Raw genomic sequence first — 288,358 nt, 5'->3', positions numbered from 1 at the left:
CATTGTTTCCATACAAAATATGTTACTCTAAGTAAATTCGAAGGCCAAATCTTTGAAAGCCAAACAATAGGCTTGCAAGTTAGGACAGGTTCCATTGCTGAGACTCATAAAATATATAAAATAGCTAAATAAACTTCATTTTCTAGACTTGATTTTTGACAACATATTTTCAATATTTTGCTTATCATGTATGATTTTGCCTTTCCTTTTTTCCCTCATAGTTGAATCCGCAGTCAACCAGCTTAGTCCAGTGAGCATTCACTTGAGACTGAAGTGTCACAACTTTTGGCACGCCAGCTTCATCTTCTCATGTTCCCTCAAGAAGTAAAACCCTGGAGAGGAAAGGGTATAGCTCAGTGGTAGAGTGCATGCTTAGCTTGCTTGAGGTCCTGGAAGACCTCAGGAAGAACATTACCACCATCTGTTAGGGGAAGTTCAATCCCCAGTACCACCATTTTAAAAAAATTTTTTAATAAATAAACCTAATCCCCGTCCCTCAAAAAAAGAAGTAAAACCCTGAGTTTTAGCTCGTAAAACTTGTAGCTAAGTGTGGCCATATGACTAAGTTCTGGCCAACAGAATGTGAACAGAAGTGACATATGCAGTTTCTGGGTTGTGCCCCTTAAATGGAAGATGTGTCTTTTTATTCTACTCCTTCTTCTCGCATCTTAGTGCCTAGAAGTTAGACATGGTGACAAGCCATCTGGGACTAAGCAGATGAGGCGAATATTTTAGGGCCACTGGTAGAGCTGCAGGATGGAAGGCGCCAACATGTCAATATTCTATATGAAATTAGTCAGACTGTTAAACTCTATATTGTTCTATGTTGTTTAAAACCCTGTAAGTCTTTGTTAAAGCCCCTTACTCCGTATCCTAAGTGAAACCTGTTACAATTTCAATTGTATTACATTTAGAATTTATGCTTTTGGCTCCTAATTGCTATTTTATTTTATCTAGCTGTTGCAGAGTATTTAAATCCAGGAGCAATAAAACATTGAAAGAATTATACACATGTATGTACAAAGAGGGATGGAAAATCAACTATACTTCAGTAAAAATTAATTATTTAAAAAGAGGGATGGTGACTTTGCTAAAGATGGTGGATGTTAACATCATGCAGTAGTTCAAAATGCTCATTTTATCAGCTAATTATAAAAATCCAAATTTAGTGAACAAACCCTGTTCTCAAGGTGATGGACAGTGCGGTCTACCCATAAAGAACATTGACATCATCTGATAGGGAAAGTGTGCCTGGATATTGAGCCTGGTTCTTTTTGGAGCAAATTCTACTACAAGCTAGAATAAAGTATTCCATTCACTCAAGATAAATGATTTCCTGTTGCTAAATCCATCTTAGCAGGTATAAACAAATTACTCTAAATCTATATTTAACAACCTTTTAAGTTTCAGTTTTGAAGTTGTCCAAGAATAGTTTGTTCAGAAGAGATAACAGCCATGTTCAAAAAGTTTCAGATATAAACTCAGATTGTTGTAACTACAAGCAAATTTCAGAAAGTAGGTTGCTATTAGATGCAAATTTGCACTCATAAATAACTCAGGGAACTAAGTGAGAAAGAAAGTTTTGAGAATTACAAAGACAAGGAAGGAAGCAGTCAGGAAAAGAGAAACAATTTTGATATAAAGAGCACTTGTGCTAGAAGTTTTATTTCACTGTGATGCCCAATATGACCATTATTTATGTTTCTGCTATGGCTAACCACAAATAAAAGACAGGAAAGATAGAAGAAATATTAGGAGAGAAGAAACGTGTGTTTCTAGTCTTCCTAATTCTCCTTGGGCTACCAAAATTAGGTGAGAGATTAAGTCAGAGAATAGAAGCCCTAACTATTGATGGATAAGAAAGAAATCGCATGCCTTCAGAGAAGCCTTTTGGAGTGTCTGGGAAAAGCTATGAGGACTTTCAGTTTTACAAGCTATGAATAAGTCTTAAGAGATATCTCATCTCAAAATGAGGATTTGTGGTAATAAGTTAACGTCTCTCAAATTCTCCATTTTCACGAATGGAATAGTGACCACCATGCTGTTCAAAACCAGAACATCAGTCATCCATGATTCTTCCTCCCCTTTATCCCATCCTCTTATTTTCACTGCTCTTGTCACTCATTGTCACACTATCACCCTCCATTTCCACCACTACTGTGTTTAGGCACTTGGTACCTCACATCTCAGACCACTGAAACAGCCTCCAGGCCACCCCACTCTTCAATCACCATATTTGTTATTCATTAGTTGAACAAATATTGATATTAAAAGGCACTGCAGTAAGTGCCAGGGGTACCACAATACACAAATCAGACACTCTTCCTGCCCCCATGGAGCTTATGTTCCATCAAGGGATACCAGCAAATCAATTTTATGGTATTCTTGTCTTTAAAGAGTACAGAACAAGCCCAGATCTTATCCTGCGGTATGGACTAAACTGTGTCCCCTCTAAAACTCAGATGTTGAACCCCTAACCCCCCCCTAGTGTGATTGCATTTGGAGATATGGCCTTTAAGGAGGTAACTGGGGTCAAATAAGGTCATAAGGGTGGAGCCCTAATCCAGTAGGACTGGCATCTTTATAAGAAGAGGAAGAAATGCCAGAGATTTTTCTCTCCCCTACACACCCAGGCAAAAGGCCATGTGAAGACACAGCGAGATGGCAGCTGTCTACAAGCCAAGGAGGGAGGCCTCAGGAGACACCAACTCTGCTGGCACCTTGATCTTAGACTTTCAGTCACAAGATCTAGGAGAAAATACATTTCTGTTGTTTAAGCCACCCGGTCTGTGGTTTTCTCTTACAGAGCAGTGCAAGCTGACTAAGACATCCTGTTACTCTTATTCCCACCAGACAGGCACTATTCTCAGCTCCCACGAAGGACAGTTCTCTAAAGACACACCTCGTCTTGTCTATTTTAAACCTTTGCCCATGTAACTCCTCCTCATCAATATTCCTGACTATTTTAATAAAGAACTCCATTATTTCTTAAAGCATAACTATAGACAAAGTTTATTCATCTCTCTTTAGATCCTCCTACCTATGATGGAAATCTATCTGGAAGAGGAGGCTACACCTAAAGCACTAGTGGGGCTTTTCTTCCTTTGACAGCAGACAAAGTACACACCGGGAACTAAGCAGCCTCGTAAGAACAGGAATCATAAATATAAAGTGATTGCCTGCTTCCTAAGTGAGCATCTGCTTAGCACTTTCACGTGCCTAGACTTCATCTGACGCTCACAGGAGAGTACAAAGCTGACAATTATCTTGACCAGAAACTCATCAAATTTATGATTTATTAGATGCAGCAAAGCCACACTGGAGCAATAAACTTAGTATCTGCCAAGTTCCCCTTTTAGATTACAGCATCAGTTCTCCAGTCAGCTTTTCAGTATCTGAGGCTACTGATTTACATAAGCACTTTGGTCTTTCCCAGCAAGGACACCTGTGTCTTTCCTTTCTGCTCAGTCACCAGACTAGCTACTCATTTTTACAGACATTAGGTCTTAAATGAGTTTTGAAGTATTTTTTTTTCCTCTCATCCAGCAGAGGCAACTTATCACCTTCTAAAGAAGTTCTCCTTTTACTAATAAAGGTTTCACAGGTTCAGAAATGCATCTTAAAATATAACTGAAACCTTAGAAGCCACTGGCTATGACACAGATTGGCATATCTTAAAATTTAGTGGTGGCATTATCCAGCAAAATGGGCCTCAGTGAAACACTTAAAGAAATATTACAGCCCTTAGGAAGCATTTCCCAGGGAGGCATTCAAATTTAAATTATACTAATTAAAATATATTACTACAAAAATGATTATCCTCCTAGGAGAAAATTTTTTATGGGTCAATAATAATCTACTTTCCAATTTTTGAAAGAGGAATAAAAATTTCTTTTAGGAAGAAGGAAGCTGTCTGGACAGATTCCTTCAATAACCCTGCTCACATGTGAAGCCCATACATATACCACACAAAATACTTCCCACTGCTTCAGATTTACCGGGTACAGAGACAGTTAATGACATTGTATGCTTCAGAGTTTATATCCCACTTGCACCATTAGTCACTGTTCAGAATTAAAATGTCACCAAAACTCAGTAGCTTCTCTGGGCACATGAACACAGCTGTGCCATTCTGTTTCTTTGATTTTTGAGGTTGTTTATATGATGTGCTACACAATCACCCTGTAGGTAAAGTTTCAACAAAGTAAACAAAAACGAAATGAAAACAAAAGCTTTATTTTATTCTGATTAAAAGAATAATATATATTCATATAAAATATTCAAGCAATTCAGAAGATTGTATAGAAAAAAAGTTAAAAAACAAAACAAAACAAAACAAAATCCCAAAATCTGGAGAAAACTCTAATTCAAAAAGATGCATGCATCCCAATGTTCATAGCAGCACTCTTTACAATAATCAAGACATGGAAGCATCCTAAATGTCCATTGACAGATGACTGGATAAAGAACTTGTGGTATATATCCAATGGACTAGTACTCAGCCATAAAAAATAATGTTATTTGCAGCAACATGGATGGACCTAGAGATCATCATAAGTGAAGTAAGGCAGACAAAGACAAATAATATATGATATCACTTATATTTGGAATCTAAACAAAAATTATACAAATGAATTTATTTACAAACCAGAAATAGACTCACAGACATAGAAAACAAACTATGGTTACCAAATAGGAAGGTAGTGGGTGATAAATTAAGAGTCTGGGATTAACAGATACATAGTACTATATGTAAAAGTTAAACTATAAACAACAAAGACCTACTGTATAGCACAGGGAACAATCTTCAATATCTTGTGATAACCTAGAATGGAAAAGTATCTGAAAAAGAATATATATATATATATTTATGTATGTATATACACACACACACATATATATATAAATAACTGAATCACTTTGCTGTACACCTGAAATTACACAACATTGTAAATCAACTATACTTCAATTTTAAAATGCAGATTTTTTAAAAAAGAATAATATATATTCATATAAAACATTCAAGCAATTCAGAAGAGTATATAGAAAAAAATTAAAAAATAAAAACACCTCAAAATCCTAGTTCCCATTTGTGGCTATTACAAACTATTGTAGAGATTTGGGGGAATATCTTTCCAGATTCTTATCTCTGTATACACATATACATATTCTAAAATTTTAGTGATCTAATACTCAGCATGTTATTTTGTAACCTGGTTTTTTCCCTTCACAGTGTGGCTTTAGGAATAACTGAAATACACAGATATATGACACATTTTTAATGACTTCATAATATTCCTATCCTTGTATATGTCATACTGTATTCAAACGATCACCTCATTAGGTTGCTTCCAATTTTTTCAGATTGTAAACTACAAAGTAAGGACTATGTGATTTCACTTTTGCGCATTTGTCCAATTATTTCCTTTGGACAATTTCTTAGCTGTGAACTTGGCTGGTTCAAATAATTATTAGCCTTTTGAGCTTTTGATTTAAAAAAAAAAATCTATATTGCCAAACTGCCTTCGGAATGTTATGTCCCTATTTATTCTCATCAACACTGTATGAGAATGTCTGTTCCCCCACAGACTTGCAAACCATATTTTGCCCAACTTTCCCAACTTTGATATTATAAATGTATTAGTTCTATTGCTATATAACAAACTACCATAAACTTAGCAACTTAAAATACATGTGTTATCTCAGTTTCTGGGTCAGGAATATGGACACAGCTTAACTAGTTGCTCTCTTTCAGGGTCTCTCAGAAGGTGTTGGCCAGAATTGGGGTCTTGTTTAATGCTCAACCAGGGAAAGACCTGTTTCCAAACTCTTGCGGCTGTTGGCAGGATTCAGTTCTGTCTGGGTTGTCAGACTGAGGGTCTTGCTTTCTTGTGGCTGCTGGTGGCAAGCCACCCTCAATTCCTCGCCACATGGGCCTCTCCTTAGGGAAGCTTACTTTGCCAAAACCAGCAAAGGAAAGAGAAAATAGTGTCTACTAGCAAAATGGAAGCTACAAACTTATGTAACGTAATCATGGAAGGGACATCCCATGACACTGTGCCAGAGTCTATTGGTTAGAAGCAAGTCACAGGTCTCTCAGGAGGCAGGATAATCTGGTGGAGCAGGAGGTGGCAGGAACATCTTAGAGTCTCTCCTCCACAAAATACTGATGCCTTCATCCTATCTGATGATCCCATTTTAGGGATACATCTCTGTTGTCACCATGTGTAAACAGCTATTGGGATTTTTTTAAATTCACATTAATATCAAATATTCTTTTAAATATGCTCTGAGCATCTACCATGTACTAGGCATTATGCTAGGTGCAATGATGAGCAAAAGTAGACACAGTTCCTGTTCTCATGGAAATTATCATCAGAGTGAGAAAGAAAACAATTACATGAATAAATGTGAAATAACAATTTTGACAAATACTATGAAAATTTGTAGTGCCATAAAAATACGTAACATGAAGAAGTGACCTGATCTAGTGGCCAGCACAGCCTCTGGAAGAAAACAACATTTCATTTGAGATGTGAAGAATGAGCAGGAATTAACTAGGAAAAGCAAGCAAATGAATTCTATGCACTGGGAAGAGCCAGTGAAAGGAGATTGTGAGAGTAGAAAGTAGAAAATGATACAGAACTAAAAGTGTGATCAGAGCAAGGAAACCAAGGGGTACCAGCAACTCTCATCTCTCCTCTGGAGTCCACATCCATGTATACCTGCCTATCTGATATCTTCATTTGGATAGTTTGAACTCCTCAAAACCAATGTGTGTAAAACCAAGCTACTAATCCTGACTTGCCAAACTTAGTGCTTTCCCAATATTCCCCATTTCAACAAATAGCACCACCATCTGTCCAATTGGAAGTGAGAAACCAAGGAGTCACTGTTGACAATTCTCTCATCTTCAATTACCAAAATCTTAAGGACTTTATCACTAGTTACAGAACAGTGCTCACCATAATCCAAACATATGTTCTCTCATGTCACAAAGCCTTCACTTTTGCTGGTCCCCATGCTTGAAAATTCCTCTCTCCCTTCTCTTCTTAGCAACATCTTACTCATCCTTCCAAACTTAATCTAAACATACATATTTGAAGTGTTCCACTGCCCCTATGCAGAAATAACCTTTCCCTATTTGGTGATGTCAAAAACTTTGTAATTCCTCATCATCCGTGCTACAGATTGGGTCCTCTGGGAAGCAAACTTTGAGATAGATCAGCATATGAGGAAGTGCTCTTGGAACCAATGCCAGTAGGAGGAAAAAGAAGTGGGACTGAGCAGAGGGAGAACTGGACTGAGATACAGCACCAACAGTCCTCAGCCAAACAGTATTCTGGAGCTGGGATGGTCTTTCAAAATCATCCCAAGATGGGGCAAGAAGGCCAGGAATTTGTAACCCCAGGCTGAGTCACTGGACATAGTGGGGAAAATACTCTCTTGTACTAAGGCTATTTAAGAAAGGATCCATTGTCCTTACTAATTGAGGATTTTTGAGGACAGATAGCATGCATTTAAATCAAAGAGTTGGGATTTAATAAAAGTCCAGGGAAGAAATGACTGAATAAATAACCCAAGGAAATATTAATCGAAAACACAGGAGGCTAACTGATGAAACAGAGTGCCAATTTCTTCCTTTGTACCAGCGTTTCTCAACCATTTTTCATTATCACCCCTTTAAGGGCCTTTTTAGGTATTTTTTTCCTATGAAATTTTAATGCCACAGAACATTATATATCTGTAAATGTAGTGTATTATATCGGTACTTCATACATTAAAAAGGGGGCTTTGCCTCCAAAACCAGTAATTTTCACCCTCATGGGAGCAATATTGCCCAACTGAGTGCATGATTTATAATAATAAATGTAACTGCTAAGAAGGTCAGATTACTTAAGTCAGCTTTTCAACCCATTCTATCTTACGTAGAGAAGTCTACAGGAGATGCTCATCACAAGGTGGGTATGGTGTGCTGAGCATGAAATCAGAGCAGAGGGGGTTAAATGACCTTAAGGGATATCTTACTGTTATGGTCCAATATATTTTTCCCCACCATAAGACCATAACAACCTCAGAATTGTATAGTCAGGGAAGCCTCCATTATTTGGCCTAGCTTCAGTGAAAACTATTGCTTTTGTCATTTAATTTTTGTCACTTAAATTTAATTACAAAGTATTTCAGGCATAGAAAAACCAGAAAGAAATAATATAAGGAGTACTCTTGTACCCATAACCTAGTCTAATAGATAAAAAGTGTGGATATAGTTGTAGCCCCCTCCATACTTTCCCCTAATCCCCTCTGTCCCTCCCCTACAAATAAGCACTGTCCTGAACTTGGTGTTCATTATTCTCATGCATGGTTTTACATTTTTATCTATAAACTAATTTTTTAAACTTTACATGCATGGTATGGGAATGAGTATCCTTGACACATCCGTACACGTTCCATACAGGTTCTTAGCGTATCTTCCAACCTTTTAAAGAGGCACAGAAGTATCCTGGCCCTTTCAACAACACATTTATAAACTATCTTTCAGCTTAGGATACGTCTGCAGAGAATTTTATTTACTAATTCTGACTAGATTTATTCTGAGGATAACTCTTTCCTTTCCATATCTCCAAGTTCTAAGCACACTCAACTGTTGTTCATTGCTTTACTGTGAAATCATCCTTCTAGGTGTATAATCCTATAATCCAGGAGTTTATGTCAATAGTCTACATTTTGAAGACCAAAGTCAACATTTTTCTTTCATCAGCCCTCAAAGATAAGCTATTTGAGTGGAAGCTTCCTGCATTGTTATGGACTGACTGTGTTCCTCCTCCAAATCCATATGCTGAAGCCCTGACCCCACTATGACTGTATTTGGAGACAGGGCCTTCAAGGAAGTAATTAAGGTTAAATGAGGTCATAGGCGTGGGACTCTGATCTGATAGGATTAATATCCTTTTAAGAGATGCCAGACAGCTCACTGGCTTGCTCTCCACCATGTGAGGCCACGGCAAGAAAGTGGCCATCTGTAAGCCAGGAAGAGAGCCCTTACCAGAACCCAACCATGCTGGTCCCCTGATCTTGGACTTCCAGCCTTCAGAATTAGAAAATAACTTTCAGTTGTTTAAGCTACTCACTCTGTGGAATTTTGTTATGGCAATCTGAGTGAATAAATGCACGCAGTAATCCCAAGAATTGATCACAGAGCACACTGAAAAAGAGGAGGAACCAAGGGATCCAGAGCAGAGAAGATTGGGTTCTATTATGAGCTCAGCTGCTCTAACCCTTTGAAGCTTCTTTTCTCTTCTATGACAGGAGAGGCTTTAGGTAGAACTTCTTCGGGTCCCTTGACACTTCCAAACTAAAAGCATTCTATCACATACTGGGGGCTATGGCTCAGGTAAAAACAGTGACAGGATTCTATCCTCAAGAAGTTATCGGGGATATTCACAAAGCTACTTAGTTACAAGTATGTTCATGATAGAATTGCATTTAACGGCAAAAAGCAAAGTAACCTGTAAATAACCTGACTGTCCAACAATAAACTATGTTAAAGTACAGCAGAGCCAGACAAGAGGTGAATATTTGCAAACCTGTAAGTTAAAAAAATTTTTTGTTAATTATCAAGGATATAGTGTTGAGAAACTTTGTTTTTTAAAATCATAGATTGGCAAAAACTTTGTTAGAAATCCCATCAATGAGAATGGAGCATGCCACTTCTATAAACATCTGAGCCACGTGGGTCACTTTTTTAAAAACTCCTGTGAACTGTTTTATAGAGGTATATTTAACAAACAACAAGCATACAATTTGGCAAGTTTTGACATACATATAGACTCATAAAACCATAACAATGAAGATAACATATCTATCATTCCCCAAAGTTTCCTGGTGTCCCTTTGTAATTCCTTGCTCCCACCTCTCCTTGCTCCCCCGCCAACCGCCCCCCATAACCACTGATTTGCTGTCACCACAGACTAGTTGGCATTTTCTACTTTTATACAAATGGAATCATACAGTACATATTCTTTTTTGTCTGGCTTCTTTCAGTGTAATTGAGAGTCACCTATGTTGTTGCGTATGTATTTATAGTCCATTCCTTTTTATTTCCTAATGGCATCTCATCATATGGGTCACTTTGACTCTCACAATAAGTAGTATTCATTTTTAATCCAGTTGCTTCAAGGAAAGAGGTTTCAGAAACGACATTTCACATTTCTCTTAACGTTGCCATTTCCAAGGAATTAGGATTCTGAGTCCATTTACGCCAGACCTAATATTAACTCTTTTAGACAGTGTTCTTTGAGCTTTTCAAAGCATTGCTTCATTTAAATTTCACCTAAACTTCATTCTGCTGCAAGTTAATGAACCCAACTTTGTTAGCTACAGGTATGTTCCTGGTGAGCTTTATCAATTGACACGAATGTTCATGATCGCATTAAATGCAAAACAGTAAACAGTGTATGACTCCATTTTTGTTTTTAAAATAAAAATACTTGAAAAGATGACTACAAAGTTACATACGAAAAATGATTTTATCTGTATTACCAAATACAGTAAACAATTTTTTAAGCTTAAAGAGTCACAGAAAAAAAAGAAGGTAATAGGATTTTACATAATCAATACTTGCTAGGCTGCAAAAGGAACAGGCAAACCCAGCTACTATTACTACATGTGTAATAGCTTAATTCATAAATCCATAGGTATTAACCTAGAATAGGCAGTGGAATTTCTTAGGAAAAATCATCACCCTTCATGTCTCTGGAACCAAAACATAAATGTAGAATTATAAATCTACTTTCATAAATATAAGTGGAATTTGGAACCTTTTAGAGATGAAGTAGTTCCAATGACATCTTCTAAATTTTTGGCCTTGTAATTTACAGTGTCTTTAATTATAAGTCTGTATAAAGCTTAGCAAGAGTAGCAGTTTATTATTATTTACAAAACTCCCTTCCACCCATTAATCACAACATGCTTTACAACACAGTTGCAAAGTAGGTCAAAATACTCCTAAATACATTTTTGACATTCGGTACTTATTAACGTTACCCCCTTTCTATTCTTTTGAGAAAGCCTGTATTTAGTTCACTTAAGACACTTGCTTACATATTAATTATCACTTAATGATAAAACAGTTTCCTTATAGGGAAATACAACTTCAAAACCCTAAGGCAGCCTCCAAATATCATCTTTGTAACTTAAATTTAAAAATTCATTTCTTCCTAACGCTACCCAGATACGGTCAACACAGGATATAAAAATAGAATCTTTGGAAAGTCCTTGTGGTCTTGCATAAAACTTAAAACGCAAAGACGAAACTACCTCTACGTGTAAAACACAACCTAATGTGCCTCTCTTCTCATTTCTTATTAAAGCTACAAATGAGTAGGAGAATAATGCTGCCCACGGGCTTTCCAACTTTTGAATTCTGGGAAGGTGCGAAACCACGCGAAAGCGCCCCAGCCAGGCAGGTAAACGGTCGGTGCGCAACGGGTAAGCGGCCCTGAACAGAGACCCAGTTTGTGAGCTAAACTAGGCCCTGGACGAAGAGTGCCGGCTTAGACTTAGCTGAGCCCACTCTGGAAGCATCTAGCAGACCCAGGGAGAAAAAGCCGCTTCCACCCCAACACCACTCCCAGAAAAAAAAAAAAAAAAGAAGAAGAAGAAAAAAACCAGACACCTACTAGGGCAACTCTGACCTCGACCCCAAGACTCGGTTCCCCGCTCTTTGCCCTCTTCCACACCCCCTCCCAGCTCCCAGGCTTCCTCGAGAGCCCCTCCCCGGGACTCATTCAAAGTGCCACGTCTCCCAGCTCCGGGCCACCAGCCACCCGGCAAAGGTTTCCTCCAGTTAACCCCTCCCAGCTTCCCGTCCACAGTCACCGGCCCCCAAGCCTCAGCGCCTCCACCAGGCCCAAGAGGGTCACCGCCAACCGCCACCGCCGCGCTCTCGCCTTAACGGCTCCGGCCCAACGGCTCCCGCCCCGCCCGGCTTCGCCCGCGCCCACGTGACCCTAGCCCCGCCCACGGGCGCACACGTGACCCGCGGCCCAGTCGTCGTCTGCGCGCGCGGCGTGGATCGCGGCCGGAGCCGCCATTGTTCCGCCGAGGGAGGACAGCGGGGCCTGGCACTGGCGCCGAGACGCCGCTTAGCGGCCGCCACTGGAGACACTCCCTCCCGCCGCCCCCCTCCTCCTGGCGGCGGCGGAGTGAGGCTGACAAGGGGGAACTGAGAGCCCCTTATCCTGGCGGCGGCAGCGGCCGATCCCCGGCTCCGGCGCGAGGGGCGGCCGCGATGCGCTCGGCCTGAGGCGGTCCGGCCGGCCCTCCCTTGCTTCCCTTGACTCTTCCACGGCGTCTCTGCGCCCCAGCGTCATCCTGCGAGTCCCCCTGACGGGAGGGAAGATGGCTGCACCGAGCTGGCTGGACAAGCTGGCCCAGCAGGCCGAGGAGGGCTCGGCCCGGCTGCAGGAAATGCTCTCGGTCGGCCTAGGCTTCCTGCGCACCGAGCTGGGCCTCGACCTGGGGCTGGAGCCTAAGCGGTACCCGGGCTGGGTGATCCTGGTGGGCACGGGCGCGCTCGGGCTGCTGCTGATCTTCCTGCTCGGCTACAGCTGGGCCGCGGCTTGCGCCGGCGCCCGCAAGAAGCGGAGGAACCCGCCCCGCAAACGGGAGGAGGCGGCGGCCGCTTCGGCCCCGGCCGCTGACGACCTAGCTCTGCTGAAGAATCTCAGGAGCGAGGAGCAGAAGAAGAAGAGCCGGAAGAAATTGCCCGAGAAGCCCAAAGTGAGTAGGGGTTGGAGCGGCGGGATGTATGGGCGAGGGGCCGGCGTGGAGTCCCCCGAGCGAGCGGGCGGCCGAGCCCCAGCCGCCCCAGCCGCCCCAGCCGGGCATGGAAAAGGAAAAGAGCGAGGTTAGTCGAGAGCCGGAACGCAGTTCTCCCCAGGGGAAGGAGGTGATCGGGGGACACGTTACTTGAAGAATGGTGGAAAGTCAGGAAGTGTAAGACGGGTGGGGGGAGATCAGTTTCGAGGAAGGAAGTTAGAAGGTATGAGGCATGTTTAAATAAAAGCGCTCAGAGGTCAAGCCGTTTTCGGGAACCTTGACCCCAGAATGACATGCCAACCCTCCTTGAGGCCTACGGGGTAGGCTGCGATGTGTGGAGGGTAATGGGACCTTAATGTGGTGGTGGGAAGTTGTGGCAAGACCGCGGCTGGAAGACAGAGCCTACTAGTTCAGTCCCATTGAAGTGGCAGGTAGTGAAGGCGATATACGGTGACCTAGAAACTCTGGGGCTTACTTAAGGATTAAAGGTACGCAGGTCTAGACGTGCTTCCATTTTAGTTGGGACTGTTGAAGGGAAATGGTTGCCCACTCTAATTCTTATGAATGTGGCCAATGGAGGCCGGAAGAGGAGAAAGGCAAGAGGGAGTCTTTTTTTGATACGCTTTGGGATACTTGGCCCTCTGAGAGAGCGCTAAAGCAAGTTCAGCGAAGTGGTGCGGGAGGTTTTGAAATCGAGTGAAGGGATGACAGAGCAGAATGGTGCAGGCTGAGAACGGGATTCAGGCACGCTTTACCGGACCACGTGTGGAAATGCAGAGAGCATCACATCCGTTGTATCACGCCTTTCTGTTTTATTTCTACATTGTTTATTGCTGTTTCCCCCTGGTTCTTCTCTTATAGCTTTCATAGTTTTTATCTTTTAAAAATACTTTACAGTTGAGCAGAGTATAGAGGGCGTGCGGAATTAGAAACCGCTCCTCACCTATTTTTATATCCACTGAATTAAGCTCTTCACCTTTCTAGTAGGATAAAGTACTATGTGAAATGCCCTCTGGTGTTTGCTGGGCAGTGGGAGATACACACATAGGAGTTAGTCGTAGAAACTAATGTAGGAGACAGATTCATAAATAATTCTGTTTTATAGACTGGTAGCTGCTGTAGAGGTGTGAGCAGTGTAATGAGGTCTGGAGAGTGGAGACTAGTTCTGTTGGAGGGATTTAGGAAAGTTATTGGAGAAAGTGGGATTTTGAGAGTATTGCTGGTAGTAGTAGAAAGAATAAGGCTATATTAGAGACGTGACAGGTTACAGTTACTGCATTGTTAGGCCTAGGTTAGACTCGCTGATTAAGAAGATGTGAGATACAAGGCCTAGAAAAGGATACAGTTTTGTCAGTATGAATACTACCTTAAGTTAGGAGAAGATAGAACTGATTTGGGACATGCGTAATTATGTTTAAATTTGTAGAGAGCATCAAGGATTACCAGAAAATAATGTTATGGTGGAAATAAAGAACCTGGCTCCAAGATAGGAAAAAAAAAAAGTGGTCTTAAAAACTACAGAAGTTAATAAGCCTAGGCTCTGTGTGGATGAAGCAGGTTGTGAAAATTTCAAAGCCCTGTTTGGGACGTCTGGAAGTTCAGATAGACTTGAGTCAAGAGGCAAGTGCTCCAAGAGCCCATCTGAAGTGCATCGCAACACTTACATGACCCATCAGAAGAAGGAACTCAGGCAGACTCCGACGGACTTGTACTGTGAAAAATGCTCGTCAAACTTAGGACTTACGCCTTCTCCATTTCATTTGAGTAAAGGACCAGGGAAATAAATAAATAAATCTAGTATCTAGTGGAGAATGGGAAGACTGATGGAGTGGTTGAATGTTAATTGTGTGAAAGAAAGTATTTGTCTGTCTAAAGGTAAAGATATGTTGGAGAAGTTTATCAACATTTGCAAAATTGTGGCTTTCAAACGTCTTTGACTGCACCCTAGAGTAAAAAGTACATTTTCCATTACAATACCCACACACACATATCAAACTATTCTGTTTGTTTTTCTTTAACAATACTTATGACTCACTAAATTGGTTTCACATTTGATTGCAAAGAGTGACCAGCACTTAGAAAAACATTGTTTTCTAGGGCTAAGAAGTATAAACTGCCATTTATTTGGGACTCATATGCTTTGCACTGTGCTAAGTATTTACTTGGAGAAAAGCAGGATACTGCTTGTAAATTGAAGGCAGTAAAAAGGAATACAATATTCATATTTCTCACAGTGAAAGGAATAAAAAACTAAAAGCTCAGTTTCTCCCCAGGGAGTTCTTTATTCCAGTTGTGGAAAGAGATATCAAAAAATTAACAATGCAATCCTAGTGTGGGCCCAGGTGACTGTAAAAGACCTTATCACAGGATTCAGCTATGAAAGTGGGTAGGAGTAGGATAGTGGGAGAGGCTGAAGAAAGCAAAGGCGCTGAATACGATTGGCAGGGGAAAGCCTTAACTCCCATCAACCTGGCAGGAATTGGGAACTCTAAACTTGAGTAAAGCATTTAACCTTGCTCCACTTAGCTTATCTTGTTTATAAATTGAGTATCTTAGTTGGGTTAAAACACTGCGGGATTTGTCAGTGTTAACCCTATTTGCAGTAGTTACTTTGAATGTGTGTTAAAATGTGAATTCCTGAGTCCCACTGCACATCTTATAAATTCAGAATCTTTGGAACTGAGTCCAGGGAAATCTGCATTTTTAACAAGCTCCTGTAGTAAATCCTTGCTTATCTGTTTGAAAAATCACTCACTGCAGTAGGGCCGTAAGATCCATTGTATAAGAAATTTCGAACTGGGGTTGTGTTCAATCTATAATCCATCTCTACATCATCCTGATAAACATTTTGGGATATACTTAATTCTGATGCACGTGAGTTAAGTGATGTAAACTGCTGTAGTTTTTTTGAAACTATATTTGCTTAAATACTTTATTTTCATCCTTTTAGTCCATTCTTTTTAGTTTTCTCTTAAATCATTGCCAATTTCACAAGTTGAATTTTCAAAATTTGTTTCTAGTTTCTTGTATTTATTTGTAGAGTAGGTGCTATTTAGCTTTTTAAAATCTATTCATAAGCATTTTTTAAAAATTCTTTTGTCAGTTTGGTTTTTATCCCCTAATATCTTAGCTATAGGTCTTCAAGGGCATAAATTGCAGTTCGCTCCCCTGTTAAAAGTGAAGGGGGTGGCACTTTTCACTGGGCTTAGTTACTAGCCTTTTTGGAAATCATTGTTCTCTTATATGTATTTCTTAAGACTTCTAGTTCATTGTGAGTATTAAATAGGCACTCGGTAAGTATTTTTCACTTCATCTGTGCAATGATTTAGATGGATGTGAGATGTCAGATAACTGGTCTTCAGCAATTGTTGCTTTCAATTTCAGCTGGAAGCACATGACCAAGATCATTGTCAAAGAAAATTCATTTTAGTGAACAGGTGGTTTTTATATTAGTGTAAGAATTTTTCTTAAAGATTTCGCCCTAGTGCAATTCTTAATGTCTATAATCTCAGTAAATAAAAGAGTAGTGTCTTGTCTTGTTTGCTGCTGAATAACCTTGCACAGTACTTGGCACTCAATAATTATTAAATGCATAATATAGTAAGAAGGTCCACTGAAGTATTTATGCAACTCATTTCTATTTTTCATGCCTAGTTGACAGCCATATGAGCCACCTTTTTATTTTTACAGTGGAAAATGGCTGTTTGCCTCATCTGGCTAAAATTTTGTAAGGTCCATCTTTCTACAGCCAACAAACCATTCTACTAGTACACAGTGTCTTCTGTGTTCATTACTACTTTTCCAGTTTCACTGCCACTGCCCTACTTTTGGACTCTATTACCTTTTGCTTAGGCTGTTCTAACAGCATCCTAACTGGTTTTCCTGCTTCCCAGTCCCTTTGTTGCCAATCCTTTCGACCCACTCATGCCAGTTAAATCTTTTAAAGCCCAACTCTGATTGAGTGACTTTCATGTTCACATCTTTTCAGTAGTTTCCCCATCACCTATTGAATAAAATTCAGTCTGTGACATGACACTCAAGGCTTTTCATGATCTAACCCCATCTTAGATTTATCTCTTATCATTACTCCTAAGATGTTACCATTAGCTAGACTTCTGTGTCTCTTTATTCATATTGTTTTCTTCTATTCATGTTATTTCTTCTAAGAAGCCCTTCTTTCTGTATTTCTACCAATATCTACTTATCCTTCAACACCCAGCTACCTATGTTGCTACCTTCACTGTAAATCCTTCTCTAGTTTCCTAGCTGGAGTTAGTCTCTCATTTTATTTTATTTTATTTTATTTTATTTTTTAATGGAGGTACTGGAGATGGAACCCAGGACCTTGTGCATGCTAAGCATGCACTCCATCACTGTGCTGTACCGTCCCACCTAGTCTCTATTTTTCATATGTTTATTTTATATTTTTTATGAGAGCTAAAACAAGAAGGCAGAACATGGCCTGGAAATGCGCCTTTAGGATGACTCAGATTTTTTCACAGCTCTGTGCATGTCCGAGAATGACAAGTATTGATTTTGGCATTAGAAATAAATTTTAGTGAGTAAGTGAATTGGCTGATGTGGAATTCCCCAAATAATGGGAATAACTTTATATTAGCCTGTGGTAACTGGACCATTCCTCTCATCTCCAAAACCTCATGTCTAGGCATATACTTGACTTTTACAGTTGGAAATCTGATGTTTGTCTCAAAAACTGTAATATCTTTAGAGCACCATTTGTAATTCCCTGCCCTCTCCCAGTCTTCCCCATTTCTGTAAGTGGTAAAATGACCCTGCCATTCTTTCAGTTATTCAATCCAGACATCTAAGAATCATTCTTGGTTTTTCCCTTTTCCTTACCTCTTCATCTTCTTCATCTCACATTTAAGCTATCAGCAAGTACCATCGATTTTTATCTCCAGAATATATATTCAGTCCAGCCACTCTCATTCTGCTGTCACCTTAACTCACTTGTACAGCAGTAGCTTCTGTTGACGGCCTCCAGTCCTTTCTCAACATCCTAAGGCTAAGTCTTTTTATGAACAAATCACCATCTTGTCTAAAACCAACACTTCAGTAGCTTTTCCACTTAAAATCTAAACTTCTTTCCTTATATGGCCCAGCACCTGCTTTTCTTTCTCAGCGATTTTGAGTTAGTTTCCTCTCATTTGTTCCCTCCAGCTACAGTGATCGTTTTTTCAGTTCTTCAAACTCTTTCACAACCCAGTGGCTTTATATGGGCTGTTATTAACACTTCTGGCACATTCTCGTCCCCACTGTTTTAATTAGCCTTTAGATCTCACTTTAAAACTCACCTTCCCAGAAAATGTTTTCCTGATCACCCTATTGGAAATGGGCATCCTCTTCTATTTTCTCTCTCAACTTCTTGTGTGTGTGTTTCCTTTATTATCGTTATCATTGTTTGTAAATTTTGTATTTACTTTCTCCGTCCACTATATTGTAAGCCTTGATATACACCAGTAAACAGTGACTGGTGTATAAGCGCCTTTGATAATCATTTGTTAAACTAAATGCTGAATGAAGTGACTAAAATGACATCTCACAGTTTAATTGGATAATATTATTGAGTTAAATAAATTTATATTTTAAAATAATCTCAATAGAATTACCTTTTATTCGTAGGTAGTGGTTTTGCCATATTATCCCAGGTACTACTAAAGATAAATTGTATCATATGCCACCTACACGATTTTCTTTTTCCCTTTAAGTCACTAGTCCCCATAGTTTTAAGTTCTAAAAGAATACTCATTTGATTAAAAAATCCTGAGCAATAGGTAAAACAAGTATTGCTGATTTTACAGAAAAGGAATCTTGAGATTAAGTGACTTATTCAAGGTCATAGATTAAAGTCATTTCAAAGGTAAAACAATATCCTGATTTCTAGCCTAAGAATTCACTGTTATTTCCACTGTACCTCTCTGGCTTTGATAGCACGTTCCAGGATATTACATTGCATTCAGAGAACAAATCCAATTTTCTCAGTGAGTTACAGCTTTATTGCTTTTAAAATGTACTTTTAAGAAGCAGAATCAGAGGTTTCTGCTGAAAATTATAATTACTTTTACAAAAGCTCCAGAATTTTGACTCCATTTGTTTGGTTATATGACAGGACTTTTTCATCCTGTCATTTTTTTCTGCCAGAGGCCTAGCAGAGAAGACCTTTATTAGTTCCGACAGAAGAGGTCTCTAATAGTTGTGTTCATCTTAGGTACCAGTAGTGGCAGTAAACCCTCTGAATGCTTGTTTTTGTTGCACTTTTGGCATTACTGAGTCCTGTATTACTTCTCAAGATTGTGAAAGCCTTGAAAGTATTGTTAAATTATTATAATTATTATTCAAACAAAATCAAGAGATCTAAGTGAGGAATTGGTGTTATTTGTCCAGTTTTTAAATTTGCTGTTTTCTCTCCAACTACGCTAGCAGTTTTAAAGTGTTCCACAGAACGCCATGTTCCAGAAGGCATCCATCAGGATCCGAGAAAGAAGTACATGGATATGTGTCTGCTGTATCACCTGTAATCCTTTTCTTAAAACCCATCAGATATGAAACCTTGAAAACTAATGCTGTATTTAGTTTTTCAAAAGTCATCTTTAGCATAATTTGGCCATGTGATAGGTATTGAGTGTCATCTCTCTATCCTATAAAAGTAGCCCTGACCATCCTTGATGCAGTCAACAAAAAAATATTTTGGAATCCCTGAAGAGGGGTTAATTTTGACTAGCTATTTAGAAGGCACAAGGATCTTTATCCTAAAGGAAATATCTCAGGATATATAGCAAGATTTTGCAAATGTGATTTATAGGCCATATTTGTAAGATTATTCTCTTTAGTTATTAAGGGTTTAAAATTGGGGTTGAATTTTAAATAAGTTGGCAAATTACTATGACTGAAGCTATAGTTTATGTGTATGTTTAGTTTATGTAATTGATATGTGCAGAACACTTGGCAGAGAAAAAATGCATAGTTTGCGTTTTCAGATAAATGACAGGAAATTATTCTGTCTTGAATTTGTATCAGCACTCTTCAAAACTAAAACTAATAAACTGACCAAGACTGTAAATCTGATGCATTAAATGAGATAATGCATGTGCTTGGCCCATGGCAAATACTTGGATGTTATTCGTTATTGTCAGGCTGTCTTATAGTCTAATCTGTCATCTAAAGATAATAGCTCTTGAATTTCCGTGATGCCTTGTCTTGCCTTTTATCTTTTTTTATCATGGATGGTGAAACTATAAGCAGTTTTTTAAAAAGAAAGGTTGCATTACATTGCTGTCTGTAGAGCAAGCCTGGACTATTTCTAGCCTCTGAGAGGATGTATTTATTCATAATTAGTATTCTGTTAAAAACACTTCCCAAAAGAATTTGTGTCTGGAGCATTGGACTGGGCAGATGCGTGTACAGTTTGTTGGCCTTCTTGACCACCAGGACTTAACATTTACTTTGAGCTTGCTAGTATGAAAAATGACTGCTGAAACATGGGGATGAGGATATGGGCCGTCATAGCTTTGGAGAGGAAAAGAATATTGAAAGGAAGAAACAGTTTCTTGAGCAAGTAAAGTATGCTTTCATATGTTTTCTCATTTACTGTCATTTTGACAAGAAACGTTTTAATACAGGTTACATATTTTCTTCATATTTACAATTGATGAAATTGAGGGTTAAGTCAAGGAAAATGCTTAAAATCACAGTGATTAAATATAGAAGTTGGGCCTTAATCCCAGGTTTGTCCAACTCCAAAGCCCATAGTCTTTTCATATTTCACTTTTTTGGTAGGTAGAGTGGACTGTCCTTCTAGTTTCTAAACTTAAGGCGTTTCCAAGTAATTTGAAGTCATGGTTTTTACATTTTCTGGCTGAAAATAAAATTTGCATAGCTAAGTCAGAATAGGATTTTAAATGGTTTAATTTTAGAAGTCAAATGTTAAACCTTATATATGGTTACCTTAGATATAGGTAATTTTGCAATTTTGAATCAGTTTAACAAATGTATAAAAGCTGCTCAAATAGAGTAGAAATCTGCTTTCTTATTCTGAACTTTAAAACTCCCGGAGGGCAGATTCCTTTCATGTGTCCTTGTTCCTGAGGTCCCTAGCCCTGTGCCTTGTACTTAAGTACTTAGTACACGTTTATGGAATTAATATTTGAAGATTGACTAACATGAAGAATTTTATTTCCTTGAAATCAGTATGAATTACTAAATAAGACCATGCTCCTGTTGTGTGGCCTCCTCCTCCATTTTATTTTCCTAGTTCTCAGCTAGGTATCTTTATTCTGCCTTATCACCACTCTTCCCAGCACACAAACACACACAGTTCTTTTGTGAATGCATTTTAAAAAAGGATCTGGGATAGGAGTTGGGGATGTATAATAAGGCAGACATGGCATTGTCTACAAGTTTATCCATACTAAGTGATTTTATCATTCTTCCATTACTCATTGATTTTCACCAAATTTGAAGGACATTTTGGGGTGGTCTAATTTAAAATATAGATTGCAAGCTATATTCATAATTAACTTAATTTGGCCCTGGAGGGGAACACCTCAGAATTTTCCAGAGAATTTTAAACTGGGGCATAATGAGAGGCCCATGTATTTCTAATCTGTGGAAACAACACAGGTATATTAAGGCTCTGTATTGTAATAAGAGAAAATACTTTCATGTGAAACCCAGCTTGGAAGTCACATAGAATTTAAAATGTTGGTTTGCAGTTATTTCTTTTTATGTGAGCAGATCTACATAATATGCTCGAATTTGGAGATTCGCTGATTTAAATACGGTTAATGCTTAGTCCAGGGCAAGGTCTTCTTAACCAGATAGTAGCAGAATAAGAGGGCAGTTATGTGCTGTTGATGGGTAGGAGAGGCACAGCCACTATAGTGTGTTCTTTTTTTCCTGCTACCAAAGAATTCTGTTATCTTCACCCCTAGGATAGGAGGCTCTTATTTCATGGTGTCAGGCATTTGTGAAGTCTTATTGATGCCTTATGGAATCCTAATAGTTATGAGACATAAATAAAGCCCAAGAGTTAGTGAAAAATTGGAAGATCTGCATAGATCAGGGGGAACAGCTACAGTTCTAGCCATTACATAAGTAGATGTTGCAAAGAAGGAAGTGAATTGGCACAGGTTGAAGCATGGGACCCCCTTTGGCTTGCTGATCATTGCAGTCTATGAAATGGAACCTGAGCGTTCCTGTGTTGTTAGTCACTGATTGAGGACTTTAGACTTTGTATTTGATTAGAAGGAAAGATTGTTTCTCTTTCATTTGGTGGGCTCTATCAATATTTGCAGTTGTCTGTAAGGAATTGCATTGAACTTTTAGTAGGTTTTAGTTTTTAACCACTTAATTTCTTACCTTTTTACAGTTAATATATAAATTTAAATGATTCAATTTAGTTATTTATATGAGTAAAATGGAGGTGTTATGTAAGTGACTATGATGGAGAGTTTCCTGAAGGGATTAGTTAAATGCAATTTCACAGATGTAAGCCTTGGGAGCTGCCAGTATGGGAAACTGTGTAGACTTGTAGCTGCAAGATCATTCACTTGGAGTAAAACTTACATAGGAAGGTGAGACTGACCCCAGGAAGTCAGAAAAAGTTTGACTAGAGAGAGATAGTCTGAAATAAGAAATGGCATGTAAGAGTTGACAAGTAAGATGGGGGTACTGGAAAGTAGAATTAATCAAAGTTTTATATTCCTGATGTGAACATGGCTCTGAGTCCGAATTCCTTTCTGGCTGTTCTTACCTTTCTTTGTGCACTGCCTCCTCCCTGCACTGCCCCCCCCCCCCCCCCCAGTATCCATAAACCCAGCAAGAGATGAAAAGAGGCAGCGTTAAAATGGCAAAATAGCACCGAAGGGAAAAAACCAAACCAAAAGTGAGGAGACCTGGTTTCGACATTAGCTGTCTGATTTAAACAAGTTGCTTAAGACCCAGCAGATTAATTTTGGATTAATTAGGAATTTAATCAGCTTAAAGACAGCTTTTGTTTTGATTTTTCTGCCATAAATCTTTGGGAAGCCTGCAAATTGGGTTTTAAAATATTAATGGTCTCTTTTTCCAGCTTCATATCCACGATAATTTTACACAAATGTAGGTTAAGTCACATTAGGACAACTTTGAACATTCATGTTGTTTTCTTGAGTGTAGCTCTTCTATAATAAGTAATATGGTAAACTAGAAATAAAGCAATTGAAACTAGTGTATTGATTGACTAGCTTACTGTGGTGAGTATGAGGAGAAATGGGCAAGTGAAAAGAAGTAGTAGTATCCAGAAAGAAGAGGTTGCAGTGCAGACACCTGGGGCCCTTTTTTCAAACGCTTAATCCAGATACATCTCTGGTGATGGGGCTCAGAAATGTTTAACTTTTTAAAAAAATTCCCAAACTAGTGATTCTGATTAAAAGCCAGATTTCAGGTTCACAGACTTAATTCTACTCTTGAACACCTCTAAGTGCTATCATTTTATTCTGGGGAATGTTAGGGAAGCTGAGGTAGCCTTTTTAAACTGTGGCAGTGGGTTAGTCAAACTTCTTAATCTCAGAACAGTAGAGCTGTAAACTACAGAATTACAGGAGATATTAGAGATTATCCAGTGCAGAGGTCAACAGGCTGTGGCCCATGGGCCGAATCTGGCCCTGCACCTGCTGTGTTTGGAACACAGGCGCACGGCTGCGTTCACATGTCGTCTGTGGCTGCTGTTGTGCCCCCACAGCAGAGCTTTGCAGTTGCAGCAGAGGCTGTATGGTTGACAGAGCCTAAAATATTTTCTGTGTGGCCCTTACTGAAAAAGTTTGTGGATTTTTGAATAGATCAGATTCATCATTTTGTAGATGTAGACGTAAGACTCAAAGATAACGAGTGAAATATTCTATGATTACACAGCTAATTGGTGGTCAGGGTGCAAATACAATTCAGTTCTCTTTTTTTCTGCTTCCATTCCACCATTTTTTGTTGGAGGGACTGATGCCTGGGTAAATCAGAAAATAAATTTGTAGTACAGATATTTGCTTATAAGTTCATTCTTTATTATAAAACATAGTTCCTAGGGACAGTAGTCCATCTAGTCTTAGATAACACTGCTGTGTTGGGTCGGGGGTAGAATTTGATTGTTGTGTATTCTGTCTCCCGAGTATAAATTTTTGGTTTGATCTGCCAAGCTTTTTGATAACAGAATCCATTTTTGTTGCTGTGTAGCCAAATGGACGGACTGTTGAAGTGGCTGAGGAGGAAGTTGTCCGAACATCTCGAAGTGTAACAGCAAAGCAGCCATTAGAGACAGACAAGAAAAATGAAAAGGTAAGTTTGGCAGCATATGAAATTATATGCAATGCTCTTAATAAAGAGAGTGACATAAAATTGTACGTATTATCCCTATTTAAGAAAAACTAAAAATCAGAATTTATCATAGCAGATGGATCAATGGGTGGTGAAGGTTCAAATAAGTTATTTTTGTTTATTTGTTCATTTTTTAAGGAAGGATGTACCACCAAGTATTTTAAACATTGCTGTGGCATTATAAGTACTCACTTTGCCAAAAACAGTTTATTCATGACTTGAACATCTTTTATATGAGTAAGGTTCCAGATATGTAACATACCTCTTATTTGAAAATAGAATTGTGTTACCTTTGTTAATATGCACTTCTGGCATAAAAAGCTTGGCAAAATTGTCTTGTGGTGTTATCTGTTAAAATAGGTTTTCTGTTATGATGGAAACATAATCATCTATTTATTAGATACAGTTTGTTTAACTAAAGAAAATGTTCTATATTCAGGTCATTATTAAAAGTTTGGGTGTACACTCTTAAGTTTTCAAATAAACAATCTGTTATATCCCATAAATGTTGCATTCCTGGGATTTTATTCACTTTCCAGTTGCCAGGGTTAGAACTGACCCATTTTTATTTGACTTAATTTAGTTTGTAAGTATAGCAAAATGTGCAAGAAACTGTAAACAGTGGTTTCTCCTGCTGTGGGTGAGAGACTTCATTCTGGTACATTACAAACTACGCCTCCTCCACTTCTTTAACCCCATGCATGCTTAACTCCTTTTTTAGGGGAAACAGACAAAAAACAACCACAGGTAGGTAAGTGATTTCAAGGAACCAGTGTGCCACAGCTCCAGCCCTGCAGAACAGTGGCATGAAATGGTCGGTACAGTTTCTTAGCGCTTGTAACTTCAAAATGTCTTTAAAGAACTGGTGAGATCAATTCTGCCCATGTAACCCAGTGAAATTGGTCTAGGACCAAGACAGTTACAGGTAGCGTGTCTTAAAATAAAGGATGGTTGTGGGAGAGAATTAAATTTATGTCTGATTTTGCCTATGGCAGAAAAATAAATAGTAAATACTTGAGTGAATAAATAAGCATATAATTTCGGGATTGTGAATTTACATTGTGAATAGTTTATATGCTTAATATAGATTTCTACTTCTCCCATCTAGTGTTTCTTTTTCTGGGCTTCCTACTAGTGAGCATTGTATACTTCTGCTTCTACTCCCTGAATTATCCTGAAAAATATGTGGTCGGAGTAATTTATTAACTACCATTCATCTCTGATTGATTAATCATGTATAGATTAGATTAATCATGTATAGATAGGATGTATCAGGATGTAAAACCACAGTTTACAGTTTAAAATCATTCTGAAATTTCTTGTATTAGAAAATGTAATAGTTGACATTTGTTAAGTATCTACAGTATGGCAGGCTCCGTGCACAGTGAGGTATGTGTATGTATATGAATATATTTGCCTATATAAGAGACAATTTATTGAGCACTCACTGGGTGTACGTTTAAGACTTTACAGAATATTTATACATTACTTTAATTATCCTCACAAGAACGCTAAGGAGGTGGTGTTATACCTGTCTTACAAATAAACCTGAAGCTTAAGTTATCTAAGCCATTGAAAGTATAGTCAGTTCTAACCGAGACCCATCTGACTTCAAAGTCTGTGCTTTTTACTGTTCCATATTACTTCTGATCCTTTTAAAAACTCTTCCAGGCAAATAGTAATAGCCCCATTTATAGATAAGGGCTCTGAAGCATAGAGGGATCTTGTGATTTCTCTATTTTATGTGTAGTTTCTGAGCTAGGACTTGAACCCAACTCATTCTGATGCCATGCCAAAACTCATGTACTTTTTAATTTCTTGACAGAATTGCGTCCTTTCAGTTGCTGTTGCTTTTTTAGTACAAGGCTTCTGCCTTTGGTTAATTGCCTACGTGATTTGACTTTCTGCATAATAGTAAATGCTACGACTCATGGCCCGTATTACTTTTTGTCATCCTACATCTTGTATTTATCCTTTTTAACTTGGTTCAGTCCAGGTGACTCATTTTAGTTAATTTTTTATGCCATTGTGCTGTGTGCTTTTGTGTGTTTTAAATATGTGACAGATTGTTAGACTTCTGTCTTTTTTCTGTAAATAAACATCTTAGATCTATTTATGCACCTCAGTATGTATTATTTTATATTTGTTTTCCTCTCAGAGCCACATCTTAGGTGCTTTGAGAAATACAATTTGCTGGTAGAGCAATTGTACTCCATGCAGTGATATTGAATACCTTGTTACTTGTGTAAGTCTTACAGATAAAACTTTGTCTAAAAACAATTTATGGTTAAGAGCTATGGGTTTGGGTCTGTGAAGCAAGTTAAGCTACCAGGTTTTCATTTGGATATGAAGGTCAGTGCTTCATTGATGCTAGCCTCTAGCAGAGTATACATTGGACCCTTAGCCAGCCTGAGTGCTTTGTGCTACTAAATGCCAAATGGGATAAAGAGAAATGAAACATGTACTTACCCTCAGAGAGATTACAATCTAGTTAAGGAAAGACCAAGGATAAGAGAAGATACCAGGTAACCTAAGGCCTTGATGGCCAGGTATTTGAGGAGTAAGATTATCCTATTTGGGTATCCAGAAAAAATTGATTTAATTGGACTCAAGGATAGGGATGATATTTCAGTAAGTAGAAGTGGGGAGGCCAAGTTTAGAAGGAGAGAGAAACAAATGAACTCAGTCCTTTTTCAGCTGAAACAAAAACATACTCAGACATACTCAAAGGAAAACCCTAGACAAGTTTGACTGGTCAGGGATGGGTGGGGATATGATAAAAACTTAGATATGTTCAGCTGGCAGCAACATTTACAAATCAGCATTGTGTCTATGATTGTAAAGGTCTGATTTAAGATAGAAGTGCAATGATTGTTAATAAGAGAAACAAAAAAAGCAAAAAAAGTGTGAAATTTGTTCACCAAGTTGTTTAAGATGAAGTCAGTGGTGTCCTACTAAAATACTCATATCATTACAAATATTAATAAGCTCTTAGATTTTTATGATGCTATACAGTATACAAAATATTTTCATATCTCTTAATCCTACCTAGTATACAACTCTGGAGGAGGGGGCGGATTACCATTTTTTATACAATTTATTAAAAACAGTGTAATGAATTGCCCAGGATCACAAAGCTAGTTAAGTAATGCTCTCAATTTCTCTGAGGCAGCAGTTCTCAAAGTGCGGTCCATGGACCCCTGTGAAGGGGTCCTAGGGACCCTTTTGTTAGGTCTCAGAAGACAGAGCTATTTTCATTATAATTAAGACATTGCCTTTTTCACTGTGTTGATATTTGCATTAATGGTGCAAAAGCAGCAGTGGGTAAAACTGCTGGCTCCTGAGTACAAATTAAGGCAGTGGCATCAAACTACTAGTAGTTGAATTCTTTACTGCAATCTATTCACAGTTTAAAAAAAAAAAAACCTAGTTCCACTTAAGAGTATCCTTGATGAATCTGTAAAAATGGTAATTATTAATTTTATTAACTCAACCCATGCTTTTTAATTATTCCGTATGATGAAATGGGAAGTATGCTGTGTACTGAAGAACAGTGGTGGTTTTGAGGAAAAACACTTGTACGATTGAGGTGTAGACTGGACCAGCCACTTATTTCATGTTACTCCGGGTTACTGGAGAGAACAACTGATAGACAGGCCGGGGTTATTTAGACTTGGGTAGTTGCAGGCATTTCCTAAAAAATAATCAAGACAGTTCAAGGAAAACAATTGACAGGATTCATTGCAAATGATAAAATGATTTGTTGCCAAGTGAAAATTAGAAATTTGGAAAATTTGTGTCTACCACCATGAACTTGACAGTGATCCCAGTACTTAAAGAATTTCTGATGAAACCAGTGGTAACATTAACAAACATGATTTTTTTTTTTAAATATTGTATATAATGGAATGTTCTAACATTTTGGAAGATGTGTATAACCAGTGAATCTGTTTTCTAAATGACCAATGCTTGCATGTTACAAAATCAGGCAAGTATAAAAGATTCATTTAAAGCGCAGGTTAGACCAATGGATTTTAATGTAGTAGAGCATAGAAAGTTCACTCAGGTAGTTTCAGATTCCCCATTGCAGCAATTTTTAAGAAACTACCACCTAACAAGGTTTGGTGTAATATTTTTTCCTTCCTCTACCTAAAGTCCTTCATGGCTTCCTGTTGCTCTTACTCCACAGTCTTGAACAGAATCTAAAGGCACTGTGACTCAAGTCTGCTCTCCTGCCTCTTACCTGCTCTGGGCTCTAGACACATTGATTTTCTTTATTTTTTGTTAACCAGCTTTATTTTGATAATATACCATGGAATTCACTTCCTTGAAGTGTACGATTTTAGTGTATTTACAGAGTTGTACAGCTATTACCACAATCTGATTTTTAAACATTTTCCTCTTCCCAAGAAGAAATGTTGTGCCGATTGGCAGTGTCTCTCTGTTTTCCCCTCCCCTCAGCAACCACTAATCTTTAGTGGACTATTAAAGAATATCACAATTATCTGAAAAAACTATAAACTCCTCCCTTTTCCAGTTACATATCTGTGTGTATGTAGCCAGATTTTCTTTATATGCTTCAATCAAATAATGTATCACAGTAAATTAATGCTAAAACAGGTATACAAATCCAGTTGTCTTTTATGAAGCTGAACATGAAGAATATTTGCACAGTGTAAAACATACTCTTCTCACTGAAATGTTTGTTTTGGAAAATACAGTTATTTATATAAATATACTTATACAATATATAATTAGTTTATTATTACTTTCAAATAAATTAATACATATTTAAATAATTTCTTAGTTTAAATTTATAGTATGATAGATATCAGTAGATATAACCCACATAAACAAAGGCTCTTTGATATCCTCGATACGTTTTAAGAGTATCCTATGACCAAGAAGTTTGAGAACCAGTGCTCTAGGAGTGATCAGTTTTTTAAAGACCAAAGACAGAATTATTCTGAGGCAGCATAGATTTTATACAAGCATAAGCTGTAGCAGCTCTTAGTGAAAAGAGAATATCAGCATGTCCAGAAAGTTTACATACATTTGTTTTATCTTCCATAATACAGCTTGGAAACTACAGTTTAAAGCTGGGGATTGGCAAACCATGGCTTGCTGGCCACATCATGTTCTCTGCCTATCTTTGAAAATTTTACTGGAACACAGGCATACTCACTCATTTATTTATTGTCTATGCCTGCTTTTGCAATACAACAGCAAAGTTGAGTGGTTGCGAAAGGGACCTTATAGTTTGCAAAGCCTAAAATATTTACTGTTTGGTCTTTTTTTTTTTTTTTTTTTTTTTTTTTGGCTGAACCCCTGTTTTAGACTCCTAATACAGTCTTTTGAGTTCATTAAAATGTAACATTTTCTGGAGTGCTTTAGTATGGTCTTACTCTCTAGGTCTTGGGCTCTTGACTTTCTAGGCTCCCTCGTGCCATAGTCTATGGTTGTGATTTCTTGGCTTCCACCCAGAGAATTAGTTTTCAAGGTCTCCTTTAAGGGAAGCCAAGTAGTTTTTTAATAAAAAAGGGAGTGTCTTACCAGAGGAACCTCATTTCTGCCCCTAGACTTTTTTGTCTAAACTCCTAACAGTGGAACTGAGACCGGAAGCAGTACTTCTGCCCAAGCCCATCGTTTTTACACGATTCTGTGGTTGTATCAGGCAGGAAGTGGCAAGAGGGGGATAGAACACAGTGAAATGGTCAGTTTGTTTTTGAAAATGCTGAGTGAAGTGCGAACGGGATCTCCAAGTGGAATTAGTTTATTAGACTATTGGAAATGTGAGAACCAGATCTCGGAAGGAGTTCAGGGCTAGATAAAAGGCGTTCTTAAGAAAGGTTTCTTGTAAATTTTTTAAGATTATGAGTTGATAGCCGAGCTGTTTATGCGGTATACCATAACTTATGAGCCTACACCAAACACATTTAAATAATTTAATGGCTTGGATGATGGATCAAGTATACAAATGTAATAGCTCAGAGGTTTTATTTAGGAAGACAGTGAGAGTTGGGCAGACAGGGCTATGTGTAATGCATTCTAGTTTTAGACTGTTTCATTGATAAACCATATATTAATGGAATGCCTTCCATGTGCAAGATACACTATTCTAGGCACTAGGAATATAATGGTTGATAAAAATAGTTGGTAGAGTCACTATTCTTATGAAGTCACTATTCTTATGAAGCAAATATAATCTCTAAAGTCAGGTGGTGATAGGTGCTGTGAAAGAAAATAACTAACAGGGTGAAGAGAAAGAGGCAAAGTGCAAATTGTGGGCACTTCTCTGCACCTGCAACTCTGCTCCTTCCTTTTATTCAAAAAAAAAAAAAAAGGTATCAGAATAGCGGTGAGTAGAGTAACCCTAAGTCTAGTTTAAATCACACCCTCTCTCCCAAACAGGAAATCAGTTGCAAGCCTCTCTACTTTTATAAAGGTTTATGACACTTTTCATAATTAATCTCGTCCTGACATTGTGTCACCAAGTTACTAAGACTGAGAACTGATGGTTTATACAAAATAGAGAATTGGAATTAGTATACCCCTTGGACCATTTATCCTTTGCATTTAACTATGCCCAAGTCATCTGTGTGTTTGAGATAAGTGAGGAAAAGAAATAGTGCCAAAATGTGGAGCAGTATAAAATAGAGACCCTGCCTTACTTGTTCAGGCAGAAAGAGGATGAAATTGATCCTAAAACAGTGGTTTTCAGACTTTTCAAGTGGCAGTTGCTAAAACTTTTCAAAATAAATTTCACTGACTACCAACTTTTGATTTTGTCGAGTACATTTTTAAAACCACTGTCACCATTACAAAAAAAGAAAGGAATTTTGACACAGTGGAAATAAAAAGAACAAAAACCTCAGGAAAAAAGAACACCTTTTGCCATAAGTTAGTGAAAAACCTTATACACCAGCCACTAGTCCTCAGACCAAATCACTCTAGTATCCATGTCTAACCTTTAGAAGATACTCAGTATTCCCCTTTTTCATGCCTCATTTACTTTATCACTCCTGACATTACCAGCAGAGACTTTAGATGATTATAAGGCTTAATATTAGTGCTGTCATTTCATCATAATTTTAAGGATCAGTACTTTCCAGATTAGAGAATTCATAAATTGAGTAAGGATTACATTCAGAACCTGGCGACTTACCATGTGTGTAAATAGCTAATTGCAAAATAAAATATCACTGAAAATTTATAAAGTATTCTTAATGATAGTTTTGATGCTGTACAAATATTAGATTATACTCCCTAAATTAGTCTTTTCAGCATTAAATTGCGCACTGCTCTGCCTTTCTTTATACTTTACAATTCTTTAAAGTAGCAAAATCTGTTAAGAGAGCCATTAGCCCTTTGAGTAGTTCTGCTTTTGCTCTTAACGTGTACCTTTTCCACTTTACTAGATGATAGCACTTACTTATTGGGTATTGGCTAAAATTAGAAATATTCGTTTATGTTGAGATTAAAGAGCTTCGTTTTGGAAGTCATTCTTGTGTGTTTTCTTTGATAACTAGCTCATATTTTTTTTTTATATGTAAGTTCTATGAATTTTAAGAGACTCTAGGACTCACAGTCCTAGAACTGCTTTTGCTTGTGCTTTTAAAGACCACAGTCTCCAAAGTGGAGTACGCAAGAAGATCCATTGGGATGAAAGAAGGAAATATTAGCCTTTCTACTTTATACTGAGTTTTTTATTTTAAAAAATAAGCTTTACTCATATTTTATATATGGCTGTCATTGGCACTCCCATTTGGGATGGTAGAGGGTATTAAGACACTATATGGGAGGGATCTGGTGAAGAATGGGAAGCTACAGTTGGAAAAAGTACCCTCGTTGGTTCTTTGCTCATAGCATATTCTGACAGGTTTATGTGTGCTCAATTCCATAAGTTAATTAATTGTATTACTCAGTTTAAAGTAAAATAACCTGTTAGTATACTAAGTCTGTTAGTAAACAGACAGCAAAGAAGCTACAGATTGCAGATGATAATAATGCAAGTAAACAACTAGAAAAAGAGACTGGTGGACACTGTTTCTAGTTAGAACTCTGTCAACTGCATCATCATGGGGTTAAGATGATTAAATCAGATCTGACAAGAAATTGGTCCCCCAAAATCGAAATCATCAAGAAAAAAGATTTTTGAAGCAGGAATATATTTCTACTTTAGCTAAGAAACCTTGCCCACTCATGCTGTGTTTTGAGACCTTAGCTAAGGATATTATGAAACTATGTGAAGACTGACTTCCACAGGGTTTTTTTTGAGATATTTGTTTATGCAGTACTCAATATGACAGAATTTTACTAAATATAGTTATAAATGCTTAGAAGCGTCTCTTGAAGTTTCTTGTTTAAAAGGAAAGACATACTGTGAGGAAATACTTGTGCTTTCTGCCATGGTAAAATTAGCAAAAGCAATATGACAATCAACCAAAACACATTCGTTTGTCAGCATATACTGTTGGGCACAACATAAAAACATTGCAGATGATTTAAGTAAATTAGTAGCAGAGCAAATTGCAAATTGGGAGAAAGTACAGATGTTTCTAACATTACAACTTGGGGAACTTGCTAGATTCTGCTTCAGTAACGAAGTACACAAAGAGCTACTTTTGTGAGCAACTAAATATGAATACCCATAAAGATATATTCTCAACATTAGACACTTAATTTAAAATTTTGGAGGCAAAAAACTGAATCAAAATCACTGATAGAGGCACCATTTGGACTAGAATTAAACCAAAAAAGAAAATTGGAGGGTAGAGAGATACAGTTATAGAGATAGCACCATGCATGAAATTCATTCACTGCATTATTTCTAGAAAACTACGGTGGCAAAAGAGGTTGAAGCCAGACTGCAGATTGGAAAAATAAACCTTTAAATTATAGTAAGCGAGGTAGTAGTCATCATCTTTTATTCTACAAAGATTTATTGATTATGTTATGGCAAAATACTTTTATAAACCTGATCAACTTAGAAAGTGAGCCATACATTTTTCTTTTGGTAAAAATCAAGTGTTTTCAAATATGTTGATCTACTTTGTAATGGCAAGTGGTTGTCTACTTAACAGATACTTTGGGGAAAAGTTTATTACCTCCTCTGTCCCTTCAGTGTTGAGGAAAATTCAACAAGATATTAGAAAGTAGCTGCTTTTTTTTTTTTAATGGCAGTGCTGAGGATTGAACTCGGACCCTGTGCACGCTAGGCACACACTCTTACCACTGAGCTATACCCTCCCCACAAAAGTAGCTGATTTTTTATTTGTCTGATACTTGTGAAAATCCTCTTATCTGCACAGTTTTAACAGCTTGGAAACAGTTTTCTAACAGAAAAAATAGCGTAGCAGCCCAGAATCTGGAGCATGCTTATATGAGATCAAATCCCTGCTCCAACACTTACTAATTATGTGATCTTGGGGTTGGTTAGTTAATCACTCTGCGCCTCCCTTTTCTCATCTGTAAAGTAGAAACAGTAGCATCTGCCTCATAGGGTTAGTTTGGGACTTAAATGGGTTAATCATTAGGTTCTATTTAAGTAATAGCAATACAATCAGTTTATTTTTTTAAGTTTTTTTAATGAATCCATTTGTTAAAAATAACCCCTAAAATAGAACCTTCAGATTCAGTTGCAGAAACAACTGATGTTAAGGAAGGTTAAATTTTACTACTTAAATTTCCACAAAAACCTTTGCATACTTCGAGGGATGAGATTGAAAAGTTAGTGTCACGGTTTGGTAAGCATGGCTAATGGTGTATGTCCTCCATTTGGATCTCTCTTTGTCAGATATGATAGTTCTTAATTGAATTTAGAAGATTACTGTAAAATAATGGAGCATATTCAATCATGCTTGCTCTTACTAACATAGTTATGTTTTACGAATGTATCAGTAGTAGGATATGTATAAAATATACAAATAAACATTGTGTAGTATGTGCTTCATTTTTTCTCATAGATGTATAAGAACAACAAGCTTAATAATTTAACCTACTTCTTTTAAGAGTGAACAGCAAACTCTCCTACCCGGCATACTTAGGTATTCTGTTTAAGTGAGTTATCATATATTCCATACGTGGGTTGCCAGCTGGGTATTGAGACTGCTTATTTACTTATTTGGGTAACTCCTAATGAGATTTTAGAATCCTCTGAACTCATCTCATAGGCCTCACAATTTCCTAAGGAGTTACCAATCTATAGTATTTTGTATATATTCTTTAGCAGTTTTAAAAAGTCGTGATCAGTTTCCTTATCTGTAAGGTGACAGGTAGGTCTGCACTGTCTAGTGTGTTAGCCATTTGCCACATGTGGCTAGTCAGCATTCTTTTTCTTTCATACTATCTTTTTAATAGTTTTTTGTATTGATTACATTTTGAAGTGATAGTATTTTGGATGTGTTGGGTTAAATATGTTATTTTTTTTAACCTTTTATTTATTATTTATTATTTTGGCTGGGGGGTAATTAGGTTTATTTATTTTTAGAGGAGGTACTGGGAATTGAACCCAGGACCTCACATGCTATAAGCATGCTAAGCATGGGCTTTACCACTTGAGCTATATCCTCCCCTAAATACGTTATTAAAATTAATGTTAACCTGGAGGCTGGGGGTATAGCTTAGTGGTAGAGCATGTGCTTAGCATGCATGGGACCTAGGTTCAATCCCCAGTACCTCCATTTAAAAAAATTTAATGTTAACCTATTTTAACTTTTTAATATCTGCTAGAAAATTATAAATTATATGTGTGGCTTTCATTTGTTTTCTACTGGACAGTGCTGCTCTTCATCAGGGGTTGGCAAACTCTGACCCCCCAAATTCATCCAGATGCCTATTTTTATGAATAAAATTTTATTAAACACAGTTATACCTATTTAAATACATACAGTAAATGATTATTTTTATGCTACAGCAGCAGAATTGTTTGGTTGTTACATCTAGAACCATACAGCCTGCAAAACCTAAAATATATACTATTTGATCCTTTATAGAAAAAGTTTGCTGACCCCTGCACTATATTATAATTGATAGATGCTCAATGTGTTATATATATTCACTTAAAGTGGATATGAGGGACAGACAGAAGGTAGATTAGTAGTGGGTACAGTAGGGAAAGGTGGTGGGAGTGACTGCTAATGGGTGCCAGCTTTCTTTCCGGGGATGATGAACATGTTCTGAAGTTAGATGGATAGTTGTTCAACTTCGAAGACACTGAAAACTACTGAATTATGCACTTAAAAAGATAGTATCTCAATTTTTTTCAGTGGATATGAGCCTGTTTTGGTAGATGTAATAAAGCAGTACACTAACCATGATACATGTTAATGATAATGAGAACATGCAAAGAAACAAACATGCAAATCAATTAACGGGAATTTAAGGAAAAATTTTAATAGTTATTATATATTCCCATTGTCAAAGACAATTTTTAATCGCCTTTTAAGAGGTCATGCCACTTGAGAATATTTGTAAGTAATTTATTGATAAGAAAAGCAATTAGCTGTCATTTATTGTTTAATCAGACTGTCATTTACTGCTTATCCTATGTCTCTTTAATTGTAAACTTTAAGATGGTGCACAATAATACATAAATAGGCAATCTCAGTAAATAAATGAGTGAATACAAAGTATAAATAAAATCACTATTTTTGAATATTAGTTCTCTTCTAGAAGCACTTATCTAAATATGGAAATCATGGCTTTATGAAATGTTTAGCAAGCTTTTGAGAAGAGAAAATTTACCAGAAGGGAATTGTAAGGCGATTCCAAAGTGTCCATATTTTATATGTGTAGGTGTTTTTCTTTAATGAATTACTTAACATCTACCATATACAAATCCTAGGTATTTTCACACTGCTTTGAAACTGACAAAATATTATCTCCTTTGTACAGTTGACTCATTCTTTTGTTACACATAGGGTATGCCAACAATCTGCTTTATGAAATCCAAAAGCCAATAATCAGTACATCATTTTCCTTCTGAACATTCACAGTGGGTTTTTACTTTATTGCTCTGAAAACACCATATTATGGCACCTGATTTGTGATGTAAGTTAGGATAGCGTGATGTCTAAGGGCACAGACTTTGGAGCCAGATAGACCTATTTCCTCCTGATTTACTAACTTAATGTGGCCCAGAACAACCTATGTAATATTTAACATCTCTTAAGTCTTCATTTTCTCATCTCTAAAATGGGAATAATACCTTCTCCAGTGAGTTTTTTAAAGGAATAAAGAATGAGTATAAAGTACTTAGCATATAGTAACCACTCAATAAATGGTAACTCATACTATTGCCATTTAAAATGTTAAGTTTTTTAATCAAAGATTAAATTTTTTTGGTTGTCAGCATTATACATTTCATTATGTATTTTACTGACTCCTATCTTTTCAAAAACGTAATGAAATATTAAGTAACATTCTATTTTACTTTCAGTCAAAGAAAAATAAGAAGAAATCAAAGTCAGATGCTAAAGCAGTGCAAAACAGTTCACGCCATGATGGAAAGGAAGTTGATGAAGGTATTTGAGCAAGTGAAAGGACTATAGAAAAAATTTTAACCCTTTTTTACCAAGGTGCATTATATAAAAGCTGCATTTATTTTGCTTAATCTTGTTTCTAGCTCTTCTTTTTAATAACTAGATTTTAATGGAAACATCTGTCACATTGTGAGGAGACGCTTTTTTCCCTTGAGTTATTTAAGGATCTAATAGTGCTTTCCTTGAAGGGAACTGCCTTGAAATTTAAGGTCTAGCTTAATATCTTGAGCAATTGAAAAGCTGTTAATTTTTGTCGTTGTTTCCTAGAAGCATGGTTTGGGGTTTTTCTCTATTGTTCTTAAATATACCATCCCTAGAAGTCTGTGTACAAAATTCTTGAGTAAGCCATTTATTATCCTCACCTAATAAACCCATTTATTAGTAAGTATATGTAACACCCTCCTTTATTAGTAAGTATATATAACACTCCAGCAAGATAAAAAGAGACACAAGAAGACATATCAATTTCTTCTAAACCATAGATGACAGATCTGATAAAAATGACCAGAATAAATAATGGTAGTTAGCTGCCTAAAACAACATAATGAGACCAGAATAAATTATTAGGATAAATGAATATAATAAGCACTCTTGGTTTTTAGTTTAATATCTAAATTTATCATGATACTTTGTGTGCCCTGCCCCATTTTCCCCCCAAAACTTCAACTTTTTTGTCTTCCCCTTACTGAATAACATTTTTTTTTCTGGGGCTATGTCAGGAGCCTGGGAAACTAAAATTAGTCACAGAGAGAAACGACAGCAACGTAAACGTGATAAGGTGCAGACTGATTCTGGTTCATTGGATTCAACTATCCCTGGGATAGAAAATACCATCACAGTTACCACCGAGCAAGTTACAACCACATCATTTCCTGTTGGTTCCAAGAAGAATAAAGGTATATTAGTGGAACTTAAGAGTAATACATCAAATCCAACTCCTTTGAATCAGATGTACAAAATATCATTACGTCAAAATCTGACTATTTCGAACTGCTTACATCATTGTGCTGATATACCCTTCTTCGTGAGAGCATTGTGGACCACCTATTGGTTTACCTGATACCACCAGTGTTACTTGTTACATACTGCCCAATGAATGGCCTATTAAATTAAAGTTGCCTTTCTGCCTTGAGTCACATGAGAAAGTGATTGCTGCTTTTTTCTCATGTGTATTGCTTTGCCCCAACTCTCTTACATCTCCATTTCTTATAGTGGACATTTATTAAATGGAATTATTTGTCAGCATTCTGCATGTTGGGTGCTTTCATTCCAAGATGAAACAAGCATGTTCTGGATAGTGCAGATTCTACCTGGATCTCTTATCATTAGGTGTTTGATCAAGCTAGACTAGAACTTCAAACATTTTTGGGCTAATGTTCTTCCCAGGTATTTCAGATGTTCAGACTATCCAATACTGATGGCTTCTCAGTGTCTCTTTTCTTTGCCATCATTTTTACCCTGGAGACATCAGTCTGCAGAGTGATGCTGTTCATCTTGCTTCCGGGCATTGACTTTTCTTCCTTCACCTTTTTATAAATTGCCTCCACCTCCCACTTATCTCCAGACCACTGTCTTAGCCTTGGTACCTTTTATTTTCTGTTTGATGATTTGGAATTTATTGCTTTGGTACAGCAATGACTTCTGCTTATCCATTTTCATTGTCGCATAGTAGCCATGCTTTAGTGTTTCTGTTGGTAGCCCTTTTTCACTGTCCTGTGCATGCTTTCCTTGCTAGCACAATTCTGTGTCTTGCTGGCTTTTGATACATTGTGACCATTATGCTTCTTAGTATCAGAGAAATAGTATCTTTGTTATAACATGTATTCTCGCCTCTTGCCATATTTCCTAAGTCCTGGTACAAATATAGGCAAATTCTTTTAAGTTGATGTGTTTGCTTCCAGGATTGTTGACAAGGCAGCTGGTATTGTTGGGAGGTGGCAAAGTTGAATCCAATTACAGAGCCCAGTTCTCCAGTTCCTACTTTAAAGAATCTTGATAACCATTGTAGAACAGCAGACTATAAATACGTGGGCTATTTTCCAGGTCCTTTATTGGCATTTTAGTTGACTAAAAATATGGTAACTAGAGAACTCAGTTCCTTAAGGACATATGAAATATGTTGTGAGTAAAACTGATTCTCTTCTGGTGTAAGAATTTAGTACTTAAAGGAGCAATTTATTATAAATAATTAGTAAAAATTAATTTGTATGTTACTCCTAATATAATGTGCATAGTGGCCTATTTAGTATTAAATACATTTTATTTCTATTTCAACCAGGTGATTCTCATCTAAATGTTCAAGTTAGCAACTTTAAGTCTGGAAAAGGAGATTCTACACTTCAGGGTGAGAGAAATTACGTGTAACTTAAGTTGAAGGCCCATCAAAATAGAAACATATGTATGTCTCTTTCCTCACGTGAATGATGCAGAAAGGGAAAAAAAGACTTAGAAATGATTTTTAATTACCAAAGTAACATAATAACGGTCCAGAGATTTTGGAAAATAAGTAAAAAGAAAAATCACTCCTACTTGTAATAGTCTTTGGTATATTCTAGTTGTTACTCCCTCTCTCCCATATGTAAAAACATTCTTTTAGTAATAGTTTATATGCAGTTTTTATTCTTACTTGCATTGTTTAAGCCAATAGAGAATAGAAGGAATTTTTCTTTGGACTTGGATTTAATAATAGGCATAAATGGGATTTTTAAAAACCTTTACCCCTATTTATTAAATAAAAAGCCTTAATACCCATACTCTTTTACTTACTTGTTTATGATAAAGATTGGGTCAAGTAGAGTGGTATACCTAACCTAAAAGCTAAAGTGTTTGTAGTAAAACATAAATACAGAAATGAAAAGGCACTTTCTTGTTTCAAGCTTGTTCTTAATACTGTCAGCTTCCTTCATTCCCATGGGTCTCAGTCCTGACTACACGTTAGTATTTTCTAGGCTTCCTAGATACTGCATCTAGGAAGCTTAGAAAAATGACACAAATGCATATAAAAAGAAACATGTACTTATATACACACACCTATGTGTATATTTGTGTGTGTGTACACGGAGATACATGCATACACATATGTACATATACCTGCATATGAGTATATGTAGGTATATATGTATATGTATATGTATATACACGTACATACTGATGCCTCAGCCCTACCCTTAGAGATTCTGATTTGATTGGTCTGGGCTGAGGCTCCAGTGTCTACTTCTAAGAAATTTTTCATTTGATTTTAATGTGCAGCCAAGTTTTAGAATCACTGCCTTACACATTATACATGTATGTGCATATATGTGTAAATATTTAAGGAAAGAGCATGTAACTAAGGAGAAGTCTTTATGCTCTTAGTGGGTGAGTGTACTGAGTATACCAGAACATGTGATTTCCTGTTTGCTCTGTTGTACTTCTCTTGAGCAAGTTATTCTGCTTTTGAAAACATTATTAGTAATATAAAATTCAAACCAGAACTTGTAGTTTTTAAATTAAAAGTCATCCATGGTGGTCATGTCACTTTTTAAATTCTTTATTTTCATTTTATCTTTAAAGCTCAAGCCATTTAGAGGACAGTAGAGGGGGGAAATAAGTGATAAATATAAATCAAGCAATTATAGAAACTTGAAAATATCCCAGTTTTAACACGGAGTCATGTATCAGTTTTTTAATCTTTATTTTCTCTTCTTTAAGTTTCTTCAGGATTGAATGAAAACCTCACTGTAAATGGAGGAGGCTGGAATGAAAAGTCTATAAAACTCTCCTCACAGATCAGTGCAGGTGAGGAGAAGTGGAACTCTATTTCATCTGCTTCTGCAGGCAAGAGGAAAACTGAGCCGTCTGCTTGGGGTCAAGACACTGGAGATGCTAACGCAAATGGAAAAGACTGGGGGAGGAGTTGGAATGATCGTTCAATATTTTCTGGCATTGGTAAGAACTGTTAGAAAATTTTAAGTTAGTTTAAAATGCTTAAGCTGGTACATTTAAATTTTCCAAGAATGGAAAGCAGATCCATGAGTAGAAAAATTGGTGATGCTGTACAGAAATGATACATTTAACTCATCTCAGATCCTTTGCATGGAGCAAAGTGGAACTAAATAAGTGAACAATAGCACTTATTATGTACTCTTAATGCTTTTACATACTTTTATCACATTTGATTATCAGTATAACTCATTGTTAACAATTGTGTATTTTTAGTGATGTAATGTGTAATGTATGAGTAGACTTTTTGATTAATTTCAACAGTCCTATTGAATTTAAATAAAAAGAGTAAATGGAAGTATAGTTTATAGCATCCATTTATCTACTATTTTACAGTCTACAAAATACCTGTTTATAATTAATTTTCCCCTGGATTCTAAAAATAAAGACCAGTAGTTGAGAAACGTATTTCTGTTGAGAGCCATTGAGTTGAAAGCAACTTAATTTCAGGGGTGTGTGTGTTATAGAAGAGAAATCCATATTTAATATGGAAAACTGCAAAAAGAGAAGGAAAAACACACTTACCACATCACTCAATGACAACCACTGTTTTTTACATTTCCTTATGGTCTTTTTTTTTTCCTGTGTACAATTTTATTTCTTTTGTTTTGTTTTTTTACATAGTCCAAATTATATGTATTTTTTTTTATTCCCCTTCCCTCACTTAATATTGTAACGTAAATGTTTACTTTCTATAATTATTTTTATTTAATGGCTCTATAGTATATTGTATAAACATAGCGTAAATTATTTAACTCTTCCCATATTTTCAGAGAAATAATTTTTCTCTTTTTAACTTGTAAAATGACATTGCATTGAATATATTTATTTTGGGATTATTTCTTTAGGATAGATTCTTAGGAGTGCTATTATTGGGTTAAAGGGAATGTGAACATTTACACTCTATGACATGTTGTCAGACAATTTTCTAAGAGAGTTGTTCTCTATTAGTCAGCATTAGTATAGGTGCCATTTATCATATGCCTACCAAGGTTGGATATTCTTGTTTTTTTTAATCTTTCTAATTTGATAAACAAAAAGTACGTAAATTGTTTTGGTTAACTTTTTAAAAAATCACTAATGAGACTGAATATTTTTCACAACTTTCTTGATCATTTCTATTTCTTTTACAAATTGTCTATTCATGTTCTTCGCCCATTTGTCTAATGGCCTTTGCTGGTTTTTGTGCCTTTTTTAAGTTGTAATTCCTTGAGCATTAAATATATATATAATCTTTTCTATTGTGATTGTTGTGGATATGTTTTGTTAGTTTAGTTTGGGGGAGCAATAGTCTTCAAATTCTTAGTGTTTAAATATAAAAAACTGTTTTTCCTATGTTACCTGATTTTCCCATCACCTTAAGCTTAGAAAGGCTCATGTTAACTAACATCCCCAAGAAACAAACTCATTTACTAATATTGTTCATAAACTTGTTCTCTCCTCTTCCCCTGCAGTGTCCAAAAATTGTGTAGAAATACAAAAATTTGGAAGAAGAGGCAGTCCCTAAATTCCCAGCCTTGTTTCAGCAGTGATGAAAGCATAAATTTCTGTGCTGTAGACCATCCTTTGACATCTAATAAAAGAAATGGTCAAGTTTTATCAGATAATCTTAAGAATTGTGACCTTTTGAGATACTTGCAGTTTACTTATGAAAACTATGTAGCATTTTCATAATTAGGACATAAATTAGATGGTAGTACTTGCTTAATGTTGCTATAGATAAAATTAAGCAGCAGATTAGAGTTCCTGCCCAGATGGATTGGGACCTTTGTTGAAATTGAAAGGAAACTACATTAATTGAGATTTGCAGTGAGTCACTGAGAAGAGACAGGTGTGACTGGTCTCACAGATGTATGTGGATATAAATACTCATATGTAAGTAAAATGCTTGAAAATGTTGAGATGATATTATGGCATAGTAGCATGAGCATGCTCATAGTGCAGACAGGCCTGTTCGGTATGAATCCCTTTTCTTCCACATATTAGCTTTTATGGATATTAGGCTAGTTATTTAGCCTGTGTGAACCTCATTTTTAAGTAGTTGTAAGGATTGACTATAATGAATGTCAAGTACCAAGTTTAGAGCTTGCCACAAAGCAGTAGCTTAATTATGGTAGATGATATGGTAGCTTGATATAGTAGAGAAAGAACATGGGCTTTGGAAATAGGCTTAAGTTCCAGTCATGGCTTAGCTATTTTCTAACCATCAGCAAGTCACGTCACTGCTCTGAAACTTTGCCTAGCAGGGTTGCCCTAAGGGTTAGAAGTGGTTGGCATAAAGAGGCCACTACATAATAGACATTCAATAAATAGTAGCAATTGCTGTGTTATGTGGTTCTGATTTCTAAGGTTGTCTTTAAATATTGTTATCATAGTTTTAAATCTTTACATATCTTTCAAGTTTCATTGCAAATTGAAGGTTCCAAGTGACGTTCTTTATTTTAACAGCTGCTTGGTCTAGTGTGGATAGGGGAATGAATACCTCTGAACAGAATTCTGCTTCTTTTGCATCTCTCACACTTAACTCTGCTGTTTCTGGTATGTGAAAACAGTCTTTCATTTAGTTAACAAAAAAATTTCTGTTTAAATTAATGTTAGCACTTGCTATTTGAAAAAAGAATCAGTCAAATACTGCTATCAACAAAAATAATAGATATACAGTATGAAGTAGCAGAGGCCTTAATAAAAGGGGAAGAAAGAAAGAGCTAATTTCTTATCTGCAAGTGGCTTATTTCATTTCTGTTGTGGAGATGGGAAGATTCTGTGGCCTTAACGACATAACTGAAAGTGTTGGCATACAGACAAATGCAAATTGAAGGCCTTCCCTTCAAGGTCATGACGCTCTTTTGTAACTGATGTACTCCTGCCATACTTCTACTTGCAGTTTGGCGTTTTATTTCTGTTTGCCTGTATTCATCATGAGTTTATAGCTAAGCCTTTCAGGTTAGGTGGACCCTCACATCGTAACTCTGCTTTGACGATCTGTTGAATTCGAAAATTCATCATTACTAACAAACTACTTTCAATTTACATTACTTATATGAACATGCCTTTTATTAATTATATGGAAGCTATATGTTCTTAACAAACACCACATAAACACGGGTCACATTTAGTTTTGTGATGCTTATTAGTTCACGCTGGGATTCATGGACCCAGTGTACTCTTCATGTGATTCCAGAGTCTGGAGTCACTAGTTTACAGGTCAGCAAAGTTTTTGTGTTAAGGGCCCAATAGTAAATATTTTAGGCTTTTTGGGTGATACTGTGTCACTGTTACTTAATTCTGTCATTGTATCAGGAAAGCAGCCAGAGGCAATACCTAAACCAGATGAGTGTATCTGGATTTGAAATACTGTTCTTTTGATTTTTTTTTTTTCAACCATTTAAAAATATAAAAACTGTTCTTGACTCGTGGGCTATACAAAAAGGGGGTGGCTGGATATGGCCTGTGAGCTAGTTTGCCAGCCCCTGGTCTCACAGACTACGGTTCAGTTCCAGGGGTACCAGTGAATTTCTTCCTTCATTTGGTGACATCATACAACACAGGTGCTGTTCCCTTCATATATTCAGAGAAGGCAGCATGGACTGCTAAAGAAATAGCAACAGTGTTACCACAGTACTTCTAAGCAGCTACTGTGTTATTTATATATGAATTTTACAGGGTTAAATTTTATATTAAAAATTTATAACTATTTCTAGTGTATATTAAGCATATTAGTGGAAGGCTAGTAAGATCATCTGTAACCAAGTGAAAACGTATAAGCTAGTAAGAACTTTAAATGAGAGGAAGTGATTATACATAAGTCTTTTACGCTATCCAATATTCTTAATCATTTCCTTATATCACTGGCTCTGAATCCAAAGTGAATATCAGAGTCACCTAAAGGACTCCAAAACATATGCAAATTCTTATTCAGAAGGTCTGGGGTGTACAAAGCCCTGGTGAAGAGCCACTGCTTTATAGTTACATCCTAAAATGAATTTATGGCTGTAGAGCCAATGATTTTCAACATGGCATCCTTGAATTTATATGCCCCCAAAACTATATGCAGTTTTATGTAAGTTCTAGACATTAGTTCACCATAGCTTTTCATCAGAATTGCTAAAGGACTTTGTGACCTCTAGTTACCCCACCTATTCCCCACATCCCCGAAAAATAAAAACAGAAAAAACTTAGAAGATAATATTCTCTTCTCTTTAAGTGTACTTGAACTTAACTTGGTCTCTAAACCACCAGTGAAACTGTCTTATCTCTTTGGCTTCTTTCTGCCTCTCCTTTGTAGAGAATCATCTATGTGTTTTATTTTTCCTTAGGCAGAAGTTTCTAGCAAACTCAGACATTTTCTAGTTCTCTCCTTCTAAGGGTATAGGCATACCCTGAAACATCCAGGATTTCTTTTGTGCTTTATTATTTTTCATTAAGAAAAATAAAAAACTTTTTTTGACTAATTGAAATTTGTAGATAACCAGTGTGAAGTATATAGTATAAAAGACAAAATCTAATAGATTGGTACTAGGGAAAAAATACATTTCTGATCAGTGAATTCAATCAAGTGATTATCATGCTTAATCTAAAATTACCCTCAATTCTACTTTTACTTTATCTTAACTTTTTTCCTAATGCCTGAATTTTTCCTTTTAGGAGAAATAAAAAATAATTAAGTCTTCGTGTGCAAAGTATAGAACTATTGTTATGAAACATCATTAGAAAATTCCATTTTTAATTTTATTGCATTCGTTTTCATTTAAGGGTCTACTGCTGAGCCAGTTTCTCAGTCTACCACTTCTGATTATCAGTGGGATGTTAGCCGTAATCAACCCTATATCGATGATGAATGGTCTGGGTTAAGTATGTCCTTTTAAAAATTATCAGTTTGTTTTTGTTTTTGTTTTCAGAACTTTGTTTCTAGCACCCTGAATTCATGCTTATGTTTTAATTTTAATCCTGCTTTTTCACCTTTTAGGTCATAGTAATATAGTTTAATACCAAATGTGTACTACTTATAAACTGAGCATTGGAATACTTGTAGAAGTAAAACTAAATTAACTTTTCATGATTGAGGCAGTATTTAAACCTGAAATTTTCTTTTGGTTGCTCTGTAGTTTCTCTAGTTTTTAAATTTTTCGTTTTAAATGAATGTTCTGTTTCTCTTCCTGGTTTTAGTATAGTAGTATAATAATAGTATAATAAAAGTAAATAGAATATACAGAAATGACTTTGAATCTGTGAGGTGTGCAAGTTTTTGTATTGCTAGAAATTGTTTTCTTAGCCTAATTTCCAGTAGATGGGTAGGAAAGTTAAAGTTAAGTCACAAAAAAGAGAAAGAGAAAAAGCATATGCATTTTATGTTCAGAAAGCTCATACTATCTTCATTTTTAAAAAAAAATCAGATTTATTTTTTCCTCCCACAACATTAAACCTTAGAATTTAAAACCTGAAGATGGGGGCTTTCCTGTATCCTTAGCACCTAGTATAGTGCTTTATACACAGGTTTCCAATAGTAATAATGATAATAAAAGCAAACATCTGACTGTACTAGGCACTGGTCTGAATGGTTCAAGTCTTATGCATATTGTTAGCTTGTTTAATACAATTCTGTGAGGCAGGTTTTTTTTTTACACATGAAGAGACTGATGCAAAGAAAAGTTATCAAATTTTTCCCAGCCACACAGCTAGTTAAATGGAGGAACTGGTATCAAGCTTTGATAGTCTGACTCCAGTGTTAATTCTCTTAACCATTACATGATACAGCCATGGTGATGGTTGTGATCATGAAGGTAAGCTTGCAACACAATCCAAAGATTAGTCTTAGACTAATTAGTTTCCTAGATTAGTTGAAGCACAATTCTTCGAGACTGACGGAGATGAGATTGGAAAGATAGATGAGGAAGGACCATATTGTGAAAAGCCTTGAACTGCTGGCTAAAGATTAGGGAGGTAAGGGTTGGAATACTGGTTTAGAAGGTAGAACCTAGTTCTAGTCTTGATTTTAAAATGTAATACCTCATATGAGTTGAACTTTGTCACTTCTCTGGGAATCCAGATGAACTGAGCTATAAAATAGAGCAAATTACCTCCCCTACTTCCATAGGTTGTTGTGAGGTTTTAATGGGATCTTGAATGAACATGAAAGTTCTTGGTAAATTATATAGTACCAGATAAATCCAGAATATTACAAGGATAGGGCAGCACTGTTTGGGGAGAAAAAGTCTGTGCTTTGGGAAGAATGATCAGCTATGTGCAAAATAGAATTGAGGAGTGATTATAGGACTAAAAGGAGTGATTGTAAGAAAATAGCATTTAAGTGTCTTGCGCAGCTGTGGGTTGAAGCTGAGGGAAACTGAGCAAATGGGGCTCTAGGCTTCCCTGCTTGGACAGAATAGCTCCACTTTTGTCTAAAAATTATTGTGATGCAAAAAACATGATTTGCTGTTAAATGAAAGACTGAAATAAACATGTACCCACAGGACTCTATACTTAAAGTAAAAAGTATCAGGAGCACCTTCTTTCTCAAATTTGTTACGGCTTTATTGGCAGTCTTTTAAGTCCAAAGTTTCTCTTTAACCTCATTTTTTCCATGAATTTTATTTTTTCTGTTATCTTCTTTAATATCGCTAATTTTGATATTCAGTGAATTTAGTTATTCCTTCTAAATTTGTAACATGCATGATGTGTTTGAGATTACTCATCTACAGAGTATATATATATATATATACACACACATTTAGCAATGTGATATGATTAATAAATTGACCCTCTGGTTTGAGGCATGGACATTGTTACCATTGTTACCAGAAAGGCATTGAATTTACCCCAAACACTTGAATATGAAGTTAAGATGCTGAAGTACAAAGGTAACGTTTTTTGAAGGCAGTTGTTAATCTGTCAGTTATCTTGACCATAAAGGAACAAGAGCGGATAATCTCTTAAAAAGAGTCAGATTCAGATTTTGAATAGAACTTTGTTTTTGTTGGCACACGAAAGTGAATAAACTAACCATAGCATAGTGAAGGAGTTAAGAGCATGAATTTTGAGGACAGACTACCTGGGTTTGAATCTTAGCTTCCCTGTTTTCTATGCCTCAGTTTCATCATCTGTAAATAGAGTATTTCTTATCTCACAGTTGTTGAGAAGATTAAATGACATAATGCATATAAAGCACTTAGAACACTGCGTCCTACATGGTAAATATTCAGTAAGTGCTGTAGTACTGTTGATGATACTCTTCTAGGGGCAAAATGAGTCTACTCAGTGGGGTTAATTTGTATCGTCTGTTTCAACACTGGGGAATGTCTTTTTAACATAATTATTTTGTTTTATTAAAGTTAATTCTGAATTAAGTTCTGACCAGAAACAGAGACAACCATTTTGTTACTGAGATAAAATAGAGAAGAGCTCTGAGATGCTTAAACCTAAAACATTATTTCACCAGCAAATTAATGGAGAGGCAAATTCCTTACCATTTTGAAAGGACAGCTAATATGACTCTTAGAAAAGACTTTGGTAAACTAATGGGACAATTTTAAGAAATGAGAAATTATTTATAAATGGAGAAAACTATACTATGAATGAAGCTATACTACATAGTTTCAAAGGAAACTGTCTAATAAATTTATTAGTATTAAAAAAATTTTAATAAAATAAATACTAAAGAAAAAAAGGTTTAATGGGGGGAGGGTTATAGCTCAATGGTAGAGTGCACGCCTAGCATGCACCAGGTCCTCGGTTCAATTTCCAGGTCCTCGGTTCAATTTCCAGTACCTCCATCAAAAAAATAAAGAAGTAAACCTAATTACTTGCCCCCGACAAAAAAAAAAATTTTTAAGAAAAAAAATTTATTAGTACATTAGGCCCATGAACCTTAGAATTATGCACTGAGAAGTCTCCTGGTGAGAGTTTTTAGGCTTAGGTGATTGATCTGTTTTTTTAAAGTAATTTTATTTAATACCAGTTAATTTAAAAATATATGAAAACCAACCTGAAATCAATAAACATGAAAAATCACCTTAAAGCTTTATAAAGTCAATAGAGATTTATGCTTCTGTTAATGTTCTGATAGAAGGCTACAATTATTCTTCAAATTTTTTTACCATCTGAGCCTTTATTAAGAAATAATTTTACTAAGATCTTTACTAAATTTTTATCCCTCACTCCCCCACTACCATATTTATTAAGAAAATAGTTTATATATTTATTGCACCTATTCACTTGGCAAAATTTTTTTCTTCTTGACAAAATAAAGTTTCTTTCCCAACACGAGGCCTTAAGAGACCTGGGTTATAGACAGCAATTTTCCAAATCTGGGTTTCTTATTTGTGAGGTTTTAGCAAAACCACTGACAACGTTGGCATTCAAATCTCCTAAGAATAATGTTAATGAATGCTTGGTGTAAGGTGAACAATTGGTTGCAGACATCTATTAGATCCATTTTTACTTATAAAAATGACTTCTGCATTTAGACATAACCAAGTGTATCTTATTGAGAAGGAATTTTTGTTTTGTTTTGTTTTTTGGTGGAGGGAGGTAATTAGGTTTATTTATTCTTGGAGGAGGTACTGGGGATTGAACCAGGACCTCATGCATGCTAACCATGCACTCTACCACTTGAGCTATACCCTCCCTCCCTTACTGAGAGATTTATTAGGATTGTGAGAAATAAATTCTTAATTGTGTATGCTTGATAGGTTAGAAACTGACTTTATTGTTAGTGTCATCAGTCACTTAAAAAACAGTGGGTACCATTTACTGAGCACTTACTGCATTGCTCTGAACTCCTTTTCATGTATCTCATACAATCCTCTCAGCAATTCTGTGAAGTTGGTATATAGCCCATTAAGATTAAGAAATTTGACCAAGATCACAGTTACTAAGTAGTAGAGCAATATTCAGGTGAGGTCTGTATGACTCGAAGGTCCATGCTTTTAACCTCTATGCTAATACTATGTAGTACTGGCTCCGGGTACTTGCTCATAATAGTACATTTAGAAATACAGGAAGAGACTTCGTTTTTTGTAACACTTCACATTTGTTCCATGTTTTTCCTCTACTAGACCATCAATTCTTACGTTTTCAGTCTCTCTCGATCCTCTACTGGTTTAGCCTCTCTTCTCCCTTTCCACACTTCCCATGACAGAATCTGTCGCTCTGTTCTTAATTCTCTGTTGTACTTACTTATCTTCATCCCTGAATAGACAGACTGTGAGCTCCATGTGGGGAAGGATTGTATCATACTTGTTTTTGTAATTCTGGTACCTAGCTCAAGTTCCAGTACTTAGTGCTTAATGAGATGAAGTTCCTGTAACTCCATTGTTAAGATATATCTATTATTAATGTATTATTTTTTTTATCTCTTCATAAGAATTTGGGATCATGTTGCACGGACAGTTTTGTCTGTCATTTTTTTTTTTCTATAAGCATTTTCCCAGCTCATTACATATTTTCCAAAATACAGGTTTTAAAGGCTCATGAGGATGTATCATAATACCTACTCTCTAGACAAAATTAATAGAATTCATGCAGAAAAATAAGCATAATGAAGAAAATAAGAGGAATGTAGGCAGATTCATTGTTCTAGATATTAAAATGTATTACAAAGTTATATTAATAAATATGGCATTATCCCAGGAATAGATCAGTGGAATAGAACAGAAATTCCGGAAACAAGGCTCAAATATATATGAAACAAATTAATATTTGTTAAAAGTAGCATTTGGCATTAACGGGAAATGTTGGATTTTTTTATTTTAATAAAGCAATGTTAGAATGACTTGTTAACCATTTAGAAATAAAGCCTAACCCTGTTATCTTGGCTATAAGTAGTCATCACAGGAGTATATATGGACATGTGAATGATGTCCAGGAAGAGGAGAAAAGAATTCATTCGGGAACTACTTATTTAACCAGGGTAAAGACAAAGATTATTTTTCTCTTTTAGAATAAGCCAGTGATAGCTTCCCAAAGGAGGTAAAAATTCAGTGACTCCTAGAGAGAAAGAATTTGAAAGTATGGAATAAAAATCTATTCTTAAGAATAAGGTGCTAGAAACCCTGAAAGGGACTCACATATTTTAGAAAGATAGAAGTATCATTGAATAATCTGAAAAAATGTAAGAAGGTACAAGTTAAGTACTTAGAAAAGAGGAGAAAAAGAAGAGGTTGAATATTTTCGGTGACTGGGTGGATTTGAAGAAGAACCTAATCTTGAAAAGCTCATAAGGAGGGGAGGAGCATAATTCTGGCACTACTGTTAAAGATCGACACATTCTGTAGCCTAGGGGAATAATCAATTACCAAAATGTTACAATAATCAGGACAGAAAAAATGACCAAGGTCATAGATGAAGTTAGACATACACAGTGAAAAGAGAGCAGATTAGGAGACAAACTTCCTTTGATAACAAAATTCCTTTGATAACAAAGGAAGTAGGGAGAATGGAATAAATGATTAATTTATAAGTTTTCTAGAGCTCCTTAGACCTTCCATTTAATTCATCTTATGATGTGCCCAGCAGAAGTTGGGTAAAGGTTTTTATCATTATGTTACCGTTTTTTTCCGGACTCTTAAAATGTGCTTGGGAGAAAGAAGAGCAATAGTTTAAAATTACAGCTTAGCTCATTGTAAGGAATTTGGGGTTTTGCATTTCAGTTTTGGCAGAAACGATAGATACCTAATTAACATTGTTAAATTTTAGATGGTCTGTCTTCTGCTGATCCCAGCTCTGATTGGAATGCGCCAGCAGAAGAGTGGGGGAATTGGGTAGACGAAGAAAGAGCTTCACTTCTAAAGTCCCAAGAACCAATTCCTGATGATCAGAAAGTGAGTAAAGGGGTTGGTGGGTATGTTTATTTCTCTGTGCACCCAACTGTATTAAAATTATTAAGGGTTACATTCCTTTTCTAAATATATCCGAAGGGTAGAATTGCTTCAGAGAGGCATTCTAGTCATATTTGCTTCAATTATCATATGTCCACATGTCTTCTCCATATCACTGTTTCCACAAATTATTGAGGATTCTACTATGTGGAGGCACAATTAGACACTGATCAGAAAACAAAATGCACAATTTCCTGTCCTCTAATCGGCCTACCAATTTAGTGTATTTAGAGAAGTGTAGATTGGTTCTCAGTGAAAGATTAAGGAAAGCTTCATTGCAGCAGAGAAGGCTGAGACCATCATGAAAGAGGGACCAAGGTAGGAAAGTAACACCTGTGGTGGAGAGGTGTAACACACGTGTGCAATCGGGGGGAGGGTCGATTGTATCTGTGTCAATCTTCCCCTCCCAAGTTGTGTTCCAAAAAGGGACCATGAAGTTTTTATTTTTGTAGCTCTAGCAACATGCTTAGTATTCAGTAAATGAATAAATAGATGAAATGAATGATACATGCCTTGCCACATTTTTTATGAAATTCTGTAAGTAATGAGAACCTGTTGACAACTTTTTTAAACTAGTGATAACCTCGTAATTTTTAGGGTTAGAAAAATTAGGCTGGATAAAGCAGAAAGATGAGAAGACAGGTTTGGGAGACTGTTTTGTACCATTTTGAGTAAGTGTTAAATAGGCCATTACAGGAGTCAAGAGAGGAAATGATGAACTAAGCTGATAGCTTTGAAAAATAAACGGAATTGATATTTACAAGAGACGTGAAACTACTGACTGAACTTTTCTACTGGTTGGTTGTAGAAATCAGGGAGAAAAGTCAAAGAGGCTCTGAAGATAATAGGGCTATTAACAGTCAACAGACGTTAATTGAGCACCTGCCATGGATCAGGTATTGTGCTAGTGGAGAAACAAGATAAACAAGACACAATTCTGCCTTCAAGGAGCCTGCAGTCTAGTTAGGGAGGAGGGGAAGGAGAAGGGCACATTGGAGATTAAAATAATGTTACAGTGTGTTAGGCATTATGGAAGCATTTAAGAGTTTTTTTGCAAAGGCACCCCAGAAGTAAAAGCAGAATGTGAAGCAAAGAGTGGTCAGAAATGAGACTGGAGAAGGAAGCAGGAACCAGATTCTAGAGGTCCTTGAATGTCATGTTTAAAACCTTGGATTTTATCCTATAAATAATGGAAGGATTTTAAGCTGAAGTGGAGGTTTCCTTTTGGCTACTCTGGCAACCCATGTAGAAAAAGGAGTGGAGGAGTATGTGAATTGAGGCAGTATGTGAATTGTAAAATGAACCCCATTAAGAGGTTGTTTAGTAATCAAGTACAGTAGTGGTAAGAATGGTATGCAGAGTAGAGGACAGATTGGAGAAATCAATTGAAGTAAAATCAACAGAATATGTTTAGAGTTGACTGAAGAAAGAACCATCAAAAATGACTCCCAGGATTGTAGCTTAGGTAACTGAGAAGGTGGAAATGGTGCTCCCAACAGAGAATATAGGAGCAAAAGCTAGTTAAGTGAGGGGAAATGGTTGGTTCAATTTGATTAAGTTAAAGTGCAGGATGTTTTGTAGATATGTCTAAGAAAAGTTGGTTGTACTAGGTTAGAGCTTAGGGAAAAGATCTGTGTTTAGAATTTACTAGTAGATGGTTGTTAAAACTTTAAGGGTAAGTGAAATACGTGGGAAAATCTATGGAGTCAAAAAGAGAAGTGTAATGAGCATAGAAATCTGGGGAACTCCCAACTAAGGAGAAACAAAAGCCCATGAAAGAGACAGGAGAGTTCTGGGTCACAGAAGCTGAGGCATTTGCTCTCTGGTATACAGAGCAGTTTCGTCAGAAATTTTGGAATGGTAGCCATATTGGCGTAAGTTGAGTAAATGATGGTTAAAAAATAGTAATAAGAAGTATAAGATTTTTTTCATAAGCAAGTTTGGGTAGGGATGGAGGAAAGGTAGTGGATAACAGCAAATTATAGTATCAGGAAGGGTTTTGTTGGGGTTGTTTGTATTTTAATGATAGGAGAGATTTTAGTGCAGGGGTCAGCAAACTTTATTAAAGGGACGTGTAGTAGTGCAAAAACAGCCATAGACAACATGGAGGTGAACTTCTATCTACAAAAACTGGCATTGGGTGAGATTTGTAGTTTGTCAACCCCTGCTTTAACAAAGAGAGAAAGGATCTAGAATAAAGTAAAAATTAAGCACTCGAGAGAGATTTGGCTAGGAGAGTAAGATCCTGGCAGTAGGGGTGGGGGAATCGTAGGTACAAGTAGATTGTGGGTTGACCTCTCATAGGATATAGTACCTTTTATCTTTAGAGACCAAAGAAAGAGAGGTACTAATGGGATTCGTTACTAAGGGTGTAAATAAATAGAGAGGGACGGCTAACAGGTTATATGAAAGTCAAAGGGGGAAAATGAGCTTTGGATTTGATCTACGAAAGCTTCCTAGAGTTGGCAGGGGCTGTGGAGTAGGGAGGGATGAACGGTCAGAGCGCAGAGGGGTTTTAAGGTAATGAAACCGCTCTGTACAGTACTGTACTGGTGGAAACACGTCATTATACATTTGTTCAGACCCAAATAATATACAATACCAAGAGTAAACTCGAAACTGTGGGCTTTGAGTGAGAATAATGTGTCAGTGTAGCAGTGTATGCTCATCACTTGTAACAAATGCACCACTGTGGTGGAGCTGCTGATGATGGGGGAGGCTGCGTGTGTGGGGGCAGGGAGTACGTGGAAATCTGTGCCTTCTGCTCAATTTTGCTGTAACCTAAAACTATTCTAAAAAGAAAAGCTTCCCAGAACACGACCTTAACACATAGTAATCATTCTGATATTTATTGAATGTTGAATGAATGTACAATCGAAAATCTATTTTTCTAGCTGAAACTTCCCTGTTGCCTGATCATCAGAATTAAACAGTAGAACCACTGAATGGAGTAAAGACTACCACATATCGTAGGTCTTTTTCTGGGTATATTCAGAGATCACTTTACGTTTCTAAGCAGAAATGGGGCCCCATTTAATGCCCATCATTTGGAGAACAGAGATATAAAATGTGACTTGTTTACAGTGGCAAATTAGACAGATGTTAAAAATAAAGGAAATACAGCTACATTAATATCAGTCTAAATAGAATCCCAAAAACTTGCTGAATGATGAAGAGCAGGTTAGAAAAAGACACAGTATGATACAATTTATATAAATTTGTGTATGAATACACATAAATTTACAGAAAAATTGGATGGGCACAAAAGGAAATCATCACACTGGTTTACTCCTAGGGAGGTAGTGTGGGAATAGGATAGGGAGGAGAGGGGAATATAAAGGAATTTTTAAGTTTAAAAAATACAAAATAAATTTGTCAGAATGTCACTTCTTTTATACAAGTTAAAAGATTGGGATTTCAGCCTTTTTTTTCCATGAATAAAAATAGTGTTTTGCCATGATGAACCACATTTCTCTTATGGTTGGATTATAAATTGGCTGTGAAGCCGACTGACCAGAGTCCCCGTGACCTAAAAATCCTTCATAGGATGCATCTTTTCATATGGTATTTTAATCATTGTGAGCCTATGGTGAAATTTTCTGTGGAAGTTTTCCAAAACTTGCAACCCACTTGGACTGAAAATCTCTTAGCTAAGTTTGTGCATGATTTAGTTTTTGGTTTTTTTTTTTTCCATCTGCTAGTAATTTCTGTAAACTATTTGGTAGTTCTTGAGACCTCCAAAATCATCCTAATGAATATAGTGCTGAGCAGAGAAATAGCAGTTACCCATATCATCTCACCCTTTAAATAGAGTCTAGGAATCTTGGCTGTCATCTGTACATAAACAAAAAGAATAAACAAAAAGCACTTTTCCATGGAACACTCGACTATATGGTATGTGTGAAGAAATATGAATACTAATTTAACAATCCTAATTCACTATTTTTGTCGTGCAGAATATTTTCAGTGACGTTCCTTCTCAAATTCAGTTTTTTAATTAAGCCCTTTATTTTGAGATGATTACAGAGTCATATGTACTTGTAAGAAATAATAGAGACCCTGTGTGCCTTTTACCCAGTGTCCCCCAAAAGTAGCGTCTTATAAAACTGTGGTGCAGTATCACAGCCAGCATGCTGACATTGAGACAGGCAGGATACAGAACGCTTCCATCATTGCAAGGATCCCTCATGTCGCATTTTTTATAGCCGTACTTGCTACCCTCTGGTCTCCTCCCACTTCTTAACTCCTGGCCACCAGTAATCTGTTCTCCATCTCTATGATTTTGTCATTTCAAGAGTGTTCTATGAATAGAATTATATAGCATGTAGCTTTTTGGTACTGTTTTTTTTCAGTTAGCATAATTCTCTAGAGGTTCATCCAGACTGTTGTGTGTATCACTAGTTGGTCCTTTTTTACTTCTGAGTAGTAGCCCATGGCCTGGGTACACCTCAGTTTACTTAACCATTCTCCTGTTGAAGAACATCTGGGTTGTTTTTAGTTTGGGGCTGTTATGAATAAAGCTGCTATGCGTATTCGTGTACAGGTTTTTATGTGAACATAAATTTTCATTTCTCTGGAAATAATGCCCAGGAGTACAATCCCTGGGTTGTACAGTAGTTGCATGTTTAATACTTTAAGAAACTACCAAACTATTTTCCAGAGTGGCTATACATTTTACATTTTCACTGGCAATGTATGAGTGATCTAATTTCTCTGCATCCTTGTCAGCACTTGCTGTTGTCACTATTTTTTATTTTAGCCATTTTGGTAGGTGTATGATGATTAGTCACTATGGTTTTAATTTGCATTCTGATAGCAAGTGATGTTGAACATCTTTTCATGTGCTTCTTTGCCATTTGTCTATTTTCTTTCTTGAAATCTCTGTTCATATCTTTTTCACATTTTCTAATTGTTCAGTTTGTTTACCGTTGAATTTTGAGTATTCTTTATATAATCTAGATACAAGTCCTTCGTTGGATATATGGTTTGCAAATATTTTCTCCTACTCTGTAGCTTGTCATTGTCTTAATAGAGTCAAATTCAATTTTAATGCAAATAATTCTGCATTTAAACTCTAAAATAAAACAATTTCCTATGAAATGAGTTTAAATTTAAAATCCAAAGTTTGCGTAGCTCTCTAATCGCATAGTGAATGATGAAAGATGTGAGAAAAGGGGGTCTATCATAGATAATAGAAAAATTAAGTTCCATGCACTTTTGTTATTTTTTAAATATGTGATTTCAGATCGGTTTTATTGTTACTAATTCTTATTTAGAATTTGAGAGAAAAAGACAACCAAATGAATGAAATTATTTCATAATAATTTTCTGAATAATGAAAACTTAACCAGTCGGTTCACTTCAATACTTTTGCTTTTAACATCAGGTTTCAGATGATGACAAAGAAAAGGGAGAGGGAGCTCTTCCAACCGGGAAATCTAAAAAGAAAAAAAAGAAAAAGAAGAAGCAAGGTGAAGATAACTCTCCTGCACAGGTAGAATATCAAAACAACAAACATCATTCATCAAGCACAGCCTGCTGAATTGTGAAAAGATAGTGTACAGATAACCAAGAAAATGTAGAGATAAAGACAATGTGAAACATTAAATTTACTTGAAAAGTATTTGAAAAGTTATAGAATGTTTTAAAGATTGTATGTATCATACTGTAATAAAAGAATTATTGCTCTAAAAATGATATCAAAGATGTAAACCCTAAAGTAAATGACTAAAATTGTAAATAAGATGCATTTTGGTTTGTATTACGGTGAAATGGAAAGGAGGTATAGTATTTCACACATACAGAAATTCTTTGAGTAATGGAATTTAGAAAATTGGAACTTTAGCAAAATTACAAAAACCCATGTGCCTAACAGGCGGAGTGTTCCCCGTGACTCTGAGTTTGCTGGCTGTTCCACTTCATTGTCTTTCCTGCTCTTTCTGCTTCTAACAGGAATTTTCTATTTATATCACTCCTACATTCACCTTTTTTTTCCTTTGGCTTTTCCTATCCGGGAAAATATCTTTAGATCATATTATAGATGAAAACAAGATATTTTCATTTCAAACATACTAGATTACTAGAAATATGAGTGGACTTTTGAAAGCGCTATCACCATTACATGACAACTTAGGAAAATCTTAACTCCTTACTTATGACCACGTGGCTCGCTGTTTTCTTTCCTTTCAGTGCAGTAGGTAGCCAAACTTTCTGGAGGGTAGGCTACTTAATTAGTAAAAATGAGTGATTTATATCATCTAACACACTACTTTCCTCTTAGGACACAGAAGAATTAGAAAAAGAGATTAGAGAAGAGCCTCCAGTGAATACCTCTAAAGTCCGTCCAAAACAGGAAAAAGCTTTTCCTCTGAAGACCATAAGCACTAGTGATACAGCTGAAGCACTTATCAAAAATAGCCAGGTAACTTTGTGATATTTAAGAAATAAAATTTCGATGACTTGAGATTGTATTATTGCCAATATTTTATTGAAGCATCATGCTAAACATTTTAAATACACCAAATTGGCCTCAAAGCAACCCCACAGGAAAAGTGAGGCCCATCATATAAATGAGGATAGAGAAGTTAATAACTTGGCCCAAGTCGTGTAACTATCAGGCAAAACCAGAGCCACTAGACTGTATTTTTTCTTGTTGAATATCTAGGCAGACAAGGGATAGATGGCTTGCAGAAGATGTGACTGGTTGCATTTTCCCAAAAGCGTGCACATAATAGGACTGTGATCCTACCTTTTGAAATGTAGCGTTTGTTTAAAATTTGGCAACAGTATGAAATATGTGCCATCTGTGGAAAATTTTGATATGTCAGAAGGGACCATTTTATAAAAGGTCTAGGCCAGTGACACAAAGACCTCTTTAAAATCTGATTTCTAATTAGGTAAAGTGTATCGTATGGAAATATATGAAATATGAGTAACCATGAAATTCTGCATGATTCATGTATGTACTCATTCCAAAAAAATGTGTTGAGAACCTAGCACCTGCCGCACACTAAGGCCCTGGGGATACACCAGAGAGCAAAGCAGACAAGGTCTCTGCCTTTGGCAGCTCACATGTTGAATAAAACAGCTTCACACAGGAACCTGAGTCACTGCTCAGAGAAAGGATTCTAAAACTCGGAGCCATACTTCCTGTTTGGATTTAATGCTTTTAATTCCCTGAGAGTGTTTTGAGATAAAAGGATATAGTCTCAGTACATACATAGGTCTAGTAGTAATACTGTGAAGGGTCCTTTGACATTTTGATATTTCACTTAATAAGTCTTTTTCAGAAGCCATCCTATAAAGGGTATTTGAGTCCTTCTGTGATTTAATATAGATAAGTGAGAGAAGGTGGGGGAAGGAGATTTAAAATGAGTACTCAAATTTGGGGGTATGAAATAAATATAGGGAACATTAAGAGAGCTGAACTGAGCAACATAAATGCAGCTTCCGTGACCTGAAGTAGGAGGAAGGAGCCCTAGCAGTTCCCTAAGTACACATATCGGCCTCTTGTTCCCTTCCAGTTGTGCTCTCTTGAAGCCTGGAAGAACAAGGGGCGAGAGAAGCATTACTTGCCCTTATTTCAATACTCAAAATAATCACCACAGCTAAAGCTCACGTGCTCGTCTGTTACAGCCTCATGGCACTCCAGGTACCAGAATCTGTGTCACCACCTGTCCTGGCCATTCGGTACAGCTAGGCCTCAGTCCAGCAAGTCTCTGCCCTCGGGTTAAAGAGGAGAAGCCAGCCTAGGGGTCTAGGCTCTGGGCATCATGAGCTCACTGTCAGGCTGGATAAAACTCTGAAGATTTGGACCTGAGTTTTACTAGTTGGCTTTAATCGCTAGAACTAGTCACCTAGCCTGCTTTTTCTGAGACCATCTTTTTCCTTGGAGAGGAAACTGGAGCTACTGCTGCTGCTATTTGAAATATCCTTAACTCTGGAGAAGGGGAAAGGCAGGTAGCACCTGCTGGTAGTTCAGAGATTAGCTGTTTTCTTTTTGCCTTTCACATGAGAAGGTTCTGAGTTGAGAGTTTGTGGCAAGTGGACAGAACCATTGAACCAATAACACATATAAAATCCTGCTATTTGCAGTGACAAGGGAAAATGTAAAAGTTAATGAAAATGGAATTATTCACTCCTATTTGAGATGCAGCAAACATCTTTAATTTTGTGTATTCATTTTTATCTCAGCCTGTGTTTGTGGGTATTATAGGTAAAGGTTTATTTGGTTATACGTCACTAGAGGGCGGGCATGAGTTGTGGTGCTTCTGCTGGTAAATTACTTAGAAACCATCTTTGTATTTACTTGCTCTTAAGCAGCTTCTTGGTGTCACCATGATACTTAGTTTTATTTGAAATTTTTTATGAAAATCTAAGGCAATTTTATTTCAAAATAGCCTATCAAGACTCTTCCACCTGCTCTTTCTACCGAGCCATCTGTTATTTTATCAAAAAGTGATTCTGACAAGAGCTCTTCCCAAGTGCCACCGATGCTACAAGAAACAGATAAATCCAAGTCAAATACTAAGCAAAATAGTGTGCCTCCTTCACAGAGTAAGTAATCCTCATTTCGGGAGCTTTTGTGTGTTCTCTGCAGTGTTTATAAGTGTTGACATCTGAGAAGTCTGATGGATTAGTAGGGCAGCCCTTCAAAGCCTAGACTCCTGGAACCTTGTGGACCTCAGTTGTGAGGGCCAAGGGGCTCAGGAGGCCAAGGCAAGGGTAGGTGACCACGGACATACACAGTGGGGGCCTTGGTACCTGCCCTTGTTTGCCTCGGCCCTCCTTTTTTCTGTTCACATGTCCTTGAGACTACAAATTGTTCTGTGCCCTTTTTCCTCCCTTTTCTCCCTTCAGCTACCTGTACTGTTCATTTTACCTCTTTTCACTTTTATTACTTAGGTTGAGTCATATTAAATGATAGTTTTTCTAGATCAAAACTGATGAAATACGTGTATGGTTAAACCAAGTAATTGGGATTGAAAGGGAAAGAGGAAGGCAGCCAGAGGATAACCTAAAAACATGTAACTAGAGCCTGAAAACATAATCATAAATTTGAGGCGTTACTGGTGGATTTCGAGGCATATTTTTTAGTTGATACTACTTTTATATTTTCGAAACAACAGTAATTACTATCCTCCTAACTTTCTGCTCTTTTTTTCTTTTTTCTTTTTTCTTCTTTTTAGCCAAGTCTGAAACTAGTTGGGAATCTCCCAAACAAATAAAAAAGAAGAAAAAAGCCAGACGGGAAACGTGAATTTTTTTTTTTTCTGAATTGGACATGTGTTTGCAAACACTGTCTTGAAATTATGCTGTTTATGCAATAATTTGTGAACATGTACAGAGTTTTATATAAATTTAAACCAATTTTTAAAACAAAACTGTGAATACAACCACCATAAAAATGGAATCAAAGGAAAGTTAATTTATGAAATTAAGAGGTCAGCAGAATATACTACAGTGCTGGAAGACACTTGGGGAAAGTCTTTTCAATTTAACAAGAACGATCTCAATTTAAGAATATTATCCTGGTTTTACAGCAGTGCCCTGTTTACAACAGATTGTGCCCTGTCTCATCTGCAGCTGTGGAATAAAGGATTCTGATGAGAGAGGGGCGCCTACAAAACAGTGGGCAGCTTCTTGGATCTTATGCACGGAACTCTAACCATTTGAATCTGTTTTATGCTTAAATCAAAGTGCTTTGATCAAATGCATAATCTGCCATATCTTTACATATTTGTTGGTAGCAATTTGTATTAAAGGAATCACAAGTGCAAATAAAAAGTCATTTATCATTTGTTTAACTAAACTGTCATGGTTTAGTTTACAGTTTTTTAAAAGTTCTTAAAACATTCAAAATGCAGTTGACACTTTTATGGCTTATGAAGTTATTTTTGATAGTCTTACTTTACTTGAAGTGTTCAAAGTACAGTATATTTTAAGTTAAGAAAGATAAACTATATGTATTTGTTTTATACTTTTAAAGCTCAGACTCACAAATAATGCTTTCGTTTATGATTTGAAAACTTTGAGGCAAAATCCAACTTACATTTTTCCTTTCCCTAGCAATTACTTTTTTCCAGCGTCAACTCTTCTTCATTACTAATACTTTTTTGGCTTCAAAAATGAAATCTTTCACAAACTAGTTATACAGAACTTTGAGTATATGATGAAGAATGAAAAACTAGAGTCAGACAGCTTTAATTGACATTGTCAAGACCTCCAGTTATCAGGAATACATTTTTTTACTGCCTTAACCTGTAGTGCGTAGAATATGCATCAATTTCTTGAAGGGGATTCGTGTTTTTATAAGAATTTTCATGTAATTATTGCAATTGTGATCAAATAAGGAACGTTTTCTGCTTGAAACCGTATTGATTTAAATGATGTGTGAGATGTTTCACCATTTTCAGGCACTGTGTAATTCTATTGTAATAAACTGGCAGGTATCTTTGTAACTATAAATAGTGCATGCTCAGCCATGTACACTGTAAATAGCCTCTACCAAACGTGTTTGACAAGGACCATAATTAACATCACTTAGTGAATTGTGATAAAGAAAAAAGCCATGATTTATTTGATGTGATTGGCTTAATTGTTCTTCTGTGGCGCCAAGAATGCAACTGTTTAACAGCTGTAACCAATGGTACTGATCTACCCATCCAATCCTGTCTTCATTATATTTGATTGTGGTTTGATAGTATTGCATTGTCACGCTAGGAAAGCTCAAGAAACAAAGTGGTTTTAGTTTTGCTGAAGACTGGCCTTATTAATGGACAGCTTTCCTAACAAGCGATTATTAACTTTTATCAGGTGTTAACATCTGTTTCAGGAACATGGCAGTATGTTTACATGTCAGAAGTTTTGTTTAATTCTATGATATTTCTAAATTGATTTGTTTAAATAAATTCAGCAAATGGATAGCATTGTTTTTATTGCTTCAATATTGGGGTAAGTAAGCTGAAGTGCCAGGAGTGAACTTCTTCAAATGACTATACTGTTAGCTTTATACAGATGCTTCCTAAAGAGATCCAAGGATTCCTACGTTGCAGCACTTTGGAAAGGCATCACAAAGGAGGATTGAATAGTCATTTTAGAATGTGCCAAAAGACCGACGCTCAGAAAATTTAATTGAACTCTCTCAACTCTACCTCACCATTTCTTTCTCTTAGAATTGTGTTGGCTCTGTCAAATCTCAGACTTTCTTTCTCCAGCCTAGTATCTCTCATTCAGCCACCAGCGCCAGGTGTTAGAGACACCACGCTGTCTTCTGACGGGAGATTTGGTGTGAAGGTGGAGAAGTGCACTGCTAAATTGGGTGGATCCAGGATGGAGATACCTGTCCCTTCTCTCTGGCTCTAGAGCCAGGGCATGGATTTTATGTTTTAAGAGATGGCAGCTATGAGTGATAAAATTAAGAAATTCATTCTCTTACACATGCATGAGGTGCAGACTCTTGCACAATTAAAGTATCATTGTTCATTGCTCTTCACTTGTTCATAAGTGTTTCATGTGACATGAAAGCAGTTTCTAGCATCTGAACAGGAGAACTGTTTTCCAACATCAACTCAGAAGGCACTAAAATCAAGATAGTGATTCGGGAGGGGAGGACCTGTGGTCCTTCAGAGGCTTGGATTAGATGCTCCCCAAACCCCCAGTAGGGAGATGAGTGATCCCTTCAGGCTTTGTCAGGCCTGGAGAGGACCCTTGTTCTGACTAGCAAACAAGGCCTCCTGGAGAAACTGCTTTAAACTCTCCCTATCCTGACCTGTCTCCACACGACTTACTGAAAATCCTTCCCTGTTCTGGTGCAGGGAGTAGTGGGTTAGGATTTCCCCGGACTGGAATCCTACCTCTCTGTATTCTGAATTGAACAAAACAACAGTTGAGAGAGTCCAAAAACAAGTATTGAAATAAACTGTCATTACTGTAATTGACTGTGTTTACTTTATGCATGCGTTTTACTGGGTGGGTGGTGGGAATAACTCATCTGAATCTAACGGTATTATTTCGTAGGCTAATCCAGTTTGTACTTGGGTTAAAGATATTGAAGGGCAATATTTAACTACAGAGTTTAGTTTTTCTTAATTAAAAACAGTCCTCTATGAATATAGTATGAAGTATCTTTCAAAATTCAGAATTTAGATTTAAGATGTCTAATAGATGTCTTAAGATTTTCCTGTAAACTCATTGCACAAACTGGAATTACTTTCCAAAAGACTTAGGGAATGCAAATATGTTATTTGTTAAATGCATTGAGTATTGTAAATAAAACAAACCATTTTCGTTTTGTTTAAATTGCTCGTGATAGTTCTCTTATGGGAGGGGACTTCACAGTCATTTTGCATCCTAAACTAGTCTAAAGGCAGTTTCTTTTTGATGTTCTTGATGTTTCTAAACCATAGGTTCTAGATGTTTCAATTGTTCTTGATGCTCTGAAACCATAGGCACTTGTAGGCTTTGCCACTGGGAAGTCAGATTTTTAGAATGAACCATCTCTTGAAATGTCCCAGTTTGTGACACTGTTCTCTCTGGGAAACAGCTGCCATCTGACATCATCTTAGCATCAGTAGGTGTAACTGCCACCAGGTGCAGTATGTCACTTGTATCGACCTTTGAAGTTAAGGAAATTAAACTCAAGCTTAGCATTATGTATTAGTATGGCTGTGTCCCTAAACAGTAATGTCTTAAAATAGAAGTTTATTTGTCTCGCGTGGAAAACCCTGGGAAGCCAGCACAGGGCTACTCTGACACTCTGCAGGGCCAGGCGTCAGGGTCCTTCCATGTTGCACTTCCCCATTCTCAGCGCGCGGCGTTCATGGCACAGCTGCAGACAGCTGCGCCAGTGGAAACCTCCCACCGGCACTTCTGCCCTCTTCATTTGAGAACACTTGTCACAAGTTATCCATACCACACAAGCTTATCAACCAAAACTTAATCACTTGATCCTACTAGCTCCAAAGAGGGGTGGGAAATAATAGTCTTTATCCTGGGCTGTCGTGGGGCAAATTAACATTTCAGGATTCATCGCTGAGAAAGCAGCCGAGAATTGGGTATCAGGAACAGCCAGCAGTCTCTGTCGCAGGGTTGACATACATTGTGTATGTGCCACACCCATGCAGCATCACTTTTAGGGTCAGGTTTTAGCTTTTCCAGTTGAGCTGAAAATTTGAAATCTCGGGTACTGCTCAGAGTAGCAGCTAATAATGTTTCAACTTAGATGTAACATTCTGGAAGAAATTTCTGCCGCTCAATGACTGCATTAAGTTCTAGAGACCTGGAGGCTTAAAGAAATTTAGTAGCCCTGCTATCACACCTGCACGGCACGTATAGATTCCAACAAGTTTCAATAGCGTTACCCTGGTGTATAATCTTTTTAAAAAATTAAAAGACGCTACTAATATTCTAAATACCTAAAAAGAAAGCTTTCTAACCCTAGCATCAAGACAGGTATATGAGCTACACTGTAAGATGTTTGCTGCCAACCTAGTAATAATGAACATTACTGAGCTTTCTGAATAGGCTAGTTTGAAGAGAACTTTAAGGATTCAAGTTGATCACCGTGATAATGGCATTCTTACTTGTATGTGTGCTTTCCTTTTTTATTGTATCAAAGCATTCAAAATGAATGAATATATGTAACATGTACGTAAATTACAGAGCATAATAAAATGAACACCTCTGAAACCACCGTTCTGCTTAAGAAATAGAACATTACCAATAGAGGATTGGGGGCGAGCTTGACTTTTGTTGTTCTTCCGTAACAGGATCAAGGGGGGTGGGGGGTGGGGGCGTGGATGAAAATGGCTACTCTCACGTGCCCCAACTTGGCACAGGTCCTTTGTGGTGCTGGCGCTGGCTAGGGGACTGGGGAACAGAGCCTAGTCTTGCTTGGAGAGGTGTCACGGCAGCCTCACTGGTGCTGCTTCCTCAAGTCAGTCCACTGCTACCTGGTGGGGAGTTGTAATAAATGCGCACAGGCACAGTGAGTCTGAACATGAACGGTGGCCCCAGGGTTACGCAGTGCACACTTTACATGGCAGCCTTTCCACAAGGAAGGAGGACAGCAAAGCTCTTTTCTCAAAAGGAGCTTCCCCCAGGATTCAGAAGAGCAGCATGTATTTTGCTCAGGGTGAGGGTTCCTTGTGAAGATAGACGTGTATACTGTATACAGTTTTTTTAACTTTTTAAATGCTTTATTTCAAAATAGTTATAGATTCATCAAAGTTGCAAAAATAGTCAAAGTCCTCACTCTGCCTCCCAACTGTAACCTCTTACACAGCTACAGTACAGTATCCAAACCAGAAAATAGACCCTATTGGTATAATCGACAGATTTTATTCAGATTTCACCAGTTTTTACTTCAGTATATAAGTAAAGAACAGACATCTCAAGTTAGTAATTTTAGTGCTTTTCTATGTATGGGAATCTGAAGTCCTTGAAATTTTTCCCCGCATCTTACCTAGGGGTCATATATCTGAAGCACAGAATGTTTCCTGTTTTCCTTCATCCCCTCATGCTTTGTCGGCAATGGCTAATGGTTTGATCCCTGTAGAATTGAAATAGCAGGCAAGGCTTTTTTTTTTTTTTTAACAGTGCCCCCTGTTGGTCATAAATTCAACCAAGGTTTGGGAGACATTTAAGGACCAATTTGTCCCATGGCCCCTAGGAACGCTTAGTCCTAGGTCAGGCGAGGATCTCAGTGACAGGCCATTCCTGTGCTACATCTGCATTAGACCTTGTTAATAACCCAAAATTCTCTGCATCATCTCTCTGACAAGTCTATTATGATCCAGGAAGTGTCTTCCCCTTGTTCCTTCTTCCCATATCTAGAGAGTTGCACTCTTACAATTAATTTCATAGAGAGCTATATATATATATAGATAGATATATATGTAGATATATATCTATATATATATATGACCAATTACCTCAAGACGTTTAGCCCATCATTAATTCTCTTGGAGGTCTGGTTACATATCAGATCATGCAAAAGACAACAATCTTCTAGAACAGACAGGATACAAGTCACATGGCTGTAACAACAGGGTCATAGTACAGCAGAGAGAGACAAACAGTTTGAAAATAACAGAGGACACATTAAAACTATTAGTATAACGTAATCTGGATCACACAGAAGGTTTCCTGTTTTCCTCCATCCTGAATTCCCCTCAGGTGCACTGTCAGTGGGCAGCTGCAGTGGCTAATATCTTGATCCTTGGACAACTGGAATGGCAGGAAACATTTTTTTCTTTACACTGTCCAAGTATTAAAGAGAACATGGATGAATTCCTATCTAATGTGGATGAGAAAAGCCTTCTAACCATGACTTAAAATCCAGATGCAATGAAAAAAGATTGATAAAGCTCGACTATATGAAAATAAAGACAACTCACGTGGCAAAAACAAAAGCCAGTATAAACAATGTAGAAAGACAACCAACAAATTCAGTGCTGATCAAAGATGGAAAATGAGGGGTAGGGGTAGCTCGGTGGTAGAGCGCATGCTTAGCCTGCACGAGGTCCTGGGTTCAATCCACAGTACTTCCATTTTTAAAAATTAATTAAATTAATAAACCTAATTTCCTGCCTCCCCCCAAAAAGAGGCCATCACCTAAAATACAAAATGTCCTAGACAGTAGGCATTCCTCGTCAAATGAAAGCCTGGGAACAGCCCAGATATCCATCGAGAGGTGCTGTTTGAATAATTTACGTGACATTCGAGGATGGGGTTCTATGCGGCTGCAGAGAGAAGGAAAATCTCTATGTCCACATCACCGGCATAGACAGCTAAATGAACCAAGGAAGGTGCTGTTCCTCCTACTCCCGAACCTTCCACTCAGGCCCTCCACAATCCGCTTCCTAGAGTCCAGTCTACCTTTCACCTCCACCTCCCCTGCACACAGCCCGTCCTGACTGCTCTTCGCCTGCTCCGCCTGGAGTACCCTTCCCTGTCCACGCACACTCAAATTCCAGGCAAGCACAGCCCTACAGAACTTTCTCAGTGGAAGAAATGTCCTATATTGGTGCTGCCAAATACGGCAGCCACTAGCCACATGAGACTCTTGAGCCCTTAAAATGTGGCGAGTGCAACTGAGGGACCAAATTTATTATTCAATTTATTGTCTAATTTTAAAAAACCATACAGGCAATTGCTTCAAGATCAGTTTAAATCTCTGGGAATCCTTTCCTGATCTCCTCAGTCCTCATCCCTAATTCTTTCATACACACACACACACACACACACACGCGCGCGCACACACACACAGACTATCCCCTTCTCCCTCTGCGCCGCTCTGACCTACATCCGGACCTGTCCTGCACCTGTATCCATCTCACTCCGTATCACCGCTGCCCTGTCTTCCTCAGGGGACTCCTATACAACCTTTGAGATCTTCTCTGTCTATCACCCTTCTGCACCCCCACAGTGACACCCACACAGTAGAAATAGCAGAGCCGTTTGCTGGATAGATGTTGTTTAAGTGTGACAAGAATAACTGTTAACGTCTAAACACAGAAATTTGCTGATGTCTGCAGTCTGGACGTGCGTTAATTCCAGAGCTCAATTCTGAGCTCAAAGCATAAGAAAGGTCATTAAAAGCTCATTTTTAGCAATGATTGAGAATTTATCTAGGTTGCTTTCATTACAGGCTGCTCTTATCCTTGCACTGACTTCCCGAGGACACTGATGCCCAACTGCTTGCTCAAGAACAGAAGTGATTTATAACTTTCCTGAGGCCTTCAGTTCTCTTTGGCATCGTCTGCCGTTCCTCAATAGGAACTGATGAAAACTTTCTTTCCTTTTTAATAGTTTATTGAATCAGAAGAATTGCTTGCCCTGCAATACATTTAACTCTATAAGCAAAGCCTTTTTTTTTTTTTCCAGTTAAATGCTTTTTGTTTTGAGAGAATTGTAGATGCATATGCAGTTGTAAGAAGTAATCCAGACCCCTTCACCAGTTTCCCACAAAGGCACTCTCTTGCAAAAACTCTGGTACAGCAGCGCAAGTGGGAGACGGACTTGGTTGGTAGGATCCACCATCTTATTCAGATTTCGTCCATTTTAGGGGCTCTTGTGTGTGTGTTTCATACCATACAATTTAATCACTTGTAGATTCATGTAATCAGCACCAGTGAAGATGCACAACAGCCCCCTCTCACAATCACACACACTTTCCCCAGCCCCTCCCCAGCCCTAACCCACAGCAACATGTAATCTGTTCTTTATCTTTATGATTTTGTCATTTCAAGAATGTTATGTAAATGGAATCATACGGCGTGCACATCTGGGGATTAGCTTTTTTCACTCAGCATAATTCCCTTCAGATCCGTCCAAACTACTGTATCAACAGTTTATTCCTATTGTGGTTGTACTGTAGCATTCTGTGGCAGGTACGTACGCAGTTTATTTAACAATTCGTCCATCCGTAGAGGGCATTTGGATTGTTTCCAGATTTGCACTGTTACGAATAAAGCTGCGGTGAATCTTCCTGTACGTATTTTGTGTGAACACAAGTTTTCATTCATCTGTGATAAATGCTCAGGAGTGAAATTGCTGCATTGTATGATGATTTCATACAATGTTTCACTTGGTAACAAACTGCTAAACTGTTTTCCAGAGTGTCTATATACCAATTCCCCCAAAGCAAAATTTTTAAAATAAGGGCTGATGTGCAAATAAGTTCAAATCCTATTGAAAATCAGGTGTTTTCGTAAAACTAAATTTGCTTTAGACCCAGGTAAGCTCTGGCCTCCCCATTAGAATTTGCTGCTGCACAACAGACCAGGAAATCCACCTGCGGGTGGTGGATTTGCTTTGTTATCCCCTAGAGCTTGATTACGTCAGAAATAACTGAAGTGAACACAAAATTCCGGATAGCCATCTCCTCAGGCACCCTAGAGGTAGCTGCTAAAAACTGCGGTGAAGCCAGTGAGCTCTGGAGTGACCGTGGTCATTAGGGTATTAGAAAAAGTAACAAAGATACTTTTTCATGGTGAAATGTTAAGCACTGTTGAATCAAAAAAAAAAAAAAAAAAGATAAACCTGTCACAGAAGGACAATACTGCATGATTCCACTCCCATGAGAAATCTAAAATAAATTCATAGAAACCGAGAGCAGAATGGTGGGTGTCAGGGGCTGAGGGAGGAGGAGATGGGGAGCAGTTGTTCAGCAGGACGAAGTTTCAGCCACACAAGATGAGTAAGAGCTGGAGATGCTCTGTACGCAGCAGTGTGCCCAAGTCAGCCATCCTGTGTTGTGCACCTAAAATTTTGTGAACAGGGCAGATTTCATGTTGGGTTCTTACCACAGTAATAAATAAATAAAGCCAAATTCTTTGAAAGAGGCTTGATTAAAGTCAAGAACACAAGATTCTTTGTTTCTCTTTTTTTTCTTTTTTCTGGCGAAAGAACAACAAGATTTTAACAGCCACATCCTTGAGAGATGGAGAATCCTTGAAAGAGTTCTGATGTTAGACCGTGGGAAGAGAAAGCTGATCCAGGTAAGGCTAAAGGGCTGGAGACCATTACAAGTGAGACACCTTGAATTCATTAACAATATAACCAGTGGTCAGTTGAGGGTAAAAGCCTTCTTGGAAAGTGTATACATACTCTGTATGTTATCATCGTAAATTTAAATATTTTATTTGCAGGAAGCTTTGAACTCTGACAGTTAAATGTTACATGGCTTTTAACATCAACACCATGTAACACCGTCAACATTGGCCGTGATGTCGATATGGAGTCCAAAATAAAATATTTCATCACATAAATCACATAAAATATGAGGTGGTGGTGTTTTTGCAAAATAACAAAAAACACTAATTTTTCAGTCAGTCTGTACTGTCTCTAAGGCATAAAAGGAAAGATAATGAGACTTTGTCATATTTGGGCAAACTCTGGTCTGAGAAGATTTTTGAATGATGATCACAAGGCATTTATTTCTCAACCTCCCTCACAGGAAGGAACAAAACGCCCCCACACTGTCCCCTCCCACCACCTGAGAACAGGGGCTGAGCAGAGGACAGAAGCAGTCTAATTTTATCTCAGCCATCTTATTTCAGGGCTTGTCACATCTGGCTTTCCTTGTTTGTTTGTTGTAGGAAATTGTGTTTACTCATTGCATGTTTGTGATAGGAAATTGAGTTTTCTACTATTTAACCTACTCTCTGTGCCTGCACCAATCTCCTTAAAGTTAACTTGGCCAGTATAAAAACTGTTCACATCTTCTTGGAAATACACCAGATTTCCTCCACATACCGATTTTGAAACATGGAAAACTAGTGATTATAGCAGAATGGTTTTTAAACACAGCTCAGAATTTGGACTTACGAGCACATCACACATTTGACTGTTCTCGCTGCAGAAGCACCATCAGTAAAATATGCTTACTGATGGTCAGACAGGTTGTGAGTTGATTCCACGTCCAGGAATCCCAGATCTTATCCCTATTAATAGCGGTCATGTGTGGACCATCTAGTCTAGAGCAAGTGCTTTATGTGTGTTATCTCAGGTGCTCTCAAAAGCTCAAGAACTCAATGGTCCCAAATCCCAGAGAGGCTGTGCAGCTGTGAAGGACCAAGGAACAGAACGAGCGTCTCAGCCATCTTGCTAACTCAGTATTTCCCCGGCAGGTGTTCTGTGAGATGCTAGTTGAGTCTCAAAATTGTGTTCCAGAGTCAAAGTCTAGGAATTCCAGAACACTGTTTCCTCCCTCAGAAGTTTGCCAATCACACAAGCATACTAGAGCTTCAGAGAAACACTGCAATTTAAAAAAAAAAAAGGGTTTACCTCATTTTCACTTAGTTGTCCCCAGACTCATCTGGACTTGGAACTCTTTTTTTTTTTTCCTTCAAGGAATGCCCGATGCATCCTGGAAACTCACTGTAACTGATTTGAGTTGACTTCCACTGAGGAAGCAACTGCTGAGGCCTCCAGCTGAGGACCAAGGGGCATTAAGTACCACATGTTCTAGAGAGAACTGTCATCATCAGGGCACCGTCCTGGTCCCTACCTTCCATCTCATCAATCCCCGACCCTCACCCAAGAAGACTGGGGAGGGGAGTTGGGAAGAGTCACAAGAGTAGAACACAGTTGGCTCAGAGCAGAGCACTGAGGCTCTCCTGCCCTCTTTGGGAGGCAGACAAAAGAGGTCCTTCACCACCACCCCAGCCAGATGAAGAGGGGCTCCAAGAGAAACTCTTCTGAAGATCTGGGTGCCTGCACTGCACACAGAGGCCGCTGACACAGACCAGTCAGTGATGGCAGAGAAGCAGAGAAAACTCTTGTCAGGTATGTGTGTGTGTGTATAACAGTGTGGGTGGGCCACATGCAATCAGTTGAAGGCCTTAAGGGGAAATATACACATATATACATATACATGCTTTTAAAATAATTCTTTAAATTAAGACTTCCTTTTTTTTCAGAGATGTTTTTTGTTCAGAACACAATTGAACAGAAGGGACAAAGATTTCCCATATCCTTCCTGCCCCCCCACACATAGAGACTTCCTTATTATCAACACCTCCTACCAGTGTGGCACATTGGCTGAGGGAGGACAAGGGACACATCATTATCACCCAAAGTCCATAGTTTATCTTAGGGTTCATGCTGGTGTTGTACATTCTATGGGTTTGGAGAAATGTACAATGACATGGAACCACCATTATGGTATCCTACAGAGTATTCTAACACCCCTAAAAATCCTCTGTGCTCTGTGTACTCATTCCCCACCCCCAAACCCCGGGCAACCACTGATATTTTTACTGTCCCCATAGTTTTGCCATTTCCAGGCATCGTAGAGTTAGAATCATGCAGTATGTAGCCTTTTCTGATTGGCTTCTTTCACTTAGTGATATGAATTTAAGTTCCTCCATGCCTCTTCATGGCTTGATAGCTCATTTCTGAGAGAGAGGGATTTATTTGAAGGAATTGGCTCATGCAGTTTTGGGACGTGGCAAGTCTGAAATCTGCAGAGCAGGCTGGCAGGCTAGAAACCCTGCAGAAGTCAATGCTGCAGTCTTGAGTGCAAAGACAGTCTGGAAGCAGAATTCTTCCTCTTGTGGAAGTCTCTGCTCTTAAGACCTTCCAGTGATTGGATGAATTCCGTCCACATTAGGGAGGGTAATCTGCTTTATTCAAAGTGTACTCAGGGTTCATCACATATAAAAATCGCCTTCACAGCAACATCTAGACTTGTGTTTGACCAGAGAACTGGGCACCATAGCGTAGCCAATGTGACACATAAAATTAACCATCACAACCCCCAAGAGAGGACAGCAGGCAGTTAGAAAAAGACCTAGAACCTATCTCTCCCAGCTGGCTACCCTAATGTACCCAGGAAACTGAAGTACAGGAGAGCAGGGAAGCCTCCGAGGTAGACCAGAAGCCCCCTCCTCCATTCGCGGTGAAATAGGAAAGAGAAGAAAACACAGAATAAGCTCCATCTACCTCCACATCCCTACACCGTAAGCCTGGTGAGTTCCGGGGTGGAGACAGCAGCAAGTGGAGGGAACAAGGAGCATAGTTTAAACAGGAGCTATAAACAGCCCTGGGCTTGTATCACAGAAAATGACTGTGAAATGGTGAACTCTTTCTGGGAAGTCTCTAAGGGACAGGAAAGGAAGATGCAACACAAATGGGTGAAGGAAGGCATGGATGGAGCAAAAGAAACAATTTTGTGTTTAGACCTCGCTGTACTGACATTAATTAATCAAAATGGCAGTATCTTGTTTAAGAGATTCAAGTTCATGTTTTATATTCCATTGCATTGACACCATTAAACTGGTAATATATTGTCTGAGAGACCCCCAAGTTAGGACACACTGGTTTAATTCATTCCTGTCACTATTACCATAAGAAAGGCAGGTGAGGGGAAGAAAAAGAAGAAAGGCAGGTGAGGAGGGAAATACAGCTTAGTGGTTGAGTGCATGCTTAGCATGCACAAGGTCCTGGGTTCAATCCCCAGTACCTCCTCTAAAAATGAAGAAAGAAATAAACCTAATTTCTGACTCCCCCCCCCCCAAAAGAAAGGCAGGTGAGCAGAGGAAAACCTTTTTTAAATGTATACATATGACTAAAAACTAGAAAAATATTATTTTTATTCCAATAACTAATTGGATGTGAGTTTGTTTTCTCAGATATCAGGTTTAGGAAAAATGTCTTTGAAGAATCTGTAGAGAGTTGATGGTGGCTGGGGGCTTTCATGCCATACCAGGCCTTAAATCTAAAACCTAGGACCAGGGAAAAATCGTATTTGTGATGCTGTGTGGCTCCACTCACTCTAAAAATCTGTTCTGTATAAATTTCTACAATCTCCAAAGATCAAAGGGAAACAGTACAGAGTGTAACCAAGATACATTCCAGGAAAGAGAATTAGAATTTATATCCAGCCCTTATTATCCAATTGTTCATGTCTTTAGGGCTATAACACTTAAAAGGGAGGCATGGCCAAGGAACGTTTTAAAGAGGAAATTGGGATGATAATGAAGACATTTAAAATCTCCCACTCTTGTCCTTCTTGTTTCAACTAGCGGCTTGACTGAGATTTATTGAATAGTTACTGTAAAAAGCACAGAATTAAACTCTGAAGGAAAAAGGAAGGAGAGCCCAGCAGGGCTTAGATCTGCTGCCAGGAATTTATTCTAAACATAGTACTGGATAAACAGTCACGTCTGCGTGGCTCACTGCTGTATCGCTGACACCTAGAACTAGTAATTAGCCTGATTCAGGTGCTCAAAATAATTTTTTTCCAATGACCACACAAACAAATGGATCCATGTCAAAGGTGCTGCCCGTGTTACAAAGACAGCGTGCCTAAGCTAACCATGCAGACATGTGTCGCCTCTGTTCCTAACTTAACAGCTAATGGTCCCAGTTTCCTCTTGCAGCACTGAGCACCTGCCATGCGCAAGGCTCTGTGTTGAGTGCAGGGAGACAAGAGGCAACAAGGAGCCCTGGCAAATCAACGTCTCATCTCACCAACTCGCCCTCAGAGACACCACCCAAGTAAGCAGGTAACAGGTGGCCAGGAGGGTAAATGCCAGCACAGGAGGGGCAGAGAGGGCCGGGGAGCATGAGTCATCATGATGGAGCACTGATTGAGTGGGACAACGCTGCCCCCTCCCAGCCGCCCCCAGAGCTAGCCGTGGGGAGCAGACTATGTACGGCCGTACCTGCAGTTACGGATGCCGGGGGAGGCTGCTGAAAGGGTTCTGACTCACTCTGTGACTGTGTCTGGGTCTGAATTTATAAAGGGGACCGAGTGATGAGATGGAGAGACTGATGCTGTTGGAAGAACTTATTACTTACAATTCCCAACAGGAGGGGGCTCACCGTGCCCCACAGGGCCCTGTGGGGAAGCACCAGTTTCGGTCGGGACGCAGAAGCAGGAGCAAGGGGAAAGCACAGGCTGCAGCCTTTATTGTGTTTTCCGGGGGAAAAGCAAGCTGAGGGTTGGCCCCTTGAACAATTCCAGCGGGCTTTGGGGCCTAGGGCTCTCCTTCGTTGTCTGGCGCCTGGCCCTGGGCTGATTAGGGCAAGGGAAATGTTGGCTTGGCGTGGGAGAGCGAGATAAAGGAAGTGGCTCAGCGTCTAGGCTCTGGATCACAGGGGAGACGCAAACAACTCGGCCGTTAGTTTAATCTAGTGATTAATGGATGCCAACTAGACAAATACAAAATTTAAAACATTTCGCCTGTAGGGTGGACTGATGACTGGGACAGTCAGCCTGGACCATGAGGTGACCCATGCTAGGATGGGGTTACAGAGAGGAGCCTGGGTCCCCATGACTGCAAAGCTGCCAAACAGCCCTGGGCCATCTATCTCCACACTCAGTTCACAGGAGAGAGAAATCGAATTTCTGCCCTGTTAAGCCACAGTAGTCAGGCCTCTGCACTGAGTAGCCAAAAATCATCCTGAATGATAAAGAAGCCTAACTCAAATAGGGTAAATCAGCGAAGGCTGGCCTGGGGAGGTAACATCAAAGGCGGGGCGTGGGCAGACAAAACAAAGAGGTGAAGAGTATTGGGTTCCGGGAACCAGGGTGAGTGAAGAGGCCTGGGGATGGGAGGGGTGTCTCATGCTGGGGGGAAGGAAGTGCCGAGCCTCCAACCCAACGCAGCCCCCTGGAGCCGGGGAGGGCCCGGGAGGCGGGGTGGAGATGAGTGAGGAAGCCACGGAGACAGCAGGGGCAGAACCATAAAGAAGACCTTCAACACCCGGTTAAGGGGCTTAGCTTTAATGATGCTAGGATGCCGTCAAAGGACTTCCAGCGTGGGAGTGATGGGACCGGATTGGCCTGAACTTTCTGGCTGTTCTGTGGAAAACAGATCAGAGGCGGAAGCTAGCTGAATGCAAGGAGACCATGTAGGAGGCTGCTCAGGGTGACTGATTCTTCCTGGTTTGCCCGGGACTTTTCCAATTTTAGCACCGGGAGTTCTGCAAGCTGGGAACCTCTCTCTCCATCCACTGCCCCTGGCCAACAGGGATAGCTGGTCACCCCAAGGCTGCTGCAGGACTCCAGGTGAGAACTGTGGTGGTAGGGACGAAGACGCGGGGCGGCCCTGGATTACCTCACATTGAGACGAGAGCCACTCACTCAGAAATCACACCACACTCAGCCATAGAAAAGAACGAAGTCATACCATTTGCAGCAACACGGATTGTCATACTAAGTGAAGTAAGACAGAGAAAGACAAATATCATATCATATCTCTTATATATGGAATCTTTAAAAAATGATACAAGTGCATTTATTTACAGAATAGAAACAGACTTGCAGACATAGAAAACAAACTTATGGTTACCAAAGGGGAAGGGGGGCAGGGATAAATTAGTAAGACTTTGGGATTAACAGATACACACTACTACATATAAAATAGATAAACAACAAGGTCCTACTGTATAGCAGAGGGAACTATATTCAATATCTTGCAATAAACTATAATGGAAAAGAATCTGTAAAAAATTATTTTACATATATATACATATGTAAGTGAATCACTTTGCTGTGCACCTGCACCTAATACAACATTGTAAACCAGCTATACTTCAATTAAAAAAAAAAAAAAAGGAAAGAAAGAAAAGGACTCTCACCAGGGAACCCTTTGTGAGCAGAAAGCTGGGTAGGCAGAGCTACAAAGCCACCAAATTCCAGGAAGAGGACAAATCATGATGGTCAAGGTCTAAAGAAATTCCTTTTCTCAAATAAAAAATAACATTTTGCTTTGGATGTGAAAAATCTTATTCAAAGTCCCTTTTATTCTTGCTTTCCTGTTAGAATTACTCTCATTTGATGGTTGACGTTATTTGACCTGTTCACGGCCAGGACACTGAGAACTTAATGGAGCCCCGAGGAATTCTGACCCCCTGTTCTAACACCACGATCATCTTTTAAATAAGAGTGATGTGGATACATAAGCTTCCAAACACTTAGGAATTCTGTCTGGCTTCAGCTGATCCGTCCAGCTCTTGTCTCATATTTTATAATGCTTCCCTGGAGATGTCTGGAGTTCTTGAGAAAGCTGTATCAAGATGAATAGTGTTTAATTATTATTTTATTTACATATTTTATACACTCCCTGGAAGCCAAAAGAAAAATAACTGCAATAATTCATCTGAGAATTATAGCAAAGGGAAAAAAATGGCATAAGGTCACAGAATCTAGGAGGCTTTGCTGTGCAGCAAAATGTTTTATGGGGCTGTCAGTTGTTTGCTGTCAAGTAACTAAGTTTATTACGAAACGCAGAGGAAATGTTTGAGATAAAATTGGACTAAGACTTCAAGATAAACTGTTTTGGAATTTGTATTGGTAGAAATGGAGTAAATAGTGGAAGGGTAGTTGATTTAATGGGAGACGAATGATACTTAGGAATTTTATTTCAATCATCACTTAGTTGGCCAAACCAATTCTAAAAATGTATTTTGGAGGGAATGCAGTATAAAAAGGGCTAATTTAGTTTTGATTGTCTCAGCGACACCTAACCAATAGATCTCCAAGTATTAGCATTTGAAATCACAGAGTTAAATGCATCAATCACCACATACTTGTCTAAAACCCGCTGTGCTCCACTAGCAGGAATTTCTAAACTGAAAAATGTTTGGTGAGAGAAGAAAGGGGAGGCCTGTCTGGGGGTGTTTGTGGGCAGGGCCTAGAATGAGCATACATCACTTCCACCCATATTTCATGGTCCAAACTCAGGCATAACTCACTTAACTGCATGGAAACCTGGGAAGTATGATCTAGACGTGTGTGCAGAGGGAAGGGACTGGGTTTGGTGAATTTCTGTTCAATCTGCATTCAGTAGAGCACCTGGCCTGTGCTCCACACTCAGTAACTGTTTGTTGAGCATCTGTCTGGTCTGAGGTCTCAAAGCCAGGTCCAAGTGCTACAGCTTCTTCCCCGCGAGGCCATGCTGTCTGCCGTGACACCAGCCTGCACATATGTCACTCACGTGTTTAAACAATTAGAGGAAAAGGAGCCCAGCGACAAACTTCTGCATCAGCAAAACTAATCAGACCACATAGCGGACTCTGCCGTTGGATGCTAACCCTGTAATGAAGGCAAGACGCAGAAGTGAGAGCAGGTCGCTGTCTGAGCCCTACAAGGGGTTGTGTAAGGAGGAGTGGGGAGGAGGCAAAGGGCCACGTGAGCAAACACAATCAACTGAGGTCTTCTCCGTCTTGAAAGAAGTTTAGCTTTGGATTCCTGTTTGCATTTTCAAACTATTTTATTTCAAAACATTTTATTGAGGTATAGTTATAGTTGATTTACAATGTTGTGTTAATTTCCGGTGTACAGCATAGTGATTCAGATACATACATATATATATTCCTTTTCATGTTCTTTTTCATTACAGACTACTAAAAGGTATCGAATATAGTTCCCTGTGCTATACAGTAGGACCTTGCTATTTATTAATTTTGTATGCTGGTTAGTATCTGCAAATCCTGAACTCCCAATTTATCCCTTCCCACCCTTTTCCCTCCTGGTAACTACAAGTTTCTTTTCTATGTCTGTGAATCTGTTTCTGTTTTGTAAATAAGTTCATTTGTCTCATTTTTTAAGATCTATATCACATGATATTTTTCTTTCTCTGTCTGACTTAATTTAACTTAGTATGACAATCTCCAGGTCCATCCATGTTGCTGCAAATGGCGTATTTTATTCTTTTTTATGGCTGAGTAGTATTCCAGTGTGTGTGTGTGTGTGTGTGTGTTTGTGTGTGTGTGTGTGTATTTACCACACCTTGTTTATCCAATCATCTGTCAATGGACATTTAGGTTGCTTCCATGTCTTGGTTTTGTGAGCTGTTTTTGGAGGAAAGCAGACCTTATATGTTAGTGTCATGGGTAGAAGCTCAAACTCTGGAGTCAAGACAGTTGGGGGTGGGTAGATTCCTAACACCACTACCTACTCAAGCTGGAACCAGCAACCTGATCTCTGTGCCTTGGTTTCCTGGATGTAAAATTGGGCAAATAATTGTACCTACCTCAGAAGGTTGTTGTGAGGATTAAATGAGCTTACACATGGAGAGTAGTTAGCATGGTGCCTGGAATACAGGAAGCTTTAGTTGTGTTGGTTATTATTATTATTATTATTATTATTATTATTATTATTATTATTACTACTACTACTACTACTACTACTACTACTACTACTACTACTACTACTACTACTACTACTACTACTATTCACTAGAGGAATCTGGTCTCATGGGGCCAGAAGGCAGGTGGCATTCTCCTCCCTCCTTTATGCCACTCCAGACTATTTCTCCTCCACTTTCTTGTAAAAAGCCCCCATCCTTTGAGGTGCATGCCATCCCACTATGCCCTTGTCCCTGCCTCATCGTGGACATCTACCCAGGGCTGAAGCTACCCTATGGGTGAACACAGCCCCATGCTAGGGCGCCTGGCTCTTTGAGTGGAGTGTGGGCTGGGCTTCAGCTCCAGGCTGCCCAGGTGGGCAGAGCACACGCACCCAGGTACAGGGCATCCTGCATCTGCCAAGCGCCGCCTCTCTCTCCCATGGAATTGAAGGCTCCGGCCCCTGGCTTACAGTCTTCCCCACTAGCACATTTGTCATCATCCCAGGTGACCTCCCATCCATGTGGACAACTCATCCAAGTCTCTGCCTCTCAGTCCCTCAGCCCTTCTTGCGACCCTCCCCCCAACACCTCTATGCCTGCCTCCAGAGCAGCCTCCCTGGCCCAGCGTCACCCTCAGTCTGTCAACTCCATCATCCACGTGGGCTGCTGAGCAGACTGGCTACCCACAGAGACCCGACAGGCCATCTCAGGGGGCCTCTCAGTCCCACCTGAGAGAAGATACCACACCTACACACGGATGCTTGTGCTTCTGGAGATATCTGGGGTTTTAGTGGAGCAATTGTCTTTAGAGGACAGGGGTGCTGTTCTTCTGAGATTCTGTGACCCTCTTGCCAAGGACACTCTCCTTCTGGGGCCCAGGGCCACACGGCAGACCAGTTAGGAGAGAACAGCCCCCTTAGCTCTGGACAGAATCCAGCCCTGCTCTGTTCCTGCTGGACGTGTGGGGTTTGGAAGCATCGGGAGCCCAGCCCCGGGGCTAGGTGCGAATGAGGCTCCTCTGAGCTGCCTGGTCACCAGTGGGCGTCGTCAGAGCAAGAGGGAGGGAGTGGGAACGGGAGGCATGTGAGGAGCCTGACACTGACAGGCTAGTTGTCAGCAGGAAGAGGCTCCTCTTTCCTTCAGGTAATGGGCGGGGACACACAAGAGGAAGGAAGTCCCCTAGAAGCCAGAGCAGGAGTGTGGGACTAGTGCTACCGATGTGACTCAGAACCTGGTGACATTTGGGTCTCATGGTGAGAGCACCTTAGGATACAGCTTTCCAAGTCTGGTTCTAAGGCCCAGGGAAGGGGGAGCGCCTGTTTCTTAATCAACTTGGGTTGTGGGGATGTGGCACGAAGTAGTTATCTGGAAATGGGCTGAAAGACCTCTACTAGCTGTTCCAAATGGCCCCCAGCGCCACTCACGTGAGGCAGTCCTCCTCGCCCAGTCTCAGCCCAACCCGGGCACCATATTGGAATTGCTAACATCAGAGCTGAGGGGTTCCTCCCATGTCTCAGCGAGGTCGTGTCCTGGTCTCTATACAGAGTATTAGGGCTGTCTCCTCCTGTTTTGCTCTGCACTGTCTCTAAACCTAAAAGAAACATGAAATGTTCTCGACCATGCATCCACCCGCAAACAACGTGGACTGCCACTGGCTCCTTGGAAGCGGGTATGTTTTTCTTCTCAGGCACTACAAAACAAATGCTTACTGATTTCTTAACTTCTGAAATACCTCATGTATCTGCCAATATTGCACATTGTGTCAGTTCCTGAGCGATCATAATGAAGAATGTATTGGTTAGGTAGTTTAGATAGAAATGAGCACTGGGCAGGGGGCGAGGAAGGGGAAAGGAACAACCCAGAACACAAGGAACCTGAGCTGTCAATCAACCAGAGCACAGGGAATCTGAGCTGTCAATCAATCAATCAATTAGTTGATCATCCATCATGAAACCAGGATAAACAAAGGAATGGCGCCATTTTTCCTGTCTTGGATTGGCCCGCTGCCAGTTCTCGGGAGGGTACTATTTTTTTTACTTCACTAATAAAAATTTTGCTTATATCACGCTTTTTGTCTCTCATCAAAAACTCTTTTTTTTTCAGGTGACTAAGAATCGAGGTAATTCTCATTTCCATTTTCCTGGTAACATATTGATGTTACATTAAAAAAAAAGTGGCAAGGAAATTGTTACCAAAAAAAAATTCCAAAAAAACTGTAATATTAAGTGAACTGTAAAATAAAAATTGCCACATAATGAGCATTTTTCTTGGAATAATAAAGTCTTAGTGAAAAGGCAGCAAAGAGCTGAGTTAAATGAGAAAGACATTTGAAGTTGAAATGGCATATTTCTTTGCTTTAAATCTTTTAGCCAATTAAAAAAATTTATATATATATAAATTTACGAGGAATTCAAAGGGGCCATTTGCAACATGATAAGCAAAAGACACTTTGAGAAGTATCATGGATTCACTTAATTTATTAAAATATGTATTTATCATATTTTCATTAGTTCACAAAACATCCTTTTCTCTCTAAAGATGATGATGCTAAGAAACTTGGCATAGGTGTTGCTGAAGTAAATTGAGTTCTTCAGGAAGTTTTCACTTAGTGATTATCTGAGCATTTAAGAAATGTGTCTAATATTGTTTGGAAATAATTTCCCCTCTCATTATAGCACAGTTCACTTTTTTATCTTTGGCTTTTTTAAGTGAACTTTATTTTTTAGAACCATTTAGATGTACAGAAGAATTATGAATATAACCCAGAGGGTTCCTATGTACCCCACACTCAGTTTCACCGGTTTTTAACATCTTACGTTAGTACGGTACATTTGTCCTCATTAATGAACCAGTCTTCGAACATTACTGCTAACTGAAGTACACACTTTGTTCAGATGCCCTTAGTTCTTCCCTAATGTCCTTTTCCTGTTCTAAGATCCCATCCAGGGACCATGTTATATTTAATTTAATCTCCCTAGGCTCCTCTTAGCTGTGACAGTTTCTCATTTTCCTTGTTTTTGAGGACCTTTATGGTTTTGAGAATTACTGGTTGGGGATTTTGCAGAATGTCTCTCGTTGGAGATTCGTTGATGCTTTTCTCATGATGGGGTCAGGGTTACGAGTGAGGGGGATGCAGACCACAGCAGTGAGTGCCCGTCTCCTTACATCACATCAAAGGTAGGTACACACCATGCACAAGGTTTATCACTGTTGATGCTGACCTTGAGCGCCTGGGTAGGGTCGTGTTTGCCAAGCTTACTCTGAGTCATTCTCTTCCCCCACTTTCTATACTGTGCTCTTTGGAAGGAGCTGCCCGCCTTCACAGAGGGAGAGTTTTGCTCCATCCCCTTGCAGGCGGAGAATCCACAGAAAACTGTTAGGAATTTTCTGTACCAGGGGATTTATCTCTTCTCCCTCATTTATTTATTTATTCAATCATTTGTTTATATCAGTATGGACTCATGGGTACCAGCACAGTTCATTTTTTAAAGTACAGATATTTTTTTTTTCCTCATGGGGAGAACAGGAGAGGCTGCCAAACATTTCCATAAACAAAGTGCCCTCAGCCTTTTCTCGAGCACATCTTGGGAATGTGTTAAATCCTCCGTGTCGCCAGGGACTTGGCCTAGGTGGAGAGGGATTGCTTGGTGTAATCACTAAATGAGAATACCCTTGTGAAGATGTCCCCAGTAGGTGCTTACTCTAAATCCCTTATTTCAAGAAGTCCTAACACTCGCCACATTTGCAACAACACAGATGGACCTTGAGGGCATTATGCCAAGTGAAATATACCGGGCAGGGAAAGACAAAATACTGTATGATCTCCCTTACGTGCAGGGTGTAAAAACAAAACAAAACTGACAAACTAACAGATCAGACTTGTGGTTACCAGGGAGGTCGGTGGTGAGAGGGGGACAGGGAGTGAGGTGGTCAAAGACAAAAACTTCCAGGGACAAGATAAATGAGAACCAGCAACGTAACATACAGTGTATGCAGCTAACACTGCTGCATGATACACAGGAAAGTTGTTATGAGAGTAAATCCTAAGAGTTCTCATTACAAGGAGAATTTTTTTCCTTTTTTCTTTTCTTCTCTCTTTTCTTTTTATAGTAGCTGTATGAGAAGATGGATGTTAGCTGAACCTATTGTGGTAATCATTTCACAATACAGGTTAATCAAACCATCAGGCTGTATGCCTCAAACTGACACAGTGATGTTTTCAAACATATCACTGTATCAGAGTGATATACTGACAACTGTTTTTCAATAAAACTAGGAAAAAACTTGTAAAAAAAACTTTTTAAATCCTTCATTTCAAGAAAATGAAATTCAAATGTATTCTTTGTTTCTAAGTATTGTTTAAACCACAGCAAAAGAGAAACAAAGCAATGTTTTCAAACAAACAAAACACCTCCCTCAGGATATAAAAGCGAAAATAAGACGCACCACCACCACCACCAGCGCTCGGGGATGATCTGCACAGAGAGAAGGGGAGGAGAGGCAGCAACTGCCTGGCCCCACAGCTCTCCCCGGACCTCAGAGTCCTGAGCGCCTAATAACTTAGTGTCACTGCAGGCCATTCAGCCTCCCCACAAAGCTCCTGGCTGTCAGGGCGACCCCACCGGCAGCACTGCCTCCGATATCCATGGCCTGTCGTGGGCCTGGGCACGGTCACGGGCCTGGGCACCGTCACTAGGCCTCTCCTGGCCTCTGCTCTCTCCAGGTTCCCCACTACCTCCAGCACCTCCGGCTGGCTCTTCTCAGCCTGCGCTCCACGCTGACAGAGAGCTGGCCCTCCCCTCCCAGTCTCTCCTCCTTACTGGTTTTGCACAGTAACGCTCTGTGGAGACAGAGTTCTAGCCCTGACACCGATGATCTGTGTGACTCTGGGTAAGTTGCTTCACTTCTCCGGGCCTGTTTCTCAAGTGTAATGTGAAGACACTGGTTCAAGTCAGCTCCAAACACTTTCCAGCTCTGAAATACCATGATCGGGTTAAATCCTTAAGAGCTGGGATAATACTGTTTCCTAATTCTGTGGCAAACTGGCTGAAACAGCAACGCAGTGGTTAAACGTCCTCTTACCTTCCCCTCGGTTCCCGCTTCTGCCCGGGGGCGTTTTTAATGGTTGTCTGTGTGTACTCAGATATAATAAATTGTGTTTCATTTTCTTTAAGAAGTATGCTGTCTTGATTTTGCCATCAAATTGGTGTCTTTTTTTAAAGTGGGGTTTTCATGTTGATGGTTTCTAGCTTTTTTCCCAGGACTCATTTCCTGAGTTGCAAATGTTGACTCTTTCAAGGAGGAAAATAGGACGAGGGAGGGCTGTGCAGGAAGCTTGAGTCTGTATCTGTAACATTTTATTTCTTTAGAGAAAACAGGGAGCGAAGACAGCAAAATCTTAGAATGTGATGGAATCTGAGGGACAAATACAAACATTGTTGGTTACATGATTGTGAATATTTTTCACTCTACTCACATCATTTTCTTAAGAATAAAAACTTCACTTCTCATATCCTTCTTTTTCCTTTTGTTGGCCTTTTAATTATCTGGTATTTGAAAACGGATAGACAGTTCAAACAGGGCGGAAGAGATAAAGCAGACCACCTGTCTAAGTTCCTTCTTTCCCTCCACAGCTCTTCTGAGGTCCCATTATTTGGTCTTAGTTGGTCTCCTATGGGAACTTTTCAGCCGACTCTCTGGTGCCTTAGCTAGAAAGTGATACTTTGGTGCACTTAATCCACTACTTTTTAATGCTTTGCTTATGCAACAACCCACCTTTTTCTCCTCGGCGCACTGACATCCTGTATCTCAGGATGGGCAAGGTCACTGTGCTAACAACCTGACAAGTCATTTCTTGCCCACACTGCCCATCCACAGTGGGTTGGCTGTGGCTCTGGGCCATGTCGTTGTCACTCTGGGATACTGACGGAGCGGTCTAAACCTGTCACGTTGCCTGTTTCCAGGTAGAGGAGGAATAACCTGGTAACCATCATCGAATTCTTTAAACTTCCACCCACATGGCTTCTGACCATATTTTATTGGCTAAAGCAGGTCACTGGGGACTCCTGAGCTCAAGAGAGCAAGGATGTCTAATCTTCCTGGAGGGAGGGACACCATGGAAAGGGAAGCAGACTTGGGCAAAAGGTTCAGTAGCACCATCTACCATACCTTTAGGAAATATTTCTTCTGCTGAATTGGAACTTTCATCTCTCAGCTGACAGACAACCCTTCTGTGATCTCACCTGCTGATGCTGCCCGATTCCAGCAGCGCTGCCTCTTAAGGAACAATTTGTACAAGACTTTAAATATTTCACTGCATTCTAGCCCTTATTAATTTATAACCATGGATGGAAAATGGAAAATTAAAGTGCTGATATGAGTCATATGGAACACAGGTCTCATAAACTTCAAACCCTGGAGAGGAATCCTTGGCTGTGCCAGAAGCGGGGAATAGCTCAATCAGAGGTTCCCCGGACAATCTAAACTAACTGACTCTGCTCTTTTGCGAAGGAAACAAATTAAGAAACTTGTAAAAAGCTAGAGCAATATCATCAAAGCTTGTGTTTAAAAGTTGTAATTAGAAAGATTTTTAACTCTCTGGGAACAGACACTGTTGTATCAACTTTGGGACATTCCAGTTTTTTATATATATATATATTTTATACATATATATGTATAATTTTTTTTTCAGGAACATATTAGGTAGGGCCTACTTGTATTAGCTGACGTTTTTACTGGGTGCTTCATGCATGTGCTCTGTTTCCTCAGATTGGAAATCCCCGGGGACAGGATCTATGGCGCCTCACGGAGAGCAGAATGCATTTAAGTTCTGCAGAGGGACCATCCTGTGTCAAACACTGGCACCAACACTGCCTGGCAGCAGGACTGAGCCAGTGACTTACAGCCTCTGACCCTCAATTTTTCTCATCTGAAAAAATGGAGATTTTAATGCTTAGCTCATGGGTTTGTTGTAAGCTTGACCTAAAACATGAGCAGGTGCTACATCATGTTAATTTTGTCTAAATCTACCATTGACTACATTTACTGTGTGCCAGGCATGTAACATGCTTTATTTTGTGATAACCTCCCAACAACTATAAAAGCAGAATTATCATTCACATTTTGTAAAAGTCAGGGAGATGAAGAGATTCTTCCAAAGACACAATCATTGGCAAATTACACCTTGAACTAATGCCTTTTTTTTTTTTTGTATGAATGTATTATTTTTTTTCTCGAACTGATGGTTTTATCTATTTATTTATCTATTTTAAATTTATTTTTTAATTGAAGTATAGTCAGTTTAAAATATATCAATTTCTCGTGTACAGCATAACGTTTCAGTCATACATATACATACATATATTTGTTTTCATATTCTTTTTCATTATAGGTTGCCACAAGATATCGAATATAGTTCCCTGTGCCATACAGAAGGAACTCATGCCCGCCCCCCCCCAAAAAAGATTTAAGGTTTCTTTCACTGGTGGGACATAACACGAAGACACTCAGACATATGAAAGGCAGAACTCTGCTACTGAAAGCTCCACAGGAGAGAGGGTGGCCAGGCAGGGCCACGTGGGGCTGCACCCAGCACAGGGTAACAGGAAAGTGGAATCGCAGGAAGCCGCTTTTGTATGGCAAGCGGGGTGAGATTAGCGAGGCTCTGAGGCTTCCTAGGATGCGGGTGTTTTGAATAACTGCGAACCCGGGGAACAAGGCGCCACCCAGGGTATTAGGTATCCGAGGCGGATGGCCTTGCGGATGGCCTTGCGTAAGTGTGAATTGTCCCGTGGGCATGTTAGAGCCCGATAAGGGATGTCATCTGGGTGGGCACTTAGCAAACTGCCTGCGAAGATGAACTGAGAGTTTTCAGCCATGGCTTCAAAACTGGGTCAGGGAGGCACTTATGAAATATTTTATTACAGCACCCCATCCGCTGCACTACGTTGTGTGAGATATCTAGAATGGCTTCTGCTTTCCTGTGCCTGCACTCTGACGGCTACAGATGTGTGTGCTTGCATTCCAAATCTTTAAACATTGATAAATTCTACTGAGTGCCATGTTAATATGGCCATTAATCAGAATACTGTGGCCCCACTGTTAGCCAGACTATGCACCACAAATGACTCCCTCTGCCCATCTTTGTTGTCTCATTGTATTATGTTTCTTGGAGACAGGGATTGTGTCTTAGGCTCTCTTTCTCACCACCTCTAGTCCAGAACCTGACCAAACCCCACATGTGTTCTTTAATAAATATATGATTCATTACCTGGGTCTCAGAACGTATCAATCACCATTTTGGACTTCCTTCTTGGCTGCAATTCAGGGCTGGAGCCAGCTCCACGTTCTGACCTTCCCAGTCCTGACCCCTGACTGGGACAAGATCCAGATTCTTTAATGAATCATCTGGCATCCTACTTATTTGCTTCCACACGCTCTTATAAAATTGGCATTGATCGCAGCCTCCATAAAGCACTTCTTTGTTATCTGATGGAAACAAGAGACAGCTCTCACGTTTTTTGGTTGGTGTTTAGTTTTGTTTTTAATTTCTAAGAGGGCTATGGGGACTATCCCTAGGGCAACTTCATGGGCATGTGACCTGGGCCATAGCACAGGGTCCCACGCCTGGTTTTACGTCCCACTGTTGCCATCTTGAAATTCTCAATACTCTTTAAACAAGAGGCCCCACATTTTCAGTTTGCACTGGACTCCCTCCACCCCAAGTTATGTGGTGGGTCCTGCCTATCTAATTTGTCTGCATCTTAAGCTCATGACATTAATTTTTCAAGTCATATGGGTTTAATATTTATGAAACCCTCAGTGAATTAGAATTTCCCCCATTTCCCTCAAAAATAGACTCCAAACCTCTCAGTGTAGTGTGGCATTAAAAGCTTTTCATCTTCCCCTACCTCTACTGACACCCCTAAAACTTCCTTAGCCACATCTCTCTCTCTCCTCTGCCTCTTTTCCCTCCAAATGTTAACTCCCAACTATTGTACTATGTGCTGTTTCTAAACTTGTGAGTTCGCCAGCTGCTGGGAATATCCTGTTCCCATCCTGCCCGGGATGGTCCTCTGTCTCTCTCCCTGGTTGACTCCAATTTATCCTACAGGTCGGAATTTAGATGTCACCACCTCTGGGAAGTCCTCCCTGACCTTCCCAAACCTGAGATATGGGGTTCTCATAGCCCCCTGTGCTGAACAGATCCTAGCATATCCTTAGCTTGCTAGGATGTTTTTCTGTTTATTTCTCTATCTCCCTCGTTAAATTGTGAGCTCCTTATAGACAGAGATATGTTGTGTTCTGAGGTGGCAGCCAGGCTCAGTTCCAAGGAGTAATAAGATCCCTCTCATCAAGTGAATGAATGAAGGAAGGAAGGAATGGGTCCCTGGTTTATGTGGCGAATGCATGAGGAGACTTATGAGGTTTTCTTTCATCCCGCTAGGAGAGCAGTACTTTCATTATTGAAGAAGACATTTCACAGCCTGCTCTGGCAGAGGCGTAGGGATTCCTTTTCCAGTGCATCTAGGGAGGGCGTTGACCCACTCCCCCCTGATTTTTGTTCTTTCCAGGACAGTTAGATAGTAGCTCTTTGAATTTCTCAGCTTTGAGAGGGGTCCTGAAGTCTCTCCTGGGACCGCCCCTTGCCCAGGTCATGGAGGTGGAGCTCAGGTGAGACCTTCTCTACCCTAGAGGACTGTCTGGCTCAATACAACTCCCAGATCAAGTGTTTCTTCCTTCACCTTTCCTAGTCTATGTTCTAGTCACCCTTCACCCAGCCCCACTGAAACACTAACTCCCCACAGTTTTCATGTAATTAATCCCTCCCTGCTTTCCCACTGCATTTTGTTTTTACCTGTAAGGATACTGGCGCATGGTCTGACTTAACATCGTGTGACTTGTGAAATAGACTAGTCGATACACTTTGGAAGCAGGAGCAGAATGTTCTAATCTTTGTGGACTTTGTATGTCTCTATGACTTCCACACAGTCACCACTCTAATTAACATGGGGCAATTTGGATCTGTAAAAGAAAGACTGAAATACACTCATCTTAGAAAAGAAGAGAGCTGACAAAGGAAAGAGAGTGGCATTATCTGATGGAAAGAAAAATTTCCCCCAACTCATTGAAAAACACCTGAACTTGGAAGAAGGGGGCCAGGGGAGGATCAGGAAGAGAAAAACTGGAGAAGAAGAAGACAAGGGAAAGGATCTGATGACAAAGAGGTTGTAAGCCCTAAAGTCCTAGAGGTAAGAAGGGTTTAACGTTTGATAATGAAGGCACCATGGAGAGACTGAAGACTGGAGAGGAGGGATGAGCGAATTGCAGGGCAACCTGACCAAGGTCGTGGAGGCTGTTTTCCTTTGCCCCAGAGAAAAGGAGCAAGCATGGCCCCAGACGCTTAAGCTCCATGGGACGAGATCAAAGTGACTCGTCTAAATAGCTGTCCTACTGCAATCAACGCTCCAGTTAAATATGGCGCTGTTTGAAAACGAGTGACCAGCTGTGACCAAGTTCCTTGGGAAGCTGTGACTTCCTTGGGAAGCCTCCGGTCCTTCTTTTGCAGCAAAACCCCATATTCTCTTGCATCCAAATAAATACAACTTCAGAGACACTGACGTTAAGTTTTATTCAACAAACCTGGCTCACAGACGTATCATTTTTCTCTCTCCCTCGCTCCTTTCTCCGGCTAGGTTTTCTCTACTCGCTCTCTCTCCCTAGCTAAAGCAATTTGGCAAGTGTCTTGCAGTTTGGATATTGAGTAGGAGTCTCTCTGAAATATAAACTTTTCTTGAATCAATGAGTTATTTACCTAATGAGCCTGAAATTCTGGTGGGAGGGCAAAGCTGTGGAAACTTGCTGGGAGTTTGAATTTGAAAAGTTGCATTCCTCATCCTGATTCTCTTTTCCATTCCTTCTCAGAGTACAAACCCTGGTCCTATAGCTGGTTAAAAGTGGCTATGAGCATGACTAAATATTAAGTGGAAGATCTGTTACTATTATGAAAATGATCTCTTATGTGGAAAAAAAACGAACTTTGCAGTGAGAAAACTAAACAAAAACTGAGCTTTTCTTGTTCAGTATTTCTGATTAACTCCCACAATCATGTTATGAGATCCAGCATTTGAGTCCTCTCCACAGCTGATTAGCAAAGCCAATTTATGGGAACCCGGTTGTGGTGAAGAAAAGAGTATTGGTAGACCAGAACTCCCTGAAGGCTTTCAGGGAAGGATTTTTAGAGGCAACATTTGGGTTGAGGGCTATGGGGGGCATGGCTTTCTTCTGATTGGTTGGTAGTGAGGTAACAGGGTGACGTTTCATGAATATTAATCATCTGGGGTCCTGTGCTTTATAAAGTTAGCGCTAGTCACATCCTCCAACGCAGAAGGGGGGGCATATGTGTTAGTTTCTGTGTTACAACTCAAAGATATGTGTCAGATTGTTATGTATATCCTTATAGAGGAACTAGGAGTCCTTTTTATCACTGAACTATTATCATTACTTTTTTTGCTTAACTGCTTTTCCTTTGTTTCTGCATTCCCTCACTTCCCTAATTAGTAACTGCTTATACCTGCTCTTTGGAACTCAGGGAAGGCTTAGGAGACAAGCCTTTTCATACAAATAAGAAACGGGGGACACAGAGGCGGTTTCTGTACTCAGGAGGGCCCTGCAGGATCCTGCTTGGTTTTAATGTTTATTATTTCTGATTAAGGGCCCACACCTGATGTCTCTGAAGATGACTCTTGGGTCTCTCAGGATCCAGGTTTAAGCGACACAATGAGAATGTTACAGCTTTACAACTTTGTAAAACTAACCAGTCTTGCACTTAAACAGCCTTATCTAATATTCTTTTTCCTTCCTCTATAATCTGTCTTTAAGAAATGTAAATCCAACCAGTTTTCCTCTTGTTCCAAGTTTGAAACTTTGACATGCTATAATAATCTTAACTTGTCTGAGATGCTTGGCTTAAAAAGTCATTAGAGGCTAACCCAGGACAAGGGTACTTCCAGACAAAACAGCAGATGGGAAGAAAAAGCCCCAGACTGGAGTTCTGTCAGCATCTAGTAGTGCTGTATCTTGCGGATACAGAGTGTTGTATCTTGCGGATGTTACCTGAAAAACTGGGTTCACTTGTTGGTGAGCATCAAGCCAAAAGACACAATCAAGTCAAAGATCAGGAGAAGGAAAGATTTATTACTTTATTTATTACTGAGAACACCCTACTTGCTGCAAGGGTCTTTCTCAAAGCAGCAAAATTGGGGGAGTTCATGCATATTCATAAAGAGGCTTGGGCAGTCTGGTCCCAGAGTTCAAGGTTGAGTTGATTGAAGTCCTGAGAGTCAGAGAAAGTCAGTGTCACCATTCCTTAGGTTCCAGTTGATTTGGTGGTTGAGCTCTGAGGGGGGTTTAAATCCTGCAAAATAGCTCAAGAAGTGCCTCAAGCTAGTCTTTATCATTGGAACAGAACTGAATCTTTACAACTGATTTGTTATCTTTGCTATTGTTACATCTCTTGCCTGATAACAGTTTGTTCTTTTGGTCCCATAAGATTATATTATTCTTAAAATTCTTACTATTCTTGTCCCATAAGACCTTTTCAAAGACAAGCACTGTGGCCAGACTTACATCACAAAATAGCTTAGGCCCAAAATGGCTTCTCTTATGTCAAGAAAGCCAGGCCTGGTTCTCTTTAAACATACGTGTCTCCGCCCCAATCCACTTACATAGAGAACTTGTGGCAGTAACTGGCTTGACGACTGTTTCTTTAGAGTTACAGTCATGATTAAAAATGCTACGAAGCACAGCGAGGACGTCCTTGACACACGTCCTATTTTCTGGGAAAAGATTACTACCACAGTAATTGAGCTATGAAGCAGAGACAAATTGCTCTTGGCAGCTTCAGCAGTGGTTCAAAGTACTGCAATTGATCGGAATCACCCCTACAGCTTTCCCTCCTTCAGTCTGCAAGATAAGGGTGATGGCATTGCACCTACAGATTATCTGCAAGATACAAGTGCAATGAGAGAAACCCACAAGCAACTGGACTATAACGGGATCTCAAACCCGTGACAGAGTTACACAAATGACCAAATGAAAGAGGAAAGGCCGGAAACTCCACTGCGGGCCCACTCTGAGACCAGCGAAGGGTGCAAGACTATTTATTTATTTATACCCGTCCCGCGGCGCCAGCAGCTGGCCGGAGCCCGCGGTGACATCACGGCCCAGGCGCGGATCACGTGGTCCGAGGACCGCCCCGCCCCCTTCGGCTGCACCTCCTCCTCCCGCCGCACTCGCAGCGCAGGGTCCGGCCCGCGGTAGCCGCTCGGAGCTCTCCAGGCAGGAGCCAGTGCGAGGGCCGGCGGGCGGCAGACGGCGAGCGAAGCCGGGAGCCGAAGTGGGTGCCAGGGCAGCCGAAAAGCCCCCAGGAGCGGCGCGGCGGGCCCAGAGCGACGCGGCCGAACCTCCTGCAAACTTGGGCGCGCGCTCGCGCCACTGCGCGGGCGGCCGGAGCGATGAAGATGGTGGCCCCCTGGACGCGGTTCTACTCCAACAGCTGCTGCCTGTGCTGCCATGTCCGCACCGGCACCATCCTGCTCGGCATCTGGTACCTGGTGAGCGCGGCCGGTCGCGGCCAGACCCGGGGCGCACCTGCCGGGGAGGAGCGCCGGCGGCCTGAGTGCCCGGAGACCCTGGCCCGCGCCCCAGCCTTGCTTTTCACGCCCCCTACTTGGCTCCTGGTTCGTCCTCGGGGTGGGCTGACGCCGGCGCTAATCCGCCTAAAGTTGTATTATTAGAAACTTAATTCTCTGGGTGAGCCTGCCCGCGAGGCCCCCGTCTCGGCCAATCTGTGGCGGGGGTGCGGTCAGGGCCTGGAGCTCGGGGGCGTTTCGGGGGTGCTGCTGGGCCGGGGGCGCGGAGAACAGGAGGCACCCGAACGCCCTCCGCCCCCAGCCGGCTGTGGTTTCCGGTGAAAGTGCACTTGGTGGTCGGAGAAGTCTGATCCTGTCTGCGGAGCACGTGTTTCCCTTTCTTTCTTCCTAGCCCCCGTTGGGCTTTGTGTTTCCACGGGTCCCGACAGCCGTCGAGGCGAAGACTGGGCACCCTGTGCTGCCCCAGTCGTCGGGCGGGGTCGCGGACCCGCCGGCCCTTTCTCTCTGCCCGCATCTCGCCTCGGGTTTGCTGTCGGGTCCCCGAGGCACGCTCCCACCCGGAGTTGAAATGATTGGGGGTTCTTTATCCACGCGTTTGTTGCAAAGCTCTTACTCTGGAATGGATTTGCTTGTGGTTTACTGCGTTTCAATCGGCCCGGGGCAGCCATTTTACACCCACTTACTTCCTGCCCATTTACAGGTGATCCCGGTGTACCTTAATAGCCGACATCGCAGGCAAACCTGATTTTTTTTTTTCGGTTGGAGCTTTTAAGATCTTATTTGTATGGGAAGCAGTGGTTGTCAGGGGCAGGGAGGAAACCTGATGGAGTCCTGCCCTGTGCCAGCCCCAGGTTGAGCGTTGACACCCCAGGACTGCACTAACACTGACTCGGATTCCACTGCATTTTGGTTTTTGAGACATCATGATGGAGAGTTAGACCCGCGCCACTTTGCGGTGAATACCTACCTCTGCATCGTGAGAAAGTACCTTAAAAGGGGTAGTAAGGTGTCATTTAGAACTTTTTAGTGGGAATCAGTTCTTATTTTCTAAGACATCAGAGTGTTTTGGTCTGTTCGTATTCAGTTTGTGTGTGTGATGGAATATGGACGTTATGTCGAATTGTGAACTCGTTTATTGTGGGTCATTTTAAGCGGAACATCCCCCTCGCCCCCCAGACATACGGTGTTCTCTGCGCTATTTTATAGTTTGAAGTTTCCTTTAGTCTGTACCTGTCACAGGCCACGCAGTAGAAATATTTGGCCTTAAAAGCTTTCCAGCAGATCTTTGGTATGTATGTATGCAGTGTGAATGCAGATGAAACATCTGCGTATTGGCTCAATTCTGATTTTGCTAAAAGCTAAGAAATCTTTACAGAAATTTAAAATTACGGCAAAAGGATGGTAGTTGGCTTCGAAATACTGCTTTTATGGATGGTCCAGACAGATAATTTTATACACGTCTTGTGTCCTCCTTGAAAATGTTTAAATCTGCAGACTTGCAAGTACTTCAGTGAATGTAATTTGTAAAATCTAGGGCACTGCATTAGGCAAATGTACTACATGATCTACAGGGAAGATAAATCTACTTGAGCCCTGTTCTTGGCTGTAATCCAACCAGACGGCATTGCTGTGGTAAGGGAGTATTCTGCAAGCTTTGTCTATGGTTTGAGCATGCTCTTTGGGGAAAGTAGTTATTGGTATGCATGTTTTAGCATTTGGAAATATATGGCTTTTTGAAATTAGAAAGCTTTCTAGCAGATGTGAATAAGAATACCACTTCAGGCAGATCTAACATATGGGAAACCTGGTATTGGTCATCTTTATGGAAAGACTTTTGCATTTCACAAAACAATTGAAACTTTTTAAAATGAATTTCCCTCATACCTTTAAATATAATTTGATTATCCAGAACTTTGATTTACATGAACGTTTTTAAGATAAGGGAGCTGAAGAACAGGGCATGTATTTCTTCCTCCTTCTCTTAACCTGTCACCCCACCAGCCGTCTGGACGGGATGGGGTCACTTATCAGGAAGGGGTAGAGTTTTCAGGAAAAAAAAGAGTAGAGGTATAGATAGATATTCAAAAAAGAATCCACTAGAAAAACTCTTCCTTAAACTAATAAATGACGGCCTGCCGTGCCAGGTAGGTAAAGTAGATCTTTTTTAATGCATTTTCTGACCGTTTCCTACATGACCGTCCTGGGTGCCAGATACTATACTAGATATGTTGACTTAAAAAAAAAAAAAAAAAAAGAACAGTGTAAGAGCTGTGAGTTGAGTTTATTTGGTGACTTCCTGAGGAATCTAGCTCAGAAGACAGACTCACAGATAGTCTGAAGGGGTCAGGAAGGAACCGGGATATTTGATTTTTTTTTTTTTTTTTTTGCTGGAAAAAATTCGTAGTCCAACATCAAAAGATGACTACTCATCATAAAGAACAGACATCTCAAGTTAAAGATTTTAGTGCGTTTCTATGTGTGGGAAGATGCAAGAATCTGGGCCCACTGAAATTTTCCTTAGCTAAAAACTATCTAGGGACAGGTATCCAAAGCACAGAAGGCTTCCTTTTTTCCTGCATCCTGAATTCCCCTCAGGTCCACCGTCGGTGGGCGACTGCAGGGGCTAATGCAGATCCTTGTAGAACCGGAATGGCAGGCAACATTTTTCTTTACAGTGCTTTGCATAAGCTTAATTTTATTCCCGGTAAGGTAGATTTTCTTATTCCCATTTCATAGATGAGAAAACTTAGGTGAAGAGAGCTTAGGTGATTTACATAAGGTTGGCTTAGGTTGTGTGTGTGTTTTGTTTTGTTGCCTTGGAATTGTAAAGGTTTCCTTCAGTCCAATATAAAAGCATATTGATTTCAGCTATTTATCCTAGAAATCAATTTCTGTTTGGCTTTGTTTTTTTTTTTTTTAATTGAGACATAATCTACGTAGGGTGAAATTCACAGATATTAAGTGTACAGTTCACTGAATTGACAAATGCATGCACCTTTATAACCCACAGCCCTAGAGAACATTTCCCAAACCCCAGGGAGTTCCCTTGTGCCTCTTCCCAGTGGGCCCCCTCCGCAGACACCTCACCCCACCCCATAGGTGAGTTATGCCTATTCATATAAATGGTGTTATACTTTATGTATTGGTTTGTATTGGGTTTCTTTCACTTAGCATAATGTTTTTAATTCATTCAGGGTTTTGAAGTGTATCAGCAGATTGTGCCTTTTTATTGCTGAGTATTGTGTGAGCATTCCACAAGTCTGCTTCTCCATTTGCCAGATGATGGACATTTGGGTTGTTTCCCATTTGGGGCTATTATGGATAAATCTGCTCTGAACATTCGTGTTTTTGTTTTTTTTAAGAATGAAATTTTGCCATTTGCAGCAACGTGGATGGACCTGGAGGGCATCATGCTAAATGAAATACGGCAGACAAACACCGCACAACATCACTTACATGTGAAATCTAAAAATACAACAAACTAGTGAATAGAGCAAAAAAGAAGCAGACTCACAGATAGAACAAACCAGTGGTGACCAGTGGGGAGACAGAAGAGGGGAGGGGCAAGATAGGGGTAGGGGGGAAAAAAAACCAAGAAGCACACAGTGCCTTCTGTGGTATTGAGTGGCTGCAGGACATGGCAGTGTGTGTCTGAGAACGACGTTGCTCTGAACATTCTTGCAAAAGACTTTGTGAACATATGTTTTTATTTCTCTTGAGTAAATACCTGGGAGTGGAATTGCCGGTCATTGGGTAGATGTGTGTTTAACTTTATAAGAAACTGCCAAGCGGTTTTCCAAGTTGCCATTTTACGTACACACCGGGCAGCAATGTATGAAGTTCCCGTGGGCTTGGAGTGGTGGCTCTGGTGGCTTCAGTTTGCATTTCCCTGGGACTAATAAGGTGGAACAGTTTGTCTTTGTTGGCCAGTTATCTGTCTTCCTTTGTGAAGTGCTGTTTACTGCTCTTTTTTTTTTTTTTTTTTTTTTTCGGATTTTGCCTTTCTTTTCTTACTGATTTGTAAGGACTCCATATTTTGGATACCAGTCCTTTGTTAAGTGCATCTTTTATGAGTATTTTCTCTCTGGATGTGACTTGCCCAGTCATTTTCATAATGGTACATTTTGATGAATAGGAGTTTCTAATTTCAATTACATTTAATTTGTCACTTTTTTCTTTCATGGTCAGTATTTTCTATGTTCTAAGAAGCCTTTCCCTATCCCCCACCTGTAAAGATATTTTATATTTTCTTCAGAAGCTTTATGGCTTTTATATTTACATCTGTCATCTAAAATTAAGTTTTGTGTTACAACATGAGATAGAGGTTTTCATTTATTTTAACACCTTTATTGTGGTATGATTCCTGTACAGTAAACTACACATATTTCAGATGTACAATTTGGTGAATTTAGATAGATGTATACACCAATGAAACCACCACCATAATCAAGATAGCTGACATTTCCATCACTCCCCAAGAGGTGCAAATTTCAAACTCCCAATTTATCCCTTCCCACCCCCTTTACCCACTGTATTTATTTTAAAGGCAGTTTAATCTTCACATCTAAAAGTTGATTTATTATATGACCTTTAATAACTGCATACATTTTTAAAAAGACAAGTAAGTGCTTATCCATCTTCACAGAGAATGAGGACTGACTTGTCCTCGCTTCCAGAGGAATCATGACATGAAAGAAATACTTAAAGCACACTGATTGCTATGCAGGCTTCCGGGGTTTCCTCTTTCTTCAGCAAAACTTAATATTCTAAGCCCGAATCCATTAACTTCCTCCTCAAATTTGCCCAGACTCTAGTCTCTCTCTCCCCCTCTACCTAGACCCCCCAGCAAGTTGCCTCTGGTCCCCTTGCATCTCAGTCTCTTCCTTTACTCCATTCCCCTGGCCTGTTGATTTTTGCACTCCCTCCTGACTGCCTTCTTATTCTGTCCTGTTCTTACTCTTGCTACCATTTCCCTTATTTAGCACTCACTTGACTATTATAATAGTATCGTAACTGGTCTCCCGGCTTCTAGCCTTGCTATCAATAGTCCATTCTTTTCAGTCTGTTACAAATGCAATTCCCAGAGGTTTTTTTTCCTCAAACACAAATATGAGCTTGTTATCCTCCTCCTAGAAATGTTGGCTCACTGTCTCAGGGAGATGGATTTCAGGAGCTGTCTGTTTCAAGTCAGCTTAAATTGGCTTACACAGTTAACAGATGGAGTAGTTTCCACCGTAACTCTTCCCCCTTTCTCCCATCCCTCCCCCCTTTCAGGTTATCTTCCTGCATTTGCCAAATACTTTAAGCCCTGAGGCCTGAGATTCATTCTAATTTGACAAATTACATTATCTGTCCACCCCTGAAACAAAGAGGCCAGGGTTATGTGCCTAGAATATACTTATGAATTTAGGTCCGGGATATTCCCCTGACCCTGAACTATTGGTTAGCGGGGAATGGAACCCTTGGGGTGGGATTAATTTAAAACTCCAGGTTGAGGGCAGAGGGATGAGGAATCGGAGGCTGTTACTGGGAGGAGGAGGAGGAAAGAATATTTGGAGGACAATAAAAAATACTTGCTACCCTCCTTACGCTGAAGTCCACATATGTTATGGAATATGTTTTGCCATCGGGACCTGAATTTCTCCCTACACACTCAAGCATTCTTTTTTTTCCCTTTATAATTTCTTTCACCATTTTATCATGTGATTTTCTTAGTGTGTTTTTAAAAAGTAGGGCTGGTAATTGGAAGAATCTGTCATTGACAACTGGGATATTTCCCTTTGTGCAAATCATCCTTTTTATTATCCCAAGTGTATTTTAGGAGGTTAGTCATTCAGCAACTACATACTGAATGCCTCTTTGTGCCAGACACTATTCAGTTGGGGAGTTGGCCATATATCAGATTATAAAGGATGAAAGAGCTCAGAGTAGCTGGTCTCATTGGCTTTATGACCTGGCCTGTCAAATAATCAGCTAGTTCACTTTGAAAATCACAGCTTGCTTGTGTACCCTAGCCTGGTGGGCTCTTTCTGTATCCTTAGAAGTTCTGGTGCAAAGCTATTGATTTTTGTCTGGATAGTAATACTGGATAGTAAAACCGACGTCTTGTATTTGTGGAGTGATTGATAGTTTTCAGTGGACTTTCACATTTGTTCTTATTTAGACCTCAAAGCAACCCTGGGCTCAGGCACAATAGGTGGTGATATGCTCAGTTAAGATGAATAGCTTCTTCCCAGCGGTCACATTCTACAAGGAGAATCTGTAAGTCCAGGGCAAAATATGGGCTAATTCATAATACTTACATAATCTTTATTACCTAGTATTTTCCCTACCATGTTAGATTGTAAAAGACCGAAATTCTAAGCTAAAGAGTAAGGATTTTCTTCTGTAGGCAGTGGAGGGGGCACTGAAGGGGTTATAGGGTGAAAGCAGTTTTTAAGGATGGTTGAAAGGGCAGGCTGTTTGAGACGGCTGGCTGGGACATCAGCGAGGGGGTGTTAAGTCTTCCAGACATGAGATGCAGGAGTGCCAGTTCTTCCTAGCATGAGTCTCATTTGCTAATGGTGCAAATAATAGGATGGGAGCTTTTATCAGTTAGTGAATGATACAAGTCTCTCTTGCCATCCAGACTTTCTCCATCTGAATTTAGGAATCGAACAGATTTGGATAGAGCGGGATACTGGAGTTTTGAGAGATGTCTCATGAGCCCCTTTTTAGAGCACAGGCCCTCCCCATGTAGAGAATCCAGGGAAGTTGTATGAAATATTGTCTGGTGAAGATTTCAGTGGTAGTTGTTAAAACTTTTTTAGCTTTTGTTGCATGTTACGATAGATGTTCATCAGAACATTTTAAAGACAACTGACCGAGAAATACAGATTGCCATCAAAGCAATTTTATTAATATCAATTTCTCTGGGACCCACTTTAGATATATCAAGTCTAACAAGGCTTCAAGTATTAAAGTGGTTAACATGAGTTTTGCACCAAGATGTGTATATATTAACTAAACGTGTAATATATTTGTTTTGTTGACTCACTTTGAATCTTCACCGTGAAGGAAGAGGTCGCAGTTGTCTCTTGCATGTACCCCTTTTGGGGCAGATAGAATATTGTTCATAAAGGGATGCTGGTGGAAGTAATGGATGAGCTCTAGCAGCATAACTCACTGCTGTCTCCACTTCCTCCAAGCTTCCTTGAGTCTAAATAGAGCTTATGCAGCCTTGATGAGAGTTCTTAAAGGGCTAGAAACTGGTTTTTTACTTGAAGCAAAATAAAAGTTAAGCAAAGATCACACTTCTTCATTTGCTCCTGACAAACTTTTAGAGGTTAAAAGTCGCCTCTTTGCAGTTGCAGCTTCTAAGGGAAAGTTATTTCTCAGGGACGTGTGTAGGGGCCAAAAACTGCTTGAGAAGTACAGTTTCAGATTATTAGTTAAGCTGAGTGTTTATTTCTTAACCTTGGGCAGCTAAAGTTACATAGCTGGTTCTGTGGTGAGAGATGGGGAAGCAGTAACGCTTGGCACAAGTAGGCACTGACATCTTTGTTGACTAACAATACAGGACTGGGGGTTGCAGAAATGGAGGTGTTACAAGTTGGAAAAAAAGAATCACTTAGGGGGTCACCTAGGTGAGGCCAAATGAGATGCACTGGAGTCTGGTCTTTCCTTAGTGAGCCCTCAACCTTGTTGGACCAGAGATTGGATTTTGTCAATATCCTCATGTGGAATGGCTGATTCAAGCTGACTAAATTTGCAGTAGATGGACAGGTAAAACCAGAATGCCAATTTATTAATATTCGATGGGGAAATATAATCCTAGTCAAGATGAATGCTCCTGTCCTTAGCCCTGTATGCTTTATTTTTCTGTAGCGGGCACTAAATGATGACTGTCAGTGATTTGAGTACTTATAGCTTTTCTTGAAGACCTGGTGAGGCCAACTTCAGTGTGTCTTCTTCCAGTTATGCTTAAAGAGAAGGATTTGCTTCTTGGATAGTCCTTTTGAGGTCTTAATTTTTGATCTAGCATGACTCCGCCTCCTTCACCTTTTAAGGTAGCACTGGATTAGCTGATACCTGTTCTTTTTTATGTTAATATTAGCTTTAACGCCTGTGTTTGCTATGGTACGGATAAAGTGTTGTAACAGAGATGCAAAAGATGCAGTTTGTTTCTTGCTGTGTTAATAGTAGGGGAGGATTGGCAGACTTTATTCGAGGAGGCCATCCTTCCTGAGACCCAGGCTGGTCGAGCAGCCGTGCCATCCTGAATGTGCGACTTCTCTGGTTCGAGGGGGCTACTTCCTTTATCCTTGTCTGCGTGGTTGGAGGTAGCTCACCAGCACTGTGTTTGTGTTCGGGCCTGCTGGAAGGGAGAGAGGGCACCTGGAAGACAAGCAGCTTCATCTTTTTTAAAGGGTGTGCAATGGAAATTGTACACATTGCTTTCACTTACGACCCAGTAGCCAAAGATAAGACATATGACCTAGCTGCAAGGGAGGCTGGGAGATGTCCTCTTTAGCTGGGCGTTGGTATCTCCAAATAAGCCAGTTCCTGTGAAAGAAGAGGAGAACCAGTTTGAGGGGCATCTGCTAACTGACCTGACACATGACACCAGTACTAACTACAAGAGGCTTTAATTCCAGTCTGCAAAACAGTACTTATTAGTTCTCAGTACTTCAATTTTCCTCTCTAAACTGGAGTTAATAATTCTAGCAATAAATAATTGTAAATAATTATTTAAAAATACCACAAAACAATTTAAACAAGTCATAAAATAGTTACAACTATGGATCAAACTAAGTAGTATTCAAATGCAAATGCATTTTCCCCAAGGTGTGCTGCATTAATGGAGTTCTTAATTGAGTGTTAAAAAAATTTTTTTAAAGGTAAAATGAAGAGTAGCATTTTCACTATAAGAGCTCATGTTTTCATCTAGTAAAGGATGAAATGCGGCTGGTTTATGGATTAGAAAACTAACTGGGCTTATGGGTAAGGACTTCCCATCTCAGAAGAAAATAATTGTAGAAAATTTAAAAAGGAATGTTGATACTCATCCAGTTTCCTTCTTCCCTCCTTTCTTCATTCCTCCTTTATCAGATTTGAGAACATCCTGTGTGTTAGGAACTGTGCTGGGTGCTGGCAATACAATGATGGTTCATGATAGACCCAATCCTTGACAACATGGCGTCTGTGGTCTAGTAGAGGAAATTAACAGTAATTAACATGTATTAATTAGTAGTCACACAAATAAATATTGCAACATAATTGTGGTAAGTGCTGCAAAGGAGCATGTGGGGCACTGTGATAAGGCATGTGGGAGAGTTTGGGGATGAGTGGCCATGTTGGAGAGCATGGCAGTCTTTGTCTTTAACCAGAGAAACTACCCCACTTACATTAACAGTGATTAATATATTATGGCTTATTTCACTCATTGTTTTCTGTTTTTCTCTCCTTGCCATCTTTCACATTACCTGAATTTTTCTTATCCATTTTTTTGCCTGTTTGCTATTTTTCATTTCTATTATTTTAGTGCTTCACTCAAAAAAAAAACTTTGTTTTTAAATGGAGGTACTGGGGATTGAACCCAGGACCTCATGCGTGCTAAGCTTGTGCTCTACCACTGAGCTATACCCTCGCCCACTCAAGAAATTTTAACATGTTTACTTATCAAAGTCTACACTTAATAATATCTTTGTCTTTCTTTTGAATAATACAAGTCCTCTAAGTCCAGTCATTTCTTATCTTTTAGTGTCTATTTTTTAAGCTCCCCAAGACTTGGAGCTATACAGTCCATGTTTGCTTTGTTACCCACATGTTTACTACTGTTCTTTGTCCATTCTCTCTCTCTCTTTTTTTTTTTTTTTGCAGTCACTATAGTTTTTACTTAAAAAATGGCTATTTTAGTGTGGAAAGTACATGATCCATCATTTTCTTTTGTACCTCAGACCTGCAGTCTAGGATCTGTCCTTCTCTTCTGTCTATATATTAAAAAAACTTCCTTTAGGGAGGATCTGTTGGTGGCAAACTCTGACAGTTGTTCTTTGAAAATATCTCTGTTTGGCTCTCATTCTTGAAAGGTATTTCAATCCTTGCTTGACAGTGTCTCTTAACACAGCGAAGCTCTCCTTCACTGTCTCTTGACTTCCTCTTTGCTGCTGAGAGGTTGGCTGTCAGTCTTACTGACCTTTATTCCTGAGTTAGGGCAGGTCTTGTGGTTCTACATGAGTAACAAGCTGGAGGAGGTGCTAACGCCGCAGGTCAGCCGAGCACATTTTTGGTAGCAGTGGCTTGTGGGCCCACTCATTTCTGGTGCTAATTTTGTTTTCTTAGAATCTTGCCCATGTAGTTAAAACTTTGACTGTTAGTTTTTATTCCTTCAAAAAGTATTGAACAGGACGAGTAACTGAAGGCTTGGTGAAAAGAGTCAATGTGTAGTTATAAGGAAGAAGCTTTAATAACAGAAACACTACAGAGCTTTTAGGAAAATGTTTTCAAAATTTAGTAAAATTTAAATAGGTATTTTTTTTGATTCTTTTGTTATTTTTACCTGAGAATATTTCTTTGCCTAGTTTTTGTTTTTTCTCTGTCAGCAGTTTAGAAACTAAGTGGAAGTTTCTCAGATAATGTTAATATTTGCTTTAAAGTAATTATGTAAATTTGTTTTAAAGTAAGTATGTAAATAAAGAAATTTGTGAATTTACGTTAGTAACAGTTAATTAATAATTTACTAGATAATCTTTTCATTAGTTTACTTTGAGAATAGCTAAGAACAGTGATCTTCAGAGGCTGTCTACGTTTGAAGCAGTCTAATGCTACTTTCTTTTATTGGAAAGTAACAATATCAGATATTAACTTCACCTTTAAGAATGTTCCATTACCGAGATTCATAGTAAAGAATATTTGTCTCTGCTTAAAAGAATATAGTAATATTTCTGGTACACACTTTATGTATGGAAAGGAGAAGATATTATTCAACAATCAGCCTTATGATTACAAAACATTTCTTTGTCTACATATAGTTAAATTATATCATTGCATTTTATTTTGACAAGACTTTAAAAATTTAGCTGTCAACTTATACTTTAGCAGATTTTTATTCTAAATTGCAAACCATATGTGTAAACTAGAAGTGTATTTTTTGTCTTTAATTTCAAAATTTGTTTTTGTTTTTGGGTGTATTTAATGTATTGCTATTTTCGTAAGCAAAAAATTTAGTTCTAAAATACAGTGTAGTAACACTCTTCTTGAATGGAATGCAGAATTTATATTCTAATGGTTAAGTCTGTGACTGCCTCTTTCTTTAGCAAAGACACTCTATGTTACGAGTTTCACTTTTGTCTTTGGTGAATAGCTGCAGGAATATTCTTTTTTATATTAAAACTAAACAGGGAGGAAGTAATATAATTGCTTTAAACAGTCTTTAAAAGCACAGGGCATATCAGAACACAAAGAACACCGGATTTGCTGCACTAAAAAATTAGTTTAGCCATTTAGCACTTTACATTTTCTCTTCTTTTTTCCACATGTCGGCCTTCTAACCCTCTAGTAATTGATCCTTCTTTCTGCACAGTTTAGCTCTCCAGAGCCCACTGTGAACTAGGCTTCTAGAGGAGGTCTAGCTCTTTATACTCAGAGATCCAGAATGTTCTTTAGGGTATAAAAGGGAACACGGCTGTTCTCCCCATCCATGCCCCCCTCCCAAGTCTCCCAGTGGCTCTCTGAACAGCCCTCTTTCTGGCCTCTGCTAGAGGACCATCCTTTGCTTTCTGTCCACCGTCCAGACATCTTTCTCATTATTCTGAGAGCATTTAGTGGTGTCTCAGCCCGAGAGTGAGGATCCGAACCCGACCGAGTCCATTCAGGGAAGTTGGGATTGCTGCTGCTGGGGTGGCAAGTCGGTTTCACTGTGCTTGCCGGCCTCCTGGCACATTGAGAGTGGCTGTCTGGAACACTCCCTGAACAGAACCCCGAGCCTGCTGCCAGGGGGTTGTTTGAGGGGCTGGTGAACTGGGTGTGTTGGCTTCTTGGGCAGAACCTGGGTGGCTGGAAAGCGCATGTGTGGCGTTTGTAATCAAAGGACCAATGATTGCGTCTCGGCTGCAAACATGACCTGGTGCAGGTTTCCCCTGCAGTCTGAGAGTCCTCATCTGTAGAATGGCAGTGATAATCACACCGTGAGGAGGGAGGGTATAGCTCAAGTGGTAGAGCACTTGCCTAGCATGCATGAGGTCGTGGGTTCAATCCTCAGTACCTCCTCTAAAGATAAATAAATAAACAAATCTAATTACCTCCCCTTAGCAAAAAAAAAAAAAAAAAAAAAAAATCACACCACCTAGGGGAGGCAAAACTGCTTCAGTGATGGAAGTCAAAGTGTGCAGTGGTGGTGGTCTCCTGATTTAATCCATCACCCATGAAGAAGACGTGCCCTAACGATGGCAGTGTGGGCTGCAAGGTGAATCAGAATGACTTCATTGAATTTGGGGGGGAAATCTCTAATGTGTTTTTTAAATTTTGCCTGTTGAAATGGGGCTCTAATAAAAGATACAACTTCCATTTTAGTGCTTAAACCTTCTCCTGCACAGTGTGTAACCTAGAGGAGTCAGAGCTTCTACAGTTGAAACCATTGGCTGAAATTATAATTCAACTCAAAGGACTACCAAGAGTCGCTCATTTTTATGTTTTTATTTCGTTGGACTTTCTCTTAACACCTAATTCTTAGTCACTTAGTCTGATTCCCTAAAATTACTTGTGCTGTAATTTTTGTCTCTCAAGACTTCCAAAAGTCTGTGACTTTCTGGTGTTAAGAAAGTCATCTTCCTGTGAAGGCCTTCGACTGCCCCAGCCACCAGTAAAGCTGAATTCCTTTCCACTTTAAGTGGAACAGCTAATTTATTTGACTGTTGTTACCCACTAGGTGATAGTCTACCTTGAGGGGGGAATAATATATATTGATGTTAGCACAGTGCCTGGCATTTATTTGTTGCCTAATAGATAATTTTTGAACGATTCAATGGATGAATTAATGAACATTTAGCATTTATCCTACATTTTACTGGGCTGCTGCTGTGTGTTTACTCCCTGGGCTACCAGTGCTTGAGGGCAGGGACCATGCCTTATTCATCTTACTCATCATATTCATCCTTTTGAAGGAGGATGAATAAAATGGCCGAACTTAGGCTAACAGATTGCTCATTCTTATGCTTTCTTTTAAAACAGTCAACTAACCTGACTGACCAGTTGCTACTAACAGTTCCAGACCCATTGTTAAAACTAAAGCTATTGATCTCATTGTTTCTACTTTATTCCAGTAACTGAAAGTAATAATCACACTTGGTCTCTGAGTCCTCACATAATCACAGGACTGTACCCTTATAAAATAGCCTGAATTACCAAGAAGACCACGCTTTGAGTGCTTACGAAATAAAGATATCTAATGCTGGCCTCTGTAGAATTGGTCTCCTGGAGGCATGATGATGCCACTCTAAGTCTGATGAGAAAATGAATCTGTTGCTTGTTATCGATGCTTTATTGACTGAGCTATGGCTGTAGAACCACTCACCCCGTCCCCAAGGTGGGGTCACAGTTTTGAAGGCACTAGCCTGCTGTGAGTCCCCTTTGCCCAGCAAAGCAATAAAATTCCTCTTTTCTTCTCAGCTCCAAGACCTTGTCTCTGGGTTATTTGGCTCGTCAGGGACGTGGGGGGGGGGGGGGATCTTTAGACATCATTTTATAACCCAGTGTCAAGCAGAGTGTTGGGCACATAGTGGATGAGCTGATTTGGTCAGTTTCTTAGGCGGGTGGGATTTTATGGTAGATCTGATTTTCCCCAGGATATATTCAGCACAATTGTTTGAATTGACATAGCACGTGTGAGAGATTTATTTTAATATCAGAACAGGGCCATGCAGACAGGGGCTTATTTGAATAAAAAGCACGTTTGGATCAATTCTAAAATTTAAATAAATTTCAATTAAAAAGTCTAAAATTAATTTCACTTTGATTTGCCCATTGAAGTTGGACCCAAGTGAAAGGCACATCTGCTGTTGGTAGTTTTTAGAAGATTTCCAAATACTGGAGTATAAAAATTAGCCAGCTGTCTGAAAACAGCATATCAGATTATAATTTATATGTGTATTTTTATTTTTAACCATTTTGACTGTGAATATGGCACACATACAGAAAGTGCACAAAGTATAAACACCTTGGTTATCACTAAGCAAACACTGCCACGCAACCCTGACTGTTCTCTAAGATGACCCTGGAGGTTACAATATACATCCTTGGCTTTTAAAAATCTTGTATTAATTGGTGCTTTAATTCTCTTCTTGGACAATGCAGGCACCATCGATCAGTTCTGTTCCAATCATCCTCCTGATCTATATGCTGTTATTGTGTGTTTTGATTCTGTTTGTATTTTGCACTCACAAGTCATTATTATTGTTGTTAATATTTGTTAGTAGTATTCACAGTTGCCAACATAATTATCATTCTGTTGTTCCTCATTTCTTTGTACATCTTCAGTCTTCCAGCTGGTATCTTTTTCTTTTGGCCAGAGAGCCCCCTTTTAATACCTGCTTCACGGCTGAGCTGTTGGTGACAGATTCCCTTGGTTTTGTCTGAAAATATCTTTGTTTCATTTTCGTCCTCGAAGAATTGGGTTCTTTTTTTGGTTTTTTGCTTAATGGAAAGTTGTAAGCTGTCCTTTCGCCCCTAGCATTTTGTAGATATTAACTCCATTGCTTTCTGGCTTCTTTTGTTTTTATTAAAGCCAACTGTCTAAATGGGTTAAATTCATCCACTAAGTTCTTGATTTAGCTACTGTATTTTTTTCATTTTAGAGTTTCAATTCTTAAAAAAAAAACTACTCTCATATCCCTTTTTCTCTTTCTTTCTTTTTTTTCTTTTCTTTCTTTTCTTTATGTGATTGAAGTTCCCTGCCACGATTCTTGTTTGGTTTTTTCTTATCTCCTTGAATATTGTAAACATAATCACTTTCAGTATCCAGAGCACCTATGGTCTGTCCCTGTTGTCAGCTTCTGCTGGTTCTTGTTCTTAGCCTCCTGCCTTCTCCTGTTTGTTTCTTGTATTCTGGACATTGTGTTTGAAAAAATTGAAGAATCAGTCTGAGGCATGGGATGAAATCTTTCTCCAATAAGGATTTTAATAGCTTCTTACAGGGGCATAGCAGCTGGCAATCCCCACATTCCAGTTTCAGCACTCACATGAGGCCAGGCTGGGCTGTGTCTTCTCTGGTTCTCCTGACTCCAGTGGTGAGGCCCTTATGAGGGCTTATGACAAAGCCCGGGGGAATTCTGCCCTCCACCCCCACCCCCACCCCCATCCAGCAGGCCTGCGCGCCAGCTCTCAACTCCCTGGCCCAGCAAGACGGTCAAGGGTGCTCTCAAGCTCTCATCCATCTCTTCTGGAATCAGCAAATGCCCTCAGGGGTATTTCTGCGTTCTGCTGGATCTTGGCCTGTAATTCTTCACTGACTTAGCTGTCTAATGCCTTTCATTTGTGTTTTGTCCAAGTTTTCTGGTTGCCCTCGGCGAGAAGGTTGGTTTGTATTACCTAGTTCACCATTACTGCAAGTGGCAGCTCTCCTGATTATGTTTATTTCACTCTGACTCTTCTCCTCTGATACACCTCTTCCCAAGTTCTGATGGGAATGCCTGGCCAGACCTGCTTATTAGTTGGCCATCTTCTTCCTAGTAGTTGTTTCCCTTTAGAGAATCAGGCTTAATAATGATATTCTACATCATATTTTATATTAAAAATATTTTTGAAGCTTGAAATAATTTTTCCCGATTATAAAAGCAACTGTGCTCACGTTAGATACTCAGGAAAATGCAAAAAAAGATATACTGGTAATTAAAGGAACAAGGTGTCCGCAGACCTCCCACGTGGTTTATAACATTGTTTTCGTGTTTTCAGTCTGATTTATACATGGGAACATAAATTATAAATTGGAATAAAAAATGTTTATACTGCAGTTACTGTTTAACATTATGCCATGAACATTTTCTTGTTAATTTTTTTCTTTATTTAAAAAAATTTGTGGTGGGGTTTGGAGAAGGTAATTAGGTTTTTATTTATTTATTTTAAGGAGGTGCTGGGAATTAAACCCAGGACCTTATGCATGCTAAGCACGCACTGTACCACGGAGCTATAACCTTCCCCCTTGTCATTAATATTTTTTAAATGTGATTTTTCATGCTTACATAGCATTCTCTTATTTTGTTGTAATCTTATTTAGTCATTCTACTTCTGTTTCACATTTTCATTATTATAAATTAGTCTACAGTGATCATTTTTAGACATAACTTTCAGTGCAAAATTCTGATTGCTGTGTAATTATTATCTCGGTGGGTTTGAATGGTCTTAAGATTCTTATTGAGGCTTTTAAAAAGTGATCTGATAGTTACATTTTACATTTTCATTTGTTTAGCTTCAAGCTGCAGATCTCACTGTTCATTTAGGGTCTGATACATGACTTAAGGGTGACGAGCACTTTGGATCCCTGGAGAAGATGCAAGGGCCTGACACCACTCAAGTCATCGGATAGGCGTTGAATGTATTTACATGTGGAAATAATCGTTGTCAAGAACAAGGGAAAAATACGTGACAGCACAGGAACACTGTGTAAATAAGAATGGGAACAGTTTGTACGTGACCTCCCAGAACACACAGAGCAAGCCCACATGGAAGGGAGCATTGCTCCTCTTTCTTTTACATTTATATTAGCTGTGCTCATTGCACAATCTGCCCCTGGCAAGCCTTGCCATCTTGGTTCTCATTCGTGGTGACATTCATTCCTGGTCAGACTCGATAATTGGGTGATTGCCATTTTCTCTCTTTCGGGAAGTACTTCTTACCCACAGTTCTTGGAGGCTTTGACTTTTGTTTGACCTTTTCCATCCGACCCTGTTTACCATGGCTAGTCCTGCCCCCAACCCCTTGCACAGACCTGGGTCCTCATGGGTGCCCCTGCAATCCTGCTGTATTCACATCCTCCGTGGTGTGTCACATTGCCATCCAGCAGTTGAGAGGTTTCATAGAATAACACAGGAACTGTGTGCCAACACACAGACCTTCTATCATGAGAATTTCACCCTGTGATTAAAAGAACAGTGGTGAGTCATTTGTGATGTGTAATGACCCTCCCATCACATCTTTGTATTATCTATGCCTCCTTTCTCTGGACTGTCTCTTGAAGAGGAAGGGCAGCTGGAAGGGACCTTGGCCCCCTGGACTGTGGTCTGTGGCTTGTGAGCACCGGGGGAAGGGCTGCAGGGCCAGAGCTACAGGGAAGAGGGTGATGGTTACTGGAGCAGCTGGAGCGCAGCCAAGTGTGGCAACCAGGACCCGCTCTGGAGCAAGAAGAACACACTGAATCTGGAGCCAGCACTCTGACATCAGGAATGATGTGCTGTGTTCGGAGGCTGAGCAGGAGGAAGCACAGATGCACACAAGACTGCACCAGGCCTGCGGAAGTGGAGTTGGGAAACAAGACATGGAGGGAGGGCCTAAGGTTGCATGAAAAGGGGAGGCTCAGAGGCTGGACGGACAAGCTGAAAGCCTGATTATTCGGACATCCTGCAAGTACTTTTCCTGTCTAAAATCAACCTTCTCATAGTCCTTCGAACGATCTTCCTTATTTTCTTTATTGTCGCACAGGCTTGGAATTTCAAAGTCTCGTTTGCTTTTTTATCTTTGCATCTACTCACTTACTATGTCTCTAATAATTCTACCTCCACGTGGAAGAGCCCTGAGAGTCAAACCTTGGCTCTGCCACACGTAGATCTAAGAGTCACTTAACCTCTCAGAGTAACACCTCAGACTGTCTGTCAGGGTTGTCCCAAGAACTGGAGATGAGTGGACCCTCACTGCCTCTCAGCCAGACCCTTGGGACACCTTCCAGGTCAGTTTCCTGCCTCCATCCCAGCCTCCAGCTTGGCCCTCCTAATGACGACCCTGATCACGTCATATCCCGCCTCAGAAACCTTTAAGGTTTCTTCATTAACTACTGAGATACAGCCCCCATTTCCTATCCTGGCTTCGAGGACTCGCCACCACCTGACCCCAGCCTGCATTTCTGTTCTCATCCCCGAGCACTTCCCTTGGTCTGCTATGTTCTAACCAAATTGAACTGCTTGCTATTTTTAGCACAGGCCCCTGTCCCAGTGGCCTTTCTCAAATGTGAAATTATTCTTTTCCATGCCTCTCAGGTTCCAAAATTTTCTCACGTCTCCAGTCCTTGTCCAAATGCTCCTGTGTCTGCTGCACGCCCCGTGACCCCAGGCTCAGCCTTAGGCTTCAGTGACATCTTTCTCTGAATTTCCATTATTCTTTCTCTGAACTCTTACCCTGCTTAACTGCTTTATGCTTTCTGTTGTTTGGGTGCATGATTTATTTATCCTCTTGTTCTAAATCCGGGAGAGTTCTTCCTGAGCACTTAGCAAAGTACCTACTCCGTTGTAGGCAATGAGTGAATGTATAATAAGTAAACCAGGTGAGGGGGACACTGACAAGCTGATCAGGAGCTGACGGGCCTGTTGGCACTGGGAGGACAGGACCACAGCTGCACAGCGCTGTCTCAGAAGACCTGGAGCCAGGTAGATTTCCGACGCCAGCACGAGCTTCCGACGCCAGCACGAGCTTATGTAAGGGAACTAACTTGAGTTGCTGTTGTATGCCTGTCACCCATCTGGGTATTTTACATAATTTAGTCATTTGAACCCCAATTAGATCACGTTCTTCTCTTCCTTGATATTCTCCACTGACTTCTTGTTACACTTAGAATAAAATCCAGCCCTGAAGTGGCCCTACAGGATCCCCACATCTGGCCCTCATGCGCTAACCAGGCTCACTGCACGGCTTCCTCCCACTTCCATCTTTTCCTCTTACTCTCCCTACTCCACCCCTTGCTTCATTAAAGCTCCGTCCATGAATCCCAAATTTATGTGGGTTTTTTCTTTTTTTCTCCAAACCTTGATCACGGTGACAGCAGCGAGTGCCTTGCCTTTGCGTGGTGCTTTGCTTTTCGAGACACATTCTTAGCTTATTTCATCTGATCTTATTTCAGTGCCTAATCTTTGGACTGCCTTTTCCAAAGACAAGAATGTAGAGGGAATAAAATGCCAAGAAAACTTGGTGATTTATGCGAGAGCAGCTTTGCCAAGTCATCTGCCCGTTGTAGGGCTAACTCATACTTTACCGTGGGCTGTAGATACCTTCTGAAGGGTTTTCTTCCACTGGAGTCTTGCTAATCACACTCCCTTTAAACCGTGCTATGAAGTTTCTTGGGTCTTTGGAGAGAAGTAAGAAAGTGGCTGTTCCAATAGTCACTGTAGGAGGTCATGACAGATAGGACAGGAAGAAGACTTGATTTTCACTATGTACTTTTCTGTACATAAAAAAAAGTTACCCACACATTTGTGATGTCCATTTAAATTAGTAATATACATGTGTGCTCTGGGAAATTGCCATTCTCATTACTGTAACTTTTTTTCAAAAAGCAATAAGGCCATATTAGACACTTTGGAAAATAGAGGAAGGGACAAAAAGGTTATTCTGAATTCTACAGCAATCCTAAAACAACCACTTGGGATTGCCACTTCAGAGTGGGTTCTGGAGTGAATGTTGTAAAACGAATCACCTGACTCTTCATTTGAACCTCTCCTGTAAGCAGGTATTTCAAAATATGATTTTTGTAGTAGGAAGTGCCTTTAGTTACTGTGGTTAGTAAAGACTTTTCTCTATGTATGAAGTTTATGCATCTTCCCATTTTGGTAAGAGTGAAACATAGAACTCTGTCAGAGCTTTCTCAACTTAGGAAAAAGGAGAAATAATAACTGAGTCTCCAGTGGAGCCTCACATAAACTCTGGAAAAGCTGCCCCCAACCCCAGCCCCATCAAGGCTGGTACATGTGCATAATACGCAGCCTGGGCAGGTAGGAGGGGTAAGGGACACAGAAGCGCACAGAGGAATGGCCAGAAGCCCGCAGCTGGTTGGACGTAAGGGATAAGGGAGATGGTAAGCCCAAAGATAACCAGGTTATCAGTATGAACAGGAGATTTCAAGAAATTAGGTTTTAGAATTGAAATTCCTGAATCCCAATCCTGTTTCTACAGTTTATTTGCCTGAGCTTGGGCAGTGTTCTTAACCCCCGAGCCATCAGTTTTCTTGTTTATAAAACAGGGATAAAATTTAGCACATACTTCATTAGGTTACTGGAGGGCTTAAGAGAGAGTCCACATAAAGCACTCAGCATAGTGCCTGAGTCTTTTCCACTGTTAATTATTAATGGTAATGCTATTTTTTAAGATAGGGAACAAAAAAGGAGGAACAGAGGTGGGAGGTGTTGGGGAAGATGATTTCTGCTCACGTGGGCTGAGTTTGAAGCAGCTGATGGAAATGTATTCGGCAGTTTCTAGAAGATAGAAATGGGGTCCTGGGTAGAAAGGGGCTCGGCTGTGCTCCTGCAGGAGGGAGGATCCTGGCTCTGCCACTAAGTAGCTTTGCTCTCGTTCTCTGATGCTGTTTCCTAGATGGCCTCGAGGCTTTTATTGTCTGAACCTGTGACAAATGTATGATCACCGAACAGACTGGAGGTTGCTAGTTCACATGTGTGTGGCTATCTGGAGAGAGTTTTTCCAGCCACTGGCGTCCAGACTGCTGCATGCATGTTCCTTGCTCTAGGGTGCCCAGCCCAGGGGGAGGTGAGGTGAAAAGCCAGCTGTCCCCTGCCCAGCAAGCCATGTGCCCTTGGCTGTATGAATGGGTGGGCAGGGCTTAGTGTTGAAAGTGCAGCAGCCCTTGGAGTTAAACTTCATGTGGTCAGTATAATTTTCTATTACAAGGAACATATACTGGGGTTATGGACTTTTTTTCCCTTTCTTCTTGCAGATCATCAATGCCGTGTTCCTGTTGATTCTGCTGAGCGCCCTGGCTGATCCAGATCAGTATCACTTTTCAAGTTCTGAACTAGGAGGTGACTTTGAGTTCATGGACGATGCCAGTAAGTACATCAGATAGCATCGCTAGATATTTTGGTATTTTCAAGGGCAGGGAATCCAGCTGCCAGTTCTTCCTATTAAATGACAAATATTGATTCATGGGCCCATCTGAGCTGATACTTAACTCTCTCTCCATCATCACAAATCAGAACAGCAGATATTTATGTGTACTTGTGTTCTGTCTCTATTCTAAGTTCAAGAGTTTCAATAAGATCTCCTTTATCTTTTTTTCATCTTGTGTTAACTTACCCGCTGTTTAAATTGTTGCCTTGTGGTAATCTTCTAGGCTTTTTTGGCCTTTTTGGGAGGAGAGGGAGTCAGTGGCTGAGAGGAAGGTTCAAATGATGATGCGTATTTTACTGGGTCTTCTGCTATGTTTCAGTATTTCCTTTTCCTCCAGGAGGTGATCGTCCTCCATTCTAGAAACTGTGCTGCTGGTTGTTTTGTTACTTTTTCCAGATAAACATGAACATACACAGGGATGTTGGTGTGAGATGTGCAGAAAGAAAGCTATTAGGACCCAGCTCTAAGATCTTGGAAACCTGAACATTTTATAACTACAGTCAGGCTGTGTCCATGCGCACTGAAAGGGGTAGTGCTATGCACACTGCCAGACAGGAGATCATGCGAATTCATTTTTCATTGGCTTTGCAGAACTTAAAGTGCATTTTAAAAAATGTGTCTGGAGCAAAGTGAGTAAGGGGGAGAGTGGCTGAAGATGCAGTTTTAGAGATAGACCAGGAGCATTCAGAAGACATGGTGAGTTGAGCTGTGTGGATTTTGTTTTCAGGGTAAGAAAAAGCCACTCAGTGGTTTTTAGTAATTCTGTGGTTATGAACTGGCGCATATTTTCAGAAGATCCCTTTTGTTGCTGAGTAAAGGTTGCATTTAGGGGACTGAATGTGTGAGTATGGAGGCCTGGAGACTGATTTGGGGCATATTTTCCCACCATCCCGGCTGCACTGGGGATGGGAAAGAAGATGATGGGTTTGGAGGTGGGACTGACAGAACTTGCTGGTTTAGGCAGTGAGGGAAAGGGAGGAATCAAGGATGGCCCATACTTTCCAGCTTGTGTATATGACCTGCACCTTAACTGGAGTGAGGAAGTCTGGGGCCAGGAGAGGGAACACACCTTGGGAAGAAAACTCAACTGGTTTAAGTGACTCAGCGTAGTTGTTAGGAGCGTGGACTCTGAAGCCAGAGACCTGAATCCTGACCCTGTCGTGTATTAAATGCGTTAAGATTGGGCTAATTACTTATCTTCGTGCGGCTTAGGTTCCCCCTCTGAATAGAGGAATGATTATAGTATCTACCTTATGGGATTGTTGTGGTGGTTAAATCAGTTAGTATATGAAAAATGCTTGGAATGGGGTCTGGCCCGTAGTAAGTGCTCAGTATATTTCACTGTTTCACTAGCTGTTATTGGATAGGCATGTTTTAGTTGAAGTGTGAGCTATCTTAAAGTGGAGAGATTAAAATGTAGTTGGACATGTGCGTCTGTAACCCAGACACCTGGGCTGAAGTAGATTTGAGGACATCAACTTAAAAATGGTATTGATGTTCGGGAGATAGTGAAGAGAAAAGGGAACGATGGGGCTCTGAAGGAGCCCCAGTGTTAGAGGTCAGGAGGAGCCTGCGAACAGCTGGAAGTGAAGTAGATGGAAAACCGAGAGATGCTTTATGTCCTCTGGCTTCCGCCACACTGCTTCACAATAGGTCCTGAGAAGTCAGGGGCATTATGTTATCCTGGAGTCCTTGTCAGACTGAGCCGTGACTTCTGCTGTAACATTGCTCATTCTTTCTACTCTGAATAACCCCATTCCTCTGATGAATTCCTCCAGAAAGGATAATGAGATCCATTAATATTAAATTAATACCTCTCTGCCTTCCTTCCCCTGAGTTAAAAGACTATATAAGCTATAAATACCGTGTTTGATTGACATTTAGAAATAAATGCTCTTTCACTGCTTCCAGTAGCAGGATTCCTTTTCTAAGTAATAGAGGTTAGAAGAGAAGTTTTAAATGATACAGCTACAGTTGTGTCTGCATCGGATAGTAACTCTGCCTGGCTTGTTCTGATTGCCAGAGATTAAGCTGGGTGGTGACTGCCTGACAGCACAGGCTTAATTTAGCTCACTTCAAAGGCTTGCTGGTACTTAAGACTCTAAAATAGTCATTGTTTTGTGGTGTCCTGGATATTAATTCCAGTGCATTTGTGGTTTCTCAGATATTTCATGTATTTGAAAGAAATGAATGAATAGTTTAAATCACGTGATTAAAAAGGTACAGAAGAATGAGTATTCATTCACTTGAGTGAATTTTTTTTTAACTTTCCCTCTTACATTTCCTTTTCGTATATTTTGATCTCTTTTTAGAAAAAAGTTTAGAAGCCAAGGGTCATCATGCCTGACAAATCTTTCTATATTTAATACACATGAGGGTAGAATTAAATAGTCCTTGAAATGAGTACAATCAGTTGCTTTAAGTTGTGCTCGAAAATTATGGTATATAGCAATTTTGACTTGTCTTTTTGGAATGGTGGTAGCCATCTCAAGATTTTATCCAGAAGGACAAAGCAGGGATGCGTCTCGCTTTTTCATATGATCTTTTCCTAAAATGATCTGGTAGAAGAAAGCCAGATTGCTATTATTTATATCTAAATGGGACATACAGGAGACTCCACTAGGATAAAGAAAAAAATATAAAGATTTCTGTTTTCAAAAACACCTAACTCTTGCACATTTGTATTTTTACACATTTTTATATACAAATTAGTAATAATATATATTTATAATTTATAAATAAACATATAATCAAAAAATGGACTACACTAGGAAAGATGGGGAAACTGTCAGAGATTGGAGGAAACAAAGGATTCAAAACTACAGGTAGTATGAGACACTGGATAGGATTCTGAAACAGAAAAAGGATGTTAGGAGGCAAACACAAACAGGTGAAGTTCAGATAAGTAGACTTCATGAAATTTTGTTTGTGAAGTTTTGATGGACTGGCAAAGAACTAACAGGAAGTGTCAGAGCAAAGCATAATGCCAAACAGTGGATCATCCAAATTAATTTCTGATTAATTTTGCAGCAGAATTGTCTTTCAAGCCAAACTTATGTTATTCACTGGGTGGATACACCTGGCCCCAGGAAGGGAATGGCCAAAAGAAAAACAATCATGAATTTATGTTTGTTACATGTAGGCACCTGACTTAGGATACAGACATTTATTGGAGAAAGGATGATCTTTACAGTAGATGGTTCTGGGTGAAATCAAGAAGAGAAAAACAGATACTTTGCAAAAGAAGATACCCATATGATCAATAAGCATATGAAAATATTCTCCACATTATTAGTTGTAAAGGAAATGCAGATTACAAGCACAGTGCTGAATCCCTACACCCCCCTCAAAATGGCACCACGAACAGAATGGACAGTGCCACCTGTTTATGGCGGTGGAACCACCGGAATTCTCCAGCTGCAACCAGGAGTGTAAATCCCACAACCACTTTGGGAAAACTAAAGCTGAATATACATCCACCATATGACTCAGCAGTGTCTCTCCTAGTTACGCACCCTACCGAAGTGAACGCGTGTTGTCTATCATAAGCCATGCATAAAAACGGGCGTAGTCTCTTTATCCATAATAGCCAAAGCCTGGAACAGTCCACATTCCCACCAGTGGTAGCGTGGACACAAATGGAGTGATCAGAGAAAGGGTACAAGCAGAGTGGGTGCTGGGATTCATTATAGTTCTCTGGGTATACTTACGTATGTCTGTGTGTTTAAAAGTTTTGATAATAGAAGCTAAGAAGTAGAAGGGGTAGAAGTGACCAGCTGGTGCTTTCCATGTGGCTCTTGACGCCACATTGGAAACGGCCCAGGCTACCTGCTGCTCTCTCTTCACAAATCCCCAACCCAGCTGGGTAGTCAGGCTGCAGAGCTCGCCTACTTGTGCATAACCATCCCAGCGTCTTAAGGAAATAGACACACACACAACTGCAGGGGAAGCAGAGCCATAGGCACCACCCTGGCCCTTTATTTTCATCCATCTACCCTCCCATCCTTCCATCTCTTTATCTTTTAAATCACATGGCTCAAGGTGGGAGGGTACAGCTCAGTGGTAGAGTGCATACTTAGCATGCACAAGGTCCTGGGTTCAATCCCCAGTACCTCCATTAAACCTAATTACCTTACCCCCATCCCCCCAAATTTTTTTTTAATTAAAAATTTTCAAATAAAAAAATAAATCACATGGGTTAAGAAGGTTGCATATTGTCTACCTTGACTGTATCTTTTTTTTTAAAGGATAATGCAAAGAATATTTTTAAGGTCTTTTTACAAAGATGTAGGTTTAAGAAGACCCCTAGGCTTTGTATTTTGCTCTCAGCAGCTCAGACTGTTGCTGTGAATTCATCTGAAAATAGTTCTCCTCTAGACTTAATGGTGAGAATATACCCCAAATACTGTTTTCATGAATGGCAGTGCCAAAAATGTGACCGAAAATGAGAGATCGAGCTATAAGCGTGGCTTATGACTAGGCAAGTAAGATGTGGGAAGATATATCAGGTAGTTAGCTAGCTGGCTACTGCCACTTTCATGGGAAGGAAACAAATCCAAGAAATGTAAAGGGACCGTGGAATTAGAAGTAGATGATTTAAAACAAAGGCATTTCAGGGAACTCCTATATATGCTTATTCTATTTCAATGATTAACTGAGTATCAGGAAAAGATTTCTAATTATGCCTTTTGTGGCCTGTGGAGTAACTTTTATTAAGGTCCTTTTCAAATTAGAACTGCATTGGTAAGTCAGGAAGTTAATTTAGGGACCAGCATGACGTCAGTGTGCTCTGCCTGTGGGTTGGTGGGGCTGCTATGGGAAGGGTGTTCCTGTCACCGACCGGTACTTTCCTGATTGTAAAAATCCCTATGTTGTTATAGAACCAGTTCCTCGTTTGCGTGTGACATAATTAAAAGGAATGGATTTTAATTCCTCAGAGTAACTCTCGTGTTTACCGTGGTATGCTACACGTTGTTTCAGAGGAGTTGGACTCTAGATTGCTAGGAGGTACAAGGTTTACTAGCCTGTTTTATCTGCTCTCTGTTTTTATTGGATTTACACTTTGGTTCTACCTAAGGTATTTCACATGCTTGTGATATATGCCTCATCTCAAACCAACATTTCTCTATGGTATCTCATGGTGAATGGTGATAGGATAGTTTATGACTTCCATTTCATTTGTGCCTTCTAAATTTCTCCTTTTTCTTTGAAAAAGATGGAAATTAAATCTTACATAATCATTACAGAATTTTTAGTTCTGGAGTGGCTTTCTTTTTTCCACACTAGAACATACAATATTCAGTAAGATTTTGTGGTTTTTTTTCTTCTATCTTAATATTTTATGTTAATAAAAGTTCTAATTATATATAACAGTCATTAATGAGATATTTTACGTCTTTAAAAAAATACTAAGCCCTAGAAACCTGGAGTACATTTCAGTCTTAGGGCGCATCTCAATTCAGACTGACCACATTTCAAGTGCCCTGGACCCACATGTGGCATCTGTCACCTTCTCGGTGTTGGGGTTGCAGTAGTGAACGAGACATAGAAACTCCCTGTCCTCAGGAGCGTTTCTCTAGGAGAGGGAGACAGACGGGACACAAGTAACAAATGTAAGTAAGGTAACAGTGATCCGTGCTGTAAAGAAAATACAGCAGCCACATGGGCACGGCGGGAGGGGAGGCCCACGTTAGCTACAAGAGTCAGGGGAGATCTCCGGGAGGTGCTGACATTTGAGCTGAGACCTGAAAGGTGGAGCTAGTCATGTGAGAAACTGAGTGACGTTATGTCTGTTCAGGGGGACATGCAAACTCAAGGCCCTGAGATGGGGTGATACTGTTGTGTTTAGTGATCTAAACAGCATGGTTGGATTCCAGTGAGCAAGGAAGCATGGGATGAGGTGCAGTGAGATTGGTGGGGCATCTGTGTGTGCTCTAGAGTAAGCAGAGACATAAAGGCCCTGATGAGAAATTGAGAGTTGATTTTAAATAAGATGGGAACCTTGTGGAGAGTTTTAGTAGGGGCATGAGACACACATGAGTTTATAACATACATGTTAGATACCTGTATGTTAAAAGAATACCTCATTTGTTATATATATAAAATTCAGTGGACCAGAAGACCAAACTTTTAAATATATAAACATATAGAGAGATATGGAGATCGACCTATCGGTGTATATTTATGGATGTATTTAATATCTATAACCAGTATCCCACTCCCTTTTTGAAATAAACTTGTGTGTAAATCAATCTCTTCTCTATAGACATATGTATGATTTAGGGAGATCATCTTTTGGGCACTTTGCTTCCATTAGCAACTGACTTCTTAAATTCGAAAAGAACTCTGGTGGTTTATTTAGTATCAAGTTCTTGCTTATAATTGGTTTATTAAAAAAAAAAAGCCTTTGAGGAGAGACCAAAAAAGTGTTGCAACAGCGGAACCACTCCTGATGGTCCGTCTGTCTTTCTCTTTGACAGACATGTTCATCGCCATCGCGATTTCTCTCCTCATGATCCTGATATGTGCCATGGCCACTTACGGAGCCTACAAGGTGAGCAGCTTTGAAATGAGGTCTGGGCCTTTCCCTCGGTCCCTCACATGTGCAGTCTGTGCAGCTGTCTGTGAGAAGTAAGGAGTGATCACCCTCGGTTTCCTGTGAGACTCTTTGGAAGTTCAAGTCTCTTGTTAACGTTACGTGGGAAACCCCTGTTCTAGTCTCAGGAATGTTCACTGGGGCTTCGCTGGTTGCCTGCTTCTGCTGGGCTTACCAGGTTGCCATCGTGACGTGCTTTAATGAATTTCTACTCCTCTGTTTCCCTTCAGATTAAGAAAAGATTGCTCCAAATTCAAGAAAAGTAATGTTTTGTAACACCAAATGTTTAACGTCCTGTTCTCTCTTATGTGTAGCAACACGCTGCCTGGATCATCCCGTTCTTCTGTTACCAGATCTTCGATTTTGCCCTGAACACCTTGGTTGCAGTCACTGTGCTTGTTTATCCAAACTCCATCCAGGAGTACATACGACAGCTGGTATGAGACCTTCCCAGTTACCGTCTCTCTGGGGGGGAACCTGGTTATGTCAAGAATATAAAGATGCAGAGTTAGACATACACATACACATGTTAATTTGGATTTTGAACTTGCATCTGAGTTACTTTTTAGAGATTTTTGAATAAAGATAAGAATTTGCAGAAAATCTAAATATCAAGATGCTAGATATAGACCATTGACTTCTAACTTTTTGTGTGGTAGGAGGGCAAAGTTACGTGTTCACATCTCACTCATGAATCTTCCTCTTATTTCTCTTTTTGAGAGTTATTGCTTAAAATATGAACAGACTGGCCTCTCCACCAACACACGTTCGTAGCTTTTTCATGAGTGGAAGCAGACTAGAAATGTTGTTGCGTCCTGAGATAGTAACTGTCTGCTTTAACCGACTGCTTCCTGATAAGCACAACTGTCCGATGCCCAAGGAGTAGCGTCCTGGTGATGAAAGAGATTTGCTAATGAGGCTCTTCTCTTTTGCAGCCTCCCAACTTTCCTTATAAGGATGATATCATGTCAGTGAATCCTACCTGCTTGGTCCTTATTATTCTTCTGTTTATCAGCATTATGCTGACTTTTAAGGTAAGCGGGAAGATTTTACATATGGTGTAAATGTACTGAATGTTTTGATGAATGCCGAAGAAGTAAGCCAGCTTGTGCCAGTTCATTATCTTGCTTTAGATTTCTGAACTGCTTTTTGATTTCTTCACAATTCTGTTCTTCTCTTATCTGTATGAGAGAGAGAAACACTAACCAAACTTCCACAGGCCAACTGAGGGTTAATCCAAAATCTGGATGGGAGTAAATTAATACAGTGTTGTATGTTATGTAGCATGTATTCTGCACCATAGCATCCATTACAGTGCCTCTGTACACATTCTTTGGTAATTTGTTTTTAAAATATAATAGATTTTGAACATTATTCTGTAACCATCTATTATATGAATTTATCATGTTTGTAAATTACGTATGGGACATTGAGACAGTTTCTACTTTTTCAGTTATAAGTAGTGCTGCGATGAACATATTTAAGTTAAAAACATCTTTTATATGCATATACATTTATTTCCTCCAGATATATTTCTTAAAATTAGAGAGTATGCATAATTTGAAGGTTTCTGGTAGGCTGCCAAACTGATCTCCCCAGAAGTTGAACGACTTAACATTTCTGTCAGCAGCGTTCCCCTCACCCTCATCAACTGAGTGCTGTCTATTCTTTTTTGTCTTTGTAAACCTGATAATAAAAACATCATTATTTTTTGTAAGATCTGTGCTTGTGTGCTACTAATAAGTAGAAGATTTTCAAATCATTATTAGACTTTGAACTTTAATTCTTTTTTTTTTCTCTCTGCCCCAAACCCTAACTTCTGAACTTTAATTTTTACTAAATTTTTTATTGTCTTTATTTTGGCATCAATTTACCCAGTTCTTTAAACATCAAGCCTCAATAAGCTTGAGGAAGCTGCATTTAGGGAGCAAAGTCATTTTAAATAGTAATTTGATGAAAAGGAGTAGAAAGAAAATGACTCATTGCAAGTCGTTTGGGTTTGCATTTTCCCCCACAAAGCACACTCGGCATGTTTTGATATTGCATGTATGGTTTAGTGGTCACGGATTTGGGCAAATTGCGAATGTTGTACACAGATGTTGAGGCTTACCGCCCCTGCAGCTCGCACACCCCGTCCCCACTTCCTGGCCACTCAGCCAGCCCCAGCCCACCCAGGCAGAAGGCCGTGAGCTCTCAAATCCCACTCATCGCCGTCTGCCATTCAAGGGTAGATTTGCCTTTAGCTTCAGCCTGTTTTTGGTCCTTCAGCCATGCCTTCAGATAGACTATGTCTGTATGTGTTTAGTCCAGACTTTATCATTTTTACCTGCAAGAAGTTTAGTCTGACCAAGCTGCCTTGTGCCATTACCCAGAAGCTCAGAAGCTGGACCCTTTCACTGCCCTTAAAAAAGGCATTTTATTTATAGACATTTACATTTTTATTGGAAATGCTTACTTGAGATTTTGAGTCAGAGCACCTAGATGTAGCTTCTGTCCCTGCTGTATCCAGCTGTGTGACCTTGTTAGAGCAGGCAGATAGCTAAATATGAGCAGTGAAAGGGGGACACAGACCAAATGGCAGGAATTGGGCAGAAAGGAGGGGCACAGGCCAAAGGCAGGAAACCACACATCATGGAAGCACCAGGGGTCCCTGGGCAGAGAAGGAAAAGCAGGAACCTTTGGGCTGATAAGGGATCACACCTTTTGGGGTGATGAGTGGCCTGGAGATGAACAAAGAAAGGTGAGAAAAGGCCAGGAATTTCCAGTGTCCGAATGTAACCTTTTGCTCATTATGCCCTCATTTCAATAAAATTAGCCTTGCAGATCAGAAGTGCCCATCATGCATCGACGCCATGACACTGCCGATCCAGACTAAATAAGGACAGAAATCCCTCCTCCCTTTGGGAAGGTGGAGTTGGGATGATAATCAGGGAATACGACCCCAAACGCTTCCTCCCCAATGAATATTCCGCCCATTCATTTTTACACCCTATGTAGCTAACTTGCCAAAGAAGCTCAGGGCAGCCCCTCACCTGAGCTTGCCCTCTCTCCCCCTGAGAGTGTACTATCCATCCTGTAATAAATCCTCGCTTTACTTTTTTAACCACTACGTCTTGTCTCTGAATTCTTCCTGGACGGGACAAGAACCTGGAAGACCGGTTTCATCTACCGGCAACAACCTGAGCCTCGGTTTCCTCATTTACTAAGTAGTAATAGCTGAGAAAGCGTTCTGCAGGGTGACTGTGGAGATCAGTGGGGGAACGGGTGGAAAGATGCATCATTCATTTATTTCTTCAGTGGATATTTACAGAGGGTCTCCCGTGCACCAGGCCGTGTTCTCGGTGCTGGGGTTTGGTAGTGAATAAGAAAAATCCCTGCCCTGTAGTGCTTTTATAGACTGCAACACACCACACTGCTGTTTATTATAATGATCTACTCAAAGGCATCATACAAATTGTTCACAGCACTCTCTCTTGTGAATAATTTGTTAATATTTAATTATTTGCACATCTGTCTCCTCTACTAACCAGATTGCATTTCCTTGAGAACACACACTGGACCTTCGTTTTTCTTTTTTTTTTTTTTTGGTAATTTTTTTTTTTTAATTGAGTTATAGTCAGTGTACAGTGTTGTGTTGGGCCTTCGTTTTTCTGTCCCTCAAAGAGACTCAGTAATTATTAGCTGAAATAAATATGAATACACATATATATTGTGGTTTCACATATCAGTTTACCTGATTAGTAGTTCTTACAACCTAAATTCTCTGTAGTAAGGTTTCTCACCTACAGGTTCCCTGGGAGCCCAAATCGGGACGTGTCAGTTTCACTCTGTCCTCAGTAAAGGGAATAACGCTTACCACCAACTCTGCAAATAGGCATAATTTGTCAGTGCAAGTTTATTTGAGAAACAGGACAAATATTTAATTCTTTATTCAAGATTACAGACATGGCAAATAAGAAATGAGGTCATTGAAATAAGTTACTGGGTTTTTAGAGACAGGCCAGAGGTTTTTCTCCTGTTGGGGTGTTTAGTGAGTGAATGTATTGGGTGTTACAAGAGGCCCTTGAGAACTCTGGGCATGTGAGGCCCCAGACACTGGCTACTTCCTCCCACTGTTCACCCTTCAGTTATAGATTTGTCATTTTACAGGCCTCATATCAGAAAGAGTTCTTGCTTAAAGAACTTCCTGTTCACTGCTAAAATAATGGATGACTAGTTAGTCTTCATACATAGTACATAACAGAGTATGTCCAAACATTCCTTTTTTATTTGTGTTAAAATTCTCAATGAGTCTAGGGCCTTTCTTGTTTGTTTGTTTGTTTAACTAAAGAAGTAGTAGCATTATTGAGTTAACTGAAGATTTGAGTAAATTGAACATACTGTGTACATTGTTCAAGAAAAATGCCCTCTCCAGCTCTCCCTGTCTCACTGTGGATCTCTGGATTCAGATTATGGCCATTCAGAAAACATTTTACAAAATAACATTGTACATTTCCATCTTGACGTCATCACAGAAAATTTAAATATCAGAAATAATCATCACCAAGGATGAATGCAGCTTAAGACAGCATTCTGAGTACACAGTGGAACATTTACCTCACTCTCCTGAAAACTGTCGACAAGCACCCCCTTTTGTTGCTAAATGTCTTTTTTGTAAAACAACTTTCTTGAGATATAATTCACATATCATAAAATTCCCCCATTTAAATAAGTGAATGATTCAGCGGTGTTTAGTACATTGGTACTAATTGTGTGCATTACTGATGTACTAATTTAGCACATTGGTGGTTGATGGACTTATAGAACGTGTTTACCACTTGATGCTTGTCCTTACCCCTACCCCCTGCCCCCGGCAACCACTAATCTGCTCTCAGTCTCTATGGATTTGCCTGTTCTGGACATTTCAGATAAATGGAATCACACAGTATGTGGTCCTTGGTGCCTGGCTTCTTTGACTTTGCATAATCTTTTCAAGGTTCATCCATGCTGTAGCACTGAACAGAACTTCTTTTACTATTGTTGAGTAATATTCCATTGAATGAATACCCCACTCCTAAGTTGACCGACATTTGGATTCTTTCTACTCTTTGACTGTTATGAATAATACTGCTGTGAATATTTGCGCACAGGTTTTTGTGTGGTTGTATGTTTTCATTTCTCCTGGTCGTATACTTTGGAGTGGAGTTGCCAGGTCATTTGGTGACGGTTTCACTTTTTGAGGAACTCCTAAACTGTTTTCCAGATTGACACCATCTTACATCCCCACCAGCAATGTAGGAGGGTTCCACTTTCTCCACATCTTTAAACTTCTTTTAATTAAAGAATTTTTAAGCTAGAAAGGGGTTTGAAATCATTTAGTTCTAATCTAATTACACATGATTGGAATGAAAGTGCAAAGAGTTCATAGTTTAAACATCCCCCATGAGCTCATGCTTTATTTCCAATGTGTCCTTATACTGGGCACTAATTTTAATTGTCTTCTTGGATATTTTATTATGAAAATAGAAATGTTTTAGTGAATTTTATTGACCATGAAGTGAATTTATGTGCTATGAACCTTTTCTTAAAAAGTTGACTTGTATAATGAAATCATATGCTGGGGGAGGATATAGCTCAGTGGTAGAGTGTATGCTTAACATGCACAAGGTCCTGGGTTCAATCCCCGGTACTGCCATCAAAACAAATAAATAAACCTAAATATCTCCCCCTCCCCCTCCAAAAAAACAAGGTAAGAATGCTCACTCTCATCACTTTGGTTCAGCAGTGCGGGAATTTTACTAGCAAGAACAATCAGGTAATGAAAATAAGTAAAAGGCATCTAAATCAGGAAGAAATAAAATTATTTTTTAAAAAAATCATATAATGATGTAGAATAAAAATCCCAAAGATCCAGAGTTAAAATGTCATGAGAACGGGGTTAATAAAATGATTGTTCTGTGACTTTGGGGGCAATAGATGCTTGTGGTGATTGCTCCTTTCACCTGCCTCTTCTTGGAAATTGTTCTGTTTTCAGCCCCACCCCTCCCCACCGCCTTCTGCGTGGTGTGATAGAATGAGGCTGCAGTATCACCCTGTGCCAGAAAGTTGCCATACCCAACATTTGTGTTTTTAAAGGCTTTTGGTTTAGTAGAGTTAATGTGTGCATTTATAATTGATGTAAATAAACGTTTTGTAATATGGCTTTATCCATGGTGATATTTGAAACTGTCTAAAGTTTGAAAATTAAAGATCTAATCATCACTACTTACTTGCAGGGTTACTTGATTAGCTGTGTTTGGAACTGCTACCGGTACATCAATGGCAGGAGCTCCTCCGACGTCCTGGTTTATGTTACCAGCAATGACACCACGGTAGGTGTGATGTCACTTAACCAGGAGATCTCCAGGCATCCACTCTGTGATGACTTCTAGATGTTTGCTGCTTTTTTACTGTTGTTGAAACATTTATGAACTCCTGAGTAGTCAGAGGGATTCATAGTTGAATGAAGTGTGTTTTGTTTTCCTTACAGGATATTAAAATTTAGATGGTTCAACTTCTGGTTCATTTTTTAAAATATTAGAGATAGATAACATATGTACCTCTCCACATTTATGTATATTATTATTAAACCATAGTAGATAATTCTAGGTAGCAATTCTGCATAGTATGACTATACTCTCTCGCTAGGCATGTGAAATTAAACTTTAAAATGTGATTTTATAGGTAGAAAGATAAGAATGGAGTAGATTATTGTGTCTTTAAAACGCCCTGCATTTGAAAAGCTTGGTAAAAGAATTAGATGACCTCTGTTCTGCTACTAAATTATTCATACTTAAATTTTCAAAACCCATCAAATATGATTTTGGGAGACATGCCTTCACTGGAAGAGTCCTCAAAATCATTTGTGCTTTATGTAAATTATTGTGCCTGACTCATGGTAAAAGTCTACATCCCCTAGGCACTACCCTTCCCGTGCCTCCATCACCGTGCCCGACGTGGTACTCGGTACAAGTAAGTGCTCAAGAGGTGGCTTATGGAAGGGATGGTAACGGGTGACGTGAACGTGTGGGAGGACCCAGGTGGACAGGACTGGCAGGGATAGGATGGATCGGACGGGGGAAAGATAAGTATAAATGGTGTGTCAGTTCTAAACTAGAACGGAGTTTTTATTTGGTTTTGTTTTTAAGTTGTGGTGACTTGCTCACTCTCTGGGCTTACAGAAGTAATTTAACCCGTCTCTGACTTGACATCCCTGTGTATAAAATGGGACTAAAACAACTTCGTACTTAAATTAAATGCGCAGGTGCAAGCTGGTGTCACTGAGAACCAGGTGAGATTCTGAGAGGAAAACATGTTATATGTGAATAGTTTTTCTAAGGCCTCAGCAAACACATACACGTGAGCAGATCGGATGCACACAACCCAGCACACCCAGGTGCCGAGGAGGCCTCTGTGAGGGCTTCGCAGCATCCTGGGTGCTGAACACAGTAAACATATGTCCTTCCTGACCCTGTAAAGAATCCCTCCTGGGTCAGTAAGACTCTCTGAAGAAATAACTGTTCATAATTATTGTAATTTTGATTAAATTACTGGCTTATTTTTTTTTTCCTTCTCTGAGTTTCTGGGTATTTAGTTATCTAGAAGTATTTTTCTGCCTTTTCTTTAAAAAGATATCTCAGAGTACATTTATTGTCCTGCTAAACTAACGAAAAATTGAAAAAGTTTGAGATTTTTGAGCTTAAGAAACCAGTAAAGTTGCTAAATAAGCGAAACATATCAGCATCTTGTCCTAAATATTATAATGCGTAGGACCGAATAAAACGTCCATCTTTGGAAAGTGTCTCAGAGAAGAGAATGCCCTTACAGCACACATTTGTTTTGGTGTGCTTCTGGTGGTGGTTTTTCAGTGCTTTCCGAGGGATCGTGTGTGTCTTTGATAGTAACAAGACAGAAAGGTAAAAACGTACATATTGTATAGATGTACCAAGTCAAAGGATGTTCTGAAACTTGTAGAAATTGGGGTGGTTAGAGAATTTAAGAACCAGAATATAAGTCACTAAAATGCATCCAGCTAGCTTTTTAGAGGAAGCTTTTATTTCCTCCTCTTTGAGAGATTCAAAATTAGGTGTGGAATAACAGGTAAGATTTATTTAGGCTAACGTGCACTTAAAGATAGTCGTACTTATCAACTGGACATCCCAGCTCTTTTTTTTTTCTTTTTTGAGGAGGGAGGTAATTAGCTTTATTTATTTGATGGAGGCACTGGGGATTGAACCCAGGACCTTGTGCATGCTAAGCATGCGCTCTACCACTGAGCTGTACTCTCCCCTCCACCCAGCTCTTCTAATAATAGTCCTCTTTTCTTCAGAAAGGCTTCCAGCTTGGCAGTAGTTTTACTACAACTGGGATCTGGGACCGTGGACTAGTGCCCGCTGTGATCGTCTCCCGGTGTGTTGACAGGAGGTCCTGGGGAATTGCTTGGTGATGGTTGTTGGTCATTAACTTCTCAGTCATCTGGACCAACTTGCCATTTTTAAGCCAAGCAAGCTGAGTTACTGATAATGTTTCTGCTTTCTCAAAGTCCCTGGTGAACCTTTTTTTCTTTTCCCCCTTTTAAAAAAAAGAATGGTATTCCTGGGGAAGGGAGATTTATCATTTCTCATAACTGGCTCGCACTGATGGTCCACTTCAAATACAGGAGTAGATCACCGCCTGAAGTCTCGGCTTTCTGATGGGATTTTTAAAAAATGGTATTGTGGGTATTTTTCTAGAGTCCTATTTCTCTTTCTCTCTCTCTCTCTTTTTTTTTTTTTTAACATCTTTTTATTGCGTAATAGTCATTTTACAATGTTGTGTCAAATTCCAGTGTAGAGCACAATTTTTCACTTATGCATAAACATACATATATTCATTGTCACGGTTTTTTTCGCTGTGAGCTACCGTAAGATCTTGTATACATTTCCCTGTGCTGTACAGTGTAATCTTGCTCATCTATTCTACATTTTGAGATCCCAGTCTGTCCCTTCCCGCCCCCTGCTCCCTTGGCAACCACAAGTTTGTATTCTATGTCTATGAATCTGTTTCTGTTTCGTATTTGTTTTTTTTTTAGATTCCACATATGAGCGATCTCATATGGTATTTTTCTTTCTCTTTCTGGCTTACTTCACTTAGAATGACATTCTCCAGGAACATCTACAGTCCTTATTATATCTAAAATATTTCCTTAATATCATAAATATCCAATAAGTGTTCAGATTTCAGTCAGCTCTTGTCACTCTTCCTAGTAGTATATTTGAAACAGAATTTGTGGGTCAATATGTATTTTCAGACTTTAAAGAAGAAACTACTTTGGCCCACATCCTGGACTTTACTGATCGCACTCCTGTAATGTAGTTCTCCGTATTCCCAGTAAATTAATAGTTGGAGCCAGAGGCTTCCTGTGTTCATATTCCCATATTCTCTTTTTTCCCCACTTTTTTATTTTTGCAACATTACAGTTGATAATTTGTTCTTCCATCAGAAGGCAGATAATGTCTGGTTGATTCTGTCTTTTGGGATGTCAGCGACCATTGCTATCATTGCTTCATTAGGAATGGCAATATGATGACATTCTGTCATTTCTTTTTCACTTATTAACCGGAATATTTCTAACAAGAGAAGCTTTCCCTTGTGTACTATTTGGTTACCCAGCAGTACTTGGAAATGGATAAATACTTGGTTTTGTTCTCCTTATTTATCAATTTCAGAATGACAAGTTGGTCCATCTTCTCTGGTGATGACCAGTGAGGTTTTTTTTTTTAAAGTAATAAGTGAACTAATGAAAAGAGGACTATTATTAGAACTGGGATGTTTGCTACAGCTGTTTTGTTTAAGTGCAGCTGTTTTGATGAATTTTGTTAGTAAGCCTGAATAAAACTTACCCATTATTCCATATCCACTTTAAGACTTTGTAACGGTCAAAACAAAATCTTCCTCTACAAAGCTAAGACATTGTAGTTAATAATATCCTTATTAATGCTCAAAACATGCCCCCTCTGGCTCGTTGGAGCCTCTTCAGGTTGGCGTCCGAGTCTTCCTGCCCCACCCGGGGAGTCTGCTGGTCTCCTTGCTGTCTGTGACATTGTTCTGGGCTCACCGTGTCCGTGCCCTGTCCCAGACCTGGAATCAGCCGTTTCTTCACGGAGCCCTGCTTCCTTTCAGTGGAGACCATAATCTGTATTTCTAGGGTTGAAAAATAGATTTTTTTTTAAAGCAGGGTTCTGTATATTTAAAGATTGTTTTGACAAGTACTAAAGGAGTTCATGGTAGCTTTCTAACTTAAAAAAAAAACACAAATATACTGGAGCCTCAGTCTGAGACCCTGAATGGGGTTGGGAGGGTATAGTCCTGCCACTTTCCCAGGTCTCAGGATCTTCCTGGTGTGTGATAATGTGTGTTTCTCTTTTGTCCACATCTTTATTGGGAATCCACATGGACATAATAACAAGTTGTCTTTCGCTTCCTATCAAGTATGAGGCCAGATGGCTTTTCTCCCAGGCCGAAGAGTCTCAGTGTGGCCTCTTTGGAAGGATACTGGGACTCTTATTGGTAGAAAATAAATGTGCTGCTTTTTTCTTTTCTAAAACAGTACGCATTATTAGCCAGATATCTACTTTTCCAAGTACTACTCAGGGAGAACAGATAAGAGTTATTACATATCGGAGATCATTCTATGGGTTAATCTCTCCAGTTTCCTAACTAAACCAAAGCAAAAACCTTTGAAAGAAATGCCTTAAGACAGTTAGGTCCCATAACCTATGATGAAAAAGAATATGAAAATGAATGTATGTATGTATATGTATGACTGAACTATTATGCTGTACACCAGAAACTGACACAACATTGTAAACTGACTGTACTTCATTTAAAAAGAAAAGAAAAACACAGCTAGGTCCCACAAGCTCTGAGTTCATAATGCCTTAGGGTCTTGTGTTTTTCATGATGCCCTTTCTTAGGCCAAAAGAAATACCTAGCTCTTCATTTCATTCAGTCAACTCCAGACAACTTCAGAGTAGGAGTTAGTGTAGTATCTAACAGACTTTTTGTGCTTTTTTCCCCTTGAAAATTTAAAATATCCCGCAGTGTCCTGTTAGGTCACTGCCACACAGGTTAGGGACGTTAGGGAGATGCAACCTTCCCTTTGGAACACTGTTACAGAGATTACATTCTGGATACATATTCCATATTACCACATCCTCTCCCCTACCTTCATCAAAATCTGGCCTTAAGAGAAAAGAACATTAAAATACTAAACTTGTGGAATACAGACACAGATTTCTTTCACATTCAAATTTATGCAAATTGAGATTTTAAAAACTTTTAATCTTCTAATACCAGTGAAGACTCTGAGTCTTACCCAGTGTTTTGTTAAGTCTGTGAGGAGGGAACCTGGTATGTTTGGAATTGGGGCACTTTAAAAGCAGTGAGATTAATATTTATCCAAAATAGTGTCTGAAATTCTAAATCCAGATAAAAGAATCATAGTCTTGGGCAAATGTAGGAAAATTCCTAACTATCAGGAAAATTCTAAACTTCACGGAGTCTGTGATGCCATCTCCCGCTGCGGGTACTAATCTTGGCTAATGTTGTATACAGGCTTCTTGTTTTGACTTCAAGAAGTGTTTTGACTACAAGAAGTGTTTTGCCGTGTGGGGCTGCCTTTGGAGCCTGACGGCTTGAAAACACAGTTAAGACAAAAGTCAGGGACCCGGTGAAGGCCACGTTCTCTGCCCAGCAGTCATTCCCCAGTAGATTCTCACTGAGGGACTGAGATTAATTAAGGCTGACCGAGGGCTGTTAAAAAGCCACAGAACAAATTCTCAGTTGACGGAGAAGAGGGGATGGATTTAGTAGAGGGTCTCAACAACTCAAAAATTGTGCATAAAATATCCATTTTTCCCCCTTCCTGTTGCTTTTAAAAATGAGGTGGTTGCTTTCTCGGTATAGGTTGAATGTGGTTAGAAACAAGTTCTTGACTAGTTCATAGGAGCTGTGTTTATTCACGCCCTGGACAAAAGGGGAGGGAATGAATAAACTGACAGCAGGAGAGATTTGTAGTTAGACTTCAGAAGTTCCTTCATCCCTGAGAAACTAGACCGTCACCAATCAGGCATCATCTTGCGGACTTTTCAGAAAAGTCATAACTGGCTTTCTGAAAGGGCTTCACTTAAAGGCTGGCTACCAGGCTGGCTCTTAAGATCCCCTTCAGTCCTGGGCATTTCAGATTCATGTACATTAAACATACCCCACAGACAAAACAAACCTCTCACCACTGTCATCTGCTGGTATGAGCCAGGGGTCCAGGAGGCAGTGAGGAGGTGGGTGGGGGGAGGAAGGTTCTCCAATACCAGGACTTCAAGAGGGTTTGAGACTCCATCCGGTGACGTATTGGCTTCCGAAGCTTTTGGACTACTAACACTAGAATACAAAAGGGAGATCTTATTTGTAATATCTCAATTTCGGGATCTCTTTTCCCAAAAATTTGTGATTTGTATGATTTCTCTAAGCTTTTGTTTTCCTTTTGAATTTTAAAAATGTGAGAGGTTGATAAAGGCTTGGTAAAATCCCAAATAAGCAGAGAGAGCAGCCAGGAGACCATTCCCATGGCCGAGAGCACTTTGCTGATGGAGATGCAGTGCGGATGCAGGGCAGTGGCAGAGGGAGTGAGGCAGAGGGGAGGGGCAGAGCGAGCTGTGGCAGTGACGGTCACGTAGCAGAGATAGTGAGAGGGGCGTGACGTGAGCATGATTCTCCGGGATGTCTCTTGTCTGTGACTGTAGCTTAAAATGTCAGATCACTTACCTGAAGGGTGGGGCCAGACCTTGAGAGGTAGCTGGTCCAGCCCTCCTCTCAGCAGTGTTCCCACAAGTGTCATCCGGCCGAGAATTCCAGGGATGTTCTGTTCTTCTCTGCTGCTCTCTCTCCCGCTTTGTAGCATCTCTGTTGTGGGTTTCCCCCCAGACTCTAGGTGGTGGTTGCCATCTGCCAGGCTCTGTGCCAAGTGTTTTGCGTATATGAAGTCAGTCTCACAAGAGTGCTTGAAGTAGATTCCTGCACACAGAAGAGGCAATGGAGGCACCAAGTGGGTAACCTCCCAAGATCCCACAGCTGGTGGGTGGCAGGAGGGGGATCACGACCTCTGCCGCCTGGCTCCAGGCTGCTCTTTCCCTGCCACCTTCCTCCCAGGCGGTCCTCTGTGTAGACGGCAGCCAGGACCGTGTGTTCTCCCGCTGGTGCTGGCGGGGGTCTGACCGGGAGGAGGGGTGAAGCAGGAAAACTTTTCATTTAGATGATTCTTCTCAAGTAAAGTCACAAACTTTCAAAATAGTGGGATCTTTTTATTTGTTTGCTCATTTTTGCTTTTTAGTGGAGTAAAGGGAATGGGAGAATGGCTTAAAGAAAGAGGTGGGAGTAGGTAAAAGTAATCTTGGTGACACCAAGGCAGCTGCCTTACTTGAAAGTTGTACTAAATAGCCCTGCTTCCTATAACTCAGCCCCATGCATTTTCCTACTATCTTTATATGCCCACACCGCTTCAGACAGATTGCCTGTTGGTTTTAATAAAAAAGCATCGTGGTTAGGATTGGATTGGATGCCTGCTGGGGTTTCCTCTGGAAAGCTTTTCTCCTGCTTTAATGTGAGTTCCATGGTTCGAGCTGACAGTGCGTGACATTAACTCAGCTCATATTTCTTTCCTTCCTTCAATAAAATAATAGCATTTGAAAAAATATCCTAATCTGGAAATGATCTCTGACCCATATAACTTTCCAGTTATTTCACCCAGAGAACATCTGGAACAGTCAAATCAACACATAGATATTTGAGACCTTAAAGTTATGGAGGAACAGCTCAAATAAACCCAGTTTTCATTGTGAACCTGGCAGAAAGGATATTAATCAGTTGCTAAATTGTAATCCTCCTATAATAGCAAGTGGGAAAAATTTACACAGCTTTGCAGTGAACCAAGGATCAAGTCGCCCTCTGTTTTCAGTGTGTTGTACTTTAAAACACACTCAGAGCTGATTTCTTAGTTTATCACGCTTGTCCAAGATAGAATCATGTTGATTTACTCTAGGGACAAAGGAGATGTTAAATTTTGTATTTTTAACATTCTAAGAAAGGTTTCTGGGAATGTATCACAAAGTATCCAATCTTATTGTCTAATAATTGGGGACCAGTTTGATTAAATAGGGGTATATATACTTGATAAAATGTCCTTATTGCCACAAAAATTATTAGAAGCAGTGTAACAGCAGAAGAAAGCCTTACAATGTTTTAAAAAGCAGAATAGAGAAGTTTGTAATACAGTTACAGCTCTGAAGAAACAAAGCTTATAGACACAGATTAGATTGTGATAGAAAATTAAGCAATTGATTTGTTGAATACTAGAGATCAAAGTGGAAGATATTTCTCCCTTTCCATTAATTGGAGGGAAGTGTGTGGGGAAGGGAGAGCTGGTAAAATGGGAATATGAGCTCTGAGGTTCTGAGCAGTCCCTCCAGCCAGAGTGCCTTGGCAGCAGCTGAGCACAGCTGGTTGGCAGACCCTGGAAGGACTGGTGCAGAACCCAGGAGGAGACGTGTGTAGTAGGTGGCCGGGACTCGGAGAGGAAGCAGCTGAGATGGGGTTACCATGGTGATAGGTCACAGTTCATTCCCTCTACTTCCTCAATAGTTAGATATTTTTATTTTAGATAAAAATATAGCTTTTTGGATATATTTATTTCAATAAAGTTATATATCTATGTATTTAGATATAATTACTTTAAATATAGTTATTTGGACATTAGATATTTAAGTGCTCAGGACCAGTTTAACTTTCAGTTTGGGCTACTGCACCATTTTGGTGTTTTCTGCCAAAATATTTTACCAGTGAGAATTTTTTGACCCCATTTGAAAGATTTGATGTATGGCCTCTATATTAAAATGTAATCTATGAAAGAATTTGAGTAGTTTCTCTGCTGAGAATTACGGAATAAAATGACTTGCTCCTGTAATATCAAATGAGGACAATTTATCATAGTTTTGCAGTGAATTGAGAATAAAATCACTTTCTATCTTATTTGTCTTTGGAAATTATTCCTTTCATAGGCAGGGGAAAGTTTCTCACTAGAGTCCTCCAAATTTGTGTATGTTCTCTCTGACTCTCCTGGTATGTTGAATTCACTGAATACAAGATGCCATTGGTTGTAAATTGCACCATTATTTTAGGTACCTCTTATCGGAAGGTGCTGTCAGTTACTTGGCACAGCCTAAAGTCAGATGTTAAAATGTACAAAAATGTGTGCCTTAGAATAAAAAATACATGGTTATAGTATGTTTCCTTATGTGTACAGTCCTTATATAAAGCTAGGTGACAGTTATTCGAGATGCCTGAGGATCGGCCCAGACTTGCTGCTTGTGATGATCCCATCCCAGATGCCCAGATGGGTATTTCAGTTAATCGTGGAGGTTCATGATTCACCCGCCTCCCCTTTTCTGTTTGGCCTGAGTAAAGGAAGCTCACATCTAATAGGCAGAGGTGTGTGACTAGTTTAAGACAAGCATTTAATGTAAACACTGCCTGTGTTCAGCAAGATACATTGTAGACTATTTAGAGGTGTAACAAATGGTTGAAGAAGAGAAAATAAATATTTTGGCTACTTGGGATTAATTTAAATGGACCTTTGTAAGACTTCAGTGCCTCTGAATGATGGGATTGGGGATCTTTCCACATCTGACATCGCATCTTTTAACATCAGAATTCAGGATAATGCTTTTCCTTTGCACAGGCAGATCTATAAGAGCCAGATAGTAAATATTCTCAGCTTTGCGGGCCATATGGTCTCTGTCATAACTATTCAATCCTGCTGTGGTAGTGTGAGAGCAGCTGTAAACAATACGTAAACAAGCAAGTGTGGCTGTGTTCCAACAAAACTTTATTTATGGACGTTGAAATTTGAATTTTATGTAATTCTCACATACCACAAAACATTTTTCTTTCCTCTTAACCATTAAAAAAAAAATGTAAAAACCATTCTTAGAACTCAGGCAAAACAAAAAACAGGCGGCAGGCCAGACTTGGCCCTCGTAGCTCACAGACCTCTGCCTGCGTGGAAATTTAAGCCACGTCTTTTAGGCGTTGGTAGGACAACTATTTGAACCATCCCAGAGAATTTAATAACCCTACTTAGGACCTGGGTAGAGCTGTATCAAATCTTTTTGCTCTTTTTAAGGTTACCTTTTTCCTGAAATAAAGAATAAAGAAAGTTTTTATTCTCCCACATCTATTATTTTGCCAATAGGTCTAAATCAGGCTTGTATTTATATTTAACAGTCTGTAGTGGAAATCAGTGAGCATAATTTGCCTACAAAGTATGTGGTAATGTGTTGAAAAACAGTAGCTAAAGCTCTTATAGGCTAAGATAATAGACTGTCTTTTATACAAAGATCCATTCTGTAAAGGCCAATTTTAGTTTTACTACCAGAAAGAGAGTAACACACCCCTCCGTCTCCTCATCTCTTTCCCACTCTCACTGTACCTCTCTGTCTACGTATGTATGTATCTATCCATCCATCTATATATAGAAATAAAAACTTGTTAACCCAGTGAATTTCCATTTTGCCTTATTTCTGGGGCATTTTAACATTTAGTTGTCTTATTTCGCATTATGCTCAATACTGCAAGCCATCTCATCCTTTCACAACTGTGTGGAATATAAAATTAAGAGTTGTTGAGCCTTCATGCCTGCCGTGGACTTGGGCTTATTCACCTCATTAACCTTGTGAGAGAGACTGGTATCGTCCCCACTTACAGGAGAGGAAGATGAGGCTTGAAGAGGTAAGCGACTGGCCCAAGGCCTCGGAGTTGGGAAGCGGTGGACCCGGCCCACGCTCCCGGCCACTTCCCCGGGGCACCCGTCTTGTCAGCGTGGCTACAGAGAAAATTGCAGTATTTGTGCGGCACACTGTTGTGAATGGACACTGGTCCAGAAGCTCCGTACATAACCGTAGAAGATAAATTCTGTCCATCAGGCTCCTCACCAGCACATCAGCTCTCTGCTTAAAGCGTCAGTCAGGGTGATGTCCTCAGTGCTGGGAGGGAGCACAGTGTGACTGACATTTGTTGATGAAGTGAACGGACGGTATGTAATAAGTCATGTCTTCCTCTCTCTTATCTCAGTTGAAGGAAATAGCTTAGCTGATGTGGACCAGCTCGGCTCCGCGCCCACGCCCTCAGCCGTCCAGCGGTCATCCCCAGAGAGCGCTGCAGGGCGCACCCCGTTCCTTCCGTGTCTGCTGCTTTTCTTAGATTCTGGCGACCGGCCGCAGTGTCCACTCCGTCACCCACGCCTGTAACTGAGGGGTCATCCTTAAAGCTGTTGGGAAGAGGCTTTTAGCTTCCCGTCTCGAGCTTGACTTTCTCTCTGGTTTTCTCTCTCGGTTGCTGCCAGATTGATCTAAAACATAAATCCATTTTTGTCATCCCTGCATTTAAACATCTCCGGGGCTTCTGCTGTTTATTACTGCAGCGTTTCTCAGCTGTGCTGTCACTCCACTTTGCCATGAGACAGTCGTTTGTGACTTATTTAAAATGTAAGTTTGCCCGTGGTTTGCTTTTTTTTCCTCCTTTGAATAAATAAGAACAGACTTAGGATCATCCCTGCGGCAACGTCAGACCCAGCTGCTTGCCTTGTAATATTTTCTTGAAGCCAGAGGGGGGAGTGGGGTGGTAACTTACCCTGCCCAGTCCATCTTACTTGTGAGGCAGCTCTGAGGGACTGTCTGATGTGTCACCAGCAGTGCAGGGCGGGCAGCACACGAGCTGTTGAGCTTTCATGAACACCGTGCCCCTTGCTTCCCACCCACTGCCCTCAAAGGAGCTAAAAAAGCAAAAGGAAAGAAGTCCCCATTTATAGTGATATTTTTCTTTATTTTTTCCATGCTTTGGAGGGAGAGAAGAGCAGTTGATCTTGTGAAAACAAACCTGTGTATGCCCACGGGAGCCTCTCACATCTGAACTTTACCCCCTCACGTGGGAAGACCACCTGTTGTCGAAGGATGTCCCCCTTCCTGGCGTTGCTTTCAAGGCCAGTTAGGATCTTGTCTCTCGTTCCAGGCTCATCCCTTGTAATCCTGCTTCACATGCCCGTTCTCCGGCTAAAGCAAACCACCTACCCCTTTGCACGTGTGCCTTAGTCTTTCGGGACAGTTCACAGGCGCTCCCCCTCTCCTGGGGTGAGCATCCTCCTCCAGTCTCAGTCTTCATCTTCATCCCTGCCTCCCCAGCACCTGGGACCACAGCTGACCTCTGCTGGGCATTCAGGTGTCCTGCGGTGGAGACTGAATGAACAGACGTGAGGTTTCAACCAAATGCACTCTGGACTTGAGAATTATAACTGCGTAAGGGGTGCCCACGCTTCTGGCAGACTTTTAGCCTGCAGTAAAAACAATGTCCTTTTTGTCTCCTTTCTCATCATTCAGTTACTTTTGTTAAGTTTGGTAAAGGAGGAGGCAGGGGTAAGGACGGAGGGATGGCTGGGAAATCAGCTGGGGAGGTGAATGTCGAGTTCCACTCCCAGCCTTTGAGGTCATAGGACTCATGGTTCCTCAGCAGGACCTTACGACATATCCTTCATCGTCAAGACCAGAACTGTTTTCAGGATTCCTGAGAGAGAGAGAAGGAGAGGGTCCGTGTCAAGTACGTGGTTATTTCAGTGACCTTCCCTTGGCTTCTGTCAGCCATCTGCTCGCTTCAACGTGTGTGGCTCCAAGCAGTTTAAATGTTAGCCTGTCACACCTTCTGCAGCCACCAGAGCTGAGGAGGGAAAAAGAATGACTTTTCTAACCCACGTGAATAAATTTGTGAGTAGAATGTTAACTGGTGCTGCTTCTTACGGAAGGTGTAGTTGAACTAGTTGGGCAAAATATTCCTGCTTTAATTATCTTGCTGGAGTTGGAGAATTGCTGCTTTTTATTGAGTGCCCCAGTGCTCAGCCCAGTACTCGGTGCACTGGGGGTGGTGGGTAACCGTGCTTAAATCCTTGCAGCAGTCTTCTGAGGGTCTCTGTGACAGTCTCCACTTTCAGTTGTGGAAGCTGAGGTTCAGGCAGATTTACTGAGTTACCCAGGACCCCAGGGTTCATAAATCACAGAGCTGGAACTTGAACCCGGGTCTAATGTCAGAGTTTGTGTTTGACTGTCCGCCACCACAGTGCCTCCAGAATTTGACCACGGCCATCCAGCTAAAATGGTAGAGCTCAAATTTGGACTCACCTCTGTCTAAGAAGCAGTGCTAAGAAAGGAATATGGAAGTGTAGGACTCCTTTAGAAGCTTTTTAGAGAGGAGGAAGGTAAATGTACACAAGACAGTTAATAGTACAAGATGGCATATAGTTTAATTGATGAGCCAATTAGGTAAGTGCTTCTGGGGAGTGATTCTGTGTCTGATTTGAGAGCGCTGTGCTGTAATTACTGCCGTGTCCAGTGTTACGGCTTTATATTATCGATAAAGAGTATGGATGTATCTAACTGTGTTGTTTTTATTTCAAAACTTATTGTGCTACAATTGCGCAGCATAATTAAGAGGAGAAGACAGTGGCTGAGGCTGGACTGTTTCAGATCCCCATGTTGGAAGTGAATTTAACTAGTGAAGTGGGTTGTTTGGGCATTGTATGCAGTGACATGAGAAAGAAAACATTCCAGGAGAGAAAAACCACAGGGAAAAGGCGTCTGACTGGTAACGAGCTTGCTGTGCTGGTGGGAGTAAATCAGGCGGGAGAGGGCCAGGTCCCGGGCTGCCCCTGGCCTGGGCGCGAGGGTGCGATGAACGGGTGTTAGATGAGGGAGTTGTTCGTTTCCTGGGGGGCCCCTCATGGCATCGTAGCTCTCCAGTTTCCACTGGTGTTAGAGGCGCTCCAGATCATGTTGTAATGTGGGGTTGGGTCTCCCAGGACCCGAGGAGAGTCTCCAGCCCGGTCCTGAGCAGCTGCTCTGTGGAAGCACATTTGCTTCCCCGGCAGTAGCTTCCCACGGCCCGGCTGCCCCGGGTCGCTTTGTCCCTGCCTGCGCTGCTCACGTCCGGCCCCTGCCACCCTTCCTCGCATAGGGAGTTGCATCTTTGGCAAGTCAGGCTCGATTTCCAGGCGCCTGTAAAATCTCACGTCAAACACACAACTCACCTGCTGGCTGAGAAGCAAGAGGAACGAGGTAGCTCCGAGCCTGCGCACCGCCCTCAGGTTGAAAGTTGCCCCTTGATGACTGCCTTCCTCTTTCCTTCAAGACCGCCATCATTATTCGTCTATTTTGAAAATACGACTTTTGTTTTTGACACCGCATCATATGCCCGTTGCTAAAAGTCTGGGCAGTGGTGACTGCCATTCTCAGCGGTGCTCTGCCTTCTCTGGTCCTCCTCCCCTTCCACCTCGGCAGTCGGCACCAGCAACTCTTTTCCTTGTTTCTCCTGATATTTACCCACCGTATTGTAAAATAGTATGTCTGCATCACTAATTTTTCGGTGATCGGTTTGAGGTATCTTGAGCTGTTGTGGAATAGGATTTAACCTTCATTCTCCTCCCTGTGTTCTCCATTGCCCTCTTCCTCCTCATCCAGCCACATCACAGGTTTTGGTTGCTTCACTGGTCAGTGTTGACCATGACCGCGTGTATGCGTGTTCAGTGCAGAGCTCCGTCACGACCATTCCCTGCCTTGTACAATTTTTGTTTTCTGAAGAAGACGCTTGCCTTGCTTTTTCAGCTGGCCACGTTTTTAATCTTTTACCTCACCTCGATCCTTTTTAGGCTATCAGATCTCTCAATTACCTGTTAATATTTTCCAAATGTGTAACTCTGAGAAATCATCACATTTCTCTTTCTTTGATGGGGCTTCTGCTCCTGCTGCAGGCTGGGCACACCGCCGTCATCCTGAGCCTTGATTTCATTTTAACTTCCCTCCCCCTTATGAGGATGCGGGGCCAGCAAACAGACTTCTGGTGCAATTTACCTTGTGTCTTGTACTGCCTTCCCCCCAGTCCTGGACCCCAGAATCTCTGGACGGTTCTCTGAGAATCTGGTGAGAGCTCTGACCCTCTCCCCAGGAACATAAATGCACACGCATAAGACATGGCAAGTTATTTTGTGAATGTCTAAAGATGTTTATTACATAACTTATATATAATACTTTGGGGAGTGTAATCCTAGCAACTGTAGAATTCCAAATAAGCCTTTCGTGGCCTAACTCTGATATTACAGTAGAGCTCTAACCCTAGTCTCCAAACATTTCTTGCTTTTCCCAATAAATAGTTCTTTCCTCTTGAGCTTTTTATCATTTCTTAGTATTTGATGGGATGAATTAGTTTTCCAAATTCTACCAACTTGCAGATTTATGGCCAACACTTCTGTTCCAGGATGTTACATTTTATAGCCTTTGATGTTAATTTATGTCTCGCTCCAACTGTGCTGTACGTTGATGTAGCTAAGAATGACGTTTCCTCCGTAACCCTCAGAATATTTGAGTTGAATTGAAATGAGTGATGAGCTTCTCTCCCACCTGCACGTGGATCTGGCATGACAAGCCCCAGTTAAAGAGATGCTGCAGAGACAGATGCTAATCTTCTTAATGAACAGGTGCCTCCTGGGGTCATCGACTAGCGGCGTCTTCCATCTGTGTGGAAGAGAGTCACACCATCACACACTCTGCAGTTGAGATCCTATCACGACAAACTCCAAGGGTCTATATTTAGATTAGAATTTGGTTGTACGGACTGTTGCTTGAAGTGAAGTGGTGTGTGGCCGAGACGTGATGCCTCTGTGTTTAGCTGCACATTGGGTGGCTGCTGTTTACCAGACAGTAAAGTAAGACATGATCTGTATTTTTAGTCCTCAGAAATTGTCTTTTGGCATTTATTGTGAATGATTAAATTTTTTAAAATAAAAAGCTGAGCTTAACTGAAAGCCCACTTCTGAAAATGTAAAAATGATTGCATTTTCATCAGTTTTGTTGTATGGCCTCGTAACTGGCATACTCTATCTTAATTGACCCTACAGTTTTCTCAGATTTCCAAATACTTTGTTGATCTAAGTAGAAAAGCATCTTCTTTTTTTTCAAGAAAATTTTGTGTTTAATCATCTGTGGACATTTTGGGGGAGTTTAAGTGTTGCTTCTTGCTCAGAAGAAAAAAAAATATGGATATGATAGCTGATTTTGCAGCCTTTCAAGTAGCTCCACTGTGTTTTAGGGTAATTTTCTCCAAGGATAATGACAGCTAGGAGTCATGATTGTTCAAGGAGGCGTGGAGCTTAGTGCGGAAGCACAGTCCTGTGAAGTCGAGTATCTCTGTTGCTGATCACAGCTGCCTCTGCTGGTTGTGAGTTACCACATCTAACACGCACACACACACGTCCTGGAGCTCACGCAGGCGCAGATCAGAGCTGTGGCTTTGTTGCAGAGAATACATTTTGTTCCTCAGCTCCAGCTGAGACTCGTGGGCTTCCTAGTGGAGGTGCTGCTGCTTGAGCCTGGACAGAGCTCCTTGAGGTGGACACGAGGCCCTCTCCACACTCTCACCTGTCTTTCCAGCCTCTTGTGCATAGCGTTCTCACCTGAGGGTTCACATCGCAGCCCCTCGCTTTCCAGAAAGAGCTCTGCTTCCAGCTTCCCGCCCTTTGCCCGTGCTCCTGCCTCTGCCCTCTGTGCCGTCTGCTTTGCTGCTGATCCTGCTTGTCCCCCTGAGGGCCTTCCACACCTTCCAACCTAAATCAGTTGTCCCTGTCTGCTCTTTAACATCTTGTCTCTACCCACGCATCGCTCACTCATTTTTGCCCGTTGTCCCCATCTCTGCCCTCCCTCAGCTGTAAGCTTCTCAGCAGATGGAGAGGTGCATTCAGGTTGGTGGAGGCATGACCGAGCACCTTCTAGGTACAGGTGATGGTTTGTTGGATGCAAGAGCCAGTGGTCCTTTTGTGTGGAGAACACTGGGAACGCTTCCTGGCCTTGGACCAGCATCGTGTGCTGAATGCACCCCGGGTGCTCCTTCCCTTCCAGCTCTGGCAGCTGAGTCTACCTTGGGTCGTGCCTGATCCGAAGTACTCAGGACACAGCTGCAACATTCGGGAACGATTCCCGGGCCTGTTGGCACTCTCGTGTGGCGCTGTGCCAGCTACCACTTACCACCATGCAGCTCCCGAGTGCCCCTTTCAGCCTGTTTGGAGCTGGCCTTGTGAAGATTTCCCCTTCACCAGCCACCCTGCCATTGAGCCTGTGGGTAGAGGGCGCTGGAGGAGGAAAGGGTTTTCTTTCCTGGTTCCTGTGTGCCCTGCAGTGTTGGGATCTTGTTGGGAGTGTCCCCTGGGGCAGAGGGCAGGGCAGCAGCAACAGCAGAAGGACCTCCTCTTCCTGGTGGCCTGTCCAGTGCGCACGCGCGCACACACACACACACCTGTAGGCAGTTTCCAGGGGGAGTGGTGCACCCCACTCCCCACCATAAAACAGCCCCTCTGCAGCAGCACCCAGCGTCCCAGCAGATGGTTCACTGGCTCTGGCCTGGTCCTACCCAGAAAACTTTTCTACCGCCCAGTGGGTTTTAACCACACCCTCTCCAACAGTGTCTGATTCCCAGCCTTAGGGAGGTGACCCCTTGGAGTTTGTTCCTTCCTCGAGTACCCTTACTCAGTGCTAATATTCGTCAGAGTTCTTTTTCCCCTTAGCTAATTCTCCATGCCTCCAATCTCCTGTTAATAACTCTTTATTAAACTTTCTCTGTTCAAACCACTGGGTGTTTTCTGTCTCCTGATTCGACCCTAACCAGTACAGATGCCCCCTGCCTCGAATGTTTTTAGTGCCCTCCCTCTAGGAGCCAAGGGGACAGATAAATGAAAATTCATGAAATTGATAAAAATATTTACTCTAAGTAATGTCCATGATAGGTAAAGTAACAAAGCGTGGTTTTGTTGTTTCTTTTGTGCATATTCTTTCCCTTTCCACAAAGCCCTTGATTTGGGTAAGGTCTTAATTCATCTTATCTCCAAATTCCTAAGAGCAGGAACTGCCTTTTATCTTACTGACTTTGTACCCACGATGATAAATGCTAGTTGACTGAATAAAGGCTGATCATACTGAGTTGATATCTCTCTGTTTTGTAAATACTCCAGAAAGCCAAAATCAGCTGATGTTTTCTTATGTTGACAGTTCATTAACAATTACACGCAATTGTTTTTGTCCTTGAAGTGTGAACAGAGAGGTGATCAACCAGCTTGGTGCTGATTCTTGCTCATTCCTCTCCGGCCACTTGCAGATAACGTATCTGCCGTGTCGGGTGTGCATCACGCAGCGTGCTGGGTATTTTACAGACCACTGATTCTCAGCCCTCCCTGTTGCACATAGACATGGAAATTGAGATTAGCTAACTTAGCCCTGGCGATGCTCCTAAGAGGTGGCTGAGTTCTGCTTCAGTCCAGGTTGATACCACAGTCCTTATGTTTTCTGCTCTGCTGCCCGGATCTCACCGTGAGTGGTCCTCTGGTCAGTGGGGGGCCTGCCTTTGTGTGCACTCACATACTCGTCACCCAGGAGCCTCTTTTCCTCTTCAGAGCCTCCACCACCTTCCTTGTCCTGGAGACCAGCCCTCTGGTACACAGCCATCCAGGTACAAGTGGGCAGGGTTTGGAAAACTCAGAAAGGGCCAAAAGTCTCCTCCTCTTTGCTGCTTTAAGGATTCAAAGTCTGTCGTCAGAGTCTAGTCACTCGTGGGAAAATTGGTACAGGTTATGGGAAAAGTTCAGTTAAAATTAAAGTTCGGGGGAATGTGTGTGCATCTTTAAACATGAACCCTCTTCCTCTCTTCTTCTTCTCAGGTGCTGTTACCCCCGTACGATGACGCCACTGTGAACGGCGCTGCCAAGGAGCCACCGCCACCTTATGTGTCCGCCTGAGCGCGAGAGTGACAGCCACAGCTTGGAGACTCTGCATCGGAGCAATAGTCCTTTCATGTTCCTTCTGAGATGAGCTCGCCGAGCTTCTTTGTGGCTGAAATGCTACAGTTAAAAATTTCAGATGTTAAGTTGAAACATACGCTTTAGCTGGAGCACTGTGATAGTCCCTGTAGCATTCCTTCTGTGGGTGGGGGTGGGGCTCCCCAGTCTTCCCCTGGCTCTGACGCTCCCCAGCAATCTCCATGAACCTTGAGTCCTGGGAGCCTGTTTGCTGTACGTGTTGAGCCCCAGAGTTGAAGAATTTGTGACACTTTTCTCTCCGTTCCCTCTTTCTCTTTTGAAAGTATAAAAATCAGAATTAGTGCTTTTCTTAGGCCATTCCAGTACTTAGAACAAATCCTTAGGAGAACAGAAATGTTGATTTGCAAGGAGTCCATATATATATATGCATACATAAAACAAGAATTTCCTTAGCTCCTTTGTGAATTTGCTGGTCAAGGATTTTTGTCCACGGGGTAAATTGAGGCCCTTTGACAGTCCCCGGCTGTGCGACCAGTCAGTCACCACCCCCGGTGGCTGCACTTGGACACCGGTGCCTGGGGTCGGGGGTTGGCGTGTTGGAGGGGACCTGATGTGTTTGGTACTGCGTGGTGTCAGGTCCTCTCTTCCGCTGGGTTTCCCATCCTCGCTCAGATCACTAAATATTCTGCCTGCCCCAGCCTGATTCCGGGAGGGCACCCGTTGTCCTCTGTCAAGTGGAATTGCTGATAGGGATTTACCAAACGATATGAAGAAAGGTTTTCTTCTCTCCCTTCAGGCCACCTCCTACTACTCTGAACTTTGAGTATGCCTCGTCATCTTTTAAAATGAGTGTAAAACAGTCTTTCAAAAAATGAGAGTGGGGAGAATGCTTTCCCTGTAAAATGCCCTTGACAGCCTGAGTTTCAAGGGACTTTTATATATTCGTATGTTCAAAAGTCACAGCCCTCCTGTTTGTTCGTTTTTGATTGTGCTGTATGTACATGAAGGCTGTTGCAATAAAAGTGAGATCTGCCCACATCCAAGAAAACAGCCTTTTGACTGCATGATGATTGTGCCTGGGAACCTTGCCTGTGTGGGGCTGCGCACATGCACGGTTCGGCCCGAGGAGGAGGCTTTATGGCTTGTCTCACACGTGTGTGTTTTTTAATATTTCATCACTGATAAAAATGAGAGCATCTCAGGCCAAGAGAAGTGGAGAGGAGCGGGCGTGAGCTGCCAGCATGCCGAGCCACGCCTCTACCAGGCTCGGCAGCTTTGCATGTGATTGCATTATGTCCACCGCGCACTGGTAACAAGCAGTTCAGGTTTTACTATGTTCCATTTTGGGGAGATTAAAATAAGAGAGGTTTTGGTTTGTTCCAGAATGGGTACTTCAGATCATTTGGAAATGTAAAGAAAATAAAATGAGCAGTGAGGGGAGATTTTTATCCCTAAGAATCAGCCTCTGTCGGTTTGGTTTTTTTTTTTTTTTTTTTTTTTGGAAACTGTCTCATTAGTATTCCTTATAAACTCAACCTCAGAAATTCTGTTCCTTGAAGCTTAATGCCCATAAGAGTCACGCTAAGTCAAACACCTGAAGGGTCGTTAGGGATGGAAAAGGCCTGTCACTGGGATAGTTTGATCCCTGTGAAAGGCACATAGGAAATCAGTTATTTGCGTCTCACTCCCCATGATTTTCCAGCGCTTTGCCTAATAATTTTTACAAGATGAAGAATGGCACCTGGTGAAGAGGAGAAAAGTGCTGGTTTTGAGATTCTATGTAGGGTCCTCGGAGAGGGTCTTGTTCACATGACACTCAGCACCACTGACACCAAGGTGTCAGTTCATACTCGGATCCCACAGGTGCTGATGCTGCGGGCTTTCCTGATGGAGGAACAGCCCAAGCTGAGCTCCAAAGCTGCCCCCGCAGTTACTCTGCAAAGTCCTATTTTAAGGTCGTGGACAGTCAGCCCAGCACCATGAGGTGTGCAGATGGGCCCACCATGAGCAGCCCATGTAGGAGGGAGAGTTTGGAGTCTGTTTGCTGGGCAGAGGGGAAGGGGAAGACACACCTTTGACTTAGATGGGTCCGTTCACCCTAGAAACCAAGCTTCCATTGAACAAGCCAGTCAGGTTTCCAGAAAGCTAAGTCGCGTGGAAGATCTAAGGCCAACAGACGGGTTGCCCTCCCTTACTGGCACCTTCTTCCTACATAAGCTTGTGCAGCCTCTCCCCTGAGTCTGATGTCCTTGTCCCTGCCTCCACCCCGTCCTGTTGTCCCAGAGAATGCAAGGCAGATTCCCTCTCCCGTCCTTTATGCCACCCCACCCCACCATTTTTTCTTTCTCTTTTTCTTTTTTTTTTAACTCTCCTGGCCCTGAACATTTGTTAGGTTGACTGCTTAAGCACACCACACAGCATGTCATCAGTTCGTTAATCAACAGTACTTCCCAGTCATGATCTCAATAAACCATATTTATAGACCATAACCATTAAAGTTAACTCCATAGAGGAATGTGTTGTATTTGAAATAGTCATCACTGGAGGAAAAATCCTGCTAAGCGAACTGAACGTAGGTGATAGAGGGAAATTGAAACTATAAAAACATTATTTCCATTAAAAAAAAAAATAACGTTCGCTTTTGCAGCCAGTCCAGAAACCAACTTAAATATCATTAAATACTATTGGTGCTGATCATGTAGGCAGACTCCTGTGTTCTGGAGGGAAGAGGGCAGGTGTCTTTGCCAAGATATTGAAAGAGTAACTCGTGTGAAAGGGCTGCTAGTGTAAACCAAAACGCCAAAAGCAGGGCGGGTGGCAGTGTGGAATGAGATGGGGGCAGCTCAGATCCGTGTTCCAAAAGGGAAGGAAAAAGGAGGCATTGCAAGGATGTCTCCACACCCAAGGAATCGCTTTAAGTGTTTCTGCGAGCTGGCCAAGTTTTCTGCCGAATGACTGGTGTATGGAAGCCAGCCAGATCTGCGACCTTCTGCCCAGAAGCCTGTGCATGCCTTCTGTAGATTGGAGTACAAAGACAGCAGAAGAGAGAAGCTGTCGCTTGGCCAACCCAGAAATGACATCAAAGAAAAAGTTTTAGCTCTCTCTCTCTACCCATCAATCTGACCCTAATTAGCAAAAAACACCTGCCACTTAAGAATGAAGAGTTTGGCTTTAAACAGCAGGAGGGACTAAAAGTTTAATTTGTTTAGTTTTATCCCATCTAAAACTTACACATGCTTTTTAAAAAGCCATTAACAGTACAAACAAGACCAAACAAGTTTTTACTTACTAAGTAGACTTATTAAGATGGGAATCTCTCGAACTCAGCAAATGTATGTGTATTCCTTGGTGTTTATCAAGACATCCAGAGTATAATTTTGCTCTAAATAGAGAAAGAGAATCTGAAAAGGAACTGTGTGACCCCGGGTGGATTGGGCACAATTAGCCAGCAGCGAGGGGCTAAGCCAAGTTTCTCTCAGGCAAGGCTAGGATTGAATGTGCCATCACATTCTCTGCTGCCCACTAGTCGCACGTCCAGGCCTGTGGCATCTCAGCTGCTGCAGTGAAGAGTGCACAGCAACAGGTCCCGGATTCCTGGGATCCTCAGTTTGGGGCATCCAATCTACAGGGCTGCTGTGGCTTCCATCTGTGGTCTCTCCACCAAAGGAAATCCCGGCTCCAGGAAGACGAGGGAACAGTGGGTCTGTTCTCTGCACGACTGACCGGTGACAGCACAAAGGACTTGTGTGGTGGGGACACCCCTCCAACCCAGCGTGGTGGCCTCTGTGTGATGTCACTTTTCCCCCAGTATTCATTTTAGCTAAATGTCTGACTATTCTAATTTCACTGTTTTACTTTCACAAGATCTTTAATTCTTTTAACTTTAGGTCTTTGGAATTAAATTTATCTTTCCTGCATATCCTGCATTAAGTCCCCTTCAATAAATAATAATGGCCGCTCTAACCCTGCTTTTGTCAATATGCCCAATTTTCTCTTTTTTTTTCCCACGTGAGGAAGTTTGGATTTTATTTAGAGTGAGATGAGAGGTCAATGGAGGATTTTAAGCAGAAGTGTGACATATGACTTTCCTTATTTTTTTTAATTGGAGTATGTTTGATTTACAATGTTGTGTTGATTTCTGGTGTACAGCCTAGTGATTTATATATATATATATATGTATACTTTTTCATATCCTTTTTCATTATAGGTTATTACACGATATTGAATACAGTTCTTGGTGCCATATAGTAGGACCTTGTTGTTTATCTATTTTATACATAATAGTTTATATCTGCTAATCCCAAACTCCTAATTTATTCCTCCCTCCTTTCCCCTTTGGTAACCATAGTTTGTTTTCTATGTCTGTAAGTCTGTTTCTATTTTGTAAGTAAGTTCATTTGTGTCTTTTTTTAGATACCACATGTAAGTGATATCATATGGTATTTGTCTTTCTCTGATTTACTTCACTCAGTATGATAATCTCTAGGTCCATCCATGTTGCTACAAATGGCATTATTTCTTTTTTATGGCTGAGTAGTATTCCATTGTATATATAATACAACTTCTTTATCCAGTCATCTGTTGATGTACACTTAGGTTGCTTCCATGTCTTGGCTGTTGTAAATAATGCTGCTGTGAACATTGGGGTGCAGTATCTTTTCAAATTAAGAGTTTCCTCAGGATACATGCTCTGGAGTGGGATTGCTGTATCATAGATAACTCTATTTTTAGTTTCTTAAAGAGTCCATACTGTTTTCCCTAGTGGCTCCACCAGTCTTCTCTATCTTGATGGCCTCTTGACACTTCCTATTCACTGTGCCCGAGATGGAAATCGGCCCCTCCCCCCAGATCTCCTGTTGAGCCCTGAATCTGCTAGTGGCCTCCCTGTCATTCCAGTCACCCCAACTTGAGATCATAGGTTCTCTTTGCCTGTCCCTGTCTCTCTCCCCCCATATCTAATTAGTCCCCACCCTGTGGCTTCTACCTTTTTATCAGGCAGAATGACATTTACTGCTCACTGAGCCCTTTCCATGCCCCAGCCGTGCTGCTAAGCACCTTACACACATTAACGCTTTACCTCCATTTCTCAGATGAGGAGACAGACTTTTAAAGGAAAATAACCGATCCTAAGTTTCCACAGTAAGTGGCAGAGCCAGGATTTAGATGCCCACTGAGTCCATCTAAGTGGGGGTTGTATCTTTGAGATATCTAGAATTTCTGAATTTTTTCCCTAACCTCTCAGTTCTTACTAACAAGGTTGATTTCTGATAATTGGGATTAAAACATCCCAAGAAGGAAAGCAAGTCATGCAAAGCCGTGCAAACTTTGTAAACTTGGGGTGGATTTTTTTTTTAACTTGAGGTCTGTGTTGTACAAGTGAAGCTTCATTTTTCTATTTAACGAGACTGAAAAATGTTCTGCAAATATCAGCTTTTCTTATTATGAAGAATGTATTCAGGTAGGAAGAAAGAGCAACTGAGGTGGGCCTTTTAGAGTGGCTGTTTTAAGTGAGTGATTTTCTTTGGAGGAAATTTGGCACCATTTTAAACCTCGCTGGTTTATCTTTAAGAAGGATATGTATTGTCAGTCACACCAGAGGTGAGTAGAACAGAGATGTAATACATTTGCCTTATCCTGGAGGAATCTTTGGGGCCTTGGGACCCAACTCCCTTCCCTGCCCTTGCCCCAGAAAGCCTACGTCCCGGTTTCTATTTTCACACATATCAAACAGAGGCAGAACAGAGCAGTCCTCTCCCGTGCGGCTGTAGGCTTTCTTCTGCCCTGTGAGGTTAAAGCCCCGCAACATCTGTGTCCTTCAGTGCCAGCTTCCTTACACATCTTAGTAGCAAATCCAGGTATGACTTGGGCATCAGGAAACACTGTAAACTTGTGGGTTTTTTTTTTTTTAATGACATAAGTAAAGCACTGCAAGAAAAAATACAAAAGAAAGCCAATAACTCATCCTTGGAGGTCTCAGCTTAAAAGTCACTTCCTTCTGGAAGCTTTCTATGACTGACTAGTCTGGGAGGGATTTATTTTGTATTCTCTCATAGCATATCAAGTCGTAGCATCCCAATCAAGGCACATCTTACACTTTGGTTCCTGCCTGTAATCTCCCAATAGATAAGAAACTCAGACAGAGTCTGCTCCTGTGTTCCTTAGTGTCCTGTCCATGCCTGGCACTTGTGTGGCAAATAGAAGGAACTCGAAAATAGGTACTAGAATAAAAAGCAAATAAGTATACAAGAGGAATTAAAACCACTTGTAATCCCATGGCGATTGTGACAAATTCTTGGCAACTCAGTGGGGCTCAAATTCCCCAGAGACCACATCTCCCAGAAGAGCTTACTGGAAAAAAATCTCATTCCCAGGTTAGTCCGTGCAAGGAAACAAAGGAAGACCCTGCCTGCAGCAGACCCACCAGCGAGGTTACCGGGGTGGGGGGGGGTGGGGGGGGACAGGGGAGGCGGACATCTCTTCTTCCAGAAGTTGTAAATGTGATCGGCAGAGCCCAGCAACACGGTAATAAAAGGATCGATCTCTGAATTAAGATGAAAGGACGGCTAAGATGAGAGGCCAGCTGATGCTCTGCTCCAATTTGCAGTCCAAAGGCAACGGCATCCTTAGCTCTTACGACTCTTGTGATCAAGTTCCTTTTATGTGAGCTTAATTCAGCAGGGCTCAGAATTAAAAATTAAGTCACTAGATGTGCCTCTCCCTTGAACTTTCTCTTTTCCCTTTCTTACTAAGAAATCATTGTGTTGTTAAAACAGTGACCAAATCTGAGCCCCTACAGAACTCTGAGGCTTTGGGGACACAGGGAAAACTCTGAACAGCCAACATGCAACTAAAGCACAGCTGATGTGTTCTCTGGGCACCTCACATTGAAATAAAAGCCCTGAAAGACAATGTGTGATAAAGCCTGTTTGTCTTTCAGCTTTTACAAGAATCTCACAAGATTCCAACAGCAAAGCCTTGTGCATTTCCCTATGCCAGGGACCAAGACACTCGTACAGAAGTTCCCACCAGCAGGCAAGTTCTGCAATGTAAAACAGGGATCAGAGGGGGGTGCAAACTCCAGAAAGGTGTGCAAAAGCACAGAAACAGAAGCTAAGGAAGGGTGCAAAGAGCCATTCCCGCCCAAGTGTGAGAGACCTGGTTCCAGGAAGGCGAGCATTCAAGGAAAGTGTGCAAACAAGGAAGAAAATTCTGGTTCAAAAAGATTGAACATGTTTATGAGGACTCAGAATTATAACCTGCCCTCTTCCCAGAAACCAAAACTTTATTAAGATGTAATTCACATGCCACAGGATTCACTAATTCAAAGTGTATAACTTAATGGTTCTTAAAATTATTCATAGTTACACAGCCATCACCACAATCAGTTTTAGAACATTTCCATTACCCTAGAAGAAACTCTGCACCCATGAATAGTCACTCCCCCTCTCCCCCAACCCTCCCAGCTCCAAGCAACCGCTACTTTGCTTTCTGTCTTGATGGATTTCCCTGTTCTGGACATGCAGTCATACAGTATATGGTTATTTGGTGATTGACTCTCACTTGGCAATGCTGTTTTCTAGGTTTCTCCATTTTTGTAGCACGAATCAGCATTTCATTCCTTTTTATTGCCAAATAATATTCCATTTTTCTTATCCATCCATCCGTTGGTGCACATGCAGATTGTTTCCACTTTTTGGCTCTTATGAATAATGCTGCTATCAACATTTGTGTACAAGTCTCTGTGTTGGCATATGTTTTCATTTCTCTTGGGCATACATCTAGGAGTGGAATTGCTGGGTCCTATGGTAACTCTATGCTTAACTTATTGAGAAGCTTCTAAACTCTTTCCTACAGTGGCTTCACCATTTTACATTCCCACCAACAGCATACAAGCGTTCCAGTTCCTCCACAGCCTTGCCAACACTTGCTTTTGCCCATATTTTTTATTACAGCCATCCTAGTGAGTGTGAAGGGACATCTTGCAGCTTTGACATGCACTTCTCTGGTGGCAAATGATGTTGAGCAACTTTTCACTTGCTTATATTCATTTGAATATCTTCTTTGGAGAAGTGTCTCTTCGGGAACTTTGTCCACTTATTAATTTTTAATTATTGAATTGTAAGAGTCCTTTGTATATCCTAGACACAAGTCTCTTATGAGTCTATGATTTGCAAAAAAATTTCCCCATTCTGTGAGTTGTCTTTTCTTTGACGGTGTCCATCGAAGACAAAAGTTTTTAATTCTGATGAATCCAATTCATCTATTTTTCCTTTGTCATTTGTGCTTTGGAAGTCACATCCAAGAAACCATTGCCTAATACAAAGTCATCAAGATTTACTTCTAGGTTTCCTTCTAAGAGCTTAATAGCTTTAGCTCTTACATTTAGGTCTTGATCCATTTTGAATTAATTTTTGTATGTAGTATGAGGTAAGGGTCCAACTTAATTCTTTTCCATGTGGCTATCCAGTTGTCCCAACACAAATTGAAATTCCTCCCCTCATTGAATAGTCTTGGCACCTTTGTTGAAAATCAATTAACAGTAAACGTGAGGGCTTAGTTTTGAACTCTCCATTCTAGTCCATTGGATTTTAAGTCTGTCTTTATGCTGGCACTACATTGTTTCAATTACTGCAGCTTTATAGTAAGTTTTAAAGTTAGCAAGTGTAGGTCCTCCAACTTTGTTCTTTCTCGAGATTGTTTTAGCTACTCTGGGTCTCTTGAATTTCCCTATGAACTTAAGCATCAGCTTGTTAATTTCTGTAAAGAAGCCAGCTGGGATTTTGATAGGGATCGTGTTGGTTCTGCAGATCAGTTCAGGAAGTATTGTCATCTTAACAATATTAAGTCTTTCACTCCATGAACATGGAATGTCTTTCCACTTATTTGGATCTCCTTTAATCTCTTTCAGCAATGTTTTGTAGTTTTTGGAGTATAGGTTTTGTACTTCTTTTTTTTTTGTTAAATTCCTTTTCTAAGTGACTTACTCTTTTTGATGCTATTTTCAATGAAATTGTTTTCTTAATTTCATTTCCGGATTGTATAGAAACACAATTGATTGCTGTCTGTTGATCTTGTTTTCTGCAACCTTGCTGAACTTTGTTCTAATAGTTTTTCAGTAGATTTCTTAGGATTTCTACCTACTAGATCATGTCTTCTGCACATAGAGATAGTGTTACTTCTTTCTTTCCAATCTGGATGCCTTTTATTTCATTTTCTTGTCTTGGCTAGAACTTCTGGTGCAGTGTTAAATGGAAGTGGCTAGAGTGGGGAGGGTATAGCTCAGAGGTAGAGTGTGTGCTTAGCATGCACAAGGTCCTGGGTTCAATACCCAGTACCTCCATTTTTAAAAATTAAATAAATAAATAAACCTAATTACTTCCCCTCTACCCCTCAAAAAGAAATGGTGAGAGAGCACGTCCTTGTCTTGTTCCTGATCCTACAGGAGAAGTTTGCAGTCTTCCACCATTCAGTATGATGTTAGTAGTGTATTTTTTGCAGATGCCCTTTATCAGATTGAGAAAGTCCCCTAATACTTCTAGTTTCTTGAGTGTTTCTATGACGAGGGACCATGGAATTTTGTCAAATGCTTTTTCTGCTTCTATTGTGGAGATCATGGGGGCTTGGTCTTTCACTCTGTTGATATGGTGTATTACAGTGATTTTCAAAAATCGTTCTGACATATTATCTGTTCCATAGAGAGGCTGGGGCTAAACATGGAGTGGTGCAAGTCCACGCCGTCTCATGAGACCTGGCCAGGGATGCTGAGCTGTCTGAGAACTTTTGCTCTCACTAAAGAAACTTTCAGCTCTTTCACACTAAGGTTTATTGCACCTTCTTTTCAACATCTTTTTGTTCACAGATAGTATACATGTAGCCAGTAATGTTCTGGCACTTTCTATCCTTGGGAATTGCTTTGTCAATTCTCGTCTTAAATGAGTCAAGACGTTTCCATTGCTTCTTTTCAGAGAGTGCTTTCTAACAAAAAATTGTTCGCTTTATGGGATTACATCTTATTTTTCTCCATCTTATGATTTATCATGGCTCTCGGCAGATTACTGCATTATTCCTTATTCTTTCCATTGGATCATCTGTAGTGTTTTCCCTTCTGTTGGACCCCGGTAATAACCACGCCCTAGTTATTTTTTCAGCAAAATAGAACATGGAAAACTCCTGACTTCTGATATTTTTGTTATTCTTTGATTACCATTTATTATAATTAGGGTTTTTTTGGGTTTCTTTGTTTTGTGGTTTTTTTTTTTTTTTGGAGTGGGTGTAATTAGGTTTATTTGTTTATTTCTTTTTAATGGAGGTACTGAGGATTGAACCCAGGACCTTGTACACGCTAAGCATGCACTCTTACCACTGAGCTATACCCTCCCCATTGAGTCACCACTTATGAAGCTCTGCCAGCATACTGCAGGATTTTATAGGGCAGATACACATACTCGTTGCCCAAGTATCTTGCAATCTTATTTAGCACGAGGCAACCGAGGTAGACACAGACTCAGTAACAGCATTACAAGATGGTAGGTCGTTGAGAATCGCAGGGATGAGGCTATTGGCTTCTAATAGCAGGCCACGTTGGGCCAATTCCTGGGCTTAGGGAGGAAAGAAGCAGCAATCTGTGTTGCTGAATGATGCTTCCATGCACAGCAGGTCCATCCTCCACTGCAAAAGTGGAAACCAGTCTCCAGGGAGAAGGGCAATGTTTCTGCCTTGTCAATATCCAAGAAAACAAGTCAGATTTCCACTTAGTCTTGACCGCGTTTTAAGGCTCCCCACTCCATCCTATTATCCCATCCTTGATAAGTAGCCTCATCAGCCTGATTCCACAAAAACTACTCCAAATTCCAGGTTAAAGCCACAGCAGCCCCATGTCTTCCACAGCACAGCACAGGAAAGATCTGTGAACTAGCTAAAGGCCTGGTCCCTGCCCTCAGGAGCTCATGGTCCAAGTTCAAGATCACATGAAAACATTTGAGTCCTCTTTGAAATGTGTATTGTTTTCCCGAAAAAAAAAAATTTGACTTGCTGTAGTTTTTTTCCTGATCAATTTCATCCTGTCTCTCCAAGGTGGGATGGTATGTTTATTTAGAAAGCATTTCACTTGGAATGATGCTGCCATCAGCCAGCCCCTCCTCAAGGGGCCCCTCTGGACATGGAACCAGCTATCCACATTGATGGGGCATCCAGAAGGAAGCACTGTCCCACATAAGGGGGTTCCTTCTCCTAGGCTGGAGTGGAAACTCAGTCACTGCCTTGCAATGCTCACCTCTCTACCTAATCTCCAGCTCTGACCTATTGGCAGCTGGCCCAAAGGGATGATGGCCCCTTTCCCAGGTGAGATGCCCTGCCCTTCCACTTGAGTGGGAGGGGATGAGCTCCAACAGCTTACATGGGACACAAACATCATCAGTTATCTACAGAAACACCATGAATGTGAGGTGGCATTGCAGTTTTAGATAAGTCCTCATTTGTGTCCTATGGAGCTGCCCATTGCGGTCCTATCTTGAAGTCCTAAGTGATGTTTCTATTTTCAAGATTTATTTTAGAGTCTAAGTCTGTGAGCCAACCTGTCTGCTCTTTGGTTTCCTTATATTCTGGTGCTCTTCTGTTTGACAGAGTCTCATTTATACTGCCCTTTAGGAAGGATTCTAATGCAAAACCAAACCAAACAACGTTCTAATGTTTACAAGGAATGAATGAATGCTTATGGCAAAAGTCTACCTGTGAAATTTTGTTTTTATTGTTTTGTTTTGGTGGAGGTACTGGGGATTGAATCCAGGACCTCATACATGCTAAACAGGGGCTCTACCACTGAGCTATTTCCTTACCCTCAAAATCTGTATTTCAGGCTATTCCCGAATGTGAGGCCTGGGTTGAATGTTGTTGCATACCCCTCTCCCCTGCCACTTTGCTCCACAAGAGACCCCCTGTGGAGACAGAGAAGTGAGTTGAATCCAATAGAGCTACCGAGGTGTAAGTAGTTTAAGTATTTATCAATTCTAACTAACTTATGAATTCTAAGATACTATACACTCTCGTTCTTGTTTGCTTGCATGACTTCTCCTGTGAGAACTGGAAATCACAGCCCCACACTTCTTCTGAATAGGGTTCTCTACACTAAAGGCAAATTTCAGCTTTTCCCAGCAGCCTTTATTATTTTCAACTTGCATTCACCCTGAAGGTAACTGGGAAATTGTCATTGTTTTTTTCTGACTTGATATTTCAGGATATTGAACTCACTTTTGCTTCCCTTTTTTTTTTTTTTTTTTTTCTGGCAGACCTGAAGATCGTTCCACAAGGTAGAATAACTCATTGACCTATTTGACTTGGCCCCAGGCTTGCTCTATACAAAGATTTCCTCTTCTGAAAGATTCTAATTGAACTCCCTGGAGAAAAACACCCATCTTAGTTAGCGTCCACCAGAATGACTGAAATTTATTACTAAATTAAAATTCTTTAAAATTGGGAAGGATTTCAGAACTGCTATTGTTTTCCTGGTAAATTACTGGATCCTCCTGGTGTCTTGGAATAAGGCAACACGTTTAAACTGTAAGTTTCCATGAACTGTAAGTCAAATTCCCCAGCTCTTAGGGGATTTTCACTGGCCCAGACTCAGGAAGAATTTTCATCTGTGGGATCCAAGACTTCAGAGACCAAACACTTCCTGAGGACTCTCCTCTGCTTTCTGACCCCCACCTACCTCCTCTCAAAGACAAACAATTTCTGATCAGTGCAGGCAGCCAAGAGTGGCCCAGTGGGCCTAAGGTGCAGGGTAAGGGAACAAGGGAACATGAATCCAAGATTCTTTCTTGGCATTGATACCACTGAGTTGCCCAAGGGCTTGAGTATATTAACTCCTTACCTTATGGCTAGAATTTTAATTACCCACCTGGAGCTTTCCTGAAGAACTTATATTGTACATAGTGTCCGGTCATATTCCAGAAACCAACTCTATCATCAAATAGGAGTGCTGGTTCGGAGTGAAGGCAACCAAGATTACTTAAGTTATCAGACTCTGGCACACCCAGAGGTTTTGAAACTTGTTAGGTCTGCTGCCTCTGCCCTGTAGCTTGTTAAAACCTGAACGGAGTGGTTGGGTTAATGGTTTGGGGCTAGAGATTTGGAGCAGTTATTAGGAGGTGCCCCGGCCCTGTTGTGCAGACCCCACGCTCCCCAGATGGCCAGAAGCGGGGTGAGCAGGTAGAAGGGCTGGGCCAGGCCCTTTCCCTGCCTCTAGCCGATGGTCTTCTGCATCCCTCCAAAGTTCCCTGGGGAGGGATGGGGGCGTCCAAGGACATGTTCCCCCACTTTACAAAATTGCAAACATCTTCATGCATAATTTCAAAAGTCTTGCCTGGACTAGACTTTCTCTGCTCCTTCAGGGTAGAAACCTTGTCTCCTTTCCGCCCTGGCATCCTTACTCTCCTCCCCGCCCTAGGGCCTGGTCTCTGGCCAGTGGACGCACCGTTAATATGAATTGGCACTTGTGGGGTGTTCTGGGCACTGCCAAGAGAGCTTCTGGCACTTGTCACCAATTATCCCAATTCTCACCATTTTTTTCTTCATCGTCGTCGTCGATGGACGCCTCCGGCAGATCATGACCCCTAGTTCAGTAAACAGGACCCCTGTCCTGCCTTCCTTCCCCCAGGAGATGCTCTCCTACCGTCCCCACCCCACCCCACCCCACCCCACCCCCCTCCGCCAAGCCCCCAAAGCTCCTTGCTGTTCTGAGCCTGCGTCTCAGGAGCCCGACCCCTGGAGTGCGATCCCCGCCTGGGCTTGCGGACTGACCGCAAGAGCGGAGCGAGGTGGCAGCAGGCAGGGCGCGCGGCCAGTGTGTCCCGCTCCCGGGGCCCGGGGTTGCCTGAAGGGTGGGGCCGCCCTGGCGGCCGCTCCCTTTCCGCGCCTTCTCCATCCCCAAAGAGGACACCCCTCCTCCCGCCGGCCGGCTCCCCACCCTCCGCGGCGCCGCCTCCCCCGCCGCCCGCCCGCCCGCGCTGGCCCAGAGCCGCCCAGGCAGCCAGCGAGCGAGGGGAGCGCTCTGGGATGGGACTTGGAGCAAGCGGCGAAGGAGGAGACAGCGGCAGCGGCTCGGGCTTCTTCCTCGGCTCCCACGCGCGACCCCTGAGAAGAGCCGTGCCTCTTGGAGCGGCGAGGCGGCCAGCGAGGAAGACCCGGGCGACTGCGCCCTCGTCTCTCTTCCCAGGCGCCGGCGGCGGCGGCGGCGGCTGCAGGTGAGCGGGGCGCGCTCTCCTCGGGGCCTTGCCCGGCCCCGCGACCCCGAGGCGCAGACAGACCGACCGGCCCACCGACTGACAGACGGAGAGACAGGCAGAGCCGGGGCGCCGACGCACGCGGGCGCTGCCCCCCAGGCCCGCGCGCCGGCTCCGCGCGGCCCCTCCCGCCCCGGGGCTAGTGGCTCCCGGCCCCTCTGGGCAGAGCGCGAGAGGGAGGGCGGCGCTGCCGGACCCCCGGCCCGGAGAAGTCAGGCCGCCCCGGGCGGGCGAGCTCGGCGCGCTCCCTGCGCCGGGCGCACCGCTCGGCAGCCACCCCACAGTGCCCCGTGGGGGCGCTGTGCCCCGCCGCGGGGACGCCCAGACCTGGCGTCCGAGCCGGGAAAGCGAGACTTGTTGAGCGGGGACCGGGTGTGATTCCTACTCAGCTGGCGAGCGGCTCGGTTCCGACCCCCACCTTGGTCGGCTATTTTCACGCCGTCTGCATTTTGTTCTTGGTTCCCTATGGCAGCTAAAGCTCCAGCTTCCCTACATTGTGGAGAAAGGCAAGAAAGGGGAGGGCATTTTGTGGCAGTTGCTAGAAAACCCGAGGACAGTTTGGAGAGAGGACAGAAAAACGGGGATCTTGTGCCTTTGAGGTCTCCGGGGCTGAACGCACGGAAACGTAGCTCCTGTGGATCACATACTCCCGCCCTGCACAAACCCCACTAAGTTCCAAGTTGTGATAAATCAAGGAGCCGGGATGTATCTGCACCAAGTGCGTTTAATTGTCTTCATCAGTGGGGCAGCCGAAAAACAGCCAAGAGGCTGCAGGGGGCCCGTGGTCAAGAACAGAGATTCTGAGGTTGCCCTGCTTAGGTTCAGACTCTGGCTGTGGGTGAAGCTTACAGCTTGGTAACCTCGGGGTTACCCAACTTCTCTATGCCTCATTTTCTCCATCTGTCTAATGGGGATGATAATACCGACAGGGCTGTGAGGATTAAAGTTCTTAGAGCAGTTCCAGGCATCCTGTTAGGTGGTGAGTTCCAACACCTGTCTCTCCAGAACGCCAGGGTTCTGTAAGCAGTCACTGTCTCTCCAGCTCAGGAAGACAGGCTCTGCATGGGTACGTGAAGGTGGTAAATAATCCGAATGTGTTTAACCGTCCTTTTCCATGCAGGAGGGCATCCTACACAGAGTTCCCTGCCTGCTTTCCACAGCACAGCCTCAGAAAACCGTGTCGAGGTACCAAGAAGGGTTTATGGTCTGGAACGTTTCCTCCCAGCTCCTAAAGCTGGTCCCTTGGGATCCCCTGTTGAGAAGGCGCATATCTGTGACTCTTCACCTTCTATTTTCCTATCTGTCCATACTTTTATTCCTGCCATAGTATTCAGTGAGGGCCTCGTGTTGCCAGGTCTCTCTCTCTCTTTTTTTTCTTTAAACAAATCAGGCTCCAATGTTCCTTGCTCTACAGCCCAGGCCCCCCAGGCTGGAGGCACTGAAGCCTGAGCTCAGTGGTGGGAGGTGTTATAGCAGAGTCCACCCTCGAGCTATCCTCAGATGGTTGTCATGCCCTGAGTGCTCATTAGCAACACCATATATCCCTGTTCAGCAAGAGGTTGTTGAAATGAGGCCCAGGATCTAAAGAAAAGGACATAGATGATTGCTCCTTGAAAGAGAAGGAATAAGAGGGTCATTGGAGGTACTAGAAAGAAATCTCACAGTTTTCCTGGAAACAGCCCTGGCTGGTGCCTAAGAGAAGGCAAGGGGCGAGGCAGGTGGGGACAAAGGAAGGGGGAGAGGGAGTGCCGGTGTGAACGCTGGCCTGCACGAGGTGTCAGGCGTGCAGCGGGGTGGGCGGTGAGAGAGGACACGCTGGGACTCAGGGGTGAGCAGCTGAGTTTCAGACCAGCCACGTGGGCCAGTGTCTCCAGTGCTTTCCGTGGGACGGGACTCGCTGCCCTGTGGATTTTAGCATGTGTATTTAAGAGAGCCCTTTCCTGGGACTCTTAGTCTTCAAGGAACCTCCGGGGCTCCCCTGATGAACATGCATGTGAGAATAAGGAGGGGAAGAAGGAGGGGAAGGGGAAAGAAGGGGAAAGAAGGGGAAGAAAGAGGCTGGAACGCCAAGGAGAGAGCAGAGGCTGTCATCACTGTTGCTAGTAAATGGTGCCAGGGAGACCCCTCCAAGGGACCAGTTGCCACTTGGAGCTCCAGCTGTGAGGTCATCTTTGAACCCTGCCATGTGGCTGGGCAGACGGCCACCACTGCCTTACCCGGCAGGACCTGGAAGGGGACTCAGAGAGAAAGGCAGGGCTGGGCTTCATTCCAGAGGCCTCAGTCTCAGTAGTTGGTGGTAATGATGATGATGTGATGAGAGGTAGTTGGGATATAACCCTGATCTTGGCACCTGAAGGACTTGGGTTCCCACCTCAACTGTGCCACTCACCACCTGCAAGGATTTTGATAAGTTACTAGACTCCCTGCCTCAGTTTCTACATCGTAAATGGGAATAGAATTCTTGGGAGAATTATATTAGTTAACACCCGTGAAGTGTTTAGGATAATGACTAGCTCAGAAAGTGCTCAATATTTATTACCTATACTTATGGTTGTTATTCTGAGCTTCAGTTTTATCATCCATCAAATGGGCATGATACCATCTATGTCATAGGGTTGTTGTGAGGATTCAATGAGATAACATGAATCCATCCTCCAGTGTGTAGGATACAGTAATGCTCAGAGTGAGTTTGTTGAAAATAAGATTCCTCCCCAAATCTATGCATGTAAAGTCAGTGGCTGAGCAGGCGAACTGGCTAACAATTTTTGAGGTTCTTTTAAGAGTATTGTCAGAGGAAACTACTGTTGGAGAATGTGGCTCACCCCCCATTGGAATACCCATTGCTATTCTAGGTTATTATATCAGTTTCTTATTGCTGCTGTGGCAGATTACCACAAACTTAGTGCCTAAAACAACACAAATTTATTGTCCTTCAGTTCTGGAGGGCAGAAGTCTGAAACAGGTCTCGCTGGGCTGAAATCAAGGTATGGGCAAGGCTATGTTCCTTCTAGAAGGGAAAAATCTGTTGCCTTTTCTGGCTTTTAAAAGCTGCCTATGTTTCTTGGCTCCTGGTCTTTTCTCCCATCTTCAAAGCACAACAGCTTCCAGTCCTCCCCTCCCTTCTCTCTTCTCTCCCCATCTTCTCCCTCCCCCCTTTCTCTCTCTTATAAAGACCCTTGGATTACACTGGGCCCACTTGGATGATCCAGGCTAATGTCTCCATCTCAAGAGTCTTAGCCTAATCACTTCTGCAAAGTCCCTTTTGCCACAGAGGCACACATTCACAGATTCCGGGATGATTAGGTCACAAACATCTTTTGAGGTGCTATTCTGCCCCTAATAAACAGCTACTATTAGAGAAAATGATGTAAATCAAAGAATTTTATCTCACTTCTGTTTAGGGCTTATCCCTGCACATTCTCAGTTAGTTAAGTTTGTTTTCACCTTCCTTAAAGATGAGAGGCTCAAGACCACAGGGATCAAGGCTATGGGTCAAATCTTTTGTGAGATCTGGGTTTCTTCAAACTCAGTTCTGAAGCCGCTGCTTTGCCGTCTTTCTCCCTTTCCTTGATAAACCCTCAGCTTTTAACACTAGCCCTTCAGAATGGCCGCCTTTTCCCCAAAACAGCGTTTGCTGACTTTTCTAGCTCCTTCTTCTCCTCCATTTCCTGTGAAATACAAAGAATGCCCCCACCCCCAAGATCTCTAAGAAATCACCACCTCCCTGAGATTCCCAGACAGTATTCGTTTCCCATCGCTGCTGTAGTAAGTTACCACAAACTTAGTGACAAGTTTATTGTCTTATGGTTCTGGATGCTGGAAGTCTGAAATGGTTCCCACTGGGTGTTCTCGTTCCTCTTGGAGGCTTTAGGAGAGAATCCATTTCCTTGCCTTTTCCAGCTTCTAGACTCTTCCTCATTGCTTGGCCTGTGCCCCCTGGCATCTTCAAAGCCAGCCGTGTCAGGCTGAGTCCCTCTCATGCTGTCTTCCTCTTCTGTTTTTAAGGACCCTGGTGATTGCATTGGCCTCACCCAGATAATTCAGGGTACTCTCCCTGTTTTTCAAGCCAGCTGATTAGCAACCACAATTCCCCTTTGCTGTAACATAACATCTTCACAGGTTCTGGGATTAGAATGTGGACATCTTTGGGAGGCCATTATTCTGCCCACCGCAGGGCTTGAGAAGGTGGTCCAGATCAGGGCCAGCTGGGCAGCCTCATCTTACTAACATCCCCTTCCAGAATGTGCCCAACAACCCACTGAAGAGAGAGCATCTGTTAAACTCTCTGCAAAATCCCTGCCGTAGCTCCCACCTCTCCTACGGCATGATCAGAGAGCAATGGAGGCAGAAGTAGTACCACACACTTTATTTTTTAAGTAAATTTTTAATCAAAGAAACATATAAAAAGATGCATAACCATAAGGGAACAGTTCAATGGATCTTTTGTAAAGTGAACACTCTCATGTGAACACCTCCCAGATCAGTACCTGAGAAGCCCCCCTTGTACTCCCAATTAATTATCACCTCCCCTTGAAAGTAACTGCTATTCCAGCTTCTACCACCATACATTACTGTTGCCTCTTTTTTAAAGTAAACCTTTTACTGAAGCACACATACAGAAAAGTGCACAAATCAGGGGTGCAGCTGGGTTATTCTTCCTAAATGCGTAGCCGGCATTCTGATTAATCGGCAGAACATTTCCAGCATCCCACGATCCACCCCCATGCCTCCTTCTGTGCACTGACACCTCAAGTGTAACCACTCTTCTGAGTCCTATGATTGTAGATTCGTTTTGTCCATTTTTGAATTTTGTTTTGTTCAGTGTTAGGTTTGTAAATTAATGATGTTGCAAGAAGCGTGAATTCACTCTTTTCTGTCGTTGTATAATGTCACATTATATAACTCCACCACAATGTATCTGCTCTGTTGTTAAAGTTGTTTCCACTCACACTTCATTTTAAAAGGGAGTGACTACCTACTCATAGCTCAGTCGTCATAAACTCAATCCAGCCAGCAGAGGGTAAGAGCCATTGTATGGTGCTAGAGGCTGGAATGGAGGGGTAATGACTGTGTGTGTGTGTGTGTGTGTGTGTTGGTGTGTTGGTGGAGTGGGTGGGGGAGTTACTGAAGGTCAGGTTATGGGACTTTGAATGCTAAGTTAGGGAATCAGGATTTTATCGGATTGGTATGCAGAAGTCACTGACAGTCTTTGAACAAGAGCATGGTAAGTATGGTATTGTGTTGGAAAGACTGAATTCAGTGCTGGTGCCAGATGGATTCAATAGGAGAGACTTAGAGTCAGTCTGTTAATTAGGATTATGTTCAACTCCAAGTTACAGAAAAAACTGAAACGACAGTGGCTTGAAGAAGAAAGTTTGTGTTCTAGAAGCCTGGAGACAGTGCGTCCAAAGGGAGAATGGGGTCAGGGACCCGCCCTCCTGTGCTCCATTGCTTTCACCATGCAGCATAGCTTCCATTTCTCTGGTGCCTCATGGTTCAAAACGACTGCTGGGTCTCCAGCCAGGATGTCCTTATTCCAGCCAGCAGGAGGGAAAAAACAGGGTGGTCATTCACCCCACCCTTTTCAGAAGGACACTTCTCAGAGGTTGTACACATCACGTCCACTTCCATCCCCCTGGCGCACATGTAGTCACCTGGCAGGGGGGCAGGGAAGACTGGGCATCATGGTCTTTATTCCAGCCCATCACGAATCTTAGAAAGTGGGGCTCTATTACTAAAGAAGGAGGGGAGGGTATTAGAGGACAACTAGCAGGGTTGCCGAGACGTCTGTCGTTTCTCCAGTGTGAATAAGGGCCAGGCTTAGGGCTGTGACTTTGATGTGGACAGAAAGGGAAGGAGATATGAGAGACAGCACGTGGCAGGACGTGGTGCTTGATTGGATGGAAGAGAGAGAAGATACAGTAGGAAAGATCACATATACCAAACTATGTGGTGAGGGGTTTTTCCCCAGAAAATAATGCCTTGGAAAGGAGGAAATTGCCCTATATCTGAGTCCTTGCAAATTCTCTCAAAGTATAGGGAGCTCTGTCAAATATTTTGAACAAAGTACTATTTGGAAGACACATTAGCTTGAAATGTCCTCAGCCAATGTGCTAATTTTGGATACATGTAGATGTATCTTTCACAATTGCAAGGGTTGGATGACACTGGATATGACCAGAAGACTCAAAAAACATCATTAGTGCTGACAAAATACTGATAGGAGAGAGGCAAGCATTTGAAAACTGTTTTATGAAGTGAGAGAGAGAAAACATTGTATGAAACATTTTTCATGAATAGCGTTAGTTCTAAACTAATATATGTTTTGTAAATTTTAAATGTTTTGCATATGCATGTATGGCTAAATTGATACTTTATTTTTATTCTTTTTTATTTATTTATTTTTTGTATTATTTTATTAATTTTTGGCAGGAGGAGAAATAGAGAGATGGGAGCATTGCTGGCATTGGGGGAGCAGTCAGGAGGGCTGGAGAGGGGAGCCGTGCAGAGGCGGGACCGCCAGGGTTTGTCCACCCATGAATGTGATGGTGATGCGAGGAAGACCTGGAAGCTGGGGCCAAGTTTCCGGCATGGTTGGCTGAGCAGATGGAGTTACCTTGACTGTGAAAGGGCTTCAGTGGAAGCAGCTGAATTTGTATCTGGAAAGGCACAGTTGGCGATCAGGCCTTCACCACTGGATGAAAATCACTGACAGGCAACGTCAGGTCCACCATCTAAATGTCTAACATTTTGAGCCTTGAGTCCTAGCAGAGGTTGGGTTCCATTCGCCGGCCCTGCGGGAGCTGGGGATTCAGGTCCAAGGTGGGAGCCAGGAAGGTACAGCCTCTAAGGCTGCTGTAGCCCCAGGGCCTGGTGACTGACCCCTGTGAACACAGACTAGTTTGGGTGCAAGGTCAGTGGGCCGATGGAGCAGACGAAGCATTGAACCTGATGTCTAAGAGCTTTTAAAATTGGAGAGGGGACTCAAAATCCCTTCTTTAACAAGAAGGCTGACAGCCTGAGCAACGGCGGGGGTCAAGTCTTGGCTCCACCACTTCACGAGCCCTGAGGCCTTGGACAGCGTCTTTCTATCTGTGGGTCTGGGTGGTCCGTCTGTGAAATCGGGAGCTTGTCCACCTCACAGGATGATTATAGGGCTCCAAAGAGATAATAATACACAAAGTGCTCAGTTCTCTGCCTGGCCATCGCAGGCACATAAAAATATCAGTGTCTTACCCCTTCTCTCTTCTTGTCCAGAGACAGGGTTTGTCGCCTGGGAGGGTGTCAAGCCCAGTCTTCCATGGACGGCAGGGTGGCACGGGCCTGTGCTCTGGTTTAGGCTGAGAAGCGCTGCTTCCAGACCACGCCTCTCATTTTATGGCTGGCTAACTAAAGCCCAGAGTTACATCACCTAACTGAGGTCACGCAGTGTGCTGTAACAGGGCCAGGCTCTCCCGTCAAGGCCCACGCACGTCGTGTTGGCTCTGGTGGGATTCTCCTCGCCTGTCCATTTACTTGGAACAGTGATGCTCAGAAGAACTCATAGCTAAGAGGGTCTGAACAATCCCCTTCTCTCTCTCTTCCCCCACCCTCTCGGTAGAGTGAAAAGACTCATTGTCCCATGGGGAGGAGAAAAGTTGCTAGAACAAGTCAAAGCTGCTGTATTTTTTTTATTTAATATTCTCTTCATGCCCCCAAATGCATCATGGAATCTGTCCTGATTGAATTAACCTCTATTTCTCAGCACAACAATCCTTCTCATATGCCCCTGTATGAAAGGAACTGCTTCTCAAACGTCATGCTGTTTTTCCAGTTAGAATTGGCTTCTGCTCTTGTTCTTCAAACGTGAGCAGCTGTAAATGCGGAACTGAGGAACAATGATTAATGCAGGCTGCGTGCGCTGACTTTTCTTTTTCCTTGTTTCACTGCCATTGCATTTGTTAAAAAGTCTACCTTGTCTGACATTACTATTGCCGCACCGGTTTTCTGTTGACTTATATATAGTATCCTTTTCCCCATCCTTTTCGTTTCTTTTAAACAGCTCTTTTAAAGTATGACTTCCAAGAATAAAACTCATCACTTTTTAGTGTACAATTTGATGGGTTCTGACAAATGTATAGAGCCGTGTAACCGCCACCATAATCGTGATGCAAACATTTCCATCACCCCCCAAATTGCCCTCATGCCCCTTTGTAACTGACCCTCTTCTCCCATCCCAACCCCGGGAACCACTGATCTTTGTGTCATGGAGTGTTTTCCTTTATTGCATATTATATAAATAGGAACATTCAGTATGGATTCTTTTTGTGTCTGGCTGCTTTCACTCAGCCTAATTATTTTGAGATTCATCCAGTACCTCATTCCTTTCATTGCTGAGTAGTATTCCACTGTATGGATGGGCCACAATTTATTTATATGTTCATTAACATATGGCCATTTGGGTTGTTTTCAGTTTTTAGCTTTTACAAAGAAGCCCTCTATGAGCATCTGAGGATTAGACTTTGTGTGAGCGTGTTTTTATATCTTTTGGGTAAATACCTAGAATCAGGGTGGCTGGTTTGCCCAGTTTGCCCAGGACTGATGAGTTTGATGGGAGGAAGGACTCTCAGTGCTAAAACACAGGCAGTTCTGGACAAATGAGGGCAGCTGGTCACCCTGTGCTGTATCATTTGGGAAGTGTATGTTTAACTGTATGAAGGACTGCCAAATTGTTTTCCAAAGTGGCTGTACCATTTTGCTTTCTTACCAGCAATGTATTAGGATTCCAGTTTTTCACATCTTTGCCAACGCTCGGTTATATCAGTCTTTTTAATTTTAGCTATTTTAGTGGATTTGTCATAGAATCTCATTGTGGTTTAATTTGCATTTTTCTAATGATTAAGAATGTGGAACTTTTTTTTATATGTTTATTTGTCATCTAAATGCACCTATCCTCAGGGCCTTTTGGTTAGCAATGGTGACTGGAAAATGCAAACACTTCTTGAAATCCACGGTAAACTGAAGCCACGTGAAATGGTATTTGTTTTTTGAAAATCATAATTATCCACTGCAGTATGTTCTAAATGGTTGGGTTTAATTGAAAATGTATCAGGATGGATGTGGGCCTTGAGAGTATGTTGTGTATGTTGAAAGAAATAAACGTGGACTTTGTATTTGCTCAGTTGGGAGAAATAAGCACATCGTTAAAATAATAAATCAGATATAAATGACATAACACCCTTAGAATGTCATATAAAATGTGATAAATGCCATGGAAGCTTGAAAGTAAATAGTAGGTTTAAGATCAGAGAAAGAGGCGAACTATTCTGTTTTCTCTCTGTTCTAAAAAGGAATCTCCCAGTTTAAGCTATGAAAAGGGACCAGTCCAATTAGTAAAGAGTTTAATTTGTCTGTAAGGGGGTGGGCATTAGTTATCCGTAACAAGCTAACACTGTCTGAAGCTTCACCCCTTTATTAGTGGCATAACGTTGGGCAAATGACTTAACTTCTCTGGTTCCCGTAAGAATTAAATGACTTAATACATTTAAAGCGCTTGGCCCTGTGCCCAGCGCATAGTAAGCGCTGAGTAAACGTGCTATTTTCAATATAACTTTAATGTATAGTGAAAAGTGAGCTAGCTCAACCCAGTAAGTGTGAAAAACTGTGGACTTTGAAGGTCGACAGGCCTGGGTTCATCTCCAGGTCAATTCCTGAAAGCAATTTGCTGAACAAACAGTTCACTGAATTATTATTATTTTTTCACATTTTGGGAAATGGTCCCTTCCCCTGCCCTGCCCTGTTCCCACCTCTTACAGTGAAACAGCTATGGCCTTTCATGAATTCACTTCTGGGGACTTGGTTCGCAGCTAACCTAGTTTTCTGCTAATCGATGAACTGGCAAATTAGCCTCTTACCCTGGGGTTTGAAACTAGCCTCTTAGCCTACTTTGCCATTTACTTTAGCTGGGTGACCTAGGTCAAGTGACTAAACTTCTCTGAGCCTCAGTTTCCTCATCTCCAAAAAGCAGAGATAATAGTTCTGATTTCTGCAAGATATGTATGAGGATTAAATGAAATCAATTGGGTGAAACTGTCAAGCGTAAGATGAAGATTTAGTAAAAATTTTACATACAAATGATCTCCCTTAAATGCTGTTCCTCCTTAAACATTCCCTCCTCCCCACCTAATTTATATACATTAATAAATTGCTATGACACCCATTATAATGATAGAAAATAGAAGAAAAATGCATTTAAACCTAGTCCCAGGATACTACCTTCTCCGTGAGGGTTTGCAGGCAGAGTAGTCTTGACATTATTCACCAGGTGGCAAGTACCTTTCTCATCCCGTGTGAAACGCTGAGTTTGGTCATCCTGGGAGAGCCTGGATCTATCTGACCATGTCACTTCCCTGCTCAGAATCTTTTCTCCTGGAGCCTTCATACCAGCTACTCTCCAGGACCAGTATAGAAAACAAATGAAGTCTGGTAAAGACTGCTACTCTGGTTGAAACTCCCTCACCCCTGTGGAAACCTGAAACTTAGCTTGGGGTTAAAATTCTTCATGCGTCTGAGAGCTTCTTGTTCAGCATCAACTTTGGTCCCGTTCTTCTCTGGTCCCCTAGCTTTTTTGCAGGTTTGCTTGTCCCCACCGCCGCACGTGTGCTGGGCACTATGCTGAATGCTTTAGTTACATAGATTAAGTTGCTCAGTTAACTAACATTGTTCCAAATTCCCATAAGGCTTGGGGAGGTTAAGTAGCTTGCCCAAGGTCACACACAGTTAGCAAGTGTCATAGCCAGGATTCAAAGCCAGGCAGTCTGGTGCCACAGTCTAAGCCCTTAACCGCAGTACCATGTCCCTCTTAATAGACGTATTTGGGAGGCAGGGAGGCTGGGAGGCAGGGAGGCTGAGATGCTGGGAGGCTAAGTCATGTGACCTTATGTCAGCTGTTTACGAATTCCTTGGGAACTTACATATATTAATTTGTACCATCCACTAGTACTAGACTAAAGGAGTATTGTTACTCGGAATCCTCAGATACAGTTTTTCCTTTTTCAAATCCAAGATATAGAATGTGATTATGAAAAATTGCTAATAAACTTGATTGAAAACTTCGGGATAGATTTTTTTACCGCTTCAAGTTTTCCATTCAGTCTTACAGTGACCAAAATGATGAAGAATTCCAGCTATGCATGCCCTGATCGGAGTATCCAAGAACCTACCAATGGGTCTAAGGGTCACACACAAATGACATTTTAAGTACAAGTGGCCTGTCTGATACGAGGGAGTGGGGCTGTGGGTCCCCATCATCTAGCATCCAGGGAGACCCAGAAACCTCACTCAGCCTTCTCCTCCTGTTGTGTTTGTCACAGCCTTGCCCCTCTTCCTCTTCCTGAAGATGGAAAAGATGCTGGTGGGCTGCTTTCTGCTGATCCTCGGACAGATCCTCCTCCTCCCTGCTGAGGCCAGGGAGCGGCCTCCTTCCAGGACCAGCTCCAGAGGGAGACACTCTCGGACCCACCCTCAGACGGCCCTCCTGGGTGAGTGACCGGGGCTCCACCTACAGAAGCAAGAAGAGGTGGCCAAGGGCGGGCCTCCAGACCAGGGGATGGATGTCAGCCCTGGGTCCCCTGTTGGGTGTGCGGTGGGGAGAGGGCATCCTGTTGGCAATGTGTGCGTCTCGAGTTGAGGAAGTGCTTGTCCAGGGGTTTTCGGATGAAATTAAACCTCTTCTATTTCAAAGCTTTTCATTTCATCTGAAGCTCCTGACTTTTCTCCGATAAGCAAGGGCAAGATTTTTCATTTGAAAAGGTTCTGGTTGGACTTACGTGGACATGGGTGTTACGAGAATTTTTTGTTGGATTTGTCTGGCTAATGCGTGTTAATAATGCTTCCCTGCACGGCAGCATGGGAAGGAGAGCAGGCGGGCTTGTGGAAGGTGGGAGCGGGCACAGAAGAGGGTTGGGGACGTGATAAATTGAATCAAGATACGAAGATAGAAAATGCCAGAGCTCTGTTAACGCTCACCCAGTGAACATGCTTTCTGCAGGTGATATTTTTTTCTTTCTCTGAGAGAAAGGAAAGGTCATGAAAACACACTGAATATAGATAAGTGGGCCTGATTCTCAAAATGGGCTCTGGTTAGTCTAGGATGCAATAGGAAGGTTGGCCAGTGGAAAGGCAATGGGCTTTGGCGTAGCCCTGAGTTCATAGACCTGGCTTTGCCACTTACCAAGTGTGTGTTCTTGGGTCACCTCCCTGAAGTTCAGTTTTCTCATCCGTAAAGTAGGACTGTTAATGCTGACCTGGGGATATTTTTGGAGGAGGAAGTAAGCTAATTGATGTATGTAGATTATAGGGATGCAGTGAGTGAAAGCTTTACCATGACTATCATTCCATGAATTTATTCTCTGAAACTGTGTTTTATGTTTGTATCTCATTGGCCAGCCCCTAGAATCTGACCCCCCACGAAGGCCACTGAGAGAGAGAACCGCTCAGTGCCTGGTAGCCTCAGCATCCAAAATGACAGTCAGAGACCAGAGGAACAAAAGCCCTGTTTCGAGAGGTCAGAATCTTGATGGTGTTGACGTGAACGATGACCCCATGATCCCGGGCCCTCCATGTCTTTCGTCTCCTGAGAATCTGTTTCCATAGTGTCATAAACATATGACTTCTGCAAAAGTGAAAAGGACTGGGGGATGTTTGGTACACTGATTAAAGGGCTTTTGAAAAAAAATTTCAAGGTGATAGATAGATAGGGAGGTGGAGGAGGCGTGTATGTGTGTTTGTGTGGTGTGGGTGTGGGTGTGGGTGTGTGTGACGGGGAGAGAGACAGAGGGAAGGAGGGAGAGCTGGAAATGCCTGATTCCTAGAACACCAGTTGGGTTTCTGATGGGGCTGCTTTTGGAATGAGCCACCACATACTTAGCTAGAAAAGCATACTCCTCCTGGCGCCAAATATCTCTACCCCCACCCCTGCCTCTCTCTCTTTCTCTCTCTCTCTCTCCCTTTCTCTCTCTTTCTCTCTCTCTCTCTCTCTCACACACACACACACACACACACACACACAAGCTGTGTCTCCCCTAGTTGTCTGCATCCACTGTCCTCTCCTTCGCCCTGAGCTCAGGCTCTGAAGGAGAAGCCCCTTGCCTTCAAGGTAAGAGATCCTGTTTTGCCATGGGCATCAACCCCGCATCCAGTGTCCTCCCCTCCCTTGCACCAGTCTCCATTTCTCATTTTGTCAGGGAATGTGTCAGGAACAAAGAGGTGGATGGAATATGGCCCTGGGGAGTGGCCTGGCTGCTCCCTGACCTGCTGGAAGGCTGCTTGACTTGGGAACATAGTGGGTGAGTGAAAATCATGAAACTGAAGGCAAACATCATGACTCTGGCCTGGATTCACAAGTACAATCTGCTTTCAGTCTAACATTGACAGTGAACAAAGGTGGACCTTCTGAAGGGGGTCCCCAAACCACACTTTGAAAACAGCTGATTTAGGGAAGTGTTCCCAGTGAAGGTCAAGACTATGTGGAGTCCTGAGGATGAGCTGGTGGGAGAGGAGTGAGGATGGAGCCTGGAGATGGGTCATGCCATTGGGGCCGCCATGTCTATATGGCAGGTGGTCTGAGCTGGCAGCAAGCCCAGAGAGGCCAGGCAGGAACCAGCTCACTTAGGACCTCAGGGGGCTTCAACAAAGAGTTTGGGTTTCATGCTGCGGGGGTGGAGGTCTTTAGCTGGCAGTAGTCGTGATCACTGCTGAGTCCCTTTGTACCCACTGTGCCTTCTGGACAGCCTCAGCCATCCCGAGCTGGGGCAAAGGGCAGGGAGTGCCTATACTCCCAGACCACCACGAAAACGAACGAGCACATGCTCCATCCGTAAGACCCTTCAAGGCAACTATGCCAGCGGGTAGATTTGGGGCAGCAGGGTGTGCTGTGCCCGGAGTGTAAGCTCATGGACGCCTCAGACTCTTCCCTCTGCACCCACCCTGTATTAGGACCCCGTCCCCTTCCAGACTTCTCCCGAGGGTCTCCTCAAGGTGGCGCTAACTGGAAGTCACGTTGCTCCACACCCCTAAGTACTGCCTGCTTTGCTTGAGCGCATTTTTTCTCTTTATTATATCACTGTCACATTGGGGTGGACCTGTCACCAGGGCAACCAGTGGGGCACATCAGCCTTTTTGGAAACCTTAACCCTCCTTGCCCAAACTCCCACTGAATCCGTGACTCCTCTCACTCCTGGAGTGCCAGTACACAGGCAAACGTCTGTGCTTCTGCCCTCCCCCCCAATCTCCCCGCACCTCCCCCCCCTTCCTTTGTCTTTTGTAAGGTCTTGTTAATGAGTGCCATCTTTTCTAAATTTACCAACCTAGCTCATTTTATTTCTACTAACTAATCTGGAAACCTTTTCCTTTCTTTATAATAGATTCCCCTTTGGATCAATAGCACCCACGAAGAATTCATGTTTGTGGGTTTTTTTATTTTTAATAAATTTTTGTTTATCTCTTTTTAATTCTTTTTTTTTAATAGAACCACACACTCTACCACTGAGCTATACCCCCTCCCCTGAGGTCTGTGTTTTAAAAGAGCACTTTGCAGCAGTATGAAAGTAGATTCCAGAAGTGGGCAGTGGAGATTTAAAAGAAAGCTGGCCCCAAGGTGTGGTCCCGGGATGGTGGGAGCTGACCCACCCCCTCACCCCGGAAAATATTCCAGAGGTGTTTGGGGGTAGAAGTCACAGAATTTAATGACATTTCTCCATAACAGTTAATTTACTACTTAAAAATGGAGCTGATGGGGACAATCTAAGAACTGACTGTGTACAGCCCCAGATTCCGTTCCTGGGAAATCACAGCACGTGAGGAAGCATTTGTTTCCAGTTCTGCATATGTCTCTAATTAGACCTGACATCTACAGTAGTAAAAATGCAATGTGTTTCACGTAAGGACCCGAAACCTCCTAAATTAGCAATGTGACTGTAGGAGCTGGCTGGCCTAGAGAATTCAGCGTAAGAATGTCTTGCTCTGTGTTGCCAATGGAGGTTTTCACCTGGGTTGATAATTATTAACATTTTCAAGCATGGGCTGCCAGTAGATGAGTTTACACATCCTGAAACCATCCCTAATTGACATTTATTGGCATCCTCTGTGAGGGAGGAAAAGCAGATGCCAGAAGCCATCTGAGCTGCTGGCTTCTGGAAGGACAGACCCACTGAGGCCACCAGCCTTACATGCCCTGAAGCCACTTTGTCCTGGATGCGACTTTTGCCTCCTTCCCTGAGCTTTCCGGGGCTTTGTTCACCCTCCTCCTACCTGGAGCGTCCTTCCCTGCCCAAGGCCTAATATCAGTCAGGTCCAGGCCAAATGCCACTTCCTCCCCCTCCCAGCCAGGCGGGACCCTCACATCCCCGCCACCTGCACTGTAGGTCCTCTGCTAAGGCGCCAACTCTGTCAGCCTTATATCACAAGGGGTAATAGTGGCACCTACCCACGATTCCTACTCTGGTTATTTTTGTATTCACCTTGTTTTTACCATTAGATCGTAAACCCTTGAAGAAAGGGACTGAGTGTTTTTCATGTCTCATAGCATCTCTGGAGACTCTCTCACTTCACTGAGCCCCTGCCGTGAGTAAAGATGCGCTAGCTCACTTGATCTGTGGAAAAAAAAAAAAAAAAAAGACGAAATGCTGCGAGGTGGTTATTGGTTTATCTCGTTTTCAGACAAGGAAGCCAAGGCGAAGAGAATAAAGCAATTTAGCAAACTTGTTAGGGATTCTGAAAACCTAGAAAGAAAAGGCGCCCCTAGCCCTCACCCCGGGAGAGGATGCATGGCTTAGGAAACGTGTGTTTGAGCAAAGAAAAAGGCATCTCACACTTGAGCTTGCTCCCTGACCAGGAGTTTTGAGCAGACCATGAAATGTCCATCGGATTTGGAGCTGCTGCTGCTGGTTCCACCCTGGCTGCTGACCTCAAGCCTGGGCTTTGGTCCCGCCCACAGTGGAAGCTCCGTTTGTGTTGGACCACTGAGAGGATGAGACAAGCAGGTGGCTGATTTCATCCTCGTGTGGGTTCCAGTCTTGACCTGACACCTACCTAGCAAGTGACCCTGGGCAAGCCACTTTTCCTCTCCCGTGTATTCACCTGTAAAGGCAGGTGGCAGAAGTCAGGGATCCTTCAGGTCTCATCTAGGACGTGATGACAGCTCCGATTCCCGCCTTTCAGTTGTCCTTTCTCTGGCTCCCATAGTGAAACCCCTATGTAATCCTCGGCTTTCTTTCCCTTTCTCCAGGTGGGAGGGAGAAGTTTTGAGACAGAAGGGGTGGGGGCAGTAGAATCAGACAGGGGAACAGGGGTGAGGCAGTAGGATCAGGAAACTGAGCAGTGGTCCTCAAACTTCATTGTGAATCAGAAGCTCCTGGAAGACTTGTGACACACAGACTGCTGGTTCCCATGCCCAGAATGTTTGATTTAGTAGGTCTGGGTTGGGGCCTGAGAAATTGCATTTCTGGAGACCTCAGTTTGAGAACCATTGTGAGGAGAAAACTAGGAGGTGGGGTGGGGATGGGCAGGAGGAAGAGATCTTAGGAAGAGATGCTGTGGGGCAGCAGCCAGAGAGACAATGCAGGACGAATGACATTTGCTGAGAAAACTGCAGCTGGAGAGTATGAACAAACCGTGAGCACCGGGTCAACCCTTTCTGGGGCTTTGAGAATAAGCTGCTAGCCTTCTTCCATCCCGGGGGAAGTTAGCAAAGAGGGGTCTCGAGCCTCTTATAGCACAGCGATGAACACACATCTAAAGAATCCAGTGGCTGATGTGTGGCTTTATTGTCAGAACTGATTATGAAAATGAAAGTTGATGCATAGAGCTTATCAAATATTTTTAACTATAGCAAAGGCTTTAAAAAAAAATCCTGTGAAGTAAAATCGCACCCCATCTTTATCCCTCCTCTGTGATACAGTCGGGGCGGAAATATGGACCAGCTGGAGGGACTGTCGTGGCTGCTGCTCAGCCCAGAGGCGTAAAGTACGGGCTCTGTGCTCTGTGCTCTGTTTTCCATGTAAATGCACGTCTCAGTCATCATTCATTTTTTATCAACTGTGTAAAGTGAATTCTTCATTCCTATCTTGTGATTAATACCAGGAAAACCCCCAAAAGCATAGTATGTGACTTCTAACAAGCCACAGAATTAAAAGCTTTCCTAGCCAATGAATAAATAATTTGCTTTTTTTTTCTCCTACAGACTCTCTCTCTCCTCTTCTCTAGTAAACTCTTTACCTCCTTCCTTTCCTATAACTCTCCTTTATCCCCTCCCCTCCATTCTCTCCCTTCCTCCTTTCCTTCTTCATCTCTGGGATGGTCTATCCTCAGCTTGCCCGTATGTTTGGCAGCTGCAGTGTGTGGGTGGGTGGGGGTGGGGGCCATCCCCTTAGCCACTGTTCTTTCCTCCTCTTTGATGGCTGGTGCTCTTGGAGGGTGAAGTATACAACGTTCCCCCTCTGGAGCCAATCATGTCCCAGGTCTCCCTACCTGATGATAATTATGATAATGATGGTAAAGATGGCTGCTCCTTTTTTTTTGTTTTCGGAAGTATCTACTGTGTACTGGGCACTGTGCTAAGCAGTTTACCCTTCACTCTTCATGGTATTATTATGCCCATTTTACAGATGAAGAAACTGAGGCTTAGAGAGGTAAAATGTTTTGCTCGAGGTCATGCACCACTGAGCAGCAGGGGTGGGTTTGGAGAAGCCATCTTAACGTTTCCTCTCCTCCAACGCTTTTCTACAACCCTACCTCCTCTGTTTCATCCAGCCAAATTGGGCTCGCCTTTCAGGTCTCGGTGGGAAGCATCCCTAATCTACTAGGCTGGGGTTTAGGACCCCAACAACATATTCCCGCAGTGTGCCGTATGTCCCAGCTCCGCACTTGTCAGCCTGCAGGGCGACTGCCCGCGTAGTTGTCCGTGTTGAACAGGAAATGCTTAGTGACGTGCCAGGTACACCCACGGGCTCTCCGAGGATACCTAGAGAAGGAGAAAGTGAACCAACAAATGAGCAAAGAGGAAAGTCTCTAGAGAGGAGCCATGGGGCTAGAGGATGTCCCCGAATCCAGGGCTTATGGAGAACTGGAAGACTTGAGGATGTTTAGTTTAAAAACAAAGAAAGAAAAGATGAAGGGCTCTCCACAGGCGGTGTTACGGCAGAGCTCAGGCTTGTTCTGAAGGCCTTAAAGAGGAGCTGCAGACCCAAGTACCTGTGCTTTCCTTAAGGAAACAGATTTTTTTTCCATATGAAATGTTCTAGCCATCAGATTAGCCCAGGAAATGAACTGCCTCCTCTGGCATGAGGGATATTGACAGCCTTTACATGCAGGGAGTTGAGTAAACCTCTCATCTGCAAACCGTCACATTCCAGGGTTCTGGGGAGGTGCCTGCAGAATTAGGAAATGAACCCAAAGATGAGGACTTTCTCCCCTATTAAAAACAAAAGCTAAGTATTTGCTTTCCAAGAAAAATCTGCCTTAGGAGCCTTTAAAATAACATTTTTTTAAAACAAGGGAGAAACTGGGAAAATTTCAGGGACTGGAAACAATTTGTTGAATCCCTGGGTTTCACTTCTGGCAATGTGAACTGAGTGAAAGAATGATCACAGGTAAATTGCCTTAGCTTTTTTGGTTAATTTATGTAGAGCCTACAGTCAACAAAAAATCACTTAACCCTTAACTCACAGAGAAAAAAATGTGACAATGAGTGTGTATATGTCCATGAATGACTGAAAAATTGCGCTGAACACTGGAATTTGACACAACATTGTAAAGTGATTATAAATCAATAAAAAATGTTAAAAAAATCACTTAACCTTTATTACAGGTGACTTAGTATCATATAGCAGACTAATTTTTTTTTAACCTAAGTGGAGTAATTTAAATTTTTTTGTATTAAATTTTATCTTCTTCATTTAGGTTCATCATTCTTTTTTATTTACTTATTTACTTATTTTAATTGGAGTATAGTCACTTTCCAATGTTGTATCAATTTCTGATGTACAGCATAATGTTTTAGTCACACATACATATATTCCTTTTCATATTCTTTTTCATCATCGGTTACTGCAAGATATTGAATATAGTTCCCTAAGCTATCTATTTTATATATTGTTTATCTATTTTATATAGAGTAGGTAGTATCTGCAAACCTCAAACCCCCAATGTATCCCTTAAAAATATGGAACGCTCCATGAATTTGCGTGTCATCCTTTCGCAGGGACCATGCTAATCTCTGTATTGTTCCAATTTTAGTATATGTGCTGTTTTCATTCTTGACTAATATGGTTTTCCTCTTTAGCTTTGCAAGTTAGAATTATTTGCAAATTTGATGAGATGTGTTCTGTGTCTTCTCCAAGTCCTCACTGAAAATATTAAAAGATGTTTTATATCTTTTGCAATGATCATGAAGAATAATCATCTTCACTTTAAAAAACTTCATGTCTAAATATTTAATGACTGTTAGATATTGAAAATACAAGGAGAGTTAGTTCAAAAGATGCCTGAATAATCACCCTATAAGCATGTCATGTATTCTTGAGAGGAAATATTTTAGAGACTTGAGTTGTATATTAGTTTGCTAGGGCTGCCATCACAAAGTGGCACAAACTGGGTGGCTTAAGCAACAGAAAATTTCTCATGATTCTGAAAGCTAGAAATCCCAGATCAAGATGCCAGCTTATTCGATTCTTGGTGAGGCTTCTCATCTGGGCTAACAGGTGGTCGCCATCTCCCAGTATCCTCACATGGTCTTCCCTCTGTACCTTCCTGCGTCTACATTTCCTCTTCTTTTTTTTTTAAACACATTTCTTTTGGTATGGTTCCTACACAGTAAGCTACATGCATTTCAGATGTACCATTTGGTGAATTTTGATAGATGTATACACCCATGATACCACCACCACAATCAAGACAGCTAACATTTCCATCACTCCCCAAGAGGTGCAATTTTCAAATTCCCAGTTTATCCCTTCCCACCCCTTTTACCCCCTGGTAACCATAAGTTTGTTCTCTATGTCTGTGAGTCTGTTTTTGTTTTGTAGATAGGTTCATTTGTGTCCTCTTTTTTAGATTCCACATATAAGCAATATCATATGGCATTTTTCTTTCTCTTTCTGGCTTACTTCTCTTTGAATGACGATCTCCAGGTCCATCCATGTTGCTGCAGGTGGCATTATTTTATTCATTTTTTATGGCTGAGTAGTATTCCATTGTGTGTGTGTGTGTGTGTGTGTGTGTGTGTGTGTATACCACAGCTTCTTTATCCAGTTATCTGTCAATGGACATCTGGGCTGTTCGCATTTCCCCTTCTTAGAAGGACCTTAGTCATATTGGATTAGAGACTGCCGTAATAATCTCATTTAACCTTTATCACCTCTTTAAAGATCCCCCATTTCCAAATACAGTCACATTCTGAGGAACTAGACTTCAACTTGGGAATTTTGGGGGGTGCAGTTCAGCCCATAACAAGTTGCTTTGCTTTCCACTTGTCCAGTTTGTGGAGGACTGTATGTCTTCTTTGACATGTTCCTAAATGGCCTCTTTTTCCCTTCTGATTCACTTTATCTGCCCATTTCAGGGTGATGTAACTGTTACTGACGTACGCTGGGGAAGCAGAGTGGTACTGACTAATTTACCATCTTGTATTTCTGAGTCTTTAAAAGGCAGGTCGGACAAGCACAATGGCTTGGGCAGCCAACACCCTCGGGCTGCACATGGGAAACCAGTGCAATCTAGCCAGGATGTGAAACCAAGTCCGAGGAAGATCTTTCAGAAGCCAGGAATTAAAACCACTAGCTCAGAAAAGCCTCCTTTCAGTATATCCAGAGGAGGCTGATTTATAGGCAAGGATGAAAGGAGGGCGGTGTGTATATTTTGGCGGCTCAGAGGATGGTGAGGCCGGAAAAGGAGGAGGGAGAAGTTATCGTAAGCCCACAGCCAGCCAATGAGTAAGAACATCAAAGAGAAAGCTGGACAGCCAGATGTACAAAGAGCCGATGCAGGGGAAGGGTCGGGGGAGAAACAGGAGGAATGTAAGCATCTCACCACTTGGGCTCAGAGCCAGGAGGGGCTTTGGAAAGGCTCGATGGCGTACGTGCAGCATGGACCATTTGGCCATGAGAAGCCCCAGGAGGGTGAGCCCCAGAGGCTTTTAAAGTCAGGTTGGACCATGAAGTAAACCGTGGAGGAATCCTGTCCAAGGGGCTCAGACCTGGCCAAGCCTGCGAGAGGCTGCTTTCCATCTCCAGCTCTTAATTCCCCAGCCCCGACACTGGGCTTTCTTCCAGTCTACTCCATCCATTCATTGAATAAATATGTTCTGAGAGTCCCCATGTTCCAAGCACTGTGCTCAGCCTGGTGCAAGATGAAGAATCCTTACATCTCTGGGACTTGTTGATGAGGTGGCCAGGGAGGAATCCCTACCTCCTAGGGCTACCATTCACCCGAATGTACTGGTACCATATCCTGTGGCTGTCCTGTGTGATTGTCCCAACCACTGAAGGAAGTGTCTCCTTCACTCCTCTCTTCCAGTCAGGCTTGAATTTGTCTCCAAAATGAAGCGGAATAGGAAGACCATCAGTTTTACCTCGCTGTTCTTCTATACCAAAATAGTTTAGTTCTAATACCTTATGTTTTGTTTCATAATGTGCCTTGGTTTTATCATTTATTCATCCACTAAAGGAATGTGCATTGAGTATCTATATGATGCACAGCATCGTTTGGATACCAGCGATACTGCAGAGTCAGGCCAGGTCACGTCTGTCTCACTACCTGCCACGCTTTAGGGTTTGGTACAAATTCCACAGTTTCCGGCAGCATGGGTCTTGTGTGGGGAGATATACTTGGGATCAGTGAGAGAAAAACGTCCTCAAGAGCTAGTAAATCTTACTCATAAAACCATCTGGGCTTGATGCCTCTGTAGAGAGGATATATTTGACAACTAATTCAATTTCTTTGAGAGTCATTAGTCTGTTTGGGTTTTCTATTTCTCTTGAGTCTATTTGATAATTGGCATTTTCCTTTAAAATGGTTCGATTTGTCTGTATTTTCATACGTTATAGTTTATAACACTACATTTTAACACAGGGCATGGTATCCTTTAACAAAGGGTGCCCGGTGTTTTGTTCCCATTGTTCACAAAGCTCTGAGCCAAAAGTCTGAAGAAACATTGAGCCCTGGGTGATGGGTGTGCAGGGGATGGGGGAAAATGTCTTCAAGGACTCAGGTTTCCCTGGTACTACCTGGCATTCATTGAGAAAGATTTGCAGTTTTACAAAGCGCCTAATGCTTACCTTACCTCCCTTTCCCTCACAAAACCCGTGAGAGGGAGATTTTATAATAATCCCCAGCTACGGAGAAGAAAAAAATCTGATCGGAGAGGTTAATTTATCCGTGACATTCAGATAAAGCCAGAATCCACTCCTAGATCATACCATTTTAATTAGAAGGGAGTTTAGAAATCATCTAGTTGAGAAGTTTTTAACTTGGGGTCCATGAGCCTCCAAAGATCCCTTGGGCAGACTTCAGTGAGTCCGTAATTTGGATGGGAAGAAAAAGAACCTCCTTTCCCCCTAACCTCTGACTGCAATTTAGCATTTCCTTCTATTGTCACTGTAAACCACAAACCACAGGAATAGTAGCCGTACTGTCTCACCAACAGAGATCACAGATCTGTTTGTGGTCGTAGTTGTCAGAGATAACCCAAAATAGTGCTTACGCTCACCACTACTTCAAAATTACACTCATTAGTAACACACCTTTCGTCTTGTTATTTAATGTTATTTTTTAAAGTACATATGTAGGGGGTGGAATTAGGAGTTTGGGATTAATAGATATACACTACTATACATAAAACAGATAAACAATAAGGACATAATGTGTAGCACAGGGAACTATATTCAGTATCTTGTAATAACCTATAATGGAAAAGAATCTGAAAGAGAATATATATATGTGTATAAATGAATCACTTTGCTGTACGCCTGAAACTAACACAACATTGTAAGTCAACTATACTTCAACTGAAAAAATAATTTAAAAAATAAAGTACATATTTTACTATATTCCCAATTTTTACAAATATCTTGATTCACTGAGGTTGGCCTCCTGTCTTATCCTTTGCATTTATTTGTTTGTTTATTTATTGTCATAATATATACATAAAATTAACCATTTTAACCAGTTTAAAGTGCACAATTCAGTGGCATTAAGTATGTTTACATTGTAGTGCAACCAGCATCACTATTTCCAGAACGTTTTTTCATCATCCCAAACAGGAACTTATCATCATCCCATTAAGAAATAACTCCCCACCCCTCTCCCTTCATCCCCCAGTAATTTCTTTTCTACTTTCTGACTCTGTGTTGCATAGTCTAGCTACCTCATGTAAGTGGAATGATGTAATAATGCTTGTTCTTTTGTGTCTGACTTTTTTCAGTAGCTTAACGTTTTTAAGGTTCATGCATTTTACAGCATGTATCAGAACTTCATTCTTTTTATGGCTGGGTAATATTCTTTTATAGGTATACACTGCATTTTGTTTATCCATTCATCTATTGATGGACACCTGGATTGTTCCCACCTTTTGGCAAATTGAATAATGTTGCTATGAACATTGGCATACAAGTGTCTTTTGGAGTCCCTGCTCTCAGTTTTTTTGGATATATACCAAGGATGGAATTGCTGGGAAACATGGTAATTCTATGTTAAACTTTTGTGAAAAACTGCCAAACTGTATTCCATAGCAGTCGCACCATTTTGCATTCCCACCAACAATGCACAAGGGTTCCAATTTCTCCACATCCTCGCCAATACTTGTTATTCTCCATTTTTTTCCTAATAGCCAACCTAGTGGGTAATGCATTTTATTTTAGACATCTAACAACTGTATTCTGAGACAGGATCATAGGCTTCTCCAGACTGCTATGGAAGTTCCTGGTAAAAGTAAGTGTTAAGAGTGAGGGAACTAGAGCCCAGAAATATTGTTACTGGTTCAAAGTGAAGTAATTGACCAGCAGCAACCTAGGGCTTAATCCCAAGTCTTCTGGGGCTCAGGGGAGCCCTTACCCCTCCTACCACATGGTCTGTTCCCATGCAGATGTTTGCCTCAGCCAGTGGTCAGACTGAGTCAGGGCTGGAACCAAGCCATCAACCAACTAGCCACTGAAGCCGAGGCCAGCCCCAGACACAGACGAGACGGACATAATCCTTGTCTACAAACCGCTGCAACATAAAACTGCCACACACAACCACAGCAGCTATATCTTTATTCGTTCAACAAACATTGGGTGCCTTGTATGAGATCAAACTCCGAGTTCAGTTGGAGAGTCTATGGGGCATCCAAGGGGCCATCCCTTGGAGATGCTCAACTGGTTCAGATTAAAGTTCAGGAGGGAGAAATAACCCTGCTTGTTTCCTTTAAATACAGAATGGTGTCCTGAGCTGAGCTGAGCTGTCATTTCTTGATCAGGAGCCTCTAGTTCTTTCTGCACAGGTGGCCTAAGATGGCTTCCTTTGTCCTGACAGTCTCATGGCCCCATTTTCTTACTGACCTTCCAATCAACTGTGGCTCCTGGACCTTCCCATGCTTGTCAGCTTGGTTTTACAAATGATTGTAGCTAACTTTTCACAAGCGTGAATTCTGGCTTTCCATGGTGTGACCATGAGTAAGTAACGGAACCACCCGAAACCCCAGTTGTCTCATTTGTGAGGAGGGGATGATAATGGTACCTCCCTCACAGAGTGGGAAAGAGGATGGAATGAGGTCATGAAGATAAAGGGCTTGGCACAGAGCCTGGCGCGGAGTTAGCATTCTAAGTGTTTGTTGCTGTTACTGTCGATTTTTAAATTTATTATTAAAAAACACTTTGTACATTGCAAAGTGGTGTTAACAGCTCCCACGCTACAATGAGGTCTTTAAAACTAGGAATTAGGTCTTTTCATCTCTGGGTCTGAAGCATCTGGCCTAGTAGCCTCTCAATACATGTGTACTGAATAAATGAATGAATGAGAGATGACATTTATTAATATTATTAGTATTAGTAATTTTGTTTATCTATTTGATCAACTACCGATTTAAATAAAAAGTAGCAGTTTTTTCCCTTTCAACCTTAAATCAGGTATTGATCTTAGAAAAGAACGTCTGAAAAATAGATTAGCAAAACAATTTAATAAATTTCATTTTTAAAATGTCAAAAGTTTTACCATCAAATTCATTTGTTCATACACAGAACACATTTTTGTTGAGAAGCTACTCTGCAGCAGGCTTGGCACCAGGAGTGAAATCTCTGGGTATTGGGTAGGGTGCAATTGTTATAAGCTAACAGTGCTTTTATTAAAAGATATTTGGATATCTTACAATAAGCCTGGAGATCAGTGATTCCTAGGTCATGGGAGTGGCTCAGCTTTATCACTGAGACCAGGGTTCTGTCCAGCTTTCAACTGCATCATCCCAGGAGGCTGGCTTTCCTTTCTTAGGCTTCTGCCTTTATAGTCACAAGATGGCTGCTGCAGCTCCAAACATCACATCCTTCCATGGTCATGGTCAAGGCAGGAAGAGAACTGGGGTGGAGGGAAGAGGGCTTTTTCATCCCTTCAATCACTCCTTTTGTCAGAGACCAAAATCTTCAGTAGACTTTCCTTTCCTCTCCACTGGCCAAAACTGGATTGCATGCCTACTCACTGACCTAGACTGGAGATTGGGATCACTGGGCTTTGTCCAGTAAAGAGTCATTCCTGGTGAAGGATGGAAACTGTCCTCGCAGAGCTCCTGGTCACTTTCTTGCTGCTTAGAATCTTAGTGAGGAAACAAGAAGGGGATGGGGAGAGAAATGAAATTTAAGTAGGCAACTACTAATGTCATCCAGTCTGCAGTGTTAAGCCATTTTCTTGAAGGTGGTGAGGGGACAGTCGCTGAATCCAGGGGAAGAATGTTCCAGGCTTGCCTGAAGCATTTAGAACAGCAATGCCAGTGTAGTGTGACTCAGAGAAGTAACATGGGGGCCTTGGCGGGCCGTTGTTAGGACCTTGGCTTTTCTCTGTGAGAGATGGAAACCACCGGAGGGTTTTAAGCAAAGGAGTAACATGATGTCACTTGTGTTTAAAGGATTGCTTTGGCTGCAGGATTGAAAACAGACTGTAGAGGGGCAAAGTCAAAGTCCATTTAGGAGGCTAACACTGTCATCCAGGTGAGGGATGTTGGTGGAGGTGATCACCTCTGGAGTATAATGAAGAACTAAAAATTATTTTCTTTTCTGGCAATTTCCTCCAAATCTTCTTGGACAGTACCAGTTGCTGGGAATTTAGGGATACAACCTGCAGCTGCAACTAGAGAACATTAATGTAATATAAAGCCATGCAGGCTGGCTCCCTTCTAGAGCTGTGTGCGTACATTTGTTGTTTCCTGTAGATTAATCACAAAGAAGATGAGAAACTAGACTAAGATTCCTGGATTCAAATTCTGGTTCTACCACTTCCTAGCTGTGTGACCTGCACAAATCACTCTAAACTCTCCAAGCTACAGTTTCCCCACGTTAAATGGGGACAGTAGATTACTGTGAGAAGTAAGGAGTTAGTAATTTTACAACGTTTAGCCTTATATTGATATACAGCCATTGCTCAATAAATATTAGCTGTCATTATAGATAGGGATGTAACTGTTTTCAAGGTCAAGGAACATCTCTACTTAATTTATTTAAAACCATAGCATACTAGAGCTGGAAAGGAACTGAGACATTATTTAGTCCAACCCTAGAGATCAAAGTAACCCATTCTTCTCCCCAAAAAAGGTTATGTGGCCAGTATCACCAGGCTGGTGGCAGAATGGGGACCAGAACATGGGTCTTTGGGCTCCCAGTCTAGTGCTTTCTTTGCTATGTCATGTTGCCTCCATGTAGCTCTTAACACAATGGTGGAAAAAACAGTAATTACAAAAAATGATTATTTGACCCTTACTTTGTGCCAGGCACCATTCTAAGTACTTTACACATACTCACTTTAATCCTTATGATAACCCTCTGAAGCAGGTACAATCATTGTCTCCTCTTGTAGAAGAGGAAACTGTAGGTTAGAGAGAGCAAAAAACCTTCTCAGGATGGAGAATGTGTGTAATGTCGGGGAATGTGGGCGGCCTGGGAGTCAGGAGGCCGCCCCACCATGACCCCGTGTGACCCTCTCCATCAGGAGAATAGGGAAGTTGAATCCAGTCTTTAAAGTCTCTTTTCAGCTTTAGAATTTGCATATCCTAAGTGCGTTGTGATGAGCAAATCTGTAAGAAATACCATTGCAGTTCATTAAACTTGCTGTCTTATTAACTTCTCTTCATCTTAATGATCAGCTGCAAGAAAGACTATTTGTAGAACAGCTTAGAAACTGAAGTCACACAGGCGGGAGGGATTCCTGAAATGTTATTTCTGGCTTCCATAGCAACCCTAATATTGGGCGTTAAGCTTAATGGAGTCAACTACAGCAGCGGGAGCCAAGTGTTCACTTGAGCACCGTGAGTGATGAGGAAACAAATTGCTGCCTCATTTGCTTTCCCTTTGTGTAATATACTGTCTCAGTGTATTTTAGGGAGTGGAAACCTAAGCCAAGTTAGGGAAGAATGGAGGAAATGAAGCATCATATCAAAGTGGAGAGAGAGGACCAGTTTCCAAATGAATTGGAGATGAGAACAATCTAAGTGCCTGGGAGAGTCACTGGGGAAGAGGAGGTTGGGGTAGGCATGCAGGGGCTTCAGGGAGGAGGGGAGAGTTGGCCGCACTTTCACAAAGCTTGGAGGGACTGGACCTTCAGGTGAGCTTTGTGAAGAGGACTGAGCATGCCCAGTTGTAATTTTTTGTTCCAACGTGTTTGGAGTTTTCAGCGGGAACCCACTGTGGATGAGTCAGGCATCAAGAAGGCAGAGATGTTGAGGAGTTGAAGGGACCATTAGGGCCAGCGCAGGAAACAAATCCCTCTAGGTATTTTAAACAGAAAGGGATTTCATACAGGGAATTAGGTGCTTATATACTTACTGGAAAGGTTAGAGGAGTGGGAGCTCAGAGCCATCACATAAGAACCCGTTGCTGGCACCAAGATGCTGTTGCCATCAATAACCACATCTATGAAGCAGGTGAGCAGACCCTAGAACATCAAGTCTGTGTTTCTACAACCTCACTTTCCAGTAGAAACACTCTCCACCTCGCTTCCTCCTCTGTGAGTGCATCTAATTGGTGTTACCTATTTCTCACCCAGGACCCTAGCTGCAAGGGAGTTGGGAACTGCGTTTCTAGCCTTTTTAGCTTCTGCAGTCCTGGAAGACTCATAGAAAGAGGTGAGCGTTCATGCTGTGTGCCGAGCGACATTCAATCAATTGCTATGTCACTTGAAACTTGAATTAATTGGGGAGAGCAATAGTAATAGAGGAATTGGACACCTAAGAGGGATGAGTTGGAAGGTCCCAACTGCTGACCTAAACTATCTGCTCTATCAGCTGAAAGTCCTTCAGGTAGACTCACTCCAGGGCTAGAAAACAAAGGGGCAGAAACTCAACTCCTAAAGACAAAGGAGTTGTCTTTAAATCCTCTCTGGTGCCGTCTCTATAATCTATACACAGGGGACACTTACTGACACTTGAGACCAGGCTGGGGACTCCGGTGGGAGAGGAAGCAAGAGGGCAGGCCTGAAGAGACTGGCTTTGGGTTGGGCCAGGGACGGAGAAGAGTGAAATCTGGGCTGAGTCAGGAGCCCTTAGAATGTGCCCTAAAGGAGGTTGGGCACATTCAAAACCCTTCAGTGGTTCCCCATTGGCTCCTTAACGGGGTCCAGACTTGTTGATAGGAGGCACGTGCAGCCCTCTCTGTCATCCCCATCCTGTCCTTTAAGATGGAGCCATACCACCCCACCTGCATTACCCATGCACACAGCACCCTGCTCTGTTCTGGCCTCCGGGCCTTTGCTCACTCTGACCCTTTGCCTCAGGTGCCCACCCCAAGTCTGCCTAGCCAGTACCTGCTCACCCTTTAACTATAGAATAATATTATAAAACAGTATAACACGATGCCCATCAGTTTCTTTAGAAATCTCCCCATGCACCATCTTGGGATCGTGCTCCCCTCCAGGCTCTAGTTGCCCACGCTTTTTATGAATCTTAGGAAGCTGTCTTCTCTACAAGGTGGTAAGCTTCTCCCATGCTGAGGTTGGCTCTTGTGCTGTATCCCCAGCGCCTGGTCCAGAGAGGAGGGTCCTACCGTATATGCATAACTCAACCAAACTGCAATAATGAGACAAGTGTCTTCAGAGACAAACTTTGCCTTGGCAGGTACAGGGCTGCAGCACCTTCCGCCCCTGCCTCCGGGCAACCTTCCGCCCCTGCCTCTGCGCATGTCCGCACCCCTCCCTTTCCCCAAAAGAGCTAATGTAGACTCTGCTTCCCGGCCCTCCTCTCTCAGCCTGACCCTGCGTTGCTATGCACAGGTCTCTGCTCTGTCCGCTCCTTCCATTTGCTGAACTCTCAGGAAGCAGATAAGGCAATTGCTCAACTTACTAAATTAAAATACTCCCAGGGGTCAAATGCCAGTTCACTTTTTAAAAGCCGCCTACGCTGTTTTTCACTTTGTAGAGAGAAGAAATCACCTGTTTCCCAGGACTTTCTGTACTGTCTTGTACTAGGGGGCTGGCTGGCTGGCTGTGTGTGTGTGTGTGTGTGTGTAGATTACAATTTTAAGATATGAGTCATTTCTCAATTTGAGAAAGGAAGAAAGATGGTGAGGAGGGTTTTGATGGAGAATACCAAGCCGATTCTGTATCTATTCGGTCAGCTCAGTGAGTTTTAAAACCATTGACTATTTCAGGACTTCTTTATACTTCTCTTTCTCAATTAAGAGAAAGTCTGTTGGTCAGAAAAACTCTGAGAGAAGATGTGAGGGGCTTTTTTTTTTTTTTTTTTTTTAGCGAAACTTTTTTTAGTGAAACAAGCAAACTGCTTTACCTTGCAAGGAAATTCAATTCATTGGAAACTGTTTTTTGTTTTTTTTTTTTCCTTCAGGGCTAAACTGGGGCAGCTTTCTCTTTGGCTCCCTCACTAAGAAAATTGTCCAGGGTTCTGGAAACCACAGTTGTTGAACTTCATACGATGTCTCTTTTCTTTCAGCTCATGTAACAGTTACGAGAGGAGACTGCTGTGATGTGGCATGTTTTTTCTTGCTGCTTCTTTTCTTTTCCGTTTTTCTGGCTCGTTGGTGCACCCTCCCCGAGGGCCTTAGAGGACTGTGTTCCTCCAGGAATTTATGACAGTCAGCAGGGACAACAGAAATTTGAGCTGGTGTCAAACCAGGATCCCTCGGGGCGCCACTGGTCCATGTCTCCGGTTTGTGGTGCCCCATTGCTAAACAAAGATGCAGGCTCATTCACCAGAACCTTCTTTTAAATAGAAACAAAAGCAAAAACAAACTCATCTTGACATTGGCAAGTATATTTTGTGTAAAAACTTTCCTGCTTGGACCTTCACAGGCAGACGGAATCCATCCTGCCAGTGCCTCGCCCATCACACCCACCTCTGTGTTCTGCAGGTGCTCTTTTTGTTGATGGCGGGTTAAAGTGTACACAGATCAAATCTGACAACTCATGGATTTCAGCGTTTGTGAACTTTGGTTCTGCTTGTAGGTGTCAGAAGGAAGTTAATAGGATGAAGGCTGATATTCAGACCGTATCTCGGGTGTTCTTGAAGGAAGCACCTGAATGGTATAAACTGGCACTGAAAGCAGGTGTATGCAGGGGGAAGACCACAGAAATCACCTCCATCTGAATGTCTGCTGTTACTTTAATCCCCGGTAATTGGGCAAGAGATGGAAGTGTCTTTGGTCTATATCTCTGCTGGACTCATGCCTCCTTATTCAGAACCATGCTCTCTAGTGACTGTTCTTTGTGATTGAGGGTTCAGCTGTTCTGGCTGAGTGCATGTTATGCTTACTAAATAAGAACTCATTTTCCTTGCCTCATTCCTCAGCCATCTGCATGCTTGTCTCACTGACCCCTGGACTGTAAGCACCCTGAGGCCAGGGACTGCATCTTCTATGTGTCAACATCCCCAGGGCACCAGCATGGTATAGGCACACCTCGTTTTACTGTGCTTCACCTTATTGAACTCCACAGATACTGCGTTTTCTGTTTTGTTTTGTTTTGTTTTACAAATTGAAGGCCTGTGGCAACCCTGCCTCGCACAAGTGTACTGGTGCCATTTTTCCAAAGGCATTTGCTCACTTCGTGTCTCTATGTCGCATCTTGGTAATTCTTGCAATATTTCAAACTTTTTCATTATTATTATACTTGTTACGGTGATCTGTAATCTTCTATGTTCTATTGCAAAAAGATTACAACGCGGTGAAGGCTCAGATGATGGTTAGTGTTTTTTAGTAATAAAGAATTTTTTAAGGTATGTACATATTTTAGACATAATGCTATTGCACACTTAATAGACTACAGCATAGCGTAAACATAAGTTACCTGCACTGGGAAACTAAAAACTTCCTGTGATTCACTGTATGATGGTATTTGCTCTATTGCTGTGGTCTGGCACCAAACCTGTAATACTCTGAGATATGCCTGCATTTTGCCCGTAGTGCCTTCAGTTCACGGCCTTCTATGTGCAGCTCTGAGCCAGGCATCTGTGATACGAGGATCAGTAGGAAAGACCCAGTTGCGATCTCAGAGGTTTGCCTTACAGTTTGGTGGGGCTTGTAGGCCAGTAAATACAGTATTTTGGGAATGCCATCACTGCCCATTGTTACTAACTGTGCTACTGTCATCACTAGCTGGGGATGCAGAAGGCACTTGTGGACTCTAGTAGGTGCAGCGTTTGTGCTTGTAGGTGTTGGAAAGAACTTAATAAAATAAAGGTGAAACTCTGGAACTGAAGGCACCGTGACGCCGCCAAGGCACTGGCCCAGGGCAGAGAGGGTGAAGAGGACATTGCACGCAGGGGAGTGTGTCATGAACTGAGCTTTAACTCCTGAGTCTCATTCAAATCTCTGCAGCCGGTCCTGCCAGATATCAACTGGGGTTTAATGTGTTAACTGGTGACTGGGGGGTAACTTCATAAGCGCTTTTCTGGGACACTTTTCTGTTCAGAGGAGACTCTTCATGCTAGGTCACCTGCTGAGGACCAGAGGCTAAAAATGCAGGTAACTAGAATCAGACGGGCTTGGGTGGGAAATCCCTGTCCCTGCCCACTCCTCCTCCTCATGCCCGTGGACTTGTTACTTAGCCTCTCTAAGCCTCAGAACCCTCACCTGTAAGATGGGTGTAATAATGGTGCCTACCTTATTTATTTTCTGATCCTACTTGAAAGCCGGGACACAACTGACATGAACATGATCCAACAGTGGAACAGAATGTGGATCAGAACACAGGAGAGAACCCAGGATGTAAGGTTTCCGTATTTACCAGATCGTGCCTGGTCTCGGGGAGGAGGGTGCTGGGGCACAGGAAAGGGTCTCTTCTGGACGCTTGCTCCATGGCAGATGGTCTCTCAGGCTCATGTGCCCCTTGGGGTGGAGTCTTCAGATCTGCCTAAGAATCACCTGGAACAATTCTCAGTGACGATTCCTGGGCCCGAGCACCAGAGATTCTGATTCACTGGATCTAGGGTGCTGCCCAGGATTCGGAGTTTTAAATAAGTACCTCTGGCATTTCTGATGTCACCAGGACACTGAGGATCTCTACTGTAGGCTGTTCTTTATCGCACTTCCACTGACCAGCTCCTCCAGCCCACTCCAGCTCGTGGAGGGGTATCTGCAACTTCTCTCTTACTTCCCCGCTACCCCTCCCAGCCACATATGCACATCGAAGGAAAGAAGCCAAGACCCCGACTGAGCATCTATGGACATTGCACTCTGCAGGGTACCAGGGATTCATAGAAGACTACATGTGGCCAGTAGCTCCATACACGAGATGCTCATAGGTGACCAAGGGCCAAGTCTTAAGCTGAGGAGGCAGCTGAGAGAGGATGGTGTGTGGGGAACTATAAACCATCAGATATCGCTGGATATAAGGTTTAGGGCAGGGAGCAGTGGGCGAGTCCAGGAGGCTAAAGAGTTCATTAGTTCCTTCTCCCATGAACATCAGAACATCAGTGACCTCGCTGTCAGTGGCCCTTAGGATGGTGGCTTTTGAAGAAATTGTTTTGGGGAGTGGGTGTACCTCAGTAGTAGATTTCATGCTTAGCATGCACCAGGTCCTGAGTTCTATACTCAGTACCTCCATTAAAAAAAAAAAAAAGGAAGGAAAAAACCCCAAAGAACTTGCTTTGATGAAACAGCATCCTGAGGCCCATTTATACTGAGAATTCACAGCTGCCAAAATCAGCTACTATGACTCTGATTGATGAAACTCACCAAAATATTCATTCATAGGAAACTTCTGCTTCAAAGAGGGGCAAAGTGAGGTCTATTTGTTGGGGGAGCCTTTCTACTCTCCCAGGCCAGGAAAACCATTGATGAGATGATGGGGCATTAAGGTCAGGAGCGATCTAATGGGAATGAGTGGAGAGAGTGTCTGGTTGGCAAATCAAATTTGTGTCACAAGCCCCCTCCAGGCACTGGATGGTGGGAACACGTGGTGCTGGGCTGAGAGGAATCCTGTGGCTGAACTTTGATTCGAGGCTGGAATTGAATAGTGAGGGGAGGGGTCTCACAGGTGCTGGGGTTGGGGAACTTGGGGTCAATGCACAAGGCTTGGGATTTGCTGTCCTGGCTCAAGATTTTATCATATGACTGGCTGTCAATCCAGATGTCCCCTTTCTATGGTTTACACAGTTGATTTTTTGGAACCTTATATGTAGGGCTTGACATTTATACCACTTAGATTTCCTCTTGTTAGTTTTGACTCACTATTCCTGCCTTCAGAAATCCTTTCTGGTCCCGACTCTGTGATTCCTTCCAGCATTGTATGTAGTGGTGAAAAGAGAACCACGAGGGCCCCTGGAATTTGGAAAACTGTTTGGAAAATGTTAGCAAGTGGGGAGTGATTTTCTAATGAGTCCACGATACGTCTTCAATCCCATTAAGAAGTCCAGGGTGTCTCCCTAATATAATCTAATCAGCATTTCAGGATACTCCCCAGGGGTTCTTGAGGAAGATGTGAGCAGAGAGTGATTGATTCAAAATAGCCGTAGCTCAACGGCTGCTTTGTAAAATGTCTGGTGTGAGGCCATGCAGCAGCTGGAGACTGACTGAAGGAAATAGAGAAGAATTGAAATGTGGTCCTTTCAGCCCTGGCCAAGGACCATGATGCCCCTGTCAAGTGCCCTAAATACAGGGGAGTTGCAGGTGAAGTTGCACTGCAGGAAAAATCAAAAGTAGTCCAAACTGCCTCTGAAATATCCATGAAATTAACCTGTAAACCCCAGGGCACGTGTGGACAGAACACATGAGGTGGCCCCAGGAGCCACAGCTCAGGTGTCTGTGGACACAAGCTCACTGAGCATGATGGTGGGTGTTACACGGTAGCCTTCTCTCTCAGTCTAATGTCTTGCTCTCTGTCTTTGATGAGCCCATATAGTTCAAATGCTTATGGGATGCAATTTCCTTGAATTCTGATGTGCTATTTTATATTCTTATAATGGAGAACGCATATCACTTGTACAGTTTGAGGGGACTATTTCTTATAAATTTGTTTCCTTTGCTCTGACCCCATGCCCACCAGCAGCGTCTGCCATAAGTGTGGCTTTAGCTGGAAGTTCATATGCAGACCGTTGATGAGGCCAGCCTTCTCATTTCTCATTGAAAAGTAGTAAGTTAACATGAATTATCAGATAATGTCTCAGAAGTATGATTAGACCTTTCCTCAGTTTCCTAGCAGTGGATGAAATTGAGTACTTCAGCCTTTGCTGTGGAGCACCAGACTCTAAAACCAGGTGGGCAAGATGATTCCATTTCATGATCTGTAGGTCCCTGCTGGGCAGGGTTGAAAGGTTCCTGAGGCTGCGTCCAGGCTGAGTGGGAGAGGGCCAGAATTGATTTTTGGTTAGTAATGTCTGCCAGGGACAGGGGGAAAAACAAGGCATTGCTAAGTCTGCCTTGGAGCCTGGGTACCACTCAGAGGTAGTCAGCCTTGCTCTCCCTTTGTCTGAGCACTCTGTTTATCTTTTTTGTCTGCCTATTTGTTATTATTTGTATGCTTGCTGTTCACAAATAGGAATCTTTCCTTCACTGTCTTTCCAGAGCCGGACACACAATATATACTCATTAAATATTCATTCAGTGATTGGCTTTACCTAAACTGTTCTACTTAACTCATCTACATATGTGGAATCTGCATTTCTTCCTCACGAGCATCAATTATTTGCCTTGCTGAGATCCAAACTATAGATTTCCTCTAATTCTCCTGATCTGTCCCATCTCAGAATAAAAACCTAAATTGTGCACTTTTCCCCCTTTTTAATCTCCTGCTGGCTCTTAATCATCAAGTTCTCTCTCCTTCTCTCCTCTTTCTCTTTCCCTCTCTATTTTTGTAATCGTAAAAATGCTTTAATTTTTCTTCCTTTAAAACCTTCAGTGAGCTAGTTTTTTTCTCTGTCCCTTCATGGCATTTGAATCATTTTCCATAGTACTTCTTTCTTCTTTTTAAAAAAATTTATTATAGTATAGTCAGTTATAATGTATCAATTTCTGGGGTACAGCATAATGTTTCAGTCATACATATACATACAAATATTTGTTTTCATATTCTTTTCCATTGTAGGTTACTATAAGATACTGAATATAGTTCATAGTGTTTCTAGTCACTATTAGAGAATTTTTAAAAACTGCTATTTTCTCCAATGTTACTCTTGTCATAATTCACATGAATGATCTCTTGATAGCTTTGACTTCCTTTCCTCCCATATTTTTGTCCTCTATCATATCTCAGCCATTTACTACTCTTACCATACTCCTGACCCTGTGATTATAATGACTGCAGTCCCTTCATAATCTCAGTTTCAACCTCCGATTTTCCGAGCTCACCCCTTCTAGGACTCCAGCTTCAACAATCCTGTGACTTTATCTAGTCCTTTGACCCTGCTGCTTTTTCTGTCCTTCAACCCCTCATACCTTCGACTTCCTGTTCCGTGAGTTTAATTCCATAGGAAACCATTACAGTCTCTCTGTCGGCTGTCTTTGCCACGCTCCTGATTCATCACTCTCTTGGCTAAATGACAGCCCTGGTAAAATCAACTGCTGCCTGCTTCCATCTACACTTGTGCAGCCGAGGGTAGCTGGAGCAAAACACACAGCCATGTTATCAGCCTCCCTTCAATTTCATGCTTGCCACCCCCAATTGGCCTTTATTGCCACCCAGAAATCATACTCTAGTCCCCTGGTCCATTTGCTCTTGCCCTGTCCTACAAGTTATTACTTTTTTCCCCCTTGTATCATTACATTTTTCACAGTTTTTTTTTAAGTGCCCACAAACCATCTACTTGTGGGAACTTTGCTGGGAATCGTTATGAAGCATCACATTTTCTGCAATCCATTTCCCTCCTCCACCCTGCCCTGTGGTCCAGACCATGTTCCTCCCATTCTCCACAGCCCCTCAAAGATCGGGGACCTCTGCTTTCCATCATCCCTGCCCCAAACTTCGGTCTCCCAGGGCTCTGACGAAGCACGCGTCAAGTGAATGAGACTGTGAACAACTAGCAGCCTAATTTCCTGGGCCGCTGCTATTCAGGGAGGCAAGCATCTGTTTTCATCGTTTTATTAAATTAAAAAAAATATATAAATAAGCATTTAGCAGGGGAGAAGGAGTTGGCAGGAGGTGGGCAAGTTTGGGCCATGGCTTTCAGGCCCCGATTCCAGGGAAGGAAGGAACTGACCCCAGAGAGCCAGCACAGTCCTGGTGCATCTTGAGTATGCCAGAAACGGCAGGTCCAGAAGGACAGAATCCTTTCTGAGCATCACTTGGTGGTTAGGAGCATGGGCCATGGAGCCAGACAAGATGGGTTTGGATCCCGGCTCCTCTGCTCACTAAGTGTGAGGCTCTGAGCTAGGTGTCTAACATTACTAGGCATGTACTATGTAACACAAAGAAGCACTGACAGATCTCAAGTATTGCCTGTTTTAGAAGCCTGAAGCCAGTAAGATGAAATCCAATATCAAGAATTTGAAACAAATTACCTTGCCTGGAAGGACTGTAAAGAAAACGTTAGGTGGTTTGACCAGAGCATTATTAGAGCAGCATGTATTAACTAAATTCTCTGGTTTTCAAAAATTTGAATTGTAATACAAATGTTTGAGGTGCTATTTCAATTTTCAGTAGCAAATAAATGTGTGTATAGAGGATCTTATTCAAATTTGAGTACTTTTGGAAAACAACAACAACAGAGCTTTCAGTCCCTGATTCCAGGGAGGGAAAGAACTAACCCCAGAGAACTATGTTCTCATCTGTGAAATGGGAATAGTGCCTATTTACTAAGTTGAGTGTGAAGAATAAATAAGCCATTCTATGTAAAAGTACTCAGAACAGGGCCAGGTATTTATGAAGTGCTCAATAAACAGTAGCTGTAAATTATTATCATATTCTCTCTTTTGAGTCTCATGATAGCCCTGGGAGGTATTATTACTCTCATTTCACAGAAGAAGAGACTGAGGGTCAAAGAGGTTAAAGTGAAGCTGAAGACCACATGGACAGAAAGTGGCAGAGAGCAGGCTTGCACTGAGATCAAAGGACTCTACTGCTGTTTCACTGAGCATCTCAGAGCCCCTTTCAGGCCCCAGGTGAAATTATTTTACCCTTGTCATAATGACTCACAGACCTTCCTTCTCCAAATGTGCTCTGACCTCTCCCGGCAGATGGTACCAATTATTTACTGTACAATTACACGGCCATGATTGAATTTAGCCGGAGTAAGGGAGACTGATTAGTGACACATCTGCAATCCTGAGAGGAAGGAAACAGTTCCAGGGTTGCACACTGTAATCCTGCTGGGGTGGAAATGGTGCTTAAAATTGTTCTGGCTCCAGGTCAGCTTCTCTGCAGGAGGAAGAGACACTTGTTTGCCTAACAAGTAGGCTTTGGAGTCAAGCTGACAGAACTGGAAGTACTGTTCACAGGGTTCAGACCTTCACTTTTTGGTTCAAAGGATGATGTTTTCTGATGTGCCCAGGAATCCTCTTCCAACTGCTGTGGAACCTCTGCCGTGAGGAGTGAAAAGGAAGATCGTGTGTCTTCTCGCAGGCTAAGGAGACCGGGATGCTGTTGATCAGAACTAGTATGTGAGAGGAACACACACAGAGGAGAGTCCGTTTTCTGGAAACATCTCTCATCCGTCCCCATGTGGAGAAACTGGGGGGCCCTTCACTGCAGATATGCCAGAATGCCCCAAGGATTGACAGTGCTCATATTGCATTGCCAGCAGTATTGAGAATGTTCCAAGGCGCCCCCCAACTGTGAGATGATAGAAAGGCACCAGGATAGTCCCAGGTCTGAGCCTAATGAGCCATCAGGCCTTGTGGAGGCAGAGTCTCCTCTGTGAGCCTCAGTTTCCCCTTCTGCAAAGTGAGTAACTTAGACTCTGTTTAGGATCACTCTCCCCTCCCAGCTCTAAGATTTTATTAGTCTGTGAGGTCAAGGACGAAAAGTCTGCAACTCTGTTAACAGGACCCAGACCTGCTCTAGAACTTTTGACTTTGTGGTTTTTAATTCAACTCCTCGAACTGTCTGCTGTGACTCATTGCCTTCCACCTGAAGTCTTGATCCACCACCCAAAATTCCATTTAATTCCTCAAATGCTGACTGGAGATAGATTCCCAGCTACAGGACTACACAGATGACTAGTCTCCCACTTTGGGGAATTCACAGTGAGCTAGTAAGGTCAAGACTTGTCAGAACGTCCCTGCTCCAGAAATCTCCCTGGTACCTAAACTACTGGTTTCTCAGACTGTGGTCCTCGGACCAGTGGAACTGATTTCACCGGGAACTTGCTGGAAATGCACATTTTCATGTGCCACCCTAGACCTACAGAAGCAGAAAGTCTGGGAGTGTGGCCCCTAATCTTAGTTTGTTTTTGGCTTTTGTTTTTGTTTTTTAATTTTTTTCTTTTTTTCTTCTTTTTTCTTTCTTTTCGTTGCTTTTTTCCCAATTTCTTTTTTCCTCCTTTTTATTCTTGTTTTCATTTTATTTTATTAAAAAAATTTTAAATTTATGTATTTTTGATCTTTGTTTTTAACAAGTCTTCCTGGGAACTGGGAGGCACCTCGAGCTTGAGAACCACTGACCATGCCCTTTCAGGGACCAGCTGCAGAGCTGTGCTTCTGAGCTTTCCAGGGGCCTGAGGAGACGTCCTGGAGAGAACTCCGTCACTTGGGCTGCCGGCACTCGCTGTTTTCAACGCACAGTCACAGCTCCCTTGGAACCTTCAACACCATTTCAAACCTTTGTGGTATTTTTGTAAATGCCAGGCATTGTGGAAACGACCCATTTGTTTTGACGGGAACTAATCCATTTTAGCCCATAATTCCCCCATAGAACTCCCAGGCTTCCCTTTAAATTAATTGTGATGCTTGCTGGGATGTTGACACCATGGCTAATATCCACAGTAAAAATCCCAGCCCCAGGAGGACCTCTGCTTCTGAAGATCTCCAGAGAAGGAGAGTTCTTGGGAGGTCCGTCTGTGGTCTCCCTCCCTCCCATCCAAGGAGCCTTCCGTTAATATCCTCCACTAGGCGGGGTCTGGGCCTGGTTCCGGTCCTCCTCAGCAGGTGGAGATCTTTGGGTCACATTCTCCTTGCAATGAGTTCAGACTGAAGGGTGGGGTGGGGTGGCCCCTGGGGAGGGGCCAGCCTCTGTCCTGGGACCTGCAGGTCTGTCATATGACCCAGGGCCATATGCTAGACCATAGGCACCTTTGTGAAAATTAGAAAAAGGCACCCCCTTCAGGTACCTCCCGGGTGGATGCAGTGCCTGGGACTCAGGGCTGGGCTGGATTCAGGCCCCCTCCCTTCCTTGGGCGGGTGCCTGTGTGCAGCACAAACTACACAGCTATAAGCCACAGCCCTGCCCCTCCCCAGCCTGGGCCTGGCACAGAGGAAGGTGGAAGAAGGAGAGGAGTTGGGGTCATGTGAGCGGAGAGGATTCCCACATGTGGGGCTTCAAGCCATGCTTTTTACCTGTGGTGTTTCCTTAAATTCTCTTGAGCACCCAGTGAGGTGGGTTATCTCCATATAGTTTTTCTTTTTCTAAATTCAAAGAGATTTTTCAAACTCTCAGCACCTTCATTTTCTCATCTCTCCAATGGGTATGGCACTCCTAGCTCTTTTCGCCAACAGCTTGTTCTGAAAAATCAGAGGAGACCAAGTGGTGAAAGCTCTGTGGAATAAAGATTTTAAAGCATCCTACAAATGTCAGGTTTTATATTATCCCTTGGTTTTTGAAGGCAGCTTCTGGGGGCTCTGGCTTGAGAAACTCACTTTAGGTTCACACAATCCCCAGTGTTATATGTAGGGGCCACAGAGGGTTTGTTTTCTGCCATGATGCTTGCCTGTGGGGGTGCTCCCCCCCAAAAATTGTTGGACTTGTGAGGCTGCAGTGGACGAGGTGTGTGTGCAGAGGCTCAGGGGCGAGTCACGGGCTGGCAGGCCGGCCTGGACGGGACAGCCCAGGGGCCTCTCCCCTTCTCATTTTAATGACTGGGTTCACTGCTTCATTTCTGGCTTTCTCTCTCTTTCTCGCAGCTGCAGTGATTGGGATTTAGGGCAAGCATTTGAGAGCCCTTTTCTAATCCCTGTCAAATCCGGATTTAGCTGCGAAGTCTGGGAAGGGGTAAGGGGGAGGGAGGAGGGGCTGGATCAGCAGCTCAGAATATGTGAGAAATTCCAACAGGAACGCCCAGCCTCCACCATCTGAGGCAGGAGGCCTCTCATCTTGTTCAGTCTCATCCTCTTCCCAGAATGCCTTCTTGCTTAAGTGCTTAAGGGATAAGCATGGTGATTGTGGTGGTAAGGGAGAGACTTTGACATTTGCTTTTTTCCAATTTAACTGTGTTCACTCTTGAAATGTTTCTTGGCCAGGTACCTCCTCCACTTTCACTACTGCCCTCACCCCTCACCCCTCATTAAGACTGAATTCCCCTCTCAACCAGATTAGTGCAACAATCGTCTGAACATTCCATCTTGCAAACCCCTGCCCGATTCTATTGACTTTTTTTTTTTTTGCTGTTTTTAAAAATTGAGGTATAGCTGATGTACAGTATTATATAAGTTACGGGTGTACAACATAGTGGGTCATAGCTGTTAAAGGTTATACTCCATTTATTGTTGCTACAAAACATGGGCTATAATCCCTGTGTTGTACAATATATCCTTGTAGCTTATTTTGTACCTAATAAGTTGTGCCTCTTACTCACCTGCCTCTATACTGCACCTCCTCCCTTCCCTCTCCCACTGGTAAGCACTAGTTTGTTCTCTGTATCTGTGAGTACACTTTTTTTTTTGTTATAGTCACTAGTTTGTTGTATTTTTTAGATCCCACTTTTAAGTGATATACAGTATTTGTCTTTCTCTGTCTGACTTATTTCACTTAGCATAATGCCCTCCAAGTTCATCCCTGTTGTTGCAAATGGCAAAATTTTGTTCTTTTTTATGGCTGAGTAGTACTCCGTTGTATATATATACCACATCTTCTTTATCCAGTCATCTGTTGATGGATACTTAGGTTGCTTCCATACCTTGGCAATTATAAATAATGCTGCTATGAACATTGGGGTGTATGTGTCTTTTTGAATTAGTGGTTTGTTTGTTTGTTTGTTTTTTGATATATATACCCAGGCATGGAATTGCTGGGTTATATGGTAATTCTATTTTTGTTTTTTGAGGAACCTCCATACTGTTTTCTGCAGTGGCTGCACTAAATTACATCTCCACCAATAATGTATGAAGTTTCCCGTTTCTCCACATCCTCTCCACCAACCTCTGCCCGACTCAATTGACTTTTTATTACCTAACTTCCCTATCGAAGCGATAAGTTAGGTAATATAATGCTAATCATATTATGCCTATCACTTGTGGCATGATTTACAAATGTCTCAGCCTGAATTAAAGTCCTTTTGTAACTGGTTTCAAGCTACTCCTTAATTCTCATCTGTAATTCCTAGCAGTGCGTTAGTCACTTTTTTTTTATTTTTCATTGCATTCATGCTATGTGGGGATTTTGTTCATGTGTCTGTCTCCATGTGTTCCAAACACTATGCATCTCTAAAACCAGTTCATGTCCTGTCTCCTTGACCTCAGCCCACTAACATCCCTGTTCTCTGAACATCTACTATCAGCATCACATAGTTTTATACTAGTTGGCTCTTCTTTCATTGTTCAGTGAGTTAAGTCTCCCCGGGTAGGCGGTAGACTGCTTGACATGGGTCTCTGTCCTAAGCTTCTATACTCCCTGCAGGATCCAGCCAAGCTTCTGTCCTGCGCAGTAAATAATAAAGTCATGTTGACCTGGTTCAGGTGTTTGCCCACCTAAAAACTTCATTGATGACTTTCTAGAAACTGAAGTTCATTTATCTTGTAAAAAGAAATAGTTTCTGTTTGTATCCAGTACTCATGATCACCCAGTCAGGCACATATACGCCCTGACAACCTTCCTGAGTGGGGAAGAAAAACGATGAAGATTGGAGGTTTGAAAGGTTGTCCCCAGCCCTAGGATTTCCCACAGCAGCCAACCTGCACTGGGTCCTTGACACTCTTCTAATGCATCTGCCCTCCCCTCTTTCCCCAGAGAGCTCCTGTGAGAACAAGCGGGCAGACCTGGTCTTCATCATCGACAGCTCCCGCAGTGTCAACACCCACGACTACGCCGAGGTCAAGGAGTTCATCGTGGACATCTTGCAGTTCTTGGACATTGGCCCTGATGTCACCCGAGTGGGCCTGATCCAATATGGCAGCACCGTCAAGAACGAGTTCTCCCTCAAGACCTTCAAGAGGAAGTCCGAGGTGGAGCGGGCCGTCAAGAGGATGCGGCATCTGTCCACGGGCACCATGACAGGGCTGGCCATCCAGTACGCCCTGAACATCGCATTCTCAGAAGCAGAGGGGGCCCGGTCCCTGAGGGAGAACGTGCCGCGGGTCATAATGATCGTGACGGATGGGAGGCCCCAGGACTCGGTGGCTGAGGTGGCTGCAAAGGCCCGGGACACAGGCATCCTGATCTTTGCCATCGGCGTGGGCCAAGTGGACTTCAACACGCTGAAGGCCATCGGGAGCGAGCCCCACGAGGACCACGTCTTCCTGGTGGCCAACTTCAGCCAGATGGAGTCGCTGACCTCGGTGTTCCAGAAGAAGTTGTGCAGTAAGTCCTGTTCCTCTGTGGCTCTTCTCGGGGAATCATTAGGATTCATCTGCCAGTGTTCATTCTGTGCTGCCTCCTCCCAGGTACTGTGCTGGCAAGAGGTGTTTAGCAAAGGCCAAGGTGGACACAGTGTTCTCTCGGGGCTTACACTCTGGCCACAGAGACAGATATTAAGGATACAAGTTCACAAATAAGTAACTGCAGTTGTAGAATTCAGGGCAGGACCTGACCTAGGCCAGGGGGCCCAGGGAGATTTCCCTGGGGAAGGGACATTTCAACTCATACTGCAGTGTGAAAGCAGGTTGGTGGTTTTTCTCTAGCGCATTGGATTGTCCTGGCATTCCCTAAGTTGGAATTCACAAGTTGGGGTAAGCATGGGAATGGGAGGGCAAAAATCATAACATAACTTCTTCTCAGATGGTGTGGAATACCAAGCATTTTTGCCCCATGGTGGTGCTAGCAGTAAATATTTTCTCAACCCAGAAAGAGGCCCAGAGTACGGGGACGACCACAATGGGCTCCTGGCGCCTTCCCACCTGGTAAGATGGCAGCTGCCTCCTGGCTCCTTCTGCAAGGATGTGCCTCCCCAAGTACTTGAGCTGTATTCTTCTGCTTTCAGGGTCTCCTTCCTCATCTTGCTTTTTAAAAATGTTTTATTTATTTGCTTATTGGGGGGAGATAATTAGATTTGTTTGTTTATTTATTTTTCCTTTAAATGGAGGTACTGGGGGTTTAACCGAGGACCTCATGCATGCTAAGCGTGCACTCTACCACCGAGCGACCCCTAGTCTTGCTTTCTAACCCTACTGTCCACAAGGCTTCTCTCTCCCTTCCTTGCCAGGCTCCTCCCAGTTACCTCCAACCCGAGCTCCTGCCTCTGATTTTCCAGTAGGTCAACGTGCCCTCTCCCCAGTATCCTGTTTCTGCACTGTCTTCTCATCCTTTCCTCCTCCAGGAGGGCAGGGTCCCAGGGTGCCAACCCAGGCTCACATGCCCTGGAAATGTGCCCCCGACCTGGTAAATGGGGTCCAGTCCTGCCTTGCCCACCATCATTGGTCCCGGTCCTCTGGAACTGCCATGCTTCTTTGATGGGAAAACAAAAGCAAATATCTATTCTGAAATGACTAGTATTTCCCTGGAGTATGAGTAGAGAATGAGCTTAAGGAACCAGAGGACCAGTTCTCAGAATGTGACAAAGCCTAGAATCCGCCCACCCCATCCCCCACCCCCATCCCCCACCAGCCCCATGGAAGTCTCAAGAAGGAAGAACGATGTGCTTTTGATGTGTCTTTAAAAAAAAAAATCCTCTGCTGAAAACGAACTTCAAAAAGCAGAGACCCCATTGTTTCTTGACTCCCAAATCAAAAGGTTTACTTAAAAAATCAATGCCATGAAGGAAAAAAGAACCTTTTTCTCTGCAACGTCACTTGGAAGCTGTTCAGAAGTGCCATTTTCCCTGGCGCCGCAGAGGGGCTGTGTGGCTGTGACGTGCCGTGGCCTGAGTCCCCTGGAAAGCTTCGACCCGTAGAATGCACGGCAAACATTTTTAAGGTTTATGACTTTAAATGACTTCTGCAGGATTTATGTTCCCCCTTTCCTGGAAATATTAAAAAAGAAATTGGTTCCGTAACAGTTTTGACTGGTTTAGTCACTTGTCTTGGAAAATGTTAATGGAGGACTTCTTTTAGAAGTGCTCTGAATTTATCAGCAAATGGAAAGGTAATACTAAGAGGCCGAGGAGGTGGGCTTGTTCATAGAAGAACCTTCTCTGTGCTTTATGGCCAGGCAGCAAAATTAAAAAGCAGTTTGTTTCCCCCCTCCCCCTGCCCTTTTTTCTGTAATCTAAAACCTCTAAGAAAGCATCAGTATCATTATGTCATTCGTTCATTCGTTAGGGGCCGAGAACCAAATCCCTCTTCCCACCCCGCAGAAGACCAGCTTCTCTCTGCATCGCAAGGCTCTGCTGAGCAGACTTGTCAACTATCTTGAAAGGTTAATGAGACCCCAGGGCATCTGTATCAACTGTGCAGTAAAGATCGTGATAACTAACATTTATAAAGCACTTTCTCTTGTGTTTTCGCACTTGATCCTCACGAAAACCTGGGGAGGCAGCAGAATACTATCCCTCCCTTTTACAGGACTGTAAACTTGTTAAGTGAATCCCCCAAGGACGAGCAGCCAGGAGACAGTAGGTTCTGCTTTCAAACCTCTTGCTCATTTCACTCCGCTTCGTGCTGGAAGTTGCAAACTCCTCTCCTAAAGTAAATGCTTTTCTGAAGGCAGCCTCCGCAGCCAGGCAGGCTAGGGACACAGGTTCGGAGGTTGACATTCACCTCAGAGGTTGATGGGGAGCCACTGCAGGGTGGGAAGGGGCAGATTAGAGTCTCGATGGCCCCACCTGCCAGCAGTACAGATACTGAACAAATCTGTAAAATGGGAATTTTTACCTGTGGAGAGTAGATGTGTGAACAGGCATTAAACCTGGAGAGCCCCATTCGGCGTGTACCGTCTTGTATATGATTACAGTCCAATACGCAGAGGACCAGTGGGCTAGGCAGATGGTTTCAGCTTTGATCTGCACTCCCGTGATCAGACAACAGTGATGACAATCTTCCACTGCAGGTGGCAGTTCTCCGAGGTTACAGAAGTCTCATTTTTTCCCTTAAGCATTTATTGAGCTACACTCTGATAATAACAGCTAATTTTGACCTTGGTTACGTACTTTCCATACATTGTTTCATTGAAATAGCAGCCCTGTGACTCAGGTACTATTATTGTCCCCATTTTACAGAAGTAGAAACTGAGGCTTAGAAATGATAAGCAACTTCAAGTAGCAGAGTTGGAGTCTATCTGGTCCAGAGCTCTTATGCTCCACATGCCAAGCCAGAGGGTTTCAGGTTGGTGGGAAGATGCTCTCATCACAGAGAGATGGGATGTTAGTTATACCAAGTGTGTACGTCAGAGGCCTTGGAAAGTCACGTGGCACTGGGGCACGTCTGATCAAAGAATGCCTGGGTCTGCCTAGGGAGTCCAGAAGAGCTTTAAAGAGGAGATAATAATAAGATTTATTGATATTAGTATGTGCATGTGCTGTTTTGAGCTATTAGCATATGGTAACTCATTTTATTCTTAACAGCAAACCTATGAAATAGGTGCTCCTATAATTCCCATTTTACAGAAGAGGACATTAAGACCCAAAGAGGTTCAATAACTTGTGCAAGGTCACACAGCACTAAGTGGTAGAATTGAGATGTGAACCCAAGCATTCTGGCTCAGAACCTACATCTTAACTGCTATGTGCTACACAGACTTGAAAGATGAGTAGTTTACTGGCTAGAGATGTATAGGGAGGGGGACTGCAGTAAGCTAGGGAAAGAATGATAGTTTTCAATAATTTTTTTTTCTATTTCATTTAAAAGCAAAAGCAAAAATAAGTCCAGATTCCCCGTTAACTTCATGACCTGCTAAGGAGACGTAACTCACAGCTTGAAAAATGCTGATGAGGGGCTAGGCAGGGAAGTGGAGGTCATGGAGCACCTAGAGAAGGGATTTCAGAGGGAAGGACTGAGGCTCCTGTGCTCAAGGTGGAACTGAACAGCTGCTGGACCAGGGGATTGGTGGAGGTGATCTCTAGATGTGATCAAGGCAGAAAACTTTATTGTACAATTAAGAGGAGATTAGGCTCTGGAGCCAGACTGACCTTGAGTGGGAGTCCTGTCTCTGTCTCTTACTGGCTGTGTGGACGTGAACTTGGGACATGAACAGTGGTAGCTTTATACCCATGGACAGTGAATTCCCACCCCAGCCACAGGGACTCCTGAGGTTGGATTCTCAGGCCACCCCCAGACCACCAGAGGAACTTGGAGGCCAGTTGTCCTGTGAATGGAGGCGCTGTCTACAAGATGACCAAAATCTATCCATTCTTGGGCCTACCATTTTTGCCACCCAGTGAGTGAGGACCCTGAATTTAGGGGCTGAAAAAATGCGTATCTATCCTGAGCCTTCTAGACAAAGCTGCTTTTAATTAACCTCTTGGGATCTGCTTTATCAGCTTAGCCTGGTATTTGACGCCCAGAGGCTGGTTGTTCCTATGCAAATAGCCCCACCCCCCAGACCACGTACAACTGAAGGCCCTAACAGTGTCTCTAAGATACACCTTCCATCAACTGGCCTGGGCAAAGTCTACACTTACTGCCCATTCGAGGTCCTGTTGCTAAGTGGGAGGCCAGGCTGACTTCAGCAGGCCTTGACCTTAGGTACCTGTACCCAGCAACTGTTCCTTGCAAGACACCCAGTCAGCCCACCACTCCTTTAGTCAATAACACATTCATTAATAAACATTTATGAATATTCATATTGCCTAGTTAAAAATCCAATCCTACCAATGACGTAGTCTGCTGATTAGTGACTCCTTCCCCTGAACACAAAGCCTTGACCCAGCTTCAATGCACAGGGCCTTCTGAGATGTGAGACCACCTGCGGGCCAGTGGAGGAGGCAGAAATCGCGTCCCTGCTTCAGTCACATCACAGACTCCTGCTGCCCCCCCGGGAGAGCAAGGCCTTAGGGCCAGATGCTCTCAGTGTCACCCATCACTCATCTGTAGAATTCTACAGGTGGAAAATTTTTATACTATCTTGGTAAAAATGTTAGGGATTCCTTGGGTTGAAAGTAATAGAAATTCCACTTGAACTAGCTTGAGGAGAGGGGATTGTGTTATATTCCTCATGGAAGTGAGGAGAAGAGTGAGTGACAGTCCTGCCTTCTGTCCATCTCCACCCTCTGCTTCCCCCTGGACTTCTCTGGTCCATGCGCAGAGAGCACGCACCCTGTCAGCCCCCAGATACACCTGCCCTCGGTATAAGCCCCCTCTTTCTCAATTCTAGTGCCTCAATGCCAAGAAAAGACTCTGACTGTCAAACCTTGTGTATCCAACAGCAGGCAGGGGGGTCACACCAACACAGCAGCCCTCCAGTCATCATGCTTTTTAAGTGAGAAGGAAGGGCAGTTTCTAGAAAAAAGGGTGCTACACTGACAACATAATAAGTCTGTACTGAAGGTCCCTAGGCACCATTCATACCTTTATTCTACAGGTAGAGAAACAAGCCAAAGAGCTACTCAACTCACCTGAACTTGCCTCACTTGTTCAAGGCAGAGGTGGACTGAAACACAGGTCTCCTGGCTGCTGCTGCTGCTTTTTTTTTTTTTTAGTGGCGGTACTGGGGATTGAACCCAGGACCTTGTGCATGCTAAGCACACAGTCTACCTCTGAGCTATACCCTCCCCGTCTCCTGGCCTCTGATCCAGTGCTGTCGCCATCATACCAAGTTCCTGGTCCCAGTTTCTTTTGTAGTGCATGGTATAGTCACCTGGTTCTAATTTCTTTCATGGTACATGGCCAAAACAAGCCTTAGTAACGAGCTGTCACTCCAAAACCCTATGCAGTAGTTCTTTAAATGTCTCCATTTGACAGGTGAAGAAGGAGTTCGGAGAAATTAAGTGATTCATGCCAGGTCATGGGGAAGCTCAGCTTTAGTCTGTTTCCAGAAGCCTTCCTCTTCACCTCTGTGCTGTCTGCTGCCCAGCAGATAACTTCTCTGCCGCACATCGCCTATCTAAATAGTTATCTGTTGGGGTCCCAGTGAGAAGACGGGCACCAGGCTCATCACCCGGGCCTCGTACCAGTAGATAATGGCTGCGTCGCTGGTTGCCTAGACTTTAGGCTTCCTTGATTATGGAGGAAAACAGTGACACGCTGGGAGCTGCCCAGGAACACCTCTGTGCCCGTGGGAAATTTGACTCCAGCAGCCTAGGAAAAGAAGAAGGCCTTCCAGAGTGCAGAGCAAATGCAGATTAAAAACAGGATAATGATTTTTCCCTCTTAATACTGTCAAAAACTTAAAGTTTGATAGTCCTGAGCACTAAAGTTCTGAGGGGGCTGGGAATCATTACTCTCCTTCATTGCTGGTGTGAGCGATCTTGCAAGGCAATTAGGTCATATATATTTAGTATTTTATTTTATTTTATTTATTTCTCTTTTTTTCATTAAATTCTTTTTTGGGGGGTAATTAGATCTATTTATTTATTTAATGGTGGTACTGGGGATTGAACCCAGGACCCTGTGCATGCTAAGCATGCGCTCTACCACTAAGCTCTACTCACCACACCAACGTCATATCTATTTAAAGTAGGACCCTGTTCAAAAAATAAATAAATACATAAAATAAAGTAGGACCCCGTCCTAGAGAAACAGTTGCACATATGCTCAAGGAAATGTGTTTGAGAATGTTCATCATGGCATTGGGAAAATGTGGGGACTGCTCAAATGTGGCCTGGTGGGGAGATGGCTAAATAAAACAAGGAATGGTCCGTTGACCAATGGATAAAGCAATGAAAAGGAATAAACCAGATCTAATGTATTTGATCAAATCTAAGATGTACAGTTGATTTTCATTATTCCTGGTAATTATATTCTATACGTCATGGTGACACTTAATTAGCAAGTACTGAACCATTGCTCCTAGGGGAAATACGGAATTAGGTTCCTGTGAGCCTCTGGTCCAACATTGTCAACTGATCAATACATAATCTTGCTTTATGTGTGTTTCTGTTTAAAGACACTTTATTTAATATATGTTGTTGATTTTATCAACATTGAACTCACAGCCAACAGCAGTATCACTCGTGCCTGAATGAAATTTACCGAAACACACATTTTCTCCATGAGGCACGCCACCGTCTGCTTGCTCTTAGAACACCAGACACACTTCACTTCAGCCGACACCAGCACTTCAACACTATGCTTGGGTCCATTTTAAGCAGGAATCACCAACAAAAAGCACGAGAATGCAAAAAGTGTGAGGGTGTCCAAAAATGATAATGAAAGCACCATGAGTATTGATTTTGCAAGTGTAGGCAAATTTGCAAGTATGGAACCTGTGAATAATGAGGACCAACTGTATGTTTCCTACATTTCACACCCCTGAGATTGGGTGCATCTTAGATTCCATGAAAGATAGTAGATATCAACAGAGATAGAATCTGTGATTAATGTTGAGTGAAAAGTCAAGTTGAAGATTGATGACTGTAGGATGAAACCAGGTACATAAAATAAAACAATAGTCCACCAGGCTTCCCTTTTTCTACGTATGGTTAACATGTATCAGGCATTCCCCTGGGCAATGTGCTGAGCACTTTATCATCTTAATTATTTTAACCCTTACAAGGCCCTATTTTTGCCCCCATGTAATATAAAGAAGTTAAGAAAATTGCCCATGATCACAGAAACATAATTCTTTTACTGAAGTAAAAATGATTGGATTTAATCTATTAACTTTCCTGATGTTATTTGCACCTTAACAGGAGCTAAAACACAGGCAATGATAAACTCAGAAGAATCATTCTATACTGTTATGAAATTAAAAAGTTTTACTTTCACTTATTGCTCACCATATTTCTTACTTAGAAGTAAAGAGATACATATGCTTAAGATACACCATTGATTTCATCAGTAGCTGAGTTTTCCTCAGCGCTGGGTTAATGGGATTGTTCTTAGCTTTTGAAAGCCTCTTTTGTTTTAGCTTCATAAAAATCTGATCCTACATATGGACATCCTTTTTGTTTATGAGAACACTTGCATAACTTGTACTCTGTTTATACTCATGCTTGTTAATTTTAAATATGTTCCAGTTGAATTATACTGAGTAAAGTCATAAATAAAGATGTAAAAAACAATAAGGATTTTCATGAGCTCCAGATAGACTTATGCAAGAATCCATGTATCTGAAAGCTAAAGTACTTCAGAAACGAAATGCAGAGATATTTCAAATTGCAACATAAAGGTTATGGAAACGTGGAACATATGAATGCATTTTTTACTCCAAAAATTTTTATGGCACTTTTGCATATAAAGAATTTCATTACTCTTGGGATTTATGATCCTGAGAAACTGTTGATTCTTTACCTCATCCTCATTAAAATAGCTTTTCCTCTAAATCCATTGCTGCCTAGCAAAAGTTCACACATTAGACAAAGCCCTCTCTTGTATCTGCAAACTTTCTGATCCCTCTGTCCACTAATTGGATATTAGTAATTGAACTGTGGAATTTCTGGGGTCTGTAGGTCACTTTTGACCTGTTTTTAGCTGGATATCAGCAATTTTATATGGCTCGGCCTAATGTCATTTCCTTTTGACCCTCCATAGCCCTTTATGTATATATTGCTGATGGCGTTTATGTAAAGCTGTCTTGTCCGATCAGAGGCTGGAAACAACCTTGAGGGCAGTGACTGCAGCTTGTTTCTCTTTGGGTCCTGCTCGTTCCTTCGTGTGGGTTCTGGATGAATGTCTGCGGGTGGGTGGAGTCAGAGAAGGCATCATCACCGCCTGAACTTGCTATGTCTTCCCTTCCAGCGGTCCACATGTGCAGCATCCTGGAGCATAACTGTGCCCACTTCTGCATCAATACTCCTGGCTCATACGTCTGCAGGTGCAAACAAGGCTACATCCTCAACGCGGATCAGACGACGTGCAGAAGTAAGATTGCTTTGCTGATGTATCTGTACTGTCCTCCTCTGTGCTCCCACTCTCTCTTCTTTTATCTGGGCCTGTTTAATTCGTCTGTGGCCCCTCACCCAACCAAGTGGAAAGGACAGAAAGGAGGTTTTGTAACTCGTATGCTTTGTGTTGACCCCGCCCCACACTCTGCCTTCGCAGCGCTGAGGCTGGAGCCGGGTGCATAGTAGGCTGTCAGGAGGAGTTTGGAAGATCGTTGGAGGCCCCTTCTCAGAAATCGCTTCCTTGAATTCAGGAGCTGCTGTCCTTCACTTCCAAGCTGCTCTTTAGGGGGAACCGCTGAAGAGCCTTTTTATCCACAGTCTCTGTTAACTGTGCCCTGAGGAATTATTTCTTTTATTCTTTTCCCTGAAGCATGGATTTAGGATGAGCTGTTCACATCAGCTGGGAACGATTGTTCAAGTTGTTTTAGAGGTGTGCAGGGATCTGTTTGCTTTGCTAAGGGACAATATATATGTCTCCTAAATAAAATAAGGGCAAACAGATAGAAAGTGTTAATAGAACTCACAGTCTCTTTTTTTGGCCAAACCCCAAAACGAGACAATATACTGACATTTGAGGTGCATGAGGTAATCCGCCTCCTCGAGGAGAGAATTACCCATATGCTGAGTGTTGTGCCTAATCTTTTTTTTTTTTTTCAAGTTATAAATAAAGCCACTGTATTATCCCAGAGACAACCCGGCTTCCTCAAGACATGAGGCAGACCAACCCACATAGAGGCAAATAAAACTCAGCTAATCTGACATGTAGGTCATGCAAATACGTAATTGCTATTATACCACATGGTAAGCAATTAAGCATTAATGGAAAGCAGTTTGCACAAATGGCAGTCATTAGAATCACATTTATAGAGCCAAGCCACATTTTCCTTTTGTCTTCTCACTTTTCATTGGGTTGAGAGTGGTTGGCTAGGGGCCTCCCTGTCCTTCAAGATCAGGGAACATCTGCTCAACTCCTCCAGTCCTGTGAACTGTAGAAGCCCAAAGCCCGCAGGCTCGATGAACCCTGGGGGCCTGGGGCTCTCAGACCCTAGGGTCCCAGGTGGTTTGTTGAGTGTAGACTGAATCACCCTGCTTTTCTTCTTGAACCCTGACCCTTCTTCAGTTTCCACAACAAAAATCACTCATACCATATGCTCATGGGTTTAAAAGAATTTACAGGATGACTGGGGGAGCCCAGGCCAGGTCACCTCACACACTGCTCAGCAAACAACCTCAACCTCTTCTCAGATGTGCCCCATCCTCTCCAGGCACCTCCCTCCCCAGGGCTTCTCAGCAGAGCGCTCAGCCTCCCTCCACCCTGCTAACCCCCGTCCTGCCCTTTCCTTCTCCAGAGCACAAGAAATTCCTCTCCTTGTCTCCTGCCCTAGTGACCCACTGGGATCCAGGCATCTGCCGATGTCCATTTTCCATTTACCATGGGCTGGCTTTGTCAAGCCAGAGGAATTTTGAGACTAAAGAATAAAAAATAAGTTCTCCCACTGATGTCATGAGCTGGGCCTTCCCCCACGCACTGGGTTTGCCAACCCCTGCCTGGTCCCACCTCAAGTCCTGAGGCTCCAAGCTCTCCCAGGTGTTGGTCTGGCCTTGGGTCCTCCTGTTCTAGGGCTGTGGGTGCAAAAAGTGTGGTGCAGAAATTGCCCGAAGAGGGGAGGGTGTAGCTCAGTGGTAGAGTGTGTGCTTAACATGCACGAGGTCTTGGGTTCAATCCCCAGTACCTCCATTAAAAAAATTTTTTTAAGCAAATTAATAATCCTAATTACCACCCCCACCCAAAAAAAAGCTTAAAAAAAAAAAAAAAGAAATTGGGCTTCAGACAGACTGATTGGGTGAAAGGGCAAGGAGGCTCAGGTTAGGGAGGGGCCTGAACCCAGGGATAAGCTGACCCCTGGCCTCACCCGCCCCTGGAGATTCAGAGTCAACAGGTCTGGGGTAGGACCTTGGAGTCTGCATCTGCCGTGAACTTCTGACTTAGGTTGCTGCCACACTTTGAGACACTTTGACATTCACTGTCAGAAGGCGAGGGGGCTGGAGGGTGGGGCTGCGAGGTGAGGGAGCCAGGCAGGAGCTGGACCAGGGCTCTGCCTTCCCAACTACCCTGCCGTCCAATCACCTGGAAGCCATTAAACTACCTTTATTGTCAGCACCAGACTTAGCTTACTACACCCAGTCATAAAAAGCAGTTCTCTCTCTCCCAGGAAAAGATAATAATAATAACCCTTCTGCTTGCATACTTGATATTGTTCACCAGTGGCCTTGTGGAAAGATCGGGGCTTGCAGGGTCTGCAGACTTGACATTCCAACTGTGTCAGTCTCCCGCTGAGCTGGTTATTTCAACTCCTTGACTCAACTTCCTCACCATTAAAATGGGAAGGGTGATAACAAAGTAATGCCTGTCTCATCGATAAGGCCTTGTTATCTCATAGATAAGTCCATGATTTTGGTCCGGTGGACACGTTAAAAGTTGTGCCAAGGGAAGATTGGGCCCTACCCTGACCTCTGTTTCTGAGCTGCTTGCAGGGACCTGTCCCTGCCAACACGTGCAGAGACTCGGGGGGCCTGGAGAGCAAAGAGACACAGCTATTTCCAGTTTTGAGCCTTTAAGATGTGCCAGGTCCCATGCAAATTCCTGGAAATTGGAGTTGGAGTGGGGGTGGGGAGGGCATAGCTCAAGTGATAAAGTATGTTCTTAGCATGCACAAGGGCCTGGCTCCAATCCCCAGTACCTCCTCTAAAAATAAAATAAATAAACCTAATTACCAGCACCCCCCCCCCAAATTCCTGGAAATCAGATTGTGACTAAAACAGCAATGCTCTGGCTCTCTTGGAGCCCACATTCCTGCCTGGGAGTAAAGCAAGTAAACAACCAAGTTGATTGCAGCCCAAAGTGATTGCAGCCCCTGCCCCGCTCAGTGTGTACTTCCCACAAGGTCAGGCCTGACTATAGCCACTTATTGAGTGTTTACCATGTGCCGGCAGCTCTCATGAGCGCTCTATATTTGTCATCTCATTTAATTCGGACAATGAGCTCTTAAAGCAGGTTTAGCATTCTCAGTTTACAGGTAAGGAAAATAAGGAACCAGAAAAAGATTAGACAATTTACTCAAGGTCATATGGCTAGTAATGAGACCTAACCAGAATCCAAATCCTGTTATGCATGACTCCAGAGTCCTGGCTCTTATACACCATTCCACACTGTCCATGATCCATCAGGTGCCAGGCAACCCTGCCGCCAGAGAAACTCCTCCAAGCCCGGGGGATAGGCAAGTTCAAAGGCTCACTGAGTCCAGGGGAGACTTAGAACTAGTTCGCCAAGACTAACCTTCAAATGATTGATTTTCATTCCCCAAGTCACTCCCAACTGCTGTGATACTGTCATTGTACAGAATGACTGTGAGAAGGACTCTTAGGGGATGGCCCTCAAACACACATACACACACAGACACTGTCCCCACCATTTTCTATTCATACCCTACCTGTGCCGAGAGAGGAGGCAGACACAGCTGATTTATAGGTTCTTTAGGTGGAAATGGACCTTGGCTATCAGTTTTAGCTCCCTCTCCACTTAACCCAAGAATTCTATTTCTTCCTGGTGTCCCAGAGTGACGGTGCATGTCCAACCATCATCGCCCATCTGGGACCCTGGGTCATTACAAAGCACCTGTATCCCTCCCTAGAGTGTGGCTCAGTGGTTGAGCTGAAATCCTACTCTCTGTAATTCCCACCTTTGATCCCATTTTTGCTATCTGAAGCCATATACTAAAAACTTTGTTTCCTTTCCCAAATAAATACAGAACACCCTTTGATTATTGAAAAGTGTAACCCTCCCACCTATTCATTTTCTCTTTTTCAGGGGAGGCATGAACACATCTTTAGATCTTTGGATTTGGGTCTCTTCACTGTCTAGATAGCCTTCTGGACACCAGTTAGTCAGTGTCTCAAAAGGTACCCTTTCATTTAAAGACTAGGTCAAGCACATTAAATAATCTTACCTTCAAAGTTTTGCCCATATGGACAGTTTGGAATGTCCTGGAGGCAACGTTGTGGATTCTTCTGTCCTCCAAAAAAGTCTTCCCAGCCAATACCACCATGAGATACATGCGAAAGTGTTATCATAGTGCAAAGCCCCTAGGGCTCAACAGAAGTTTATGTTCTTCCCGGTCCCCATTTACAAAAACAAGGGGAAAATCCATATAAAGTGCCTTCACATTCTATCCCCTTCCCCTTGAACTCTTTTCCCACTCACAAGAAAGAACTTTATCTTGTTTTCTCTTCTTTCTTTATTTTTTTAAATAAAGAATTTTCCCCTTTCTTTGACTCCCTTCTAGAATATTTAGTCTATCTGGAAGAATAATGAAAATGCAACATTTTAGAAAACTTCACTTGGCAAGACAATGGAAACTTTCTTGTCCAGCTTTGTCATTTTTTCTCTCTCAGGAACCATACCAAATGCATTTTACAGCTTTCATTCTTCAGATATGTTCCTGACATTATTTTCCCAAGCAACTAGGTGATTTAGTAGCTTTTATATTAGAGTTTAATCAAGGGGCATAATCCAGAAAAAAAAAAAAAGTCGCATTATTAGGAAAAGAAAACTACAGCCAACATTACTCATGAATGTAGATGCAAAAATTCTTAAAATCTTAGCAAATAGAATTTATATATTCCATATAATCAGGACCAAATGGGGTTTATCATAAGAATGCAAGGTTGGTTTGGCTTAACAGTCAAAAATCAATCAATGTATGACATTATACTACACATAGAAAACCCTAAAGGTGCCATCAGAAAACTACTAGAGCTTATCAATGAATTCAGTAAAGCTGCAGGATACAAAATTAATATACAAGAATCTGTTACATTTCTATACACTAACAATGAACTATCAGAAAGAGAAATTTAGGAACAATCCCATTTACCATTGCATCAAAAAAATATGAAATATACCTAGGAATAAACCTACCTAAGGAGGTAAAAGACCTATACTCGCAAAACTATAAGACGCTGATGAAAGAAATTGAAGATGACACAAACACATGGAAAGATATACTGGGTTCTTGGATTGGAAGAATTAATATTGTTAATATGATCATATTACCCAAAGCAATCTATAGATTCAATGCAATGAGTTGAATTAATCACTAAGGAAATACAAATTAAAGCCACAATAAGATACTATTATACTTCCACCAGATTGGATACATTTTAAAATATAAAACATGCCAATTATTGGCAAAGCTGAGAACAGAATTATTGTTTTGCCTGGCGGGAATGGAAAATGGTTCAACCACTTTGGAAAACAGTTTAGCAGCTTCTTACAAGGTTAAATGTGTACCTACCGTAATACCCAGCCATTCCACTTTTAGGTACTTACCCAAAAGAAATTAAAATTTATGTCCAAAGATTTGAACACAAATGTTTATAGCAGCTTCACTTATAATAACCCAAATCTGGAAACAAATTCAAACAAAGCTACAAACAAATTCACATCAGCAGGTGACTGGATAACAAATTGTGAGATATGCATACAATGTCATACTACTAGGCAATGCACAGAATGAACTATTGACACATGCAGGAAGCTGGACAAGTCTCAAAATAACCACATGGAATGAAAGAAACGAGATAAAAAAAGAGTATGTACTGTAGGATTCCATTTATATATAATTTTAGAAAGTGGTAACTAATCTATGTGACAGTGATCAGCAGATTAGTGGTTGCTTAGGGCTGGGGGAATGGAGGAGGCGGAGGAGGGATTACCAAGGGGCACTAGGGAAACTTTGGGGGTTTGGAGGTGATGGATATGTTATCATCTTGATTATGGTGATGATATGCTGATATGTCAAATTTATCATATACTATACTGTAACATGTATAGTTTATTATATGTCAAGTATTACTCAATGATATATATGTATGTATCAGAACAAGATGGTTTTGGAAGGTAAGTGGTACTGAGTCAGAAGGCTGCAAGAGAAGAGATTGGCAAATGAGTCATGGAACAATCAGTTGAAGGTGTTGGAGAGGAGAGGGTTTTTCTAGCAAGTCAAAGAAGAGAAGAGAATGCAGGGCTTGTGTCTTTGGGGAATGCTAACTAGAACAGACTTCCTGTATCAAACAGTTTGTTGAGGGCATTAGCAGGGGATGAAGAAAGGAATGTAAGCTGGAACAAATTATGAAGTGATGTGATTCTCAAGATGACTTCCATCTATGGTCTTTGGTGTGTAGGGATGCTGAACACAGGGTGTCGAGGGGAAAACCACATTTTAGTGGATTGAGTCTGGCAATGATAGATACATAGGAGTAGAATTAGGTGGAGCATCAAGGCAGAAATGCCATTCATTCATGCTTTCATTTATTCATTCAGTTCTTATTTTTTCCCCTCTATGGGCCAGGCAGTCTTAAGGAGTGTAGGAGAAAAGGGAGTGTTTCTCTTGTAAGTTTGAGACCCAGGAAACACACTCAGATCTTGGCTTCCCTTGTGCTCAGCACATACTGAGCAGAATATGGAAGATGCAATCAGTTTAAATCAATTCAGTGCATGTGTTTCTGGCGTCCATGGAATTAATTAGATCACAGCACTAATCCCAGAGAGGAGTTTATGACCTCAGATGGGGAATGGTGGATAAAGAGGTGTTAGTAGAATTGAAACTGATAAATAACTTCAGAGAGGAAACCTGGTTTTGAGGGAAAAGCAGTGAGTTCGGGCAAGAGCCCACACAAGTGGTTGGGTGCAGCTGGAAGTGAGGGTTAGAGTTCAAGGAAAACGCCTGGCTGGATGTGCTGGGTGGTGTGCTAACTGGCCCTGATATGGATGGAATCTTGGAGGGAGAAAGACAGTGTAGAGAGGGGAGGTCAAGGTCCGAGCCTCGGGCGGCCCCCAGTTAGCCGGCAGAGCGAGCGCGCAAGGGCGAGCAGACTGCGCACGCGCACACGAGCGGGCGGCCTTCAGCGGCGCGGTCGAGGGCCCTGGCCCGCGGTGATGCTGAGCAGAAGCCGCGGGAATTCGGCTCTGGAGCCTCCTCTTAACCCCATCTCCTGGGCCTGGGAACTCCAAGATCATTACGTGCGGTTTGCTCACCCTCTGGCTGTGCCAAGGCATAGGGTTAAAAAATAATAACAGTACAGGAATCAAGGGTGAGTAGCGCCCCATGGGAGACTCGGGCTGACCAAACGTGAGTGGAGACTGCCAGTTGGGAAGGAATTGTTACTTATCTAGGGGAAGTGAGTGTGAACCTCATACAGCGTCTTCTCTGGTTTCGTATTTTCACCAGCACCTAGACAGTGGTTCTCAAAGTGTGGTCCCCAGACAGCCGCCTCCGCTTTGCGGGGAAACTGGTTCGGAAGGCAAACTCCCAGGCTCTACCCCAGACCTACTGAACCAGGGACTGGAGGGGTGCGGCCTGGGAGCGTCTGCTTTAACAAGCCTTCCAGCGGATTATGATCTAAGCTCAAGTTTGAAAACCACTGACTTAGCTGTTTTAAACTAGATCTCTCTCTGGGAGATTCCCCTCCGCAGGGAGTTCGTATTAAAAACGTGATGGTGTGACCGCCCGTTTGGAAATTGCCAAGCCCTCTGCAAGACTCTGGCATTATTCGTTTATTTATTATTTTGATCAGCCTCATTCGGTCAGATTTACTTATGTTTTCAGGCTTTATATGGGAGATCCCCCCTCCCGTTTTTTTCTCTTCTTGAAGGAAAACCAAAATCTTGCTAGTGATTGGGAGACTTGATTGAAAAAGAATGAAACTCTTGGGGGAGAGGAGGATGCAAGGCCAGCTGGAGTTTGCCTGGAAGGACAGGTTTGTTTTTCTGGGTGACTTTGGGTTGGTTTTGTTTCTTCCAGTGTAAAAGCACAAGGCTGATGACTCACATTTACTGTTGAAAGTCTTTAAATCCAAACTGCAGCTGTCAAAATAAGATGAGGGCTTTCAGACATGATGGTAAAAGCGGGGGATGGTCCCCAAAATGCAGGCTTGGGTTTTGCTGGGTTTTGCCTGCTTTTGTCCTAACTCCAAGCGTGCTTTTCAGTTGAAGCAGGCAAAACTCCCGTTGTTTCCCAGTTGAGTGAAATAACAGCTCTAATAATACATTTCTCTTCTCTCTCGCTGTGATAGGTAATTTCTGATTTCTACCTCTCGGGCTAAATAACAACAGGGGCCGTAAAAAAAATAGAGCGTGTCATTAAAGGTGTTCATTTTGCTTTTACTCCAAAGGAGAGATTAAACCGTCATTGGTGTCAACAGTGTGCAGTGTGGCTGGTCTAAACTTTTGAAAAGTCAGTAAAAACCCTCTGATTTTGCCCAGGATGATGTCAGCCACAGCAGCCGCAGTCTTTGTCCCGTGCTCCTCGTCCAATGTAACCAGATGAAAGTTTTCCAAGTTCTCTGGGCCGAGGCGCTGGGCCAGGGCTTCAGGATCACACATGACGGAAGGCACTTAAATCTCGGGTGCCTCTGAGCCTCAGGGGATATGCTGGGGAGGGATTTATTTGTGCACAGCCCTGGGGCTCTTAGTTATCAAATCCTTGCTGATTTATTTCACTTGGGAAGACTGAGCAGCTGTAATTAACATCCCTCCCCAAATTCTCCAGGAAATGAGAGGAGCAAGCAGATTTTGCTGTCAGCTGTGTGCTAACATCTGCCCTCTGGCAGGGCATTGTTTGAGTTTGTTGAGCTCTTTTGTTACAAAATTCAAAATTGCCTGGTTTGTTGTGTTGGATCAATTCAGCATAGAACTCACAAACCAAAACTTAGTCACAGATACCTTGACTTTGTTGAAAGAAAGCTGAATCTAGTGGTCATATGTGGGGGGTTTCGGAGGCACCCAATAAAGTGGTATTATATTAGAATTGTGACTTAGGCAAAATTTGGTTGGGGTCCACCTCTCCTCCATATTTAATTAGACCTGCATCACCAAGACGTTTCTTTACCCCAGTCTGGGAAAGAAGGAGGCTAATATCTGTGAGTACCTACCTACCATCTGTCAGGTGCTTTATCATCTATATTATCTCATTTAACTTTGCGATAAGATGTTTTCTCCACTTAATTGTTTAACCTCTATGAAAATTCAATCTCATAGAAATCACTTATGTGAAGTCACATAAGTCACCTCACTGAAGCCAGGTCTGGCTCCAAAGGCAGGATTCTTTTCATTCTATCCGATTGCGTCCCTTATACTCTCCCTGAAGAAACATAACTGCCCTTAATCTCCTCCAGGGCTCAATTCCCTTGATCCCTACTTTTTCATATTACCTCCCTCAGGTCCTTGTGTAAAATAATCTTCTTTGTGAAACCAGCTTCTGACCGCACTAATTAAAATAGAAGCTCCCTTCCCTCCACACTCCCAGCTCCCCTTTCCTACTTAGTTTTGTTCCCCAGCACTTAGAAGCTCTAACATAATATATAGTGTCACCTGTTTGTTATTTATGTCTGGCCCCTATCCGTGGTGTGCTGGTGAATGTTCGACAACCAGCTCTCCAGGGAGAAAAGCTCCGGTTTGTGATGTTCACCAGTTCCCGTGGTGTCAATACTACCACCGTGACTGATTCCAGGTGACCCACTTGGCCTTGCTGAACGCAGAGCTGGGAAGAGTTGAGCACGGTCTGTCGTGTGAGTCAGTAGGAGCCGGCTCCCCACATAAGTATCAGCTCCATGGGGACAGGGATCGATTGAATTTTTTGGATCTATTTTTTTCTCTGTCGTTTTCCCAGCACTTTGAACAGTTTGATGAGTGAATGAATGAATGAATTCAGTCATTTAAATATATTTTAAAAAATTGATCAGATGCCAGACACCATGCTAGATATTTAAGCTAGAGGGCTAAACAGAACAAGCACTGCCCTCCCATCACAGGGGGAGGAGATGTTAGGTTATCAGTTGGAAATTAAGTGTTAAATTCTAACTGTGGAAAGGGAAACTATGACCTCTAACAGGGAGTGATCAGATAAGAGTACTCCCCCACCTACCCAGCCCCGCCGCCCCCGCCCTGAGCACTCCAGCCTGGCGACTGTCTGGTCAAATCAACAGATGTCACTCAGCACCTGCTGTGTGAAGTGCGTGGTATCACACAGGCACCCTGAGGAACACTTATCCTGTCCCTCTCAGAGCTTGTAGCCTGGGTGAGACTGATGAGAGAGCAACCCCTGACAGCCCTGTATTTCAGGGATTGGATCCATTCGTCCATTCACGAGTACTTGCTGAGCACCTGCCAGGCGCCATGCTGGGTACCAGCAGTGCCGCAGACAGCAAGGCAGCCAGTTCCTTAGCTGTCCTGACAATTCTGTTATCTGCAGCTGAGGGCTGGCTGCCTGATGTCACTGTACTCTTCTGGTATAGGAGTATCTCTTGCTGGGGACGAGGAGAGGTACGGGGACGAGGAGAGGTACAGAGACTCGGGAGGAGTTTTGTTCACATCTCACTCATCTTCCCAGGACCCCATTGCTGATGGAGATAGTTTTAGGATTCTAGGAACATCCCTGTTGGGAGGCAGGGGGTATGGGTCTTTGTCACTGTTCATTCAGATGAACATTATGGGGCACCAACTCCATGCCCTAGGACGCTGGGGAATCAAAACTGAGTCAGACCAGCTCACATTCCAGTGGGGCAGACAGACCTGTGATCAGGTCCTTTTAATCAGTGTGTAAGTGCTCTAGTGGAGCCATGGGTATAGTGCTAGAGGAGCCCAGGGGAAGGAGACTCTTAAGTCCAGCCAACCTGGAGAAGGCTTCCTGGAGGAGGTGACATTGGACTGAAGTCAGTAGCCATGAGTGGGGGTCACAAGGTAGAGAAAGCTTGGAAGGGTAATGGGAATTCTGAACCCAGTGCTTCTCCCATCCCCCACAGTTTTATCACCCTTCAGTGCAATCCTTCCAAGCTGTGAGAAAAAGAAGTGCTGTTTTTCTTAGGAGTTAAGGAATCATCCAAAAACATCTGTATTTGTTTCCAATGGAAGTGACCACTGCCAGAAAAACAGCAAAATTGTTTTGTCAGAACCTAGTCCGTATTTATTCCTTTGTCTTTGTTTGATTAAATTAATCCCTCAATGGTTTCCTTTGGGACGGTACAGATCACTAGGGGCCATAAATCCCCAATGATGCTCTAAAAGCAGTATGAGAGGCCTGCGGCCAGCTGGCAGGCCTGCTGTTTGTGGGATCGCCCTTCTGGAACGTGAGCCGTGATCCCCCTGTTCCTACCACACTTCACACCCTCACGTTGTGTCCGGGGTCTTTCAGCCACTTGGAGAGGGGACCAGGGACAGCAGAAATGATGAGATTTGTTTGAAAGAGGACTCTGAGCCTGGCAGATCCAGTTGATAAAGGGGGAGGCTGAGACCTGCTTCTGGGCGCCTTCCCCTCCGGTGATTGTGAGGACTTTTTAGCCTACAGGTCGGGTGACTCAAACCTGGATGCACAGTGGAGTCATCTGGCGGCTTTAACAAAGGCTACTGCCTGCATCCCACCTCCTGCTGTTAAGGCGAGTTGGATGGCCTGAGCATCAGAAGGTCCCCAGATGGTTCCGATGGGCAGCCGAGGTGGTGCACTGATGCTCTGGTGTACGGAACCTTGCAGTGATTCATAGCTGTTCTGTCCTGGAAGGAATAAGCATCTCCTTGCCTCTCTACCTACCCTGTGGGGGGACGTCTTGGGGAAAAAAAAAAAAAAGGTTACTGCATCAAGGTCCTGGTTCATTGCTTTTAAAATGCTACTTTCAAAGGAGTTCTTTTGTAACTTGCTGATTTTTTTTATAATAAAAGCTCTTGTTAGAAAATTCAAAAACATCATTATAAATAAGAGGAAAAAATTACTTATACTCCCACCACTCCTTCGTAACCACTTTTAGGCAGGGTTCCTGCTGGACACAGAGAGGAGGCAGAGCAGCAGCGGAGGCTAAGATGGGGGACCCAGGTGGAGAAGCTCCCGCCCCTCACCTGCAGAGATGAGCTTGGGATCTGGCGGCGGCGGGGGTGGGGGGGGTTGTTCATTCCAGTGTACTGCGGTGTCATTTTCTAGCCAGAGTACCCTGACATGCACTGATAGCCAGTGGATGAAGCCAAAATCTCCAAAGAACATTTGGAGGTCCTCATGTCAAGAGGTTAATATTCCCATCAGTGTGCAAGCAAACCAAAGCTACTTTGGCGTGAAACTCAGAAAGCTATTACTGTTCCCAAACAAAGCCGTGATGTTCACTTATCTGTGCTAGAAATTCTTTAAATTTCCCAGAGCTAAAAATAAAAAACCCGTGATGCAACCAGCATTATCCTTCCAAAGCACAGCTCAGGTGACATGGCCCAGCGCCCTTTTTAAGGCTTTTACCTGGAGTGGTCCCCACTGCCTGCTGAAGGGAGCACAGACCACACAGCCTGCTTTCAGGCCCTCTACCATCTGGTGTCAGTTGTCCTTCTGATGCTCCCTCCGGCTATTTGCCTTGGAATTCCCGGAGTGGGATTCAGCTCCCACGCCTGTCCTGCTTTCCTCCATTTCTGCACATTTACTGTCACTCCTCCCCCAGCCCAGGGGCCACTTCCCTTCCTCTGTTCTCCCGCTGGATCCAGCCTGGGCTGGCAGTGACCCATCCCCGTCCTGAACTTCCATTGTATTGGCAGCACCTCTCTTAGGGGTTTCTATCATGTTCTGTTTTGTATTTTCGTTATTTAGTGTGCATCTGATGGCTGCTCTGGCCTCTCCAGTCCTCAGATGGGGCTAGTTTGCTCTACTTGAGGGAGCATCTTTGCTCTCACTGTTCTTTCCATCAGAAACACTCTTGTATATATTTAAATTTATACTTGACATCTCATATTATTCTAGTTTGAGGTGTACAACACAGTAATCCAATATTTTTATACATTATGAAATAATCACCACGGTAAGTCCAGTTACCATCTGTTACCACACAGAGTTATTACAGTATTATTGACTGTTTTCCCTATGTGTACAGTACATCCCCAGGACTTACTTATTTTATAGCTGGAGTTTTGTACCTCCTAATCCCCTTCTATTTCATCCATACGCACCTGATCCTCTCTGGCAGCCACTTTCCGTATCTATGAGTCTGTTTCTGCTTTGTTATGTTTATTCATTTTTTTTTAAGATTCCACATGTAAGTGAGAACATATGGTATTTGTCTTTCTCTGTCTGACTTATTTCACTTAGCATAACACCCTCAAGGTCCATCCATGTCACAAAAGGCAAAAGCTCACTTTTTATGGCTGAGTAATATTCCACTGATTATATGTAGCACATCTTCTTTATCCAGTCATCTGTCAGTAGACACTTAGGTTGCTTCCATATTTTGGCTATTGTAAATAATGCTGCAATGAACATAGGGGTGCAGATATCTTTTTGAATTAGTGTTTTTGTTTTCTTTGGATAAATTCCACTTCTGGGTTTTTATCAGAAACGCTCTCCCTAGAATATCACATTACTAACTCCTAGAATACAAGCTGCATGATGGCAGGAGCTCCTTTGTCTGTTTGGGTCAGCACTGCATCTACAGTGCCTGGGACAAAGTAGGTGCTTCATTGATTGAATAAATGAAGAGTATCCTATGATTCAGATTTTTCTTAGATCTCTGTATTAGGCTTGTAACTAACAGTAAATTTTGTCATTCTTTAATTATTCACTATAATTTTTGCATGAACTGAAGTTTTTTTTTCTGGTTATTGCTAATTTTCTTATGTCTAGATTCATGAGAAAGCTAAATTCCAATTTTCCAACTGGAAAGCCAAGATAGAAATATCCTGGTAAGAGAGGAATTTGCATCTATAATTTTTCATCTACTTTGTTGATTTGGGAGTGCAAATAATTCTTTTAGCATTTTAAAACCAGAATCCTTATTTGTGAAATCTTAGACTTAAGTGTTTTTTAATCTTATGATGTAGCTTTTTTTTAATGTAATGCATCTAATAGAATTGACGAATACATCAGCTTTTATCTTTTTATCAATCTGGTATTTTATATTTATCTAAAAGCATAATAAACTATAAAACCCAAAGACCTAGGAGATTACATTGAAGTGTAGCCACTTGATTCAGGGATTAATCAAGCTTTCTAATAAATTGAGTTTTTACCACAGCTGTCATAGTGATAACTTTTAACTAGAGGGGAAAAAAATTTAATATATTCAGTCCCTTTAATGCTCTCTGATTTTCTCCAGCTTTAATGGTAATGTAACCGGAAGAGCTATTCATAAAACCAAGCCATTCTCTTTGCTGAAAAATCATCTTGTTTCTTCAAAGAAGAGACTGAGTTGATGATGGACTGAAAATGCCTTTAACCTTTTTGTCTTCTGATACATTCTTAGTTCCACGGCAGTAAATGCATTCCTGTGAATGTGGTCTTACGTTGCATTTGAATAAATGATCAGGGCTCCGCATTTTGTGGACACCTTATAAATATCTGAGCAAAATAGGACTGTTAATAGCCATACATTCATTTGTCCCTACTAATCTTTGTTACTTCCACCTACCCACCTTTGGCTTCCCATTTTCCTCATTTATTTCTGGGATGAACAAATAGAGCAAAAAGAGGATTTTCAAAGGTCCTCCTGATAGAGAAATGGAATGAGGAAAAAGTGTGTCCAAAGAGATGGATGCAGACTCGGGAGTCTGGGGCTCTTCTCGACCTGCCGCGTTTCTGGTGGAGCAGCCGGTCTTTTCCACTGCGCTCTCTCATCTTCCCCATCTGCAAAGTGTCAGCGACAGTGCCGCGTTATCTCGGTGTAAATCGGAGAGGCTCTTATTACAAAGTCTTTTAGTTCTCAGAGAGCAGGAACGGTACTTGACGCAGACCAGCCCACATGCCTGCTCCTGATAACTTCCTGTCCTCAAGAACCATCCAGATGTTTTCAGAACACTTTCATTGACATGGGGTAAATTCAAATTGATGTTTATTTAAAATTATTTAGTGCATTTAATGGAGATGAATAATTCCAACTTCGAAAAATATGGGGTTTTATTTTATTGAAGTATAGTCAATTTACAATGTGTTAATTTCTGGCGTACAGCATACTGATGTGTTTGAAAAGTATGTTCTTATTTGTTCATAGAAACTCACTCCCATGTTAACAGTGTGACCTCAGGGTGGGCGGACTGCAGGTATGGGGATTATAAGCGGCTTTTGTTTTTTCCACTATGATCCTATAACTCTTTCAGTGTTTTTAAGTTATTTTAACAAGTGCTATAGAGTTGCTTTTTGATGGCCCTGTGTTGAGGGTCACCTCCTTCAGAGCCGTATTCTAACAGTCCGACTTTGCCCCAGTCCAGGATCTGTGTGCGGTGGAGGACCATGGCTGTGAGCAGCTCTGCGTGAACCTGCTGGGCTCCTTTGTCTGCCAGTGCTACAGCGGCTACAGCCTGGCCGAGGATGGGAAAAGGTGTGTGGGTGAGTATTCCGTCCAGCCTTGCTTGTTGAGGAAGCACACGTTAAGCTAGTAAGGAAGGAGGGGGTGGCCCCCAAGTATCCAATTGCCCTCCTTTGAGTTTCAACAGAGTGTTTGAAGTTCCCTGGGCTAGCTGTCAGTCAAAATTTGAACTTGAAAGACTTCATTTATGGCTGAGGTTAGCATTTTCTCATTCTGGGTCCTCAGCAAAAGGCTGATTATAGTATGATAGTCTATGTAAAGATAATTATCCAATACTGATTCTCTTGGAAAGGACTGGGCAGATTTTCTTTCAGTTTGGAGGGTATGTTTGCGATGGCCTGACGTCAGCGTAGCTCGTGTGTTGTACGTGAAGTTCATCCGGTGGTGGGCGAGGCTGCTGAGACATAGGCAGCCTTCCTAAGGACGGATCTGCTGCTCGGTGGCAGGTTCCCATGACCACCACCAGGTATACGAGCCCAGCTGTGGGTAGTAAGACACCATGGTCAGAGAAAACAAACAGCAGCCTCAAACGCTGGCCCCAGGTCAGAAGTCTCGGGCAGTGCTTGGAACTGAGGGCACCGACTTGCAGTCAGCTGAGTGACATCCCACTTAGGTGACTCCACATTGCATGGTCCAGTGAGAGGGAGCAGGGTGGCATCTGATTTCTTCAGTGATGGATAATGGTTCTCCTCAGCACCTGAAGGGCGGGCCAGCAAATCCCCAGTATGCATGTGGTACCTCCCAGTTTGTCTACAAAGCTCTTTAAACTTGCATAACCTTAGAGGGAGGGTAATAGCTCAGTGGTAGAGCATATGCTTAGCATGCATTAGGTCCTGGGTTCAATCCCCAGTACACCATTTCAAAAAAGCAAAAAACTTGCGCAACCTCACTCATCTTTCCACCAGCAAACAGTGTCTGGCAAATAGTAGGTGTTCAATAACCTGAGCTGGATACTTATGAGGCAGAAAATCTGGAAGGAAAAGGACTTGACTGACATAGGACCTGGAACCTACATTTTCTTTTTTTTTCAGGGGACCTGTTAGGCCTTGCTTCCCACAAACAGTGAATAATTAATTTTTTGCATGTAGAACTTACATTCTGCTTCTAAGCTAAGGATGTGGAAGGAAAAAGTGGTAAAATAAGGGTAGTTAGTGGCCTGTCCTTTGCAGGTGTTGATGAGGATAAAATGGGTTGGTTGGTTTGTTTTAAAACACTGATGGAGATGAAAACCACCCTCATCAGTAGTCCACAAATAGAGCTGGTCTCCTACTCCTTAGAGCTGGTTTTTTCCCCTTATTCTGTTGAGGGTGATTCCGTGATAGGTGGCAGGGCACCGCATCAACTAACACTGGCAAAAAAAGAAGCTGGAAATACCAGCTTTTTTTTTTTCTCGCTTCATTAATTTTTATTATGCAAGTAATCTATTTTCATTGAGGGACATAAACAGATGAGAAAATCACTACTAATAGCTTGTTGTATTTTCTGCCAGATCTTTCCCCATATAAGTATCTACTTTAGAACATTTTGTTCATGTTTAACAAAATGAGGTGGCACTCTCTGTTTTGTTTCGCATGTATATTTTTCCCTTACCAATTGTTAAATGGGTAGAAACTTTGGGTGCCATTGGGTCAGAAGGAAATCAGGCCATTGGAAGTAAGAGGCCAGTGGATGAGCCTCAGGAACCAGGATGAACGTGCCTTGTTAATTAGAGTGAGGGAAGGAACAAGGAGGGCCCGGTGCTTGTGTGAGTGACAGGGAGGAGATGGGGCCATGGCTAGGGCAGGAGGCCTGCTTTGGCCCTTGGGAAACTGGAGGGCAGTGAGGAGCCCAGTTCTCTGGGTGTTGCCGAATAATTGCCTAATGGTCATATGTAATAGAAAGCCTTTGAGTCTAAGGGTTTTGCTGTAACTTCTGGGGTCTGACATTTACTGGAGAGCAACAAGCATGAGAGTAGATGCCACGGTTGCCAGGGAGCTGTTGTGGGCTGTGTTTGTTAGAGATGGGCATTTCTCCGGCCGCTGCTGTCAGCGTCTGGTCGAACGTCTGTCTTTCCTTGGAGACGGGTCCAAGCAGAAGAATGGGAGAGGCTGTGTGTGACCCCAGCCTCATCCATTGGATGTTCTCATTTTCACCCTCTTCAACCAAGTGCCTGACCTCTTAAAGGCTGGGAGTGAGACGGTGAAGTGGTGGTGGACCTTGTTGCCAGTTGCCTTGGTTAGGGAGACTGAATACATTTTCAGGTCACTTGCTGCTTGATGGGGCTGTGCTGAGTGCAAAGCAAATGATGGCGATCATAGATGCTACAGAAGGTCAGAGAAGTGGGACATCCTCATGACTAGGATGGGGAAGAACGGGGTGAGGAAGGAAGGGTAGCAACTGGATGGGTGTCCAAGGCAAGGCGAGACATGCAGGACGGTGACGATGGAGAGGTAGCAATGATCTCAAAGTCTGAGGGCTAAGACCAGGCTTGGAGGCCAGGTGGAGAGCTGGTAAGTCAGAGAGAGACTGTCACAGTGAGAACGCCAAGTTGAAAGCTAAACCAGCAGCCCAGTCTGAAGATATCCATCAGAAGGGACTTGTCAAAGATGACGACTCCAGGTATCAGACTTAAAGCAGGAGATTTTGAGGAGAAACAAAGGCTCGTAGGGACTCTGAAAGCATTCCATTAGCCCCTGGTCTGGGTGGACAGGGAAAAAACTTCATGAGCCGAAAACCAAACAAACAAACAAAAAAGCAGAGAGAAGCTTATAAAACTAAATATAGATCTCAGCATTAACAGCTGAACAAAGAAAGGAATTAAAACATTTTAATTAAAAAATCATGAGTGGATGATAATGTGTGTAGAAATGGAATGAATGAATATGGGGACCGTAATCCCAGTTAATCCAGGAGGATCCCAGTTTATGGCTGTTGGCTCAGTTCTCAATAGCACTCTCACTTTCAGGGAGGCTCTGGTTTGGACGATAAGTTCTGGAATCACCCTAGTTAAGGCCAGTCTGACAAACAGTTGAGGAGATCAGCTCTGTTAAAGCAGAGAATTCCTGCAGGTGTGAAGCAGGAGATGAAGTTGAAGATACCAGGTGGAACCAAAGTGATCAGAGCTTTGAAAACAGGCTAAAGAGTCTGGACTTTATCTCTGACAAAGAGACACTAAAGGGTTTCTAACTGGGACTGATAAATGCAAAACCTCATTTTAGGAAAGTTAATCTTGTGGCGAAGGATGGGTTCCAGGAGGAAGGTGGGGAGGGATGGAAAGACCAGTTAGGAGATTATAAACATCCTCTGGTGACAGGTGACAGGAGCCAGGATTTGAGTAGGACTGTAGAAATGGAGAGAGAAGGAGTGAGGGATGAAAGAAATGCTATAAATCGAGAGGAGAAGGAAAACCACAACTGACCCCTGGGTTTGAGCTTCTGTGACTCTGAGAGTGAAAGCAACAGTGATGAAATTCCAGAGCAGAGGGAACAGATTTTTTAAAAAGATAATGAGTAGCTTTAGACCAGATGGGTTGGAATTGGGGATGAGGCACCAACAAGGACACGTGGAGAGGGAGCAGAAAGCAGTACTAACTCCACGAGGAGGGTGTGGCACCAGTGATGCAGGCAGGAGGTAGCACAGTCCATTTCCTTCTGAATTTTAATTTCCATTTCAAGTGTTCATTTGTGTGTTGGTTTTGAAAGCATCTGGACCTTCAGTACAGTAAGACCTGGGCTCAAATCCCAGTTCTGCTACTTGCTAGTCATGGGTCATTTTATTTCTGAGCCTTGGTTTTCTCATCTATAATGTAGAGTAATAATACCTACATCATGGAGTTTGTGGAATTAAATAAGATAAAGAGTAGCGTTCCTAAGACACATTAGGCAATTGTTACTATTATTATTATTATTACAACACATTATTATCATCATCATTTCCTGGGTTCCATGAAGTGTGGAGCTGGGGGAGAGTGAAGGCCTGAGCTGTAGGCACATGCAGGGAGCAGGAGGGAGACAGATGGGCAGGAAGAGTGTCTGTGAAGGAACAGCCTAAGGTGGGGGTGGAGGAGTTGGGGAGAGGGGGTCGAGAGAATCAGAAGCTATGAAATATGATGGGAAGGAGAATTTCTAGGCCAGGTCAGTATTAGTGTCATGCCCCAGCGAGGCCAGATGGAACAGAACTTAAGAGAAGGAGCCATCGAGTTGAGTCATGGATTCATCTCAGCCAACATTTCCAGACTCCCTGCCAGGCACTCTCTGGGCATTAGGGACACAGACATGACCAGGAGGCCATTGATAATGATCAAGAGGGAGGGGGTAAAGGGTAGATTTAAAGGAGCTAGGGGGTCAGAAAGTGGGGACAGCAAGTCTAAGCTCTTTACTAAAAGAAGTTTGGTAGAAATTCATGACCAGCTACTGATGAATGGATGCACTGGGAATACTTTGACTCATCCCCGAATTATGACTGTGACCTGCATGAAAATTCAGTTCTTAGCCAGATTCAGGACTTTTTAGACAACATTTCCACACTTCTGAGTTAGTGGAATGTTAGAGTCCCATTTCCCCAACTGCTCATTTCACTCTGGATACTGAATTTATTTCAACTTCCAGGTGGTCAAGGGTGGATTACTAAGATCCTCACTTTGCTTTAGTTGAGTCCTGGTATTTATAATCCATCAGCTTCCACTAAAGCTGTGTCAATGTCCATCCCAAACTGTACATTTTCAAAGACCATTTACGTCTGTCCCTGAGGGTGAATTTTCTGCCGTACTTGCTCACCTGATGTTCACTGACTGCCTTGTCTTTTGGGGTAACTTTGGTCCTCTTTGCATCTTATCCACCCAAGCAGATTGTAAACCCTTAGGGGCAGAAGCCAATTCCTGTACTTTTCATCTTTCACAGGGTAGATTTGCAAAATGTTTTTCTTGAATCATTGACTGAGGTGGAGTGATCACGATCTCAAGCATTCACTTCCTTGATTGGTTTTTAAACTACAAAATCAGTTTTTGCTTATTAAAAAAAAAAATCAGAGGACCAATGTATGTAAAATCAAAACCTGAAAGACATTCCTCCTCAATTTCAATTCCTGGAGATAATCACCACTAAGGCTTGGCTTCTCTTTCCTGCCTTTCTTCCAAGATGTCCTACCATCTCAAGATGCTGTTTGATTGTCATTGCCATCCAGGGTTTAGCACAATGCCTGATGCATAGTAATTGCTGAGTAAATGATTATGGAACAACTGAATGGCATTAAGTTATCTCTTTACTCCCCAATTCAACCTTATCTGATTAGGGAGGCAGTGTGATAAAAATATAATCTACATTTATGGAATGTTACTAAGTCCTAGGACCTGTTTGAAATATTTTATTTTATTTTTTTAATGGAGGTCCTGGGGATTGAACCCAGGACCTTGTGCATGCTAAGCATGTGCTCTACGACTGAGCTATATCCCTCCCGCCATTTGAAATATTTTACACATAATTGCAACAACGCTTTGAGGTAGGTACTGTTGTTATCCACATTTTATAGGTCTCTTGACCTCTCTGTTTCAGTGGCTTCATCTGTAAATTGAGGATAACAATAATACCTACCTCTAAGGGTTGTTGTGAGGGTGAGGTGAGCTAATGTATGTGAAACACTTGGAACAGAACTATACATGGACAATTGATAAATACTAGTTGAATCTGAATTTCTCTATCCTTTGTGAATTTTTGTCGTATGAATGTTTGCATTTAATAATACATCAAACATACGGTACATTTAAAAAATCATATTGAGGTCCATACCCAGAATGATAGTGGCACATAGCATGGGGATTTAGCCTGGTGTTACTGCTGCTTTCAAAGCTTTCTTCCTATATTCTCCCATATTAAGTACCCTCCGTGCGGAGGGAATGGATGATATTTAAGCTGGCAACAAGGGATGGGAGGATCAGTTTTTATATGGAAAGGTCAGATTTTTAATTGGTCAGCTTATTCCTCACAACTGAAGCATAACCTCCCCCAGCCCCCAATATAAGAATTTCTCCCTGTATTTGTTTGCCAGGGCTGCCATAACGAAATATCACAGAGTGAGTGGTTTAAGCAATAGAAATTTATTTTCTCACAGTTCCGGAGGCTGGAAGTCCAAGGTCAGGGTGTCAGCAGGGTTGGTTTCTTCTGAGTCTTCTGTCCTTGGCTTGCTGCCTCTGCATATGGTCTTTGTTCTGTTCTCGTGCATTCGTGGGGCCTCTTTGTGTATCCAAATTTCCACTTCATACAAGGACGCCAGTCACATTGGATTAGGACCCACCCTAATGACCTCATTTTAACTTAATCACCTCTTTAAAGGTCCTGTCTTCAAATGCAGTCACATTCTGACCTGTTAGGAACTAGGATTTCAACAATTGAGTTTAGGGTCAGGGAGACACAATTCAGCCCAGAGCATTTCCCTGTGTTATTAAAATATGTATAACTGAGTCACTTTGCTGTACACCCGAAACTAACACTGTGAATCAACTACACTTCAATAAAAATAAAATAAAATAAAATAAATCTATAGGAAACTCTCTGAGTTTTAAAATCCTGCATAAAGAAACCCCACCGTGCCCTGGGTAAGAGAGGCTTTGTGAATCTGACTCTGTGAGTGTATCTTACATATACTCAACAAGTAAATTGATTCTACCATTTCTCTAAATGAAAAGTTTGGTTTTTCTTACTCTGTCATCAACAAACATTAAAACCCAAATGCTTCTCTTTAAAATATCTGGTTTCTACCAAGGACCTTCTCTTGTGGACTGATCCCTGCTGAGAAACCTTGGAATGTGACCAAATTGTCAATGAGACTTTATTATTAAATGTGTTTTATTATTATTTATTTATATTTATTACTACTTATATTATTATTTTATTATTTAATTTATTATTATTAAATTTATTCAGTCTTATGCTTTATTACCTTGCACCAAATATAGTTTATCTGTGGAGACAGCTAAGCGATTTCTCACGTTTTAGGCTGAACACAGCAAGATTGGCTTCAGATTCTGAGATCTTAGCACTTTGTGATCTGGAGGGCTGAAGAGCTACTGCCAGGGAATTACTCTTTCTGTTTGTAGAGTGTAGAATTTCAGGCACAACGACCAAGAAAGATGAAGTAGTTGAGGACTTGGAACAACAGAGGCATCTCTGAGGTACACGCAAAAGTCCCCGCCGTACACCTGCCCTCTAAACTTGGCCTCTCTTTTTACAAGTACAGTTCTGCAACCAAGGAAGTTAGGCGAAGAACTCAAAACTTGCTGCAAAGGATGTCAGAGATGGACTGGAACTCTCTCACCCTTAGAAAGCTTTTAGGTTCATGTGCCCGGAACTGGGATTGTCCAGCGTGTGACAATGTACTGATGGCCTCACTGCTGTCCCCAGCTCCCTGGCAGTGAGCCAGTGGCCGGCCTTCAAATCAAAATGGGATTTGACACCTTTGGGTTTTATGGGCCTCAGTTGTGGAACCCAGGAATGCTGGAATCGTGCCTTGCCAATCTCTTCTCTCCCCTTCTCTTCCTCAGAGAGCTGTGCACACAAAAAACAAACCCAGCATGAGAATCGAAGTCCAGAAGAAGCCTTCTTATTCTGTAAGATTGGCTGATTGAGGGAAAATGTCGTTCAAAGAGTAGAATCATAAAAAAAAAGCATCTCCAAACCTACCTTAAGCATTTTAATTTTCTTTAAAACACATAAACATACTTTTAATAAAAATTACCTTTAATTACACTTTCAGAAATTACTAATTTTAAGTTCATTTAAAGTATATATGATTTTTAAAATAATTGGTGTCCACTTTTTTTTATGGAGTCATTTTTAAATTTTTATTTCTTTATTTTTTTTGAGGGGAGGTAATTAGTTTTTTTTTGCTTATTTAATGGAGGTGCTGAGGATTGAACCCAGGACCTCCTGCATGGTAAGCACACACTCTACCACTGAGCTATACCCTCCCCCAACCAAAAATATATGATTTTTAAAAATATTTCTTGCATAAATCGTACCCATAATGTGTTATCTGTGATTTTCAATTTTGATTTCTTTAAACTGGAGCAAGAATTTGAAGACTTCTATAAAGCAGTCTAAGGGCAGAATCTATAAAGTTTGGTGAAACTGCCCCCAGTCCTTCCCGTGTTTCATCTGTGCCTGTTTCTAGAGCAATTTTGCTTAACAGATTGCCTTCAGCTTTCCAAAGCTTTCAGTTTAGTTTTTATTTTAAAAAATTCAGTTCATTTTAGTGCTTGCTTATATCGAGTTGCTTTTTATACTATTTAAATTAATTATAATAACATGTATAAATGGCATATAGAGGTCTGGAAACAAAAACAACTTTGACTCTTTTTAACAGCAGGTTTCAAATTTTAACATGCATCAGAATCCCTGGAGAGCTTGTCAAAACACAGCTTCCTGGGCCCTGTGCACAGAGTTTCTGATTCAGTAGGTCTACGGTGGGGCCTGAGAATTTGCATTACTAATAAGCTCTCAAGGGATGATGGTTGCAGCTGCTTCACCAGCAGACTTAGAGACCTGATGCTTTATAAGCGTACAGTCAGTTAGTAGGAAAAGCACATGGGCACCCTAGAGCGCAAGTGTTGCATCAAGGCTGTTTATAAGTATGCAACCCGGCCGACTCGAGAAGTGCACAGATTGTTCTAAAGCACAGGTGTTCCAACTGCCTTGAGCATTTAGCATGTTCTGGGCAACAGGTCCCATATTTTCAGAAGGAATGAAAAGCAGTGATTGATCAGGAGTTGGTTAAGTGGAGGTCAGTTAAAAGAGCTTCTTCACTGCAACTTTATTAACACCTGATCCAACATTGGATGCCTTGTTCTAGAGCATTATGGAAAAAAAGTGAAGTTGGAGTATATGGCTTAGAATTTAGTCTAAGCAAAGCTTCTAGTCTCTTCCCAGTCTAATATGAGGCCAGAGTGCTCAGGTGTCTCTCTGTGGGACAGAGATGGCTGGGCCCAGAGATTACACCCCATGGTGTATATAAGAGGAAGTTCAAGAAAGAGGTAGAGTCTGAGTTCCTTCCTTTTAGGTACAATGACCTCCCTACTCATCTTTGGGGGTGTCATCAATGTCCTGGAACTTGGCAGTCAGATAGATTAGCAGCTCTTCTCTTTGGAAGGGATACTGACAAGTGGGTGGCCTCACGTGGGACTGGCTGAATGACGGGATTGGAGATTTTCATTGGGGGTTGGAGATTTTCAAGATGGTAGATCAGGCCCAGCATGAGGAGGTGGGAGGTGGGGAGTGCCTCCTGCTAACACAGGCTAGTGTGGCCCACAGCATGGCCCACTCCTGTGACATGCAGACTGGGGCACGTGCCAGGGCTCGGTATCCTTTACCTCTGTGCCCTCAGTGTCCTCAGTTATTTGTTTAGTGATACATTGGTTCTTGAAAGATGAGCCATTCACTTTTAGAAGGATTTGGGGCTAGCGCAATATTTATGTTATGACTCAACTCCAGCAACTGGCTCATGTCCATGACATTCAGATCCTGAGACTGTGTGAATGTACTGTTCCCACCAAAGTGGCTTCTGTATTAAACCCACAAATTATCAGGCTCTATTAGAACTCTTTAGGGAATGAATTTACAAAAAATGATACTTATAACAGAAATTTAATGAAGCCTGGCAGCAAAAGAATCAACACAACACACGTTATTACCCTTTACAAATCTTTAGCTTTTCTTTTTGTGTCTTTTGATTACTATCTTAATATGTCATTATCTTCTCAATGCATAGTTTTGCTTTTTGAAGTTATGTATGTGTATTAATTTGCAGGTTCCATTTCCTTGTTATTATTTACAAATTTTTGATATTAAAATATCCTAAAACATTATATAGAGGGAAACATTTTTTTAAGAAAAAAAAATCACCCATAATTCTACCACCTTAATAACAGCAAGCATTCTTATTTCTAATTTTCAGGCATTGTCATAGAACTCTCTTTTACCTGGATTTAATGACTGTAAATATACAACTTTCAGATCTGCTTTTTTCACCATATTATATTTGTCTTTTTATTGACAATTTTGTTAGAATTATAATGGTAACAAACTACATAATGCCTAAAACTGAACTCCTAATCTTCCCCAACAAAACCCACTCTACCCGCATCTCCCCATCCCTGAGCCAGCCTTAATCCCTCTCTTTCCCTCGCCTCACCTCTGATCCAACAGGAATTCTATTGGCCCCACTTTCAACATAAACCTGCTGTATTAGTTTCCTCAGGCTGTATTGTTACTAAACCATTTATCCTTATTAAATATTCACCTTATTTTCCAGACTTTTTTTTACTGTTTTACTTTATTTTACTTATTTTTTGATTAATGGAGATACCAGGGATTGAACCCGGGACCTCGAGTATGCTAAGCACGCACTCTGCCTCTGAGCTATACCCCCCAACCACCCTCCAGAATTTTTTGTCATTGTAAATAATACTGCTATAAATAGCTTATTCCAATAGTTAATTTCCTCCTTTTTTCAGTTATTGCTTTGGTCACATTTCCCAAGTGAACATTATCAAATGTCCTTCCAGAAGAATTTTTATCAGTTTATCAGGCCTCCCACTGTTAATAACTCTGTTTTCACGCTGCCTTGCCACCATTGGATTTTATCTTGTCTTTACTTTTGTAGCTTAATAATTGTAAATGTGCCTTGTGGTTTCTTTGATTTGCATTTCTTTAACTTTTAAATACAGTTGTTCCTGTGTTCTTTAGTATCTTCTGATACGAATCGTCTGATCCAGGCTCCTGATTTTTGGGTGGAGGAGGGGAAGGCCCTTAGATTCACATTTATTTATCCATGCTCTTTTTGGGGCAACAGTATGAATCCTTACTTATATTTGTTACAAGTATGCTTCCATACTGCTATGCCCCTTACCTCTTTGTGTTCCTACTCATTCTGTGTTTTAATCTCCACAGCTGTGGACTACTGTGCCACGGAAGACCACGGATGCGAACATGAGTGTGTAAATGCCGATGGCTCCTACTTTTGCCGGTGCCCCAAAGGATTTGCTCTTAACTCAGATAAAAAGACATGCACAAGTAAGTTACACGCGATACACAAAAATTTTTTTGCTGCTATTATAATAAGCACTGCAGCCATGGAAATCTCCCAGGTGTATACATCTTCCAAATACAGGACTATGTGCTGGGGTGGGAGTGGGGGTCTTATACCTTCTGCCCTATTCTTTCTTTGTCAGGCCTTTCTTAACTTGTCCTGAGACGTAGCCCACTCCATCTCCAAGCCACCCTTCACAGCATCTGGTGAAGTATGTATCTTTACTTAGAGACCACACGTGGGAGGGTTTCTCCAGCATCTGCTGAGCGCGCTGACAATCAGACCCTCTTACTTCATGCTGGCTCAGCCGGGCTGTGCCCACCAGTATTTACAGGGCTTAAGAAATACTTTCATTGAAGCTTTGTGGCTTGTGGGCTTCAGCTCTGACTCCACACAAGGACAGGAAAAATCGCTGAGCTGAAAGGAGTTGACTGGTTTCTCCTGGGTGGGGGAGGGCAATTTGCAGAGAACACCTCATTTTTGTTTTTGTTTTTTAATGTTTGGCCTGTTTAGCTCTGTTTGATTTTAACTATACACGTACAAATCAGAATTAATTTGAGTTTTGCACATCTGACTATGACAACGTATAAATGGAGGGTGGTCATTAGTTTGGCAAAATGATTCTAAAAGCATTCTTTTAAATGTAAAGATGTGTCAGAACACTTAAGGGATTGTGTATGGATTATTACCATCCTATAGAGAGGTTCACTTGAGAAAAGCTTGTTTTTAAAGTATTAGGGCCCAGCATTTTCATTATTTTTTTTTTTACTTTATTACAGTGTTTTGTTTTGTTGGGGTGGGTAATTAGGTTTATTTATTTTAATGGATATACTGGGGATTGAACCCAAGACCTCGTGCAGGCTAAGCATGCACTCTACCACTGAGCTATACCTTCCCCAAGGCCCAGCATTTTTAAAAAGTGAAGCTTAATAACAATTTAGAATAAATCACCTCTGAAACATACATCAGTGAGAAAATAGGACTTCATAAAAAGTTTGTATACTCCCAGACTTTCCAAATACAACTATTACATAAAGCAGGATATGCCTGTCCAGTTTTTAAAAAGTATTCCCCCCGCCGAACTCCTAAAACATAAACTTGCTCTTCAGTCCCTAAATATTAATAGTTTACAAACACCAGTGCTGGCGGCAGGGGTGGAGTAGGGAACTGTAAGGGACACAGGAGGTCAGAACATGCATTTCTGGAGCCCAAACCACATGCTGATAGCAGTGAATAAGGCCAGGTCCTTCCTGGAGAAGATCTTGGCTGAGTATTAATGGCAGGGCTGTCATTCATCAGGCACAGAGGGGTGAGATGGAGGTAACCAGGAAGAGGGAAGATGTGCAGAGATATCAGCCAGACTCATCTCCTCACCTGGCACAAGACTGGTGTACGGTTGTTCATTGCAAGAATAAGTGAATTTGTGAATGGACCGCTCTGTTCCTAGTCTCCCTTCCCTTCTGGATATTCTGAGTTATAAACCAGCAGGCTGGGCTGTGGCAGTGTTTGGGGAGTTGTGGTTGCTGGGCTGATGAGTCAGTTCTCCCCATCAAAGGGGAGGCCACGTGCTGCCGGGCAGCCTCGGCCTCTGTTCAAATCCCTGCTCATCTGCTTTTTTGCTGGATGAGCTTGGGCAAGTTATTTATGCCTCAGTTTCCTCAGTTTTAACCGGGTAGATCATACTGCCTACTTCATAGTGTTGTCTTGAAGACTAAATGAGAGGATTCATAAAAACCATTTAACAAATCACCTGGTGCCAAGCAAATTCTTTTAAGAGATGACACTGGCTTCAAAGACTTTAAATGGGTATTTATTGAGCATATACCACATGCCTGAGTTAAGTTTAATAGTGCACAAAAAATTCAAGACTTGGCCCCCACCTTCCACCAGAGGCTGGTTGGGAACACGAGCCACACAGAGCAGCTCAGTCATCTGCAAGGTGTTACAGGACTGAAGGCTCACAGTGTGATATGTACGAGTGAAGGGAAGGAGGAGACCAGCTGGACCAGAAGAGGTGCGGCTGCTACCACCACCCTGGGATGAGGCCTGGAGGAACACACATCTTCTAGCTAGGCTCCTTCCTGCCTCTGCAGAACTCCCTCCCTGGCCAGGGTTACCTGACTTCCACCCCCAACCGCAGTTCCCAGAGCCTAACCATCACCCCCGTACTGTGCTCAGCCTGTCCCCTATCCCAGAATCTCATGGGATGTGGAGGATTACATGCCCCAGGATTGTGCAAACAAGGGGACCCTGGAAGGAGACCCTGGAAGCAGAGCAGGGGGATGGGGAGAGGAGTTCTGGCTGAAACTCAGAAGAGGGACTGGTCCAGCTGTGAGGTCTCACTGACTCGGCTCAGAGACCCATAGTTCAGCTGTCTTCAGGCCTGTTGGAGTCAAGACCCAGAAGCGGGTCACCCCATGCGTGGGCAGAGAAGAGTGTGGGGCAGTCCAAAGGGTCTGGGCAAACAGCATCTGGGAGATGTGTCCTCTAGAAGAGCCCCCTTCCTACTGTGCTGGGGGCAGGGCAGGGAGCCAGACCTGGGGAGAAGCCTGGCAAGAGAAAGGAGACCCCCAGAGTACTTGGAAGGCTGGGAGAACAGAGGATAAGGCAGTCCAGCTGTGAGACCGGAGACACTTGGCAGTGCTCCAGATCTGCAGAGGGACAGGAGCCCGAACTGAGAAGGAGGGAGCAGTTAAGACAGCAGAAACACGGGATGGAGGTAGAAGCTCAGAATGAAGGCAGGCATCCCTGTTGGTAATTAATGAGGCATCGCATCAGCTTCCAGCCAAGTCAGAGCCTGGCTGCTGCTGTGAGGTTGAGAGATTAAACAAATATATATTTTTTTCTACTCCTCATAAACTTGCAAAAAATGAAATAAAAGATAGTTCCTTAAATTTTAGTCTCTATTTTTAACCAAAAGTATATTTGAAAAGTTCAACCAATTAGGAAGTGTGCAATTATTGCCTAAAAAAAGTAAACTAGTCAATGTAGTCTACCAAGCATGATTAATTTATGATTAAGCCCAAATGTACATAATAGAGCTTTATGTTCCTGGACAAATAATACACTTAAAAATGTGCATAGTGCTCAAAAAAGCACCACTTTTATTGACTGACTTACATCAGAAACTAGATGGCTCATTTAATAAATGTGTGGTCAGAAAAAACTGACGGACATAGTAACTATTTGATGTCAAAGATTCAGATTCCAGAAGAGATACATAAAGTTTACGAGGGTGGCCTAATGTGTCAAAAGAACAAAAATAAACTGTAATATCAGAGATTACATATTCATTTCTGTATGCTGTTTATACTTAACCAATGTCTATAGACTAAATCACAATAAGTAAATTATTTTTTTAAAAATGCACCACCATATCAACTCCTTACCCTAAAGAAATGCATATAAATTTATCAGAATATTTTCTAGAGGGGAGAAGGGTGGAAATATGCAGGTACCATCAATTTGCAAAATATTGGCAACTTTTCTTTACTTTGGTAAAATACATATAATGTAAAATTTACCATTGTAACCATTTTTAAGTGTACAATTCTGTGGCATTAAACACATTCACGTTGTTGTACAACCATCACCACCCTCCAGCTACAGCGCTTTTTCATCTCCCTAAACTGAAACTGTCCCCATTAAATAATAATTCCCACTCCTCCATTCTTCACCCAGCCCCTGGCAGCCACCATTCTACTTTCTATCTCTATGAATTTGGCTACTCCAGGTACGTCATATAAGTGGAATCATAATATTTGGCCTTTTGTGACTGGCTTATTTCATTTAGCATAATATCCTCAAGGTTCATCCATGATGTGGCATGCGTCAGAATTTCTACCTTGTTTAAGGCTGACTAATATTCCATTGTATGTATAGACCATATTTTGTTTATTCATTCACTTGAGTTGCTTCCACCTTTCAGTTATTGTGAATAGTGCTGCTATGAACATTGATGTACATGTATCTGTTCAAGTCCTTGCTTTTAACTGCTGGGTATATACTTAAAAGTGAAACTGCTGGATCACATGGAGGCAAAAATTTTAGAGGTCTAAATGAGCCATTACCCCTGAGCTGGCATGAGAACATTCCCAGATGTTCAGGGTCTTTTCACGGGAAGGATAGAGGACTCCAGTCTGCCGGACAGGGATTCGTGTCTTTGGCGTCAAGGGGACTGTGGGTTTCAGATCTGCTGCTTAAGCATCTAACACCTATAATGTTCAGCAGAGACAATTGTGGATGTCATATTTTGCTCCTCGCTGTTTATTCCTTGCTGACTTTGAGATCACTATCCTCATTATTTTTCAGACCTCATTGATAACTTGGTTGACATTTCCATCCTTATTTTTCAAATAGAAGTGCTTTCATAAAATACTAAATATTTGTACTTGCATGAAGAGTGAAATACAGATGAAGAAAATAACTTTTTTACCGAATCAGCTACAGAAGAACTAGAATGCACCAGTCTTTGGGTTTCCTGGCTAGCTTGTTAAGCTGCTGAGCCCCACTGTCTTCCTGCAGCCATGCCACTGACCTTTGTGAGCCCTGTGTGTGTGAATCAGAGACCCTTGGTTGGAAGTTCAGCCTACTTCTAGCCCAACCAGCTATCCTACAATATCTTCACCATGTCATCATCCAGCCTCCACTTGAATACCCCTACTGACAGGATACTCACTACCCCACATGCAGTGCATTCCTCTTTGTACAGCTCTGACTCTTAGAAAGTGATTCCTTAAACTGAGCTGTTATCTACTTCCTTGCACTTTGAGACCAACAGAACAAATTAAGCTTCTAGCATTTTCTTGGTCTTGAAGAATGAGTCATATCAGAATAATTTTATTTCGCTTAGTAGACTAGCCAGGCATGGAAAACGTGGGAGCAATGATCCAGACTTTAATAGACCTTTGACAATTTGCTAATGAGATTCCCGTGCCCCAGATGGAGAAATGTGTGCTGGATGGAAGAATCATTGGTTGAGTTTGTAACTGGCTGAATGTCTCAGCTGAGATCGTCCTGGAGGGAAGTTTTTAAACTGCCTGGTAGAAGAAGCATCGGGGAGGGTGTGCGAGCTGTCTTCTGTTCTAAGTGATCCAGGTTGGTTCTTAGTGGGCAATGTTTACACATCTAAACTTTCACAAAACACTCCATTAAGAGTAATACCAAGAACCATTTACTTATTCAACAGATATCTGTTGAACACCTACTGTGTGCCAGATACCTTTGTAGACACTGGGAATGCAGTGGTAAATAAAACAGACCAAAGACTTCTGTCCCAGTGGAGCTGATATCTATCAGAGCAGGGTAACAGAGGATTACGGGTCTCAACAAGAAAGTGATGTTTGCTCAAAGACTTGAAGGCACTGAGGGAAGGATGAGATTTTTGAAGCAGAGGAATCAGTGCTGGTGCAAAGGTCCTGAGGCAGAAACTGTGATGCCTGGCAACTTTGAGGGACAGCAGGGAGGTTGATATGACTAGAATAGAGTGAGAGGTGGTGAGGTAGGTGTGGTCTGTAGAGATGTAGCTTGTCCTCTCCACAATAATACATTTGCTTCCTATCTCCCCAAATTCCAGTGACACCTGGGAGCTCATCATCACTCCCCTATTCTGAGATCCCAGACTGGCTTTGTTTGTTTGCCTGTATTTTGTGTGTTGTATATAGACATCAGAAGCTGTACATATTGTTCCCAGCAATGTTCCCTGATTATTTTCTTCTCCAAATTACCAGGCACCTCCCACACTGTTCTTTTTTCTATTTTATTTCTGCCATTTTCCATGGCAACTAGCTTCACAATTGTGTATGTGTATATTTATTTTTAATACCTTTTCTAATTGCAAAAATAATATAGACTCCTTGTAGGAAACTGGATAGTATAGAAATTAAATTGTATAAAATGAAATAATCTGTAATGACAAACAAATGGGGTAAAATGTTAACAATAGATGAATCTGGGTAGAGAGCAGATAGGCATTTCTTGTACCTGTCTACCTGTAGTTTTATGTTTGCAAACTTCTGTAAATTTAAGATCATTTCAAAAAGTTTTTTAAAAATACCTTTATATGTGATTGTGGTATTACAGTTATAGTCTTTTATTTAAGTTTATTTTATTTATTTATATTTATTTGTTTATTTATTATTTGGTGAGGGGAGTTAATTAGGTTTATTTAGTATTTATTTATTCTTAGAAGAAGTATTGGGAATTGAACCCAGGACCTCATGCATGCAAAGCTTGCGCTCTACCACTGAGCTATGCCCTCCTCCCCTTGCAGTTATATTCTTTAAAGACGTCCAGTTTTTTAAGGATACATTATGAAATATTTATGGAAAAAATTATATAACATCTGGGATTTGCCTTCAAGTAATACAGACTCTTAGCACAGGGGCTGGGAGTGGACAGGAAACAGGATCAATCAGAGATTGAGTCTCTTGAGGCCAAGTGATATGTACATGGATTTATTATACTAGTCCTCCATTTTTGTATATGTTTAAAATTTCCATGACTTTAATTTGGGAAGAATTGGCATCTTCTCAATGTTTTTTCTTTCAAGAACATTGTATGCCTTTATCTTACTCACTTTGTTTCCTTTGGTACAGGCTGGGAAAACTCTCATTTTCACCAAATTCTTCATTATGAAAATGATCTATGTAGTTCATATGTTATTTAAAACCATAAAAATCCTCATCAAAGCAAGAAGACTCTTCTTAGGACCCCAATGGTGGCCACTTATTTCAAGCAATTTTAGAGAATGCATCCACGTTCCACTATAGCAAAATACTTGGTGCAGACTTTTGAATAGCACTCCCTTTTCATATCTAAAAAAAATGTATACAAATAAAATCTCATTATTAAAAATTCCATGTGACCATTTTTCCCTGAACATTTTGGTTTAAATTAATGTGTACCTAGAGATCAATATTCCCTGGCTGTGAACCCTGGAGATGATTTAAATTTACATGTAAATTCAGTTAAACATTCAGCTAAGCTTTCTCTTCCCAGCCTGTGACAGCACTAACAACACCCAGTCAGACTCTTTCATTTTAGTGGCTCTGATGTGAACCAGGACCAGGAAAGCATCTTCACAAATTTGTTTGTTGCATAACCATTTTGTAACATATCAAAAATTTCTCTTCCCAGGAAATAGCTTCTTTGAGAGATCCCTCCATGGCTTGAGTGTTTGAGGTCACAGAAATTTATCTGTTTAGGAAAAGTTAAGACTGCAGATCGCTTGGTTTTCCTATGCTAGATTTATAGTTTTGTCCATCACTATGATTTTTCTTTCTTCCCAGAGATAGACTACTGTGCCTCGCTGAGACATGGATGCCAGCACGAGTGTGTGAACACGGATTATTCCTATTCCTGCCGCTGCCTGAAAGGCTTCACCCTGAATCCGGATCAGAAAACCTGCAGAAGTAAGTGGCGCTGGGGTTGGAGAAAGACTTGTTGTGTGGGTTCCCTGCTGGGTGTTCCCTTTCCTTGCACATCTCAAGCAGGTATATGTGTACTTAGCAATTGTGTTTACTAACATTTTTTTCTGCCCTTTACTGTACCTTTTGTCTCACCTGACCCTGTGATGGGGATGAATTTTAGAGACTGAATAGACTGGGTCTGCCCATTGGATTCATTCAGCGTAGTTGAGGGCCAAGCTGAAGCTCCCACCTGTCTGAAATGAGGGTGCATCCCGTTTCCTCCTTACCCGCGCAACATGTATTTGGGACTTGGAGAAAGAACAGCCTAGGCCTGGACATGGGGGGAAAAGAACTCGTTTCTTCTAGTCCTACCTGATAAGATGGGACTAAGATGGGGGCTAAGAAGGGGGAAGTTGTAGCTCTCTTCTCTTTGATATGAAGGAAGAAAAATTATACAACTCTGAGGTATCTCTGCAGCATTCAAGAGGTACATTGGAGGGGATGGGGTATAGCCCAGTGATAGAGGGTATGCTTAGCATGTGCGAGGTACTGGGTTCAATCCCCAGTACTTCCACTGAAAAGAATAATAATAATTTTTATTATATTATTTATTTATTATATTATTATAATAATAATTATATTTATTTATTATAAAATAAATATTATTTATATATATTATTATTTATATTATTATTAAACCTAAAATTTTCTTTTTAAAGAAGTACATTGGTGTCAGCAGGATGATATTAAGGATGTGCTGAGTGACTCAGATGCCTGTCATCTGACATCTCAGAGGGCTTGACCTGGGATCTAGAGCATGGGATCTTTCTAAGAGATTTGTCCCAGGGCAAGCCCTAGAATGGAAAGTCTACAAGGACAGAGATCCTTCTCTTTTTCTCGTTTTTGAATCCTCAGCACCTCAAAGCGTTTGGTATATGTTGGGGAGACACTGTATTTATTGAATGAATAAATGAATGAATAAGTGGGTCTCAGATTTATCCTGGAGAAACTGCAACCATCACAGAATTACTCCATCTTGTTAGAAAGATGGTGCTATGGAGGCATGCAGGTTGTGGATTTTTTCAAAATGCATTCCCGAAGTCAGTCCACACTTAGGCACGCGGAATTGTCCGCGTTCTCCCGACAGTGTCTGTGGAACTCCCATTTATAAATATATTCTTCTGTGTGCTTCTTCACCCACTTCTTCCTGGTGATATGTACAGCAAGGTTATATATCACGGGACCAGATTTTCAAAAGTTTGACCATATATCTTTCTTAAAAAGCACTGCGGGTTATAGAACTAAACTCACAAGCTGCATTCTGCTTACAGCACGTGTTAATTTACACACTCACTCTAATACGTGTTAAGCCTTGTACAGTGGCAGATGGTGGCAGGGCCCAGATTTGGAAATTGAGCCTCTCTTATAAAAGATAATTCCCACCACCTTGCCTGGATGCAAACCCTGGAAACATTCAAGCATTAGATGGGAATTTTAACGAGAGCATTCAGAATGTGAAAACAATTAGACGGACTATTTTCCATTAGACCACACATGCATGCCGTATGCGGGAGAGGCTGGCTCTCTGGCCCGGCCGCTCTTCCCTGTGCTATTTACACCTTTTTTAAAGGGTGAGAGTGTCAGTGGCTGACTACACCCAGGGATAATCACTCACAGGTGGACTCATTTGTGGACCAAAATCTCTTACATGGGGGATCATGAGATCTGGTTCGACTCAGACACTCGTGGTCTCAAGCTTCATTGTGTGTGTGTTGCTGAGGGAGGGAGAAGGAAACGAGTCAAGCGTGTGGTCATCAGTGGAGAGGAATTGGCTCGAAGTGCTGCATCTCTTACCAATCATCTAAGATCCCCTCACCTTCTGCCACTCCCCCCACATCCTGCCTGGAGAGGCACTTGGCATAAGAGAAGGGTCCAAGGCAGCGCATGCATTGCATCGTTATCGAGGGAGGAGGCAGGCCAAGGACAGAAGGATGTGGAGCAGAAGGGACCATTTGGGGATAGTTTGACTGCCACAAATCAGCCCACAGATGGCCTGTTTGCAGGCTGGGGTCCAGCCCAGAGTCCCTAACGCTTATTCATATATATTCCATGATAGATCCATTTCCTCTTTAGCCAGGTGCCCTACTTTTTCATCCAAGAAAAATGAAATTTGTTTCTAAAACCTGATGTCCTCATCAGCCCTTCTCGCAACATCCTGCCTCATGGTTACTTTTTCCATTGTCTTTGCTGCAAACCCAGCCCTCGATTCCCAAGGTCAGCCTCTTACAGCCGCCCCTGCCTTAATGTCTGCACTCCGTGGATTATAGCAGACAGCTGTTAACGGAAAGTGAGCGCTCACCATCTCTCTGGAGCATTACGTGGAAGAGAGAAGCAAAGAAATCGGGTTGAAAATCTGGAGCTTGTTATTAGGAGGCTGAGGATCTTGACAGCACTGAAGATCTTGAGCCCAGGGTACAGCCATTTACATTTAATGGGCAGTTGATGGATGGGGGCTATTTTCAAATCTAATAAGAAATCTGTTTTTCAAAGAAATTTGATGTCATCCAATTAAACTGGAAAAAAAAAAAACAACTGTTGAAGGCAGAATCCTACTGAAGAAAACACCCTTGGCCCGGATTTGTTCTTCCTCCTCATCCAGGCACAATTTCTTTTTCTGGAAAGCGCTGTCATCAACTTAAAGCATAAATTATTAAGGCAACGATGCAGAGCACAGGCAAGGGGAGTGGCCTGGCTGTCTAGGGGCTCCCCAGGGTGGACTTGGAGGCGCGTGTGACCCGTGTGCTGGGCTCCAGGACTGCTTATGCTGGCACCGCGGCTGGTGCTCCCTGTCACTGGGGGACAGCACACTCTAAACAGGAGGGTGGGCCCCACAGGTTGAACGGAGCTGGGGGACACAAGAGCCAGTCTTAGCAGTGTCACTCAGGCTGGCCATGTGACTCTGGACGCGCTGCTTTGCCTCTCTGGACTCTGATTTCCTAAACCGAAGGAACATGATTTTTTTTTAATTGAAGTATTGTCAGTTTGCAATGTTGTGTCAATTTCTGGTGCACAGCGTGATTTTCTGCTTTAGTATTTTGTAGCCTGGCCAGTTTTTCTAAAGCCTACTATCTGTGCTACTCAGTTGGCATTACAGTTTACTGTCGGGGTCTCTGATCTTTCATATTTTTATGTCTTACCTTCTCAGTGAGGAGTCCAGCGAGTTGGCACTCATAAGCGCTGTTTCATTGGTCACCTGACAGTCTTGCCATCTGACTTTGCAGGGTTAATGGACACTCTGGGCTTTGCCAGATAAAGCTGTACCCATGTGTAGCTCTTCACAGTTAGTGAGGAGCCTCGACCAGATGAGGGGGGTGTAGTCGGTGCTCAGTAAATACTGACTGAATAAATGAGTCCATAAATAGCCAAGTAACTTGGAGGATTGTGACTCAGACATGGAAAGAAGGCAAAGATCTACAGTCAGACATCTGCTGTAAGGAACAATACACAGAAGAGTCATTTTTGAATTGCTGTATGCCAGATAGCTGAGTGATAACCTCTTTAAGAATCTAAATGTTTTTCAACTTAATTATTGTGTGTAAATCTTAAAGACAATGCTGGCCATCTAAAAACTATAGTAACATATACATAACAATATTTACCCTATTAACCATTTTGACGTGTACAGTTCAGTGGTATTAAGTATCTTCATGTTGTTGTGCGGCCATCACCACCATCCAGCTCCAGAAATTTAGCATCTCCTCAAACTGAAGCTCTATCGATTCTCTGTCCCCCAGCCCCTGGCAGTCACCATTCTGTCTTCTGTCTCTTTGAATGTGCCTATTCTAGGTACTTCACGTAAATAGAATAATAGAGTTTGTCCTTCTGTAACTAGCTTATTTCACTTAGCATAATGTCTTCAAGGTTCACCATACGTGGCATATGTTAGAATTTCCTTCCTTTTTCAAGGCTGAATAGTATTCCACATTATGTATATACCACACTTTGCTTACCCATCCATCTGTCAGTAGACACTTGGGTTGCTTCCACCTTTTGGCCATTGTGAACAGTGCTGCTATGAATGTGGATATACATGCAAGGATCTATTTGAGTCCCTGCTTTCAGTTTTTTTGAGTATAAACCCAGAAGTGGGATTGCTGCATCATTGGTGATTCTGTGTTTAATTTTTGTTTTGTTTTGTTTTTGTTTTGGGGAAGAGGTAATTAGGTTTGTTTGTTTGTTTATTTTATTTTCTTAATAGAAGTACTTGGTACTGAACCCAGGGCCTCATGCGTGCTAAGCACATACTCTACCACTGAGCTATAGCCTCCCCTGTATGTTTAATTTTTTTAAGGAACCTCCATACTGTTTTCCATAGTGGCTAAATGCTGGCTTTTTGAAACAGCATTTACCGAAGATAATTTCACCTTTCTCTGCTGGTGCAATGAAGTGATTCCTGCAGGCCCCACGCTGTGTGGCCCCAGACCGTGGGCCCTTTGTGTGCTGTGTCTGTTGGCTTAGCTCTTTGTGTGGCTGTTCGCATGTGGCCTGTGTATTCATGCCAGGCCTCTTTTTCTCCACTGAAGCTCGTTACTTGTTCCCTGGCATTTAGTTCTGTTCCGCACAGGTCAGGCTGTTGATGAGTTCCCAGTTGATAGAGGGGAACTGCGCACAGCTAACAGTACTCCTCTTCTCATGCAGAAGGGGTGAGGCATGGAGAGAGGACCCAAGGATCCACGACTCTCGTGGTGGCATCTTTTCTCTTAGGCCAGCGCCTGTGTGTCATAGGAGTTCTCTCCCAGTGCTCAGTCTGCAGCCACGGGAAGTTCCTTCCACCTGCCACGTGGGAGGGCACTTCACGGACCCTTGAAGGAATGGGTCTGAGGTCCCTTGGGTATGGGTTTCATTTCATTTCTTTTCATACATCTTTGTCTTCTCTGGAAGGAAAATCTTTCCTAAGGGTCCCCATAAACTTCTTATGTCTCACTGGTGAGAACCAGGCGTATTCCCATCTCTAGACCCAATTACTGACAAAGGAGAGCGTGGTTGCCAGGCTGGCTTAGACCAGTCATGACTCATGCCTTGGGGGTCAGGGTTCTTATTTCAAGAAGACAAGCTAATGGTTGTTGGCAAGGCAACCAGCCGTGTCTGCCACATCCCCGGAGGCGGTGGGGGGTGGATAACAATGCAGTTAAACGGAGCCAGCTCAGCTACTGAGGTTGGTGGTGCCCATCTCCCCGCAGTATCAGTCTCATTAAGGCCCTCCACAAGCTCCCTTTATTTCCCTTTATAGTTCTCAATCTCCCCCATAACCTGCTCTGTGTCAGGGGTCTTGTGGTTTTTCGCATCTTCTACCAAGGAGTGAAATTTCTGATTGGTTTCTGGTTATAACACTGCTTCCATCACTGGCAGAAACACAGCCTGAATAGAGGTGAGTGTCACCAGAGGCCAGGACTCCAATGACCTGGGCCAGCATCACAGGTGAGGCCTCCCTAGTTTCTTGATATGAACACTGTCGTGATCTCACACGAGTGAGGTTAAGCATTTGGACCCCTCTTAATGTAACTGCCTTTTCCTGCCTCTCTTATATGGCTGGGTATCTTGCAAGATCAGCTTTTGTTTATTCTGCCTTGTGCTGTCTGAGGTGATTGTCAGATGTCCCGGCAGACAGCAGCTCCCTACCTGCTTTCAGCCTTAGTGATCAGGTTAACTGGAAGAAGAGACTGAATTTTCCCAGCTTTTCCATCTTTCTTGGGAAGGGATAAGCTGAAAGCTTTGTCCCTCAGCCAGCTTTTAGGCCATCAGAGCGGGGAAAGAGCTGTGCTGGAGAATGTGGAGGTACACTTCAGGTGCCAGGTTCTCTTTCAGACAAGCTCGTGGAGAGCAGAAGCTGTTTTCTCTGTCCCACAGAGCATCTCATTTACTGAACATTTACTGTCAGAGGCTGACCTGAGCCCTGGGAGAAGCCCCGAGCCTGAGCGAGGGTCTGCCCTTTCTTTCTTCAGGGATCAACTACTGTGCGCTGAACAAGCCCGGCTGTGAGCATGAATGCATCAACACAGAAGAGGGCTACTACTGCCGCTGCCGCCGGGGCTACACCCTGGACCCCAACGGCAAGACCTGCAGCCGTGAGTGTCGCTGGGGCAGGGGCTCTGACGGGAGGGCCAGCTTCACACACAGGCCTGGGCTCGCTAGCAGCCGGTCACTCTGGAAGCTCCTGGGTTTCCTGTGAGCCTGATGGTCTGACAGCCTTAACCATCCTTGCTTCACTTTCATCATGCATAAAATGGGACTATTCGTGCTACCTACCTCATAGATTGGATTGTGAGGATTAAAAGAATCAATACACATAAAACACTTAGAAAAGTGCTGCTGAGCTTGCAATAAGCACCCAATAAAAATCAGCTAATAATTTTATTTGCTACTGAGAGCAATGATTAAGTCAGACCAGCCTACCTTCAAATCCAAGCTCTACTACATACTAGATGTGTGACCCTGGGCAAGTTATTTAAGATCACCAAGCTTTGATTTCCCCACCTGTTTAAAGAGGTGAAGATAGTATAGTATTGATCTCCTAGATTTGTTCAGGGAAATAATCGGGGCCATTTCAATCACTTAGCACAGTGCCTGGCTCAGGGAAATTAAATGATACAATTTAATTTTTAAATGCAATTAGAGATAAATGCAAATTATCTTTAAATGCAATGCAAGATAACAGTTCCTTCTGATCACGGAGCCTGGGAAAGTGACCAGTGCTGGCCTCAGGTTAGGACGAGAGACTGGAGGAGACAGACCTCAGAAAGCACATGGAGAACCACACAGCTGATCTGAGGGTGGAGCTGAGAGACATGGGACTTTTTCTGAAGCCTTTTCTTACTTTTCTTGTGTAAGAGGCACAACAAAGCTCCACTTGGTGATGTAAATGCATGGAAACTTGCTGGCTTTGCCAGCTGGATGGTTCCATCATTTTTTATGAGGCATCGTCTCCATTGGTCCAGGCCAGCAAGGGTTGGGGCATGTGACACTGTGGTAGATGCCTGTGACCCTAGTGTGCTGGGAGAGGGGCTCCTTGACACGGCCAGCACAGAAGGAGCCCTTTGTGTGGCTTTCCAGCAAGTAGCACATCTGCTCCAGTTTGGGGGACAGAAATAGATTGTGAATGAGAACAGTGCAGCTGTTCAGCATTTGGACTTTAAACTGCCACGAGGGGAAGTTTCACAGATGAAGTACTAGGTAGAGAGCAGTTTTGGGGAAAACTTGTGCCCCCTAGTCTTCGGAGGGAATAGAGTGCCTCGATGAGTTTTTCTAAGGATTGACCTTGGGATTCAAAGAATTTTTGCACCAGGAAGTTGGCACTGCTCTGCATTTGCCTCTGGATGTCCCTAAGTCCTTATGAGAAGCCAGTGGGGAGCAAGAGTCCTTCCATTCTAGTCCACCAAGGAGATGCCCTGGTGAAGATGGATCTGTATACAGCCTGCCTTCTTTCAGGAGGGAGGGGTCTGCCAGCTGACAGCTCTGGCAGGTATCCCATGGCAGGCTGGGCATGACCCAGATGAGGCACCTAGAATCCCAGGGGCCACAACCTGCCTCTCCTTCCCAGCATGCCTTGGGGGAGCCTAGCAGCACTCAGAGGACGGCCCGGAAGAGATGGAGCCATTCTGTCTCTCTGGGATCTAGCAGGAAGGACCATCTAATCAGCTTCAAGAAAGTATAAACCAAGCCATTTCTTCAGAGGAGTCCCCAGAGAAAGCCCTGGTGTCCTGTTCCCCAGGGGGGCCCAGAGAGCCCCAGGCCATTGGGACAGGAAGCCTTTTGAGACACTGCTGTGAGCACTTTCCAGGCGCTCACTCGCTTTTCTGCATCAGAGACTTACGAGCCACCTACATTCTCATCCCTATTAAAGATGGGGAAACTGTGGCGCAAAAAGATTAAGTAAGTTTCCAGGGTCACACGATTGGTAAGTGTTAGAACCAGGATGTGAATACAGGCCTCTGGCTCCTGAGAGCCTGCAAGGATGCTTTTTTTAAAAGATAGATGGTGGTGAAAGTGTGGGAAATTTTTTCTTTTTTTTTTGCAGTAGACACATCCACTGGTAGAATGTTCCAGAAGGCACCAGTTCCAGGCCCTGTGGGGGTCAAAGAGGCCCACCTGATGGCCCTTGCACAAGGCCTCCAGTGTCTCTCCAGCCTCCGGGTGTGCATTTTTGCCATCAAGGAAATCTGGGAGGCAGCCTGCAGGGCTGTCTTGTGGGAGCCGTTCACCACAGCTGTGTGTCTGTTACCCTAGCAGGCCAGCTGTGCAGGCTCGGGTGCCAGGATCGGCCACACAGGCAGGCCTTGGCTTTGGTTTGCTTTCTGAATCCGGGTGTCCTGTTTATGGGGGATAACAGCGCTTCTCCTTTTTCATTTTCAGATATAACGAAACTACACAATTAATTCTTTCCCAGCAATATACTTAATCCTAGTAAGCTACTGTTCAAGGGCTTTAGACAAATCAACTCCTCGACTTCTCACCACGATCCTCTAAGAAAGCAGTCCTCATCGCTGTTTCTCAAGTCATGATATGGTGGCAGAGAGGCCAGATGACTGCCCAGCATCTGACGGCTGGGAAGTGGTGGCGGTGGGATTTGAGCCCAAGTGGTTTGGTGCGGAGCCCTCATCCTGAGGCACCGCTCTGTCAGCTGTGCCGCTTTGGGCCAGCGACTTGACCTTGCTGAGCCTGGCTCTCCTCTCGGTGAGATGGGGATGGTACCTGCTCTCAGCGTTGCCCCAGGATTGCAGGTGATGCGTGCCCAGTCCCTGGCCGAGAGGGCTGCTGTCTCTACCACAGAGGACAGGAGTTGTATGCACATTACTCTTCAAAGCAAAACAAACAAACAAGGCTGATTTTCCAAATAAACGAGGCCAGTGGCACAGGGTAGAACAAAATCTTCCATGTAGCTCTTTTTGACACCAATGAAATAAAGTAGCCCTGCAGGGGCTCCCTGGGAGGTTTTTGTGTTTTAATCCCCCCTTGCTGGTGGGCATTGCCCCCGTGGGTAACTTTATGATTTTGATCTCGTGTGATTGACGCAGGGGTGGACCACTGTGCGGAGCAGGACCACGGCTGTGAGCAGCTGTGTCTGAACACGGAGGAGTCCTTCCTGTGCCAGTGCTCGGAAGGCTTCCTCATCAACGAGGACCTCAAGACCTGCTCCCGTGAGTCCCTTCATGCTTCCCTTACAGGGAAAAGGTTTGCACCAAGTGTGGGAAATGTGACCACTGCCCTTTGCTCCGGGAAGATCGTGGGGCTGTCCACTGGGGACTGCTGCCTTTCCAGGGCAGGGGTGTGAGGTCGGGGGTGGAGATAAGGACAGCAGTAGCTTGATTCCCATCCTCGGCATCCAGAGGCCTCGCTGACATCTCACCTGCCTCCCGGTTTTGCAGGGGTGGATTATTGCTTGCTGAGCGACCACGGTTGTGAATTCTCCTGCGTCAACACAGACAGATCCTTCGTCTGCCAGTGTCCCAAGGGACATGTGCTCCGCAGTGATGGGAAAACCTGTGCCAGTGAGTGTCCTGAGGTCCAGCGACACATTAGACTTGGTGATCATGGGTGGGGGACTCTGAGGACAGAACCACCGGTCCCTGGGTCTCGCTGGCCGAGTGCGAATGTGCGTAGACACCTCTCGCAGTGATTTCTGTGCTGGTGGCTCCTTCTCCCACTCCCCGAGTTGGCTTTTTCCTCTTCTTGTCTGCCTTGCGGTCATTTTCAAGCTGGACAGAGTCTGTTTCTTGGCTTTATCGTCTCTACCTCCAATCTGGCAGAAAGTGGTGTAGCCAGCCGGCATCCCACGCGAGTCTTAATAATGTGGTCCCCTAACTGCCTGCGGACGTCTGTCTGTTAAGCACGTGCATTCTCGTGAGCTGGTAACTCCCTGGAATCCTGATCTTCTGATGAGGAAACTGCGGCTCAGATTGAGTAAAGAGCTTAAGGTTACCAGCTTCTAAGTGGTGGATTCAAACTCTAGGCTATGTGACTGCAAAATCAGTTCTGGGAGAGGAAGGAGAGGCTTCTGCGAAACCTCCCCCCACCCCCACTCTGGATAATCTGGCAGCAGATGATGAGGTTGGCAGTGGTGTTTCCTGGGTACATACTTCCCTGCAGCTGGTCTCAATTCCTGTCTTCATTACTTAAAAAAAAAAAAAAAAAGCTCCCAGACATCCCTCTCTTCTTCCCTCAAGAATGCTGTTTTCTGCCCTGCAGTCCTGTTTCTGAGTGCACCAAGATAGACTAAAAAGGTAGTCATGTTGAGAGACGGGATCAGAAATGGAGGAAAAGGATTATAATGTCCCTTCCCCATCCTCCTGGTCTTTCTGGTTCTAGGGCCCAGTTCCCTCATCGCTGATACAATTGTGGCTGCAACCTAATTTATCCATCTTTTTATATCATCAGTTCACTTGGGCAGGTGAGCTGAGTGCCCAACTGGGTGTGCCTCTCTAACCATGCAGCCTGTGAGAAAATGTTTCCCCATTTGGGATAGATTTTTGAGTTTTAAGGCTGGCTTGTGGCCGCCTGCCCAGCTGCCTCCCAGCCTGCTGCTGCAGCCAGCACAGCCAGCCCAGGGAGGGGCTGGGCATAGGGGGCGCAGAAAGAGGGCAGGTGTGTCGAATTGCATCTACATTTGACTGCATGCCAAAGCCAGATGCACGGTTTTTAATAGGTTTAATTCTCATTGTCTTAGATTATTCGTGCCTTTCTTTTGTCCTCCTTGTTACTATGATAATCAAGAGCTGACTGTATAAAATGGTTGCAGGACTTTTAAGAAATTTTCATGACCCTTCCAAGCTACTCCTCTCTATGATCACGTGCCCCCTCCCTCCCTCCCAACATACACATCTGGGTTATGGCCATTGACACTTTTAAATGTTGCCTGTTTTCTCATTTATAATGTGTGTGTGTGACAAATGATACAGTGATATTATCCCTGTGAGTAAATGTTCAACAGAGCAATTAGTGAATTTTGATTTGTATATATTTATGTCTGTTGTGTCTCTATGAGATGTGAGATGATCAGATGGGTTAGAATTATCCTCTCCTCAGGCAATGGTGGGACATAAGAGATGCATTTTACCCACCACCTGATACATACCCATTGAGCTTGAAGACTGTCTGTCCCAGGATGATTCCATCTGGCACCCTGGCCTGTGATAATGGGCTGTGTTTCCAGTGTGGCCGTAGTTACCTGGGGGTTGGGATGTATGTCTCCCAGCTCTATGCCAGATGACATGACTGCATCTTTTTAGTGAAGTTTGCTGGGCTCTGGATGGGGAGCCAGTTGGGGTTTGGCCAGGCCTGGCTCAGCAGATCAGGATGTCCTTGGCCCTTCATGAAGGCAGCCTCTCCTTAGAGCCTTGAGAGCAGGTGGCCTGAACAACACTTCACTCACTTTCCAGAAGGTTCTGTGAAGCATGGAGAGCAGACCCAGGTTCCCAGGGCCTTGGAAGAAAGTGGACACTCATCCCTATACCCCTGCAGGCCCCTTGGGCTCTCTGGCCCCTGAGTGAAGCCCATCCTCCCTTCCTCTCGGTCCCCTGGCCCCCAAGCTGCAATGGCTCGTAGGAGTCTTCCCTGCCTTGGAGAGTGGGTTCCGCAGGCTGGGGGGTGAGGTGGGGAGGGGAATGGGGGCGTCTTTTCCACAAGCTGCATCTGAAGGCCTCCTCTTCTCTCTGGCTCCTAGAAGTTTCCCTGAGTAGACCTCGCACAAGGGCATCCCAGCACCAGGGAAGGCTGTGGAGGCTGGATATACACGAAGCACACAGCCCACTGGCCTGCGAGCTCCTGGAGGTCAGAAACCAGGTCTTATTTGGAGCCTGAGTTCCAGGCCTGGCCCCCAGGAGATGTGAATGAGAGAGTGAATGGACAGAAGCCGTCTACTTGCCTTTTCTCCTGTGGCACCTGGCACAGGGTCCACCCCTGCTCAGTAACCTTCAGTGGCCCTCTATTGTCTCCTCAAATATGTTTCCAATTAAGCTTCTGATTTGGCAGTGTCAGAGAACCCCCCTCCTCCACCTCATGAGCCCCACCCCAGGTCTTCCCTGCTCCCTCTGGTTCTTTGGGGTGGGGCAGGGGCAGCCAGCTCTCCTCTTCTCTGAGCAGGTCCTGTACCTCCAGCCCCTCCTGTCTCCACTGAGGACAACCTCCCTATCCCGTCCCCACTGGTGGAAACCTGGCCCAGGTCCAACATCACCCCCATGGAGAACTTCCTGCCCTCCTTGCCAGCTGGGAGCCGCTCTGCTCCACCCCCTGCAGGCAGGCTCCCTTAGGACTTCTTGTGGCCCCATATGTGCACAGATCTAGATTTGTGATGGAGTAGAAAGAACACTGAATTAAGAGCCCGAAGATTGAATTTAAATCTTGGGGCTTCCACACCGAGCAAGGGAATTGACCCTCTTGGGCTGGTTGTTCATCTGTAAGCTGGGAGTGATCATTTCTGCCTCTTTCTTAGGGCCACTGTGTGGCACGGGGAGAGACATTCATTGATGTGCTTTGGGGGCTTATAAATTGCCTTGAACCCTCAGATATTCTTGTTCTGGTCTTAACTCCCACCGTTAGACTGCCCCGCACTGAGGAGAGGGCTGAGGTAGCAGCCTGCCTTGCTGCCTGGACACCCAGCTCCCAGGGCCAGGCCGGCTCCCCTTGCAGGACCCCAGATATGGACCATCTTGGGAGGAGTCAGACTCAGAAGCCCAGGGACTACCTTCTTCTAGCAAGTGGAGGACACTAGTGGGGATCTGAGCCACAAGCACAGAGCACTGGGAATTTCAGCTGGGAATACTCCTACTCTGGCCACCAGAGGTGGGTGTCCAAAGAAAGACCTTTTCAGACCTGATGTCTCTCTGCTTGATTCTGAAGGGCAAAAGCAACCCTGAGCAAGGAGGAGGAGTGTACTAGTCTGCTCGGGCTGCCATCACAAAATGCCATAGGCTGGGTGGCTTAAACAACAGAAATGTATTTTCTTACAGTCCTGGAGACTGAAAGTCCAAGACCAAGGTGCCAGTGTGGTCACATTCTGGTAAGAACCCTCCTCTTGGCTTGCAGATGGCTGCCTTCTTGCTGTGTCCTCCCAAGACGGAGAGAGAGTAAGCTCTTCTGTGCCTCTTCTTAGAAGGGCACTAATCCTATCAGGGGGCCCCACCCTCATGACCTCGCCTGTCCCTGATCACCTCCCAAGGGCCCCATCTCCAAATACCACCCCACTGGGGGTTAGGGCTTCAACCTATGAATTTGGGCGTGGGGCCAGTGTTGGGAGGGATGCGATTCAGCCCATAGCAGAGAGTGAGGGGACCTTTACCCTTGTCTGTTCACATTAGAGATTTTACGGAACTGAGAGCTTAGGGTTCTTTCTTTCTTTTGTGGGAAACAGGCGCAGGGAGGAAACTGGTACCCCCAAGCTGGCCCCAGGGATCAGTGACAGAGTCAGGACTGGAACCCGGGTCTCCTGATTTTGAGATCTCTTGCCCAGTGTGACATGCCCTCTGAAAATACATCTCAGTTCAGCTGCTTCTGGTCTGAGAAAAAGTCTACAGAATAATCAAATGAATGGCTGCTCCTAGTTTTATTATTTAAAAAAAAAAAAAAAAGCCAGCGAATTGTGTAATTCTCTCTTGGCCTTGGTCACCCTCTTGGCAGGCGGCCACTGTGGCTTTCTCCCTCTGGGACTGGGGTTGGTTTTAATAGCCTTCTCCGTGGAGCCCCAGACACAGGATCACTGTCCGTCATCGCCACAGAGGTGTGAGTCTTCGGAACACATTACCCTATGATTTCTGCACCACAGACAGGCGTGAGTCACCAGATGTGGAATCCAGACGTGAGGAGCACAGGGGGGCTGTTAGACCTGGGCCTAGAAACCTGTGCTGCATCCTGAAACTTCTGAGCATCTTGATCACAAATCACAGACCCCATTCACGATGAGGGTTTCACTAACATGTAGACCCCCCTCCTTATGTGTTTAAAAAAAAAAAGACCCTTCTTTTAGAGGGAAAATGTTTTCTTCCTGCATCCTGAGATTTCTCCTAAGTCTTCTTATCCATTTCCTTGAGTGCTGACTCCCAGAGAGAAGTCTGTCCTCACTCTCATCTCTGGATTTGAGCCTAAGTACTTCCTTAAGCTTTTGATTCATGGATTCTCAGTCTCCGCAGGTATTTACCATGTACCTGCATTGTGCTGGTCATATTGTGCTGGGTACTGGGCATCCCTGGGGTTGATGCAGGTTCAGTTTCTGCCCTGACAGAGTTTAAAGCTTCTCAGGGAAGGACATTAAGGATTTATCATCCGTTCCATGTGACAAGAGTCAAGATGTGGGAACAAGAGGTGTCACAGGGGAATGCGGCAGGCAGACCCTCACTTAGACTTAAGAAGGTCTCCCGAGAAAGAGATGTTTGATGTGACACCTGGACATGGATGGAGGGAGCTAGCCAGCGAGGGAGGGTGTTATGGAGTGAAAGTTTGTGTACCCCACAAATTCACATGTTGAAAGTCTAACCCCCAAAGGTGACGGTGTTAGGAGGAGGGGCCTTTGGGAGGTGATTAGGTCGTGAGGGTGGGGCCTTTGCGAATGGGACTTGTGCCCACAGAGCTCTCCAGCTACTTTCCCGTGTGAGCATACAGGAAGTCTGTGACCCTGAAGAGGGCTCTCACCCAACCACGCTGGCACCCTTGTCTCAGACTTCCAGCCTCCAGAACCGTGAGCAATACATTTCTGTTGTTCATAAGCCACTGGTCTGTGGTATTTTGTTACAGTAGCTCGAATGGAGTAAGACAGAGCGGGGCAGTCTTTCCAGGCTTAGGAAACAGCACATGTAAACCAGGGTCCAGAGAATGAATTGAAGGAAGCTGACTATACCGAGTGCTGAGTACTGAGTGCTGAGTGCAAGAGGCAGGCTGGAGAGAGGTGAGCCTGGAGAAGCCGCTGGGACAGATCACCTGCAGTATTTAGAGTTACTTTAAACTTTTTGGAGGCCAGGCCTCCCTTGAGAAAACTACTTTACTTTGTCTCCCAAGAATCTCCCAGCCTATCTGAGCAGACTCTGCTGAACTAGGATGACCACTGGACGTGCAGCTGGACCAGGGGACATGGAGGTGATAGATCTGTGATCTAATTGCCCCTCTGCCCGCAGCACAGCGGACACTCATGTCCAGGGAGACATCTGGAAGAGGTGGAGGAGGAAGGAGAGGAGAGGAATGGCTGTGCAGAGTCTTGTGCAGGGAGGCTCCTGGCTTGGTAGTGAGGTATGAGGTACTAAAAGAAAGTTCTCAGCCCGGGGAGCGTGGCTGAGATGAGGCTGCAGGGTAGGTCCTGCAAGCCTCACCAGCAATTCTGTGTGCCATCCACAGACTCTCAGGAAGCACTAAAGGGTCTCAGGCAGAGGGAGGGAGTGATGTGAGCAGAGCCACATTTTGTAAAAAGGACTCAGGCAAAGTCGGGGAGAAGGGAGTGGAAACAGGTGTGTGGAGACGCAGTTAGTAAGTGTTGCAACGGCCCAAGAGAAAGATGATGGCGTTGGGTTCATGATGGTGGGGGTGCAGAATAACCCGGACACTTGGAAAGGTCTCTGAACAAAAGTTCTGGGTCCACTGCCAGCATCTCACCCCTGGTGGTTTATTGGAATCATCTGTGGGGCTTTTAAACCATCCAAAAGCCCAGGCAGCACCTTAGAGCCCTGAAACAGAGACTCTTACATTGATTGGTGGAACCTCCTTGGAGGACAGTTTGAAAACATGTATCCACTTGTAAATGTTCATACCCTTTAAGTAGGCAATTCCACTTCTAGGTGTTTCTCTTTCAGATATGCATCCACCTTGTATGCAGAACTATTGGCATGAATACCCATTGCAATGATGTTTGTAACGGCAAAGACTGGGAACGACCTAAGTGTCCTTCCAGTAAGAAACTGGTTAAATGAATTATGGTGCAGCCTTTAAAAATAATGATGTAGGGTATCAAAGAGAGAGAATTGTATTTTTATAAGATTTTTGTTGTTGATTAAATTTTATTTTATTTTTAGAATGGGTGAAAGGTTTATATGGTTTTAAAATAAAAACAATATAAAAAGACATATGTTAAGAAGTTAGGCTCCTACCCGAGCCCTTCCACCCTATTGCCTCCCTCCACCTCCCATCAGTAACTGGTGGCAGGCAGCCTCCGGGATGGCCCCTGGTGATCCCCAGCTCCTGAATTCACACACATGCCTTCCCTCCTTCGCTGTTGGGCTCTATGACCAATAGCATATAGAAATCACAATTGTGTGTCACGTCTCCAAGTAAGTTATAAAAGACACTGTGGCTGCCTTCTTGAGAACTCTGTCTCACTTCTTGAATCACTCAGTCTGGGGGAAGCCATGTTGGGAGCAGCCCTGTGGAGAGGCCCACATGGTGAGGATCTGAAGCCTTCGGCCCACAGCCAGTGAGAAATGGAGGCCAATACATACACGAGTGAGCTCGGAAGCAGATCCTCCAGCTCCAGCTGAGCGTTGACATCAGTGCAGCCTTAGTGGACAGCTTGACCACAGCCACAAGAGAGACCCTGAGCCTGAGCCAGAACCTCCCAGCTAAGCCACTCCCGGAGTCCAGGCCCTCAGGAACTGTGTGAGATAATGAATGTTGCTTTAAGCTGCCAAGTTTGGGAGTAGCTTGTTCATAGCAACAGATAGCCAATATTCAATTTTTATTACTGTATTATTTATCCTTTGTGTTTCTTTATGTGAATAAAAGCCAATACAGATATCTATTTTTATTTTTCCCTTTCCTTACACACACACACAAAATGGTATACTGTATGCCCCATTCTCTGCCTTTTTTCCCCTTCTCTCAATGATATTTATTGGAGATTTCTTCAAATCATCATCACATAGAGAACTTCCTCATTCTTTTTGTTTGTTTGTTTGTTTTAATGGAGGTACTGGGGATTGAATCCAGAACCCTGTGCATGCTAAGCATGTGCTTTACCACTGAGCTATGCCCTCCCAACATCATTCTTTTTATAGCTGTTTAATGTCTCATCGTGTAGAATATTTTCAGTTTGTCTCATGACCAGCTGTGGGCACTTGGGTTGCTTCCCACTTTTCATTATTATAAACAATGCTGCCATGAATAACTTGGAAGTATATCCCTTCATATGGTGCCAGGGTATCTGCAGGAGAGAATTCCAGCAGTGAAGTTGCTGGGTCAAAGGTACATTTTGTAATTTTGGTAGATATTGCCAGATCGCCCTCCATCGGGGAAATCTGCCCTTAATTTGTTTGAATTTTGAATCATGGACCTGAATTTGCCTCTAAAATAATCTTGCAGGTGACTGATGCTCAGAGGTTGAGAACTCACCACTGTCCTACTCTCTCTTGATGAGATGCTCTGAGAGGGTAAGGAGGGGTAAGGTTAAAAACCCTAACTCTCTACCTGCTTTTAAATCATGCAAAAAGCCCAGGAGAGCTCAGAAGCAGGGCTGGGAACCCCTGGGATAGTCTGCAGCCAAGGGTGAAGATGCCCCCCTGTGAACAGTGGCTTCAGGCTCAGCAGGCCCCTGATAAAGGAAAGCGGTGCCTGTCTGCCAGGTACAGACTCAGACCATCAAGGCTCAGCTCGGGAAAGCCTGGGGGCCAGTGGCCTTGCAGGGTCTGTGCGGGAAGACTCGCCCACTCTTCCAAATGACAGTCTGAGATGGATCTAAAGGGACAGGACAGGGCATTGGGGAAGCCCCCAAAAGAAGGGATGATTGGGGGCCAGGGGAGGGTCTGTCTGGATGATGGCTTGACGAGGCTGGCCTGAAAGCTATATAGCTATTTTATTATGCTGGAAAATGCAGTATCCTTAATATAAATGCATGGTGAGGAAAAAAACGCTCACCTCCACAGCCAGCCAGCTGTCTCTATTATGGATCACTCAATTGTATTTCCACTCAGCACTACGAGAGGAATTACCCCAAGCCGTCGGGAAATGTTCTGCATTAATAATGAGTCTAGGTTGTGCCCAGAGAAGTAAGTCATATTCAGAGTAAAGAGGAGTGTCCAGCCCTGCTTTGACTGTCTTCTGCAGTTATAATTTTAGTTAATGTAACACTTTCCCGTTGTTCAAAGATTTTGGCAGTGCTTCTGCCCAAACGAAGACGAGCAAAATTCCCTTCATGTTTGAAAGCTTACTTTAGAATAGAGCAACGTAGTGTGGTTGGGGAAAGCATGGGATTTATTATCAGAAGATTACATTTTTAATCTGGTGCTGTCACTTATTAGCAATTGATGTTGGCAAGACATTAGTTTTCCCAAACTGTAGTTTCCCTGGTGGGTAAATGAGAATAACAACAGCTGCTTTAATTAACCCATAGAGTGGTTCCCAGGACTCCCTTCAAAAAAAAAAAAAAAAAAAACCTGCAAAAATATCTTAGATAAAAGTATATGGTCTGTGCCTGACCATAAAAGTGATTATGTGCTTTGGAGCATTTATTTAATACCCTCAAAGCATGTCCATTGTAGAAATTCTACTCAATCTAAAATGATTGAGGTGACTCTCAGAATTATGTTTGGTTCTTATAAAAAGTCACTTTCCACCTGTCCTCAGTATCAGGTTTTTAAAATATCTGCCTGGTTTTCACAAGTTCATAAACATGCTCCCACAGAAGCTGTCCTACACGTATGGGTGGCAATGCAGTTCATTTTTCAGTTGCTCAGTCCCGTAACCTCAGGGTCATCCATGACTCTTCTGTTATATCCGTGTGAAGATGAACTCTTTATATCAACCCATCAGCAAAGCTTGTATGCTCTACCTTCAAAATATAGCTATAATCTGACCCTTCTCACCAGCCTGTATGGGCCACCAGGATTAGTGCAATAGGTTTCTTTCTGCTCCCCACGCATCAGCCTTACCTGCACCCCATTCTGTACACAGTGGTCTTTTTACAATAAAGTCAGTTCGTGTCACTCCACTGCTCAAAACCCTCCAGCGGCTCCTTCTCACTCACATGCGACCACTGCCCTTGGATCCCACGCGGTCTGTGCCTGCTCATCCCCTGCCTGGTCCCCCTGGTCTCCTTGCCTTTCCTGAAATGTGCCAAGTTACTCCTACCACTGCCACTTGCAGATGCTTTTCTTCCTGGGGGGTGCTGTTCTTTCCAGATACCACGTACTCTCTTTCTTCAGGGCTCTGCTCACCTTCTCTGACTACAGCGTGAAAGAATAAGCAGCCTTCCCCGTGCCCCAAGCCAGCGGGCACTCTCCATCCCCTTATCCTGCTTTTCTGCATAGCACCTTCCCCATCTGACTTACATATTTGTCTGTCTTTTGTCTTTCCCCCTCTTTCGTCCCACTCCTGCTGCCACGTGTAAGCTTCACAAAAGCAAAAACTTGGTTTTATTCATTGTCACATCCCCAGAGCCTACAAGGGTGCCTAACTTGGAGAGAAGGCACTCATGAAATATTCCATGACTGAATGAACGAACGGATGGAGGACCTAAGTGGGACACATGCATGAATGCATAAGCAGATACATAGATAAGTTGACATGACAGTTATATGATAACCAATGAAGTGGAATATTTTCTAATATTTATAAGCCATTTATATCTCTTCTTTTGTGAATTGTCTTTTCATGTCTTTTTCTTCATTTTTCCTATGGAGATGATCATATTGTTTTATTTCATGTGCTCTCTATATATTAAGAATTTTTGCTCATAGACATGCTTCCTATTTTGAAATGTGCCCTGTGGGATGAAGTACGGCTTTCAACTAAGGTGCCTGAAATATCTTAGAAGATTGAATAAATCACTAATGTATGAATCATTTTTTTCTGTTTCTCTAATTCCAATTGGATTCTCAGAATTGGACCCTTGTGCTTTGGGGAACCATGGTTGTGAGCATTTGTGTGTAAGCAGCAGAGACTCTTTTGTGTGCCGATGCTTTGAAGGATATATACTCCGTGGAGATGGGAAAACCTGCAGAAGTAAGTTTTTACTGGAGTTGGCTCACATTACTATGTCTGACTTCTGCATGAAATCTACCACCCTGATCTCTGTGTAAATCAGTTACTGTCAAAAACCACAAGACCACTAAATGTAATGTGGGATCCTGGATCAGAAAAACTGACATCAGGTGAAAACTAAGGAAATGTAAATAAACTAAGCACTTTGGTTGATAGTACTGTATCAGTACTGGTCCATTAATTGTAATAAATGTATCGCATGCATGTGAGATGTTAATAATAGTGTAAACTGGGTGTGGGGTTTATGGGAACTCTATACTATCTTCAGTTTTTCTGCAGATCTAAAAAACTGTCCTAAAAAAAATAAAGTTCCTTTTTAATAAAGGAAACAAATGGACAAATTAAGAATCAATGTCAGAGCTACAACTAAAGGCACTCATTTTTGCCCTGTGGCAAGGAAGAGAGGGTTGGCAGTGTGCTCTCATGGAAAGATACCCAGTCTGAAATCCAGGATTCTGTCAGCTTCCAGCTCTGCCATTTATTCTCTGGGCAAGTTCCTTAACTTCTCGGAGCCTCTGTTTCTTTGTCTTTAATACTGTTGTCATTATTGTTTCTGGTGGCACAAATCCCGCTTAGAGACCACTTTATGGTGAGGCCATTCTTATATCTCAGAAAGCAAGGCCAAAAAAAAAAAAAGAAAGCAAGGCCTTGTAGATGGGACCAAAACACGTCTCTGTATCATCAGAGGGGACTGTGTAATCGTGAGCAAATGATTTCCACCCCTATCAGTCATCTTTTTCTCAGGCTTCTCCAAGCACTTTACAAAGAGCAACTTGTATCGACACATTTGAAGACAAGATGGGTAACTGGAATTATTACTCTCTATTTTTAGAAAGGAATGGTAAGGCTCGAAGAGGCTCAGTGATTCTCCAATGTCATATGTCAGGGCAAAAGGCAAAATTAGACTTCAGTGCCACTAATCTAAATTGAAGTTTAATCTCCTAAGTAATCATACCAGCAGTGCTTCCTTTCTGAGATCACAAGACGCCTCTGCAGAAAGCAGATGATGGATTGCATTTTTATGAGACACTGAAGTAGGTGCTGGTGAATGATGGTGGTGATGACAGTGAGGAAGTTTGGAGAGTTAGCCCAAATTAGAGCTGCTGAACTCCCCCCCCCAAGTCTGCCTCCCCCCTACCCCATGGATCACTGAGCTCAGGTGGCTGAGATGGTTGGATCCTCCCAGGTGAAGCCCAGGGAGATTTTACACTGGTGAAATGATTTTAACTTGCTCTGTTGTCCTCAGAGAGAGATGTCTGCCAAGCAGTAGACCATGGCTGTGAACACATTTGTGTGAACAGTGACAAATCATACATCTGCAAGTGTTTGGAGGGATTCCGCCTCGCCGAGGATGGGAAGCACTGCAGAAGTAAGTGGCTTCACGGTAGAGGTAGACTTTTATGGCTGCTGAACTTGGACAGTTATAGAATTTCACTTGATATTGAAAGTCTTCCTTTATTTCAGTGTCACTATTATGAGTTCCTGCTCTGGGTGCTCTGAAAGTGTTGTGCAAGTGATCAGGACAATAGATGTTAAGTTCTTTAGGACTTTCTCAGTCAAGTCCTGGGTTGTTAGGCTCTGTGCTGCTTTTCACTTCCTCCCAGCTGTAGGCCCTTTCCGCAGGACTTGTGTGGGTGCCTAGAGCTTAGCACAGTGTCTGGCTGGTCGTTGGATGGGGTTATAATCTCTGCCAGCAATCACTGTGAAGATCAGAGGATAATTATTGTGCTGTTTCTTCTTGGAAAACCTTATAAGTAAGGGCAGAAGGTGGGAGAAAGGCCAGAGGGATTTTCCGTGGGTCTTTATATCCATTCTCTCTATCATTTGCTTCTGCAGGTCACTCAGAATAGATTGAGAGTTTACGTGGAAGGTGTCTTAGGGTTCTCCAGAGAAACAGAACCAATAAAATGTATATGTGTTTGTATGTGTGTGTGTGTGTGTGTGTGTAGATAGGTAGGTAGAGAATCTGCAGGGCAGCCTGGCAGTCTGGCTACCCAGGGAAGAACTGATGTTGCAGCTCTAATCCAAAGGCAATCTGGTTTGTAAATAAGTTCATTTCTGTTATTTTTTTAAACTCCACATATAAATGATATCATATGATATTTTTCTTTCTCTATCCAATTTATTTAATATGATAATCTCTAGGTCCATCCATTTGCTGCAAATGGTATTATTTCATTCTTTTTTATGCCTGAGTAATATTCCATTGTATATGTATACACCACATCTTCTTTATCCACTCATCTGTTTGTGGATATTTAGGTTGGGATTTGCAGATACTATTACATATAAAATAAACAACAGAGAACTATATTCAATATTTTATAATAACCTATAATGAAAAAGAATCTGAAAGAGTGTATATATATATTTTTTTCTTTTTAATATATGACTGAATCACTATATATATATACCAGAAACTAACACAACATTGTAAATTAACTATACTTCAATTTCAAAATAATTAATTAATTAATTAATTTAAAGCAAAACAAAACAAACAGGCAGTCTGGAAGCAGAATTCCCTCTTCGCCGGAGGAATTCAGTCTTTTTCCTCTGACAGCCTTCAAGATAAGGCCCACCCACGTTATAGAAGATAATCTGCTTTCAAAGTCTTCTGATTTAAATGTTAATCTCTTCTAAAAAAATAGCTTCACAGCAAGATCTAGACTGGTGTTTGACCAAACAACTGGAGACTACAGCCTAGCCAAGGTGACACATGAAATGAACTGTCACGGCTCCCAAAGGAAGGGACGGGGACACCCGAGCTCAGTGAGGTGGACAGTGAACAAGCACAGGGTCGGGATTCCCCTCCACTGTGGTTCTGAGCTGTGAGTCCCTACTTGGGCAGGGGGCGGGGGGGATGAGCTGTTAATCCCTACTTTTGGGGGTTTTGACCCTGTCTACTTCCTTTTGTGATGCTCTGGTCCAGGAGGCAGGATGGCCCTTTTTTTAAGGCAAAATAAATTCATTTGCTGTTGAGGTTGATTTTGGGGGATTTCCTCGCAGGTTCCTGAGGTAACTGGCGACCTCCTCAGGCCAACACAGCGGGGTTGGAGAGAACTCACAGCTCATTCGTCCACCAGGAAGAGGGGCTCCTACCATTAGCAAGAAGTTCTGTTTGAAAAACTGACTCCTGGGATGCCCATGGGACCCTGGCCCAACTCCACAGGGCTCCCTGCACGATCCTGTGTTTTGCCTTCATACTGTGGTGTCCTTCTGCGGAGACCATGGCTGCAGTTCTGCCCATCCTGTCTGCCTGAGCCATCTGTTCATGCTTCTGCTTCTGTAAGCGGGGGTGTACACACATGCACCATTGCTTCATTCACCATACTTTTTGCTCAATAAATTGAGCTGTTGTACCAAGGTATAACTTCTCCCTCTGGAATTCGATCACTAAATCAAATCCCACTGTTCCCACTTCCAGAAGGATCTGTAGTCACTGATGCCAATTTTGTCAGAAGCGTCTCCTTTTAGGAAGCTAATGACAGGAAAGAACCAGAGGACCACACGTTTTCCTGCCGTGGAGGAGCACTCAGGAAACACGCTGCCTCGGCTGGGTCATCTCCTGGCTCTATGACCTTGGGCAGCGCACTGAAACTTCCCGAGTTTCTTCATTTATACTTTGGGTACAATTATCCCTGCCCTGCTCTTTCCACAGGATGTTGTGAAGATTAAAGGGCTGTGGCTACTTTGAAGAGTTGAAAGTACCTCACACACGAGAAATGTTCATTAGACAATTAAAGCTGGTGTGTTGGGACGTCTCTGGGGGAAAAGCAGTATCTTGGGGAAATCAAAACCCAAAGCACATCAAGCAGTTCTAAAAATTAATAATCAGTTGAGGACACCCGATCCACCCATCATCTTCCCATTCAGGTTCGTGGGAACTAGAGCTGTCTGGCAGACTCCCTTTACCATGCCCTGTTCTGAGTATTAGACCAAAAGGGGGGATGCTAGGAAGTTTGAACAGAGGTGTTTTTTCTTTAAATGGATTACTTCTGTGATGTGTCCTAACGTGACTGTTCAGTCCAGCTCGTTTCTACACTGACGGGGTTGCTTAACTTCCTACGTCTCCCTCAGGGAAGGATGTCTGCAAATCGACCCAACATGGCTGTGAACACATTTGCGTTAATCGTGGCAATTCCTACATCTGCAAATGCTCAGAGGGATTTATTCTAGCCGAGGATGGAAGACGGTGCAAAAGTAAGTAATTTGAACTTGGCTTTCTGCTTTAATTTAGTTTGGGAGCAATTGTTTTCTGGAGTATTTGCAAGAAATAAATCCCCCACCTGTGGTTCTACCATAGATACAAATGTGTGTGCATCGATATGGGATGGAGGAGAGAGCGCTTAACTGCGCTTGTGAAAACACTTGTGGATTTAGTTGACAGTAAGTTCACTGTCAGCTAAAAGGCTAGAATGATCCTAGCTGAGTAAGAATACCTGGAATGAGGGAGAAAAGACTTGTACTTTTAAACTTAAAAAACAATAGCTGCAGTTGCAGAAAAAAAATCTTGAGAGAATTATTTTACAATCTCAGAGGAGAGAACTTTCTAAATACGACATGAAACATAAAAGCCATAAAGGAAAAGAAAAGGTAAAATGTATAGTGAGAGATTAAAGCTACAATATATTCTTTTTACCTCTTATCAGAGATCAGAAAGTTTGATGATTCCTTATATTGGCAAAGGTATATTGTGATAGGCAATTATAAATTTCTCACTAGATGTCTGAACTGGTACAACTTTTAGGAGGGCAATTTGGCAATATTTTAAAGGCAGTTCTGCTTCTAGGAGTTTATCCCACAAATGAGTGTATGTATTGACAAAGCTATATATATATATATATGGGGATATTCTATGCAGCATTATTGGTAGCAGTGAAAAATGGAAAATAAGATAAATGTCTATCCATAAGATACTGGTTGAATAAATTATGGTGCATCTATACAAGGGAATACTGTACAGCCATTAAAAGGAATGAAGCAGCTCTAGATGTATCCTCAAGATATTTTAGGTTAAAAAAACATGGTGCTGAATGGCTTTTATAGTTTGGTACCACTTATATATTTTGCAAAAGCTCCCTCTAACATACATGCCCTTTCAGTATAGATGTATAGGTAAATATAGATACCCTTTGTAATGTTTGAACTTTGTTCCATGTAATTTTTTTAAGAAAAAAATAAAAGAGAATAGAGATGAACAAGATTTAGAAAGCATCATGATGAGGAAGTTCAGTACGATGTCAAGTGAAAAGTAAAGGAAGAAACTGGGGATCTTTGTAGAAAAAAAGACTTGAGGTACCATTCAAATAACAAAGTGACAGTCAACTCAACCTTTTTTTTTTTTTTTTTTTTTGGCAGAGTTAGGTAATTAGGTTTGTTTATTTATTTATTTATTTATTTATTTATTTATTTATTTATTTATTTATTTTTGAGTGGCAGAACTGGGGATTGAACCTAGGACCTCGTGCATGCCAAGTACCCATTCTACCACTGAGCTATACCCTCCCGTACTTAGCCTTTATCAATACGACACCCCCTCAACACCCAGGGAAAGAAAGGACATGGGGGAGAAGCTGCAGCTCAGCACGAGGACAAAGACACTTTCTCTCAGAGAATCTATGTGATTAATTAGTTATGATCATGAGCTTTGGGTCAGACAGACCTGGATTTGAACCCCCTATTCATACACTTGGGTGACCTTGGAGAAATTATTTAACTTCTCTTGAGTCTCAGTTTCTTCATTTAATATGAGGATAATGCCTCACAGCATCGTCATGAGGAATATCTGACCTCATGTACGTAAAGGAGCTTAGCGGCTGCTGACACATTCTGAGTGCTCGACAAATGCTAGCTACCGTGACCATCAACAGCAGAGCTGTCCACAGACGGGCCTTCACTGGTGAAGTGGAGAGTTCCGCATCAGGAGAGGTGTCCAGGCCCAGGCTGAGTGATGGCCACTGGTAGGGATGCAGTAAAGATGTGAGCAGCGGGAAGACTGGACTAGTGACCTTTAAAGGTCTTGTCCAACCCTGAAACTCTGGAACTCTGTGAAAATTAAGTTCTGAAAGCAAATCACAGCTCCGTTTCAGTCTCATTACTTAATTAACAAAAGAAAATGTCCAAGGAAAGCTGAGTGATCTTCCTACAAACAAGCAGCCATCAAGGGAGGCTGTCATTTTTCCTAGATCTGAAAGCCGGAGTCTGGCACCTCTCGCCCCGAAGCTCTTACACTCTACCTACTCCTGGCGAAGCCTTCTGCACCCCTCTGTGTGTGGAGGCTGGTTTTGTTCTGTAATAAAAGAGCATATGGGGGAGGAGACAAAACATTCATTGCTGGAAAATTATTCCAATATTCCTGGAATCTGCTGGAGAGCCACGTGCACACTGTCTGAGATTCTTTTTTCGGTTGATTCAGAAAAAGGCTACGAATGTAAATGAAGCACCTTCTGTCCTGTGTATTATCGGAAGAGTAAAGGTCATTCTCCAAAGTGGTTATTATGCCTCCAGTTGAAACTTACTTTTCTTCTACTCTTGGCATAAATGATTTTTGATCATTTAACTATCTCACTTTCCTTTTGTTCCTGTAGAATGCACTGAAGGCCCAGTGGACCTGGTCTTTGTGATCGATGGGTCCAAGAGCCTCGGAGAAGAGAATTTTGAGATTGTGAAGCAGTTTGTGACTGGAATTATAGATTCCTTGGCGATTTCCCCCAAAGCCGCTCGGGTGGGGCTGCTCCAATATTCCACGCAGGTCCGCACAGAGTTTACCCTGAGAAACTTCAGCTCAGCCAAAGACATGAAGAAAGCTGTGGCCCACATGAAGTACATGGGCAAAGGCTCTATGACCGGGCTGGCCCTGAAACACATGTTTGAAAGAAGTTTTAACCAAGTAGAAGGGGCCAGGCCTCTCTTTGCACGGGTGCCCAGAGTGGCCATTGTGTTCACAGACGGACGGGCTCAGGATGACGTCTCTGAGTGGGCCAGTAAGGCCAAGGCCAATGGTAATAAGGGATGGGGGTGTGGTTTACACCACTCAAGGCTCCGATGGTTTCTTAAACTCACTTGGTGGTCGCATGGGGCCATAGGAGTGAGATTCATCGAGCGGACAGAAAGGCTTCCTGTCACTGCCATATACACCTTTACTAAACTGCCACCTAGTGGCCTTAAAGGGACCCCACAGGAGTTAAAGGAGTTACGGAAGCACAAGTCTTGCAGACTGGGTGATTAGTCTGCACACAGACCACACCTGAGGAAGCATCTACTGCGATTTACTAGCCAGGCTATGACCTCCAGAGCAGAGAATCAATCCCATGCGTTTAACCGCAGAGAAACATAGAGAAACACACAACAGTTCCCTAACACTGGTCTGGTTACTTTAGAATAACCTGAAAAGCTTGATAAAAATAGACTCCTGGTGGGAGGAACTTTTACTGGTACTTTTTTTTTTTTTAAAGCAATGCTTCCAGCAAACACTCTGAGAGAGCAGCAGACTTAGGAAAATGAATACTCGTATGTTTCCTGGGGGCAAAAGTTAGTTTTTGAGAAAATCAAAATGTCAGATGAGATCATGACCCTAAGCTCTTACTGCTCAGGAAAGCTCTTCTCTGAGGCTTGTCTGACCCCATGTACAATGCAGGGGGGACTTGAGGTTACTTTAGTTGTGTATAGATGACAAGTGTGGAGGAGTATGGCTCTTGGAGAAAGGAAGCCCAAAAGCGAAGACGGTTGTGGAGACAGCTTGAGGGAAAGTGTCTGAATTCCTAGGGGAGATGAGAAAACTGGAGGTTGTGAAGCAGTTTGCTCGAGAGCTAGATTCTTTAAGAACTTACCGAGGGCACATTGCTTTAGCAGGTCTTATAGGGGCAAAGACTATGCATGGGCCAGGGCTCCATCCAAGATACAAGGATTCAGTGCCTCCATCAGGCCTGGGCTGTAGTGCGTGTGTGACTAATCCTCGCTGAGTCAGTGAACAAAGGATGAAAGCACTGCAGCCCCACCGGTGAACTCTGTCCTTCCTCACAGGAAGGCTGGCTCACGTCAACATGCAGTCTCTGTAGAGGCGGCCGTTTTGATACTGCTTACTTCACTCTTCACTCTCTTTTCTTGGGCCCAGTAGACCAGTAGCCACAAAGTGTCCTGCCCGAGTCATCGGGGCAGAGTAAACCTGGCGGCTTACACCCAGTTCCCATTTCTAGGCTAGCTTGCCAGAGCTCGTGTCAAACCATGGGCCCCTCTGGCCTGCATCCTTGAGCTGTACGGGGGAAAGCACCTTGCCTCCGGAGACGGTGGTTGGCCCTTTTGTTTCACTGAGACGAATCTGCCTTACTTTCTTCCCCATTCAGGTTTCCATGAATCACCCGAAGGCAGGTGGTGGGAGGAACAGATGTTTATTTGGTTCTTGAATCAACAAGATTCATCCGAAGTGCTATCCTCTAATGAACTTAATTACGCCTATGTATAGCTGACACAATCTTAAAATAGTGTTATCTTTTTTAGGAAGTTGTGCACAAAGTCACTGGGCTCCCAGACAAATATGCTAAACTTGGCTATTGACCTTACATAGACTTTAGAAGAAGGCGTAACTCTTGCCCCTTGGCTTAAAGGGCCATTTTATGTTTATTTTTTTTAAAAAATCTAATCTAATGAATTAGCCAGAATAAGATATCAGTCCTGAAAAATGTTGAAAATCAAGCGGAACTAAATTCTTACTGTGTTTTACTTTCAAATGAAAATTGGGGGGTAGTCTAATGATTAATTTTGTTTAGAAAAAGCTTTTGGAGCAGTCTCATCTCCCTGTGAAAACCTAAGGTTGATACTTCCCAGTGGTCTGCAGAGTCTCCCTTTCAGCTCAGCACCTCCACACGACGCTTTGTCCTCCCCTGAGGGGTGGGCAGAGTACAGCTTCACTTGGCCCCAGGTCACTTAAGGTTCCTGTCTGTATTTCTGAGAAGTAGAAACTAGGTTACAAGGTCATAAATTGACCCGTTTCTTAGAATTCTCCCAGAAGAGACTCCCATTTAGCAAGCCATAAGGTAAGTGCTCTATTACACTTCACCCACAAGGTTAATTCAGGGGAAAGTTGAACATTTGTCCAATGACCTTGTCCAGAGCTGAGCAACAGGTTGGTGGGCTAGATCCCAGCATCCCTCAATGCCTCACCTTCCTCTCTTGAATCCATCTCTTTTGCTCATAAGGCCAAAATAAAAATGGTGGGAAAATAAGAAGGAGGTTGATGTGGGGCCCTCAAGTCACACCACTTAATACCTAGCCAACTTTGGGTGCAGCACATACAACTTCCAGGTCCTGGGAGCACAGCCCTTAACTAGCCTGTTCTTAATCTGCTTCGCACCTTAGGTATAACCATGTATGCTGTCGGAGTAGGAAAAGCCATTGAGGAAGAACTGCAAGAGATTGCCTCTGAGCCCACGAACAAGCATCTCTTCTATGCCGAAGACTTCAGCACCATGGGCGACATAAGTGACAAACTACAGAAAGGCATATGTGAAGGTACTATAGCTTCCGTCTAGGAAAGAGACCTTAGTAAACAGGGCAGCACAAACTCTTGAATGAGCTCAACCCATTCCTTCAAAGGGCTCAGAAAAGTGCCTCCCTCGTGGGCAGGGCCAGTGACGCCTGGAAACACTAAGCACAAAAGGTGGAACAGGGAGAGAGAAGACAAGGTAACAGCTAACATTGCTGGAGGGCTTGCTCTGTGCCGAGCGGCATCAGTGTTCTGACACACCAGCATGCTTAATCCTCACAAGAACCCCATGGAGATGATCGTTTAACCAAGAAACCACCGTTCTATAAATCAGGAAGGCTGATGTGCAGCTTCGGGATATATCAGTAATTGGAGTGGAAAGGGATGGCAGTCCTTTCAAGTCCACTGTTGAAAATTTAAAGAATGCCTTCCTGCATGGACTACTTCTGTTTACAGAACATTAGACGGCCCTTTAGGGTTGGGGTTTTCTCACGCGTAAGAGCGCCAGGCTTTTCTCCATTTCGCTGTTGTGTGCCGGCTGTGCTCACACGTTAGCAGTTTGCCCATTTTCCCTTTTCTTCCTGTCCCGGGTTCAGTTGCCGGTAAAACCCGTCTCAGTGATGTGTCTTACTCGTCCACAGGGAAGAACAGAGATGAAGAGGGCCGAGCAGGGAAGGTCTTTCAGATTTCTAATGAAGCTGGGTGATGTTTTGCCTCTAGGCGGTTTCATCCATGTGCCTCACGTGAAGCTGCTGCGGCTGCAACTGACTCCTTGCACAAGCTTACCTTTCTTTCCCACCCTGCCTTCTAGACAGAACATTTTGGGGGACATTCTTAAGAAGATGCATTTAAGGGGTCCAGGCTTCTCTTACTAGAGAGAACCGCCCTAGAATGGTCTTGGATTATTGTGGTAACCAATTGCTTTTTTCAATCGGTGGTGTTCCAAATCAAACTGGAATATTCAGGTGGTGGCGGGCAGGCAAGGAGTTGGCCTGGGACCAGTTTCCTAAAGAACACACACACACACACACACACAGGTAGACAGTTGTCACTCTCTGGTCATCTCTTCCCTCTCAGCTCTGGAAGACTCTGATGGAAGACAGGACTCCCCCGCAGGGGAGCTGCCAAAGAGGGTCCACCAGCCAACAGGTACATTTTTTTTGAAAGCAGTATTTTTAGACTCTTTGGTATATGCCTTCATCAGGTTTCCCCAGACAAAGTCAGAAAGATTTGAATTTTGTGAACTATGGCTTTTCTTCCCCTCTATCATGTTGGAAGCATTTACTGTATATGTTAAGCCACAGTTGGTAATAGCCTCCTCCCTGCTGACAGTCTTTCTCCCACAGTATGTCCCAAACTAAAGCTATGTACCCCATTCTAGGTACCAGGTACCTTACTCTGACAGCTGATTGCTGTTTTATAACCATGACCATGTTAAACAGGTTTGACTTCAGTTTTCTTTCTCTCTACAGAATCTGAGCCAGTCACCATAAATATCCGAGACCTACTTTCCTGTTCTAATTTTGCAGTGCAACACAGATATCTGTTTGAAGAAGACAATCTTGCACGGTCTACACAAAAACTTTTCCATTCGACAAAATCTTCAGGTAATTCCAAGTAAAATATTACTATAAGGTAACTTGGTACCAGCCTCTCAACTTGCCAACAAACTCAGCTTAAGGGAGTACGGGAAAGGAGGAAGTAGGACAGGGGAAAAGAGAACTTTAGAAAAATGAGAACTAAAACAATAAACTAAAATGGGGTAGTCCACCCCCAGTCCACAGGAAAGGCCACTTCCAGTGCTGGAAGCATATACAGCCCTTTCCTGGTATTTACTGGGGCTGGCTGCCTGGAAAGAAGTTGAACATTTCTCTCATTAGGGTTTCCTCCATGTGCTGATTCAGTCCTATTTTTATGTGTCTGGGAAGTCTGGTGGGTTACAAAGGTGAACACTTTCCATCTGCTTTCTCAGGAAGGCCTTTGGAAGAAAAACACGATCAATGCAAATGTGAAAACCTTATAATGTTCCAGAACCTTGCAAATGAAGAAGTAAGAAAATTAACGCAGCGCTATATCCTTTTCTAGTATTATGCCTCTATACAGTATGCAAAGAGTATTATCAAAACTTCAAAAAATTCTGTATGTGGGTATGTATCAAATGAAGTCATTTCCATGGTCAAAGAGTGAACTCTGGGAAAGGCTTCTTCTTAAGCAGCCTGATAGGTGCTTGAGAGCCGAGGGCAAGCCAAGCTACGTGGCAAGGGTCAAGCATTTAGTTGCTGAGGTTTGGGGAGTTTAGCAGTAAGGCCATTCAGTATGCAAAGTAAAGAAACACCAGACTTATCAACTCCCTCTCTGCTGGGAGGAAATGAATGATACATACTAAGTCTTCAGTGCATCAAAGATACAGTACGTATGGGCAAGGGGTGTTGTTAGAATGAAGAGGTTTCAAACTCCACCTCAACTCCAAACCTTCCCTTTGGTCTCAAGCCACACTGTAGCCACCTTTGATCAGTGTATAGTTTCTAGAGGAGGACTGGGGTTGGATTTTTGTTTGGCAGCAGAGATCTTTTATATCAGCACTCTTGAGATGAAACGTTCTACCAAAGGAACAGCAGGATCCAATGATTCATTAAAACAATATTACAAATAAAGGGAACGTTTTGGGATAATGGAGAAATGAGGATTCAGTGCTTCTCACTGAACACCCTGCCATCTGCTCTGAACTTAAAATTACAGTAAGCTTACTAGAGCTGCCTGATATGTATTTCAAGATGCATCAGCTAGTAAAAAGGGAAATGGTTTCTCAACTTTTTCTGTGCGAATGGGCTTATAAAATAAGGAACGGCATATAGCCATTCCCTTCCTGTAAGTGAGAAATAGGCTTCCCTGAGTAAAATCATCTCACTGGTTAATAGATGATGAATACATGCTCTCATTCTGCCAGTGGGGGGTGGGTGGAGGGTATTAAGGAGCTTCAGGGAGGAAGACAAATGCTCCTTCTAATCTCTGCTCTGCCTTTTCCCAGCCCACCTCTGAGGGTTTAATTGCACCAGAGATTAAGGAAGCTACATATAAAAGAGCATAGGTCAGATGTCTTCAAGGCCCTGTCTGGCATCACGGGTGAAAACTCCTCATCTTCTTCTCTTCTGGTGTCTATCTTACTTTCCAAGGCCTACTCCTTTTGTTCTCTTTTCACCACATTCCCAACATCAGTTTGGCTCCCAGAGGTGTGCTATGGCAAACTAATTTATAAGCAACAGGGGCATGAGTGGAATTAAAATTAAAAAAAAAAAACAAAACTGAACAGAGCTATCTGAGCTTAATGTTAACAAAGCATTTAACCCACTGAAGATGTATAGTCTTGACAGCATGTGCTCAAGAGTTACTGTAAGTCAGGATTTTAAAATAATTAACAGAAATGGGGAAAAAAGCTCTGTATTTTTTAGGACACAAATTCTTATGTAGATAATTCAAGTTACATTTGAATGTAAAAATAGGCAATTCAGATTCCTCTTCCTTAATTTGAGATTTACTAGAAGAAATGACACAAAGAATGGAAGCCCTGGAAAATCGCCTGAGATATAGATGAAGATTCAGAATGCTCTACGTATCTGAACGTCATTGTATCAAGGGTTACAGTGAAAGCAGTTCAGAACCCCAAAAGCTCAGGCTATCATTCATTCTGGAAGGTTGTAGAAGTAAAACGTTACTAGTACTGAGAAAGCTGGTCTGCTAAAGAACAAAGTCGAAAAGTACACACTAACTTGTATAAATTTATTGAGAAAAAAAATCTTTCAGAATCCTAAATTTTACCAAGTGAGAACAAATAAGCTATGCAAGATACTCTGTAACATACTGTGGACACGATTGCTTTTGCCTTGTCCTGCCTTAGTGTTGCGATCTCACCTGACTATAAAATAAAGTTTGCACAGTCTTACTTCTGTAGAACACTGGCCATGGGAACAGTATTTTTTTTTTTGTATCAGACTTTACCTTGATATATGTATATGGATGTATGCTTAAAATCACAGAACATATGTACTTGTATAACAAGTTGGATTTTTTAATACAATATTAAAATTCACTTCAAAGAATGGTTTGTAAGATTCTTAGTTTAAATGCAAGGTATGTATATAAATAGCCAAAATGCGTATTAAAAATGTTGAATCTTACAGATAATTAGGAGAATGCAGGTTAAAACAGTGTAGCAAAAGTTAGCATGTCTGACACGACCCCTTGAAGTCGACAGAGTCAAAGGAGACTCCACGTGTATCACAGTTCAAGGCACTCAGAGGAGCAAGAAACACTACAGGTGGCAGCTTAAGAAATGAAGACCCTCATAAATGACATCCTTTCTATGTATTTTGGAGGCCACATGATGCTTTACAAATACCTTGAATAAGCTTATGTTTAAATATATCAAGACAAGTGTTACCATCAAAATGTCTCCCCACAAAGGGCAGTGTGGCAGGGTGGGAATAACATCTCCTAGGCCTCAGTCTTACCTGAAAAATCATGATCCTTTCCACATATAAAAGCTGTGATTCAAAGTACTAAACCTTCATTTATATTCATATTTGAGTCATCCAAGTGATCCTGAAAACAGGTTTTCATTAGTATAAAGTACTGATTTGGGCTGGTATTACCTTTTGAGATGTAATCACAGTTCAGGTGTTGCTTCCAGTTGACTCAAACCCGTTTCTGTTGAGTCCCAGCTCCCTCTAGTGGCTCTGGACTGTGCACATACACACACACACACTCCCCAGCCACCTCCCCCACTTCACCCCCCAGCACTTTGGCTATTCGGTTTTCTAGTTTTTCCAACTTGGGGAAGAAAATGCCGTCAATGGGAGACAAAGCCTCCAGTCCATCCATCAAACTTACATACTAACCCAAGATATTTAACTGAAATAGTGTCTAAAATTTGAACTAGTTCTCCATTTTCCTTGTTTGGCCCTGTATTTCTCAGGTGTAAAAGTTTTGTTTTCCAGTTTCATTATTTGTATGACCGTCCCAAGCCTTGATTTCCTCATCTATCTAATGATATTACTATCTCATTGGTTTATCATAAGGATTGAATGGGTTAACATGTACAGTACTTAGTAAAGTGTTTAACACATTTTAAATGCTCAGTACTAGCTATTATGTTTTTATTCTTTAGCAGCCAAGAGTACTGGACCTGAGAATGGTCCTTTAAGCTTATGTTAAGTGAATGAATGGATTCTTTGCTTACTTTACCTGAGTTAAGTACTCTGGCATATTCCCACTCCGAAATTATCTTTTGAAGCAAACAGGTAGGAGGTAATCAATGTAATGGTAAATGTACAGACATTCAAGACCTACTATCAACAAGATGAAGATAAAATTCACAAGCATATAAAAGCCAAAACCTATCAATGAGAAATGTTTAGCTCCTCAAAGTCATTATTCACTTTGGTTTTGAACTTTTATGTGCTCATCACCTAAGTGTCATCAAGTTGAAAATGTTGAGTTCCTGTCCTCTATGACCTTAGTGAGACAGATGGGATTAATTAATGCCATTAAAAAGTGTCTATGGTAATTCAGAGGCACCCAATCCAGACTAGAAGAGAATGCTGGGGTAGACCTGGAAACAGAGGGTATGGGGGAAGCCAGATGCCACTGCGGGCAGAGGGCGTGCAAGCCTAAGGTGTAGCTGGCAGCAGAGCGCTAAGGAAGCAGGTCAGAGAGAACTGTTTTCTGTGAACTAGGTGATCATCTTCCAGAAGGCCCAACCAACTGCAATCACCACCAGCCTCATGTGGCTTCTTCCCTACATACCACGTGCTCCTGCTGCCTATGCCACACTGACTGCAATCAGCGCACCCCACAACATCCGACCCCTTCTTTGGGGCTCTCCTCTCTCTAGGTAGGCCCAACAAGTAGCACAGCATAGGTATGGATTAAGTCCAGCTGGCTGGAATTTCCTGCAATCCCCTGCTTATAAGGGCTTCCCACATTACTTTCGTTATAATTAGAAAAAAGTATTTTAAAAATGCCACCTTATCTGGTGCAGCCACTATGGAAAACAGTATGGGAATTCCTTAAAAAACTAGTAACTTAAATAACTAAATTCCTTAAAAAACTAAGAACTGTGTATAGTTTACCATATGATTCAACAGTCAATCCCACTCTTGGGCATGTATCTGGAGGAAACTCTTCAAAGAGATACATGCACCCCAATGTTCACGGCAGCATTATTTACAATAGCCAAGACATGGAAGCAACCTACATGTCCACTGACAGATGACTGGATAAAGATGTGGTCTACACATACAATGGATACTACTCAGCCATCAAAGAGAATGAAATAATTCCATTTGCAGCAACATGGATGGACTTTGAATTTTAACTCCTTTCTTGCTCAAACAATGGTGAGTGCACAAAAAGCACATATAAAGAAAAGGTAAAAGCCAAAGGATCTTACAGCATATTATCACAACTTCGAAGGGCTCTAGAAATTATAATTTTTCTAAAAACCATCATTCCAAAATGCCTGCAGAGTCATGCAACAGAACTTTTACAAAGAAATGGTACCCCAGCAGTCACAGTATTATATTCTTCAGGTACCACCCACCCCTTAAGAAATTAACTGAAACCAGTCAACCTGGAAGGAAAAATCCAAAAATGACCCAAATAGCATGACAGGTCAATTTTAAAGGAGAAATTGATCAAGTGAGTGGAAAATATGGTCACAAACTTCCTTAACCAAAAGATAAGTATTTTGAACCATGGAAACAGACTAATTAACATTAGAAATCAGCAGTACTTTAACCAAGCAATTCTTACCAAAGATGAAGATTTTATAACTCTGTGGCTCTTAAGCAAGAGATGCTGTAAAAATGTGAGGTAGCCCTTGTGGGTAGTGTTATAATGGCACGGAGGGGAAAGCAGGAAGGAGAAGTATCAAGTAGCAGCCACAATCCTCCACCACAAAGAACTGTCCTGTCAAAAAATGTTAGTGCACCCTAATGGGGAAAATCTGTAAATGAGCTGGTAAGAAAATACTGGTTAGTAACAGCTAGACTCTCCAAATTACATCCACTTTAGACATCCAACCAATTCCTCCACCAGTGAAACAGAATTTGACCTACCTGTGGCTATTATGAAACTGTTAAGTAGCCTTCTGATTCCAAGTTCAATACTCAACTTTCTCGATAGTGTAATGAAGACATCCACATCTCCCATGTCTTACTCCTCTACCATCAAAAACTGCCTACACAAGTTAACTGATTCTAAGACAGTCGTTTCTGACACTTCTGCAGCCTGAAAGCCCAACACAAATTGCGTAGGGTATACCCCAACAGCCACGTTCCACACTGCGGATCACTAGGAAAGTGACTATATTAAGCCACTATTTTCACCCAAACTAAGTCCTTTGCTGTCCCAAAGGGTGTTATCAAATGTACGAAAAGGGTTACGTGGAATACTCTTGGGAGCTACAGTACGCAGTTTCCCCCTGAATCTGAACACCAAACCTACTTCACAGTATTATCTTTTAGGACTGAAATTATGTAAAACACACTTTGCAAACTGTGGACTTACTGAAGATCTGGGATTTTCTGAAGTTGTCCGAGTACATTTCTTCTACACTAATAACTGTAAATCCTTAGGGTTAGATCATCTTGCTTCATTAAAGTTCAAGTCTCAGGCTGTGAAAATCTTTGCATTGAGGGAACATATTTCATCTAATCTTCTTTGCTACTCAGACTTGGTGAATTTAAACTTGACTGTAAATCACAATTCTGGTTAAATTCTGGGTATTGATCCTTGCTGCCTGACATACTCAAATATAAAATGACAACATTCTGAGACTAAAATTACATCTCTTAAAAAACCTAGTATAGGAAAGGAATTCAGTGCACTACCTTGACAAAAACAGGAAAAGAGAAACTGGGATGTCCAGCTCTTAGCCCACAAGTCTTGCCACTACATCTAACTGCCTCATCTTCTCCAATCCTAGCCTCAGGAAAAGTGTAGTGAAACAAAAAGAAATAAAGAAAATAACTGAAACAAATACCATACTTTTAAATCAAGCTCTGATGTATTTTATTAAAGAAAAACTGCACAATTTACTTTTCACCAGTCTGTTCTGGCATGCTCCTAATAATATCAGAATCACCTAGAAAATAAAACACAGTAATTTTACAATTTAGCTAATGGCCCTGGTAATCATCAAGTTAACAATGGTTATCTTAAAAAATTACACTAGCTGTGCTATCATTTCTTGAGTTGGTCAGATACCTAGAGTCACAGACATTCCCCACGTAAGATACATCATATAAATCAGACTTGGTTTATCACCAGCATTTATAAAACCAGACCTAGGTGAAGAACTAGATCTGGGGACACATGCATGGTCTTAATATAGCGAATGTTTAGCCTGCCCTGATTATTACAAAATCAGAACAGCGAGAATATTCGCAGTATTTTACGAATTAATTAAAAACTCGCAAGTTCAAAACATGATATGATGTGTATTTGTAGGCTCTTCTCTTTCTCAACCTATTTTTACCTGTCTGTTCTCAGCCAGCCAGTAAGGGTTCTTTCTTCTACTATTTCACCTGATTATCCTCCCTCTCTGTAATTTTACCTCTTACCAAGGTCCTAAGTCACCATTTCTTAAGTGCTGCATGAAATGAAACTCATGATCTCAAAGCAAAAAGAATTTCATGTATAACAAAGCCAGTTACGTGCTGACATTATCAATTCTCTTTGAGATAAAACTGCAGGATATTTCCTGCTATGACTAAATTCTCAGTATCTGAACCTAAAACCAAACACATTTATATAGCAAGAAATACCTGTATTACATTACAAAGTTATTTTATAATTTAAAAAGCATACCCGGATCAATGATAGCCAGTGTGCATACTCTGTAGTATTTTCCACAGGCTGTGCCCAGTTCAATATTATTTCCACTGTAGTGATGGACACCAGTTTTGGCCAACATGGCGTAATACTCTATTTCAGATTTCCTTCAGGAAAAAAAAAAGACATATAAATACCATACCAAGTGACCCATATTAAATGTTACTTCTCTGATTAGCTCTAATGTTGGTAAGACCTTCAAACAGTAAGCCAATTACTCGTTAAGAACATTATCATATCCATAAACCATCCTTCCTTAGATCCCTTACCAAGGTGGGACAACTAATAAATCTGTGCTCATGGAAAAGAGTAGGAGACAAAATAAAAGCATTATTTACTTAGCATTTACTTCCTGATAGACACTTTACATTATATAATTCCCATGACAACTCCTAAGCCATTTCTATCACCCTCTGGTGCTCTGAATCCTAGATGGAGAATGATACTAGAGGCATACCTAGATACTGCAGGCTCATTCCAGACCACTGCAATAAATCGAATACTGTAATAAACCTAGTCGCAGGAATTTTTTTTGTTTCCCAGTGCATATAAAAGTTACGTTTACCTTATACTTGTCTGTTAGGTGTGCAACAGCATTATGTCTTAACCAATGTACATATATTAATTAAAAAAATACTTTATTGCTTAAAAAAAAAGCTGACCATCACCTGAACCTTCAGGGAATTGTAGTAGTAACATCAAAGATCACGAGATCACCATAACAAGTAATAAAGAAATAGTGTGAAATATCCCGAGAATTACCAAAATGTGACAGACATTAAGTGAGCAAATGTTGGAAAAACAGCATCCAAAGACTTAATGCAGGGTTGCCACAAACCTTCAATTTGTAAAAAACGCAGATCTACCAAGCACAATAAAACCAGGTATGCCTTAGGCCTGTACTTAACCAGAGTTAACATTTCTGTGTCCACTGAGTAGGTGGATATTAATCATTTTACAAATATGAAGGGAGTCCTAATACATTGTTGCCACTGTAGCGTTTCTACACTAGAACAAGTTCATAAAAGTTAAAAAAAATGACCAAACAGGCAGGACGTATGGAAAAACAAATTCTGTGTGTGCGATGCCCTCAAACTTTGACGTTCTGTGGTTTCTACCCCTTCCGCCCCACATTTCTCCCAAAGATGACCCCGTACAAGGAGAGAACATGAAGGGGAGAAAAAAAATCAAGAGCCAAACAACAGCAACCATTAAGTCATTCTGCAAGCGTTCGCTTGTACTGCAAATTTTACAAGATACCCCGCTCACGCTACCCAGATTGCCGGTTTACATTCGTGGATATCCACTCACGATCAACTTGCAGTGGGCGACACACAATCCCAGGTTCTTTCGATTACCTTAAAGCCGGGCAGTTGTTGGCGAGGATGACCAGTTTCGCTTTGCCTTGTCTGATCATTTTCAGAGTCTGCTTGTACCCCAGCACGTACTTTCCACTTTTCATAACAAGTTGGAGTCTAGAGTTGATTGACTCCAGCGACTTTTTCTATAAAGCAAACATTAAACGCGGACTTCAAGTCCTTGTTTGTAACTGCTCAAAACTGGATCCAGCTTCCAGGAAGTTAGGCCCCTTTAAAAAAAAAAAAAGCCTCCCAAATCGCGAATCCCAAAATCATTGAGAGGGTCTCTCGGGTTCCTTTTGGAACCCTCCAAGCGCCAGCGGGCACGCTGTCTGCCCAGTGTGCTCAGACCTGCCCGCCCCGGCCGAGACGCCTCTCTCCACGTGAAAATGCTTCCGGCCCTGGCCCGCTTCACTCACCGTCTTCTTTGCGGCCACCATCTTCCTGCCTTAGGTGCGGGACGAGTCCCAACCTAGAACACAGAGGACAGGACAGGGAAGTTTAGGATCCGGAGCGCCAAACGGCAACTCTCTGAACTGCCCCCCGCTGCCTAAACCTCAGGCCAGCGGAGCCCACTCACCAAGAGCGGCCGCCAAGATGGCCGGGGAACAAGAAAGGAAAGAGTTCCCACAATGCCAAGCTCTTCCCCGTCAAGCCGGGACGCCGCGACCGGAAGCGGAAGCAATTCGCAAGCGGAAGGGGCGGGCCAAGAAGGCGGGCCGCCGCAGGTTGTTATAGGTACTTCTAGTTAGAAAGGCAGTGGGGCAGTCCGCTCCTGTCGGCTGCGGTCCTTAAACCTCACCGTAGTATGTCGTTCTGCTGCTGCGAGCTGCGGACTGAGGAACGGACGAAAGTGGAACCGGGCTGGAATTGGAGAAGGCGATTGAGAGTGAGGTGGGAGGGGCGATGCCGGTCCCTCGGAGAGCGGTGGCGTCCCGCGCTGGGTCCTCTAAATTCGCCACCTTTGTGGCCATGTCAGTGTGAACTTGTAAGCTGAAATTTCACAAAGAGCGATAAGCAGATCTAATTTAAAAATCTTTTTATTGTGAACATTGGACCTTGATATAAATGTCCAGTGACGGATCATTCAAAATATTAGACAGGGAAAGTCTTTCCCCACCACCACCATCCCGTCCCCCCAAAAGTAAAAATCAGACCAGTAGGTAAGCTGTCATCGTTATCAACTTTTAGGAATCTAAAATACAAAAACAGTCACACTTGCACATGAGAATAAGGATATTTATTTCAGCATTTTTTTTAAAATGTGGAGGGGGTAGTTAGGTTTATTTATTATTTTTAGAGGAATTACTGGGGATTGAACCCAGGACCCTGTGCATGCCAAGCATGCGCTGCACCACTTGAGCTACACACCCCCCCTTCAGCATTACTTTTAATAGCAAAAAAAACAAAAACAAAAACCGTTAAATATTCATTCTTCTTAACTAATATATGTGTTTGTATATGCATAGAAAATTCAAGTCTGGAAAGCTAGTCATCAAAACTTATCTCTGGATGAGAGATGAGAAGAGTAGATGGTGAGGAGAGAACGTTTTCACCTGGTTCAGAATCATACCGAAATCTGACTCCTGGGCCCCACCGAGGTCTGTGGAAGAAATCTTTGGTTGCGGGGCCTGGGAATCTGAGTTTAATAAGCAGCTTCCATGATTCTTATGGGTATTATATGATACCAAATTTAGGATTCTTAATATATGTCCTCACTCATACTTTAAACAAAGGCCTTAGTTGCTTTCTGGCATGCATCTTACCATGGCTTTGTACTGGAAGCCAGGGAAACCCAAAGTACTCATTCATTCATACATTCAAATGTATGAATCATGACAACAAAATGAGAATTCTTCCTGGGGAATCTTTACAGATTTTGCCATATCTCTTTGGAGCTAGATTTAGGTTCTTGGTTTTTCTATTTAATACCTACATGACTTTGGTCATATTGTCTAACTTCTCTAATCTTTAGTTTCCTCATCAAAAAACTGGAATAATAATGTCTACCTCATGGTATTGTTGTGAGGATCACAGTAAGTGTAATAGTTTAAAAGCATCTAACACAAGGCCATGTACAGAATAAGTGTGCTGTGGATGTTAGTTCTCTTGCTCAATCCCACTCCTACCTCCCCAGCCTCCCCACTGCAGCCACCTACCCACACCTAAAATCATTCACAACATCACAAAACATAAACACTAGGGGAAGAAACACTTGCCATGCAACAAACGACAGTCAAATCCTTTGGCTCGTGAAGATTTTGTAAATATTTCCACACTTGTATTTATTAGAGCAGAAGTTGGCAGACTTCTCTGTAGAAAGCCAAATACTAAAGATTTTAAGTTTTCTGGCCCTGTGGTCTCTGTGGCAACTACTCAACTCTGCTGTTGTAACACAAGAGCAGCCACAGACAGTATGTAAATGAATGTGCATTGCTGTGTTCCAATAAAATCTAATTTACAAAGGATTTGGCCTTCAGGCCATAGTTTGTTGACCCCTGTATTAGAAGATTTTTATTACTTTTACTAAAAATAGCTGCTTTTAAGTCATACCATAATTATAAAGAGATGTATGTTCAAGTATTTATGGATGAAGTGTCATGATATCTGCAACTTAACTTTCAAATTGTTAAAATAAACGTAGATAAACAGATAGGTAGAGCAAATGCAGCAGCAACGTGTTAACAACTATTGAATTTAAAGTGGAGGATATACAGGTAGTCAAACTATTCAACTTTTTGTGAGTTTGAAAATCTTCATTCCAATGTATATGTATATGTTTCAAGAAAGAACTCTGCCATCCAGACATTTTATTTTGTCTGGATGCTCAGCTGCAGCATTTCAGAGTGATTTTGAAAGAATACCAACACGTAAATGTGATAGGACAGAATTAAGACAAGCCTCTCCTTTTGTTTTCCTTCATCAAAATTGCTGCTCCAAGTTTCTGAGAATTCTGCAGGCACCTGCATTTATTGTGCTTCTGGTTTTGTACTTGCTGTGAGAATGAGAAGTGACAGGCTGCATTCCTTGTTAGAGCAGATACTAATAAGTTCATCTGATATTCATTGGTTCAGTACACTGGCCCATCCCTTATTGTTAAGCAGTGAAATCTTTCATATTCATTATCATCAACTATTACTTATTCAGTGTCCAGGTTGGGAAGCAGCCCATTAATAATCTGGAATTCTATTTATCTAATTTAGCC

General features: G+C 42.2%; 4 protein-coding genes, 2 non-coding genes and 1 pseudogene across 11 annotated transcripts; 4 read left to right on the top strand and 3 right to left on the bottom strand.

Moving 5' to 3' along the window:
- The first annotated feature begins 12,083 nt into the window (after positions 1-12,083).
- On the top strand, positions 12,084-63,515 carry MTDH (metadherin). 5 transcript variants are annotated; one of them, XM_064476944.1, is made up of 13 exons: positions 12,084-12,780; positions 24,043-24,144; positions 36,623-36,707; positions 37,445-37,621; positions 39,004-39,069; positions 40,416-40,502; positions 43,155-43,244; positions 45,459-45,557; positions 51,399-51,523; positions 56,967-57,074; positions 57,861-58,001; positions 59,980-60,136; positions 60,769-63,515. In XM_064476944.1, exons 1-13 carry the CDS (start codon positions 12,400-12,402, stop codon positions 60,837-60,839), a joined length of 1,689 nt encoding a protein of 562 aa, XP_064333014.1. In that variant the 5' UTR covers positions 12,084-12,399; the 3' UTR covers positions 60,840-63,515. The 5 variants fall into 5 exon arrangements, with proteins under 5 accessions (XP_064333014.1, XP_031295229.1, XP_031295231.1 ...); XM_031439369.2 differs by having other exon boundaries at positions 40,416-40,652; XM_031439371.2 differs by lacking the exon at positions 43,155-43,244 and having other exon boundaries at positions 12,085-12,780.
- Positions 63,516-92,446: 28,931 nt separating this feature from the next.
- On the top strand, positions 92,447-146,893 carry LAPTM4B (lysosomal protein transmembrane 4 beta). Its single transcript, XM_031439372.2, has 7 exons — positions 92,447-92,780; positions 113,722-113,833; positions 120,374-120,447; positions 120,804-120,926; positions 121,425-121,523; positions 126,744-126,839; positions 145,334-146,893. Exons 1-7 carry the CDS (start codon positions 92,682-92,684, stop codon positions 145,409-145,411), a joined length of 681 nt encoding a protein of 226 aa, XP_031295232.1. The 5' UTR covers positions 92,447-92,681; the 3' UTR covers positions 145,412-146,893.
- Positions 146,894-159,445: 12,552 nt separating this feature from the next.
- On the top strand, positions 159,446-279,000 carry MATN2 (matrilin 2). 2 transcript variants are annotated; one of them, XM_031439375.2, is made up of 19 exons: positions 159,446-159,672; positions 171,063-171,230; positions 202,456-203,025; positions 211,434-211,556; positions 226,852-226,974; positions 237,871-237,993; positions 245,299-245,421; positions 251,421-251,543; positions 254,490-254,612; positions 254,841-254,963; positions 265,258-265,380; positions 266,666-266,788; positions 269,500-269,622; positions 272,010-272,423; positions 274,777-274,929; positions 275,981-276,052; positions 276,433-276,510; positions 276,876-276,974; positions 278,440-279,000. In XM_031439375.2, exons 2-19 carry the CDS (start codon positions 171,089-171,091, stop codon positions 278,493-278,495), a joined length of 2,814 nt encoding a protein of 937 aa, XP_031295235.1. In that variant the 5' UTR covers positions 159,446-159,672; positions 171,063-171,088; the 3' UTR covers positions 278,496-279,000. The 2 variants fall into 2 exon arrangements, with proteins under 2 accessions (XP_031295235.1, XP_031295234.1); XM_031439374.2 differs by having other exon boundaries at positions 276,376-276,510.
- LOC116149041 (U6 spliceosomal RNA) lies at positions 178,904-179,001 on the bottom strand (annotated as a pseudogene).
- Positions 213,245-213,317, top strand: TRNAV-AAC (transfer RNA valine (anticodon AAC)). Its single transcript has one exon. It is a non-coding gene; the product is annotated as a tRNA-Val (tRNA).
- A 3,949-nt stretch (positions 279,001-282,949) lies between the features above and the next one.
- On the bottom strand, positions 282,950-285,833 carry RPL30 (ribosomal protein L30). Its single transcript, XM_010981907.3, has 5 exons — positions 285,734-285,833; positions 285,573-285,625; positions 285,154-285,299; positions 283,772-283,902; positions 282,950-283,046 (listed from the first exon to the last, which is right to left on the bottom strand). Exons 2-5 carry the CDS (start codon positions 285,591-285,593, stop codon positions 282,997-282,999), a joined length of 348 nt encoding a protein of 115 aa, XP_010980209.1. The 5' UTR covers positions 285,594-285,625; positions 285,734-285,833; the 3' UTR covers positions 282,950-282,996.
- On the bottom strand, positions 283,220-283,351 carry LOC116149047 (small nucleolar RNA SNORA72). Its single transcript, XR_004132683.1, has one exon. It is a non-coding gene; the product is annotated as a small nucleolar RNA SNORA72 (small nucleolar RNA).
- Positions 285,834-288,358: the final 2,525 nt, after the last annotated feature.

Source organism: Camelus dromedarius, chromosome 20, assembly GCF_036321535.1.
Source record: "Camelus dromedarius isolate mCamDro1 chromosome 20, mCamDro1.pat, whole genome shotgun sequence".
NCBI classification, from domain to species: domain Eukaryota; kingdom Metazoa; phylum Chordata; class Mammalia; order Artiodactyla; family Camelidae; genus Camelus; species Camelus dromedarius.
Note: the sequence above shows the minus strand (reverse complement) of the source record. Positions and strands in the feature narration are given on the sequence as shown.

Excerpts from the sequence above, each read along its gene's own strand:
- MTDH (XM_031439369.2), top strand. The coding sequence starts at position 12,400 with ATGGCTGCACCGAGCTGGCTGGACAAGCTGGCCCAGCAGGCCGAGGAG. Across the intron at positions 24,145-36,622 it reads CAGACAAGAAAAATGAAAAG|TCAAAGAAAAATAAGAAGAA; the intron begins GTAAGTTTGGCA and ends TTTTACTTTCAG. Across the intron at positions 60,137-60,768 it reads TAGTGTGCCTCCTTCACAGA|CCAAGTCTGAAACTAGTTGG; the intron begins GTAAGTAATCCT and ends TCTTCTTTTTAG.
- RPL30 (XM_010981907.3), bottom strand. The coding sequence starts at position 285,593 with ATGGTGGCCGCAAAGAAGACG. Across the intron at positions 283,903-285,153 it reads AACAACTGCCCGGCTTTAAG|GAAATCTGAAATAGAGTATT; the intron begins GTAATCGAAAGA and ends TTTTTCCTGAAG. Across the intron at positions 283,047-283,771 it reads ACTGGCTATCATTGATCCGG|GTGATTCTGATATTATTAGG; the intron begins GTATGCTTTTTA and ends TTTATTTTCTAG.
- MATN2 (XM_031439374.2), top strand. The coding sequence starts at position 171,089 with ATGGAAAAGATGCTGGTGGGCTGCTTTCTGCTGATCCTCGGACAGATC. Across the intron at positions 237,994-245,298 it reads AGATAAAAAGACATGCACAA|AGATAGACTACTGTGCCTCG; the intron begins GTAAGTTACACG and ends CTTTCTTCCCAG. Across the intron at positions 269,623-272,009 it reads GGATGGAAGACGGTGCAAAA|AATGCACTGAAGGCCCAGTG; the intron begins GTAAGTAATTTG and ends TTGTTCCTGTAG.
- LAPTM4B (XM_031439372.2), top strand. The coding sequence starts at position 92,682 with ATGAAGATGGTGGCCCCCTGGACGCGGTTCTACTCCAACAGCTGCTGC. Across the intron at positions 120,448-120,803 it reads CCACTTACGGAGCCTACAAG|CAACACGCTGCCTGGATCAT; the intron begins GTGAGCAGCTTT and ends TCTTATGTGTAG. Across the intron at positions 121,524-126,743 it reads GCATTATGCTGACTTTTAAG|GGTTACTTGATTAGCTGTGT; the intron begins GTAAGCGGGAAG and ends ACTTACTTGCAG.